The 288,358-nt window shown below is 39.9% G+C and overlaps 1 protein-coding gene, 1 long non-coding RNA gene, 1 other non-coding gene and 1 pseudogene across 3 annotated transcripts; 2 read left to right on the forward strand and 2 right to left on the reverse strand.

Annotated features, from left to right (window-relative positions):
- Positions 1–25,298: 25,298 nt before the first annotated feature.
- On the reverse strand, positions 25,299–182,758 carry ST8SIA6 (ST8 alpha-N-acetyl-neuraminide alpha-2,8-sialyltransferase 6). The gene is made up of 8 exons (XM_007526225.2): positions 182,631–182,758; positions 181,888–181,986; positions 87,825–87,914; positions 74,291–74,377; positions 37,788–37,932; positions 30,028–30,140; positions 27,109–27,201; positions 25,299–25,894 (listed from the first exon to the last, which is right to left on the reverse strand). Exons 1-8 carry the CDS (start codon positions 182,729–182,731, stop codon positions 25,426–25,428), a joined length of 1,197 nt encoding a protein of 398 aa, XP_007526287.1. The 5' UTR covers positions 182,732–182,758; the 3' UTR covers positions 25,299–25,425.
- LOC132539167 (U7 small nuclear RNA) lies at positions 29,356–29,430 on the forward strand (annotated as a pseudogene).
- LOC132539017 (uncharacterized) lies at positions 46,208–47,374 on the forward strand. The gene is made up of 2 exons (XR_009550328.1): positions 46,208–46,356; positions 47,155–47,374. It is a non-coding gene; the product is annotated as an uncharacterized LOC132539017 (long non-coding RNA).
- Positions 182,759–247,344: 64,586 nt separating the features above from the next.
- LOC132539162 (U6 spliceosomal RNA) lies at positions 247,345–247,450 on the reverse strand. Its single transcript, XR_009550463.1, has one exon. It is a non-coding gene; the product is annotated as a U6 spliceosomal RNA (small nuclear RNA).
- Positions 247,451–288,358: the final 40,908 nt, after the last annotated feature.

Raw genomic sequence — 288,358 nt, forward strand, 5'->3', positions numbered from 1 at the left:
CTAAATAAGTAAATGAATTTCAAACATAAGAAACAAATCAAAAGAAAACCTCCAAATTAAAATGCTGTAGGTTAGTGAGATATCCAATTTTAACTTTTTATACTTTAATATTAATTTTAATATGTATTTTATGCTATGATGAGGCTGAAACAAAGCATTTGTTAAAAAAAAAAGAAAAATAAATACATGCAGCAGCATCCATCTGTCATCTATCTATGGGTACATACTGAAGTTTACTTTCTCCTCTAATCCAGGATTAAACAAACAAACAAAAACTAAGAACTCCATAGTCATTTACATTTAGAAAACATTGTAATAAATGAAGAGGCTGTCCCTCTTAAGAACTTTCAGAGCCTTCTGTACACAAAGGTGCATGATAGGTCTTCCAGTACAGGGTCTGGTACAAAATATTTCCTGAACTTATTCAACAATGGAAGTCCACACCTTTGAGGCCGGTGGCGAAGAGTACTTTGAGATGAGTATTCCTGCATCTTCTCCAAATGGGGGGGGGGGGGAGCTACTGAGGGATTTCTGAGCCAGAGAGTAAACATTTTAGGGAAATTAATGTCAACTGATGTGCTAGACATGGTTTTCTTGTCTCAGAGATATAAATCCCAGCCAGGCAGTTGAACATTTCACAGGCCGAGATCACTGGGACATATTTCTTCACTTTGTCACTTGGCTGCTCTTAGTGATTTATATAACTTCACAACTTTGTTGTTTCTTTATGTGTGTGTGGGTCATGGAGAAATGAGGAAAAGAGGTTATCATAGAACAGTCTGCCACAGTGTCTAGGGAGTTCTAAAATCCCTCATGGAAACTCACTAATAAATTTTGCTCTAACTGGTGATACTCTAAAGGGAGTATCACTATAAAAGTCTTCATAAATGGTATTAGCATGCGCTATTATAAACCAGTTTATACTTATCTTTAAATATGCCAGAGATTCAACAATAGTTTAATTTAGTTTTATTTATATCTATCTCAAAGAGAGATCTAGTTCAAGTGGTCCCTGGTCTCTATAGTTTTTTCTATCCTGCTTGAATAAATTAAGATATGCTTTTTTCGACTGTCCCAAGTACTTTAAATAGCAGTTCATGGAAACAACCTAAATGACCACGACTGGCAAAGGAATAAAGAAGATGTGGTCTGTGTACAAAACGAAGTACTATTCAGGCATAAAGGACAATGAGATCCTGCCATCTGCAACAACCTGGATGGACCTATAGGGCATTTTTGTTAAATCAAATAAGCCAAATGAAGAAACACTTCATTATTTCACTCCTTTGTGATATGGAGAAAAAAAGAAATGAACCAAATACAAGAATGAAAATAAAAAAAATATTAGGACTTAGTGGCCTTAAGTTACTTAGTAGTTACCAGAAGGGAAGGGGAAGGTTGGTAGGCTGGAGGTTCATACACTAGGATAAAGGGGAGATGCATGTTAATTCACAATAATACATTTATATAAATGAAAAAATGGGATGACACTTCAACTTTTATTCTACTTTTTATTATATTTTAAAAATGCCACCAGGGTTATTGCTGGGACTCGGTGCCAGCACTACAAATCTACTGCTCCTGGTGGCCATTTATTTTTATTTTTTATGTTTTATTTGACAGGACAGAGAGAAATTGAAAGAAATAGAGTGGGAAAGAGAAAGACTGATACCTGCAGACCTGCTTCATTCTCTGCAGGAGGGGTGTGGGGACTCGAACCCAGGTCCTTATACATGGTGACATGTGAGCTTAACCAGGTGCACTACCACCCTACACCAACATGTCAACTTTAAAACAAGGGAATAATTCTTCACAGCAATCTGGCAATATTTATGACATCTGAACCTAAAATTTTAACTAAGGCCTGATGGCTTTATTTCACAGTGTATTTTTTTCCACTGAAATTCTTCTAAGTTGCAAAAGACATGTACTGAAATACTCCATGCTTTAATTACAGCAGCAGAATGATAGTAAAAGTAACTATTAACAAAATAAAAAATCAGAGTATGTTCATATAATATTCTACTGAAATGAGAGCAATATGCATTAATATGTGTAAATGTCAAAACAATAATATTTAAAGCATGTCATATATATATTATTTATTGGATAGAGACAGAGAAATTGAGAGGAAAGGGGAGGTAAAGAGGGAGAGACAGACACCTGAGATACCTTTACCACTTGTGAAGTTTTTCCCCTGCAGGTGGGTACTGGGGTCTTAAACCCAGGTCCTTGCACATTGCAACATGTGCACTTAACCAGGTCCATCCCCGATCCCTTAAAAACCTATCTTATAAAATAAAAAAGACATCAGTTCAGACCCCTGGAAAAGATCATCAGTAATGCAGGAGCACTATCAGGAGAGTCATCTGTGAGGGATGAAAAGGAGAGGTCAAGCAAGCATAGATATTAAAGGCTACTCTGTAGGGTCAGTCACTATAAAAGGAGGGGAGACAGGCTGAAGAAAGGTAAGTTGGGCAGAGAGGACCTCAGACACAGCACTGCAGTTCAGGGAAGACCACTAGCTTATCAGTGGAGTCCTAGACAAAGATTACCCACTAATAATGTACTGAGCAGAACTCACCTGTAACATGACTCCTGTACTCAATGCAATGGCCTCTCATTGGAGGTCTCTGATTGGGCACTAGGGGATGGCAACTGGAGCTAATTAGCTAATCTCCCCAATGAGTTCTTCTAGAAGAAGGATCTGTGGGAAGACCTTGTAATGCACCAAGGCCATCACCCTTTATAGCCCTATGCCATATTTCACTATCTTTATTAGAATAATTTATTTTGTAGACTATTTTCCTAACTAACTTGTTAGGTTCTTGGGTTTAAGATTTCTTCTTCTTTGAAATGTGCAAAGCTCTGAAATGTTCAAAGGGACATCGAGACTCAAACACAGAACAAGTTGTAGTAATAGTCACTTTCCTAACACATAATGTCTCAAAGTGTCAAGTCAAGATTCCTTTGGCTGTTGTAATCGTTTGGTTCATTGCCCTCGGCACCTTCTGAGCACAGCAGCTGACTGTCCCAACAGCATCTCTTATTTAATGTTTTCATCAGCTACTCCAGCAGTCTAATCAAATGTACTTAGTCTATACTACACTTTCCAATCCATTCACACATTTTATCTGACACTTCATATGAGGAGCATGCATTTTTATATATTCACCAAAAATTTACTACGTGGGGTGGGATGGGGGCATACTAAGTAGAGAGCACATGTTACTATGTGCAAGGACCAGAGTTCAAGCCCCACCCCCAAGAAGGGCCACTTCATGAGTGGTGGAGCAGTACTACAGTGTGTCTCCTTTTGTCTCTGTCTCTCTCTCCATCTCCCTCCCTTTCTGTCTCATGCTCTATGCCTCTGCCCAAAATATTATCAAACACTTGCTGAGCGTGCAAGTCAGGTATATGGCTGGCACATACCACCGAAGGCTTTCAGTAACTATTTCTGATGTGATAAACTATACGCATGTGTATAGTTTACATGTGTAGGTCTTGTATCATATCATATAAACAGACTTCAATGGAAGCTCTAGGCATAATGAGGTAGTGTTAATGACCTCTCTTCTTAATAGTCCTTTGTACAAAAAATAATACAAGGCCAATATTATTGGGGTATATAATTAGGTTTCCTTTATGGGTAAAACTTTCATTTCTTTAAGTCTTATTAAATACTGATTTATAACATTATATGTTTCAAGAGCACAACACTGTAATTCAGTATTTGCATCTTCTACAGTATAATCCCCACCCAAGTCCAATTTCCATCCACCACCATACAGTTGATGTCCTTAATCCATTAATTCACCCAGCTCATTCCCCTCTGGTATTCTTCATTTTGTTCTCATAATCTAGGAGTTTGTGTTTTGGCTTTGTCATCATTTACCTCCCACCTGAGTGAGTGAAAATGTACAGTTTTTATCTTTCTGTCCGACTTATTTCATTTAGCATCAATCTGAGTAGTGTGTACTTAAGTGCATCCATGTGATCACAAATGTCAAGATGTCTGCATTCTTTCTAGCTGAGTACTATTGCATATGTAAGTACACACCACGTCCTTAGCCAATCACTTGCTGCTAGGCACTTAAGGTGCTTCCAAATCTTGGCAATTAAAAGCAGAGCTGCTGGGCTAGTGAGAAGGCTCACATGGACACTGTACCTGCTTTACCATGTATACAAGCCAGGCTTGAGTCTGGCCCTCACTCTATTGGAGGAAACTTTGGAGCTGTGGTATCTTTACCTCTCTTCTATCCCCCGTCTCCTCTCTATTTCTATCTTAAAAAGTACCCCTAGAGCAGTGAAATCCCAAATGCAATGCCTATAACAACAACAAAATGAGAGAGTAGTGCTGTAATGAACAAAAGGGTGTGTGTATAAGTTGGTTTAAGTGTTGATTCGTGTGTATAAGTTGGTTTAAGTGTTGATTAGGAGCTTCCAGCCTGAACCATTTATGAGAAGAATTAAAAGGCAAAATGCCATAATCATGTTTTAGAATACAGTGTAAAAATCCAGAAAATGCTGGTCAAATGGCTCTTTGAAGTAACCACTACTAATGTTTTTCCAGTTAACAGATTAAATTTGTTAAAACACAAAAGGAGGCTTACATGCATGTAAGCATACACATATAAGTAAAGATTTCCTCTGAGATACTAAATTTGTGGATGTTAGGAGTACCATCAGTGTAGTGTTGACACTAAGAAAGGGAAGGAAAACTGACTTTTTAGGAGTGTTATTTTATTTTAAAAGAAACAGTTATTCTTTCTTTTAAGATTCATTTACTTTTATGAAAGAGGGAGAGGGAGAGGGAGAGGGAGAGGGAGAGGGAGAGGGAGAGGGAGAGGGAGAGGGAGAGGGAGAGGGAGAGGGAGAGGGAGATGAAAAGATCAGAGCACTACTCTATTCTGGTATGTGAAGGTAGAGGGATTGAATCCAGGGTTTCTTGAGTCTCTGGTATGTTAAGTTCTGTGTTCCATCACTGCGATATCTCCCCGCCCCAAGAAATGTGTACTTATCTTTCATTTCCCCCAGTCACTTCCATCACATTATGGGGTATGAATCAATCAACATTTAGAAGTTCTTACTAAATCATGTACAGCACAGAGGACCTGCTTCATAAAATAGATCCAAGCTAGAGCTTTTTAATTGTCTATAGTAAAGATCAGATGAGTTGAAATTTATGAATACTGGAGAATTTACAAGCTAAAACTGCAGTGAGAGAATTTAAGAATCTCCTCTATTACATTTGCTCCCTGAGAATTTAAAGTGATCCCTATATTGAAGATATAAGAACTTCATTTTCCTGGGAAATAAAAAAGGAGGAGTGAGCCCTGAGCAAAATTATCTTCAGAAACATCTGACAATGAGTAGCAATTGATTCTTACTACCCCAAGTCACCATTTAATTGGTTTAATTCTTAATAAGTCCCATTAGGGTGATCTAACAAGTAGAGAAGCTAATTTTCAGACTATTCAGAGTTAACAGCATGTTAGTGGTATTACAAGGTCTACCACATTCTGCATTCTATTGGAGACATATCTATGTGCTATAGAATGCCAACGACTCTCTCCCCTCCTAAACTGCAGAAAATAGAAACTTACATCAAGTTGCCATTTCAGTACCTGCAATTCCACTGATCCTTTATTCCAGCACAAGAGCAGATCTGATTTAGCCCCAGTGCAAGTTATTAGGAGATAGTGGTGATTACAAAACTGCTTTCCTCTGGTAGCTATTCTCAGCTTAAAAAATTGATAATCCTTTAAGAAAAATATGCCTGTACTCCCTTTCTTCATACTTCAAATATTTGCCTTGCACCTACTGAATGAAGTCAAATAACATATTGATGAAAATCTCTTGAAATTTTCTCAAGATTGAGATGAAGACCTGCATGGCCTGAAATATTATCATTTCACCTCTCCTCCTCGGGTCTGATTCAAATGAGCTTTGGAGATTGCAGTGCAGTCCCTAGAGGGCCCTACAGGATAGTAAATCCCTATCAAAAAGCCATTGTATGTTAGAATTGGAACTGATTTTATGGGACAGCATGCTTCCATTTAGACAGGTTCAAGCACCACAGAGGAGAATTACTTCTCCCCTCCTTATAAGAATAACAGTGAAACCATTTTTGAACAGTATCCATTGCCAGATATTGCTGTTATTACTTTTATTTTCCCAGAATCATAAAATCATTGTTTCCTGATGACAGCAAACATTTTCACCCTCCCTTCACCTTCACTTCTCCTGTAGAACAAAAATGTCAGAATTCAGAAGGCAACTGGTTCAAAGCATGTTCCTGCACTTTGGTTATAAAGGAAAATCACAAGACTCCAAAATCTTGTAGTTTTTAAATTGCCTACAATAAAGATCAATAGCCCATCAATAAAAAACAACCAACAACCACTTCCATAATTAAACCGTCATCTCAACAGGTTTCACATTCCCAGCTATTGGTGAATTAAACAATTTTTGGTACTTAATTTCTGGAATTTCCAAATAGATTTAGTGAGAAATTAATCACTAGAGAGATTTTTGGGTATTACTTATTTCTTTCTTTCTAGTTTTTTTTTTTTTTTTACTTTTTATTGCCACCAAAGTTATTGCTGGGGCTCACTGCCAGCAATACAAATACATGGCTCCTGGTGGCCATTTTTTTCTCTATTTTTCTATTTTTTTAAATTTTTATTTGACAGAACAATGAGAAATTGAGAGGGGAGAGGGAGGTAGAGTGGGAGAGAGAAAGATAGGCATCAGCAGACTTGCTTCATTGCTCATGAAGCTTCCCCCTGCATAAGGCTTCTGCATAAAGGGGGAGCAGGGGCTCAAATCTGGATCCTTGCACTTAACAGAGTGTGCTACAGCCCAGCCCCATCTTACTTATTTCTTCAGTGCATATTTGTGTTAGAGAAAACCTAGAGAAATTCAGCTCGGTGAAAATTCATTAAAGCCTCTACCATTAATAATTATCATAGCAACTGTAATGACAATAATGGGCAATCCACATGTTTAGGAGTATACCCACTTGATCCCAGAGAGAGAAAGTAGAAGACATTGTTTAGAGAACTGAAGATCAATAATCAACACAGTGAACTGAGTAGCAAAATTTAACTCCATGGGTTTGGGATTCACAAGAACCAAAGTTGAAATCTAGCTGACTTCTCAAGTAGCTTTAGCTAAGTTACTGACCTTAGTGTTTCACGACTTACTTATCTTTCCACAAATTTATTTTAATACTTCCTTCCTTTCTATTCTATGCACACAGGTATGCTTCATGAGATAGCCATGTGACTAAGACAATCATCTGTGAATAAAGAATTTGGTCCCAATATTTATACAAGGCCTATATCAAACATTGCATACATCCTCCATGATTGTTTTCTTACTGATAGAAGTAGATGGACATGTTTAGAAATCAGGTATTGAAGACAGCAAAGTCACAGAGTGAACAAAGTCAAGACTTAGCATTACAGCTTGCAGGTTAGTTGCCTAACAATCACAAATATCTACTACAGACTTTAGTCTTAGAAATAAACATCAATATTGTTTAAACCATTAATATTTTTTATTTATTTTTATTGAGGTAACATTGGTTTACAAGACTATATGTTTTAGGAACACAATTCCACACCTCTTCAAATTGTATGATTCCACACCATGCCCACCAATAGGTGCCAGCGTCCCTCCACCACAGTCAGCTGGAACCCCCCACCCCCACTCCATTCTTTTTAACCACTCCCCATCTTCCTTTGGTCACTTCAGTTTTGCAAAATCAGAGGATTTGTGTTTGTTTGGCTTTGTTCCCTTGCTTTGTTTCTTTAACTCCCATATATGGCGAGACCACCTGATATTTGTCTTTTCCTGATTTATTTTGCTGAACATGATTCCTTCTAGTTCCATCCATGTTGTAGCAAAAAAAAAGCATTATTTCATTTTTTCTTACTGAGTTGAATTCCACTGTGTACATATATCACATCTTCTGTATCCATACATCTGTTGTTGGACACGGGCTATTGGCTATTGAAATAGCACTGTAGTGAATACAGGTGGGCATATACCTTTTTGGATCAGTATTTTTGTTGAACCACTATAACCTTGAGGTTTTCCAGTTAGGTTTTGCTAGCCTTACCCTGAACGATGTATTTAATATTGCCGATTCACTTTAACTTTTTAATATAACTTTCTGACAAAAGTGATTGTGCTACATGTCAGAAATTTTCTAAAATACAAATGGCAAGAGGTTAAATGTATCTATCAAAGTCCATGAGGTTATATATCTAGAAAGATTCATTATACAAACACTATTCTAGAATTTACATCAAAGAAATAACAGAAATGTGTTCAATGCAATCTTATCGAGAAAGATAAATACACCAACAATAGATAGTTATTGGAAATGACCAACAATAAACAAAATACACCTTTACAGCTTGTCAATGATCTAAGCACAAAGTGTAGTTATTGAAATACTGACATATTAGCAATAATATATTTATACTTTAAAAACAAGCATAAATGCATTAATTTTGCCTCTTTCAAACATTAATAAATATTTTTATTTTTTAACTTTATTTATTATAGCATAGAGATAGATAAATTGAGAGGGGAGGGAAATATATAGAGATATATAGACAGAGAGACACCTGTAGCCCTGCTTCACCACTTGTGAAGCTTTTCCCCTACAAGGGCTTGAACCTGGGTCCTTGAACACTGCAGTGTATGCTTAACCAGGTGCACCACCGCCAGGCTACATTAACCAATTTTTTTAAAAAAAATCATTCTAATAGAGCTTCTAAGTCAGCTACTAACAAATTATTTTGGAAAATAATTTATTTCAAGTATGGATTTCTAAATCCTATGGGAAGCTGCTGTTGCAGAGTTTATTACACTGTAAAAAAATAATACAAGAAAACCCTACTAAAATTCCTCCATTTGAAAATAAAGGACAATCATATATATATATGATCTTTTGATATATATATATATATATATATATATATATCAAAAGAAAATGTTTAAAACATTACAATGCTTAATTGCAGTACAATATATTAGAAGTCTCTTTAAGCATATAGCACTGAATTTTTTCACTACACATTTCATCAGCTTTTAATATAGTCTCATCAACATCTGTTTCACATTCTGAAAGGGCATAAGGACAACATGAAATAATAATAATAGCAGCAATGGCTATATTATTGAAGCCTCATGAAGTTACCACTTTCGATGGATTATATACTCTTTCCCACAGTCCTCTATGTAGATATTAGAGGGGGGAAAAGCCTGCACAATGCCAGGGGGTCCTTTTCTTATACTGGACTACTGCAATGGTGCCCTATGGAGTTGTGCAGAAGACAGATTCTAATGCTTTAAGTGGAGATCCTGACTTTTTTTTTATTATTATTATTCTCATGTTAGATGTAAGATAACTGCAAGTCATAAAGTAAGCAGAGAAAAAAACTAGAGAGTGAAACATGCCTAGAGCTGTCTTTGGTTGAGGTTTAGGATTAAAGTCAGTTCACTCTAAAAACAAACAAACAAACAACAACAACAACAAAATAGGCTTTCTAGCTTTTTCCAAGATGGAGACCGCAAATCTCATCTGCTATATTCTTATCGTTAGGTTCTTGATTATTAAAAAATTTATTCTGCTTTGTATCTTAATACCTTTTCAGCCACCAAGCTGCAGATGCTACCATGATGCCAATCTGACTTCCCGAGGCAGACGACCTCACCAGTGTCTCCTGGAATCTCACCTATCCAGAGCTCTGTCCCACTAGGGAAAGACAGAAACAGGCTGGGGTTATAGAATGACCTACCAACACCTATGTCCAGTGGAGAAGCAACTACAGAAGCCAGCACCCCATAATTATCCACCTCTTGCACCCCATAATGATTCTGGGTCCATACACTCAGAGGGATAAAGAATAAGAAAGTTTTCAAGGGAGGGGATGGGATACAAAGTTCTGGTGGTGGGAACTGTATGGAATTACACCCCTCTTTTCCTAAGGTCTTGCCAATATTTACATTTTATTAAAAAAATTTTAAATAGGAAAGCTTCTAATGGAGAGGATGGGATACAGATCTCTGGTGGTAGAAATTTTGTGGAATTGTACCCCTTATCTTATGGTCTTGTGGATCATTATTAAATCAATAAAAAGTTTTTAAAAATGGTAATGCGGGAGTTGGGTAGTAGCGCAGCAGGTTAAGCTCGTGGCACGAAGTGCAAGGACCAGCATGAGGATCTCGGTTAGAGCCCCCGGATCCCCACCTGCAGGGGAGTCGCTTCACAGGCAGTGAAGCAGGTCTTCAGGTGTATGTCTTTCTCTCCCCCTCTGTCTTCCCCTCCTTTCTCTATTTCTCTCTGTCCTATCCAACAATGACGACAACAATAACAACAACAATAACTACAACAACAATAAAAATAAACAAGGGCAACAAAAAGGAAAATAAATAAATATTAAAAAATGGTTAACACCTGGGTTACTTGCAGTTAACTTGGCAAGAGTCTGCCCCTGGGCATCTGCCTGAAGATGCATGGCATAAATTTTATTTACCAACCACTAACCAGGATTAGGTAGGGCACCTCTGTTACATTCCTACATCTCTCTGGGCATTTTCCTCTGATCACATCACTGAATTCTATTGCAAAAATTTAATGTGTGAGTCCTTTCCTGGATCTGAGTTCCTTAAGAAACTGTCCCATATTTTTAAGTCTAGCAAATAATTCATAATAGTTATTCAATTATTCTTTTGATAATTAATAAAAGGAACATTAGTTTTTATATAAACACTTTAAAATTGATTTGATATTAATCACATTTGAAAAACTAAAATTTCAATACATTTCAGAATCAGGCTGGAAGGAAATGGAGGGAAATGTTATTTGACAATCAAAGGTGGCTTCTAAAATAATTTTCTTATCATGAAATCCCAGAAGTTAAACTGTGTATGGTCATTCAGGGAGAAACTTCATATTTCATGGTCCGGGAGGTGGTGCAGTGGTAAAGCTTTGGACTCTCAAGCATGAAGTCCTGAGTTCAATTCCCGGCAGCACATGTGCCAGAGTGATGTCTGGTTCCTTCTCTCTCCTCCTATCTTTCTCATAAATAAATAAAATCTTAAAAAAAAAAGAAACTGCATATTTCAAATCAAGACAAATTTAATAGTAAAACACTCTCTTATTATAACTCCAATTATTCATTTTTTCTATTAAGTGTAAACTAATTTTAGCTCTTGGATGATTTGATGTTGAAGGAAAAATTTTACATAGTCTAGAGTCAATGACTTCCAAAAGTTTTTAAGACAATTTGAAGAGTAGTTAGTTCTACCTAAAACTATTCCAGTGCTATCTTAGCTCTTAAATGTCCTCTCTGTTTGCTATTATAGTTGTCTTTCTTGCCTTGGACAAAATACTCTCTACTGATTTGTTGATTTTTTAGAGTAGAGTGAGAAATGGCAGAGATGGTGCCAGCAGCCCCCTAATAGTGTGCATCCCTGGGCCTCTTCTGAAACCTGGCAGATTGCTTTAGCAGAGGGAGGGCCAGGATCATAAATTCTGTGGATCTGACACAGAGTTGAAATTTGAAATCTCTAACACTGTGACAGCTTTAAGTGTTGAACGCATAAATAGATAAAATATAAAATGAGAATAGCACTGTTGCTTCAGGAATCTCCCTTAAAATGTCTGAGGAAAGACAGATGTTGGGTTTTAGCATCAGACATGAGATTTTGAGCTGCTTGTTATTAAATAGAGGTGCTCTTCAACCCATATATTTCAGAGATTGACGAACAATCCTCCAAGTCTCTAATATTAAATGTGCATTCCAACAGTACAGCTAGTGAGGAACTTGAATTCAAAGTCAAATTTATTATCTGGGATGGGATAATGTGGGGAGCTATTTTCATTTCTTGTCTTTCCTGGCAATGGTGCCAAGAGGATCGATTCTAAAATGCTAGTGAGTATCTCATTACACTATGCAGAGAGGAATTCACTCATTTCTCATTTCTCAGATCAGAACTGTGCACAATAGCCAAAGTAGGGGCAGGGAACGTGCTCACCTGGTAGAGTGTACACTTCACTGACCTGATTTTGAGCTGTTTGCCACCACATGGGAGTACCATATAAAATGGAAGTTCCGGGAGTCGGGTGGTAGTGCAGTGGGTTAAGCGCATGTGGCGTGAAGTGCAAGGACTGGCGTAAGGATAGCAGTTCCAGCCCCCTGCTCCCCACCTGCAAGGGGGTCATTTCACAGGCAGTGAAGCAGGTCTGCAGGTGTCTTTCTCTCCCCTGTCTTCCCCTCCTCGCCATTCCTCTCTGTCCTAACAATGATGGCATCAATAACAACAACAATAACTACAACAACAATAAAAAACAAGGGCAACAAAAGGGAAAATAAATATAAAATTTAAAAAATCTTTTTTAAAAATGGAAGTTTCATGAGCAGTGAAATGGTGTTATGCTTCCCCCAACCCTGCTCCACCCCACCTGACCCCACATCTCACTCTCCCTCTTATGTCTCTAATCCTCTATGTGGAAAAAAAAAAAAAGATGATAAAAGAAAAGAACCTACCAGGAGCAGAACTGTGCAGTAAATCTCTAGCAGGAAAAAAAAAAAGAGCCACAACATGCAATCAACTTAACTATATACCCAAAATACCCATCTATAGATGGATGTATAAAGAGGTAAGATATCTGCTGAAGAGACTAGATGGCAGTACATTCCGTGGAGTACACACGTTATCATGCACAGGGACACAGGTTCAAGCCCCTAATCCCCACCAGGAGGGAAACTTCACAAGTGGTGGAACACTACAGCAGATTTCTCTCTCTCTCTCTCTCTCTCTCTCTCTCCACCCTCTTTTTTCCTTCCTCCCTATATTTTTGTCTCTATAGGAAAAAAGAAAGGAAAAAAAAAAAAGGTCAGTGAGAGCATGGATTCATCACCAAGTCCCAATGACAGTCCAGGTGGAAAAACAAACAGCTCAATGGAACTCTACTCTGACATTTTAAAAAAGATGGCATTATGCCTTTTGGGACAAAATGAATGGAATTGGAGGTGACTGTGCTAAGTAAAATAAGTAAGGGAGTGTAAGATAACACTGCCTCACTTCCTTGTGGAATATAGATAACTAAAACAAACCTGCAAAACAATAATAACCAAACTGACTCTCAGAATCTAAAAACTACATTGGTTATCAGAGGGGATGGGAAAAAGAAGAGGAAGACAGTTAAAGGGGTCTTTCTGGTGTGATGGCACAGAAACTTCATTGGTGGGTGCTGATTTGTATACATAACTATGAAACTATACTCCTAAAATCTTATAAAATTGCACACTAGTGGTAAATTAATAAGTAAAGCACCTAGGCTTTAAAAATAATCATTATGAGGGTTCCGGCAGTAGTGCAGCAGGTTAAGCGTACTAGGCGCAAAGTGTAAGGACCAGCATAAGGAACCTGATTCGAGCCCCCGGCTCCCCACCTGTAGGGAGGGTCACTTCACAAGTGGTGAAGCAGGTCTGCAGGTGTCTATGTTTCTCTCTCCCTCTCTCTGTCTGGCATGTCTCCCTTCTCTCTCCATTTTCTCTGTCCTATCCAGCAACAATGACAGCAATAACAACAATAATAATCACAGCAAGGATAAACAACAAGGGAAACAAATAGCCTCCAGGAGCAGTGGATTTGTACTGCAGGCACTGAGTCCTAGCAATAACCCTGGAAGCAAAAAAAAAAAAAAAAAAAGTCTCAGCATATATTACAGAGAAGAAAACATAATCCTTACAATACCTGACACGGGATCTCTTAGAGTTCCTTGCTCAAAGATTTTTTTTTTTTTAACTTCTTATTAAACAAAGGGAGGTTCACATGAAAGAGAGAGAATCCAGGGCACCACTCTGTTACTATGGTACTATCTGGGCTTGAACCAGGAGCCTTATGCATGTTCCAACTCTACCAGTTGAGCTATCTCCTCAGCTGCACAAAGAAATATTTTAAGCAGGTTCATCACCATCCAGATGGTGACTGAAGATAAGAAGCCATACAACCTTGTAGTATCATGCATGCTAGAAGGTGAGAAGTAAAAGAGAAATTAAGAAGTGCACATGATAGGTTTTTATAACCTTTAAGATACTTGGCCATAAATATGAGCCTGTAGAAAGAAAGAGGAGTAGTTTAAGGTGTAAAAGACTTGACTGGCACAAATGTTGCTAAAAAGAAGTGAATTTAATAGGGGTCTTGAGAAGGCAGAAGGTAGCTCACTACGATACCCCTTCATTGCCACAAGGAGGAAACAAATATGGCTGTCCTGTAGGTAAACGTGTACCTTTAGAGGCAGAAAGCCTAAGTCTTGTCTAATGGTTTCAGTACTCTGCCCGAAGTCAGGAGCAAGGTCAAAATGTTAACTGTTACACATTTTTTTACTACATAAACTTTTTGACATCTATAGACAAGAAAGTCACTTACTACTATTATCACTAATTCATGGTGAAGGGGAAAATACTGTATCAGCAGAGAAAATAAGTATCAACACCTCTTCTGGAGTAAAGTGTTATCAGTATTCTAATTAAGACCAGCCCTATTTTTCACACAATGGGTGACTCTTTTGCTGAAAACTGTAATTAAATAACAACTTCAATGTCGAATTTTAATTCTACTGAAAGTATTTTGACAAACAATAGTGAGATGGTTAAAATAATAGGTTTCTTTTTGCCTCTAAAACACTAAGCATATTCATCTACAAAGATATTTGTAGAGCAAGTGCCTCTACCCACAGGTCTCAATACTAAGAGAGAGAAAGGGAGACTGAGGTGAGGGTAAATAACATAATGGTTATGTAAAGAGACTCTCATGCTCGAGGTAACAAACCTGGGTTCAATTCCCCCTGCACCACCATAAGCCAGAGTTGAGCAGTGCTCTGTTAAGGAAAGAGACAGAGGTAGGAGATAGATAGATGATAGATAGATAGATAGATAGATAGATAGATAGGCAGATAGACAGATAGACAGACAGACAGGGATTGAAAATATTCACAGCCCTCAAGGAAAGCTGGCTTTACAACGGACAAAGGGAGTTCTAGAACCACAAAAATTCCTCATAAGGCTCCTTTTTTTTTTTAAGGTACTTTGCATTCATAAAATTAAATCCACCCACTATGAATGAAATTAGAAAGCAGTTCTTAGGAGCTTTACACTCTGATGTAGGTAGATACTACTGCTCTTTTGATTCAGACAGATGAAAATGTTACGTCTGTAGCAAAGATTTTTTAAAATGCAAACTTGAAACTCTGAAAAACTCTATGGCATACACTCACCAAATCCTGTTTATGAAATTTTAACTTCAAAAACCTGGAAGACCACTTAATTTCATCATTCAAACTGGAAACTTCTACAAGGAAGAGAGAGATAAACTAAGGTTGGGCAAATCAGAATATAATGCCAATAAGAGTCAGCTTTCATTCTATAATTATGAACATAGGTACACATGGGTCTTTTTGGATAGGTGTCTTTGTTTTGCAGAAAAGGGGCAGCTGGGTCATAAGGTAGGTCCATTTCTGTGTTCTGATGGATCTCCAGACTGTTTGCCACAGTTGGACCCATTAACATCCTCTCCAGCAATGTAGGAGATTAACCTCTCCCCCCACAGCCTCTCCAACAGTTGGTGTTTCTGTCTTTTCTAATGTATGATGCTTGCAGATGTAAAGTCATATTTCACTGTTGTTTTTATTGGACAGTAAGGGTGGGGATTGGGTTGGGTGTGGTGTATTGCACCAAAGCAAAGGACTCTAGGGAAGGAGAGAAAGGGACAGGATAAAGGGACACTGAGGTCCTGGCATATGATGTGTATGATTAAGTTGAGAGCGAGGATGTCTCCCAGACACCTGTCAAAGGGAGATGAGGGGTTGTGCCTATGTGTCAGAGACTATACCATAAACTATTAACCTCAAAATAAAATAAAATAAAATTCACTTCAATAAGTTATTGACATAAGTGATGCAAAACAGAAACAAGTGTTCGCTTCAGAAACTTTTATTCCTAGGGAACTAACCATTTTCCCATGACCAAGACTAATATGGCACTGCTAATATACAGAAAATTTCACGATAGTCAATGTCTAAGAAAACAGGCATCATTCCAGGGAGTTACCAGAATTGGGTTCTTTAGTTTTTTGTGTTATTTTTTTTTAAATTTCAACTGGAACACCACTCAGCTCTGGCTATCTAGAGGTAAAACCTGTGTGCTCTCTCCCATGCAAATCCTGTGTGCTATGGCTGTGATAGTTCCCTGGACTCAGCACCACTTTATTTTTTTATTTTTTATTTTTTTTTCCCTCCTCCAGGGTTATTGCTGGGCTCCGTGCCTGCACCATGAATCCACCGCTCCTGGAGGCTATTTTTTCCCCCCTTTTGTTGCCCTTGTTGTAGCTTCGTTGTGGTTATTATTATTGCCCTTGTTGACGCAATTCGTTGTTGGATAGGACAGAGAGAAATGGAGAGAGGAGGGGAAGATAGAGAAGGGGAGAGAAAGATAGACACCTGCAGACCTGCTTCACCGCCTGTGAAGCGACTCCCCTGCAGGTGGGGAGCCGGGGGCTCGAACCGGGATCCTTATGCCAGTCCCTGCGCTTTGCGCCACATGCGCTTAACCCACTGCGCCACCGCCCGACCCGCACCAGTTTATTTTTAAGAATATTTTATTTGTTTATTTTGGATAGACAGAGAGAAGTTAAGAAGGATGGGAAACATAGGGAGAGAGACAGAAAAATACCCACAGCAAAGCTTTGGCTCTGCAGGTAGGGATCAGAGGCTTGAACCTGGGTCCTTAAAGTCAAAAAGAGAAGGACAAATACCAAATGACTTCACTTATAAATGGAACTTTAGAAATAAGGACAGAGAGGGAAGTCACAAAGCTAAAGAGACTCAGTGTGCACTCAGCTGGATGCTCCATCACCCAGCCTCACACCATAGTCTTAGGACAAAAGTGTTAAAATATTATTTCATGTTTTCAGAAAACTCAGGAAGTATAACCATTTGTTATGAGTTAAAAAATTGTAATAGTTATTTATTTTCTTTTTTATTGTCTTTATTTGATAGAGACAGCCAGAAATTGAGAGGGGAGGGGGAGATAGAATGGGAGAGTGACAGAGAGACACCTGCAGCCCTGCTTCACTACTTATGAAGCTTAGCCCCTACAGGTGGGCTTATCCCCTACAGGTGGGGACCAGGGACTTGAACCTGGGTCTTTCTGCACTGTAACATGTGCACTCAACCAGGTGCGCTACTGCCCAGTCCCTTATTTTCTTTTTTTTTCACTTTTATTTGGGGGAGTGGCTAATGGCTTACAGTGCAGTTGTTGACACATAGGTAAAATTTCTCATCTCCTGATACATCATATAAAAGGACCTCAAGGTTCCCTCCATGCCCTCCATCCTTCTCCCTTCCCAGTCTATAGCTTTGGTGCAATGCACCACACCCAATCTAAGTTTTGATTTGTGACTTCCTTCTCTATGCTTTTTTTTCTGATATTCCATCTATAAGTAAGATTATTTAGTATTTGTCCTCTTTTTGACTTTAATAGCTATTTCTAAGACTTAAACACATGAACAGATATTTCATTTCACAAATTTGATTAAAATTAGTCAAGGCACTGTCTCACAAGTAAAACAAATGAGCAAATATTTCATTTCACAAATTTGATTAAAATTAGTCAAGGCATTGTCTTACAAGTAATATAAATACTCTTTACAAGTACTCTTTACCAGATCCTACACAGTTCATTTTCATTAATACAGAAGAGGAATTAGTGGCCCCAAATTTAAGACTTTATAAGAGAATTGTTTCTGGAGTGAATGCACTAAATGTCTAGTAGCTACTTTTCTTTTATTTTCTTTTTTTCTTTTTGCCTCCAGGGTTATCACTGAGGCTCAGTTATCGCTGAGGCTCACTACAAATCCACTTCTCCTAGAGGCCATTTCTCCCATTTTTGTTGTCCTCGTTGTTATTGGTACTGTTGTTGTTGGATAGGACAGAGAGAAATCGAGAGAGGAGGGGAAGACAGAGAGGGGGATAGAAAGATAAGACACTTGCAGACCTGCTTCACCACTTCTGAGGCATCCCCCTGCAGGTGGGGAGCTGAAGGCTTGAACCAGGATCCTTTGCACCATGTGCACTTAACCCACTGCGCTACTGCCCAGCCTCTCTAGTAGCTACTTTTCTAGGGAAATTTAAAGTGTGGCATATGATATTTTCTCTGTGATCTGTGGAATGGTCGACAAAGAAACTTCAGAAAGTTTCTAAAAGAAAGACAATAGAATCTGAACTTAAAATGACTTGGGCTTGAATTCTTATTCTATCACTTAGAAGTTCTTTAGCACTGGAAAAAAATATATATCTATATAGCATTGCCCTCTTTCTGGATTTCTCAAACTGTAAAGCAAAGACTATAAGTAAATGAAGCCATTTTGATGGGATTTTTTGACATTTGCATCTGACAACATTCCAGATATCCTGGCTCAGTTTCTCTTCTGTGAAAACCAGACTGGCAACTATGTTGCACTTTTGCAAGAATTCATGACAATACTTATAAAGTTTTAGTCACTGTATTTGTCACAATCCAAGCACTCAATAAAAATGAAATGGGAAATGGGAGTGAGCACCCTGACCCCAGTTCCCAGCACCACCCAGAAGCACTATGCCAGGAACCAGGAGAAGCTCCACTGAAGGTAGAATGTTGCTGTCTGAAATTTTCTCTATCTGAAACATTTTTAAAGAAAAAAAAACAAGGGGGGTGGGGGGTAGCATAGCAAGTTAAGCGCACATGGTGCAAAGCGCAAGGACCTGTGTAAGGAACCCAGTTCGAGCCCCCAGCTCCTCACCTGCAGGAGGTTGCTTCACATGCAGTGAATCAGGTCTGCAGGTGTTATCTTTCTCTATCCCTCTCTGTCTTGTCTTCCCCTCCTCTCTCTGTTTCTCTCTGTCCTACCCAACAATAATGACAGCAATAATAACAATAATAATAACAAGGGCAACAAAAAGGAAAAAAATAGCCTCTAGGAGCAGTGGGTTTGTAGTGCAGGCAATGAGCCACAGCAATGAACCTGGAAGCAAAAAAAAAAAAAAAAAGAAAAAGAAGAAGAATCCACCCAGAAAGGTAAACTATGCAAGTACCAAGCCCTGGCATCTGTACCCAATAATAAGAATATATATTTTATTGGACTGCAAATTACACACACACACACACACCAAAAAGTAAAAAGAAAAAAAAAATTTATCACAATAAATGCTCATTTCAAGAACTTAAGAGTACACAAAAGACTGAATACCTTCAAAATTAATTACATTTTTAAATAAGGATACAAAAATTTCAATGTAAATTTAAGTTGTAATTACTTAATTTAGAAAGTTAAAAATTAGAACTTATTGAAAAGAATAAGGCAATTAAAAAAAGACCAATGTGAGGTGAAATTCTAAAAAATATTTAAATTTAGGATAGATGTTGCTTTCTAATCAAGACAAGATCTATAATAAAACAAAGGGGAAGATAAGACATCAATTAAGCATCAGGCTTTAGGCAACCTGAATTTGAAATTCTGTTCCAACACTCATGGACTATATAGTAATAAAATCTACCTCAAAGTATCTAACAATGCTATGATAAAAATACTCTCAACTAAATGAGTAAAAATAGTTTAAAAGTACTTTGTATTGTACCAAGCAAAAATGATATCATCTGAGTTTGTGGAAAGTAGTTGAAGATTTTAGAGGAAAAACTATAGCACTGATTTCCCAAGTTAAAAACAAATAGGAGGTTGGGAAAATAGCTCAGCTGATAGAATATCATATCTGCATGCCCCAGGTTCCTGGTTCTATCTCCTGTGTCATATATACAGGGGTGGCGGTCTAACTTCTGTCTCTTTCTCTCCCTCTCCCTCTTCACTTCTCCCAGCCCCCCCCTCCACTTCCCTCTTCTCTCCCTCTCTGTATCATGTGAAACACTCTCATATGTAACAAAGTAGATATATATTTTTTTAAAAAGCCAAACATAAATCTCAAATAAATTATTTTAATCATCTGTAGAAATAAAAAATAAATGAAAGGACAAAGGAAACAAAAAATCAAAGCAGAAATTAAGAGATACCAAAAACTGCTTCTCAAAAGAATAATAAAATTGATAAACCTCTAGCCACAGAGATAAGGGGTGAAATAAGGAGAACACAAATTACCAATGTGACAAATAAAATAGGGGACGGACATCACTGTAGATTGTACTATATGAAAAGGATAAGGAAATTTACTTACTTCAACAAACTAAAGACAATAAATTCTACAACTGATGAATAGAATAACTGCTCCTATACAGACTATAAATCTCTCAAGAAGAGATAGTCTGAGCAGGCTTATTTAAATTAGAGAAATGGTTCATAATTTGAAATTTTCCCTTGAGGAAAACTATGAGGCTCACTGATTTCACTGGTAGAGAAACTGCAAGGAAGGCCACAAGCCACAAATTGCAAAATCTAGATCAGATAAAATATTTGTGTCTAGGATATGTAAAGATCTCTCCTAAATTAGTATCAAAAATAAAATTCAATTTTAAATGGTTAAAATATTTAAACAGACACAACCAAAGAAAATAAATGGAAGCAAATAAACACTTGAAAAGATTACTATAAGGGAAACTAAATTAAAATGAATTACTACTACATACTTAACAGAAAGACTAAACTTAAAAGATTGACCATCTGCCTAATTTTATAAGAACGTGGGACAGGGCAGGGGTAGATAGCATAATGGTTATGCAAAGAGACTTTAATGCCTGAGGCTGCAAAGTCCCAGTTTCAATCCCCTGCACCACCATAAGCCAAAGCTGAGTAGTGCTCTGGTAAAAAAAAAAAAAAAAAAAAAAAAAAAAAAGAACGAGGGACAAATACAACTGATAAGTACTAGTGATAGAATCATGGAATATTGCAACCACACATTGAAAACAGTTTGACATTAAGTGTTAATCAAACATTGACAATTCCAATACTAGATATTTGCCTTAAAGAATTGTAAATGCCTGGCCACACAAAGACTTGTGCACAAAGGCTCATATACTAGCTATATTTGTAATGACCCTAAACTGGAGACACATACATCAACAGGTTACTAGATAATAGATTGTTTCTACTCAGTGGAATAAAGCAATAAAAAAACTATTAGTGAATTATTCTAAGTGAAGAGCACAAGATCCCTTAATTGCAACATGGATTCATAGGGGTGCACCACTTTAGAGTCTGAAGTATGACCTCAAATACTAGTAGCACTGCAACGTTAAATAAATGCCCTATTTGAGTTTCAGCCTCTACATTTATTTGTCATGCATATGAGTATTTTAGGTGAAGGTCAGGATACTAGCATATCTGTATTAAACATAAGAACAGGGAGTCGGGTGGTAGTGCAGCAGGCAAAGCACACATGGTGCAAAGCGCAAGGACCCGCCTAAAGATCCCAGTTTGAGCCCCTGGCTCCCTACCTACAGGGGAGTCGCTTCACAGGCAGTGAAGCAGGTCTGCCGGTGTCTTTCTCTGCCCCTCTCTGTCTTCTCCTCTCTCCATTTCTCTCTGTCCTATCCAACGACAACAATAACTACAACAATAAAACAAGGGCAACAAAAGGAAAAAAAAAATAAACAAAATCTTTTAAAAAAAACATAAGGACATATATAAGGTACCAAATATAGTACCTAATTCTGTACAGATGTTTGTTTCTATATACATATTAATCTCTGTTCTTCTGTGCTATATCTCCCATCTTCTGTGAGACATATCTCCTTAGCACTACTTTTCTCTAGCAGGATGCCTACATTCGTCCTCTAGGAACAACAAAAAGGAAATTTTGACTTGGTGTTGTTTTAGGATTTTTAGCCTTTATAATCTAGTATATGCTATTCCTTCTGTCTTTATCTTAGTTGCAAATTGAGAATTAAATTACTCAAGCTGTTTTCTCATAGCATTGTTAGTAACTACTACTGTGGCTATGCTATTCTTTTATTTTTAAATCACTTCTTCCTTTATCTCAAAGTCCTCTTCCACTTCTTCCTAAATGGGCAGTTGTCTACTCTCTACTATATGTCCATGATTCTGCACGTATAGGTGCATGTAAGTGTATGTGTGCATCCTTTAATATATTGAAGTAGGGAGTCCGGGCAGATGATTGTGTGCTGCTGTGAAATCACAACAGCTGCAAACCAACTTGGAGAAGAGCTATAAAGAAAACACAGGTGCTTCTAGATCAGGGGTGGGAGACATCTCCCGTATAAGCCATATATAGCCCTTGAAATCATTTGGTCTGGTCCTGTCAAAGCAACCACAATTGGAACACAAAATTCAAGAAATCTAGTTTTTTCAAGCAACATTAAATGTAAAATTTTAATTTAATAATTTTTAATGGCTCTGAAATGATGTCATAAATGTCCAAATGGCCATCGGAAGAAAAAAATGTCCCCCAAACCTGTTCTAAGTAAAATAATAATAAATATTTAGACTTTGGATTAATTATCAGTCACCACAAGAAAGAAGGGAGGGTGGGGATAGATAGCACAATGGTTATGCAAAGAAATTCTCATGCTTAAGGCTCTAAAGTCCTAGGTTCAATCCCCTGATCACCATAAACCAGAGCTGAGCAGTGCCCTGGTAAAACAGAAAACAAACAAACAAAAGAAGAAGAGGAGGAAAAGAAGATGATGATGACAATGACAACGACAGGAGACTGGAGGCCTGGTAGAGTTATGAATGAGGACAAAGGGAACACAACTGCTAATTTTCAACAATGTACATATGAAATCTACTTGATGCTATCTATAATGCAGTTAACATCAGTTTACAAGAAAAAAATGACTTTTATTAAATATGCATAATTAAAACTCTTAAATGTGAAAAAACAAAAACACATGTTCTTTGGGGCCCAAGGCCTTTGACTAACATGAATCCAGTTAGGATTTCTGCAACATTCCAACATACTTTTAGAATGGTGACACAAACATTAAGCCAGTTAAGTCAGTTCAGTTGAGTTCATGTGGGAAGTGCTGCAGTTTTCTCCACAACTTTTTTCTCCTAAACTTTTTCTGGAATGTGGGTAACTTTAGGGCCCTGTTTCTTGATTTCTTACCATTCTGAATACTCCTGAAGTCACTCTCTGTGACACTGTATATTCTGTTTTTTTCTCTCAAAGAGTATTTACTAAGGTAAAATCAGAAGTTAATGGAAAAAATTGAAGATAGCTCTAGATGTCCTAAAAATATGCAATTTTATTAAAGTAGCTGGTAATCTCTATATTGTATATTTAATGAATTACTTCAATATGTTCTATTACTGTTACTCATAAATCATATTTCAAATATCATCAAAAAAGTTTGCTTCTACTCGCCAGAAGACATTTTGAGAGAAACATGTTACTAAATATAAAATACTAGTCGGTTCTTATAATCCTTTGCTAGTAAAATGATAGTGATATTATCAACCCTGGTAGAAAAATTTTAAAAACTAACTCCACTAGAAAATCGCCACCCATATAACACCACAACCAGAAAGATAATAAATGAATCAGATTGTGTGTAGCTAAAAGTATGTTCCTTTTAGAACATATTTACATACGAACTTTTAATCAGTCTGGAGCTAATGGGTCTCATTTACTGTAAAAGAACAAATAAGACTGTGAACTAAGAATAGCACCACAAATGTCAACTATAATCAAATTAAAGATGTTCTTTATAAAAATAAGAAATTTACAGCAGAGTGTGCTTATAAATGAACATTGAATAAAACAGTAATCTGACTAATAATCAGAAGTATATGTGTAATTATTCAACATGCTGCCCAATCAGCTACACTCCTCTTTCTGCTCTTCTTGATATGTAAGCACATTTCCCTAAGTCAAATAACTTACTGAGTAGACACAATTGTCAATAGGTGAAAACTATTCATCAATGTAAGGAATGGTGTGAATATGCTAGTAACATCTTACTTCGGCTTCAGTTTATATTGGTATTTAAGTTATTCCTCTTATTCCTTGTGTAAACATACAGATTTTCTTGTGGGAAATAATTTTTTTGTGTGCCTTAGTCTCTACAGCTTGCTGATGAAATCAACTGGGTCAGTATTACTTCCACTTCATAGATGTAGGCCCTTCACCACCACCCCCCATGCTATAGTCTGTCTTCATGTGGCAGTTCTTGGGGCAAAGACCACAATATATCCTCACTTAAAAGAATCCCTCATCTTATTTCCTCTACTTATAATCTTCTTCCTTTTGTATGACCTTTCCTATTAAAAGTTTAGGCTTAATTCATAAATCACCTCTTCTCTGAACTAGAATCCACTGAGAGAGATTTAATCATTTCTGTCTCCATTCCCAATAAGACTTTACTCAGAATGTTTGCAATAACATTTATCATAGCAGATCACAGTCAATGATACGCACATCTATTTCCCCCTGCAAGCCTTAGTCATCTGTGTATCTCTTTCACTGATTATGGCATGAAGTCACTGATTGATAATTTTTGTAAGTTGGAAGAGTGGCCTGACAAACAAGACAGTATTGTTCTTGATAGTTGATTCTTATTGGGAGATGAAAAGGCTTGAGATTAAGGTAGGAAACCAATGTAAATTCTAAAGAGTGATTTTAAAATGCAGATAAAGGGGTTCTACAGTGGTGCACACAAATGAACACAAGGACCAGGTTTTAAATCCCTGGTTCCCATCTAGGGGAAGCTTCCCAAGCAGTGAAGCAGGTCTACAAGTGTTTCTTTCTCTCCTTTTTTCTCCCTCTACCCTCTAAGTTTTATTCTGTCTTATCAAATGAAAGACAGTAAACTGTAGATAATGGGAGAGAAGACTTTGCCTTAAATCTAGACAACAATTAATGGCTGCTAACATAACTAAAACAGATCTACTACCATATGAAGTGAAGGACTTCATTCCTAAATAATCAACAGTTTCTTCAAGTACACCATTCTTAATATGAGCTCTTTAAGACAGGCAGAAAAGTGAGGACATTATTGATAATGAAACACCTATTTTCTCCAGAAAGACTCTCTAAGAAAGCATGTCTTTTATCATCAGTTCTGAAAGGGTGGATATAACTTTTTGTAAACACCAATAAAGAAAAATATTCATTGAATTCCTACTTCACACCCAATACTTCAAGATTTTTTAAGAATTACCATATTTCACTAATTTGAGTATGACATCATAGTCCCTGCTTCACAGAGAAGGAAACTGATGATAAAAGGAATTATATGAGTTTCTAAGGCTAAAAACTTAGTGGGGAGTTTTGATCAAACCAAATTTAGGGTTCTTTTTACTACACCCTATGATGACCTACTTCCTGCTTAAAAACCATGTGATTCCCATATTGCATTACATTAAAATTATTCTCATCTTAAGACACCATTCTTAGGATATTTCACATTTGCTAAATTGTAGCTTGAGGATGCCTTTCAGGTGAAGTTGGAGAATCTGGCCATATTCTTTGGGCATTTCATGGAAACCACGTTTTGGTAAATGGTTGTCATAGTAGTGATGGCTGATAGGTGTGTCTTCTATTGTTTTAGAGAATGGCCAAAAACCATACAGCTTCACATGTTCGCATAGTTCAACTGCCACACTTGTGATCATCAGGCCAGAGGACAGGCGATATTCTGTCACACCTTTAGTTCTCCAGAAAAGAGCAAGATTCTTCAGGTATTTGGGGTGGAAAAATAAAACCTTTGGCCTTGCTTTAAGCAACTTCAGTGTTTCATATACTCTAAAAGAGGGACCAGTGTTGGCTCTGAAGGAAAATGCTGGCAGAAGAAAGAAGGCATCTCCATAGGTTGCAATGTCCTCCAGAAATACTGATCTTTTTTCCTTTAAGTTTCCATATCTGCCAAATGTTTAAGAAATCACAGTAATAACAACCAGAATAATCAAAGTGGCAATTTAATGAGATGAAGGTAAATGTACCACTGAAGTATTTATACCACTATATATAAAAGAGACAATGGTAGGCTCAGGGAAAAATTCAAGTATGTAAATATCAAGGGCAGTTCCTTTAACTCTTTTTCATGGTATATTGAGACTTCTATTTCTATTTGTTTAACCGAGTGATATCCTGACTGAATATACCTTTCTTATATGATTTTATCTTCCAACTCAGTGATTTTTCCTGGTATTACTGTTTTGATGCAGAAACATCTTGAATATATAATGACAAAATATTTTCTCAAACATAACACATTTTGCAAATATCAATGAATTATAAATTCCATTTAGCTTTATATTTACAATGTGACTTGTGTGTCTTTGTTCATGTCATTATAAAATAAGTTTTCTTTAGGAAATGTGAGATAGTAATACAAACACATACACATATGCACCTTATATTTTAAACTTTCTCTATGTGTTGTGGTAGTCCTATATATTTAATTTCAGTAATACCTTAGTAAATATAACTATTAGTACAACTATGTGTGTTTAGAAAATAAACTTTTGGGAGACAAGTACAATGTTGTATATTTTCTCAAGGCACACTAAAACTACTTAAGGAATATATTCTACTAATAATGATAATTAGTCACTTTTGATGAAAATAATTGAGTAAGACTATGTATGGATAATTTATCAACTAGTATTTGTAGTAATTGTCACTAAAAATGAAACATAGAAGTAATTTTCAGTATTGAAGAACTTCAAATGAAAACTGAATTAAATAGGTTATCTTAAAGCTGATTTCTCTGAAGTTTCTAAATAGACTAGTTCATCAAAATTTTCTACCAAGAAAAAATAGTGCTAAAATTCTGAAATATAACTGAAAAAAATTCCTTTGCTATGATTAAAAGGCTGAAGAAACAAATAGGTGTTCATTTGATTTTAAGATTCAATCTGTGTGCCGTTGGAAGCCCAGTGATCATATTTCTTATGAATCACAACCCTGATAGTTAAAAAAAATTACAAATACATTCGTATATTTTACCCAAAACCCATTACAGCTTTATTGCAAGTTAGTTTAAGCAATAAGATTATTGTTCATGTTAAGAAATGTGTTGATGAGTGAAAAAAAATAGTTCTTGAATAATGAACTTATGTTGAGGTACTTACTTTAGCCTTATGATACTGGGATTTATTGTCACAAGATTAGTTTTACTGCCAACATCTTTACTAACACTGCCTGTGGTTGGAGGGAGATTGCACCTAAAATTTGGAAGGCAAACTACATTTAAAATACAAGTTGAAAAAAGTGTATACACATATACAAGCACACACAATCACTGTTCTAATATTAGTGAAAATAATTATTAAGACAGCCTCAGAATATATTTAATTTCCGTTCAAAAACACTTAAGAAGTACTAAAATCATTGTTAGCATTTCAACTACAGAAAAGTGTAATTTGATAGGTGCTGTGAATGTTGATTAAGAGTTTATAAAAAAAAAAACTAGAAGTGAGAATTAGAATTTATCTACCTTTTGAGGAGTTCACAGCCCATTTTAAATGATTGTTATTGGGTTGTGGAGGCAGCGTAACGGTTATACAAATGACTCTTATGCCCCATGTCCAAGGCTTAGAGGTCCCAGACTCTGTCCCTGGTACCACCATAAGCCAAAGCTAAGCAGTGCTCTGATTAAAAAAAATAATAAACAAATAAAGATCTTTACTGAGTTTGATTAGATTCTCACAGCAGTACAATTACCAATTCATAGATAAGAAAAAAAATCAAGTCATTTAACAAAGGTTATAGACTGCCAGAATCAAAAACTACATTTAAAAAATCAAATCTCCTGACTCCCATATGGGCAAATTTCAACCAAATATGCTTTTAACAAATAAAACCCTAGTGTTTCCCATAATGATGTTTTCATATTAATGTTCTCATCCTCTCTTGAGTGTTAATTTGATTTTAAACTGGAACACATATTAAGATTTGTATTGTATAATTATATTACTGTCCAAAGAGGGGGGGAGTTGGATATGACTCCCTGAATACTGTTTATAAAATTTTAAGTACTGGGTGCTCCCTTAGGAAGGCTGTGTAAACTTGTTGTACTCATCCATATAAGTGGCTTGAAATAATTTTATGCTTTATGAAATATACAAACAATGGAAAAACATTAGCCTCTTTCATTTATTAAAAATGAGACATCAGAAAGGAATTAAAACACCTGTTACCTTGGAGAAAGTAAGTGTTAAGAGAGGTAATGAATCACAAAACAGTCTCATTATTGAGCTTCCTGTTTAAAAAAATGTTTACTTTCTAAAGTAATCCCATATCCTTTGGAAGAATCAAAGGTGATTTCCAGCAGGAATCTTTTTGGGGTAATTGATGGATATTACATAGAGATAAAAGTAAAGTCACTCATTACTATTTTTATTTCTTAATTATAGCTCTAAATATTTTTAAATGAAAATAAAAGAAGTTTCCAGGTTGGTTTATAAACTATGCATATGTTCAGTCAAAAATACAAATAAGTAACAGGCTTAGAAACTAAAAAAAATAATAATAATAATAATAATGGCAACATCCATTTCTTATCCTAATTTGACCTTGCAATTGAGGAAGCTAACTTCAAAAAGAACTCTGTATTTAGAAAAATAATAGGCATCAACAAGTATAGAATTTAGAAATACATACATTCAATATCAAGTATCAGAAATTAAATAGATGCTAAATTTAGAACATATTTTAAAACTAAACCAATTCCATTTATTATATTTGCCCTAGGAAAAAAACAGATTTAGACATAATACCAACCATAAATGTTTTGGGAGTTTTAGTTCATAAAATTACAGAAGATTATTTATCATTGTTACAACCTTTTCTCATTGGATACTTTAACAAAATAGTTAAGTCATTCCACTACTGGCCACTCTTAACATTAATCACAAGAAACACATATAGTAATTGTTGAACTACCATGAATGTTTTTCCATCGTTACCTTCAGCATATAATTTTACAATAAGATTAAAGTGAAGAGAAGCTACTGATTCCAAAATCAGAATTCTTTTTCATTTGTTACAAGGGGCAACATGAAAGGATCAAAGGCTCTCCTTTGATATGCAAAATAAGTGTGCCTTAAATAGGAAAAAACAGAATACCATGTACTTTGTGAAGAGGTGCATTTCAGTTGAAATTCCTCCACATAGAACTGATCTGCCTTTGTCTCATAAGCTGAAAGTGGAGGTGCTCTGCAGCTTGTTTATGAGTGAGGAATGAGCACACAGAAAATGCGCTTCTGTTTATCACAGGCAACTAGGTTGTGGGAAAAATCATGATGTATTTTTGCATAGGAAAAATACACCATAACTTTTCCAACAACACAACAGTTGACAGTGAGATATAAACATTTAAGTGTTACAGTTCTTTTATAATTTGTCTAGCAGGTTTTTCGGTGTTTAAAAAAAAAAAATTTAAAAAGACCAGAATTTCTAAAATTCCAAACCAAATAATGCTATCATGATAATTAGAAACAACAGTGATAAACATAAAATAATATATAAATAATACATATAAAAATGAGAACAATAAAAACAAATACCAATAAGCACTGGCCCAGACTAGCATTTTGCCAAGTAGTAACTGAGAACTAAACTTCCTTGAAACACTGCAATAAAAGGAAGTCAGCGCTCAAGGTTAGTGAACAGGGGAAGTCCTTCTCAGAAAGCCATGGCATCGTTAGTACATTGATGGTTCTGATAGGTACTGTAGTACACACCCATTTTCACCTTGACTTCACCCAGAATTTCTGAGAAGTAAGTGAACACAGCATATTTTTTTAAAAACCAGAATATTGCTCAGCTCTGGCTTGTGATGATGGAGTCCAGGACATTTTTATCCATCTGGCACTGATATTCTGAGGACTTCGTGAACCACTTACACTTTAGGAAATTAACTAAGATCACCTGTGGACTTGAGCAAGACAACTTAAAACTTTAAATTTCACACAGAGTATCTTTCCACCAACCCTTTAAAATACCTGAATGGACTCTGGTTTCAAAGAAACCAGTTTCACAGCTCTTACCTAAATACAAAGTCGGACTTGTCGATTTCAGCTCCACAGAGAGACTTATTCAGAATCCCCCCATTTCCAACCACGGCACACTGATTGTAAGGGTAATCAATAAAAGGCTGTGACTAACAGAGAGAAAGGGAAAAACCTATCATTAAAATAAATCCTTAGCCTTAAAAATCACAAACATCATCAGCTTATTCGGACAGCTTAATTACCATGCTAAGGAAAGAAAAAAAAAACAACCAACAAACAAGAGAAAAAAGAAGCAGATGTAATACTGTAGTAAGCTGATCAATTTATGACCTTTGAATAAAGGATGACAGAAGACCTAGTGGGGGTTGTATTTTTATGTGGAAAACTAAGAAATGTTATACATGTACAAACTATTACTTATTTTCAAATGTAAAAAATTAATCCCCCAATAAAAGAAAAAGTTTTTAAAAAATGAATATAAATTCCCATAAGTCTAAATTTCATTTCTCTTGAGAGAAATATACAGCATATCACATAGACAAATTATAGTAATTTCTATGCAACACGTAAATAATGTATTTACATCATATAATTAAAGTAAAATAAGAATAGCAAACACCTAAGTTGTGCCTTTCCAACAAACAGGAACATTTTCAGCAAAAAAGAAGAAAATAAAGCAATTACAATGTAGCATAAATTCTCTGTTCCTGAGCATAAAATTAATAGCTAATTTAGGAAAAGTTTCCTGTGGCTGTTAAGTAGTTAGACCCCATGGCTCAGTGATGGTGTAAGATTTATGCCTTCCCTCTCCAAAGGTGACCAGCTACAATGCTTCAGGGAAGTGTACTAACTCTGCTGGCATATTTCAAATTAATTTCCAAGGCCTGAATTTTTTTCTACTTCCTCCAGGAACCCAACAAACTAATCCCCTAAAGATTTTCCACTTTCACCATGTCCTCCTCAATCTGAAACAATGTAACTTTTTAATTCCATAGTGTACTTTTTCTTTGTTGGGTGCTTTTCTTAAAGTAATGGGGTGACCTTGACCAGAAGCAAGGACACCAACTCAGTTTTCATTGTAAGGTCCCAATTTACCACTTCTGTTCCTAGAATTTGACTGTATGTTCTCAAGGACAAAGAGTATGTTTATTACTTACATCTCTCTCATCTTCTAATACAGACTTGGCATTGTGCAATGCACGCAGGAACTTTTGTATAAATGTTTGCTAGAACAATGGCCCATGATAGTATAATCCCAGGGCTACACTACACCCCACTTGTACCAGCTTGTTGGTGTCAACTAGTAGATATTCAGAATCAGTCAGGGTAGGGGTATTTACACCACTGAAATAAGCAAGCACAGCAAATCAGGACACCCTACTGGACAAAGTCAAGTTACCACTGCAAATGAGCAGGCATCAGAAATTGAGCAGACAAATATGAATATATATGGGTTCTGGATCAGATCAATGAAGTAAACAGTTAATTGTTATTTATATATTTTCTTCAAGTCTGGGAGATACTCTCTGCCCTGATTCAGCTTTCTAGTCCTATTCTCAACTCTAAAACCATCTTTCCAGACAATATTTTTAGACCACCTCCATGTTAGCTATCAAGCTCCAGCAAAAATTACCAAAGTCAAGGACCCCTAGGAATATACTTAAAATAGACTTCCTAGCTTCTCTCCATCCTAAGATCCCTATTCTCATCTGCTCTATCCTTACTTTTTGGTTCCTGTTTATTAAACATTTTTGTCCTGCTTTATATCTTACCACCTTTCAACTACAAAGTTTTAAATGCTACTATGATTTCATCCTAAATGAACTCCCTGGGCAGATGATTCCACCAATGTGTCCTTGAATCTCACCTCTCCAGAACCCTGTCCCACTAGGGAAAGATATAAACAGGCTGGGGGTTATGGATCAGTCTGTCAATGCCCATGTCCATCAGAGAAGCATTTACAGAAGCCAGAACTCCTACCTTCTGCACTCCATAAATAATTTTGGTTTATACTCCCAAAAGGGTAAACATCAGAGGAAGATGACCAGAAGGGTCTGAACTCCAATTCCACCAGGACCCAGAGAGAGAAGAGGAGAGGAGAGGAGAGGAGAGGAGAGGAGAGGAGAGGAGAGGAGAGGAGAGGAGAGGAGAGGAGAGGAGAGGAGAGGAGAGGAGAGGAGAGGAGAGGAGAGGAGAGGAGAGGAGAGGAGAGGTAGGAAGTAATAGGTGTGACTTAGAAATAGAAAAAATGAGCAAATAAATATAAACAACAATAGCAGTAACAACAATAACAGCAACAAGAACAAAAATGGAAGAAAATGACCACCAGTAGTAGTGGATTTGTAGTGCAGGCACCGAGCCACAGCAATAACCTCTGGAGGCCAGTTTTCCCATTTTGTTGCCCTTGTTGTTACCCTTGTTGTTGTCATTATTGCTGGTGTTGTTGCCAGATAGGACAGAGAGAAATCAAGAGAGGAGGGGAATACAGAGAGGGGGAGAGAAAGATAGACACCTGAAGACTTGCTTCACTACTTGTGAAGCGACCCCCTTGCAGGTGAGGAGCCAAGAGCTTGAACCAGGATCCTTACACTGGTCTTTGCACTCTGAGCCATGTGTGCTTAACCTGTTGCACTACCGTCCAGCCCCCAGAACATTCCTTACCATTAATAAACAAAGCCAGGGCCAAGAGGAGTGAGAGGTTATGATAGAGCCAATGTGGTTCTAGGAAGCTCAAAAAAACTCTAAATTTCTAAAACCAACATGTAACTGGTGTATCTGGGACATGGAAAACAAGAAGAAAAAATTCTATTTCTTTTTTTCTTTTAATTAGTGACTTAATCATGATTGACACGACTGTGAGATAAAAGAGGTTTCCTTATCCTTTATCTCTCTAGGAGTATGGACCAAGAATCTTTATGGGGAACAGGAAGGTGGGAGGTCTGGCTTCTGTAATTGCTTCTCTGCTGGACATGGGCATTGACAGGTTGATCCATACCCCCCAGCCTGTTTCTATGTTTCCCTAATGGAGTAGGGCTCTGCATTGGAGGGGTTCCAGGATACCTTGCCCAGGGAGGTCAGATTGGTATCATGGTGGCATTGGCAACTTGGTGGCTGAAAAGCATTAGGATATAAAGCAGGGGTGGGGGAGATAGCATAATGGTTATGCAAACAGACTCTCATGCCTGAGGTTCCTAAGTCCCAGGTTCAATCTCCCGCACCACCATAAGCCAAAGCTGAGCAGTTCTCTGGTGTATAAATAAACAATAAAAAAAGATGTAAAGCAGAATAAAGTTGTTTAATAATCAGTAATCTAAAGGTAAGTGTGTAGCAGGTAAAATTTGGAGTCTTCATTATAGAAGAAGCTAGTAAGTCTATTTTGGGCATATTCAAAGAGTTCCATGACTTTACTAATTTTTACAACAGCTATCATGAAGGTGGGCTGAATATTTATTGTCTGGGAAGATGGTGTCAGAGTTAAGAACAGGACTAGAAAACTGGATCAAGGCAGAGAGAAGCTCCCAAATATGGGAAAAGTATATAAATGCCACTGACTTTAAACTCCACTGATCTGACCTAGATTCCAGAAAAGGAAGGGCCTATGAGATAGGGCACATGTGCGCACATATCCATAAGTTGGGGTAAAGCATATCTTAAAATAAAAGTGTGCAATAGTTTACTGTGACTCAATAGGTGTAACAAGCAGGTAGAAAGACCCAAAAAATACACCATAAAGTACTCAATCAAATATTTTCTACTTAGACCTAGATACCCTCTCACCTATTTCCTATTTCACTTCCCTCAATCACTCTAAGTCTAACCTTGTCAGATAAATTAAGGACTACAAAAGCTGGATAGGAGCAAGAGACTGGCACACTTTAATGATGGCCATTTTGGCCACCACCAGGCCACCCCATCAGCCAGGGCCCTAGTCAGGGAATCTTGGGATTCCCACACAGATATGAAGGACCTAGACTTCTAACACATCCTTCTCTCCACAATCACTGGTCATTCACATCAGGAACAACATCATAAGGAATTGATTCAAACATATTGTTATTAACATGTTACTCATGCCAACAACCATATGAACACTTTACAGATGGGGCCAATACTAAGTAGTGATTAGAAAGAGGTGGAAATGGGATTCAGACACAGGCAATCTGATCTGAGTCCATGCCCAAGTTCACATGGCACAGCTCTTTTTCAGAAGAGAAAACATTAATTATATGCTTTAGAGGGAAAGATAGAGACAGACTGGGGGTATGGATCAACCTACCAAGATCCATGTTCAGCAGAGAAGCAGTTACAGAAACCAGACCTTCCATCTTCTGCACTCCATAAAGAATTTTGGTCCATACTCCCACCGGGATAAAGAATAGGGAAGCTTCCAATGGAGACAGTGGGATATAAAACTCTGCTGGTGGGAACTGTGTGGAATTGTACCCCTTTTGTACTATACTCTTGTTAATCACTAATAAAAAAAAAAGTGCCTTATTTCTCTTTATATATATAACAGCCACAGCCATGAACAGTGATTATTTCTTAGAGACTTCAGGTTATTTCAACTCACTGAAGTTCTAGCTCAAGATGCCTTCAGACAGTGCTTGTTCAATAGTACCACAATAATCTCTGCATTTTATAGATAGGCAGAATGTAAATATGCCCTTTATCATACAACAGAAAAAAATTATTGAAGGGAACATATCTCCAATTAAGCACTTGAAATAATACATGTTTTCCCCTGGTTTCTTGGTCAACTTGAGTAAAACATCTGTATGCTTTGGCCTCTCATGCTCAGTTAGAATTTAAATGAATTACAAACTTTAATGTTGTTCAAAACAAACTTGCTAAGAAAATGCAAATGTGTGCCATTCAACTGGCACTGTCTGCTGGAGGCTTTCTCTGGTTCAAAGTCAGCTTTAATACTATCCTTTTCAAGTTACTTAGAAAGGTTTATGGAGAAGTAACTTCACAGCATTTAATCAAAATCACTTGTTGCCTTCTGCTGTGTGTCCTGTATTCTCTGAAACTGGGGGCTATAGAGAAGAGCAGGGCAGACGAGAGTAGATGTGCTCAAGAAGCTAAATAAGTAGTAAAAAGGTCATTTCATAAAGGAGTTGAATTTCAAGGGCAAATCTTTAAGCTACTCAGAAAAGTTACTAAGTTTTACAATTATCACTATGTTGACTTCAGAATGTCCTCCTCCCAAATCTTTAAAATTCAGTACCAGTTTGGTAGTGGGAGAGGTATGCTGACACGTTTTAGGAAGAATTCTCCTGAAACAACATTTCCTTAATAAGATTAATTTTTTTAAAAAAGGATCTTAATTTAGAGAAAATAAAAAACCAACAGTGCCAGTTTGGAAAATGGCTGCTGTTAATGGTATACAGAATTAATGAGCTTAAGTTGAGGTATTCTTTACAGGGTGCCAATTAGAGACCAAAATACTTGCTGCTCCTCTATTTTTATCAGTCTAAAAACTAAGAAAACAACAAGCAAACAAACAAAACCAGCAAAAAAAAAAAAAAATGCATGGATGAAAATGTGTCCACTGTGGAACTTTCCAAGGCTTTCCCTAATGAAATTCTTAGTTGTTATCTACAATGATTGGTGATTTCAATGCAATATGTTAACATTTTTACAATGCACTGTAAGTTACCTGTAGTCCTCCTTTCAGAAACTTCACAATATTTTTCTATCATTTTCTATTAATTTCTCATTTCCACTCAGAAAATTGCTCTTTCTTTAAATTGGAATATAAAAACACTGGAACAAGTTACATGACTAATAATGAATTATTTGAACCAAGTCAAAGGTCCACCAAAAAGGACAATCAAATATCCTGCGGCATATACAAAGTGATACCATTTCCACAATACTATAAATACTGGCTTACTTGTTTTTAATTAAATCATGAAAGGATGCCTCATAGATATGTTGATAAGTGATGAGATGTTCTTCATGATATATATCTTCCCCAAATTTGAATTTAAATCAAGGGATAAATTTCCTCTTGTGACACTGGCATACTTTAACGATGACTCTTTAGTCACTATCAGGCCACCCCATCAGCTAGGGCCATATTCGGGGAGTCCTGAGATTCTCAAATAGACATGATGGGCCTAGACCTTGAATAAAACCCTCTCTCCATTGTTACCTGTCATCTCTATCAGAAACAACAAAATAGACCCCTTTGTGGGCCCCCCCAAAGGCCTTGCCCTCAACTTGGATCAACAGCGGTAGAGAATGTTCCATCCTCTGCAGGGAGGCAGGACAACATACTCTATGCTACACCTGAGGAAGATTGGTCCTGATATTGGGGCAGCTTGGAACATTCCTACTCATAACCACAGAATGTGAGCTTGGATCTACAAGGATGCAGAGGTCACATAGGCTCCTAAGCTGAATATGGGCCCCTGATCACATCAAATCTATGGGGTTAATAGTCAACAATATTTATACACCTTTCCCATATTTGGGAGCTACTCTCTTCTCTGATCCAGCTTACTGATCCTTTTTCCAGCCATGGCATCCTCTCCCCAGACAATAACTAGGATTCACCTATGTATCAAATTTCAGGCTCAGAGAAAAAAAACAAGCTAGTATAGCCACAGGCCCTTTGGAATATAACTAAAATAGGCCTACTAGCTATCTAGAAAACAGAGACTACCCCTCAACTCTTCATCTGCACTATTCTAGCCTTTAGGTTCATGATTAGTCAACAAGTTGTTTGGCTTTATATGTTAACTCTCTTTTCAGCCACCAGGTTCCAGATGCTAGCATGATGCCTATCAGATGTCCCTGGACAGACAACCCCACCAATGTATCCTGGAGCTCTGATTCCCCAGAACCCCGTCCCTCTAGGGAAAGAGAGAGGCAGGCTGGGAGTATGGATCAACCTGTCAATACCCATGTTCAGTGGGGAAGCAATTACAGAAGCCATACCTTCCACCTTCTGCATCCCACAATGACCTTTGGTCCATACTTCCAGAGGGTTAAAGAATAGGAAAGCTATCAAGGAAGGGGATGGGATAGGGAGTTCTGGTGGTGGGAATTGTGTGGAATTGTACCCCTCTTATCCTATGGTTTTGTCAGTGTTTCCTTTTTATAAATAATTTTAAAAATTCCTCTTTCAATGATGCTATATTATTACTTATTTATTTGACATGTGTATAGTAATAGCTTATAAAATATATACATATATATACATACATATATATATATATATAGAGAGAGAGAGAGAGAGAGAAACCAAGGGTGGTGGAAATGTGTACACTTGGTAATGTTGTGGGAGCTTGGGTTATACACTGAATGCTCCAGATAAACATCTCTGACTTACTTATAGAAGCTGTTTATTTACTACAAATTCAAATTCAAACATATTTAGTTCCCAAAGATTAGCCATATAAAATTAAGAGTTCTTTGTGAAGGAATTGACTTACTCAGTTGAACTGACAACTCAAGGAATCTTATTCTAGGTGGCAAATGGTCATCTTCCCAAGCCCCGGTGATTGATTACTATGCAGAAAGCCTAAGCACATATCTCCTTCATGATGAGGCATGAAGAGCTGAACATTGGGAAAGTTATCACTGAATGTAGAAACACCATTCTCTGCCGCACCACCCTGCATTCAAATCAGATTGCCTTTCTAAAAGTGAGCACTACTAATACATTACACAACACAACTGAATACAGTATACTGATTAATTCCTCCATTATCTGACGTTATACTTAAAGTGAGAGAAAATCAACCTGGAATGGTCACACAAATAAAACACAACAAAATGTTACTCACCACTGGAAACATATTAAAAAAGCTCTGTCTAATTAGGAGTTTGTATTTACTTTCCACCTCATAAGTCATGTTAGTTCCAACTGGAGTGTTATTTTGAGAAACAATGAAGTTTTGAACAGCATCACAACAGGAAGCAAGTTTTGCTCTAAAAAAGAATAAGAATCAAAGTGAGTCAAGGAAAAGAGAACAAAGGAAAATGCAAAAGAGCCAGACAATAAATCATTCATAAAGGTAATTTTTTTATCTCATTCCATTTTAACTGGCCTTGGATGGTGAATGGTTATTTGGGATGTTATTATACTCAAGTAGGGATCCATTTGCCAGTAATAAAGATTCATTAATATAATAGCTTTAAAACAACTTCCTTCTACTGGTAATGTTAAATCACAAAAGAGAAAGTAACAAAATATACTGTAACTATTCTAGTAATATAATAAAAAATACAGAAACAAAATTAAGAATAGTGCTATGGGGGCCTGGCGGCGGCACACCTGATTGAGCACACATATCACTATGCTCAAGGACCCAGGTTCAAAACCCCAACTCCTGGGGTGGGACAGTGGTACAACTGGTTGAGTGCAATTGTTACAAAATCCCAACTCTCCCTGCTCCCCACCTGCAGGGAGGATGGATGCTTTCTCTCCCTCTCTCTCCTCTATTTCTCCTCCGCTTTCAATTTCTCTCTGTCCTGTAAAATTAAGAAAGAACAGAGGGGACCAGGCAGTGGCACAACGGGTTAAGCGCACATAAGTAGTACATAAGAAGTATGAAAGAAAAGAACAGAAAGAAAGAAACAATGGCAGAAGTCCGGCAGTAGCACAGCGGGTTAAGTACACGTGGCACGAAGCGGAAGGACCTGAGCAAGGATCCCGGTTTGAGCCCCCGGCTCCCCACTTACAGGGAAGTCGCTTCACAGGTGATGAAGCAGGTCTGCAAGTGTCTAACTTTCTCTCCCCCTCTCTGTCTTCCCTCCTCTCTCCATTTCTCTCTATCTAACAACAATGACAGCAATAACAATAATAATAACAACAACAACGATAAACAACAAGGGCAACAAAAGAGAAAAGATGGACTCCAGGAGCAGTGGATTGGTAGTGCAGGCACCCCACCCCAGTGATAACCCTGAAGACAAAAAAAAAAATGTTTATTATATATAGTTCTCCAGAGATCTAGACTCCATAGCATTATATATACAGAATCCATATATATATATATATATATATATATATATATATATATATATATATTAATTTATTAGCTAGAAACAGAGAGCTACTGAAAGGGAAGGGAGAGGTGGAGAAGGAGAGAGACACCTGCAGCACTACTTCACTACACAAGAGGCTTTTCCTTTGAAGGTGGGGATCAGAGGCTTGAACCCAGACCTTCACACACTGTAGCATGCGTGCTCAATGAGGTGCACCACTGCCCGGCCCCTCCATAGGATCTCTAAAATATTTGAGCATTTACTCAACCTCAAAGTTAAGAGATTCTCTCATTTGCACAATTAAATTATCATTGAACTTAAAGCCATTTCTCATGTTTGCTTTTCATATACTTTTATTAAGAGTCACATTTCATGCAACTGAAAACAAGCAGCAAACTTGAACTTTTCGATCTTGATGGGTTTAGAGATTTAACGCTGCCTCAGGTTTTCCTAATAGGACAACTTTTTCATTATTTCAGCCATCATCTTCTCCTTTAAACCTTTACTGATTTCTCCATATTATTTAAAAACAGATATCAAAGTTGAAACCAGTCTTCACAAGAGGCAGTAAATATGCAGTGAATAGAAAAGACTTGGGTATGGACAGGGTGGTCCTTGAGAGGTCCTGGGAGAAACCTGCTTTGTCACACATGTGACTCAGAGCTTTTATGACTAGAATCCTTTGGTTTTGCACTATCACTGAGAGGGAAGAGATCCTGGAGACTACCTAAGAAAGTGAGATGATTATTTTGCTTATCTGAGAGGGAAGAGGAAATCAGGTGATTTCACTCATAAGTGAAATTAGAGAACTGAAACACATGAACTTGAAAAAGTATATATATGTATATAGTGGTTACTGTTGGGGGAACACACAGAGAGCTTTGGTGGTGGGAGTGGTGCAGAATTCCATCTCTATTATAATCGTGTAGTCACTATTAAATAAAGTGAAGAGCAGAGGAAGATTAGGAAGAAAAGAGAAAAAAAGTCAGCCTGGAACAATAAAAGCCTAGCAAACTCTCTTTTACACATACCCCAAATGAACTGCAGACAGCTAGATGTTCTACCCTCATAACTGCTGCTTCCTCATTACAGGTTTATTTGTTTTTTCCATAGGTATTGGTCCTGAAGGATATACTTTAATATGTTTTCCTAGTGAATTTTATTTTTGGGGGAAAAGGATACAGTGCTCTAATCAGTCTAATCTAATATCTAATTTCAGTCTCCCTAATTTCAATACTCAGGATATGAAAAGTCTGCTGTGTGGTATTATTTGACTCCAAAGTTATGTCTAATATATTAACTTTTATGTTAACCTATTAACAATATGTCTAATCTGTTAAATTTTATCATTAAACTAATATAGTCTTATTTGCTGAATTGTGTCACCTGTTTATTACAATTCTTTGCATTTCAGAACTTACCATTTCTAAAAGATAGTTCATGGAGAATAGTTCATAAGAAAAATTAAATGAAACAGTAAAAATATTAAAATATGTGCACTCAACCACATGCACCACTGCCTGGTCCCCCCAACATTCTCTAACACTGCTGCTAGTTACACTGCTGAGTGGGCAGCAGGAGCCAGTAAAAGGACACACAAAATGCTAAGAGAACGTGGGTAGAGAATGAAGAGCTAAACTACAGAATGCAAGGGGAAAGAGAAGTGGTGAGGGTTTGTATATGGTTGTAAATATAGAAGTGGTAACTTAGTAGATTGTGCACATCATTTCCTACACTAGCATATTGGACACCCACCTGTTTAGAAAACCAAAAGTGGGGAGTCAGGCGGTAGTGCAGCGGGTTAAGCACACATGGCGCAAAGCACAAAGACTGGCGAAAGGATCTGGGTTCGAGACCCCGACTCCCCACCTGCAGGGGAGTCGCTTCACAGGCAGTGAAGCAGGTCTGCAGGTGTCTGCCTTTCTCTCCCCCCCGTCTTCCCCTCTTCTCTCCATTTCTCTCTGTCCTATCCAACAACGATGACATCAACAATAACAACAATACTAACCACAACAATAAAATGAGGGCAACAAAAGGGAAAATAGATAGATATACTTTAAAAAATTTTAAAAAAAGAAAACCAAAAGTGGCTTTTAGGAACAAGAAAAAATTGTAGGACCACAGAAAAATGGGCAGATATACATAAATATAGACAGCTATAAAAATAATAGTCAACCCCTATCTGTGGCCTTGGAAGTACTACTGCAGTTTTCAATAGAGGATATGGAGACACAGAACTCTGGTGATGGGAATGGTGTGGAATTATACCCCTTTATCTCATAATTTTGTAAATCACTAATAAAAAAAATATGATACTTGGTAGTTTTAAAATATAGATTTAATTTCATAAAGTTCCTCTGACACAATGCAAGCCTGGATATCTTTACATCTATAATTGTGTATGTCTATTATATCATATTATGCTACTATAATTTGAAATGTCTCAAAGTAACACTCTGAAAAAAGACAATGTAACAAACTCTCATTTACCTTTGACAATTAGCTTAATTTTTCTAAGAACATTCAGTGCTTAAAAACTACTCTGGCACCAAAAATAAAACACTAACCAGAGTACACTTTGAACTTTTTTTTAATATTCATCCATTTTTCTGAAATCATAGTTCCAGTATTGTATTATGAGAATTTCAAGTCTACAGTAAAGTTGAAATATTGGACAATGTGCACTTCAATAGCCACCAACTATACACCACAATTAACTTTTTACTAAATTTGCCTTAATGTGTATTTTTCCACCAGTACATTTTTCTGGGAGCAGTTACTGCAATTCAATGTAAATTACAGGCACCAGAACGTTTCACCCTTGAGCACCAGCAAGTATGTCATTATCTTGTTTACATTGGGAGTAAATTGTACACACTAAACCTATAAATGTACACTATGAATTTTGAGAAACGTATACACCCTAGCAATCCAATCCTCTCCCAAGATACAGAATATCACCACTGCTAAGTTCCTCCTACCTCTTCCCAGACTCTCTCTAGTCCTCCTCCACTTAAATGCTGCAACTTTTGTTTTGATTTCATTTTTATTTTAACTCAACATATATAGAGTTAGCAGGAGAGAAAAAGAAAAAGGAAGAAACACTGGGGCTGGGGAGATGGTATAATGGCTGTGCAAAAAACATTTATGCCAGAGACATTAAGATGCCAGATTTAGTCCTTGCACCATAAACCAGAGCTAAGCTGAGCACTGCTTTGGTTAAAAAAAAATGATAGGGGGTCGGGCGGTGGCGCAGTGGGTTAAGAGCACGTGGCGCAAAGCGCAGGGACCGGCATAAGGATCCCGGTTCGAGCCCCCGGCTCCCCACCTGCAGGGGAGTCGCTTCATGGGCGGTGAAGCAGGTCTGCAGGTGTCTATCTTTCTCTCCCCCTCTCTCTCTGTCTTCCCCTCCTCTCTCCATTTCTCTCTGTCCTATCCAACAACAAAGCAACGTCAACAATGGCAATAATAACCGCAACGAGGCTGCAACAACTAGGGCAACAAAAAGGGGGAAAAATGGCCTCCAGGAGCGGTGGATTCATGGTGCAGGCACCGAGCCCAGCAATAACCCTGCAAGAAAAAAATAATAATAAAGTAGGGCTATATACAACAACAAATTTTCTTTAAAAAGGAAGAAGAAACGGGGTCAGCAGTAGCACAATGGGTTAAGCGCACATGGTGCAAAGAGCAAGGATCAGGATAAGGATCCCAGTTCGAGGCCCCGGCTCCCCACCTGCAGGGAGGTCGACTCACAAGTGGTGAAGCAGGTCTGCAGGTGTCTATCATTCTCTCCTCCTCTCTGTCTCCCCTCCTCTCTCGATTTCTCTCTTTCCTATCCAACAACGACAGCAATAATAACAATAATAACAACCAAAACAATGATATAACAACAAAGGCAACAAATGGGAAAAATAGCCTCCAGAAGTACTGGATTTGTGGTGTAGACACCAAGCCCCAGCAATAAACCTGGAGGGGGGGAAAAAAAAGCAAGAAACAGCAAAGCACCACTTTGCCCTCCATGAATTCTCTTGGTAGTCCCATGAGGTGTGTGGGGATCAAACCCTGGGTCTCATGCACACTAAGATGTGTGCTCTACACAGTAAGATGTCTCATGATCTTCTGTGACTATATTTTTTAACCACAGACCATCGCTGGGGAGCCAGAGACGACCCGAACTGCCCCTGCGGCTACAGACAGACTATGACCCACACAGTCAACGACTGCCACCTCTCCAGATTCAAAGGAGGTCTCGAAACTTTACATCAGGCTCAACCTGACGCTGTTGACTGGCTATGGAAGAAGGGAAAATGCTAGAAGAAGAAGAACCACAGACTTACTTTGTCTGTTATGAAATTTATGTAAACAGGATGAGCGTATGTATCCATTTTTCTAGGATTTTTCCATGTGCCATAAATATTTCTGCTATTTTGGTCTTTCCCTTTTTCTTGCTGGGGTAAGGTTTCATTGCAAGATGTGCGAGAGTGATTCCTCTTGCACTTTAAAAAAATTTTATTTATAAAATATAAATATTGACAAGACCATAGGATAAGAAGAGTACAATTCCACACAATTCCCACCACCAGAACTCCATATCCCATCTCCTTCCCTGACAGCTTTCCTATTTTTTAATCCCTCTGGGAGCATGGACCCAGGATCATTATGGGGTGCAGAATGTGGAAGGCCTGCCTTCTGTAACTGCTTCCCCCATTGAACATGGGTGTTGGCAGGCTGATCCATACTCCCAGCCTGTCTCTCTCTTTCCTCTCTTGCACTTTTAAAGAAATTTCCATTAAAAATCAGTATTAAGTATCTAGTAATATATAACAAACTCCCAGGAAAAATTAGTATTCTAGATATTACTTCTTCAACCTGCTTTGAATCATAGACCAATGGAACTTTTGAAGCCTTTATATGCAGTGAAAGAATTATAAACATATGTTCTTGGTCTCTTCCACACAGAGAACCCCTGGAATAGTCAACATTACTATAAATCTGTGCTGCCTATAGAAAACAGAACAAAGAGAAATTTTAATCTCTGTTGTCCTATACCTAATGGTTGGTAACTGAACTCACTAGTTGTGTTCATGGTAGTGGGCATGGAAGTCTCGCCTTTCTTGCACAGAAGTGCAGAGACATTGAGAAACAAAGTTGGCATTAATTAAAAGTGATGGTCAATTTTATGACACTTGTTGACAGGGCTAAGGGATGTATGAATAGCTGGTAGTATATTATTTCTGGTGTGTCTGTGAAGATATTTCTGGAAGGAATTTGTACTTGAACTAGTAGACTGAATAAGAATATTGCTATCACAAAGCTGGGCAGTGACACACCTGGAAGAGGGTGCATGTTACCATGGACAAAGATTTGGGTTCAAGCCTCAGATCTCCACAGGCTCTTGAAAATTTCACAAGCAGTGAAACAATGCTGCAGGTATCTCTCTTTCTCCCTCTTCTACCTTTCCCTTCTATCTCAACTAAAAAAAAAAAAAAAGATGGATAGATGGCCTCTTGGAGCAGTGAATTCATTATGCAGGCACTAAATCCCAGAAATATATTAAGGGCAAATTTTAAAAAGGGATAAAGGGGCCAGGTGGTGGCATAGCTGGTTAAGTGCTCTCATTACAGTGTGCAAGGACCCAGGTTCAAGCCTCTGGCCACCAGCTGCAGAAGGAAAAGCCTCAAGAGTGGTAAAACAGTGCTGCAGGTGTCTCTCTATCTCTCTCACACCCTCCCCTTTCAAATTCTCTGTCTCTATCAATAATAAATAAATAAATATATATTTTTAAATGGATGAAGAAAAAGAGTATTGCTTTCACAGGGCCAGCAAGGTGACTCAGTGGTGGAGTTCAGTTGGGAAGCCCTGGGTTATAACTACACACACACACACACACACACACACACACACACACACACACACACCAAGAAAGACAAGAATCAATAGAATCAATAAAAAATGGTGGCACCCACAGGCATGATGTACTTAGACCTCTAGCAGATCCCTCTCTCCACTGTCACTGGTCATCTCCATCAGGAACATCATAATGGACCCTTTTGTGGGCCCCTATAGGGCCTTGCCCTCAATATGAATCAACAATAGTAGGGACTGTTCCATTCTCAAAGGGAGACTGAACAACTTACTCTACCACCAGAGGAAGATGGGTCCTGAAATTTGTGTAGCCTGGAATGTTCCTAGCCATGACCACAGAATGCGAGCTCAGACCAGAGGTTACACAGGCTCATGTGCTGTATATGGGCCTCAAATCAAATCAATGGGGTTTACAGTTAACAATACTTAGATACTTTCCCCATATTAGGGAGCTACTCTCTCCCCTGATCCAGCTTTCTAGTCCTTTTTCCAACTCTGACACCATATCCCAGGCAATAACTTGGGTCCACCTGCATATTAGATGTCAGGCTCAGGCAAAAACTAGTAAAGCCATGGGCTCTTTGGAGTATACCTAAAATAGACCTAGCTTTTTCCAAAACGGAGACCCTAAATCTTCATCTGCAATATTCTTGCCTTTAGGTTCATGATTAGTCAACAATTTGTTCTGCATGATATCTGAACTCTTTTTCAGCCACTAGGTTCCAGATGCTACCATGATGCCAGCCTGACTTCCCTGGGTAGTGACCTCACCAATGTGTCCTAGAGCCCCACCTCTCCAGAGCCCTGCTCCACTAGGGAAAGAGAGAGACAGGCTGGGAGTATCAATCGACCTGCCAATGCCCATGTTCAGCAGAAAAGTAATTACAGAAGCCAGACCTTCTACCTTCTGCACCACATAATGACCCTGGGTCCATACTCCCAGAGGAACAAAGAATAGGAAAGCTTTCAATGGAGAGGATGGGATTTGGAGTTCTGGTGGTGGGAATTATCCTATGGTCTTGTCAATATTTCCATTTTATAAATTAAAAAAAAAAACTCCAAAAATGGTGGCACCAAGGCTTACAACATGGGAATCTAGCTGCTAAACCTTCAGATTAAGACTAGGATTTGTCCCATTGGCTTCTCTGGATCTCACGACTTCGGGCTTAGACTGGACCTACAGTACTAGATGGGTCTCCTGGGGAGCAAGCTCACAGATAGGTTGTGGAACTCTCTGGCTTCTGTAATTCCATGAGCCAATTTTTCATAATAGGACTCTTTCTATGTATCCTATTGGTTCTAATTCTCTAGATAACCCTGAACCATACTGATGTTGAACTCAGAGTGAAGTGCTGCTATCACTTATTTCAAGGCAGAACCTTAGGTGCATGCTAGAAAATGGCCTACACTGACACAATTTTAAAGACAATTTTGGACAGAGCTCAGGAAGAGACGAGGAAAGCTGTGAGAAAAGTTCCTTTCTTCTGAGAGAACACCTAAGTAAGTCATGAGCACAATACTAACAGATATATGAGTAGTGAAGCCATTCTGATAAAGTCTCAGGTGGAAATTAAACGATGCAGGAAATACCATCCTTGTTACTAAGTGGCAATGGACTTGATAGAACTGTTTGAGTTCTACTGATTTCAGGTGTTTCTGTTTGTTTGTTTGCTTGTTTGTTTATTTGTTTATGCCTCCAGGGTTATGCCTGAACTACAAATCCACTGTTCCTAGTGGGCATTTTTTTCCATTTTATTGGACAGGACAGAGAGAAACTGAGAGAGGAGAGAGAGAGATTAAGAGGAAGGGAGAAAGATAAGACACCTGAAAATCTGCTTCACTGTTTATGAAGCATTCCTGCTGCAGGTGGGGAGCTAGAGGCTGGAACCTGGATCTTTGTGCACGTCCTTACTCTTAGTACTATACTTTGTGTGCTTAGCCGGGTGTGCCACTGCCTGCCCTCAAGTTCTACTTTTTTTTTGGAATGTAGAAGCTATAAGGAGGAAAACTGGATGTTATACTGAGTATATTTCAAAATAAACTGTTGAAGGAGCAACCGGGTTCTTCCTGAGTAAGATAATGAAAGAAAAGCATCTTAAGATAAAATAGTCAAAGGGGAAGCAAAACTTAAAGGTTTGGAAAATTCTTCCATCTATCCATGTTGCAAAAAGTGAGAAGTTGTGTTTGAACATGAATACTGAGTGTGGGAAGTGTATGAAGAAGCATGAAACTGAAAAGAAGCACTGGCTTGATACTGCTTGAGACGGATCTAACTTGTGCTATGCTCTACTTAAACAGCCATTCTACATGACTCAAAAAGAGAACAGACTTCCTCTCAGCTCCAGAAAAGACTGGGGACACTCTGAGTTCCAGAATTCAAAAAAGCACACACACACACACATTCACACAAGTACTTAACTCAAGAAGCACTGTGGTCCCACAAGAATCTGGTTTAATACTATTCAGTATGATCTACAAAGATGAGTCTAGAAATAAACAAAATCATCTTTCCATCACAGATGGCTTAAGAGACATACTTTTGGGGTGTTTGTTAAAATTCCTTTTTCTCTTTATACTGTAGCTGCTGAGCATTTTGCTCATTCTTAATTTTCTGGTTTTTTTTTTTTTTTTGATTTATTTCAAGTCCCAGGTCAAAGTGATTCTTCAGTTCTAAATAGGGTGCTTCCTGGATTTCCATGAAATGTTAATGACTGCTTAAGGCTTACCGTGAGAGAGACTCTCTAAAGACAGGCTGCATATTAATGACTTAACTGCAAAGCCCAGAGCTCACTGGCAGCTCTTTTGGTTATCAAGCTCTCTAAGACACTGTAAGGAAACAGAGGCAGTTAAGGCAAAGCAGAGGTTGCTAGTACATTCAATGTATTAACAAAAAATTGCCCCCCTCCTTTTTAAAAGTATACACTCTGAGATTCTAATATCCGTACTAAGAAAAACAACTTTAAAACAAGGCCTGATTGAATCCAAAGGATTTATTTCCATCCTAATAATGACTAAAATAGTAAAATTTATTTCTCTGCACCAAAGCCACAACACACATAAGCCAAGCAATAGATAAACTACCTCTTTTCTGTCAATGTCTCTTTTTGCTTTCTTCTCCCCCTATTCTGCAAAATACTTGACCAATAATAGTAATATCACTTAGTACACTATCATATGGAACAAATATTTCACATCTAAGATTTACAGGTATCATTTGGTCTATGTACAGTCTGAAAAATAGGTACAATTGACACTCATTTGACACCCACTTTATTTATTTATTTATTTTTTACACCAGAGCACTGCTCAGCTCTGGCTTATGGTGGTGCGGGGGATAGAACTTGGGATTTAGGAGCCTCAGGTATGAGAGTCTGTTTGCATAACCATTATGCTTTTCCCCCCGCCCACCCACTTTATTTAATTTTATTTTATTTTTAATATTTATTTATTTTTCTCTTTTGTTGCCCTTGTTGTTTTATTGTTGTTCTTGATGTCGTTGTTGTTGAATAGGACAGAGAGAAATGGAGAGAGGAGAGGAGAGAAAGACAGACACCTGCCAACCTGCTTGTTTCACTGCCTGTGAAGCAACTCCCCTAAAGGTGGGGTGCTGGGGGCTTGAACCTGGATCCTTATGGCCGGTCCTTGCACTTTGCGCCACCTGTGCTTAACCCTCTGCACTACTACCCGACTTCCCCACTTTATTTTTTAAATTGAGCTTATCCGAAGTAAGTGGGTCACTTAATCACGTATTTATTTAGTACTGAGGCAGGTAATGAGCACTGTGAAAAGTGCTGTCTACAGACTGGTGAGAAAAATAAGCATTGTCTCTTCTTTGTGACCTGGTAAGATCACAAAAGATTCATAAGGATAAATTTGAAGGGTAGAATAATATGTGAGCCATGCATATGGAAAAATAAAAAATGAAGGGCTGAACTCCCCTGCCTGCCTAAAACAGACCCCCCCCCAAAAAAAAAATAAAATGAACTCAAATGTCAGAGATTCCTTCCTGGACTATCATCAACCAGGGAAGAGGGAAGGCAGATTCTGAGCACAGGAAAGGATAACCAATACCCAAGGAAAAGAAATGCTATACCCACACATCTCATATCTATTCTTCTATAGGCCTACTCATCCTGCCAAAAACCATGTCCTCTTGACTGAGGCCTGTGTGCACTTCTGTTATCTCTTAAGCCTGAATTCCAAGTCATTCATCTTTCCCTAGTGTCTCCCATGTATACAGAAAGAATGCATGTTCTCGTCACTCTGCCTTTCTTACACTGAGCTCAGTCAAAACCTCACAAAGGCAGAGAGAAAGTTATTTTTCCTCACCTCTAAACTGTAACACAGTAAAAATGTAAGAATCAAATTCAGGCTGCTACCCTAAAGCACCCTACCCAATCAATACCTTACAAAGTCCCAGGTGTTCAATGTTCCCTACTGAATGTCTAGAGAGAAACCAAAATGAGTAGAATGTTCTTGTCTGAACCACAGGTCTTGCTACCCAACAGGTTCTTCTGACTCTTATTTACTTAATATAAGCTAAAGAGCTTCCGTAAGGAAAGAAGAAAGAAAGAGAAGCTAGAATACCACTCTATGCAAGTACTGTGCTCTGCCAACTGAGCTATTTCCCCAGCCAGCACTAAACAGGTTTTTCTAGAGTCCTCAAGCTCATCATTTGAAGTACATAAAAAAAAAAAAAAAGCACATAAGTGCTATGTGTTCAAAGAGCCTCTTATTATTATGTAGACGCTGGAGTCCTTACTCTGCAACAGGGCTAATGTCTGAGGTTGCCTGTGTGTACACCTCTGAGGTGTGGGGACATGGGGGCAAAGGGAACACGAAAAATTTAACATTGGAGGTTGAGAACAAGTCATCCCTAGCCATAGTCCATTTATGAAGTGAAAATAATTTTCAGGTTTTAAATTGACTTGATATCCAGCAGAGTGCTTACTAAGATTTAAATGAAATCTGAAACAATATTCTTAAAAGACTAGTGGCAGGAGTCGGGCGGTGGCGCAGAGGGTTAAGCGCACGTGGCATAAAGCACAAGGACCAGCGTAAAGATCCTGGTTCAAGCCCCCAGTTCCCCACCTGCAGGGGAGTGGCTTCACAAGCAGTGAAGCAAGTTTGCAGGTGTCTTTCTCTTCCCCTCTCTGTCTTCCCCTCTCTGTCTTCCCCTCCTCTCTCCATTTCTCTCTGTCCTATCCAACAATAATGACATTAATAACCGCAACTATGTTAAAAAACAACAAGGGCAACAAAAGGGAAAATAAACATTAAAAAAGCAATACAAATAATTTAAAAAAATAAAAGACTAGTGGCTTGTAGGAGAGAGAAGAGATACTGAGTGTACTCTGTGCTCACACCATGCTAAAAGCCTTGAGGTCTTCTGTGTAAACTTTGCTTCAGAGGCATGTAGTGTGGAGAAACTGAGACCTGTCTGGAGGGTGGCAGAAGGACTGAAATCCAGGACAGATGAGGCACTAACAGTGTCCACACCAGGGAAACACAGACTCAGGGATTCAACGACAGTCTTCAATAAGCACTTGAGAGGAATCAGATTGAGCCTGATTAACTTCACAACACAGAACTAAGACCAATGCATAGAAAAAGTCACACATTATTACTGAATACCCAGCAGGCTACAGCCAGGGTTCAAGGTCATTACAATTTACACATTATTAAATACAAATAGGAGTAAGTATGGATGGGATGGGCCTTTCCCTTGGAAAGATTACTAACATTTGGGAAGACAGACAAAGAAAAAGCATTACTATTTTTTTTATTGAGGCGGTTAACACTTTACAGCGCAATCACAGACATATGCATATAATTTCATTATATAATAGGCCCCCAGAATTTTCACCCTCTCCATCCCTCCCCAGAGTCCTTTGCTTTAGTACAGTACACCATGTTCAGTTCATGTTTCATTTTGTGCTCTCCCTCCCCAAAGTCCTTTGGTGCAATAACCCATAAAAAGCTAGATATAGACTAGGTCCCATGAGATAGAGCTTATGTTCACATGTATCCATAAACTAGGGCAAAATATATACCTAAAAGCAAAAGTACACAATAGTCTGCAGTAAGTACCCTCCAACACTTCATCTGCACTATTCCAGCCTTTAGGTCCATGATTGTTCAACAATTTGTTTGGCTTTGTATGTTAACTCTTTTTTCAGCCACCAGGTTCCAGATGCTAGCATGATGCTAACCAGACTTCCCTGGACAGATGACCTCACCAATGTGTCCTGGAGCTCCGATTCCCCAGAGCCTGACCCTACTAGGGAAAGAGAGAGGCAGGCTGGGAGTATGGATCTACCAGTTAACGCCCGTGTTCAGCAGGGAAGCAATTACAGAAGCCAGACTTTCTACCTTTTGCATCCCACAATGACCTTGGGTCCATACTCCTAGAGAGATAAAGAATGGGAAAGCTATCAGGGGAGGGGATGGGATATGCAGATCTGGTGGTGGGAACTGTGTGGAGTTGTAACCCTCTTATCCAATGGTTTTGTTAATGTCTTCTTTTTTAAATATATAAAAAAAATTAATTACTATTTTTTTTACTTTTTGCCTCCAGGGTTATTGCTGGGACTTGGTGCTGGCACTACAAATCTACTGCTCCTGGCAGCCATTTCCTCCATTTTATTGGACAGAACAGAGAGAAACTGAGAGAGGAGGAGGAAATAGAGGGAGAAAAAGAAAGATAGCGGCTCTGCTGCAGGTGGGGATCAAGACTTGAACCTGGATCCTTGCACTGGTCTTTGTGCTTAGTACAATGTTCACTTAAGTGCACTACCACCAGCCACCTACTATTTTTAATGTAGTTTCAATATGAAACAAATCAAGGTGATAATAACACAGGAGAGGGAAAATTCAATTCATCTGGGGATAATGAGATTTTTGTGCAGTGATCATCACATAAGAGAAGTACAACAAATGTGTGTTTAAGGAATAGGCATGTTTGGGATGGAGGATGGGTAGTAATAGAAGGAGAGAGGAGAGAAAGAAAGGTCTGCAGGGGTACCAGCAAGAAAATAGCCAAGACTTAATTAAAGACTTAAAGAGGGGCTGAGAGTCAGGGCCAGGTGGTGGCTCACCAGGTTAAGTGCACATAGTATTAAGTGCAAGAACCTGTTCAAAGATCCCGGTTTGAGCCCCTGGCTCTTCACCTGCAGGGGCAGGGGAGGGGGGGGTTGCTTTCCAAGTGGTGAAGCAAGTCTGCAGATGTCTATCTTCCTCTCTATCTTCCCCTCCTCTCTTATCCTATTTTAAAAAGGGGGGAGGGGAGAAAAGGCCAACAGGAGCAGTGGATTAGTAGTGTTGGCACCAAGCCCTAGCAATAACTCTGGAGGCAAAAAAAAGAAGAAGAAGAGGGGCTGGGGCTGAGACTCTTCATGCCCTGGACTCTAGTCTTGGCACTGCATCGAAACTCGAGGGGAGGTTGCTGTGTGTCTCTCTTCTCTTTTTCTGTCTCAGGAAAAAAGAAACACAGAAGTAGGGACGGAGGGAAAGAGAGATTAATTAATAAATAATTAATTAATTGATTTGGGGCTCAGGAGTACCATGAACACATGATATGCTAGGTTCATTCCTCAGAGCTTCACTAAAAGACAAAGGGGGGGGAGTAGTAGTGCAGGTTGAGCACATATAGTACAAAGCAGAAGGACCTGCCCAAGGATCCTGGTTTGAGACCCCCGACTCCCCACCTGTTTGTGTGTGTTGGGGGGGGTTGCTTCACAAGTGGTGAAGCAGATCTGTAGGTGTCTATCTTCCTCTCCCCCTCTCTATCTTCCCTTCCTCTCTCAATTTCTTTCTGTCCTATCTTATAAAAAATAAAAAAGGAAAAAAATGGTCAACAGGAGCCATGGATTTGTAGTGCTGACCCCAAGCCCCAGAGGCAAAAAGAAAAGAAAAGAATGCATGAAATCCAGGTTCAAGCCTGATACCCACCAGACTGGAGTGCTGTGATGTCATTCTCTTCCTATCTCTGTCTCTATCTAAAAAAAAGTTTACCTGGAACAGTGATGACAAAAGAATAAGGAAGATCTAGAAATCCTATATAAATGATTTTATAGTGAAAGGAGATGGATGATGATAGCGAGGAGATCTGAGATCTATATAGTGAAAGAGAAAGGACATGAGATAAGTCAGGCTGCTAGGAACACCACAGACAATGGCACACACGTAATCTTCTCACTACACTCTCAACTCTTGATATTCTCTGAAGCAATCCATTCACTTTGTAGATGTGCATCAAGGGATCTCATGCAACAGGAATCCTGTCAAGACTGCAAAGAGTTAGGTATTATCCTCATCTTGCATCATTCACAGAAGTGGAAGCTAGAAGGTTTCACAGGCTGGGGTATGTATCGACCTGCCAATGCCCATGTCCAATGGAGAATCAGTTACAGAAGCCAGACCTTCTGATTTTTGCACTCCACAAAGAATTTTGGTCCAGTGAGTCCGGTGGTAACACAGCAGGTTAAGCACACGTGGTGCAAAGTCCAAGGACCAGCGTGAGGATCCTGGTTTGAGCCCCCAGCTCCCCACCTGCAGAGGAGTTGCTTCACAGGTGGTGAAATAGGTTTGCCAGTGTCTTTCTCTCCCCCTCTCTGTCTTCCCCTCCTCTCTCCATTTCTCTCTGTCCTATCCAACAATAACAACAATAATAACTACTACAACAACAAAAAAACAATAAGAGCAACAAAAGGGAAAATAAATAAATAAATATTTTAAAAAAGAATTTTGGTCCATACTCCCAGAAACGGATAGAGAATGGGAAGCTTCCAGCGGAAGACATGGGACATGGAACTCTGGTGGTGTGTACTGTGTGAAACTGTATAATTTTGTTATCTTACAACCTTGTTGATCATTATTAAATCACTGATAAAAATATTTTTAAAAGGCTACAGCACCCTATTTTTTCAATTTTATGATCTTATACTATATGCCCAGCATGCAATCCAAGAAGTCAATTCTTTCATCACAGAGCTAGTTCTCTGAAAGGATGATTGATTATACTCATAAGGTCATTCACTGATTAGATGAGATTTATCCACATTACCAAGTATAATCCTCCTTAAATCAAGAGGTCATAGGTGCTAACCACGTCTATAACATACCTTCACAGCAACACCTAAGCTAGCATTTGATCAGTCAAGTACTAAAAGTTAGTTAAGTGGCCACATTAAATTATCCATTGTTCTGTAGCCTAGAGTAAGTAGTGAGGGACAAGAAAAAGTGGACAGATTTGAAACATGTTTAGGATGTGAAGTTGCTGAAACTTGGTAATGAATTTCAGGTGCTGAAATGTGTGCGTGTGTGTGTGGGGGGGTCCTTTTTATATGGAATCAGTGGCTTGCTAAGATCCATAAAGAGAAAATGAGACCATGTTGCAGCAGCAGATCAGAAGCTAGATCTTGGAGAAATGTGGGAGGAAGTAGTGGAGGGTTTGGGGGATGCTGGTGCGTAATAGGGAAAAAGGATCTAAGTTTGGAGTGAGAATGCTTTACAGACACCTATTGCTAGAATGTATGAAACCGTATCCAGGTTTCAACAACTGTACTATAAAAAATTAACCCCAAATAAAGTGATTAAAATAAAATAAGATGGTCAATCATCTGGAACAAGGCGGTTATTAAACTGACCTCTCAAGGTCCCATCTAGTGCTCTGCTCACAGGGCTGACCTCTGTCTTTCAAAAACGAAGGGCAAGGAAGGACCAGGGAAAGAGATCGGACCTACAGGTTCAAGAAGCCTCAAGTTGACTCCCTGGCATCATCTTATGCCAGAGTCAAGCAGCGTACCAATTATCCCTCTCTCCCACTCCTTTTACTCTCACCTTCTCTCTCATAACAAATCCTTTTTTTTTTTTCTTTGTAATGAAGTCCACTTCCACTGCAAATTATGTAAGTATGGAAAAGACAAGTTCTAGAAATTTAAAAAAAAAAGCTGTTAAGATGAATGTTAAGATTTCTAAATATTTTAACTTTTCAGACAAAAAAAAATCCAGGTCACTGCTGTTATGGTTGGATGTGTGAAGAGTGTAAAGAAGTCATTTATATCAATCCCTCCTTGACAGAGCTAATACTTCTATTTAGCTAGATATTTTGTAGAGAAGGAAGAGAAACCTTTTTGCTGACACTGTGTAGCAAACCAGGGTAAGATCCTGAATTAACACTCTGGACCCCATGAAAATAGCTTGATTATTACAATGCTGAATCAGTCTTGGGCATACTTGCACCAAATGCTACTCTGTGAATCCTCTCCTGAGGAAAATGTTGCAGCATACTTTATGGTTACAAACAGCCTCGTTGTTTAAAAACAGTTGCATTGTTTCATGATATTTAAACGTCACAAAGTGCTCATTGTTGGCTCAGGCAAAGGGCTCCTTCTGTGCTGAAGACATGGGAATCTGTTCTGCACAGGTGGAAGGACAGGTAGAAGAGGAGCTCTGCTGGAATGGGTCCTGGAACGGAGCACAAAGAGGCCCTGGGTGCTCCTAGAAAGCCACATGGGCAGCTCCAGACTGGGGCGCTTTTCCAGGACTGTGCTCAGCGCACTGTGAGATTCATCATCTTCTGCTTTTTGGCTTTGACCCCAAACTCAGCTTCTGTTTCTGCTTGGCCTCTGGGCACTGAGTACTGATTTTCTTCCTCTGGCTTCCTTCCACATCCTGACTTTTCATCTCTGCCTTCAGGCTTTGACCAACATAAGAATTATCCAGTCCTACCCTCAGCTTGCTAGCTCTTTATTTAGTCCCAGTTGTGGGCTAAATAATCTGGAGATGAGACTTTGCTCTGCCTCCAATCAGGCCAATTCATTTTCATATATTTTATATTTATAACCAGGCAACTGAACTCAGTTTAGATGATCACAATTAAACTTCAGGAAATGCAGGGTCATTTCTGGTCAGAGCTCTGAGCATGGTGCCAAGCCACTTGACCAGTCATCTTGAAGGGGAGCAAAGGGGACAAGCCCTGGACTGTTAGACAAAAGTAAAATCCTTTTCTACTGCAAATAATGCTCACAAAGATTGTGACTTAGAAAGGTAAAGCTTAATATTTTTTGCTCTCTGTGACCTATTTTCCATCATGAAAAGATCAAAGAAAGTTCAAATAGAACCAAGTGAATAGGAAGCCCAGGTGCCTTTCAAAGGCCTGGCATAATCCATATGAAATGCAACACAAAGGAAAACTTGGACTTATAAATGTTTACAAGGCTCCATCTGCAGAGGGTTGGAATAGCAAAGATTTTAGCTTTACTATTACTTGTGGACTTGTTATAGTTATCGCAGATACCATGAGGCTCAAATATTTTTAGTAGATACTAATTTATAAACTGTAAAATACCGATTCTAGGCTAAGAAGTAATGATAGCAAACATATAAAGACTTTAATGTATAATAAACTCTGTACTGGGCACTTGCTCTATTAAATATTCATAAGTATGGGATGAGAGTATTTTGCAGACACTTATGGGGAGATGAGAGATTGTACCCATGTGTCTCCAACTGTACTATAAACTATTAACTTCCCCCAAATAAAATAAAAATAAAATGATGGAAAAATAGTCATAAAAATTCACAGAAGAAGGTATAAAGAAACTAGCTGGAAGAAGTTACTTAGCTTAATGCCACAAATAACCATCCCCTATCCAACTCCTCTTGTCAAAGCAAAAAATATGTGTTATGATATTCTAGAGGGAACTAAAATCACCATGGAGAATATAAAATTTAAAATGCAGTTAAAGACAATGGAAAACAGAGGCTAAAGTTCTCATGTATGGAACCACCTTGAAGCTATGTTGATACTCATGAGTCAGAATCTTGATTCTTCTTCCCACCCCTTATTTCCTCTACCTAAGGCTTTACACACGTTTAAGACCATGTATAAGGACTGGGATAGATAGCATAATGGTTATGCAAAAAGACTCATGCAAAGAGATTCTCATGCCTGAGGCTCCAAAGTCCCAGATTCAATTCCTAGTGCTCTGGAAAAACAAACAAATCATGTAGAAAGTTTCTTGGGAGGTCCAGTGGGGGCACACCGGTTAAGTGCACCTAGTACTATGCACAAGAAGGACTCACACAAGGAACTGGGTTCGAGCCTCTGCTACCCACCTGCAGCAGGGACACTTCACAAGCAGTGAAGTAGATCTGTAGGTGTCTTTACCTCTCCTCTATCGTCCCCTTCCCTCTCAATTTCTCTCTGTCATATCAAATAAATAAATAAATGGGGGGAAATGTCCTTGAGGCATGGTAGATTTGTAGTGCTGGCACTGAGCCCCAGTGACTAAGGAGGGAAAAAAAAGAAGAAAGAAAAGGAAGATTCTTGGTTCTTTCTGAGGAAAATAATTTCTAAAGTTTGAAAATACCTGCTGGTCATTATTGTGCACTCTATAAAGTACATAGACTGAAGATAAGTCAGATCTAAACACTAACCACACATACAAAATAGAAGTTCATAGTTGTGGTTGAAGTGATGAAGGGAAATCTCACTGCAACAGCAGAAATTACTTCCTCAGACTGTTCAGGTAAGGTCTCCCCTGAAGAAAGGTTTGGGACAGGAAATCAGTCATCTAGAACTCATGAACCTAGATGGGAGGCTGAAGGGACAGCTTGATTAAGGTTCAGTGGTTGCAGCAACAAGAGTACATTTGAGGAAGTACAAGATCATCCAACATGGTGAAGAGGACACACACAAAAAGTCCAGGAAGAATGGGATTCAGTCAGGTGGGTGAGGCTGAGTTTGATCAGGCAACACGTTATCTTGAGCTCTCATTTTGAATGCAATAAAAAAAATCATTTAAAAAAACTACAGATTTCAAACAGGTTGGGACAGAAATGGGAGTAGTAGAACCCAGTTATGACCATAGATCGCAAGTCAATTTCCAACTTTTTAAAATATTTATTTATTTTCCCTTTTGTTGTCCTTGTTGTTTTTATTGGTGTAGCTATTATTGTTGTTGTTATTGATGTCATCGTTGTTGGATAGGACAGAGAGAAATGGAGAGAGGAGGAGAAGACAGAGAGGGGGAGAGAAAGTTAGACACCTGCAGACCTGCTTCACTGCCTGTGAAGCAACTCCCCTGCAGGTGGGGAGCCGGGGGCTCGAACCGGGATTGTTAGTTGGTCCTTGTGCTTCGCGCCACGTGTGCTTAACCCACTGTGCTACCACCCAACTCCCATAAATTTCCATCTTAAACATTCCTTCTAGCAGCTCAGGAGATGACACCATGGTAGACTGCATGTCCTTTACTTATGAGATCCCAGGTTTAATCCTCAGTATCATAAATGCAACAGTGATGCTCTGGTTCTCTCTTACTTGCTATCTATCCCCATACTTATACATGGTTCTAAACTTGTGTAAAGCCTTAGTAGAGGAAATAAGGGATGGAAAAAAGAATCAGGATTCTGACTCATGCATATCAACAGAGCTTCAAGATGGTTCCATATATGAGAATTTTAGCCAGAGTGATAAAGAATAAGGAAACTTTCAGTGGAGGGGATGGGACACAGAACTCTGGTGGTAGGAATTGTATGTAGTTGTACCCCTCTCATCCTACAACCCTGTCGATCATTATTGAATTACTAATAAAATAAAATTTAAAAAAAGTTTTTGTCATATGCTTTACATTGGCTTGTTCTAGCCCTCCCCCTCCAAGAGAATTGGATGAGTCCTGTTAATTTCGCGGGCCTGCTTGGCCCCGCCCCAAGGGACCCTGGGAGAGGGTTCCGGAGTCCGAGAGTTCCTGAGTTCCCCAGTGACAGAGTTTCTGAGTTCTGGAGTTCGAGAGTGCGAGGGTGCGAGAGTTTCTGAGTTCGAGAGTAAGGGAGAGGGTTCCTGAGTTCCAGAGTAAAAGAAAGAGTGCTTGCGCCGCCGCAAAGAGACAGCAGAGTTCTGTTTGGTGATTAGTTTGTCTTAGTTTGTGAATCGTTGTTCCTGAATAAAGAAATACAGCTGCCCTGCCCAGCCGTTGTCTCCGCGTCTCTGTTCACCACCGTGAAGCCAGCCCGGCCCGGCAAGAGCCTCTGGAAATTTTAACAACAAATGGCGCCCACGTGGACCTGACCTGCGCATCTCTCAGATAAGTAAAGATAATTTGGCTACCTATGCACGATGGCCTTCTCTTCTGCTTGTGAAGAGATCTCCAAAGGCCTCTGCTCTTTCTTCACGAGACTGTTTTGCTGTTTCTGGAACATTTATCTCTGGACCACTCTGTGGTTTCCACTCGCTCGGGCGAACTCAGAACAGCCAGCGGGAAGAGCCAGCGGGCGGGAGGCAAGGCGCGGAGCTGCTGTTTCCACCTGGTCAAACAGCCAGCCAGCCGGCTGCGCCCAGACAACCCCGCGCACCGCGCCAGCAACCCCGCAGCCCCGCAGCCCGCAGGAGGCCTACGCCAACATGCTGGAGCCCGATGCCAACATGCTGGAGCCTGAGGCCAGCCCACAGGAGCCGGCTCTCCACCGCGTGGTGCAGGGCACTGGACGCGTGATCCCTCCACGCTGCTCGGCCACTGCGAACAGGGCAGCAGACATGGCAGGGCCATGGGGCAGGGCCGCGGCGTTCTATCATGGCCGCCACCCCTGGGCACCTAGGCTCACGCCTTCTACAAAGATGGCCTGCCTGCCCTCTTTCTATGAATTCTGGAACCATCCCGGGCCTCCCGGACCCCCAGGCTCCCTGCCAAAACTGGGCACACGAGATCTCCAGCCGCCGGTCCGGTCTGAAGGCAGACAAGCTGGAGTATGCAGAGATTTGTGCAGAGATCGCAACCTGCAATTCCTAGAAGTGGAGCTGCTCGGAAATGGAGCTGCACGGGAAGCCACCTCCGGATGGTGAACCCCCCCCCCCAACAACTAAGACAATATAGATTTAAATTCGTGTTTAAAATGACATGTCTTCGTAACAAAGGTTTCTCTCCTCGTGTGTTAATGACTATGTTTATGTGTATGTTTAAAGTTTGGTAAACAGTAGCTTTAAGGCTAAATTCTTACTAGTCAAAGATAAATGAAAAAGGTTTTCAACGTAATTCTCATAAAGATAAAAATTAACTTACATTTAAAGTCTGAGATAAAAATTAGTTAACAATCAATATATTTCAACTAAGTTGGTCTAAACAAAAGGTTAAATAGACTTGTTGATATGTAAAACACTACCTTCTCTATTAGAAATGGTAGATCGCACAATGGCTATGCTAATTATTCTCATGCCTGAGGTTTCCTCTCCGGGCCCACACCTAGGGTGTGTCTCCATCTTGAATGGGTGTAACAAAAGGTTAAAAGACGTTGTTGATATGTAAAAGTCTCAAATTCCTTCTCTATTAGAAATGTTAGATCGTGCAGTAGATATGCTAATAACAAGTTTTGTTTCATAGTAAGTAAGTTGCAGCCAGCTGCCTTTGGGACCCTAGGCCGTTCCCCGCCCCCATGCAAATGCCCGTCGAGGCAAGTAGCCCCCCAGAGACAAGAAATGTTTTTTTTTTCAGATATGGCCCCCTCAGGCCTTCCCTTGGCAACATGCTGGTTTTGGTTATATATGTTTCTGTTGACCCCACACCCTTGATACTATAGTCATTTAGTTAAAAAGAAAAGGGGGAATTGTCATATGCTTTACATTGGCTTGTTCTAGCCCTCCCCCTCCAAGAGAATTGGATGAGTCCTGTTAATTTCGCGGGCCTGCTTGGCCCCGCCCCAAGGGACCCTGGGAGAGGGTTCCGGAGTCCGAGAGTTCCTGAGTTCCCCAGTGACAGAGTTTCTGAGTTCTGGAGTTCGAGAGTGCGAGGGTGCGAGAGTTTCTGAGTTCGAGAGTAAGGGAGAGGGTTCCTGAGTTCCAGAGTAAAAGAAAGAGTGCTTGCGCCGCCGCAAAGAGACAGCAGAGTTCTGTTTGGTGATTAGTTTGTCTTAGTTTGTGAATCGTTGTTCCTGAATAAAGAAATACAGCTGCCCTGCCCAGCCGTTGTCTCCGCGTCTCTGTTCACCACCGTGAAGCCAGCCCGGCCCGGCAAGAGCCTCCGAATTTTAACAACAAGTTTTCTTCCTCAGAAAGTAGGCTTAAAACTGCTTAAAATATCTGAGGCAAAAATAAGTGATTTCTTTTTGTTTCTCAAAAAAGTTAATCTTTAAAATAACAAAATAACAAAATGAATACATAAAGATTTTAAAATTATGGTAATTTATAGGAATTCTAAGTTATTAAATTTCAGACCCAAGAGCAAAGAATTAAGAATTTGAAACAGATGCCACGTCTTTTCAATAACGTATCTGTGTCTATGTTACAATAGAGCTAGCCATGAGATTGAATTAGCCACCCAAAACATAGAAGGAAGTCCAGCAACCCAGAGTGATTCTGTTATTAGCTTGTGTGGCTATAAGGTTGGCATCATACTGGGAGGCAAGACAATTGATAGTTATCCTTGGTTCAGCTTAAGTCATGACACAAATCATATAGAGTAGTTTTATCTTCAAATGTCTGGCTCTTTCATAAAATGAGAAAGGTTGAATGACCTGTCCATTTGGAACTATAAAGTCAACAAGACAACTATCCTTACATAATTCAGTTAGATGAATCCACAGTTGAAGGACTGGCATTCAGAGAACCAGAACTCATCAGATTATAACAGAAAAGTCTAAAAGGGTTATGTGACCCCTATGTTTAATACACAACCAACAACATTCAGTTCAAGAAGAGAGAATAAATATAGAGATTAAACTCAGCATCTGGGGAAATATCTCAGCTGGTAGGGTACAATCAATCCTCAGGGCTACATGTACCAGAATGGTTCTCTGGTGCCCATCCCCTCTCCCCACTGTACTCCTTCTCTCTCCTTCATTCTCTCTCTACCTTTTCCTCTCTCTGTCTCATGTGAAATTCATGTAATAAACAAATCTTTTTTGTTAGTCAGCAGTTCAGATAACTGAGTTTTTCTCTTATTAGGTAATATGTCACAGAAAATTTTCATGAGAGATCAGCTCATATTTTTAAAACACAAGAACTAAGATAGGTAAAATAAAATAAAAAAGAATTATTAACTCAAAGTCATTTGAAAAGCAAATTCTCTCCCCTTTCTTTCCCTATCTGAAACTGTTTTAAAATAACAAAAACATTGGTCTAGAAGTGGTGGTATCACACATTTGTGAATAGTTAATACCAAAAAAGAAGAAGGAGGAGGAGGAGGAAGAAGAGTAAGAGGAGGAGGAGGGAGAGGAGGAAGAGAAGAAGGAAGGAAGGGAGGAAGGGAGGAAGGGAGGAAGGAAGGAAGGAAGGAAGGGAGGAAGGAAGCAAGAAATGTTAACTCAGAAGTTAAGGAACAGTATTGTATCACTGGAGAAAGATCTATAGGCAGGGATATTGTGCCAGTGTTTAAACAATGCAATGTACCAATAAAGACACTGAAATATAGTAAGAATCAGAGAGTTTGAAAGGCAGGGCAGTCTAGACAGAGGCTGAGCTGACATGGAGCATGAAGTCATATAGTTAACATTGAATACAACTCGGTAGATAAGATTTGAAATGAGGTTTAGAAGATAAGTGAATCCCATGTTGGTCTGATGCATTTTATAGCAAAGCTTATACTCTGAAGCATTAGAGAACAGTCGCTAGAAAGACAAGAGCCAGTTCCTATCATTAAATATGGCAGAAGTAATGACATGGTGGAGGATGTGTTGCTTTTTGAGATGCATAAGCATGCTGCATGGCAAGACAAATAGAAGGTGATGTGACAACATATTAACAGTGGAAAATGGTGTCATGTGGAGCTAACAAGGGAAAGGAGCCTTTTCAATCTGACAACTGACTCAAAACACTATTATAAACTTCTTCATTAAAAAAGTATGTGTGGCTCTGAGCTATCATTACATGTGAATTGTAACCAGAAAATATATAAAGGGTATAAGTAGGAAGGAAATAACAGCTCAGAAAAATGAACATGGTCTGGTATAATAAAAAAAAGTCACAAACAACAATAAGCTTTGCTTGTTTCCAAGAAATTGATGTGCAAACCAAATGTCTGGAATATAATAATGCTCGGTAAATGCTGACTGAATGAAGACAAAAGTTAAGCTCACGAAACACGAACTCAAAACCACAGATACTGTTTCTGAATAAATGCTTCAGAAGACAGCTGAAAACTGGGTTGGATAAACCTAGTTTGGCTGCTCAGTTCTATGATTTCCTCAAATAATATTAACCTACCTGCCTATTCATTTATAGTATTTATCTCCCTTCACAAAACAATATCATAAAATGGTATTATTTTAGTCTTGGTACTAAATAATCATAAAATGGTACTATTTTCTTTTACTAAATTTCATGTAGTAAAAGAAAAAATAGCACACATGATATGGTATGTAAGTTTATTATAGCACTGGATTTTTTCCACAATGCTGAAATGAAAATAAAAGCAGCACACTGGATGTTGGTTCAGAAATTTAAAATATGGAGTGGGATCCAACATAATGGAATCTTTCTCCATATATCCAACACAAGAAATTCTTTTTAAGGAAATTTAATCTAATCCAACCTGAGGGAAAATTGGAGACTTAATAAAATTGCTACCAGGTAGTTGTTATCTGTAAGAAAGCAATCAGACACAAAGCACTTGTTCTACGAGTATTCTGAAAGATATCCCTTTGCTTGAGTCTTAAAATAAAATGTTCATTTACATAGTTCAATAGAACTGTTTTCTGTCACTAATTTCTCAATAAATGTGTGACTGATTATTCAACTGCTCAGTATTAAAGTCCAAACTATGAAATAGGAGGACATCTAAAGAAATCAAATGCCATTAGCAGGGCCAAAAGAAAGTAGAAAGCAAAATTGAATATGAGTGTTTTGGTGGGAAAGTGAAAGTATAAAGGCAATTAAGCTGTCACTTGTGTACCTACTAGTTTTCTGTAATTGATTATACAAATGAATACAGTTCTTTTAAGTTAGAAAACGATTCAAGAAAGCTAATGTAGTAATTACCATGCAAGTTACCTGGAGACTCTAAGACTAATTACTGAAACTCAAAGATCTGCTAAGTTAAAACCTGCTTACCAGAAGTTTCCAAAGCTCCACAAAGAAACTCTCGGGGGTGAAAGTTAAGGAAGTGGGAAAAGATAAAGGGTGTTTCATATCATATTTAAGTCTAAGAAGCATGGTATTATTCTCAAATATCTGAGTGTCTGCTCAAGCATATGATTATGCATCAGTTTCTAACAATGAGAGACAGAGAATGGGAAGTCAGTCAATCTCCTCTCAAACTAAAATCCAGGTATATTTTTCACAAATTACTCTGGTTATTACGTGTATTGACTTGTGCTGGAGAAAGAATTAGTGATCTTAAACGTAGAAGAAAGACAGTTTGGTGCTCTACATAAATAAAATTAGAAAACAAGGAAATAAATGGGGTAAGGCAACTTTGACTCTAGTTTACATGCCTCTTTAAACCCTTATACATTGTTAGTGGGAATGTAATTGGGCACCATCATTATAGAAAGCCTATAGAGATTCTGAAGTTGAAAAAAAACTGAAAATAAAAATATTTTTAAAAAGAAAGAAAAATATTTAAGCCCTTTCTGGGGAGGAGTGTCCTAGACTCCTCAAAGCTCTGATGAAAATTAGAGATCTTTGGTCCAGAAACACAAACTACCACAGATGTTTCCAAGTAAAGACTGAGAGAAGCTACATACATGCAAAGCTCAGGCTACAAATTGATGGACTCATAAGTGTCAAATGAGGAAAAGCTTAGGAATCTGTAAGATGACAAACACTGGTAACTGGGGGGGAGACAAATGAAAAGACAAAACTATATTTCCTACATTAGCTAGCTCTCAACTGCAATTATCTTACCTCTCAGGAGAAGAGTCCATTTTCTCCTAATATTTACACTTATCCCAGGCCAACAAAAACACATGCATCTTTTGTCTCAATGTCAGCTCCAACAGTCTGTCTAACATGTATTTATCATCCTGAAAGCAATTTCCCTTTAACATCTTTTCATTTGTCAACAGCATCATTATAATTCCAATCAACTATCACAAGATTCCTCATTAGCCTTTGAGCCTATTTTTTCTTCTCTTTCAATTAGAAAATTAGAAACCAGTCAATAAGCAACCAGTTCCTGACAATACTTCACTCATCTATCTTACAGAACTTTATCATCTATAAATATATAGTGGACACTGGCAATACAAAGTTAAATAAAAGGAGGCCGCATGGAGGTATACTCTGTTAAGTACACATATTACTATGTGCAAGGACCAGTTTCGAGGCTCTGCTCCCCACCTGCTGGGGGGACATTTCACAAGCAATTAAACAGGTCTGCAAGTGTCTACCTTTCTCTCTCCATCTCTATCTCCCTCTCCCTTCTTAATTTCTCTCTATTCTATCAAATGAAAGAAAAACAAAAAGGAAAAACAAATAAGTAAAATACACCATGATCCACAGATTTCACAGTTAAGTCCCTCCCTTGATATTTTCATAGCTACCATTAAACTTTAAACCTTCATTACTCCACAGCTACCTTTCTATGATCAATCCTTAAGGAATTAGATCAATTTTCTTCAGTCCATTCACTCCTACATGGATTCCAATTCATATAATGTCTTGCTGACTCAACAAGTTTCCTGGAATAATATGTCCATCATGTAATTCCCTTGTTAGGAATATCTGTCTTGGGTTCCTTGTATCTAAACAAAGTCTGTGATTTTACTTTGATCACTAGAATCCAGAGATTCCCATCCACCTATAAGTAGTCACTTTATATCAACTACCCTTTAGTACAAATTCACTACTCAGTGAAGCTAGTCCTGAAATGTACTCATGTTTATTCCTGGTCCATTGCTACTGTGTTAGTTTCTCCATCCTTTCCTCTTCTCACAATTACAGTTCAAATCCTTCACCTTTCCTCAAAGCATTCCAAAAATCTATATCCCACAATTAGTGTGCATAGATATGTTATAGCATTTTGCAATAAATAGTTTGTACAATACATTGTATTTATAGTTTAATATTTTGTCCTTCCAAACTTCCACACCTTCCAAATTGGTGATAACTTCTCTGGGTAAAGGGTAGAGCTACAGTGACCTTGTCATGGCGAGTTGGCTCGCCACCAGAAAACAAATATTACGACAAATAACTCGACAAATTTCATCAGAGAACAACTGAGATATCTGGTAAAGAAAGGAACATTACTATCTAAAAGCTGATGATTACCCCTAGAAAGGTAGAACAGGAGGAGGGAGAGAAGGACTCAGTAAGAAACTGGTTTGCTGGCAGGTACCATATTTGCATTTGATTGAATTGGCCTGGTGGATTTAAATGGCCCACACAGAACCACTCAGTCATAGGGTGGCTTAAGAAAGCGAGTTCCGGACTACTGTTTAGGGCTATAAAAGCCACGGGCACTTGAGTGAACACAGGGAGCCATCCAGGGTTTACCAGAGAACTGAACTCTCTAGCCTTATAGCAATAGGGAAGCCAACTAAACTCTAAGGTGTCCCAACTACTATAGAGACTCTGATGAATGGGACCAGACCATCCTGCAAGTGTTCAAGTGACTTTGACCTCAAAGCAGAATTCCTACTTTTAGAAAAAAAATCTGAGAAGAGATGTAGGTATGGGACCCCCCTCTCCACTTACCCTTCATCCCCCACCAACTAGGGCTCTGTTTAAGGGATGTCAGGTGCCATAATGCACTTCTTCAAAACTCCTCCCTTCTCCACAGCACTGCAACTCACAAAACAGAATGGACAACCACCTGCTGGCCAACAACAGAAGCCAAAACTGATGGGTGAAACTAGGAAAATGCTAGTTCTGCAACACCAAGGTGACAGCCAAAAACTTAATGATGCAAATCCAGAAGACCTATCATCAGAGAAGAAAAATTAAGGAATACATTGTCAGGAAATTTGAAGAAGTACAAACCTCTCAATTGAATATAGAAAAATGGATTAAGAAAGAAATCCATGACTTCAAAGAGTAACTTGATAGGAAAATGTAAAATGTAAAAAAAGGGTGTGAAAGACACTTTGGATACATTCCAGTCTCAAATAGCAAGTCAAGGAAGTAGACTTACCCATGTGAATGACTCTCAGCAGACAAGCTGGCCACACTCTTTGACTTTGAAGTAGTAGAAAAAAAAAGCTAAAGGAAAAATGAATCCACTCTTCAAGAGATTGAAGAATCCATTAGAAAAGAAAAATATCAGAATTATAGGGGTCTCAAAAGAAGAGTTAAGGAAGGGAACAGAAGCTATATTCAATAGGGCACCAAAGTAAAAACCCTGCGGTGAGGGGTAGACATGCAGCTTCCTGGGACAGTGGGGTGTGGGAATGGGTGGGAGGGATGGGTCACTGTCTTTTGGTGGTGGGAATGGTGTTTATGTACACTCCTAGTAAATTGTAGTCATATAAATCACTAGATAATTAATATGAGAGGGGGAAAATTAATGGTATATCTCGAAGTTTTTAAAACAAAGACTGAGTCTTTTTAATATATAGGATGTGTATTTGATGTGCGGACTCTCTCAAAAGCCTAGACCAAGTAGATCAGAAGCAACCAATAGCACAGCTTTATACAAGATACTGGGTACTGTACAGCAAACCCTAACAAAAGGACTTTTCAGAGTTAACCCAATTACCAAATGATGTGATGATAACATTAACTATCGATTGTCTTTTTGAACCCTAAGACAGCAGGAATCTCACATCTCCACTATAGAGCCTCTACTTACCCCAGTCCTTGAACCTTTGGATAGGGCCCACTTTCCCGTATGCCTCTCCCAATCCATATCAAATAATATTGCATCTGCCGATCGCAACCTAATCAATACAACGATTGCCACCTCAACATGCTTCAGCTCAGACTGTGTCCAGAGACTTCACGTGTGGAATGACAACCCTTCAGCTTCATTACTCGGGTGAGACCTTTCCTAACATAGTATTCTTTAATTACATCCCAGGTGGTTCACTTTCTAACAAAGACCCAAAACCTAAATATACACCAGTTTCTGTGAGAGAGAGCTTATGTTCACACGTATCCATAAACTACTGCAAAATATATACCTGAAAGCAGAAGTACACTAGAGTTTGCAGCGAGTACCCCCCTAACACTCCCTCTCCACTATTCCAAGCTTTGGGTCCATGATTGTTCAACAATTTGTTTGGCTTCGTATGTTAACTCTCTTTTCAGTCACCAGGTTCCAGATGCCATCAGGATGCCGGCCAGGCTTCCCTGGACTGAAGACCCCACCAATGTGTCCTGGAGCTCCGCTTCCCCAGAGACCCACCCTACTAGGGAAAGAGAGAGGCAGACTGGGAGTATGGACCGACCAGTCAACGCCCATGTTCAGCGGGGAAGCAATTACAGAAGCCAGACCTTTTACCTTCTGCAACCCTCAATGACCCTGGGTCCATGCTCCCAGAGGGATAGAGAATGGGAAAGCTAACAGGGGAGGGAGTGGGATATGGAGATTGGGTGGTGGGAATTGTATGGAGTTGTACCCCTCCTACCCTATGGATTTGTTAATTTATCCTTTCTTAGATAAAAAATAAATTAAAAAAAAGAAAAAGAAAAGAAAAAAGAAGCTATATTTAAATAAATAATAATGTAAAATTTTCCAAGTCTGGGGTATGGCCAGTATGTAGATGTTCAGGAAGCGGACAGTACTCCAAAATTCCTAGACCCAAATTGAGCTACACTAAGACATATCATGGTGAAATTACTGAACATCAAGGACAAAGAAAAAATTTTACAACCTGCATGGAAAAGGAGAAAGTGACTTATAAAAGCAGCATAGTCAGATTCACATATATTCACAGTTTTAAAAGATAACAACTGCCAGTCATATATACTTTACCCTGTAAGAATGGCATTCAAATATAAAGGAGCATCAAGACAGTATTAGATATTCAAATACTAAAGGAGTTTGCCATTACTAGACATGCCTTGCAAAGTTAATGAAGAGTGCCACAAAGAAACAAGAAACTTTTAACTCTGAGCAGAGCAAAGCACAGTAAAACAGGAACACAAGTCAGAGAAATATGAGATGACTTTAATGTATGAAAGGGGAGAAAGAAGTGAATAGTGCTGTTCAAGCAAAGAACAGTGAGAAAAGAATATTTTTAAAAAGAATCAGATGTACTTATATATAAATTATCTACATAATACTTTTGTGTATAGCACATTCACATGCATATTTCTCTTTAAATGATGCCATTTTCTCTCTAGTACTTTAAAAAAATTTTAATAGTTTTATTTTAATTATCATTGGATAGAGACTGAGAGAAACTGAGAGGGGAAGAGAAGACAGAAAGAAAAGAGAGAGAGAGAGAGCCTGGGCGGTAGCACACTAGGTTATGCGCACATGGTGCAAAGCTCAAGGACTGGTGTAAGGATCCTGGTTTGAGCCCCTGGCTCCCCACCAGCAGTGGAGGTCACTTCACAAGTGGTGAAGCAGGTCTGCAGGTGTCTATCTTCCTCTCCCGTTCTCTGTCTTCCCCATCTCTCTCAATTTCTCTCAGTCCTATCCAACAACAACAACAAAATGGAAAAAATGGCAACCAGGAGCAGTGGATTCATAGTACAGGCACCAAGCCCCAGGAATAACCCTGGAGGCAGGGGGAGAAGTTGCTTCATCATTCATGAAGCTTTCTCCTGCAGGTAGAGACCAGAGATTTGAATCTGGGTTGTTGTACACTGTAATGTGGGTTTGCCACTGCCTGGCCCCCTCTCTAATAATTTTTAATATTTCCTAAATCTTTTTTTGTTTTTCTCATCCTCCTTATAATATGAAATACCTTGAGATTCTTTAATTTGGTGTGTGTGTCAAGGATTCTTGTTGCTATCATTTATATCTCTTACCAAATAACCTAGATTTTTCTAATGGTAACTATTGATGCTTTCTATGGTATGTGCAATATAAAGAACTAAAACACTTGTTAAAAGAAACAAAAAGCAATCAAACTGTGCTAAGACTTTGTGGTTATCCTGGGGGGGGGCGAGGGGAGATGGGAGTCTGGGGGACACAGAACTATGGTGCTAGGTACAGTATAGAACTATGTCCCTGTAATCTGATGACCTGTAAACCATTACTAAGTCACTAATAAAAATTTTAAAAGTTAGAAATTAGTTTTAAAAGTTAAAAAAAGAAAGCCATTCATTTTTCTAATTTAATTTCAAGTATTCAATCATCTAATACATATTTATTGAGGTGCTATTTAATGCCATGCACTGTAGTAGGTTGAAGGGGTTTATGGATTTGACACAGTAAGCCTTAAGTGAATAATTATTAATAAATAACATTTATTTCCTCTGCCACAAGTGGACTTTTTTAATTAATGTATTAATTTTTTAATTTCTTTATTGGAGGATTAATGTTTTACATTAGACAGTAAATACAATAGTTTGTACATGCATAACATTTCTCAGTTTTCTACATAACAATACAACCCCCACTAGGTCCTCTATCATTCTTTTTGGACACAGTGCACTTTTTAATTTAAGAAAAACTCTTAGAAGTTCTATTATTTTAGATCACATGACCAGAGAAGTCTCATAATTTCCTAACAGTCCCTAGATGCCAAATATTGGGAGTTTCAACAATCAATTTTCAGCTAAATATAGAATATATTCACTTATATTTTTAAAATATTTATGTAATTTTGTGATTCCTGCTAAAAGAATGTTTTGTCCTTTTTTAAGGTTCATATCCCATGTTTCTTTTGTTTATTATATAATTCTATGCACAATATAAATAGATGTACAGTAGAAAGATGCACAGGTAAGATGGAAAACCATTAGTGACTTGACTTCTACAATAATAGGGTACATTTCTCTAATGCCAGCATTACAAATAATCTAAAAACTTTTCTGGAAAAAACAAATCTGACCAACTGTATTGACAAAAAAAGAGGAGGGGAGGAACAAGGAACTGTTATGATTTAATTGCATTTCTACTGAGGGCTTACATAATTTAGCTCATAAATATGTTCATAACAAGAGCATTACAATATAATAAGTATTCAGGTAAATAAATAAATGTCACAGGTTCTATTCTCTGAAATTACAACAAACAGTAAGTGTCACAGTCCATATGTTTATTTGAATTGCCACTGGGAAATCGTCTTAGTAACTGACGCACTGCTATACCATAATGACGCTAAGGAAATATGGCCTGTCTGCATACTCTCTGTCTATACAGATTCTACACATCATAATTTGCAGCAGTAACTCTTAGGCAATTTTGGAATGACAGAGACTACTGCTTTTCAATCAAAATCAAAGAATTCAAGAATCTTTAAAGAATTCTTTTTTTTTTTTTTAACTTAGTCTGACATTGTACATGAAAACTTATCACACTAATTTAAAGCTCAGGATATGACTGTGTTTTTTTTTCCAGAGAGGATTTATTTTTGTTTTTATAGAGGGAATTTAGACCAAGGGCAGATGTAAATCTAACTGAGATATTATTCAAATTTGGGCTTCAGTGTTTCAGAAGATTGGTCTTTTTCTAGGGATTGCTATGGACTCTCACCTTTCTTCTCAGACATATGTTTGCTTTTTATATTAGATAAATTCACTATGAGAAAAAGCAGCTTCAAATACAGGGTCCATTTCCCTTAGCTTTCAACGTCTTCTGGTTCTTAAATCCTATAAATTCTCCTTGTCTTGGTAACTTGCCAGTACTCTAGAACAGGTGCTTAATATACTTTGTTTTGTTTGTATTGTTCTCAAAAGGCTTGGCCTAAGTCAGCTTTATAGTCAGAAAAAGTAGTCCCTTTACCCATACTTTGATTATTGGTGTTACTGCTCATCCAGACTTTCTAACTAATTATCTCAGATTGATCCTTAGTAGCTCAGTACCTCAAATTTCCCTGTTCCTCTTTTGTCTGTTCTGTAGATATCAAAAAATCTCTCCAAGTCAGACATCTTTCCACTTAATCTCCCTGTGATCATTTAAGTTACAATTGCCCATAAAACCTTCTGTCTGTTCCCCGTCTCTGGGATCTCTGAAATCTAATCTTGAGTAGGATTGCATCTTAATCTGTTTAGGTCTCTATATTGGAACACAATAGACTACTAAATTTATAAACAAACAAAAAAGCCCTTATTTTCATAGTTTTAGAGGCTGAGACATCCAAGACCAAAGTGCCAGGAGATTCAGGGTCTGATGAGAATCCCCTCCCTGGTTCTTAAATAGTCATCTAAGTATGTCCTCATGTGGTGAAAGGAAAGAGAGGAGAAGAGAAAAGAGGAGGGGAGGGGAGGGGATTTACCTAAAGTTTCTATTATAATAAGGAAGCACAACGTTTAACATAAACTTTTTAAAAACTTGATGCTTATTTGGGAGTTACTCTCTGCCCTGATCCAGCTTTCTAGTCCTGTTCTCATCTCTGACACCATGTTTCCGGACAATACTTTTAGCCCACCTGCCAAGTTAGTTATCAGGTTCAGGCAAAAAATATATACTTCCTAGCTTCTTCCAGCATCAAGATCCTTGGTTCCATCTACCCTATTCTTCTCTTTAGGTTCCTGATTATTAAACAATTTACCCTGCTTTATATCTTGCCACTTTTCAGTCACCAAGTAGCAAATGCTACCATGACACCATCAGATGACCTCACCAATGTGTCCTAGAACCTCATCTCCCCTGAGCCCTATCCCACTAGGGAAAGATAGGAACAGGCTGGGGGGTTTAGATCAACTTGCCAATGCCCATATCCAGTGGAAAAGCAATTACAGAAGCCAGACCTACCACCTTCTGCACCCCATAAAGAATTTTGACCCATACCCCGAGAAGGATAAAGAATAGGGAACCTTTCAATGGAGGGTATAGGATACAGAACTTTGGTGATAAGGATTGTGTGGAATTGTACCCCTGTTATCCTATAACCCTGTTAATCATTATTAAATCATTAATTAAAAAAAACTTGATGCTTAAAGTTAACCTTGACAATATGTACCAACAATTTCCAGGCTGTGGTATAATATAATAACATAATTTGGCACAGGACAAAAGCCATAGGGTGCACACCAAAGAATCAAAATGTGGTCCAAAAACATCAGAGCAATGTAGAGCAGACAGACACAGACAGCTGGCTTAGCTGCTAGATAGGAGCAAATATTAGGGGAGGGATGCATGGATCCATGTATCCCAGAAGCATATTGTTTTAACACAGTTGATTTCTGTCTGGTGGGCTTCAAGTTATCCAAGCTCAGAAAGACAGTTCTATAATCATCAACTGAGAGTCTGGTCTTGTCAGGTTGACAGTTCCTCCCAGGTTATTACCTGAAGCAACTCAAATTTCTAAATGTTTATGTGTGGGGGGAGGTAATAAGAAAAACTAGGAGAATATACAGAAAAGAAAATATCACACCTTCTGTTCTAAAGTGGTGGAATGAGGGTTGCTTTTCCCCTTCTCTACTTTCACCCTAGTGTTACTATGTTTTATTTATTTTTCATTGTCACCAAGGTTATAGCTAGGGCTTGGTGCTGCTGGTGACCATGTTTTGTTCTCTCTCTCTTCTTTTTAATTGGATAGAGACAGAGAGAAATTGAGAGGGAAAGGAGTATAGAGAAGGAGACACCTGAAACATTATTTCACCACTCATGAGGCTTCCGCCTGAAGGTGGAGACAAGGGACTTGAACCTAGGTTCTTTCTCTTAGCAATATGTGCATTCTACTAGTGTACCAATTGTGCTCAGCCCTCATTGTTGTGCTTTATTTGCAAAGCAAACAAATGTCAAATACAAATGGTACAAAACAGCAGTAGTGTCCTCCAGAATATAAAAAAAAATGTAAACTCTATTTTTACATTTAGGAATTTTACATTCAACTTAAGGTTTTTTTTTCTTTCTTTCTTTTTATGTTCTTGCATCATTTCATTGCTCCTGGGCCCCTATTTAATTCAAATTAAGAAACACAGAAAAAGGAACAGAGATCTAGACATCCCTGCACCAGAACTGCCCCTACAGCTAGTATTCTCACGTAGTACTTAGGCTCAAACCTGGACCATGGCTATGGCAAGGGAGGTAGACTACCTAGTGAACTATTCCTCTAGCCCTGAACTTGTGATTTATGTGTGTGAATTTTTTATACTTTTGTAAAATTACAGGATTCCAGGAATATAGTTTCACTTCCACATATGTTAATGTGTAAGTTACCACAACCTTGACCAAAGTTTAGTGCCTTCACTCTACTCCCTGATAACCACTGCTTGGGATTTTTATAATGATTTCCAGTAACAGAGTTATAAACACAGATTTTTATATAAACAATGGAAATGAATTGCCCTGTGCCTCATGAGACAGTCTTGGAATTAAATCATCCTGATTGACAGTTTTGTCTTTTCTACTTTTCTCTTTAATAGCATGTTGCTTATTTTCCCCATAAAGCAAACATGCAAGAACAAATTTTAACTTCACAATATTTATGAAAAAATGTTTACCTAAAAAGTTCATATTCTTCTGCTTGTTGTTTCCATGGACAGCTCTGTATATTTGTGATAATCTGAAGATAGTCATTCTCTGAATACCTAAAAATGAAATGTCAATGCAATTAGAAAAGAAATATAATATACTAAATAAATAAATATGTAAGTTTTCAGAAGAATATTGAAAAATACTCATTTTAGTCTTCTAAATTTTTTTCTGAAATAAGGTTACATAGAAATAAACAAATAGAGGGTTGGGCGGCAGCACATTGGATTAAGCACATGGGGCACAAAATGCAAAAACTGCCATAAGGATCCGGGTTGGACCCCCCCCAGGTCCCCATATGCAGGGGGTGTCACTTCACAGGCAATGAAGCAGGTCTGCAGGTGTCTTTCTCTCCCCCTCTGTCTTCTCCTCCTCTATTTCTCTCTGTTCTATCCGATAAGAATAACAACAACAATGGTAACAAAGTGGGGGAAATGGCCTCCAGGAGGAATGGATTTGTAGTGTAGGCACCGAGCCCCAGCGATAACCCTGGAGGCAAAAAAGAAAGAAAAAAAAATCGTATTCATTTCAGAACTACTAGGAATATACAATTAACAAGGTATTGTGGTGGTTTAGGAAAGTATTATTACATATATGATAACTAATCTATTATAACCAACTATGACATTACACCAACCCATATTTATATCCTGTAGCCATTCTATCTTAACTTTAATTCATTAACAAGTAAAAAAGAATATGTATGATCTTTTTTAGACTGTAAGTTATATACAGACTTACCTTGGTGAGGGTAGCTACTCTCCTATAAATAACTATCTTAAACTTTAACTCTGATTGGAAAGCAAGTTAAGGCAGATTAATATGGCATAAAAATTGATAGGTATAGTCATACAGTTTGATAAGATTCAAGTTCCAACAGATCTATCTGTCTGTCTGAAATGCCACCAATAAGTATTCATTCCTTTGATCATGGAAATATCCTGTAGTATTTTATATATGTTTGTATTTGTTTATTTTAGATATAGCAGAGAGAAATTAAGAGGGAAAGGGGAGATGTGAAGCAAGGGAGAGAGAGATACCTGTGGCACTATTTCACCACTCATGAAACTTCTCCTTTGCAAGTGGGAACTAGGGACTTGAACTGGGGTCCTCATGTACTATATAATGTGTACACTCAACCAACCAGCTATACCACCACCCAGCCCACAAATACCTTCTAGTATTAATAGCTGTCATTAATTATGAAATTTTCTTCTGAGTTAAAAAAAGAAGAAATCCATAAACTTTCTTTCAATTAATAACTGAGACATCAGTTGCTAGTTATTTTAGGTAGCATTCCACAAAAAAGGGATAAAGATGTATGTTCAGAAAAGGGTAGGAAAGGGAGAAGCAATAAAGAATCTCATTAGGAAAATCATACAACATGATCATACAGCAAAATGCAGATCCTTCAAAGTTTATCTCTGAAAGCAGGTATTTATTACAGGTAGGGAAGAAAATGAACCAAATAATTTCCTTGCCCCTGTAACTTACTTTACTTTTGAATTGCACTCTTTTCAATATTGCGAAGATTCATTAAAAATATTTTGCTGAAAATCAATTACAGGAGTGAGTAAAGAGTTTGAAAGAATTGTAATCAGAGGTACAGGAACAACAGATGAGACTCTGGAAGAAAACACTAACTACCTCAAGGTTATTAGAGAGCTGAAAGCTGAAATAGCTGAGCTAAGAACACAACTAGCTGAATAAGCTAAAACAGTATCAGAACAGGGAAACAAAATAGATGAACTCTAGAAAACAGTAGAGGGCAGAGAGAATAGAATCAATGAGGCTGAAGACAGAATTAGCAAGATCAAGGATGAATTAGAGACAACTAAAAAAGAAGTCAGAGATCTCAAAAAGAGATTAAGAGATGCTGAAAACAACAACAGACACCTATGGGATGACTTCAAAAGAAACAATATATGCATTATTGGCTTACCAGAGGAAGAAAGAGAGGGAGAGGAAGAAAGCATTCTAAAGGCCATAATAGCTGAAAACTTCTCTAGTCTAGACAACATCAAAGACATAAAGATTCAAGAAGCCCAGAGGGTCCCAAACAGAATTAACCCATACTTATAGACACCAAGACACATCATATTTAGAATGGAAAGGAATAAGGATAAAGAAAGGATCCTGAAGGCTGTAAGAGAAAAACAAGGAGTCACCTACAGAGGAAAACCCATAAGATTAGCAGCAGACTTCTCTACAGGCCAGAAGAGAATGTCAAGATATCTATCGAGTGCTCAATGAGAAAGGCTTTCAACCAAGAATACTATATCCTGCTAGACTGTCATTCAGACTAGATGAAGGCATCAAAACCTTCTCAGACAAGCAACAGTTGAAGGAATCAACTATCACCAAGCCTGCCCTGAAAGAAGTTCTGAAAGGTTTTCTATAAACAGTCAGACCATCATAAATAGGACATATATCAAAACACTCTAAAACTCTACAAGAATGGCGTTAAAATATCTTCAATCTTTGATATCAATAAGTGTCAATGGCCTGAATTCACCTATTAAAAGACACAGAGTAGGAAGATGGATCAGAAAACACAACCCAACAATATGTTGTCTACAGGAAACCCACCTAACTCAACAAGACAAACACAGACCCAAAGTGAAAGGATAGAAAATTATCATACAGGCCAATGGCCCACAAAAAAGGGCAGGAACAGCTATTCTCATATCTGACACGGTAGACTTTAAAATAGATAAGATTTTAAAAGATAGGAATGGACACTACTTAATGCTCAGAGGATCAGTCAATCAATAGGACTTAACAATTATTAACATCTATGCACCCAATGAGAAGCCATCTAAATACATCAAACGTCTACTGAAAGAGCTACAGCAATATATTAAGAACAACACAGTCATAGTAGGGGACTTCAACACCCCACTCTCTCAACTTGACAGATCATCCAGGCAGAAAATTAATAAAGACATAAGGAAGCTAAATGAAGAGATAGATAAACTAGAACTATTGGAACTTTTCAGAGTCATTCATTCCAAGAAACTGGAAGACACATTTTACTCAAATCCATATGGGTCATTCTCAAGGATCGACCATATGTTAGGCCACAAAGACAGCATCAGCAAATTCAACAGCAATGAAATCATCCCAAGCATCTTCACAGACCACAGTGGAATGAAACTAACACTTAACAATCAACAAAAGATTAGTAATAGTCCCAAAATGTGGAAGCTCAACAGTACACTCAACGAAGAGGGGAAAAAGAGGAAATCAAGGAAGAAATCAAAATGTTTCGAGACTTCAATGAAAATGAAGACACAAGATATCAAAATATTTGGGACACAGCTAAGGCAGTACTGAGAGGGAAGTTCATAGCTATACAAGCACACATTAGGAAACAAGAAAAAGCACAAATAAACAGCCTGATTGCACATCTTAAAGACCTAGAAGAAGAACAACAAAGGAACCCTAAAGTAACCAGAAGGATAGAAATCACTAAAGTTAGGGCAGAAATAAATAACATTGAGAATAAGAAAACTATACAAAAGATCAACAAAAGTAAATGTTGGTTCTTCGAAAGAGTGAACAAAATCGACAAACCTTTAGCCAGACTCACAAAACAAAAAAGGGAGAAGACCCAAATAAATCAGATACTAAGTGAAAGAGGAGATATCACAACAGACACCACCAGTCCAGGAAATTTCTCCTCCTGACATCAGGTCACCTGACCTCTTCACTCTCCCAAGTTATAATTAAAAAAAAAAAAATCACTAAAAAAAAAAAAAAAGGGTGTCGGGCTGTAGCGCAGCGGGTTAAGCGCAGGTGGCGCAAAGCACAAGGACCTGCATAAGGATCCCGGTTAGAACCCCGGCTCCCCACCTGCAGGGGAGTCGCTTCACAGGCGGTGAAGCAGGTCTGCAGGTGTCTATCTTTCTCTCCTCCTCTCTGTCTTCCCCTCCTCTCTCCATTTCTCTCTGTCCTATCCAACAACGACAACAACAATAATAACTACAACAATAAAACAACAAGGGTAACAAAAGGGAATAAATAAATTAAATAAATATTTATTAAAAAATCACTCTTGCCTTTGTAGCAACTTAACATAAAACATTAAAATTAGCATCCATCACCAATTATAATAAAGGTATAATGTAAAGTATTCATAGTCTAGAAAATAATATTTTGTCTACAGCCATACCACCCTGAATATGCCCAATCTCCTCTGATCTCAGAAAATAATGTTTTAGTGACATATATCACATTATAAATTATAGCTGGTGCCAATTTAATTATTAAAGATGTAAGTTACATGCATGAAAAGAGTTTTGATTTTTACAGTCACTGATACTTAAAACCAAGTCAATACATTATAGCAAACCTATTTACTACCTAAGAATGACTCCAGACCAGTCAAGAGACAACACTCAAGCTACCTATTTCCTGAGGTTGCTGTGTTCAAATAGTCCTTTTGATGTCCAGTCTAGAAATAAAATATTATCACCTGATGCTGTAAAGGGGAAAACTAAACAGTAAGTAACATCGACATCATTTCTTTCTTTTTTTTTTTTTAATTTAAGAAAGGAGACATTAACAAAACCGTAGGATAGGAGGGGTACAACTCCACACAATTCCCACCACCCGGTCTCCACATCCCATCCCCTCCCCTGATAGCTTTCCCTTTCTCTATCCTTCTGGGAGTATGGACCCAGGGTCATTGTGGGTTGCAGAAGGTGGAAGGTCTGGCTTCTGTAATTGCTTCCCCACTGAACATGGGCGTTGACTGGTCGATCCATACTCCCCAGCCTGCCTCTCTCTTTCCCTAGTAGGGTGGGTCTCTCTTTCCCTAGTAGGTGGGAAGCGGGGTCGGCGTCATTTCTTTCTACATGCTTGCCCTTAGATGTTGAAGCTTTTTTTACTTCAGAAAATTAAGATTTCAAAACACTGCCATGATTTGCAAAGTGGAAACATGCTGGGAGTGGAAAACTAAGTGTAATGACATGTACACTACAAATGTGAACTAGTTTGTTAGATACACAGAGCTTTCTAGATGTTTACTGGTTGGGAGTCAAGGGAATGACTCAGGTGAAGCCCTTGGCTCAGTCCTTGGTGCAACATAAAAACAATAAAGACAAAAAATATATATATCATAAACAACAGGACACTGCTCTCTTCTCTAAAAAAATTGTTTTCTATTTAGTAAAATGCTCTTAATCACATCATATCTTCTGCATTTTTACTTTCCAGTTGGTTTTCAATTTATAACGTATAGACCCCCCCACCCCAAATCTCGAGAAGCAGCAGGTCAATTCTCATGATGTTGTCCCCATTTTTATGGATGGCAAAACTTAAAAGTTCTGAGATGAGAAACTGTGTGCTCAAAATTATATTACATGTGGAGGAGCTAAGAATTAAACGTGTGTCTTCTGATTCACAGTCTGGTCTCTTTCTAATACATCATGCTGTATCTCATCTATTTTCATAATGAGACTGAAAATTAATCTCATCAGAAGCATTTTCTGGTCCGAAGACATACAATAAATCATACTAAATGATGCAGCAAGTTATTTTCAATAGAATAAATAATATCCATTTAAGTCATTATTAATAAACACTCAAAATGAAATACAAATTATAAATATTATATCAAATGACACTAAATATATATCATATTAAAATAAAGATATTTTTCCAGAAATTTCTCTTTGGAAATAAAGTAACATGCGGTGACTAGTTTTATCTTACTTAAGATGTAAATAGAGCTTGTAAAAAGCTATAATTTATGGATAATTAATTTAATCATTAAATATTTACTGGAAACTTATTAGGTGCCTAGAAGCAATCTTAAGGCTATTCACCTATTAGTTCTAGTTAAGCAGCTACTGATTTGGGTTTCCTGTAAAAATCTCTTCTTCGGGAGTCGGGCTGTAGCGCAGCGGGTTAAGTGCAGGTGGCGCAAAGCACAAGGACCGGCATAAGGATCCCGGTTCAAACCCCGGCTCCCCACCTGCAGGGGAGTCGCTTCACAGGTGGTGAAGCAGGTCTGCAGGTGTCTATCTTTCTCTCCTCCTCTCTGTCTTCCCCTCCTCTCTCCATTTCTCTCTGTCCTATCCAACAACGACAACAACAATAATAACTACAACAATAAAACAACAAGGGCAACAAAAGGGAATAAATAAATAAATATTTTTTAAAAATCTCTTCTTCATACTGTTAGACAGTCTTTGAGATAATCTGGAAATATTAAGCCAACAGATTTCCAAGTGATGGTTTGCATAGATCAGTCTTTTTTAGGTAGTTTCAACAAAACCCCTAAAAAGTTTTAGTTTGTACGAAAATTAATTCTGCACTATATAGTTTTCAGTCAAAACAGTCAATCATTTCCACTGGGCAGTGTTTGCTAATGGAATGGTTGATGAGTATATGGTAGTCAACAAAGAGAAGCATGTAACAGGTAGACTGAACTGAATTATCAATAAGGATGGCATACTGGTATTTTATCCATTAGAGATAGAATTCAATATACATTGTTTTCAACTCTGCCTGATGATGCCTTCTAAAAAGGGTGCTGTAGCTATCATAAACATGCATAGGAGGAAGGTCCCTTAAACTTGTATTCTCTCCATATGGTTTTATGTCTCTCAGATGGTAAATATTCCAAAACAGCTCTTCACAATTCCAGTAAAATCTCCACATATGCCAGAGCTGATCAGTGCTATTTTTTCTCTATTACTCTCTGCCTTTCTCCTTCTCTACCTTTGATTGTAAGGAAGCAGGAAAGAGTTCACTGGGAGTGGTGAAATCACAATAAGCACAAAGTCCTAGTAAAGTCTCAGTGTCAAAAAAATTGTTGTAATTATGATAAAATTATGATATGGTAAATAATTGTGAATTGATGAATCAAATAAATCATCTATGACTAGATAACAAATTATTCACAAATTTAGTGACTCAAAACAACAATAAACACTTTTGGGTAAAGTACATATTGTACCAATCACCAGCAAGCACACAAGGCAGCACCATGGAGAGCACAGTGGTGTCAATGAATAGTGGAGTAATGCTATGATAACTCTTCCTCTCCTCTCCCTCTTTCAAAGGATATAAAATTTAAATATCAGGCCAGAGAGCCACTTGGGGAAACTGTGCGTATGTGAAGCCCTGAATTCACTCCTAGGCACCGTATCATTACAACATAACATTATTTTTTCTTTTTCTTGACAGACAACTTGAAACTTAGTAATATTTGCTTTGTAAGCAAGCTATCAACTATTATGCTCTCATTAGGGTTTTTGAAGCCTGATCTGCCATAATTTACACCTCTTCTTTTTAAGTAGCAGTCCAGGTCATGTTGTACTCTTCAAGATAATAAATAAAGAAGAACATTTAGAGCCAGTCTTCAATTTGCTTTGCCTTTCACCCTGTAAAATAGTTTCTTCTAATGAGCATCTTTAAGCTGCCCCAATAGAATGACACCTTACAGAAAATTTCATTGTTCTTAGTCATTTTAAGTGGTATGAATGAAGTAGCTCATCAAACAAATGTAATCACCAAGCAGTGGATTGTTCAAGCCACATCTAGCCTGTGCACAGCAATGTTCCATATCTTAATTCTGAGCATTTGGAATTTATCTTTTTTTATTATTTTTTTATATTTATTTTTATTTATTTATTCCCTTTTGTTGCCCTTGTTGTTTTATTGTTGTAGTTATTGTTGTCATTGTTGTTGGATAGGACAGAGAGAAATGGAGAGGGGAGGGGGAAGACAGAGAGAGGGAGAGAAAGATAGACACCTGCAGACCTGTTTCACCGCTTGTGAAGCGACACCCCTGCAGGTGGGGAGCCAGGGCTTGAACCAGGATCCTTATGCGGGTCCTTGTGCTTAGCGCCACCTGCACTTAACCCTGGAATTTATCTTTTAAAAAAACTATCTGATCATCTAAACACAAATGAATATTTTCATGCCTGAGAAAATGTATAGAAAGTGACTGGACAGTGGCTTACACTCGCTGCAATCTCAAATGTTCTCCTTTCCCTTGAGAAACTATAGAAACTGCTCAAATATTCAAAAGATATGATATTGCTATTGTCTAAAAAGAAACTTCTAAGGCCCAATGGTGACACACTTGGTTGAATGAAGATGCCTTTTAAAAATGTACTTTAATAGGGACCTGGAGATAGCCCACCCTATAAAGCACATATTTTACTATGCTCAAGGGCCCAGGTTCAAGCCCCTGACATCATATGGACACACCATGTACAGGGGAAACTTAAGAAATGCTGAAATAAAGTACTGTGGTGTCTCTTTTAGCTCTGTCTCTTTTTGCCTCTTGCTTCATTTCCTATTTCTGTGTCTGAAAGGGGAAAACTGAGTCTACTGGGAGCAGTCAAGCTCAGGCAAAAACTAGTAAAGCCATGGGCCACTTGGAATATACCTAAAAGAGACCTACTAGCTTTTTCCAAAAAAAGACCCCAAATCTTCATCTGTGATATTCTTGCCTTTAGATTCATAATTAGTCAACAATTTCTTCTGCTTTATATCTTAATTCTTTTTCAGCCACCAGGTTCCAGATGCTATTATGATGCCAGCCTGATTTCCCTGGGCAGATGACCCCACTAATATGTCCTGGAGCCCCGCCTCTCCATAGCCCTGCCACACTAGGGAAAGAGAGAGACAGGCTGGGAGTATGGGTCAACCTGCCAACGTCCATGTTCAGCAGGGAAGCGATTACAAAAGCCAGACCTCCTGCCTTCTGCACCCCAAAATGATCCTGGCTGAATGCTCCCAGAGGGATAAAGAATAGGAAAGCTTTCAAGGGAGGGGATTGGATACAGAGTTCTGGTGGTGGAAACTGTGTGGAACTGTACCCTTCTTACCCTATGGTCTTGTCAATATTTTCAATTTATAAATAAAAAATTAAAAAACACTGTAACAAATAAGATCCCCTACTGCCCTGGTCCTCTGTGTGGCAACTGTTTAATTTTCCTTTATTAACAAATGTAGCAAGATTGGTGGAGAAATAGAGTACTGTTCTCTCCCACTACAATTCCATCTTCCTAAAATCTGTGTTAGCAGCCTGAAAGGGACAAATTGACTGAAGAAAGAGAAAATTCTATGTCTTTAACAGACCATGACAAAAAGAGAGCTAAATAATTATTTGAAGAAAATGAAATTACTTTTTATCACCCCACACTGAATGGCTTTCCCGAGTGTCGCCTGTTTAAGTCTCTAATAGCACTGGTCGCAGAACATACAATCCCCAAAAACAGACAATACAATGGAAAGAATTAGTCTCCAGGGTGCAAAATAACACTTTCATAACAATGGGTAATTCGTTACTGCTCTCCCCAGACCTTTACTGGACAGAATATCAGCACAAGCTAATTACACCAGCCAGCTGAAAATTGTGTGCAGAATGAAAGGCATCCCCCCACAGAACAGCTTAGAAAGGGTCTCACTACCAAATACAAAACAAGAGGAGGAAAAAAGTAGAGAGCAAATGCAAGAGCATATGCACAGGCATCTTCATTAGCACACTGCAGCTAGCCACTTGTGTGGAGCATAAAAGAGTAGTAAAATCCTCTGCTTTGGAAAAAGAAATTATGTCCCATGATTAGAGAAATTTCCCTTCAACACTGACTCCAGTGCTTTGCTCCAGGGTCCAACAATGGGTCATCCTTGCATTCATGTCAGGGAGAAAATAAGACTCAACTTTCACACTGTGGGTCACAACTTAGACAAGACAATGCCCACCTCTGCAAATGGTGGCTTTAACCCAACTCAAATAGACCTGCAGTGCCATCTACAATGCACAACCCCAAATTCAATGAGTTTATTGAGCAAGGACAGAATCTGAAAGTGTCCCTTCTAGCTAAGTGACAGGAAATGAGGCTCCTGGCAGGAACAATGACCCACTCAAGGAGAGCCCGAAGAAGGGATTCCAAAATCATAACAGAAGATGAGAGGGAAGTAAGGTGGTTAAATTGGGAAAAGGTGGTCAACTGTATAGTGATAGGTGGAAACTAGACCTGGGGCTAGGCAGTGGCGTACCTGGTAATCACACACATTGCAGTGTGCAAGGTTGCAGGTTCAAGCCCTTGATCCCCACCTGCAGGGAAAAAGCTTCATGAGTGGTGAAACAATGCTGCAGGTATCTGTCTCTCTATCTCCCCCTCCCTTCTCAATTTCACTCTGTCTCTATCCAATAACAAATAAAAATATTAAAAAAAAACAAGACTAGACTTTTAGTGGTGACTAATAATGTAGACAATATAGATGATGATTTAAGCTCCACTCCTTCCTCCTTTATGATTTCTTTTTGTGCTACACTTTGAGACAAATCCAAAGAAAAACAGATGGCAAAGAAACAATGAGCCCAACTGATTATAAAAGTCCCACTAGCTCAGGTTCCTAGGGCAAAGAGAAACGGGAAAAATGGTAATGGAGGGAGAGAAGTGGATCAGGTGTGCAAACAGAAGGCAAGCAGCACAAAGAGTCCTTGAGGAAGCTTAGGGCCCATAAATTGTACTTTCAAGGAAAAAAAATCATTTTTCAAATGTGGTTTCAGGGGATGGAGTCAGGGTCTCTCTCGCACATATGAGAAAATGCTGAATGGCCCTCTGGACCCAATTTTTCATTCATTACTAAGTAAGAATGAGGGCTAAAGTGAGGAGGGAGAGATAGACATGGCGAGAAGAAACTCACTCACAGCACCACTCCACCATCTACGGTGCGACCCTGGTGGTGTCCATAATGTTCCGATGTAGTGCTAGGGCTTAAATCCAGGACCTCACACAGAAAAGGTTGTGTGCTCTACCAGATGAGCTTTCTCCTAATCCAGGAAACAAAAAATTTCATAGGATTATCCTTTTGTAATAAACTGAGCTCACACAGATTGGATTGTGAAACAAGATGATCTCAAACTGAGCTTCCCCTAAAATTTCAAAATGATCATACTGCTTCTCTCTTTCTGCATCAGACATGCACCTCTGGCCCAGAACAGTAGGTGATCTCACTAACTCAGGTCCATGGTGGTAGTCAGACAGCAAGGACATTTGAACTGTTAAACATTCCCCTCGTATAGCCAGACAGTTGGAGTTCTTGTCTACTGCCTCATGAATATCTGTATCATAAGCCCTGAGTTCCACTAGAATAGCTTCAAGAGGGAGGAAGCACCCTGCCACAGACATCCAATGGTAAGATCCCTCTCTCTTTACTTTAATTTGGCACCAAAGAATGAACTCAGCACCCACACACACATGGAATCTACTGAATGTTTTCCTGAATCAATGTTTTCTTTTTTTTTTTTAAGTTTATTTAGAGATAGAGAGGCAGACAGAAGAGAAATGGAGAGACACCAAAACACTGCTCCACCATCCATGGATCCTCCCCCTCTCCACCCCGTGCTGTTTGTGGTACTCCCATGTGGTGGTAAGGATCAAAGCAAGAGTCCCACTCATGACAAGGTATATGCTCTACCCACTGAACCACCTCCCAGTCCAACACAAACACTATCTTTAAATTTAAAGAGGAAGAAGGGTGTGTGTGTGTGCGCACGCGCTCATGCATGTATGCACACATGACAAGTACAGGGGGGACATGATTGATACAACTCTGTTTATTAGAAAATAATTATCAGATCATTGTTTATTAGAAAAAGAAAGAGAAAAAGCATGGAGGAGGGAGAACTTATAGTCTCTCGTTCATGGGCTTGGCATGAGGAAATCCTGCTACACCTCTTACCCATAAAATACTTCCAACTTTGTCAAGCAAGCACACAGCAAAATGCAACTCAGATGAATTCCTTTGAGAGATGACAGGCATAACCACAGACCTTAGCCCATGCATCTCATAAACTGAAGCTTATCCAGACTCTGTACTTCCAGGTACAGTCATACCAGTGCCTCCTATCAGAATCTTAGACCTCCATGGCTCTTCTCTGTATGAACTCCCAAGTTTTTAAATTACTTTTATTTTACTTTATTTTATTTGGTAGGACAGAGAAAAATTTAGAGGAAAAAGGGAGACAGGAAGTGAGAGAGACAGAGATACAGATACCTGCAAACCTGCTTTACCACTTGTGAAGATTTCCCCCTGAAAGTAGGGACTGGGGGCTTGAACCCAGGTCCTTGCCCAGTGTAATGTGTGCACTTGACCGGATGAATCACTACCCAGCCCCTTTTTCTTTTATTTCTCTCTCTCTCTCTCTCTCTCTCTTTCGCCACCAGGGTTATCACTGGGGCTCAGTGCCTGTACTACAAATCTACCACTCCCAGTGACCAATTTTTCCACTTTTTTTCCTTTCCATTTATCTGACAGGACAAAAGAACTCAAGAAAGGAGGAGAGATAGAGAGGGGAAGAGAAGACACCTGCACACTTGCTTTACCACTCATGAAACGTTCCCCCTGCAGGTGGGGAGCGGGAGCTTTAACCTGGGTCCCCGTTCATAGTAATACATACACTTAACCAGCGTGCCACCACCTGGCCCTGGATTCCCAAGTTTTTAAATCTCTTTGAAGATGGTGCCCTGAACTCTAAAACAAAGGCTTGTAAGCAGGTATCAGGGAGCAGAGTATGTACCACCTATTGATCTGCTGGGGTCAGTCACTCCTTATGGGATCTGTTCAATACAAGTGTGCATTTTTTTTCCACAAAGTTCAGTATACTTATGGGATTCTTAATAAGACTGAGTGCCTATAAAAGTTTAGCCAAATTGGGCCCTGACATAACTCACTAGGTATAACACGTGCTTTAAGATGCATGAGACCCTAGGTTTAAGTACTGGAACCACACCAGAGTATCACGGAAGGCACTAGGAAGTAGATGTTATGACCTCTACTTCTTCCTCCAGCTCTCTAACTAAAATAAGAGAATGAAGTGACTCACAGATGGTGTCATAGATCTGTGAGGTCCTAACACCACATTAAAAATGATTAAGAGTCTAGTCAGAAAAACTACATATATGGGGCAGGGATAGACAGCATAATGGCTATGTAAAGAGACTCTGATGCTGCCTGAGGCTCCAAAGTCCCAGATTCAACCCCCTGCACCACCATAAGCCAGAGCGATCAGTTCTCTGGTAAAAAAAAAAAAAAAAAAAAAAAAACAACTAAGAAGAAAAAACTGTATTTTTTGTAATTTTATTTTTTTAATATTTCAATTTGTAAAGATTTATTTACTTATTTTTATGAGCAAAAATGGGGGGAGAGATACCAGAGCACTATAAAGAAGCATTCTATCCATTAAGGTACCCCCTCCCAAACTCCCAACACACACACACACACACACACACACACACACACCTGTCCCACCACCTACAAGGTGTTTTTAGTAGAGGCAGATCTGTGAACAGAAAAACAGGATCTGACTCTGCTCCATCTCAATTACCTTTGTTCACTCTTCTCACCCAAAGGAGAATCTCAGAACCTAAGATAAGATGGACTAGGAATAGTCATATTTTCTGAGTGATTCTAAAGATGCTGATTAAACACGGTTTTTAAATTAGATTAAATAAAAAGAGTAAAACTTACATTTTTGTTGTGTTAAATAAAGTCTCAAAGCCATCTTGCAGATTTTTGCATTTTTCTATCAGTTGGACTGATTTCTCATTCAAATATGTGCTGTTTCATGAAAGATAAAAAAGGATTGATTTTAAAATGAGAACTTATGAGATATTGCTAACAAAAATCAGATTTAATTGATAAAGTCTGCTTTTTCATTCCATTATCAAATTTCTCCATGGAAAAGGAAATTGATATTTTCACCTCTGGCAGGACTAAATTAAAAGAGAAAAAAATTCACAATATAAAGTCAAACAGAAAATACTTTCTGAAGAAGACTATATTTTCAGGTTTTCATATATGAGGACTAGTATTTATAGTAAACAAGTCACTAAATAGTTTTCTTAATTGTGTATGAAAATAACCTTTATTTTTTAAAAAATGATGTCTCTGGTAGGAAGCAAGCAGACACAAAAGTCAATAATACCCTCGAAGAGAGGGTGAGATAAGTCTGGTCTTTCTTTATTATAACAGTCGTGATACAAGAGCATCATGCCATCATCTAATGGACTTGAAAAAAAAAAGGAATTTGGACAGAATCAAAACAAACAAATAAACAAAAAGTAGGATTAGAGACCAGTGAAAGAATGCAGTGGTAGCACATAGGACTTGTATGTAAGATGTTCCATATTTGATCCATGGCACCACATCAATAGACAGAGCTGAGCAGGATTCTGGGTCCAAAAATTCTAAAGGAAAGGTTGAAGAAATGTGGTTATGGACTCAGGCTGCCAAAAGAGCCTCATCATCATATGTAGGCTATTAAGAGGCATCAGTTTCTACATCTCTAGTGGGATGATTCTTTACCTCACAGTATTATTGTCATGGCATATATATGATATAGAATATCTGGAATATTTGGTATTTATGTTTGAAATTTTAAAAATTATATTATATATATATATATCACTTTCCTTTGGCTTCAGAAACTAAATTAATGACTTTGATGATTTACTGTTAATTTATTTAGGTGACACTGACAGATGGGCTGGGGACCAGAACCAAGGACAGATGCTTAGGAAATAGAGGTGTATTAAACAGACATGGTTCCCTTCCCTAGTGATACTGGAAGTCTGATTAGGGAAAAATGTGTTTGTCAAACAAACAACCACACAAATGAATCTAGAATTCTGAACTGTGATTAGGTTTATTAAAACAACAGTGGGAACCATTAAGAAGTTTAATGGGGTGACCCTGTATACTGAGGGGGCCTGTAAAGACATTTTATGCCATTTAGGGGAGAGGTCCCAAAGCAAGTCCAAGGTAGCTAGAGGAAGTGAAGTGGGGGCCAGGGATTAGAGTACATGTTGGGGAGAGGCAAGAGCATGTGCAAAAGCCCTGGAATTATTGAGAAATTGAACCAAGAGCGCTAGTTAGTCCTGTTTAGGATTTATCCTAATTGGGTTGGGGAGGTGACTCAGCAATGGAGCACCTACCTTATATGTGTGGGGCACTGGGGTCAATCCATGGTAGTGCATAAAAGCAAGAAAGACAAAAAAATGAAGAGAATATCACAGATGATGGATTCTCCTAATAAGGGGAGGCAGAGAGGTGGGATATGACCCACCCATGTACATTTTAAGGGGCTCAATATTCAGAGAAATGAAATTATGTAAGGCAATATTCAGGAAAGGTGGGAACATTAGAAGGTTTCTACAGGCTAACAGGAAAGAGACTAAGGCAGCCAGGCTAGAGCAGAGCACACTCTGGCGTGAGAGCAAACTCCACCCCTCATAGTTGTTTCCCATAACCCAGCTTTGAGATTCTCCCTCCTGGAAATCCTACTGTATGTCCAGGCCATACATGTGTTCCATGCAACTAAGGGATCCAGATGACTACTATGCTGTGGCTCTTTCATGTCAACAGCCTGCTTTCATACTGCTGAGGCAGGAGAAGAACATGCTGGAAGTCTGAATGTCTTCACCCAGCCTGAGCTATTCATATGGCTAAGCTGATTACTAAGCGGAGATGGTGGAAGGGCAACCATCCTATGTATCCAGAGAGAGGAGATGGGGACACAGAGTCACCAGAAAGCTTACAACTGTAGTCCAGCCAGAAGTGGCCACATCACCTGCACCCATCAGCAGGCAGGGAAGCTGACTAACTGCCTGCTGAAGGCAAGACCGACAGGAATGCTCCTCATAAAGATCTTTGGTCCAGGGTGTCAGGTGGTAGCGCAGCAGGTTAAGTGCACATGGCACAAAGTGCAAGGACTGGTGTAAGGATCCCGGTTCAAGCCCCCAGCTCCCCACCTGCAGGGGAGTCACTTCACAGGCAGTGAAGCAGGTCTGCAGGTGTCTATCTTTCTCTCCCCCTCTCTGTATTCCCCTCCTCTCTCCATTTCTCTCTGTCCTATCGAAAAACGAACGACATCAACAATAACAATAATAACCACAAGGGCAACAAAGGGGGGAAGAAATGGCGTCCAGGAGCAGTGGATTCATGGTGCAGGCACTAAGCTCCAGCAATAACCCTGGAGGCAAAAAAAAAAAAAAAACTTTGGTCCATACTCCCAGAGAGATAAAGAATAGGGAAATTTCCAATGGCGAGAAGGGTGTATGGAACTCTGGTGGTGGGAATTGTACCCCTCTTATACCATAATCTGGTCAATCATTATTAAACTACTAATAAAAAAAATTTAAAAGACTGACAGGACTTCATAATACATTGGATATGGGAGGTAAGAGGCATGAGATTTAGTGTAAAGACACAAATAAACTGGACTCACAATTAATTCTGCCCCATTTCTCACAAGTGCTTTCTCAGATCCCCATGCACAGAGCACAAAGGGCTTGCAAATCTCTCCTTATCTGTATAGGATTTTTTTTTCTCCCCTACTCCCACTTCCTCTGTCCTCCTGAGGGCTTGCCTCTTTTGGAATACCTAACCACACTTTCCAAGAACTGTTGATTTCTAATCGGTTGTGTATTTCATTCAGGCAGCATCGTTAATGAAGTGAATTACCAAGCTAGCAGTGCTTTGAATTATGATGGTTTTGCAATATCAAATTGTGAAGTGGTGACAAGCAGGCCCCAATAGGCCATTGTGTCACATAGTATTCCTTAAATCAGAGGGTTATCTTTGTTAATAAAAAGAACAGTTTTTCCCAACTAAAAATCATGGCAACAAATGAGTGTCTGGAGCAAAGTGAAGGTGACAGAATGGAGCCATGGGTCTCAGCAGGGCCAGTTCTGCTCTCTGACCATGGCCTTTCAATGAAGAGGTTTCCCATTTTAAATCTTGACTCAGTAGATGAGTTATAAGGATAATGCAGATCTAATGTGTGTGTGTTTCTTAAAGTCATACAGTGATACGATAAGCCCTGTGGCAGTGGTATTAAGAAGTGGGTATTGCTGGAGCCCTCAGGAATGGGATTAGCACCCTCAGAATGAGAGCCCTCATGGGTGGAGGGTTCCATTTGGCAGAGCAACTTTTCTGGGTGTAGTTGGTTGTATGGATGTGGAAATATTTGATGGGTGTAGTTGAGTTGTATGGGTGTGGAAATATTCCTAATATCTTGCAGTACTATAAAGCAATGTTTAATCAATAAGAACTCAGTAAAAGTGGTCCAAGAGGGGGTGCAGTGGATAAAGCATTGGACTCTCAAGCATGAGGTCCTGAGTTCGGTCCCCAGCAGCACATGTACGAGAGTGATGTCTTGTTCTTTCTCTCTTTCCTCCTATCTTTCTCATTAATAAATGAATAAAATCTTTTTTTAAAAAAAACTCTAACATTTGGGATAGCAAGGAAGTTCACTTGGATAGCACACCTGCTTTGCCAAGAGCATGATCCAGGGTCAAGCCTGTCCCTCATTACACTAGAAGATGCTTCACTGCTATGATGTTTTTCGCTCTCTTACTCTGTCTCTGTTGCTCTCTTTCTATTTGAAAAAACTGATCCAAACAGATGGTCACACCAAAGCTTCCTACAACCTCACCTCTCCAGAGTCCTACCCTACTAGGGAAAGATAGTGACAAACTAAGAGTCTGATTAATCTGCTAATGTCCATGTCCAATGGAGCAGCAATTACAGAAGCCAAACAAGGATGTCCACTATCTCCACTGTTATTCAACATAGTCCTCAAGATCCTCGCCACCAAAATCAGACAAGAAAGAGATATCAAAGGCATACAGATTGGAAAAGAAGAAATCAAATAGTCACTATTTGCAGATGGCATGATATTATACCTACAGAACCCCAAAGACTCCACCAAAAAACCACTAGAAATATTTAATAAATTCAGTAGAGTAGCAGGATACAAAATCAGTACACATACCTATGTGGTATATCTGTATACAAACAAGAAATCAGGAGAAAGAGAAATAAGACGCAATCCCATTTACAACTGAACTCAAAAGGATAAAATACCTTGGAGTGATCTCACAAATGAGGTGAAAGACTTTTGTAACAAAACATATAAGACATTGCTAAAACAAGTAGAGAAGGACACACCGAAGTGAAAGAACATTCCTTGTCCCTGAACTGGAAGCATAAATATTATTAAAATAGCCTTTCTACCAAAAGCCATCTACAATTTCAATGAAGTCCCCATAAAAATTCCAATGACATTTTTTTTTTGCCTCCAGGTTTATCACATATATAACCACCTAATACTTGACAAAGGGTCCAAAATCATTCAATGGGTGAAGGAGATCTATTCAACAGTTGGTGCTGGGAAAGTTGGACAGTCATATGTAGAAAAGTGAAATTAGACAACCATCTAACACCATAGACCAAGGGCAAATAAAAACGTATTAAAGATCTAGATATTAAACCAGAAACTCTAAAATTTATAGAAGAAACTGTTGATGAAACTTTACAGGACCTTCACATTTAAGATATATTTGGAAACTCAACCCCCTGGGCATGGGAAATAAAAACAAGAGTAAATAAATGGGATTAGATGAAACTAAATAGCTTCTACAAACCAAAAAGCAAGCTACATTAGGATAACGAGGCAACTCAGTAAATAGGAGAAGATATTTCCACATCATATATCAGACAAGCATCTGATATCAAACATCTATACAGAATTAGTACAGATATAATACGCTGTAATCTTGTAACAAACTATTAATAACAAAGTTTTTTAATTATGAAATATATATATGGATAGATATAGATATATAGATAAAGAGATAGGGATATAGTGTCAACCCGTATCTGTGGTCTGGGAGAACTATGATGGTGGGAACAATGTGGAACTATACCCTTGTTATTATATAATTTTGTAAATAAGTATTAAATCACAAATAAAATTAATGAATAAATAAATGTCCAAGATCAATGAAACCCCACCAATGGCTTAAACAAATCTATAAGACTTAAAAAGAAAAAAAAAGTCACAAGTGAAAATATTAGATCCTTGGGAGTCGGGCTGTAGCGCAGCGGGTTAAGCGCAGGTGGCGCAAAGCACAAGGACCGGCATAAGGATCCCGGTTCAAACCCCGGCTCCCCACCTGCAGGGGAGTCGCTTCACAGGCGGTGAAGCAGGTCTGCAGGTGTCTATCTTTCTCTCCTCCTCTCTGTCTTCCCCTCCTCTCTCCATTTCTCTCTGTCCTATCCAACAATGACAACAACAATAATAACTACAACAATAAAACAACAAGGGCAACAAAAGGGAATAAATAAATAAAATTAATATTTTTTTAAAAAATTTTTTAAAAAAAGAAAATATTAGATCTGAATGGATTTGTTATATTTCTTTCTCCAAGGCACATTCAGACACATTCACTCACCTGAGAGAAACAGAGTATCTCTTTTTTTAAATATTTATTTATTTTCCCTTTTGCTGTCCTTATTGTTTTTATTGTTGTAGTTATTATTGTTGTTATTAATGTCGTCATTGTTAGGACAGAGAGAAATGGAGAGAGTAGGGGAAGACAGAGAGGGGAAGAGAAAGATAGACACCTACAGACCTACTTCACTGCGTGTGAAGTGACCCCCCTGCAGGTGGGGAGCCGGGGGCTGGAACCAGGATCCTTCTACTGGTCCTTAAGCTTTGCACCATGTGTACTTAACCTGCTGCGCTACCGCCTGACTCCCAAAACAGAATATTTCTAATGATAACCATATAAAATTTTAAAAAGAAAAAAGATGCTTTGAGCTTCCTCTTCCCTTTTCCTAAGTGAGAACACAACAGAAAGATGACTGTGTATGAACTAGAAGTGGATCCTCACAAGACAACATATGGACTGGCACCTTGCTCTTGGACCTCCTCATCTCCAACACTTAAAAATAAATGCCTACCTTTTACAAGTGACCCAGTCTATGCCACTCTGATAGATACCACTGATAGACTAAGATAAAGGATTACATGAGAGGGGTATGAAATACCGGTGCACAAACATTTAATGACTATTGTGCTCTTATTCTCCTAATAATAATTGTATTTTTCCTCAAAACAGACTTCACTGTCATTGAACTCCAAACCTGCTCCTAAGTTTAAGAGGTCTCTTCACAGTGAAAGGAACACAAGAGGAAACCCCCTTTATTTCTCTTTGCTGTTTCTCTCCTGGATTCCTTTCATTCAAGTCTTTATCTCCCTTTCCATCAAATGACACTGAATCCTTCCTAGGAACATGCTAAAATACATGTAGAACCCATGCATTTCAAATGTTTGCTACATTATGCATCTGCCACTTTCACAATCCCTTACACAAGACTTCTAGCTCATGCCATTTTCAACCGTGTTAGTTATTCAGAGTGTCAGAGAGACTACATAGGCTCCTGTGCTCAATATGGGCCCCAGATCAAATCAATGGGGTTTATAATTAACAACATTTAATATACTTTTCCCATATTTGGGAGCTACTCTCTTCCCTGATCCAGCTTTCTAGTCCTTTTTCCAACTCTAACACCATCTCCCAAGGCAATAACTTGGGTCCACCTGCATATTAATGTCAAGCTCAGGCAAAAACTAGTAAAGCCATGGGTCCCTTGGAATATACCTAAAAGAGACCTACTAGCTTTTTTCAAAACGAAGACCCCAAATCTTCATCTGCAATATTCTTGCCTTTAGGTTCATGATTAGTCAACAATTTGTTCTACTTTTTCTCTTAACTCTTTTTCAGCCACCAGGTTCCAGATGCTATCATGATGCCAGCCTGACTTCCCTGGGCAGATGACCCCACTAATGTGTCCTGGAGCCCCACCTCTCCAGAGCCCTGCCCCCCACTAAGGGAAGAGAGAGACAGGCTGGGAGTATGGATTGACCTGCCAAAACCCCATGTTCAGCATTAAAACAGTTATAGAAGCCAGACCTCCCACCTTCTGCACCTGATGTTAGGTCCATACTCCCAGAGGGATAAAGAATAGGAAAGCTTTCAAGGGAGGGGATAGGATACAGAGTTCTAGTGGTAGGAATTGTACCCCTTTCATCCTATGGTCTTGTCAATATTTCCATTTTATAAATAAAATTTTAAAAAAGAAACAGAAATTAATGGTATAAATGTCATGTTTAACAATGCTTGGAGACTTAACATCATAAGAGTTATAAGGAATCTTTTGAGAAGACCAGGCATTAAGCCTTCCAAGGAGAAGTCTGGGTAATTCTATTAGTCTTAACTCACTCTTCTCTCAGTTCTACATGTAAGTAAAATCATATGTTCCTTGGATTTGAGCTCATGAAAAGAACAATAAGAAAGTTAATCACTCTTGAATTAAGGAAGGATGACGCCATCTCAGTTCTGAGTTAAGAGAAGACATGAGGGGCCAGGTGGTGGTGCACCTGGTTCAGCACACGTGTTACAATGCATAAGGACCTGGGTACGAGCCCCTCAGTCCCCACCTGCAGAGGGAAAGCTTTGCAAGTGATGAAGCAGATGTCTCTTTCTCTCTCCCTCTCCCCCTACCCTCTATCCAATACATAATTTTTAAAAAAAAATTAAAAGAGAGAAAAGATATGACCCATGACCAAATCCTATTTGAGAGCTTGGCAAACACCGCATATGTTCTGGTGAATTCTTCATTCCTGATTTGGGGATATCTCTTGGATAAGCAAAACAAAAGAGAGAAAATTATCAAACTGCAAGTAGAAATTTCAAAGATCTAGAGGCAGAGACAACCTGGCAAAAGAAGAGATTGCTAAGAGACAAGTGTTGGCTGTTCTGTCACCTCAGCAAGGGTTATGAGGATCATACTAGAATGGTCCATCCAAAAGATGACAGAAAAACTGAAATGAGCAAGAAAGCTAAGCACAGAGTGACAGGCATCATAGCCTGCTGCCAGGGACCTTCTATGCAGACAGAGGTCAGGGATCTCAACGGAGAAGGGCCTTCTAAAACATGTTGTTCTGAGAAACAAGCTTTGGTGAGAAAAATGGAAATCTGTCAGAGATGCTCTAAAATCCAAGAAACATAGAAAGGCCTGGAGATAGCGTGGGGAGATGATGCACCAAACTTGCATGCATGAGAGCTGAGGTCCCAAGTTCAATACCTGGCACTACCATATGACATAGACCAGTGCTCTGGTCTCGGTCTCTCTCTCTCTCTCTCTCTCTCTCTCTCTCCTCTCCCTCTCCCTCTCCCTCTCCCTCTCCCTCTCCCTCTCCCTTTCCCTCTCTCTCTCTCCTGTCTCTCTCTCCCCCTCCTCTCTCTCCTCTCTCTCTCTCTCTCTCTCATGAAAATAAATACTAGTTTAAAAAAAGATTTAAAAGTCATGGGTACAGAGGCTTATGAGATCAAACTAAGAAATCTGCTTCTGTCAACTTTGATGTTTTTCTTTCTTTTAATTTTACTTGCAACCTAATCAATGCAACGAGTACCATCTCAGCATGCTTCACCTCAGACTATGTACAGAGACATCAGGCATGGAATGCCAACCTTTCACCCTCATCACTCGGGTGAGACCTTTCCTTTCATGGTATTCTCTAATTCCACTGCAGGAGGTTCACTTCCTAACAAAGTCCCCAAACCTGGATATAGGCCAGGTTCCATAAGACAGAGCATATGTTTACATGTATCCATAAACTAGGGCAAAATATATACCTGAAAGCAAAATGCACAATAGACTGTAGTGAGTCAGTATCAAGTTCATAATGAAATAGTGTCTACTTAGACTTAGATACCCTCCTCACCTACTTCCTATTACAACTCTCTCGCTCACTCCAAAGCTAACCTTAGCAAAGCAAGGACTGCAAAAGCTGAATAAGGGCAAGAGACTGGCATACTTTAACAATGACTCTTTAGTCACTATCAGGCCATTCCACCAGCTGGGGCCCTAATCAGGGAGTCCTGAGATTCCCAAACAGACTTGATGGGCCTAGAACGCAAATAAATCCCTCTCTCCATTGTTACTGGTCATTTCTATCAGGAGCAACAAAAAATCTACCTGGATATTCTTTCATTTCTTTCTCTTCTATGTTTACCACCATGTCTTTGCATTTATGTGATTCCATTACTCCTAGTGGATTCTTCTGAAATTTGATTTTTTTTTCCAGACAGAGGTTGAGGCAGGAACAGATAGGGAGAGAAGAGCTAACACAATACCACTCCACTGCTCAGAAACCTTCTCCTTTGCACAATGCTGCCATGTGATGTTCAGGGGCTCAAACCCAGGATTTAGAGCATAGCAAGTGTACATTCTACCCAGTGGGTTATCTCCCAAGCCCCGTTACTTCAATTCTCTAGTGTGCACACTTTTTGAAAAACGTCTTGGGTCTGGGAGCTAGCTTACGCAATAAGGCATATGCCTTAACATGTAAAGCCCTGAGTTCAAACCCTGGCACCAAATGTGATTGGTCATGAAAAGGACAGGAGTCGTGAGATGTGCTAGAACTCAGACCAAGTGAGTAACTAAAATCTCCCAGGTCAGATGGTTTGCAGTGCCCTGCCAATGACTGCCTCTCTAATTGTCCTATTACAAAATCACAATCTTGGCTCACATGTCCATGTGCAAGATTGTGTCCTCTCATCTAAGGCCCTGGAGGCATTCTGCCAGCACTCTTGATTCATTGCTTCCTTGACAGTCTGTCATGCCCACTGTGCAAATCTGCAATAATGGAGCAAGAGATCTCCTATAATAATGCATTCCTTTATGTGCCTCCAGGGGAGTGTTGAGGACGGGGGTGGGGGGGGTGGCACAGAAGACAGGTGAGTGTCTTAACCTAGTGACAAATTTGGAAGATCTTTTATAATACCTAGACAATTCCATTATGAGGTGTCATCTGCCTCACTCTTTCATTTCCCTCTTTCATTTCCCTCAATTCTGCACATTCACTGTTTTGTTTGTATGTTTGTTTACCAGAGCATTGCTTGGTTCTGGCTTATGGTAGTGCAGAGGATTGAACTTGAGACTTTGGAGCCTCAAGGACAAGAGTCTCTTTGCATAACTACTATGATGTCTCCCCCTGCCCTTCACTGCTCTGCTCTCTGCTCTCTTCACACTCATCTCCCCTTCTAAGGTCTCATTTAATTATGTGTCCTACTCAGAGAAAAACTATGCTGTCCATGTGAGTCGACTGTTTGTTATAAGCCATTCCTAGCTTTCCTCTCAAAGAAAGAGATTGCTTCTCTTACAAAAGAGGGATCTGCCTGTCATCTCCCTCACTCCTGTCTCTTCTAAGATGCCCACCCATCCCTTCACATCTCTTTGCTGCATCACTGCCCTTCCCTTCCACACTAATTCTCTATCATGTCAAAATCAAAAGAGGAGCATTCTGCCATCCTCCTGCCAATTGCCATTTGCACCTTCAAGTACTGCTCTTTTTTTGTTTGTTTGTTTGTTTTGTTTTCCTAAATATATTGAGCCTTTCTAGGGAAGTATCAACAAATTCAAATTCAGGGAATCTTACTTCTTGTCAGCAGGGTGATCACTGGGGTTCAGTGCCTGCACAGCTCCACCACTCTCTATTTCTGGACCATCACAAGGTGGCCTCCTGTTAATCTTACCTGTCATTTTTCCTGCTCAAAGACCTGCCATGACCCCCTGACTCTTAAGACAGGCTCCACATTCCTTGGTGGGGGTACAGAACCTCCAGCTTCTCACTGTGATCCCAGCCTCATCTTTCACTCATCAAATGTAACAAATGCCTCATTTTCCACTCCTTGCCAATTTTATTATGAATTCTAATGGATTTTATTATTTAATTACAGAATTTACTTGTTTGTTACTGGTGACCAACCCTTCCAGCACATTTTTATCACTAGAGTACATCAGGAAAATTTTTTTTAATTTTATTATCTTTATTTATTTATTGGATAGAGACAGCCAGAAATCGAGGTAAGGGGTGCCAGAGAGAGTGAGAGAGAGAGAGAAAGACACCCAAAACACTGCTTTACTACTCTCAAAGCTTTCTCCCTGCAGGTGGGGACCAAGGGCTCAAACCTGGGTCCTTGTGCATTGTAACATGTCACTCAACCAGGTACACCAGCACCTTTCTCCAGGAACACAAATCTTCAACAAGACTAACAGGGAAAAAAAAATTCAAGCCATGTGAATAAATTGCTTTTTGGAAACTGTATTTTTATAAGAGAGTCTTTGAGTTAAAAGTCCTCACTTTATAAGACTACTTGGCAAGGGACTGAGAGACAGCTCACTGGCAGTGCACAAACTTTATGGCATGAGGTCCCGAGTACAGTCCTAGCACCACAAGGGAATACCAGGAAGGGCACCAAGGGGAGCTCCACTGAAGGTGAAGTTGTGGTTGTGTTTTTGTATTTGTCCTTTCCAACTCCCCCTCCCTCAAAATAAATACATAAAACAAAGAATAAAGATTGAACTGAGAAGATTGCTCAGCAGTGTCGTGTATGCACAAAGCCCACTGAAGCATGCACATTAGAAAAGGCTGCCTAGCAGAACTTCACAGAAGAGGAAGAAAAGCTTAGAAACAACTCCTAGAAACTAATTTTAAAATGAGGACTTTGATTATGTAAAGCACATCTCATTAAAAACATGTGATTCAAAACACCTATAAAATAATGTCACTAATACTAAGTGGGCCTCCACAAGGACTTCTAAAAACTAAAGCTAATCTTACCTACTGTGCATAACATAATCAATGCAATCATGCAATCAGTCCCCTGGAAAAGTGAAACATCCCAAAGATTGACCTTCCTGTTGGTGACTAAGGAGATAACTTTTGGTTTATGAACATCTGTCTTCAGAAAGCCAGTGATGCCAAAGAACTGCCCAATTCAAGTCTCAATGCTTACAGAGATAAGGAGCAGACTTGGTCTGCCTCTTCATTCAGCCGTTTTCCTGGTACCTGTGGAGCCTGTGTAATGTAGTACACAGCGTGGCTACTGGGGAGGTGACAGAAAATTAGACTTGTTTCTGATGCCTTGGAACAAATCCAATGTGAAGGACAGATAAACAAGCATTCCCCGTGCTAATACTGCAAAATGAAGGTTGATCATTTTCCCTAGCCACACTAATTTCAAGAATCGAGGAATCTATACTTTGCTGGAGGTCATTTAATTCAAAAGACAGGAAGTGTTTTAAAAATGAACACATAGGACTTCATTCTTTTAGACATGAACACAGCACCAACTAACACCGCAGAAACATCTGCACATTATCACCACTGACTTGGTCTTACTTTAACTGTGACCTATTTTTGGATATCTCTGTTCTTGACAAAGATTAATCATCTAGTTCTCAACTATGAAATCAGCTATGATAATATATTCTGGTCCCTTAGCCACTGTTGCTAGTTTCCCAAAATGTAAAATCATAAATCTCATACAGATATAAAATGAACATATGTTAAAGATTTGAGTTTGTTCACCATGAGGGAACCAATTCAAAGGAGCACTCAAAGGAGGGACACATTTATAAGTCAGAACAATTGAGAAGAAGGTGCTAGTGGAGGCAAATCCAGGGGTGCATGCAGGAAAGACAACTGGGCCGCTATAGTTCTGGACACAATTTGATGCTTATAAACAAGAATTATTTTGGGCTGCTTAAATTGAAACCATGGCCCCCAAAGAAACAGAACTACCTGACATGACCCTAGAAGGACAAACTGATCTGCAATCATCAGACAAAGGTAATATCTCAGTGCTCAGCTTACAGAAATGGTTTTGCAAGGAGTAATTAATAGTTAAAACTGATTTTGGAAAACAAAAAGACAATAATCAGAGACAAAAATCTTCCCTATCCCATTCCTGCCTGTCTTGAGTATTTAGAACAATGAGAAATACTACAAGCTTTGTTTTAAGAGGAAATTCACAGAAAAACTTATGAACTCTGAACTACAATTCCATCAGGACCTAGAGAGAGAAGAGGAAAAAAAAAAAAAAAGGAAGGACTCTTGGGAGTAGGAGTAGGAATAGTACTACCAGTAGTGTGTGTGTGTGTGTGTGTGTGTGTGTGTGTGTGTGTGTGTGTGTGTGTGTGTGTGTGTGTGTGTATGATTTAGAAAGGAAGAGAAGGTAGGACCATAGGAAAAAAAAATGGGCAGATGGGGGCCGGGCAGTAGCACACCACATTATGTGCATGTGGCCCCAGCTCCCCACCTGCAAGGGGGTCACTTCACAAGCGGTGAAGCAGATCTGCAGGTGTCTATCTTTCTCTCCCCCCTCTACCTTCCCCTCCTCTCTCGATTTCTCTCTGTCCTATACAACAACAGCAATAATGGGAACAATAACAACAACTACTACAAAATAAAAAAGATGGCCTCCAGAAGCAGTGGATTTGTAGTGCAGCCACTGAGCCCTAGTGATAACCTTGGAGGCAAAAATAAAATAAAATAAAATAAAATAAAATAAAATAAAATAAAATAAAATAAAATAAATGAGGGGGTGGAAGACAGACAGACAGACAGATAGATAGATAGACAGACAGACAGATAGATAGTACTTAACCCATGTCAGTGACCTAGGGAGAACCACTGTTTCTAACAGAGAAAATTCTAACACAGAACTCTGGTGGTAGGAATGATGTAGAATTAAATCTTATAATTTTGTAAATCAATACTAAATTACCAATAAAAAATTTAAGTGAAAAAAAAACTATTATGATTCAAGAAGCAGGAAGACCTAATGCCCTATTGAACTAGCTCCTGGTCCACCAACTTCTACCCCTTCAGCCTCTATAAGTATCCCCTAGAACAAAAGGAAAGGGAGGCAGAGATGAGCAATGCTCCTGCCTTTTCATTGTACTTGAAACTACAATAGAGTTCTTCAGGATCAGTTCCCAGCATCACCACAAACTGGAGCTTAGCAGTACTCTGAATAAAAGGGATGGGATATGGAATTCTGTGGTGGGAACTGTATGGAATTATACCTGATACCTTACAATCTTGTTAAACATTATTAAATCACTAATAATTTTTACATTTTATTTATTCAATATTGGATAAAGACAGAGAGAAACTGGGAAGGGAGGGGGAGATAGAGAGGGAGATAGACACTGCAGCCCTGCTTCATCATTTGTGAAGTTTTCCCCTGCTGGTGGGGACTAGAGGCTTGAACTTGGGTCCTCATATACTGTAATATGAGTGCTTAACTAGGTGTGCCACTACCTGGCTCCTATCACTAATAGAAAAAAATTTTTAATATTTATTTTATTTATTTATTCCCTTTTGTTGCCCTTGTTGTTTTATTGTTGTAGTTATTATTGTTGTTGTCATTGTTGGATAGGACAGAGAGAAATGGAGAGAGGAGGGGAAGACAGAGAGGAGGAGAGAAAGATAGACACCTGCAGACCTGCTTCACCGCCTGTGAAGCGACTCCCCTGCAGATGGGGAGCCGGGGTTTGAACCGGGATCCTTACGCCGGTCCTTGTGCTTTGCACCACCTGCGCTTAACCTGCTGCGCTACAGCCTGACTCCCTAATAGAAATTTTTTAAAAGGGGGTCGGGCAGTACCATAGCAGGTTAAGCACACATGGTGCAAAGTGCATGGACTGGCGTAAAGATCCGGGTTTGAACCCCCGGCTCCCCACCTGCAGGGGAGTCGCTTCACAGGCGGTGAAGCAGGTCTGCAGGTGTCTGTCTTTCTCTCCCCCTCTCTGTCTTCCCCTCCTCTCTCCATTTCTCTCTGTCCTATCCAACAATGAACAACATCAACAATGGTAATTATAATAACTACAGCAAGGCTACAACAACAAGGACAACAAAAGGGGAAAAAAATGGCCTCCAGGAGCAGTGGATTCATGGTGCAGGCACTGGGCCCCAGCAATAACCCTGGAGGCAAAAGAGAGAGAGAGAGAGAAAGGGAAGGGAAGGGAAGGGAAGGGAAGGGAAGGGAAGGGAAGGGAAGGGAAGGGAAGGGAAGAAATTTTAAAAAAGAATTTTTTTTAAAGGAGAGAAATTTGAGCCAGCAAGATAGCTCACTTAGTGCACTTCCTTTGTCACGTGCACAACTCAGGTTTGAGCTCAGCTCTTATTGCAGTGTGAAACTTTGGTGTTGTGGTATCTTTTTCTCTCTTTCTCTGTTTCTGTCTTTATAGCTGAAAAAGCTGGCCTGGAACAATGAAGTGCCAAGGGATGACAAACAAACATAAATAAACCCTAGATTTATTGCAAAAGCTGATGTGATAGTGTACAGCTTTCTGAGGCATCAGACAGTAGGCCCACATTTGGCTTCATAACTACAACTGACAGAATTATATGTTTCTCCCACAGTTCAAGATTCCAATCTCTCAAGGGTCAGAAAGATGGCTCAGTGAATAGAGTGCCCACCTTTGATGTGTGAGACTCTAGGTTCAACTTCTGAAACCATATAAGAGCAATAAGGAGAACTCTATGGATGGCACTGGGCTACTTTGTTTTATCTCCCCTTCCCTCTCCCTTTTTCTCTCTCTCACTCTAAACAAATATTTAAAAGCTGGATAGCTAGCTTACCAGGTAAGGTGTCCACCTTGCCCCAGCATCATATGAGAGTACCAGGACACTGGGGGCAGCTCTAGTGCTACAGTCTCTCCTCTCTCTCTCTCTCTCTCTCTCTCTCTCTCTCTCTCTCTCTCTCTCTCCCCCCCCCCTCTCCAAATGTATTTTTTTAATGGAAAAGCAACCCAAGAGTGGTAAAATTATATATGCATAAGATTTCTACTTATAAAGCCATTAATAACAACAATAATACAACAAATAAATGTATTTGTGGGAAGGTGACTAAGTGGTAAAGGACTTGTATGAGACCTTGTGTTTTATCTTCAGCACCCCTTAAGAAAAGGATCAGAAAGGACCAGACAACTCAGGAGTGTGTGTTCTGAACAATGAAAACTTATCCATTGAAGCACAAAACTTGACTCTGAACCATCAACAGTACTGCTGTCTGTCACCATAATGCTGAAAAGAAGGGCTCAGAGTATTGAACCTAAGCCACTCTCACTTCTGAATCTCAGTTCCTCTCTCCTCCACAGCTTGCCCCAAGGAGACATGTGAACATAGCAGAGATGTGAGTCCTTAAGGACAGACAGACATCACCTGAGAAGGCTGAACTGAAAGTTATGAAAAGGACAGTCCTCAGGTGGAGATTTATTAAAGCTTGAAATTCAGGTGAACATGAGTAGGTCCAAGACTGGAAGCAGGGTATTTAGAAAAGCAGAAATAGCATAGGAGCAAGTCAGGAAGGAGCGCAAGAGGACAAGATGCCCACAGGGACATAGTGCCTCAGTGTACTGCCCTGTTCCATCAGTATGACAACCTGGGGGACATAAATGTGCTTAAAAGTGTGAAGCTGGAGTGGAATTCATCTGTAGTGCAGTATTTCTAAGTCTTATGTAACCTCTAGCAATACTTTCTTATTCTAAAAATCCAAGTTTGTTCTGACATTTTTTTAATGTGTCTTGGATCTGAAACCCCTAGATAGACTGAATATATATATTTTTTTATTTCTTTATTGGGGAATTAATGTTTTACATTCAACAAGACTGAATCTATTTATAATACTAATATCCACATTTATTATTACAAAAATTTCTGATATGCCCTCAGGGTTCAGCATGAAGATCATAATAGCAACAAATATTGGGTAGTTATTGGGCTCCAGATTCTGTTTTATACTTATATCATTTACATATGTATGTGTAATTTACAATTTAAATAAGTCCATTTAAAATGAACCAAGGCAGGTACTGCATTTTACGGGGGGGGGGGGGAATGGCAAGACTGAGTAACATACTCAAAAAAATATTATTAATCAAAAGGGTAGTAGAGTTTTGAACTCAGACACTAGATTTCTCTGTTCTTAACCATTCTGCCATGACATTCATGGAGAGCAATTCATTGTCAACATGTTACCACACACACCCTCCAGCTAGCTTACCTGGTGCTTGTCTCTATGGAGGTTGACAAAGAGATTTCCATCCTTGGGCATGTCTTTAAGAACCAAATTTAAGCAAGCACCTTAAGTCAGTTTAGCCCGAGTCCCTGCACTCTCTGTGACTGACCACCTTTGACACCTAACAAAATCTCTCATCTCTAATGCCCAGGTGGTGCCCCTTCACCATGGTCTGTCTTGGTAAGAGTCTTACCAGGTAGGTTTATGATAGCATTCCCCCTACTGTTGGTGCTCCCACTTATTAATTTCTTTTATTTCTAGTAATTTCTTTTTATTAGGGGTATTAATGGTTTATGGTAAATATCGTGGTATTTACATGTGTAGCATTTCTCAATTTTCTGCAAAACACTCTCACCGCCAGCCTAGGTCCTCCTCCACCATCATGTACCGGGGCCTGAAAGCCACCCTCTATACCTCCCCAAGTCCTTTACTTTGGTGCAATACACCAAATCTGTGAGGATGTCATATATCAGAGAGAATAGTAACAACAAATGCTGGAGAGGTTGCAGGGGTAAAGGAACCTCCTGCACTGCTTGTGGGAATGTAAATTGGTTCAAACCCTATGGAGAGCAGTCTGAGAAACTCTCAGAAGTCTAGAAATGGCCCTACCTTATGACCTAATAATTCCTCTTCTGGGAATCTATCCTAAGGAATCAAAAACATTCATCCAAGATCTGTGTAAACCTATGTTCATAGTAATTTCTATTAACAACACCCTATCTTGCTCCTTGGCTGCAAATTTCCCATGCTGCCTTATATTCTTTAAAGTTGAGTTAATCTGTTGTTGGGCACCTGGGTTGCTTCCAGGTTTTAGCTATTATGAATTGTGCTGCTATGAACATAGGAGTACACACCTCTTTTTGGTTGGGTGTTATGGAGTCCTTGGGGTATAACCCCAGGAGAGGAATTACTGGATCATATGGAAGGTCCATGTCTAGCCTTCTGAGAATTTTCCAGACTGCTCTCCACAGAGGCTGTACCAATTTACATTCCCACCAGCAATGTAAAAGGGTTCCTCTGTCCCCATATCCTCTCCAGCATTTGTTGCTGCTGTTCTTTTTGATGTATGCCATTCTTACAGGAGTGAGGTGGTATCTTAGTGTTGTCTTAATTTGCATTTCTCTGAAAATCAGTGACCTAGAGCAGTTTTTCATATGTTTATGTACACTCCTAGTAAAATGTAGTCATATAAATCACTAGTTAATTAATACGAGAGGAGGAAAATTAATTGTATATCCCGAAGTTTTTCAAAACACAAACTGAATCTTTTTAATATATAGGCTGTGTAATTGATATGCAGACTCTCTCAAAAGCCTAGACCAAGTAGATTAGAAGCATCCAATAGCACAGCCATATACAAGATACTGGGTACTGTACAGCAAACCCTAACAAAAGGACTTTTCAAAGTTAACCCAATTACCAAATAATGTGATGATAACATTAACTATCGATTATCTTTTTGAACCCTAAGACAGCAGGAACCTCACATCTCCACTATAGAGCCTCTACTTCCCCCAGTCCTGGAACCATTGGATAGGGCCCACTTTCCTATATGCCTCTCCCAATCCATATCAAATAATATTGCATCTGCCGACCACAACCTAACCAACACAATGATTGCCTCCTCAACATGCTTCACTTCAGACTGTGTCCAGAGACTTCACGTGTGGAATGACAACCCTTCAGCTTCATTACTCGGGTGAGACCTTTCCTTTCATAGTATACTCTAATTCCATCTCAGGTGGTTCACTTTCTAACAAAGTCCCAAAACCTAGATATACACCAGTTTCTGTGAGAGAGAGCTTATGTTCACACGTATCCGTAAACTACTGCAAAATATATACCTGAAAGCAGAAGTACACTAGAGTTTGCAGCGAGTACCCCCCTAATACTTCCTCTCCACTATTCCAAGCTTTGGGTCCATGATTGCTCAACAATTTGTTTGGCTTCGTATGTTAACTCTCTTTTCAGTCACCAGGTTCCAGATGTCATCAGGATGCCGGCCAGGCTTCCCTAGACTGAAGACCCCACCAATGTGTCCTGGAACTCAGCTTCCCCAGAGACACACCCTACTAGGGAAAGAGAGAGGCAGACTGGGAGTATGGATCGACCAGTCAACACCCATGTTCAGCGGGGAAGCAATTACAGAAGCCAGACCTTCTACCTTCTGCAACCCACAATGACCCTGGGTCCATGCTCCCAGAGGGATAGAGAATGGGAAAGCTATCAGGGGATGGGGTGGGATATGGAGATTGGGTGGTGGGAATTGTGTGGAACTGTACCCCTCCTACCCTGTGGCTTTGTTAATTAATCCTTTCTTAAATAAAAAAATAAATTTAAAAAAAAGTTGAGTTCAATCTTTCTGCCCTACTGTGAACCCCACTGTAGCATCACTGAGCCTACATAGAGAGCACTAAATAAAGTCTGTCTTAGCATTGTACCAAGTGTCATGAATATTTTTTCTTTAACACAGCTATTTTGCAATTCTATAAATTGTAACAAAGTGATAGCAATGCAAAATAATTCTTGTCTACAAGCATGCAAATGAATTATGTCCAAAGGAGACAGAACTTTCTCCCACTCCCTGGTAGAAAAATCAGTTTTGCCTCCATCTGCAAATATATCTGCTCCTATGAGTACCTTACCAGCAGGGGGGGGGGGAATGTGCCTCCACCAAAATGTTATCTTTGGCCAAAGGTTAATTTTGTACAAGAGGTCCTGGAGGCAGGAGGAAAACTATTTTTAAGATAAAGAATTCTCCTAGGGAAGATCTTCCCAATGAAAAGAACTGAATTTAAGGATACATGCCTTTACTTGGTAATCTTCCCAACTTACCCTCCCTTTCTTTGTCCCCAAAGCCCTCTGCTTAACAGTTAACCAAGCTATTTAAAGAGTATGCCTAACCACGGGATGGTTTTGCTTATGTGTAGAATATAGAGAATTTAAATACATGAACTTGCAAAATAATTAGTCAAACTGCCTCTAAGACTTTGTGAGAAGTATACTGAGGATCATGGAGGTGGGAGATGGATCCACAACACTTTGGAGGTGGGTGTGGTAGGGAACTCTACTCCTGGAACATCATAGTCTTGCAAACAACTACTGAATAAGTAGTTTAAAAAACATACATTTATTTTTAAAAACTAAGTAAAGAAGATATCTAGAATGATGTGGTGAGTTACTAGGAAATTCTGGGTCTCTCCCCTGCAAACAACAGGTAAATGTACTATTAATAAATTTCTTTCAGTTTCTTCTCTTGTTAATCTGACTTGCCTTAAAAGAACCCAGAGGGACAAGATTTATTTATACCCCACACACATTTCTTCATTGATGAGTTAAAATCTTAACAAGTGTTCATTTTTCTATCTGTAGCTTTATCTTTTATGAAAATTAAAACACTGTGAGAATCTTGAAAATATTTCTGAATTGAATAAACAAATTAATTACTCAAATCAAGAGGGTAAACTTGAGTGACAAACTAACAGTAGTTGAGATCCCTGCTCTTCTATATAACCGATGCTAATCCTAAGAAAAGTGTTTAAGACCTCTCTACTTATGTGTGCAATGGAACTATAGATATGGTGCAAAGTTTGTAAGAGAAGACACACAAGAAAGCTCAGCAGGAGTATCACAGAGGTGGTGAGCTACCCTGCAATATCTCTCGCAGCAGCATTTCTCCAACTGAAGGCACCCAGGAATGGTAAAAGCAATTTACTCATTTGCAGAATCTTATTTGGCAGATCTTGGGTGAGCTCTGATAGTCTGCCTTTCACGTACAAGCTCAGTGGAGGCCAGTTCTGCTGGACTAGCTAGTATACACTGAGTTAACAAAGTCTCTCTTTTTTTTCTAATAATGATTTTTAGAGACTAAGTGGTAGCTCACCCAATAGAGCATACACATTCCTAGGCATAAGAACCCAGGTTCAAGCCTCCCCTCCCCCAAACCCTACCTGTGTGTGTGGGGGGGAGTAGAGGGCAAAGTTTCATAAACTATGAAGCAGTGCTACAGGTATCTGTCTCTTTCTCTATTTCTGTCTGTCTATAACCTTCTGTGTAACAGAAGCTAGAGCGATAGACAGACAGACAGACAGACAGACAGACAGACAGACAGTATATTGAGAGTATCTGGGAATAGGTAGACTTGTCATGCAGGCATTTAGCCTAGCAGTAACCCTGGTGGAGAAAGAAAGAAAGAAAGAAAGAAAGAAAGAAAGAAAGAAAGAAAGAAAGAAAGAAAGAAAGAAAGAAAGAAAGAAGGAAGGAAAGAAAGGGAGAAAGAAAGGGAGAAAGAGAGAGAGGCAGAAAAGAAAAAGAAGAAATTAGAAAGGAAAACAGTAACAACTTTTATGCTTTTAGAGAGAGAAAGTAGAGAGACCACAGGATCACTCCACCTTCCATAGAGCTCTCTTGGTTCTGTCTATGGAGCTCTCCTGTGGTGGTAAGGCTCAAACTTGGGTTTTAGGCAGCGCAAGGCACACTGTTTACCAAGTGAGTGTTCTCCTGGCCCTAACTATCAAAGTCTTTAAAACCTCACAGATAATTTCTTCTGTCTTGATAGTCTTTTCATTAGAGTCCAGAGTAACATCTGCAGTAGGTCTAGAAGTATTCATGGGAAAAGTGGTGAAACAATCTGAACAACTAAAAGAGTTATAAGAGCTAAGTTACTAGGTCACAAATAAGAGTTGGTTGTTTTCTAATTTTCAGATAAAAAGCTCCAAAGAATAGTATCAAAACTTATTGAAATAACATTAGTGCTGTCCTCAGTCAGGCAGAGGTCCATCCTCCCAGGAGCTGTGCTGCAGGGGACATACAGTGGCAGTCATGGTCTCCTACAGTTCCCCTGGGGTCCCACTGCTCTGTCAAACACAGACCTGCACTGGGCACAGTTTCAGCAAACAAGATGACAGCTGAAGGATTCAGTCTCGCTGGAGGAAAGGCCAAGGGACGTAAGTTCTAGAAATGTCTCTAAAATGTCAGTTAAATCCATGTTCCAGTACCCACATTTAGCTATGCAATCCCAATCAAGAAGTTCTTCCCTTCAGCCAGATAAATAATTTTCTCTGCCAACTACACATTTCTCCAAGAGAACATGGAGAAGTGTTGTTTAAGAAACGTTTTATGATAAAATGACTTTTGTCCTCATTCTATATTAATTATACAGCATTTAAGACAGTCATATATTCAAGGCTTAACACCCAGGAATTAAAAAACACTCAAATATTTGAACCATAAGCAGATTTTTAAATAATTTCAGTCACCAGAGAGTGAAAACTGTCTTCAAACTTGTAAGTCCACAGCTCAGGTTTTATGACTTGTAGTTACTTCATACTCATTTTCAGGAAAACGTTAGGTATGTTTTTTATATGTTGTGTTAGGAAATGAGCCCAGGGTCTCATACATGCACAACATCACTGAACCTCCTGGCTCATTTTTCACTCTTGACTTCTTTTGAGAGAGGAAGAGACAGAAAGAGGAGGAAGGGAGAGACAATAAAATAGGAAAGATGCTACACGTGGTATTGGGGCTTGAACCCAGAGTCATAAGGCAAGCATTCTATTAGGTAAGCTATCTCCAGTCCCCCATTCTAGTTTTAAAAACAAGGAACACCATGAAGAAAATATTATAAAGACTTCTTTTAAAAACAAACAAACAACAAAGCAGTGTTTAACAGCGTGATACAATAGCTTCTGATCATTAAAGCAAGAAAAAATTAGAACACTGAAAACTGCGGCCAAGACTGAGTGCCAACATGGAAAAGATGCCTGAGCAATGTGGAAGCTCCAGGGAAATGATATGCTATGAAAACATAAGCACTACAAAAACAAGTCACTGAACACATCTGAGCAGCGAGCCAAATCCTAATGCACTGACTTAACATTCAAAACTAGTGCATGATTGTACATCTTACAAAGACTCCTTGCATTTACTTACAGACGTCAAGCTCATGTCCCCAGAATAAAAATAGGTGGGGGAGGGAGCCAGTAGGTGGCGTAGCAGGTTAAGCGCACATGGAGTGAAACGCAAAGACCCACTGAAGGATCCTGGTTCGAGTCCCAGGCTCCCCACCTGCAGGGGGTTCGTATCACAGGCGGTGAAGCAGGTCTGCAGGTGTCTATCTTTCTCTCCCCTTCTCTGTCTTCCTTCCCTCTCTCGATTTCTCTCTGTTCTATCCAACAACTACGACAGCAATAATAACAACAAGGGCAACAAAAGGGGAAAAAATAAAAATAAAATCTTAAAAAAAAAATAGGTGGGGAAAAAAACTCAGAAATCATCTCTAGGTTAGGGAAAGTGGCTCAGTAGGTAGAGCATTTTGCTTGTAAGCATAAGACCTTAGATTCAGTTCCTGGCACAGCAGTGCTCTGATTTGTTCTCTACCTCTCTCCTACCTACCTACATACGCACACACGCGCACACACACACACACACACACACAAAGTAAATTTGTAAAACATACATTAAATTAAAGGCATACATTATAAATTACATCCAAATATTTGTGGACCATCATACCTATTAAAATAACAAGACAAAATCCTAATAAACAAAAAGCAAGTGGCCTCAGACCTATAGGGATGCAGAGATTACAAAGGCTCCTGCACTGAATATAGGGCCCAGATCAGATCAATGGGGTTTACAGTTAGGTATTTATATACTTTTCCCATATTTTGGAACTACTCTTTTCTCTGATCCAGCTTTCTAATCCTTTTTCCAACTATGACACCATCTCACCAAACAATACCTTGAGACCATCATGTATGTTAGCTATCAGGCAAAAATTAGTAGAGTCATGGGCCCCTTGGAATATACCTTAAAAAGACCTACTAGCTTTTTCCAAAAGGAAGACCTAAAATCTCATCTGCTATATTATTGCCTTTAGGTTCATGATTATTAAACAATTTGTTCTTTATATATTTATAATGTTTTTTTCAGACACCAAGTTGCAGATCCTACCATGACACCAGCCCGACTTCCCCAGGAAGATGACCTGACTAATATACACTGGAACCCCATCTCTCCTTCTGAGCCCTGCCCCACTAGGGAAAGAGAGAAACAGGCTAGGAGTATGGATCAACCTGCCAGTGTTCAGCAGAGAAGCCCGACTCATCATACTGCTTTAGTAGTTGCTCGCATTCAGCATCAAGACAAGGCGTATAGTTAGCATGTCTCCCACGAGGAATGGCTTGGGAAGCTGCTTTGAAGATGGCTTGGCGGAAGCACCTGTAGGAATCTTCAGAGGGGATAGAGTTAATTGGAATTGCAGGAATAGATTTGTTGGTAAGATCACTGAACAGACGCCAGTTTGCTTTCCGAAAGTTCCATCTTAGTTTCTCCGAGCACAGAATCAGTGGGAGCTGGAGACCTATGTGGATGATAGCTGGGTGGTGATGACTGTGCGGGAAGATCTTGAGAACGTGTCTCATATTGGGAAAGGTTTGGCCGTTGACTGTGCTAATCCAGCACAGGTCGGGTGACGAGTCTTTACTCCATCTAGCACTGTGAAAAGAGCCTGGCTGTTTGGGATCGTATAATAGGGAGAGGTCATTCGCTGAAGCCCAGTCGGCTAAGATAGAGCCATCAGCACGAGTGGAGGAATAACCCCAGTCTTGGTGATGACTATTAAAGTCTCCAACGTAAACAGCTGGGTGATTCGGGCTAGGCAGGACCTCATTATCCCATGAGGCACTGGGAGGCTTATATACGTTGACGAGTCAAATAGTTCAATAGTAATGGAGTCGTAGAAGGTCGAAGAGACTGTATGGTAAACGTCCGCAAGATACGATTTAGCATAGATGGCTCCGCCGTGTTTAGGATGGAGATTATAGCATATTAAATCGAATCCACTGATGGTGAATCAAGCAGCTTCATCAACTGCTATATGTGTTTCTTGTAGGCAAATAACATCTGCCTGATGCTGTATCGCCAATTGACCAATAAGAACGCGTTTGGCAAAGGACAGCCCCTCAACATTCTCAACATCCAGGGAGGCAATGACCATCTCATTGCCTCCCTGGATGCAGCACGCCAAGCCCGCTGGCAACTACTCATGGAAAGTCTGAACTTCACCCACTCAAGTAGGAAGGCCTGGAAGCTTCTTCATAGTCTGGGTGCCGGTAGCCAACCCCCTCCCGTCTCCCATCCTCCCGTATCTCCAAACTCAGTGGCCAGTCACCTAACTCAAGTTGGACGTGCTAAGATCGACCCAGTCTGGAAAAGAGAAATTTCCCATGAGTGGTCATCCCACTTCCATTTATCTTGTCCATCTCCAAAACTCTCTCCCTTTACACTGTCTGAACTGGAAGACTCTTTGAAGAGGGTTAAACCGGGAACAGCTGCTGGCTATGATAATATCACCCCAGAACTCATTCTTAACTTGGGCCCTGCGGCAAAGAAGTGGCTCACTTCATTCCTGTCCCACATCTTGGAATCTGAATCTATGCAAAAATTTGGCTTCATGCGAAGATAATAGCAGTTTTGAAACCAAAGAAAGACCCAACACTGGCCACCAGCTATAGACCAATTTCTCTCCTCTCCGTGTGTTACAAACTCCTTGAGAGGCTGCTTCTGTCACGTATTTCTCCTCTTACAGAGAAATTCCTATCACCCGCCCAAGCTGGTTTCCTCCCAGGAAGATCTACCTGCGAACAAGCCCTGGCCCTCTCAACTTACATTGAAAATGGATTCCAGAAGAATTTAAAGACGGGTGCTGTCTTTGTTGATCTCACAGCAGCCTATGACACGGTCTGGCACCGTGGTCTCCTAGTCAACATCTCAAGATGCCTGCCTCCATGGGTGGCCAACACTATATCGTTTCTTCTTCAAAACAGAAGATTCCGGGTGCATCTGGGTGACAAGTCTAGCAGATGGAGACTTGTCTCAAGTGGCCTCCCCCAAGGCTCTGTTCTGGCTCCTACGCTATTTAATATTTACATCAATGACCTCCCAGAAACTTCTTCAAGGAAGTTCATCTACGCCGATGACATCTGCTGTGCAACTCAGGCATCCAAGTTCGACATCCTCGAGGAAACACTCACGAAAGACATGTCTCTGATATCTGATTACTGTAAAAAATGGCGACTAATCCCTAGCACTGCAAAAACGGTATCATCTGTTTTCCATCTACACCATGCCTCGGCCTCGTGTGAGCTTAATGTGCAGCTTGGCGATACAAGAATCCGGCATGAAGCCCAGCCAGTCTATCTTGGCGTTACTCTCGATCGCACTCTGTCATTTCACGAACATCTCATAAAAACTGCAGCAAAGGTGGGCGCGAGGAATAACATCATTGCAAGACTGGCCAGCTCCTCATGGGGCGCGAGCGCTTCCACACTAGGATCATCATCTCTGGCATTATGCTATTCCACTGCAGAATACTGTGCCCCAGTATGGTTCCATAGCCCCCATGTCCACTTGGTCGATTCCAAATTATATTCCTCCATGAGGATAATTTCTGGAACCATCCGTTCCACCCCGGTTCCATGGCTGCCAGTTCTTAGCAACATCGCCCCACCAGATATTTGTCGGGATGCGGCATCATCTAAGTTCATTCCCCACGTCTAAGCTCGACCGGACCTGCCAATATACGCGGATATCTTCGCCCACCCTGTTCAACGCTTGACGTCTAGTCACCCAGTCTGGTCCCCTACGCCTACACTGAACTTCTCTGTTCCAGACTCTTGGAAACAGAGTTGGCAGTCAGCTGAGGTAAAGAACAAACACCTCATCACAGACCCCTGCAAGCGTCAACCCGGCTTTGACCTAGCACGTTATGATTGGGCCCTCCTCAATCGCTATCGAACAGGCCATGGCAGGTGCGCCGCTATGTTTCATCGCTGGGGAGCCAGAGACGACCCGAACTGCCCCTGCGGCTCCAGACAGACTATGACCCACATAGTCAACGACTGCCACCTCTCCAGATTCAAAGGAGGTCTCGAAACTTTACATCAGGCTCAACCTGACGCTGTTGACTGGCTACGGAAGAAGGGCAAACGCGAGGAGGAGGAGGAGGAGGAGGAGGAGGAGGAGGAGGAGGAGGAGGAGGAGGAGGAGGAGGAGAAGAAGAAGAAGAAGAAGAAGAAGAAGAAGAAGAAGAAGAAGAAGAAGAAGAAGAAGAGAAGCAATTACAGAAGCCAGAACTCCCACCTTCTGCACCCCTTAATTATCCATGGTCCATGCTCCCAGAGAGATTAAAGAATAGGAAAGCTTTCAAGGGAGGGGATGGGATATGGAACTGGTAATGGGAATTGTGTGAAATTTTAGCCCTCCTATCCTATTGTCTTGTCAATATATATTTTTTTATATTATAAATAATTTTTTCAAAAAAGCAAGTGGCATGTCTCACCTTTACCGTGTAATTCTGTAAATGTGGAATGAGACAAACACTCTGTCAGAGATTAATGATGTGTTTAACATTTATGAAATGGAGAATACTTCACTTAACTAACAGAAGCTTACCAAAACCTCCCATGCTTCATAAGATATTGATGAGAGGGCTACGAGCAGCAGCAGATCTGTTTCTCTCCTCTCCTTCTCTCCTCTCTCGAATCAACTAGGAATACCAAAGGATACCATCTGGGACCCAAATAAGACAGGACTAGAACGACTTCGGGAACCCACCAAATCACCGGTGAGTGCAAACACGTGTGGCTGGTGGACAGAGAGGAGCCTAAGGAGAGATTAAGTGACTGCTTAACAGTCCAGCAGTTTATCAGAGACTCCACCTCCAGTCTGCTCCACCAACAAGGGGACAGCTGAAGGGAGGAGAGGACTCCCCTGAGACTCACCAAGTGCAACTCTGAGTCTCCATTGCCACTACCCTCAGAATCTGAAGCAGCTGCAGGGAGGGACACCAGGGGACAGATATCTAACCAGGAAACTCAGGAGAAGACCTATACCTAGGCAGCAGAGCTGTGGGGCTGTGAAAGTCTCTTTGCATAACCACTGGACTATCTCTGCCACACCCTGCTTTATCTCTTGATCAGGAGTCAGTGATTAAGCTAAGAAGCCTACTTACATTTTTAAAAGCCTTCAGGCTCCCATAGCCTACAGGGAAGAAAAAAGAACAAAAGAGGCTTTTAAGCCACTGAGTTCCAAATCAGAGGTTACAATACTATTGAAACAACTGCTAACTTACACAACTGTGAACCCTTTAATTACATTACGTAGAAACAAGTCAATCCAGGCAATAGTGATCAGTAGTTTGAAAAGCACTGAGAGAGGGAACTCATAATATAATATATAAAATGTTTAAACCAACAAGAAGAAATATTGGAGAAATGAACCAAGACAAGAGTCCAGCTAAAAGTCCCCCAAGGGTGAAGCACAAAATAATTAGGTCAACATCCAAACACTAGCTAAGGAAATAATCACAGGAGTGAGTAAAGAGTTTGAAAGAATTGTAATCAGAAGTACAGGAACAACAAATGAGAACCGGGAAGACAACATTAATTATCTCAAGGTTATTAGAGAGCTGAAAGCTGAAATACTGAGCTAAGAACATAACTAGCTGAACAAGCTAAAACAGTATCAGAACAGGGTAACAAAAATAGATGAACTCCAGAAAACAGTAGAGGAGACAAAGAATATTATCAGTGAGGCTGAAGACAGGATTAGCAAGATCAAGGACAAATTAGAGACAATTAAAAAAGAAGTCAGAGATTTCAAAAAGAGATTAAAAGATACTGAAAACAACAACAGAGTGCTATGGGATGACTTCAAAAGAAACAATATACGCATTATTGTCTTACCAGAGGAAGAAAGAGAGGGAGAGGAAGAAAGCATTCTTCAGACCATAATAGCTAAAAACTTTTCTAATCTAGACAACATAAAAAATGTAAAGGTTCAAGAAGCCCAGAGGGTCCCAAACAGAATTAACCCAGACTTAAAGACACCAAGACACATCATATTTAGAATGGAAAGGAATAAGGATAAAGAAAGGATCCTGAAGGCTACAAGAGAAAAACCAAAAGTCAACTACAGAGGAAAACCCATAAGATTAGCAGCAGACTTCTCCACACAAACACTACAGGCCAAAAGAGAATGGCAAGATATCTATCGAGTGCTCAATGAGAAAGGCCTTCAACCAAGAATACTGTATCCTGCTAGACTGTCATTCAGAATAGATGGAGGCATCAAAACCTTCTCAGACAAGCAACAGTTGAAAGAATCAACTATCACCAAGCCTGCCCTGAAAGAAGTTCTGAAAGGTCCCCTATAAACAGTCAGACCACCATAAATAGGCCATATATCAGGACACTCTAAAATCTACAAGGATGGCATTTAAAATATCTTCGATCTTCAATATCAATAAGTGTCAATGGCCTGAATTCACCTATTGAAAGGCACAGAGTAGGAAGATGGATCACAAAACACAACCCAACAATATGCTGTCTACAGGAAACGTCCCTAACTCGACAAGACAAACACAGACTCAAAGTGAAAGGATGGAAAACTATCATACAGGCCAATAGTCCACAAAAAAAGGCATGAACAGCTATTCTCATATCTGACACAATAGACTTTAAAATAGATAAGATTTAAAAAGATAGGATGGACACTACTTAATGCTAAGTGGATCAGTCAATCAAGAGGACTTAACAATTATTAACATCTATGCACCCAAAGAGAAGCCATCTAAATTCATCATATGTCTGCTGAAACAGCTACAGCAACATATTAACAGCAACACAGTCATAGTAGGGGACTTCAACACCCCACTCTCATCATCTGGATGATAGATCATCCAGGCAGAAAATCAATAAAGACATAAGGGACCTAAATAAAGAGATAGATAAACTAGAACTATTGGAACTTTTCAGAGTCATTCATTCCAAGAAACTGGAAGACACATTTTACTCAAGTCCACATAGGTGATTCTCAAGGATAGACCATATGTTAGGCCACAAAGACAGCATCAGCCAATTCAAGAGCAATGAAATCATCCCAAGCAACTTCTCAGACCACAGTGAAATAAAACTAACACTTAACAATCAACAAAAGATTAGTAATCATCCCAAAATGTGGAAGCTCAACAGTACACTCCTTAACAACTACTGGGTCAAAGAGGAAGAAATCAAAATGTTTCAAGAGTTCAGCGAAAATGAAGACACACGCTATCAAAATATTTGGAACACAGCTAAGGCAGTACTGAGAGGGAAGTTCATAGCTATACAAGCACACATTAGGAAACAAGAAAAAGCACAAATAAACAGCCTGATTGCACATCTTAAAGACCTAGAAGAAGAACAACAAAGGAACCCTAAAGCAAACAGAAGGACAGAAATCACTAAAGTTAGGGCAGAAATCAGTAACACTGAAAATAAGAAAACCATACACAAGATCAACGAAAGTAAATGTTGGTTCTTCGAAAGAGTGAACAAAATCGACAAACCTTTAGCCAGACTCACAAAACAAAAAAGGGAGAAGACCCAAGTAAATCAGATACTAAATGAAAGAGGAGATATCACAACAGACACCACAGAAATTCAACATATCATGCGAGGCTTCTATGAACAACTATATGCCACCAAGCGAAAGAACCTGGAAGAAATGGACAATTTCCTAGATAGCTACCAACTTCCAAAACTAAGTAAAGAGGAAATAGATAACATGAACAGGCCCTATCACAGCTAATGAAATTGAAATAGTTATCAAAAATATTCCCAAAAATAAAAGTCCTGGAGCAGATGGCTTTACAAATGAATTCTACAAAACCTTCAAAGAAGAACTAATACCTCTACTTTTCAAAGTCTTCCAGAAGATTGAAGCCACTGGAATACTCCATTCCAGCTTCTATGAAGCCAACATCACTCTGATACCAAAAGCAGACAGGGATACAACTTTTTCATCTAGCGTTTGCCCTTCTTCCGTAGCCAGTCAACAGCGTCAGGTTGAGCCTGATGTAAAGTTTTGAGACCTCCTTTGAATCTAGAGAGGTGGCAGTCATTGACTATGTGGGTCATAGTCTGTCTGTAGCCGCAGGGGCAGTTCGGGTCGTCTCTGGCTCCTCAGCGATGGAACATAGAGGTGTACTGTCCATGGCCTGTTCAATAGCGATTGAGGAGGGCCCAATCATAATGTGCTAGGTCCAAGCCGGGTTAAAAGAAAACTATAGGCTAATACCTCTGATGAACATAGATGCTAAAATACTGAACAAACTTCTAGCCAACCGGGTACAGCAGTATATTAAAAAGATTGTTCATCATAGCCAAGTGGGGTTTATCCCAAGCATGCAAGGTTGGTTTAATATACATAAATCAATCAACGTGATCCACCACATCAATAAAAGCAAGACCAAAAACCACATGGTCATATCAATAGATGCAGAGAAAGCCTTTGACAAAAAACAACATCCCTTTAGGATCAAAACACTACAAAAAATGGGAATAGATGGAAAATTCCTCAAGATAGTGGAGTCTATATATAGCAAGCCTATAGCCAACATCATACTCAATGGTGAAAAACTGAAGCATTTCCACTCAGATCAGGTACTAAGACAGGGCTGCCCACTATCACCATTACTATTCAACATAGTGTTGGAAGTTCTTGCCATAGCAATCAGGCAGGACCAAAGAATTAAAGGCATACAGATTGGAAGAGAAGAAGTCAAACTCTCCCTATTTGCAGATGACATGATAGTATACACAGAAAAACCTAAGGAATCCAGCAAGAAGCTTTTGGATATCATCAGGCAATACAGTAAGGTGTCAGGCTACAAAATTAACAGTCCAAAGTCAGTGGCATTCCTCTATGCAAACACTAAGTTAGTAGAAATTGATACCCAGAAATCAATTCCTTTTACTATAGCACCAAAAACTATAAAATATCTAGGAATAAACCTAACCAAAGAAGTGAAAGACTAGTATACTGAAAATTATGAGTCACTACTCAAGGAAATTGAAAAAGACACAAAGAAGTGGAAAGATATTCTATGTTCATGGGTGAAAGAAGTAATGTCATCAAAATGAATATACTACCCAGAGCCATCTGCAAATTTAATGCTGTCCCCATCAAGATCCCAAACACATTTTTTAGGAGAATAGAACAAATGCTACAAATGTTTATCTGGAACCAGAAAAACCTAGAATTGCCAAAACAATCTTGAGAAAAAAGAACAGAACCGAAGGCATCACACTCCCAGATTTCAAATTGCATTATAGGGCCACTGTCATCAAAACTGCTTGGTACTGGAACATGAATAGACATACTGACCAGTGGAGTAGAATTGAGAGACCAGAAGTAAGCCCCCACACCTATGGACATCTAATCTTTGACAAAGGTTCCCAGACTATTAAATGGGGAAAGCAGAGTCTCTTCAACAAATGGTGTTGGAACAAATGGCTTGAAACATGCAGAAGAATGAAACTGAACCACTGTATTTCACCAAATACAAAAGTAAATTCCAAGGGGATCAAGGAATTGGATGTTAGACCACAAACTATCAGATACTTAGAGGAAAATATTGGCAGAACTCTTTTCCACATACATTTTAAAGACATCTTCAATGAAACGAATCCAATTACAAAGAAGACTAAGGCAAGCATAAACCTATGGGACTACATCAAATTAAAAAGCTTCTGCACAGCTAAAGAAACTACTACCCAAACCAAGAGACCCCTCACAGAATGGGAGAATATCTTTACATGTAATAGATCAGACAAGAGTCTAATAACCAGAATATATAAAGACCTTGCAAATCTCAATAACAAGACAACAAATAACCCCATCCAAAACTAGGGGGAGGACATGGGCAGAATATTCACCACAGAAGAGATGCAAAAAGGCGAGAAACATATGAAAAATGCCCCAAGTCTCTGATTGTCAGAGAAATGCAAATAAAGACAATGAGATACCACTTCACTCCTGTGAGAATGTCATACATCAGAAAAGGTAACAGCAGCAAATGCTGGAGAGGTTTTGGGGTCAAAGGAACCCTCCTACACTGCTGGTGGGAATGTAAATTGGTCCAACCTCTGTGGAGAACAGTCTGGAGAACTCTCAGAAGGCTAGAAATGGACCTTCCCAATGTCCCTGCAATTCCTCTCCTGGGATATATCCTAAGGAACTCAACACACCCATCCAAAAAGATCTGTGTACACATATGTTCTTGGCAACATAATTTGTAATAGCCAAAACCTGGAAGCAACCCAGGTGTCCAACAACAGATGAGTGGCTGAGCAAGTTGTGGTATATATATATTGGAATTCTACCCAGCTATAAAAATGGTGACTTCACCATTTTCAGCCGATCTTGGATGGACCTTGAAAAATTCATGTTAAGTGAAGTAAGTCAGAAACAGAAGGATAAGTATGGGATGATCTCACTCTCCAGCAGAAGTTGAAAAACAAGATGAGAAAAGAAAACACAAGTAGAACCTGAAATGGAATTGGCATATATTGCACCAAAGTAAAAGACTCTCGGGTGGGTGGGTTGGGAGAATACAGATCCAAGAAGGATGACAGGGGACCTACTGGGGGTTGTATTGTTATATGGAAAACTGGGAAATGTTATGCATGTACAAACTATTGTATTCACTGTTGAATGTAAAACATTAATTCCCCAATAAAGAAATTTTTTTTTAAAAGACAATGATGAAAGCACTAAAAACTAGCATTTGTTGGAAAAGCAACTTGTCCTAGATTCCCTGTTTCTATGTCTTTATTAAAATTCTGCCTTCCTCATTACAGACTGACTAATAAAGGTGAACAAATGAATAAATGAGAAAATAACTGAAACTCGGGTGCTGTGAAGATTGAAACTCATTGAAGGAGGAAAGATTTGGGAGCCAACCCAACTGAAAAGTAAAACAAAACTCTAGGGGGAAAAATATCAGTGGGATTAATTAGAACCCAAAGGGTCTTCTGATTAACCCCCAGTTAACTGTAAGATTTAATTAACCAGAAGAACAAAATCTCCTTTCATTCTATTTAATTGAGATTTTACTGTACTTAAAATGGCATCCAAATGTTCTCATTAATATTGAATGAAAGTGTAAGGGAACTGGCTACCTAAATTTACTGTGCTTAGATAAACTGTAATTAGAAGGATTAGGAGACAGTCCTAGGAGACTTATCCATCTTAAAATGGAGCTATATAATTACAGATGAAATTTTACACAGAAGCAGCACAAAGTAATAATCCTCAAAAAGATGAAGTACGGTTGCTTGGATATGGTGTTGGGTTCCAAACAGTGCAGTCAATCAAGTCTCATTTCACACAACTCAGGAGCAATAAACCTACTCAACAATATTTAACTTTTGATTAACGTGTATTAATCTCATATCTGCATATTCACGATTTCCCAGCTGACAAAATGTCCTGCTGCTATTTTACTTAAAATTTGGAATAATTTAAATCTCATTAAATCAGAGCTACTTTGTGTCACAATGAATTTTTCTGGTTTGAATGCTGACTTTTGCTTTGTTCTCTTGCTTCCATATGAAGTTAGCAGGACAGAAGCTCTCTGTCACTACCTGGGACAGGCTCACTTTCCCATCTCTTGAGCTCTCCTTTAAAGTGTCCCAGTTATAAGACATCCTTTCTTGCTCTTTATCTCCTTATCCCATTTCCTATTCATCTGAAGTCTACATCACAATGAGTTCTAGTGAACTTTCAATGTACCCTAGTTCACAGTAAACATATTTGCATTTTAGAAAATACTTCTATGCATCAATCAAGAGATAGTTCACTTGATAAACTGGGTTTGAGCCTTGCACAAGGGATCACTATGGACAGTACTGAGGAAGCTCTGCAGTGGTGAAGCAATGCCCTGGTACCTTTCCTTCTCTATACTCTTTAAAATAAAAATCATAAAAATTGACCAAGGAAGGTCACATATGTGTGAAGTTAGAACACATGTAAGAGGTTGTGGGTTTATTCCACAGTCAAATACATATACAAACACACACACACGTTTCTAAACACTTTATATGCACCGCTATGTTTACAGCTGCACTATTTACAATAACCAAAACATGAAAGCAACCTAAATTCCTAACAACAGATAACTGAATAAAGAAGTTATGGGATGTATATTCAATGGAACAGCTAAAGAAAGAACTACAAAAGCAGGATAAGGGCAAGAAACTGGCTCACTTAATGATAGCCTTTTTGTTCAATACCAGGCCACCGCATCATCTGGGGCCCTAGTCAGGGAATCCCTGGAGTTCCCCATAGACAATATGGGACAAGACCTTTAATAGATCCTTCTCTCTACCATCACTGGTTACTTCCATCAGTAGTGTCATCATAAGCACTCTTGTGGGCTTCTCTGGACTTTACTCTCACTATAAAATAGCAATGGTAATATGCAGGTGGATCCAAGTTCTTGTCTGGGGAGATGATGTCATGCCTGGGAAAAGGACCAGAAAGCTGAATCAGGGAAGAGAGTAGCTCCTCAATATGGGAAAGGGGTATAAATATTGTTGACTGTAAACCCCATCAATTTGATGTGATCTGGGGCCCATAATTATCTTAGGAGCCTGTGTGACCTTTGCATCTCTCTAGATCTGAGCTCACATTCTATGGTCATGAGTAGGAACATTCCAAGCTGCCCCAGTTCAACCCATCTTCCTCAGGTGTAGCATAGAGTGTGTTGTCCATCCTTCCTTCGGAAGATGGAACATTCTCTACCATTGTTGATCCAAGTTGAGGTCAAGGTCCTATAGGGGCCCACAAAGGGGTCTGTTTTGTTGTTCCTGATAGAAATTACCAGTAACAATGGAGAGAGGGATTTATTTGAGTTCTAGGCCCATCAAGTCTGTTTGGGAATCTCAGGACTCCCCAGTTAGGGCTCCAGTTGGTTGAATGGCCTGATAGTGACTAAAGAGTCATCTTTAAAGTATGCCAGTCTCTTTCCCTTATTCAGCTTTTGCAGTCCTTGCTTTGCTAAGGTTAGCTTTGGAGTGAGTGAGAGAACTGTAATAGGAAGTAGGTGAGGAGGGTATCTAAGTCTAAGTAGACACCATTTCATTATGAACGTGATACTGACTCACTACAGACGAAAAGAAAAGGAAAGGAAAGGAAAGGGAAGGGAAGGGAAGGGAAGGGAAGGGAAGGGAAGGGAAGGGAAGGGAAGGGAAGGGAAGGGAAGGGAAGGGAAGGGAAGGGAAGGGAAGGGAAGGGAAGGGAAGGGAAGGGAAGGGAAGGGAAGGGAAGGAAAGGAAAGGAAAGGAAAGGAAAGGAAAGGAAAGGAAAGGAAAGGAAAGGAAAGGAAAGGAAAGGAAAGGAAAGGAAAGGAAAGGAAAGGAAAGGAAAGGAAAGGAAAGGAAAGGAAAGGAAAGGAAAGGAAAGGAAAGAAAATTGGTAACCAAACCATCTCTTGGACTTTGTGGCAACTATTACGGTGAGGGGGTCGGTGATGTCACAGAACTCTGGTGGAGGACGTGGTGACTGACACTTATTTTACCTCTGAAATCTTATAATTATGTGAAACACAGATACGTCACTAATTTTAAAAAGGTGCAGTAGCACACCTGGTTAAGTGCACGGATTACCATGCATAAAGAGCAGTGCTAGAAGTCAGTCAGCCTCTCTCTCTCTCTCTCCCTTCCTCCCTCCCTCCATCTCTCTTTCTCCCTATCTCCCTCTCAAATTCTCTCTATCAAATAAAATATAGGTTTTATGAAGAAAAAATTTTTAAATCAGGGAGTGGGGGATGGGCGCTAGCGCAGCAGGTTAAGAGCACATGGCACAAAGTGCAAGGACCGGCTTAAGGATTCCGGTTGGAGCCCCAGGCTCCCCACCTGCAGGGGAGTTGCTTCATAGGTGGTGAAGCAGGTCTGCAGGTGTCTTTCTCTCCCTCTCTCTTTCTTCCCCTCTTCCCTCTATTTCTCTCTGTCCTACCCAACAACACCGACATCAATAACAACAACAATAACTACTACAACAATAAAAAATAAGGACAACAAAAGGGAAAATAAATAAATATTTTAAAAGTATATTATACATTGATCAATATATATTCTATTATATATTGATCTCACTCTCAGGCAGAAGTTGAAAAGCAAGATCAGAAAAGAAAACACAAGTAGAACCGAACTGGAATTGGTGTATTGCACCAAAGTAAAAGACTCTGGGGTGAGTGGGGAGGAGAGTACAGGTCCTGGAAAATGATAACAGAGGACCTAGTGGGGGTTGCATTATTATGTGGAAAACTGAGACATGTGATGCATGTACAAACTACTGTATTTAATGTCAACTGTAAAACATTAATTCCCCAATAAAGAAATTTTAAAAATATATATTTTTTAAAAAGCAGGGAATGTTTCCAAAGTCTATTTTTTTCTTGTGATTATGCCCAGCCTGGTTGCCTTTAAGCAGAACCAGACCGCCTGCTCTAGTCTAGTCCAAGAATGTTCTAGAGGGGCTCAGCTTCCACTTACTTCCCTGGTCCACGCCTATGCCTACTCGTTCTCAACTTCCAGTCCCAGTCCCACTAAACAGTTGTTTTTTCTTGGCTTTCACCATGGGGTTCTCCTCGTAATTAGCAATCACTGTGACCACCATGCCATCATCAGCACTTGGCTCCTGTTGCCCGAGATGCCTGACCTCTAGCCACCACCAGCTCTGGCACCCAGAGCCTCACCTCTTTTCACCCACCAACCAACAACCACTGACCAGACCAACCCCAGACCTGTTCAACTAAGGCTCACAGAACTTGAAACTCAATCAAAGATCCTAAAGTAGAAATTCTGACTATGAGTAGGCCACAAATTTAGACAGATAAGGGTTTCTCCCATGCTCAGGTAGGCTCAGCAGCTACAGTCCATTCTTTGCATGCATGAAACCATGGGTTTGATTCCCATCACCATACATAACCAAGTGATGCTCTGGTTTCTCTCAATCTCCTCTCTCTCAGAAAATATTTATAGAAAATCATACTACAAGAATCCCTATTTCTGCATTAAGTGTCAGGTTATGAAATGGATACCAAGTCAGGAATGACTCTCAGTGAAGAACAATTTTCTGGGGAATCCCTCATTGGAGTTTAGGGGGTCCATTTACCACTACATCAAAATGGACACATTGGGGTGTACTCTTCAGTCTCAACTTGCAATTTCCTGCCTTCTGGGCACTTTATCTACAAGAACTTTATCAGAATAGGTCTATACTCAGTGTGAATGTAGATGAATAAGAGAGATTCAAGCCGAAGTTGAGATAAAATCCTAACATTTTGTTACCTAATACACCTCCATTCAATAATCTTCAAACTTGAATTATTTAAATTCTAGAAATGCGATATTCAGACTAGCTGTTTTTATTACAGTTCAGGGGTTTTTCTTATCATATTTTCACTCTGAGAAATTCTGGATATAAAAAGTATAGACTGCATATATTTATTTAGCATTTCTATAATTTTTGCTTAACATATTCCTGAACGTAAAAGTGTGGCACTTTGAAATCTTTTCTACCATCTTTGCTGGAAACAATAAAAGCTTTTCTTATTCAGTGTCCCATTCTGAAAGATCTCACTTTACAGTTTGTCTGACAAGCAGATAACAAATATTTTACCAAGGGAATTGGTGCAGAGCTAAATAATAATAATCATAACCAACAATTCTGGATGCAATCATTCATCCAATAATAAATCCAATATATGTGCTTTATCTATGTATTATTTTGTTCTTAGATATGACAGCTAAAGTGGAATACATTATGGAAATAAAAATGCATCCACTACATTAACTTACCAGGCTGATAAGGGCTGTGGGGTGGTGCTTGAGCATTACCAGGCTGGTAACTCACCTTACAGTTTGGCATGTATTTTCATTAGACCCTTGAAATAATTATGACAAGTAGTTGTATCGCCACCTTCATATAATGAATATAATTTATTATTTTATTCTGTTACTAGTAAATCTATTAATAAATTATATATGTTCAGCTCACTCTAGAATTCTCTCTACAATAACTTTTTGCATATTATTGGACCCATGATATCACATGCTCCTGGCTCTTTCTGCTGGATTCTACTCATCTTTCAATACTGGAAAGCTCTAGAATCTGCTCCTGCATCATCTTCTTTTCTCCAGCTGTTGCTAGTGCTGAGTGATCTCATACCATTTCTCAGGGCAGTGAGCACTGTTTGTCTGGTGATGACACCCAAATTTACATGTACAGCTCTGGCCTCTCCCGTGAACTCCAGACTTACTTCCACAAGCCCAAGGCCTAGCTGACAGTTCCGCCAGGATGTCTGATGAGTTTGTCAAATGCAGCATATTGCAACATCACCTTTGACTTCCCTCTCCCTTTCCCATTTCTGTGCATGGCAGTGAACTGCTGAGATCCAAATGTATCATCCTTGATTTCTCCCTTTCTCTTATCTCTTACAATTAGTCTTTTTGCACTTGTGCCTCAAATCCATCTACCTCTCTCCTATTGCAACAATCTAAGGCACCTTCTCTTTTGCATAGACTGGAGCCGTAGCCACTCAACTAGTTTTTGTGCTTGTACCCTGACTCATTGTCATGTATTCTCTCTGCAGCTACTAGGGGAGTTATTTTATTCTGTCATTCTTGGTTCAGTGCATGGAGGGAGAATCATGAAATGCTCTTCAGTGGTTTCACTTATTATCACCAAAATTCAAAAGTTATCACCCAAACTTTTCTTACAACACTCAGTCAACCAAACCCCCTTCTCTGCCTTTATTTCTGCTTTCCCAAATGTACCAAGTTTAAGAAGGCATAGCTCTGGTCTGCCATGGCTATTACTATATCTGTAGCACCAAAAATATACTGGCATCCAATGAAACCCCACAGAAAGAAAATATTTTTGTCACAGACACTCACCCTTCTGCAGGCTGAAAGAAATGGGAAATGGGGAGTCAGATGGTAGCGCAGCTAGTTAAGCACACATGGCACAAAGCACAAGGGCTGGCTTAAGGATCCCAGTTTGAGCCCCCAGCTCCCACCTGCAGGGGAGTCACTTCACAAGTAGTGAAACAGGTCTGCAAGTGTCTATCTTCTCTCCCCTTCTCTGTCTTTCCCTCCTTTCTTGAATTCTCTCTGTCCTATCCAACAACAACATCAATGGCAGCAATAACAATAACGAGAACAACGAACGCAACAAAATAGGAAAAATGGTCTCCAGGAGTACTGGATTCATGGTGCAGGCACCGAGCCCCAGCAATAACCCTGGAGGCAGAAAGAAAGAAAGAAAGAAAGAAAGGGGGGAAGAAAGAAAGAAAAGAAAGAAGGAAGGAAGAAAGGAAGGAAGAAAAAGAGAGAAAGAAAAAAGAAATGAAGAAAGGAAGGAAGGAAGAAAGAAATGGGAAAGGGAAAGGGAAGTCAAAGGTGAGGTTTCAATTGTTTTTTCCAATCCTCCATCTGTCCCCACCCTATCTATCTCCTAAAGAAAAGCTGTCTCACTCAGACTAGTCCTGGTCTCTTTGTAACATCAGCTTTGGAGTTGACAGAGAATACAGACAGAGAGGAAGACAGAACTGAAAGGCTTAGGAAAGAAAAGACTTGGGGAAATTGGATGTCAGTCAAAAACAATAAAGACTAGAGGTATAGGTGACACGGTGGGAGAGAGGGCACTGGTGGAAGAAGAAAATCCTTATATCTTAGATGGAGGCAAGAAACCTCTTTCAGGGAGTCGGGCGGTAGCGCAGTGGGTTAAGCGCAGGTGGCACTAAGCACAAGGACCAGCGGAAGGATCCCTGTTCAAGCCCCCGGCTCCCCACCTGCAGGGGAGTCACTTCACAGGCGGTGAAGCAGGTCTGCAGGTATCTGTCTTTCTCTCCCCCTCTCTGTCTTCCCCTCCTCTCTCCATTTCTCTCTGTCCTATCCAACAACGATGACATCAATAATAACTACAACAACAAAACAACAAGGGCAACAAAAGGAATAAATAAATTAATTAATTAATTTTAAAAAAAAGAAACCCCTTTCAGCACCTGTCAAATGTGAGTTTCTGGAAAGTGCAGGAGAGAAAAAGTAAAGATGAGTGAAAGTGCTATGAACAGCAAAGTTGGGATTCTAAACTGAGCTTTAAGGGATGGAAAAGAATGTAAATTTCTCCATGTTCAGTGTGCTTCCATAAATACTAGCCTGGGCTTTTCCCATATTTGGGGACTACTCTCTTCCCTGATCCAGCTTTCTAGTCCTTTTTCCAACTCTGACACCATCTCCCCAGGCAATATCTTGAGTCCACCTGCACGTTAGCTGTCAGACTCAGGCAAAAACTAGTAAAATCATGGGCCCCTTAGAATATACCTAAAAGAGACCTACTAGCTGTTTCCAAAATTGAAACCCCAGATATTCATCTGCAATATTCTTGCCTTTAGGTTCATGATTAGTCAACAATTTGTTCTGCTTTATATCTTTGCTCTTTTTCAGTTACCAGGTTCCAGATGCTACCATGATGCCAGCCTGACTTCCCTGGGCAGATGACCCCACCAATGTGTCCTAGAGCCCCGCCTCCCCAGAGCCCCACCCCACTAGGGAAAAAGAGAGGCAGTTTGGGAGTATGATGTTCAGCAGGGAAACAGTTATAAAAGCCAGACTTTCCACCTTCTGCACCCCATAATGACCCTGAGTCCATACTCTCAGAGAGATAAAGAACAGGAAAGCTTTCAAGGGAGGGGGTGGGATGCATAGTTCTGGTGGTGGGAACTGTGTGGAATTATACCCCTCTTATCCTATGGTCTTGTCAATATTTCCATGTTTAAAAAAAAGAAAAAAGTACTAACCTGGGGTTAAACTACATGGGCCCATGACCTCAGCAGGGATATATTTAAAAAATTACATATGTGTGTGCCTGTGTCTGTGTATATGTGTGCCTGTGTAAGTGCAAGTGTCTAGAAAGGTAATGTGATACAACCACAAGCATTGCTACAAGTGATAAAGTGAAGATTCAAACCCAGGAATCCTGCCCATAGGACGTTAATTTATCATTGCTATGCTATTTTTCTCCTAAGCAAAAAATTAAGTTAACTGGGCAAGCCTTGTTTCTAAAGAAATAAAACAGAAAAACAATGTGGCTTTCAACTATTTACTTTTTCACTTATAGCTTCTCACAGTAAGTTGAGTCAAGCTCAATAATTAAACATTTATCCTCTCTCTAAATATCTATATAGCATTTGTTTCTTCTTCTTCTTTTTTTTTTTTTTCAATTTTCTACCACCTCTCTTCTTCCTGAGATTCCTTAAAGATTACTAGTAGGAGTTATCCAATTACACATGTACACAACACTTATTTCTGGGCAGGTCATCTGTCCACATCTGGAGAACTGAATTCACCTAAAATGACAAAGTGACAATGCCATCCCTGACTAGTTCTTAACTTGTCTTGGGCTTCCATTCTCTCTCTACTGTGCAAGATGTTGCCTAGTTGAAGATTATTATTTCTGGAAGGAACACTGAAAATAAAAAAGGAAAAGGAGCAGTTCTGATTGCCTCATCTTCAGGAAGCAATCTCCACCCATCCTCCTCTGAAAACGTAGCTACCAAAAAGTCACAAAGTGGGAGGTGTGGGCTGTGGCACATCTAGCTGAGAGCAAGTTACTCCCCTGCAGAGAAGAAGCTTCATGAGCAGTGAAGCAGTGCTGCAACCCTGTCTATCTATTGCTCTGTTTCTGTCTCTCTCTCACTCTCCCTCCCACTTCAATTTCTTTGTCTGATTAAATAAAATAAAAAAAAATTTTAAGTGCCTGGGGTTCACAGTTCTTTTAAAGTTGTTTTTTTTTTTTGCCACAAATTTCTTACCTCTTCCTACTACTCTTTTGTGTACATCTATTACACATCCTTACCCTTAGCATTCCACTTTCCTTTTCTGAATCTGAGCCCTTACAGTTATACTACTTTATAGGATACCTTCCAGTTTTCATTCATATCTACATTTCAAGGTTTTATTTATATTTTTAAAATAAAAGTGTTTTAGTTCATTTATTAAGAAGAAAGAGAACTCAGGACCTCACACTAGCAAGTCCTGAACTCTCCCACTGTACTACCTCCCCAATCACACCAAGATCTTGTTTCTTAAGAAATTCCCCAGTTTTTTATCTGAAAAAAAACTTTAATAGACACATATTTCTCCAAACTGACAAAGAATGAAGTTTAAAATTATATCCATGATATAGCTATGTTATTTTTATCATAATCTCAAAGACTGAGGACTCTGACGGTTTTGCAAGAACGCACTTTCCTATGATGGTTAAGTCATGTAAATATCTGAATCACTCTTGATAAGTCCCTAAACTCCGTAAGAAGGTCAACCTGGAAACAGAGATTGAGAACATCTCATTTGGGAGCTTTAAATAGTCAAGTATGGAGACATTAGCACTGACACATAAACAGAATGCTGGTGAGGCCCAGACAACACACCCCTGCCCCAACTCTGGAACTGAAATTTGTCTTCCTTCTGATCTGACATTTGAGTATTGAATTCTTCCCCAGGAAGTATCTTCGGGGGAAGGTGCAGTCTCCTCCAAGCTCATACATCCGAAGGGCAGCTGCCAAGATCCTCTTCCTCAATTCAGCTGAACTCAGGTGGCCCTTCCAGCTTTGGTTGCAATCGGCCATGATCTCTAATGCAACTGCATTAAAATTTGACTTCCCTTCTGTTCAATCCTGCTTCCCACACTTCTTTGTGATAAACACCCTGCACCCAAATCTCTAGCCCCCCAGCCCCTAATTCTACATAAATCTGGTAGTGTGCAGCTTAATATGTGTATGTTTCTGACTGGTATGCAAAAATTAATCTTGCACATAAACTATTCAACTAAACTTGTATGAACAAGGTTCAAGAAAGAATACAAAGTCAGAATAAGTCTTTAGCTGAATGCTCCTTTCTTAGTCATTCATTTTCTATAGGTACACAGTTCCCAAAGTATAAAGGAAGCAAATAGAAAGATAAAAGGCTCTTCTAGTGTTTTCTTTATACATTCCTTTTCTGAATCAATTATGGATATTACAGAGCTTGATATTTATTATAATACTAAAGAATTTTTAATTTCAAGAAGGTAGAGAATATTTATTTTAAATCTAATTATATGAAGTACAAGCATCTAACAATAACATTAGATATCTTATTTCACTTTTAATGAAGAGACAATTCTTTTTTATTTAATCAGCAATTTTATTTCCTCTACTAGTATTTTTTTCACTTTTGTTTATTTTCTCTATTGTGTATTCAAAGCACTGTCAAGAGAACAAGTCAATAGTAACATCCTCAAATCACAGCATAAGACGAGAAGATTTATATTTAAAAACAAAAGATATCATCCCCCCCAGACACTACCTTTAGGTCACCTGCATGTTAACTGTTGGGCTCAGGCAAAAATTTGTAAAGTCATGGGCCACCTGGAATATACCTCAAATGGACTCCCTAGATTTTTCCAAAATGGAGACCCCAAATCTCATCTGCTATATTCTTACCTTTATGTTCCTGATTATTAAACAATTTGTTTTTCTTTGTATCTTAATATTTTCAGCCACCAAGTTGCAGATGTTACCATGATGCCAACCTGACTTCCTTGGACCTCACCAATGTATCCTAGAACCCCACCTCTCCAGAGCCCTGCCCTCCTAGGGAAAGACAGAGGAAGGTTGAGAGAATGGATTGAACTGCCAATGCCCAGGTCCAGGAGAGAAGCAATTACAAAAGCCAGAAATCCCACCTTCTGCACCCCATATAATGATCCTGGGTCCATGCTCCCAGAGGGATAAAGAATAGGGAAACTTCGAATGAAGGAGATGGGATATAGAACTCTGGTTTTGGGAATTATATGGAGTTGTATGCTTCTTATCCTACAACCTTGTCAATCATTAAATCAATTTTTAAAAAAAAGAAATGCAAAAAAAATACTTCGAAAGAAAGATAACACTTGAAAGTCAACTACCCCAAAACTTTAAGGAAGTATCAAATTCAATTTCCAAAACACTGAATTTATTTTCTAGGTTATCCTTAAAAGAAGAAGAAAAAGAAGAAGGAGGAAGAGGAAAAGGAAGAGGAGGAAGAGGAGAAGAAAGAGGAGGAGGAAGAGAAGGAGGAGGAGAAGGAGAAGGAGAAGAAGGAGAGAGGGAGAGGGAGAGGGAGAGGGAGAGGGAGAGGGAGAGGGAGAGGGAGAGGGAGAGGGAGAGGGAGAGGGGAGGGGAGGGGTGGGGGAGAGGGAGAAGGAGAGGGAGAGGGAGAGGGGGAGAGGGAGAGGGAGAGGGAGAGGGAGGAGAAGGAGGAGGAGGAGAAGGAGAAGGAGAAGGAGAAGGAGAAGGAGAAGGAGAAGGAGAAGGAGAAGGAGAAGGAGAAGAAGAAGAAGAAGAAGAAGAAGAAGAAGAGGAGGAAGAAGAACTTCTCCAGAGTAGTTCAGGTTTGTTTAATGGGACAGGAAGTTAGCCAGTCAAAGGCCATGACTGTGAATCAAAAACACGAAATCTACCCATTTCTATCTTGCCACAATACTAATCCCCTCTTCACCAAATGGGCACTAAGAGGTACTTATACTTCATTATCATAGGGCAATATACTACTCTGTGGCAAACAGAGCCTTCAAGAACCCTGGCCCTCCTATACCACTACCAGCCTGGGGCTGAACAGTGAAAATGCATCAGTGTCATTATGGCTCCAGACACATTGATTAATCAGGTAATACCCATTCTAAACACTTAGTGAAATGGACTGTAAAGAAAAAAATTTTACTAACTCTCCAGGGCTTTATCTTCTTGTATTTTAATGACAGAGCTATATCTATGTCTTTACAATGAACAATATTTAAAAAGATCAGAAATAACCTGTGGGTTTCATGGTTTCAACACCACTAAAAGTCCATTCAGTTTGGTTAAAATACTCCAAATAAAATTAAACAATGGGGATGAACAATATTAAGTATGCTAAGAGACAATGGGGGAATGAAAAAATATAGAAATTGTTTAACAGTATGGGCTAGACAGCATGATGGACAATGGTAATTTCACTTTGAATAGCGCCAACTGGAAAATGACTGAAAATCCCTTTCAGTACAACAGAAAACAAATGTGCATGGGAGCAATTTTTAATAGAATACTGTCACCATCCATTTGGCAGAACCAGAGCCAACAAGCCACTCTGAAAGTGTTTGGTAGCAACAAAAACAAACAAAAAAAAATGTGCATGATATATTATGCAGCCAAATTAGCAGGCAATTAGATAGAAATATTGAAACCATACCAGAAGCAGCAGCCATTCCCTAAATTCCAATCACATAAAACAAAAACGCAAAATCTTGTGAAATCCACTGCATTTACAACAGCTCATTGCTATTTCCCCAATTCTAATGATCTCATAAAGAAACCACTAATCCTGTAGAATTGGATATATGTTGAGCTGTTCTGTTTTCATAGTTTCCTATTTATTTTCCCTTCACAAAACAATATTGCTTGGGTTCTGTGGTGAGTGCTTCTGTCCATCAACCACACCATCATAATCAGAAAAATCAGAATTTTGTAGCTAAAAGTTGACTAAATTTAGTTAAAATTTCTCAAGAATGTAGTGAACATAAATAAGCATGACAGAGAAGGGGATGAGAGGAAATAGAGACATTTTTTAACAAATAATACAGATCCCACAACTGTTCAGGTCCTTGATTGTGGTGTGTAATACATTAATAGGTACCCCAAATATACTTTTTTATTTGCCTCCAGGGTTATTGCTGGGGCTCACTGCCTGAACCATTAATCCACTGCTCCTGGAGGCCATTTTTTTCCCCTTTGTTGGCCTAGTTGTTCTACGTTGTTGTGGAAATGGAGAGAGGAGGGGAAGACGGGGGGGGGGGGGGGGGGGGGGAGAGAAAGACAGACACCTGCAGACCTGCTTCACCGCCTGTGAAGCGACTCCCCTGCAGGTGGGGATCCAGGGGCTCAAACCAGGATCCTTACACCAGTCCTTGTGCTTTGCACCACGTAAGCTTAACCCACTGCGCTACCGCCCAACCCCCTCAAATATACTTTTTAAATAAGTAAATAGATGAACTTCTCAACTCAATAGCTTTCTCCATTCTCTACTTTTTTTTTTTTTCTGTATCCAGGGATATCACTGGGACTCAGTGCCCACACTAAAAATCCAATGCTCCTGGCTGCCATTTTTTCCATTTAATTGAACAGGAAAGAGAGAAATTAGAGAGGAGGGGAGATAGAGAGGGAAAGGGATAGACACCTGCAGACCTACTTTTCCACTTGTGAATTGTTCCGCCCTCCCCACACACACACAGGCGGGGAGCCAGGGACCAAACCAGATCCTTGCACAGGTCCTTGCACTTAGTACTATGTGTGCTTAGCCGGACGTGCCATTGCCTGGTCCCCCATTCTCTATTATCTTTTTTTATTCCTAGTTGGAAAACTACATTCTTTTATTTCTACAATCTTCTGGTTGTTATTTGTATTGTTCCTTTCCATTCTGCTAGCACTCTCAAGAATGCAATAACAGATGGAATCCAGAAACAGGATACAAGAGAAGAGTGACACATCCTCCTATCCCTTTGTTCTAGGTGCACCAGAATAGATCATTTGTTCAGATACAACCAACCACCTTGACAGGTCCTGGAATACATATCCAAAATCTTAAGGGTAGTCTTATATCTTCGAAATAATACTCAGGATGAGCAGCAACAGATATGTTTCTCTCCCCTCCTCTCCTCTCCTCTCCTCTCCTCTCCTCTCCTCTCCTCTCCCAGATCAACTAGGAATACCAAAGGAGACCAGCTGGGAGCGAAACAAGACAGTACTAGAATGACTTCAGGAACCCACCAAATCACCTGTGAGTGCAAACACGTGTGGCTAGTGGACAGAGAGGTAGTCTAGGGAGAGATTAAATGGCTGGTAATAGTCCTGCAGTTTATCAGTGGAGACACCACGTCCAGTCTGTTTCACCAACAAGGGGACAGTTGAAGGGAGGAGAAGACTCCCCTGAGACTCACCAAGTGCAACTCTGAGTCTCCATAGCTACAGCCCTCAGAATCTGGAGCAGCAGCAGGGAGGCCCTGTGCTGACACCAGGGGACAGAGAACTAACCAGAAAACTCAGGAGAAGACCGATACCTCCGTGGCATAGCAGTGGGGCTGTGAAAGTCTCGTTGCATAATCACTGGATTATCTCTGCCACACCCTGTTTTATCTCTTGGTCAGGAATCAGAAGAAGCCTACTTATAGTTTAAAAGCCCAAAGGCCCCCATAACCTACAGGGAAGAAAAGGAACAAAAGAGGGTTTTAAGACACTGAGCTCCAAATCAGGAGTTACAATACTATTGAAACAACTGTTAACTTCCACAACTGTGAACCCTTTAATTACATTACTTAGAAACCAGTCAATCCAGGCAAGAGTGATCAGTAATTTGAAAAGTACTGAGAGGGACCTCATAACATAATATATAAAATGGTTAAACCAACAAGAAGAAATATTGGAGAAATGAACCAGGACAAGAGTCCAGCTAAAAGTCCCCCAAAGGTTGAACCACAAAATGAGGTCAACATCCAAACACTAGCTAAGGAAATAATCACAGGAGTGAGTAAAGAGTTTGAAAGAATTGTCATAAGAAACACAGAAAAAACAAATGAGACTCTGGAAGAAAACACTAATTATCTCAAGGTTATTACAGAACTGAAAGCTGAAATAGCTGAGCTAAGAACATAACAAGCTGAACAAGCTAAAACAGTAGCAGAACAGGGTAACAAAATAGATGAACTCCAGAAAACAGTAGAGGAGACAAAGAATATTATCAGTGAGGCTGAAGACAGGATTAGCAAGATCGAGGACAAATTAGAGACAACTAAAAAAGAAGTCAGAGATTTCAAAAAGAAATTAAGAGATACTGAAAACAACAACAGAGTGCTATGGGATGACTTCAAAAGAAACAATATACGCATTATTGTCTTACCAGAGGAAGAAAGAGAGAGAGAAGAAGAAAGCACTCTTCAGACCATAATAGCTAAAAACTTTTCTAATCTAGACAACATAAAAAATGTAAAGGTTCAAGAAGCCCAGAGGGTCCCAAACAGAATTAACCCAGACTTAAAGACACCAAGACACATCATATTTAGAATGGAAAGGAATAAGGATAAAGAAAGGATCCTGAAGGCGACAAGAGAAAAACCAAAAGTCAACTACAGAGGAAAACCCATAAGATTAGCAGCAGACTTCTCCACACAAACACTACAGGCCAAAAGAGAATGGCAAGATATCTATCGAGTGCTCAATGAGAAAGGCCTTCAACCAAGAATACTGTATCCTGCTAGACTGTCATTCAGAATAGATGGAGGCATCAAAACCTTCTCAGACAAGCAACAGTTGAAAGAATCAACTATCACCAAGCCTGCCCTGAAAGAAGTTCTGAAAGGTCCCCTATAAACAGTCAGACCACCATAAATAGGCCATATATCAGGACACTCTAAAATCTACAAGGATGGCATTTAAAATATCTTCAATCTTCAATATCAATAAGTGTGGATGGCCTGAAATCACCTATTAAAAGACACTGAGTAGGGAAGTCTGGCCGGCATCCTGATGACACCTGGAACCTGGTGACTGAAAAGAGAGTTAACATACAAAGCCAAACAAATTGTTGAGCAATCATGGACCCAAAGCTTGGAAAAGTGGAGAGGAAGTATTAGGGAGGTACTCACTGCTAACTCTAGTATACTTCTGCTTTCTTACTTTGGTGCCATACTCCAAACTCAGTCAATTTCTGCTTTGCGTTTCTACTTCTTTTTTTTTTTTACATGCATAACATTCCCCAGATTCCCATTTAGCAATACAACCCCCACTATTTCATTCATCATTTTTCATGGACCTGTATTCTCCCCACCCACCCACCCACCCCAGAGTCTTTTACTTTGGTGTAATACTCCAATTCCATTTCAGGTTCTACTTGTGTTTTCTTTTCTAATCTTGTTTTTCAACTTCGGCCTGAGAGTGAGATCGTCCCATATTCATCCTTCTGTTTCTGACTTATTTCACTCAACATGATTTTTTCAAGGTCCATCCAAGATCGGCTGAAAACGGTGAAGTCACCATTTTTTACAGCTGAGTAGTATTCCATTGTGTATATATACCACAACTTGCTCAGCCACTCATCTGCTGTTGGACACCTGGGTTGCGTCCAGGTTTTGGCTATTACAAATTGTGCTGCCAAGAACATATGTGTACCAATGTGTCCTGGAGCTCAGCTTCCCCAGAGACCCATCCTACTAGGGAAAGAGAGAGGCAGACTGGGAGTATGGACCGACCAGTCAACGCCCATGTTCAGCGAGGAAGCAATTACAGAAGCCAGACCTTCTACCTTCTGCAACCCTCAATGACCCTGGGTCCATGCTCCCAGAGGGATAGAGAATGGGAAAGCTATCGGGGGAGGGGGTGGGATATGGAGATTGGGCGGTGGGAATTGTGTGGAGTTGTACCCCTCCTACCCTATGGTTTTGTTAATTAATCCTTTCTTAAATAAAAAAAAAAAAAGACACTGAGTAGGAAGAGGGATCACAAAACACAACCCAACAATATGCTGTCTACAGGAAACCCACCTAACTCGACAAGACAAACACAGACTCAAAGTGAAAGGATGGAAAACTATCATACAGGCCAATAGCCCACAAAAAAGGGCAGGAACAGCTATTCTCATATCTGACACAATAGACTTCCAAAATAGGTATGATTAAAAAAGATAGGAATTGGGCACTACTTAATGCTTAGAGGATCAGTCAATCAAGAGAACAATAATTATTAACATCTATGCACCCAATGAGAAGCCATCTAAATACATCATACATCTACTGAAACAGCTACAGCAATATATTAACAGCAACACAGTCATAGTAGGGGACTTCAACACCCCACTCTCTCAACATCTGGATGATAGATCATCCAGGCAGAAAATCAATAAAGACATAAGGGACCTAAATGAGGAGATAGATAAACTAGAACTATTGGAAATTTTCAGAGTCATTCATCCCAAGAAACTGGAATACACATTTTACTCAAGCCCACATGGGTGATTCTCAAGGATAGACCATATGTTGGGCTACAAAGACAGCATCAGAAAATTCAAGAGCAATGAAATCATCCCAAGCATCCTCTAAGACCACAGTGGAATAAAACTAACACTTAACAATCAACAAAAGATTAGTAATCATCCCAAAATGTGGAAGCTCAACAGTACACTCCTTAACAACTACTGGGTCAAAGAGGAAATCAAGGAAGAAATCAAAATGTTTCGAGACTTCAATGAAAATGAAGACACAAGCTATCAAAATATTTGGGACACAGCTAAGGCAGTACTGAGAGGGAAGTTCATAGCCATACAAGCACACATTAGGAAACAAGAAAAAGCACAAACAGCCTGATTGCACATCTTAAAGACCTAGAAGAAGAATAACAAAGGAACCCTAAAGCAAACAGAAGGACAGAAATCACTAAAGTTAGGGCAGAAATCAGTAACACTGAAAATAAGAAAACCATACAAAAGATCAACAAAAGTAAATGTTGGTTCTTCGAAAGAGTGAACAAAATCGACAAACCTTTAGCCAGACTCACAAAACAAAAAAGGGAGAAGACCCAAGTAAATCAGATACTAAATGAAAGAGGAGATATCACAACAGACACCACAGAAATTCAACATATCATGCGAGGCTTCTATGAACAACTATATGCTACCAAGCTAGAGAACCTGTAAGAAATAGACGATTTCCTAGATAGCTACCAACTTCCAAAACTAAATAAAGAGGAAGTAGATAACATGAACAGGCCCTATCACAGCTAATGAAATTGAAATAGTTATCAAAAATATTCCCAAAAATAAAAGTCCTGGAGCAGATGGCTTTACAAATGAATTTTACAAAACCTTCAAAGAAGAACTAATACCTCTACTTTTCAAAATCTTCCAGAAGATTGAAGACACTGGAATACTCCCTGCCAGCTTCTATGAAGCCAACATCACTTTGATACCAAAAGCAAACAGGGACACAACCAAAAAAAAAAAAACTATAAATCAATATCTCTAATGAACATAGATGCTAAAATATTGAACAAAATTCTAGCCAACTGGATACAGCAGTATATTAAAAAGATTGTTCATCAGGACCAAGTGGGGTTTATCCCAGGCATGCAAGGTTGGTTTAATATACATCAATCAAACAACGTGATCCACCACATCAATAAAAGCAAGACCAAAAACCACATGGTCATATCAATAGATGCAGAGAAAGCCTTTGACAAAATATAACATCCCCTTATGATCAAAACACTACAAAAAATGGGAATAGATGGAAAATTCCTCAAGATAGTAGAGTCTATATATATAGCAAACCCACAGCCAACATCATACTCAGTGGTGAAAAACTGAAGCATTTCCCCTCAGATCAGGTACAAGACAGGGATGCCCACTATCACCATTACTATTCAACATTGTGTTGAAAGCTCTTGCCATAGCAATCAGGCAGGAGCAAGGAATTAAAGGCATACAGATTGGAAGAGAAGAAGTCAAACTCTCCCTATTTGCAGATGACATGATAGTATACATAGAAAAACCTAAGGAATCCAGTAAGAAGCTTTTGGATATCATCAGGCAATGCAGTAAGGTGTCAGGCTACAAAATTAACAGTCCATAGTCAGTGGCATTCCTCTATGCAAACACTAAGTTAGAAGTTTAAATCCAGAAATCAATTCCTTTTACTATAGCAACAAAAACAATAAAATATCTAGAAGTAAACCTAACCAAAGAAGTGAAAGATTAGTATACTGAAAATTATGAGTCACTCCTCAAGGAAATTGAAAAAGACACAAAGAAATGGAAAGATATTCCATATTTTGGGTTGGAAGAATTAAGACAATCAAAATGAATATACTGCTCAGAGCCATCTACAAATTTAATGCTATCCCTATCAATATCCCAAACACATTTTTTAGGAGAATAGAACAAATGCTACTAATGTTTATCTGGGACCAGAAAAAACCTAGAATTGCCAAAATAATCTTGAAAAGAAAGAAAAGAACTGGAGGCATCACACTGCCACATCTCAAATTGTATTATAGGGCCATGTCATCAAATTTGCCTGGTACTGAAACATGAATAGATACACTGCCCAGTGGAGTAGAATTGAGAGACCAGAAGTAAGCCCCCACACCTATGGAAATCTAATCTTTGACATAGGTGCCCAGACTATTAAATGGGGAAAGCAGAGTCTCTTCAATAAATGGTGTTGGAAAAAGTGGGTTGAAACATGCAGAAGAATGAAACTGAACCACTATATTTCACCAAATACAAAAGTAAATTCCAAGTGGATCAAGGACTTGGATGTTAGACTACAAACTATCAGATACTTAGAGGAAAATATTGGCAGAACTCTTTTCCTCATAAATTTTAAAGATATCTTCAATGAAATAAATCCAATTACAAAGAAGAGTAAGACAAGCAGAAACCTATGGGACTACATCAAATTAAAAAGCTTCTGCACAGCTAAAGAAACTACTACCCAAACCAAGAATCCCCTCACAGAATGGGAGAAGATCTTTAGATGCCATACATCAGACAAGGGGCTAATAACCAGAATATATAAAGAACTTGCAAATCTCAGCAACAGTATAACAAATAACCCCATCCAAAAATGGGGGGAGGACTTGGACAGAATATTCACCACAGAAGAGATCCAAAAGGCTGAGAAACACATGAAAAAATGCTCCAAGTCTCTGATTGTCAGAAAAATACAAATCAAGACAACAATGAGATATCACTTCACTCCTGTGAGAATGTCATACATCAGAAAAGGTAACAGCAGCAAATGCTGGAGAGGTTTTGGGGTCAAAGGAACCCTCCTACACTGCTGGTGGGAATGTAAATTGGTCCAACCTCTGTGGAGAACAGTCTGGAGAACTCTCAGAAGGCTAGAAATGGACCTTCCCAATGTCCCTGCAATTCCTCTCCTGGGGATATATCCTAAGGAACTCAACACACCCATCCAAAAAGATCTGTGTACACATATGTTCTTGGCAACATAATTTGTAATAGCCAAAACCTGGAAGCAACCCAGGTGTCCAACAACAGATGAGTGGCTGAGCAAGTTGTGGTATATATATATTCAATGGAATACTACTCAGCTATAAAAAACGGTGACTTCACCGTTCAGCCTATCTTGGATGGACCTTGAAAAATTCCTGTTAAGTGAAATAAGTTAGAAACAGAAGGGTAAGTATGGGATGATCTCACTCTCAGGAAGAAGTTGAAAAACAAGATGAGAAAAGAAAACACAAGTAGAACCTGAACTGGAATTGGCATATTGCACCAAAGTAAAAGACTCTAGGGTGGGTAGGTGGGGAGAATACAGATCCAAGAAGGATGACAGGGGACATAGTGGGGGTTGTATTGTTATATGGAAAACTGGTAAATGTACAAACTATTGTATTCACTGTATGCATGTACAAACTATTGTATTCACTGTCAAATGTAAAACATTAATTCCTCAATAAAGAAATTTAAATAAAAAGTAAAAAAAAAAGAAAGAAAGAAATAATACTCAGAATACAATATGTATCTTCCTATACCTTTATAGAAAATTAAGTGGAAACAGGGAGTAGGCCAGTTGTGGAGCTTAGGACTTGCATGCATGAGGCCCTGGGCTTGATCTCAGGGACCAAATGTGTCAGAGTTAAGACTGACACCAGTTGGGGGTCAGGCGGTAGGTAGCACATCCAGTTAAGAGCACATGGCACAGAGCACAAGGACCAGTGTAAGGATCCTGGTTTGAGCCTCCAGGTCCCCACCTACAGGGGAGTCGCTTCACAGGCGGTGAAGCAAGTCTGCAGGTGACTATCTTTCTCTCCCCCTCTGTCTTCCCCACCTCTCTCCATTTCTCTCTGTCCTATCCAATAAGGAACTACATCAACAATAACAATAATAACCACAAGGAGGATACAACAAGGGCAACAAAAGGGGAAAAAAATGGCCTCCAGGGGCAGTGGATTCATGGTTCAGGCACTGAGCCCCAGCAATAACCGGAAGCAAAAAAAAAAAAGACTGACACCAGGCCTAGGATGTCAACCGTCCAACTCCATTATTCTGGTGAGGCCTTTCCTAGCTCATGGGGCTCCTTAGTTCCATTTTGGGTGGCGCACTTCCTAACAAAGTTACAGAACCTAGATATAGACAGGGGCCCATGGGATAGGGCACATGTGCACAGGTATCCATAGTTAGGGGAAAATATATACCTTAAAGTAAAAGGGTGCAATAGTCTGCAGTGATTCAGCAAGTGCAGCAACAAAGTCGAAAGACCTAAAATGGACCCCACAAAGTATTTAATCAAATATGTTCTACACATAGATACCCTCCTCACCTACTTACTATATCATATCCCTCAATCACTCTAAGTCTAACCTTGTCATATAAAGTAATGATTACAAAATCTGTAATCCAGAGACAGAGGCTGGCACACTCTAATGAAGGCCCTTTTGATCATTACCAGGCCACCCCATCATCCAGGGTCCTAGTCAAGGAATCCTGTGATTCCCACACAGATATGATGGACCTAGACCTCTCTCCACCATCACTGTTCATCTCCATCAGGAACAACATTATTAACCCCCCTTGTGGGTCTCTACAGGACCTGGCCCTCCATGTAGAACAACAATGGTAGAAACTTCCCCACTCTTCAAAGGGAGACTGGGTCAATATATTCTGTCATTTGAGTTAGACTGGTCCTGAAATGAGTTCGGCCAAGAATGTTCCTAACTATTACCATGGAATGTGAGCTCAGACCAACAGGGATGCAGATATAAATATAAATAGACACAGGCCCTAGGCCAAATCAATGGAATTTAGAATTAATGGTATTTATATACTTTTCCTATATTTGGGAGCTACTCTCTGCCATAATCCAGCTTTCTAACCCTATTCCCAACTCTGACACCATCTCCCCAGACAATAATTTTAACCCATCTGCATATTAGCTGTTGGGCTCAGGCAAAAATTAGTAAAGGCCCATTAGGCCCCTAGGAATATACATAAAATAGACTACCTAGCTTCTCCCAACATCAAGACTCCAAATCTTATTTGCTATACTCTTATCTTTAGGTTCCTGATTATTAAACTATCTGGTCTGCTTTATATACTAATGCTTTTCAGCCACCAAGCCGCAGATGCTACCATAACACCAACTTCCTTGGGCAGACACCAATGTGTCCTGGAATCCTACCTCTCCAGAGCCCTATCCCACTAAAGAAAGAGAGAAACAGGCTGGGTGTGTGGATTGACCTGTTAACACCCATGTCCAGCAGAGAAGCAATTACAGAAGCCAGACCTCCCACCTTCTGCACCCCATAAAGATCTTTGGTCCATACTCCCAGAGGGATAAAGAACAGGGAAGCTTCCAGGGTCAGGGTAGACAGTATAATGGTTATGTAAAGAGACTCTCATGCCTGAGGCTCCAAAATCCCAGGTTCAATTCCTTGCACCATCGTAAGGCAGAGCTGAGCAGTGCTATGGTTTAAAAAAAAAGAATATGGAAGCTTCTGATGTAAGGGAGGGGTGGTGGGAACAGTATGGAATTTTACCTCTCTTATCCCATAATCTTGTCAATCATTATTAAATAACTAATATTAATTTAAAAATAAGGAAGTACTCTGATATCTCTATCTTTAAAAATAAAGTGATACATAAATCAAAGGTATAATTGAGTACATACAATGTAATATGATTTTATAATTATTACAAACTTCAGAGGCTATCAAATAGTGCCTGCTTTGCTATGAATGCAATCAGGTTCAAACCTGGCTTCTAACTCACTGAGGAAGCTTTGGTACTATGGTCAGTCTCTCTCTCTCTCTTTGTCTCTGTCTCTCTCTGTGTCAATATCTCTCTGTCTCTCTGTGTGTCAATATCTCTCTGTCTCTCTCTTTGTAAGTCTCTTTATCAATGTTGGGCTGAAGCAATTGAAACCCCACAATGGCAAAAAAAAAAAATTACCCAACAGCAAAAATGGGCATAAGACAAATTCTCATTGAGTTCTTATGTCCAGTTGGGGTTACTTTCACACTGTCCAACTTCTTGCTTGGAAGGACTAGTCCCCCACCCTCACTGCACTATCACCATGTCACATTTTATATACATGAATAACTTTACCCATGAAAACTTTTATAGCATTTGTCTAAGTTCTGCTTTTGCCTGAGTATCACGATAACAGTCTTGCCCTAATGGATATGTGTGTGAATGTGCAGTCTCTCACCTCTTAATACACACATTTTAAGATTTTTTGCCCTTACTGCCAGTTACAAAAGAAACAAAAATTGGATTCTCAGATATACCTTAGGTCTCACATGAGATCTCCTCTCTCTCTATTTATTCATAGTTATTTCACTTATCTTTGCTGTTCACTTGCAGCTTGTGCCCTTCAAACGTTAATTTTTCCTGCTTTTCTTTGAGAAAGAAAGACTGTATAACCTGTGTTGCCATGACTGAGCAGAGATCTAAAGAACTCCTTCCCTTGCCACCAGTTATTTGAAATGCAAACCTGAGATGTTTGACTAAGCAGAATGACTTTCAGAAATTACAGAAGATATGGATCAACTTATAAAGCCTTGACTGTAGTGCCTGCCTGCATGACTACATGTGCTCATCAGGGTTTGGTTTAACCCTGAAGCAGTCTCTGAAACAAGGATTCAAATGTGGAACACATTTGGGAGAGGATCCTAGGTAAGCTGAGGAAGAAATGAAACATGAGGTATAGGCAAAAGACACTAGGCCAAAAATAAGCCTCATATTATGTGTATGTTAACCTGAACGGGCTAACAGCAAATTCCCCTTCCTACTCTGCTCCCAAATGCAGTTCCCCTAACCAAAGAGGCAACTTCATCATGAGAACCAGACAGATCCTGTTTATCCCTGCCTAGGCAATAGACTCCAGTTCTCTTCTAGTCTGTAGAATCATTCTAACAAATCCATCAAATCCTTGGGCAAGAACTGGGTTGGCACTTGGGGAAGGACTTCATCCCCTGATACTCTTGAACTGCAGTCAGTATCATTTGTCCACTGTCCTGTGACTGACCAGCTCCCAAACTCCTAGGATAGGAGCTCCTCCCTCTCCAAATGGAGTGGACAGGAGAAAATTATAACAGTGGAAGTAGTGAGGTCCTGAGTTTGATGCCTGGCACAGAATTAAATCTGGTATCTGCCAGAGTAAAGCTCTGATTTTCATGCTCATTAACAAATATTTTTTAAAGAAAACTTGGTGGTGCTGGGTGGTGGTGCACCTAGCTGAGCACACCTGTTACAGTGCTCAAGGACCCAGCTTCAAGTTCCCACTTCCACCAGCAGGGGAAAAGCTTTGCAAGTGGTGAAGCAGGGCTGCAGGTGTCTCTCTTTCTCATTCTCTATCACCACCTACCTTCTTGGTTTCTAGCTGTCTCTATCCAATAAACAAAGATAATTTTTGAAAGGACAGAGAGAAAAATAAATAAAATTTAAAAATTTAAGAAAAAAAATAATTTATTTTAAGAGAGAGAGAGAGAAAAATTAGGGGCTGGGTGGTGGCACCAGGTTAAGCGCACATGTTACAATGTGCAAGGGCCTAGGTTCAAGCCGCTGGTCCTCAACTGCAAGAGGGAAGCCCTATGAGTAGTGAATCAGTGTCTCTTTCTGCATATGTGTCTTTCTCCCTATCTGTCCCTACCCTCTCAATTTCTGGCTATCTCTACCCAATAAATAAAAAGATAATTAAAATTTTTAAAGAATTAACAGGAGATGGGTGGTGGCACACTTGGTTGAGGGCACATGTTACCATGCGCAAGGACCTGAGTTCTAGCCTCCACTACTCACCTGCAGGGGAGTACGCTCTAATAGCAGTGAAGCAGGAATGCAGGTATATTATATCTCTCCCTTTCTAGCTCCCCCACCCTTATTTCTCTGTCCTATCAAATAAAAACAGAAAGAAAAAAATAATAACAAATGAAAAAGGAAAAAATGGCCACTGGGAGCAGTGGATTTGTAGTGCTGGCACCAAGCCCCAGAGATGAACCTGGTGGCAATAAAAGAAAGAGAGAGAAATTAACTCTCCTTGGCAAAATATAATAAAAACAAGCCAAAAATAATTTTTTAAAAAACCAGGTGCCCAACAACAGATGAGTGGCTGAGAAAGCTGTGGTATATATACACAATGGAATACTATGCAGCTATCAAGAACAATGAACCCACCTTCTCTGACCCATCTTGGACAGAGCTAGAAGGAATTATGTTAAGTGAACTAAGTCAGAAAGATAAAGATGAGTATGGGATGATCCCACTCATCAACAGAAGTTGAGTAAGAAGATCTGAAAGGGAAACTAAAATCAGGACCTGATCAAATTGTAAGTAGGGCACCAAAGTAAAAACCCTGTGGTGAGGGGTAGACATGCAGCTTCCTGGGACAGTGGGGGGTGGGAGTGGGTGGGAGGGATGGGTCACAGTCTTTTGGTGGTGGGAATGGTGTTTATGTACACTCCTAGCAAAATGTAGACATATAAATCAGTAGTTGATTAATATGAGAGGGGGAAATCAATTGTATGTCTCAAAGTTTCTCAAAACACAAACTGAATCTTTTTAATATATAGGCTGTGTATTTGATATGCGGGCTCTCTCAAAAGCCTAGACCAAGTAGATTAGAAGCATCCAATAGCACAACTATATACAAGATACTGGATACTGTACAGCAAACCCTAACAAAAGGACTTTTCAAAGCTAACCCAATTACCAAATAATGTGATGATAACATTAACTATCGATTGTCTTTTTGAACCCTAAGACAGCAGGAACCTCACATCTCCACTATAGAGCCCCTACTTCCCCCAGTCCTGGAACCCTTGGACAGGGCCCACTTTCCCATATGCGTCTCCCAATCCATACCAAATAATATTGCATCCGCCGATCACAACCTAACCAACGCAACGATTGCCACCTCAACATGCTTCACCTCAGACTGTGTCCAGAGACTTCACGTGTGTAATGACAACCCTTCAGCTTCATTACTCGGGTGAGACCTTTCCTTTTATAATACACTCTAATTTCATCTCAGGTGGTTCACTTTCTAACAAAGTCCCAAAACCTAGATATACATCAGTTTCTGTGAGAGAGAGCTTATGTTCACACGTATCCATAAACTACTGCAAAATATATACCTGAAAGCAGAAGTACACTAGAGTTTGCAGTGAGTACCTCCCTAACACTTCCTCTCCACTATTCCAAGGTTTGGGTCCATGATTGCTCAACGATTTGTTTGGCTTCGTATGTTAACTCTCTTTTCAATCACCACGTTCCGGATGCCACCAGGATGCTGGCCAGGCTTCCCTGGATTGAAGACCCCACCAATGTGTCCTGGAACTCAGCTTCCCCAGAGACACACCCTACTAGGGAAAGAGAGAGGCAGACTGGGAGTATGGACCGACCAGTCAACGCCCATGTTCAGCGGGGAAGCAATTACAGAAGCCAGACCTTCTACCTTCTGCAACCCTCAATGACCCTGGGTCCATGCTCCCAGAGGGATAGAGAATGGGAAAGCTATCAGGGGAGGGGGTGGGTTATGGAGATTGGGTGGTGGGAATTGTGTAGAGTTGTACCCCTCCTACCTTATGGTTTTGTTAATTAATCCTTTCTTAAATAAAAAATAAATAAATAAATAAATAAATAAAAAACAGATTCAGGATGAAATGCATCTAATAAAATGCATATTAGCAAGTAAGGTATTGCAATGGTGCAACCCCTCTGGAGAGTTCTGGGAAGCAGTGCAAACCCAGCTTCCAAGGTACCCTGCCCATGTGGTAAAAAAGCAAGGGAGGTTTAAACTTGCCTTTTTACAAACTGAGGACTAAGCCTGGACCCCTTATCCTCCCATACTTGTGCTAAGCCAGGAGTGGGCAGTGTGGCTCAGCCGGCCAGACTGCCTCAGGCAGAGATGTGGGGTGCTGCCAGCTGAAGTTGGCCCCAGCAGGAATTTGTAAGGCCTGAGGTGATCTGGGCAGAGCCCTGCTGCTATAACATGAAAAAGCAATGATCCACTATGTCCAAATCCTGCTAGCCCCCACTAATCTGTAAACAGGATTCCCTCTTTTAGTACTAAGTTCTAGTCATAAACAGAGGATACTGGGTGGACAAAAGAACTGAATAGTGGGGGCCAAGAAGTAGGACACCTGTCTGAGTGCACATATCACCATGCACAAGGACCCCCACTCCCCACTTGCAGGGATGATGCTTCATGAGCAGTGAAGCAGGTCTGCAGGTTTCTTCCTCTCTCCCTCTCTATCTTCCTTACCCACTCAATTTCTCTCTGTTCTGTCAAATAGAAAAAGTGGCCACCCAAGAGTGATGGATTTGTAGTGCAGGCACCAAGCCCCAGCAATAGCCCTGGTGGCAAAAAAGAGAACTGAATAGTAATTTCTCTGGAGAAGATGTACAGATGGTAGGCACACACATTAAAAAATACTCAGCATCTGTTATTAGTAGAGAAATGCAAGTTGGAAGCACTGGAAGACATCACCTCACACCTGTGAGAATGATCTACATCAAACAGATTGGAAATAAGTGCTGGGAAGAAATTGGAGAAAAAGGAATTCTGATATACTGTGGCCAAGAATATAAATTGGTTCAGCCTCTACAAAAAAAAAACTTTTTTAATACAAATAGAAATACTGTAATCCTCCAGTACCACACCCAGGTATTTATCCAAAAGCCATGAAAATACCACTTTTAAAAGTGTACATGCACATTAAGTTCACAGCAGCACTAGTCACAATAGCCAACATATGAGCTCAGCTGAATGACTGGATAGTTATGGGATATATAGGCAATGGACTGTTACTGTTAAAACAATTTTTTAAAAGATAAAATAATACCTTTCAACATAGATGCAATTTGAAATGATTATACTTAGGGAAGTCAGAAACTGAAAGACAAGTACTAGATGGTTTCATTTCTATGACTGAATGAAGGTAACTAACAAATATGAGACAGTTAAGGCAGCCAGGTAGTGAGTGGCACACCCAGCAGAGCTTACATGTTACAATGCTCAATGACCCAGGTTGAAGCCCCTGGTCCCAACCTGCACAGGGAAGGCTTCCCTCTCTTGCTCTCTCTTTCCTTTAATTCTGTCTCTATCTAATGATTAACTACTTAACTAGTTGATTAATTAAAACAAAGGCAATTCCAGGCATAGTGAAAACAATGGTGGCTAGCTGAGGTAAAGCTGAGGGAGTGGGGGTCAGGTACATCCAGTTAAGCACACATAGTACTATGTGAAAGGACTTGTGCAAGGACCTGGGTTCGAGCCCCAGCTCCCCACCTGCAGGGGGCATGCTTCATGATCAGTGAAGCAAATCTGCAGGTGTCTTTCTCTCCCACTCTATCTCCCTCTTAATTTCCCTCTGTCTTATTGAATAAAACAAAAGGGGGAAGGAAAAAAAATAGTTATCAGGAGCAGTAGATTCATAGTGCCAGCACTGAGCTCCAGGAACAACACTGGAGGCAAAAAAGAAAAATAATAATAAAATATAAAAAAGGAAAATTGAGGGGCAAGGTGGTGGTGCACCTGGGTGAGCGCACATGTTACAATGAGCAAGGACCCAGGTTCGAACCCCCAGTCCCCACCTGCAGGGGGAAGGCTTCACAGTGGTGAAGCAGTGCTGCAGGTGTCTCTCTGTCTCTCACCCTCTCTATCACTTCCTTCCCTCTCGGTTCCTGACTGTCTCTATCCAATAAATAAAGATAATAAAAAAAATTTAAATAATAAAAATTACAAAATAAAAAAGGAAAGTTGAGGGAGTGAGAGGAATTGGTAGAGTGGTCTTCTGATAGTGAGGGAACATTAGAACTTTGTTGGTGAATCTTACATATAAAGAGGTGTAAAGTTATGCCACTGAAATTCTATAGTATTATAAATCAATGACCCATCCATCAATAAATAATACAACTAAAAACAGAAAATAGGATTCACATAGGACAAAAATGTTGAATGCCTTGGTTTTAGTACAGTGCCAATTCATTTCTCTAACTTCTAGCACACAGTTATATGGCTTGGGGTCTAAATCACTAAACCTTCTTTTGAAACACAAGCTCTGAGAATTAGCATTCAGCATTCACCCCAGATTCTGGCACTACGGACATTTTCTCCATGAGCAAAGTGATAAGCAAAGTCTTGTTTCCAAACAAGACTGGAGAAGGGTAACTCTTTCCAGGCAACAGCTGTGCACTTATCTATTGATAGGGGATGCCTGACATTTCTGTTTCTGCTTCCTACCAAGAGTCAGGTGTCTTGGTTTCAGAAAAAAACTCCTTGTAGAGAGAAAGTGACCCTGAGTAACAACTTATCTTTCTGCTTCTGAATTCAGGTACTCAAGAAGTTATCAGCAGATTAACTATTATTTAGAGGAGTCGAGTAGTGGCGCAGTGGTATAAGTAAGTGCACATGGCACGAAGCGCAAGGACCAATGAACGGATCCCAGCTCAAGCCCCCAGCTCCCCACCTGCAGGGGAGTCACTTCACAGGCAGTGAAGCAGGTCTGCAGGTGTTTGTCTTTCTCTCACCCTCTGTCTTCCCCTCCTCTCTCCATTTCTCTCTGTCCTATCTAACAACCATGACATCAATAACTACAATTTAAAAAAGAAAGGAAAGGAGATGGCTGCCCTGAAATCCCACCTGGGTGTGACCTATAAGAGACGATCATAGTACTCTACAGAGGTGTGAGAGAGCAAAGCAGGATGAACGAGGTCTTCATTCTGCCAAAATCTCTACTACAAATCAGAATTCAGTCCCCAAAAGGACTTGACTTCAGAGGCTCTAGCTTCCTGAACCATTTGCAGAGAGGACCAGTCTCCCATCCATGTGGCTTTCAGTTCTCAGAACCTTACTGAATAGCTCTTGTGAGGTAGGTAATGTGCATTCTATAAGAGTATATTCTGACTACACACTCTCCTGTCTGATTAAGAGTATATTCTGACTACACACTCTCCTGTCTGATAAGGTTTAAGAGGCTCTTTTCCTGGTCTTTGCATCCAAACAGATCCACTTGACCCATATGCAAGTTTTCCACTGCAGACTCACTGCTTCCCAGTGAAATACAAGGTTATGAAAAGAACAAGGGGACCTGTGACATAGTTGGTGTATCGCTCCAGTGCTAAAACTCTCCTGGTATTTTGAAATAATTTCCAGGGGAAAATTAACATGATAATGTTTGCCAAGTGGTGGACAGCTCAGCACAGAACCATTGGATATGCTATGGAAAAAGAAATCTTGATAGGGAAACTGTGGGGTGCAAAACACTAGGAGGAGCAGTGAGAAATCAGGACTGGATGAGGTACATCCACAGGAAACCTGAAAACTTAGTGGGGGAGGCTGGAAGATAGCTCAGTAGGTAGAGTACAGACTTTGTAGGTGAGGGTAACACCACATAGGAATACTAGACAGAGCATGGATGGTGGAGCAGTGCTCTCTACAAAAGAAAAAAAAAGTTACATCTTTAAAAATTGAGCCAGTGGGGCCACTCTATAGTGCATGGGTTAAGTGCACATAGTATGTAGTGCAAGGACCCATGCAAGGAAGGATCCAGGTTCAATCCCCCAGCTTCACAATCGGTGAAGCAGGTCTGCAGATGTCTTATCTTTCTCTCCTCCTTTCTATCTTTCACTCCTCTCTCAATTTTTCTCTGTCCTATCTTATAAAAAAAAAAATTAGAAAAAAAAAAAAGACCTCCAGGAGCAGTGGATTCATAGTGCTGGCACTGAGCCCAGGTGATAACCCTGGAAGTAAAAAAAAAAAAAAATTGAGCCAGGAGGTGGTTCAATGGTATCATGCATGAAGCCCTGTGTTCATCACCTAGCACTGTGCATGTTGTCCTGGGAAACAGTAATGCCTGGTGGCAGAGGAGGGTGGCCCATGATGCCACAAGCTAGAGAAGGAAAAGCTACAATGGATGGAAACTGGCTGAGTAAGTGGCTTCCCTTAGGAACCCAGATGAAAAAAAACTAAAGAAATGGTTCACAAACTCCTCTGCTGTGTGGAATCCCTTGTTTTGTAAATAAGATTTAATGTGAACATTTAATATATCAAACTGGTGAAAGAGACACAATTCCAACTGAGTCAGAGTGGAGAATCAGAAGCACCCCTGGTCCCTCTCCCAATCACAGTCGTCTAAGGGAACCTTGGATTCAGGAATCCTGAGTCCATTCCAGCAAAGATGGTGTGATTTTGACAGAGGAGTAGTGAACAAAGGAGTTATCTTTGTGGTCCTTGTTTCAAGGTCAGCTAGATTCTACCCTGAGAACAATACAATAGACCCCTTTTGTGGGCCCCTATAGGACCTTGCCCTCAACTTGGATTAACAGTGGTAGAGAATGTTATGCTACAGCTGAGGAAGATGGGTCCTTATATTGGGGCAGCTTGGAACATTCCTGCTTATGACAATAGAATGAGAGCTCAGATTTACAAGGATGCAGAGGTCACATAGGCTCCTAAGCTGAATATGGACCCCCAGATCACATCAAATCAATGGGGTTTACAATCAACAATACTTATACACCTTTCCTATATTTGGGAGCTATTCTCTTCCTCATCCAGCTTTCTGGTCCTTCTGCCAGCCATAATAACATCATCTCCCCCAGACAATAACTAGGATCCCCCTGCATATCAGATTTTAGGCTCAGGCAAAAAAAAAAAAAAAAAGCACTGGTATAGCCACAGGCCCTTTGGAATATAACTAAAATATGCCTACTAGCTATCTACAAAACAGAGACCCCCCCCCCCAACTCTTCACCTGCACTATTCTAGCCTTTAGGTCCATGATTGATCAACAATTTGTTTGGCTTTGTATGTTAAGTCTCTTTTCAACCACCAGGTTCCAGGTGCTAGCACGATGCCAACCAGACTTCTCTGGACAAACAACCCCACCAATGTGTCCTGGAGCTCTGCTTCCCCACTACGGAAAGAGAAAGACAGGCTGGGAGTATGGATCAACCTGTCAATGCCCAGTTCAGTGGAGAAGCAATTACAGAAGCCAGACCTTCCACCTTCTGCATCCCTCAGTGACCTTAGGTCCATACTCCCAGAGGGTTAAAGAATAGGAAAGCTATCAGGGGAAAGGAGGGGATACAGAGTTCTGGTGGTGGGAATTGTGTCTTATCCTACTGTTTAGTCAATGTTTCCTTTTTATAAATAATTTTTTTTTAATTCTACCCTTAGATGGAAAATAGAGAAGTCAGAGTATGTTTTGTCAGCCACATTTATAACCTTTATATAAAAAAGATTTCTTCACAGTGCTGTTTTAAAAGGTATTTTAAGCACATCACCTTAGGTGTGACCAGAATAATGATAAACTTGTTTGAAAAAAGGTCTTGTTAGAATATTTAGTTTAAAGGGAGTGAGGTGGGGGAAAAGGTTGTAGTTGAGATTTATTTGAATTTTTTTAAACTACAGGCTACAATGAAGAAATTATCAACTAGAAGAAAAGCAAAGAGACTGTTATAAAGAGACAGATTCAGAAACCCAGTGCTGAGAGCCTGTCCATCATAAAAACATCCCTGGAAGAGCCTTGGCTCAAGTCCCAAGTCTCACAGCAACTACCTGTGTGCTATTAGGCAAACTAGTTCAGTAATCTGCAACTCTTGAGTCTTCACTCGTAAGGCAGCAGTTAACTTGGCAAATATTTATTCAGGTTCTACCATGTGCTGGATATTACCCTGACTGCAGTTGCAATGCAACAGGCACAGCTCCCCTGAAACACAGAACTTTCTTCCTCTGGGAGGCAGCAAACAGAATGATTTAAGTCAGTACTGGGTGGCTGCAGGTTGCCATGTACCAGGTGCACAAGGTTCTGGGTTGGAGCCCAGGCATCACAATAGGAGCATCAAGGACAACACCAGAGGAGGAGGGAGCTACATGAATGGTGAAGTGGTGCTATAATGTCTCTCTCTTTCTCTGTCTCTCTCTCATCCTCCCTCTCTGTAAAATAATGAAAATATCAGCCTGGAATTCATAAGGTCCTGGATTTTCCCCTGCCCACCTCAGATCTGCAAGAGAGCAAAAAGTCGGGGACAGGTGATGGCACACCTGGTAGAGTGCATCTTTTATAATGTTCAAAGGCCTGGGTTCAAGCCCCCAACCCCCACCAGCAGGGGGAGAAAGCTTCATAAACAGAGAGGTTGTGCTGCAGGAGTCTCTCTCTCTCCCTCTCTACCTCCCCCTTGCCTCTCAATTTCTCTTTGTCTCTATCCAATAAATTAATAAACTATAAGAGAAAAAAGACAGAAAACTGAAAGCAAAGACATTTCAGATATATTGTGGAGAAAATCAGCCAGAGAGTAGGATGAGGAAGCGGGGATGCTGTCGTAGGATGAGAAGGAACGGTTCACTGAGCCGGAATGAGAGGAAGGAACAGGCTGGGTAGAGACTGGGGAGTGAAGGCTGGGGCATAGTGATCCAGGCAGAGGACAGTTAGAGATAAGGTGCCAGAGCACAGTGTGCTCTAGAAACCATGAAGCATTCTGATCAGCTAGGGGAGGCATGAGACAGATGAAGTTAGAGAGGCAGCAAGATGAGATTTTAGTGGCTCAGAGGCCACTAGAACTCTGACTTCTGCTCTGAGCCAGATGAAGAATTACTAGCAGAGAGTGATTAATGGCTTACATTCAAAGGGCCTACTCAGCTCCTTGTTTTGAGGATCAACTCAAGAGGGGCCCCAATTCACAAGTGGTTCCACCCACCCAGGCGGGCAGGTGAACCTGTGCCCTTCCTGTCCCATTAAATTGATATGATGTAATGCTTCTAAGCATGAATTTCAAAATATGGCCTGCATTTGAGGATTATTATTGTTGTCGGTCTCTGACCTTTATGCTAACACCATGCCAGCAGAAAAAGCAGAGCCAACAAATGTAGTTTTGGATTATGAGTTCACAAGCAATAATAAAGATGTATTTTTCAGCTTCTCAGAGAACCAATACCAGATTGGTGTCATATTTATGGCCCAAAGGAAACAGATGTGTGATAACATGGACAGGGCAGATGCCAACTTTTCTGACTTGATGACTGATGAGGGCCAGTACAACAAAGGGTTTGCATGTATGAAGCTCAAAGTTCAATCCTCGATGATACCATATACATCACAGCTGAACAGTGCTGATACCCAGCCCACCCCCCCACTCATAACATCATCTTTTAAAAAAAGAAACTGGGGGGTCAGGTGGTAGCTCAGTGGGTTAAGTGCACATGGTGATGCCGGGATAGCCTGAGGGTGCTTCTTCCTGAGCTAGTGCTCTCTGGGTTGGAGAGAACTCAACTGGAGCCAATCTAGGCTGCTGCGTGGGAGAGGGATCAGGAACTTGTGCCACACTAACTTCGCAGGAGATACACTCTGGAACCCTCGGAGGCGGAAAGCAATTTCCAAGTGTCTTTAATCAGAAGAGCAGCTGTATTTATACTCTCCAAGTAGGGTGGAAACAGGATGTGACATGGAGAGGGTGGAGCGAAAAGGGAGTGGTGGAAAATCAGGGTGTGACAAGAAGAGGGGGCGGAGCAGGCGAGAATTCTACCACTGAACCACCAATGCCCTGGAGGGAGGGTGGTGCTTTATGTAAATATAAAAGTGATTTATGTAAATAGACTGCAGCTTTGAGTGGGATCAAACCAATCCCATACAGGCATACAGGTGCTTAAGCAGGATTAGAGACAGAAGCCGGGGGGAGCTGGCATACTACCCAACAGTGCAAAGTGCAAGGACCAGTGAAAGGATCCCAATTCGAGGACCCTGACTCCCCACCTGCAGGGGAGTCACTTCACAAGCGATGAAGCAGGTCTGCAGGTGCCTCTCTCCCTCTCTGTCTCCCCTCCTCTCTCCCTCTCTGTCTCCCCTCCTCTCTCAATTTCTCTCTGTCCTATCCAACAACAACATCAATGGCAATAATAACGATAAGGACAACAAAATAGGAAAAAATGGCCTCCAGGAGCAGTGGATTCATAGTGCAGGCACCAAGCCCCAGCAATAACCATGGAGGCAAAAAAAAAAAAAGAAAGAAAGAAAGAAAAGAAATTGATATCCTACATCTTGAAAGTAATAATGATCTCAGTCTTTCCTCAGGATGTTATTCTTTGACACTGAACTACTAATAATAAAAAAATTAAAATTAAAACAAAGATAACTACTTCATTAAGCTAAGAGAAATAAAAACATTGTAAGACTTAAATAGGAAAACTCTGATGAGAAAAGAATTCTTACAGAAGTAGGAGTCTAAACCTACTTTTCAGATTTGACAAAATGTCAATCTGTATCAAAGTATTATATTGCTAATACCTGCTGACAGAAAATCCCCATAATTATTTATAGATAACACTGAGGCAGTGTGGGCTGTGAGACGGACTACCTCTGACTGGAGCAAGATAGTGAGTGTTTCTAGCAGAGGAATTTTCTAGAAAAACAAATCTGACTGACAGATTATCTGATGGCTGGACTGTACTGAGTGGAATTTTACAGCTCCTTTGGAGAACACTGATCAAAATTTACAAAAAAAATTCACAAAACCATGAAACAAAAATTAAGCAAGAGGGAGAAAAAGATGAACAACAGCTGTTTATCCATAATTTTTTTTTATTTAAGAAAGGAGACATTAACAAAATCATAGGATGGGGGATACCTAAAACATAGAAGCAGCCAAGGTATCAGTCTATAAGTGACTGGCACATTCAGCATGGAATATTATTCAGTGCAAAAATAAATGAGCTACTATGTCATGGGATGGCATAGAAGAAAGAAAATGTATGTTACTAAGTGACAGAAGTAATCTGAATCACTATGTGAAATCCAACTATATGATATTCTGGAAAAGACAAAATTGAAAACAGTAGAAACCTGAGTCTTTGTAGGGCTTAGACGAAAGAAAGGATAAATGGGAAGAACATAGAGGAACTATAAAGCAATGAAAATACTCTAACTCGACAATGATGAAACTATACTTTACATGTGTGTCCAAATCCACAGAATGTCCTACACCAAGATTGAACCCTAATATCAACTATGGTCCCAGGGCTATATGACACATGGATGCAGTTTCATTAATGACAACAAATATCCCATCTGGTGGGGGGGGTATTGGTAGGGAGGAAGATTATGCATGTTATAGGCATGTAGGTTGTGGGGAATCTCTGTACCTTCTATAAAAGGGAGGTCTAACCATAGGCCAGTACACAGCTCAGCCATAAACACTATTTATAAATTCATGATAATGCAAACTGCTTGTAGAATGAATTGAAGAATTGATAGGATGCTATTAAGATGGAAAATAAGAGGACTAGATCTATTTCTGCCAGAAGACTTAAGCATATAATCATAGTTAAAATATAAGTTGTGAAAGTACATCAGGACTGAGGAAATAGCATAATGGTTGTGCAAAAGACTCTCATGCCTAATACTCTGAGGTTCCAGGTTTAATCCCCAGCACTACCATAAACCAGAGCTTTGCAGTGCTCTTGTTTGTCTCTGTCTCTCTCTTACTACAATAAAAATAAACAAAATATTTTAAAAAGAAAATAATTTGAGCAAACTTTATAAATTTTTGCTTATATATCTATTTATTTATTTATATTAGGAAGAAAGAGAGAGAATACATCACCACTCTGGCTTAGGAGGTGCTAAGGATTGAACCCAAGGTCTCATGCATGCAAATGCTTACTGGCCTATGATTAGACCTCCCTTCAATAGAAGATCTAATCTGATATTCCTTACAACCAACATGCCTATAACTGCATACTCTTCCTCACTACCAGTACGCCCCATCAGACTAGACAGTTGTTGTCATTAGCGAATCTGCATCAACGTGTCTTATCACCCTGGCACCATAGTTGACATTAACGTTGAATTACCTGTAGGTAAAAAAGCTACTGTACAGTAGAAGAAATTAAAACCCAAACAGAATGGAAGAAAATCTTTACATGCCATACATCAGACAAGACACTAATAATCAAAACATAGAAAGAGCTCACCAAACTCAACAACAACAGAAAAATGACCTGTCGTTAAAGTTCGGGGCTCCAGCAGGCCAGGCTAGCTTTGCAGTGGTGAACAGAGACTCAGGGACACACGGATGGGCCTGGAAGCTGTATTTCTTTATTCACGAACACCGATTCATAAACTAACCCAAACCAATCACCACACAGATCTGTCCTGCATCCTTCTCCTCACGCTGCCGCGCCAAGAACTCTCGAACTATGTAGCATAGGGGGCTGGGAGAAAAAGAGGCGCGAAACTAGCAAGGGCCAAACCAAATCTCTCAGAGGCGGGGGTGGGGGGGGGAGACCAAACCAATGTGAAGCATACAACAATGACCCCATCCAAAAATGGGCAGAGGATATGAACAGAATATTCACCAAGAAGAGATCCAGAAGGCCAACAAACATGAAAAATTGCTCCAAGTCATTGATTCTCATAGAAATGCAAATAAAGACAACAATGAGATAGCACTTCACTCCTGTAAGAATGTCATACATCAGAAAAGATAGCAGCAACAAATGCTAGAGAGGTTGTGGGGACAAAGGAACCCTCCTGCACTGCTGGTGAGATTGTCAATTGGTCCAACTCCTTTGGAGAGCAGTCTGGAGAACTTTCAGAAGGCTAGAAGGGGACCTTCCTTATGACCCAATAATTCCTCTCCTGGGGATATATCCTAAGGAATCCAACATACCCATCCAAAAAGGTTTGTGTATGCTCATAACAGCACAGTTTTTAATAGCCAAAACCTGGAAGCAACCCAAGTGACCAACAACAGATGAGTGCCTGAGCAAACTGTGGTATATATACACAATGGAATACTATTCAGCTATTAAAAATGGTGATCTCACCTTTTTCACCCCACCTTGGATGGAGCTTGAAGGAATCATGTTAGGTGAGATAAGTCAGAAACAGAAGGATGAATATGAGGTGATCTCACTCACAAGCAGAAGTTGAAAAACAAGATCAGAAGGGAAAACACTAAGCAGAACTTGGACGGAGTTGGTGTACTGCACCAAGTAAAAGACTCTGGGGTGGGTTGGGGGGAGGGTTCAGGTCCTGGAACATGATGGCTAAGGACTTAATAGGGATTATATTGTTATGTGGAAAACTGGGAAGTGTTATGCATGTACAAACTATTGTATTTACTGTTGACTATAAAACATTAATCCTCTGATAAAGAGAAACTTTGTAAGTCATGTTTGCAGTAAGAGGATTAGAAGCACATTCCAGTTCTTAAAAATAAATATATACCATGAATCAAAAAAAAAGAGAAAAAAAAAAAAAAACAAAATACAGCCATCCAAAAAGATCTGTGTACACATATGTTCTTGGCAGCACAACTTGTAATAGCCAAAACTTGGAAGCAATCCAGGTGTCCAACAACAGATGAGTGGCTGAGTAAGTTGTGGTATTATACACAGTGGAATACTACTCAGCTATTTAAAATGATGAATTCACCTTCTTCACCTCATCTGGGATGGAACTTGAAGGAATCATGTTAAGTGAGCTAAGCCAAAAAGAGAAGGATGAACATGGGATGATATCACTCCTCGACAGAAGTTGAAAAACAAGAACAGAAGGGAAAACTCAAAGCAGAACTTGAACTGGAGTTGGTGTATTGCACCAAAGTAAAAGACTCAGGGCTTGGTGGAGAGTGTTCAAGTCCTGGAACATAATGGACTTGGAGGGGAAGTTGGATTGTTGTGTAGAGAACTGAGAAATGTGGGATGGGTGGTGGCACACCTGGTGGAGCGCACATATTACAATGTGCAAGGACCCAAATTCAAGTCCCTGGTCCCCACCTCTAGGGGAAAAGCTTTGTCAGTAGTGAAGCCATGTTGCCAGTGTCTCTCTGTCTCTCTCTGTATCTTCCCCTTCCCTTTTGGCTGTTTCTATCAAATAAATAAAGATAATAAAAAGGTAAAAAAAAATTAAAGAACTGAGAAATGATGCATATGTACAAACTACTGTATTATGCTATGTACTATAAACCATTAACCCCCTTAATAAAGAAAAAATATCTAAAAAAAACAATTACCTGGAGGTAATATCAGAAAGACTGCCAGTGGGACTGTGGAAGTTACTGTCAAAGAAGCTGAGTGGGAAATGAGCTGAGAACTGCTAGCCTCTTAGTGCTGGTGACACTAATGTAGAAGCTCTTAAAAGGCGCCGAGCAGTAACATACGTCAAAGTCGTGTACATGTCTTCTCTGGAAGAAAAAACTGATTCAATAGTACTCTGTGATTTAACTGTTTAATGCAATACTTGTTATTTAAGAAACAATATAAACGTCTTCAAAGTAGGCCACAGTGTCTCTCAACATGTCACTGAACTAGGCACAGGATAGAGGTGTTCCTACATTATGAAGTTCAATTCTTATTACAGCACTCATTAACAAATTGGAACACCACAGAAAATCATAATGAGACAGAATTTGCTTTGCTTTTTCTACTGCGACACAGAAAAATAGACTTGATGATTTACTAATTCTTCCAACCAGGCTCTGAGAGCGTAATGCAACTTGACTGAACCCTCCCTACCACCTTGATAGGCAGGGAGTGGTGTCCCTGGAAGGAAGGCAAATGTACTAAGTCACACCATTCAGATAGTGTCATAGACTGAATGTGTCCTCCTTCAAAAAGTCATACAGTGAGGCCTTAGGAGGTGTGGTCTTTGGGAGTGACTGAAGTTAGATGATAAGATCATGAGAGTGACTCTATGGTTGTTCCTGGGACAGTCACTTGTGCTTGGGGACTCAAAACAGACACCCTTCCCTGCCTAGCCACCTTGGTTAGTGCCATGACACACTCCAGTGTAACAGCACTCACACCAATGGTCATCCCAGGTACTGGTGTCTCTCTCTCTCTCTCTCTCTCTCTCTCTCTCTTCTCTCTCTCTTCTCTCTCTCTTCTCTCTCTCTCTCTCTCTGCTGAGACCCCTGATATTCAGCAGTCAGTGACACTTATCAGGGCCATGTCACACACTGGGGACTGACTGACCAACTCAGGACCTCAAATAATGTCTGGAAATGAGCAGATTGAGGCACACTGCCCCAAATACTGAGCTGAACTTAGCATCTGCGTAAGAAAGGCAAGTTGCTTTTACCTGCAAAGAATCAGGAACCCCCTGTGCAGCTACCCACCTGGCTCGCCACTCTCAGATAAGAGCACAGGTTTCCTGCAGCCTAAAGATCCATAGACTTAATGGAAGAAGCTATTAATAAACTTTGTATACAGAATCACTACTGCCAGGATGATTTTCAAAAGAAAAGAAAATCACTTTTTTGAGTGAGTTGGGATAGAATCTTCTATTACAAATTCATTCTGTTCTCTTTTTTTTTTTTTTTGCCTCCAGGGTTATTGCTGGGGCTCAGTGCCTGCACCATGAATCCACCGCTCCTGGAGGCCATTTTTCCCCCTTTTGTTGCCCTTGTTGTTGTAGTCTTATTGTGGTTATTATTGTTGTCGTTGATGTCGTTCATTGTCGGACAGGACAGAGAGAAATCGAGAGAGGAGGGGAAGACAGAGAGGGGGAGAGAAAGACAGACACCTGCAGACCTGCTTCACTGCCTGTGGGTGAAGGTGGGGAGCCAGGGGCTCGAACCGAGGTCCTTACGCCTGTCCTTGCGCTTTGCGCCATGTGCGCTTAACCCATTGTGTTACCGTGTGTGTGTGTGTGTGTGTGTGTGTGTGTGTGTGTGTGTGCACGCGCGCGCACGCATGTGTACCTTTGACCTTCCTCAGAGGACAGTACAAGTCACCAGCATGGTCTGCCAGGACAGAAGTAAAAGTGATTGTGTCATGACTGAGGAGGACACACATACATATATGTACACACAGCTATGTACATATAAACATGTGCACACATACCCATGAGCATGCAAGAAACTGCACTCAGACTTGCATGAACATGTGTACAAATGCATGTGCCCACCCACACCAGAAGTAAGCATGGCCAGAAAGGGTAAGCTATCTGAGTTGACTAGTTCCAGCTAGGGTAAAGTCAGCATTGGGGCCCACAGCACCATTTTGAGTAGAGTTTATGGCTTTCCTTGCCAACTGACTGGACTTTCCCGAGGTGGGCCCAAGAAGACCATCGCAGCCCTCGCAGCTGACACAGGCTCTCTGCCCACCCACACAGGCTGAAGCAGCTCCTAACTCCTCTCAAGCCAGAAGGTGGACTCCATACTAAGGAGGATTCTCGGGTGTTCTTTTCAATGACCCATTGTCTGGTGGGTAAAGCTGGAACAAGGGTTGTGAAGCCTCTGGCTAGCCAGCTGAACCCTCATCTCCATGCTAGCTCTGTCCTGCCTTCGTAGATGCTATACAACTGAGGGCACTAAATCAGATATTGATGTCTAAGGCGACTCCACCAAATCCTCAGTGCTGGGCAGCCCCCTGTCACCTAGAGCCATATGTAACTTTCAGCCATGTGGTCTGGTACAAGTATCAAAATCCCCTGGGTTTTAGTGTTTCCTTCTCTAAAGTGGGACTATTAATTATCCTATAATTGTATCACTGTGATCACTGTGTGGGTTAAATGAAGTCCTAGAAATAAAACTGCTAAATCTGTTACTGGCACCAGTTCAGTAATTGCTAAACCTCCTTAAGACTTTGTTGAGCCTGATACAACTGTCTATTTATTTGGTACTTATATCTGAACAACTATTCTCTATCTGTGATAAACAGAGTTTCAAACCTGACTTGAACTTCCCAGAAAAAAACATGAATGAATCCTGAGATATAATGGGGAGCTTGATACACTCTGTCAGTTTTTCATTTCAGAATTGTTGCTAACTATATAGATTACCAGACATTTTTTCTTTTTTCAGTTTTACTAGTGATCTATTATTAATTTACAAAATTATGAGATAACATGGGTATAGTTCCACACCATTCCCATCACCAAAATTTTGTGTCCTAATTCCCTCCATTGGAAACTGTAATAGTTCTCCCAAGGTTACAGATATAGGTTGACTATTATTTCTATAGCTACCTATGTCGTTAAGGTTCGGCGGCTCTAGCTGGCCAGGCGAACTTCGCGGTGGTAGACAGAGACAGACTCGAGGACACACGGCTGGGCTGAGAAGCTGTATATCTTTATTTACCAACGGGCAAATCACCACACCATGTGCTTCCCCATGTTTTTCCTTCCGCCGCTGCTGCTGGGACTCTGGACGTCCTTAGCATACGGGGCGGGGAGAAAATGGGGCACGAAACTAGCAAGGACCAAACCATTTCTCTCAGAGGTAGGGGGAAGGGGGCCAAACCAACACGAAGAATGCCAACATATCTATAATTATATATATTTGGCAATTTTTCTTTTTTTAAATTTTAGTTATTGATTCATGAGAAATGATAGGAGAGAGAGAAAGAACCAGACATCATTCTAGTACATGTGCTGCCGGGGCTTGAACTCAGGACCTCATACTTGAGAGTCCAGTGCCTTATCCATTGCACCACCTCCCAGACCACATTTGGCAATTTTTTTCTATGATCCTGCCTCTAGTCCTTTCTTTTCTCTTTAATTTACTTAGAAAATAGAAAATATTGACAAAACCATAGAATAAGGGGGTGAAATTCCAAACATTTCCTACCACCAGAGTTCCATATCCCATCCCCTCCATTGGAAGCTTTCCTATTCTTTATCTCTTTGGGAGCATGGACCCAAGGTAATTATGGGGTGCAGAAGGTGGGAGGTCTGATTTCTGTAATTGCTTCTTTGATGGACATGGACATTGACAGGTTGACCCATACTCCCAGCCTGTCCCTATCTTTCCCTACTGAGGCAGGGCTCTGGAGAGGTGGGGTTTCAGGGTACATTGGTGAGGTCGTCTGTCCGGGCAAATCAGGTTGACGTCATGGTAGCATCTGCAACTTGGTGTTTGTAATGTGAATACTTGGTGTATTCTTTTGCTTCCTCCTTTCTTGTGGGACTCGGTTCAGTAGTTCTTGTAAGGTGGGGTTGATTGTGGCAAATTCCTTTAGTTCTTGAATATTTGAGAAAAACTTTATTTCTCCCTCATATTTGAAGGATAATTTTGTAGGATACAATATTAGTGGCTAGAATTCCCTCTCCTCTAGAACTTTGAATATGTCAATGTGCAAGGACCCAGGTTCAAGCCCCTGGTCTCCACCTACAAAGGGAAAGCTTCACAAGTGGTGAAGCAGGGCTGCAGGTATCTCTCTGTCTCTTTCCCTCTCCTCCTCCTCTCTGAATTTCTCTCTGTTGCTACCTAATAATAAATAAATAAGATTAAGTTTTTAAATTGTTTTATCTATCTTACTTACTTAGAAGTGGAATTTCTGAATCATGTAATAAGTTTACATTTAACTTTCCAGTAGTACAGAGATAGCTCACCTGAGAGAGTGCACATTTTTACCACACCTGGTAGAAAAACCTGGGCTCAAGCTCAAGAACATCACATGGGAGTATCATCCAAAAGTGGAAGTTTCATGAGAGTTGAAACACTGCTGGGGCAAGGGGGAAGGAGAGGAAGAAAGAGACTATGTGTGTCATCTTCTTTCTAGAAAAAAAAAAAAAAAAAAGGAAAAAAGAGCCTACCAGGAGTGTGGGAAGCCCCCGTGAAGTCTTGGAAGCAAAGGAAGAAAAGAAAAGAAAAACTTCCCAAAAAGCTGTCAAATTCATCCCTACAGTAGTTGCAAAGCCACCAATAATTGATTTAGTGACAGCAACCTCCAAGTCTAATTTCCCATCTGTATCTCTTACCTCCTGCACAATTCTAACTAGCTTATTTCACCACCTCTAGCACAGGATGTCGTCTGGCACCCAGATGAAGGCTTGTGAAGCAGGGCCACCCCCGATATGTGGTCTGTTGAGGCCCGCTCCCCATGAGGAAATGTCGAATGAGAACACCGGCAGGGCAAAACATCTCTGCAACTCTCTGCCATTGATCTTCCATGTTACAGAGAGCCACCTCAGCCCCTATAAACCAACTCAAAATGCTAATCAGGCCTTAAAGTTTTACTTCCTTACTTCCTAAAGATGTCAAGAAAACAAATATGTTCTTGAGTCAATATGAAAGTCATTGATAAGTATTACAGACCTCCCTTAGTGTCCCGTTATTTTAACAAATAACTAAAGGTGACAACTCAAACCCTAATTACTGAGATTGAGATCCTTAGGCATGACATAGTGTCGGGCAGCCCCCCTGCTCTGATACTGTGGTCTATTTACATAATCATTGTTTTGCCTGAGACCCGCCCTGCCTGCAGGGTATTGGTTAATCCCACTGGTTAAAACCTTCGCAACAGCTGCTATGGAAGCTTTCTACCTTCGTGCTCTTTTCTTCAACCCCTCTCCTAGCCATTTCCTTTTCCCACTTGCCACTTCCGGTTAAAGATATATATAAAGGTGTTGTCTCTGATCAATAAAGGCATTGCATTGTGTTCCCACTCCGCCACAAGTTCCTGGTCTCTCTCCCGTGTCGCTGAGTAAGCAGCAGCCCAGGTTGCCTCCAGTCGAGTTCTCTCCAACCCAGAGAGCATGTGCCCAGAAAGTAACACCCTCACGCTAGCCCAGAAACATAGAAATGTCATTGTGGGCAGCTGGGAGGTGACTGAATGCGTAAAGCACATGCTTCAAAAACCTGAGGCCCCAAAATGAATCCCCAGCACATGGCCAGTGCAAAGCTCTCATCTCTCCCTCTCACTAAATGAATATCAAACAAAAAGGAAATAGGAAGAGATGATAAATTCTGAGACAGATCTACAGTTATTGATCTAGCAATTTTTTATCTGGTACCCATTTCTCTAGGCTTGCCTCCACAGTCTGCATTCGCATTTGAGGGGTTCTGATATGCTTTTGCTGTATCACCTAAAGGGTGTAGGGGTATCCCCACCATTTATGCAGACAAGACCGCCACGGGCTTACTCTAGCCTCATAAGGCTATGGCCTTATCATTGTTAATAATTCATTTATGGAGAAACTCATGAAACTACTTTACAAGACATTCGACTTTAACTGAGTTGGGACACTGCATGCAGAGATCCAAGAATACTCAGTTAAACTTAAGACCATTATTCAGTCCCCAGGAGGCCATTCCCTACCAGATCCAGTCAACAGCCTTTTTCTCACCACTGTCAAACCAGTCCAACATCTATTTACCTTGTCAGCTTCTGGATTCCACAGACTCCATACCTACACATTTCATTTAAAACTATATAAAGAATACTTAGACCATCACAAGAAAATCTGTTCCATTTCAATGGAGATCAGTAGGCCCTAAGGCCATCCAAAAATTTCCCCACCTAACAAGGCCACTAGACCCAACTACTGATTTCATCACTGTGAAGGCCCTGGGCAGATTTTCATGCTTTCTAAAACTTTTCCTACCTGAGTCCATGGGTACAAGAAAGATCAACCCCTGCCTCATCCCACTAGCTGCGTGTAAGGTGCCCTGCATCAAGCAGAAAGGGAACTCACTTATTTTAGAGAAAACAGCACCACTATTGTCTCTAAAGGGCTGCTTCTTTTCATCTCATTGCCACGAAATTGTCGAAAAGGGGTGGGATGCAAGTTTTGGTCACTTTGACTCTGGAAGATTCACTCAGTAAAAATGGGCATTACTTTATCAGGGAGACAATGAAGCATTAAAGCACTGTACTTGGATATATGAGGCTCCTGAGGTCCCAAATTCAATCCCTGGCAGTACCATATACCAGAGCTGAGTGGTACTAGTGTCTATCTCTCTCTCCCTCTAGCTCTCTTTCTCTATTTCTCACAAATAAATAAGTCTTTTAAATAGATGCTCATTGTTTATATTTTTATGAATTCCTGAGTGGCAGATAGTAGACCCTGTTAAGTCTAACCACAGATAGAAAATATTTAGATTTCAGATTCAGAATTATGCATTATATTGCTCCTCAGACCTCATATATTAAAATTAAAGTCTCTTTCAGGGTCCATGAAATAGTTCAACCTCTTAGAGCACCAGCTCGCATGACAAGGATCCAAAGGCTGTAGGTTAAATCCCCTGTGCTACCTTATGCCACAACTAAGCAGCATTCTCATCCTCTCTCTCTTTCCTCTCTAATCCTCTTCCTATCACAGTCTCTTGTGTATCAGCATATACTAAAGGTTCCATGAAACAAGTTTATTTTAATGCCACAGGTGACCAACTTGTCCACATGTATAAGTAAACTCATACAGCACTCCCAGTTCCTTGGCTCTCAGGATTTTGTCACATAGAAAACATAAGAACTAAATAAAATAATTGTTTTGACTATATGACCACTGAGTGGTTGCCAGAAAGGAAAGAATTAGGAGGATGTGTAAACTGAGGCAAATGGATAGCTGTATGGTGAAGGATATAACTGGAGTTTTAATGGAGCTTAGAAGTGACTTGGGAAAAGAGTAACTATGTTTAGATGAACCCCTGCTGTTTGCAGTACCATGAATGAATCTTGAAGATATTGTGCTAAATGAAACAGGCCAGACAGAAAAGGACAGATATTATAGTATTTCACTCATGCCTCATTCGTGGAAAATAAAAAAAGCAAACATGCAAAATAAAACAAACATTTAAAATGGTCTTAGAGTCTTAAAACAGAATTGTGGTTGTTAAAAGGGAAGTTGATAGAAGCAAGTAAAACAGGGAAAGGAGATAGAAGTCTTGTTTTGAGTCAGATGCTGCCATACTTCTTTCTCCCTCCCCCCACTCTTCTCTATCAGGCATTGACGGGGGGCAAAGAGATGTCTACTATGAGCGGTAGAATTGTTCAGATGTGGAGTCCCTTTGACCAACAAATAAAGAACGGGGGCAGGTAGTTATGTATCAGTTGAATGCACACATTACCATGCTCCAGGACCTATGTTCAAGCCCAGGTTCCCTACCTTCAGGGGGGACGCTTCAGGAGCAGTGAAGCAGGCCTACAGGTGTCTATCTTTCTCTCTCCCTCTCTATCACCCTTTCCTTCACAAGCTCCATCCCATCAAATAAAGTAGGGGGGGAAATAGCTGCCAGGAGCAGTGGATTCATTGTGCAGGCACCAAACACAAGCAATAAACCTGGTGGCAATAAAGAGTAAAGAAGGAAAGGAAAGGAAAGAAAGGAGAAGCAGGTAAAGAGGATCAATTGTTTGCTGGTGGATGGAAAGGTAGATGCATACGTCAAAGTATAAAACAGTACACCTGAAACTTAAACAAACAAAACAAAAAAAGTGGGTAATAAAAACAAGAATAGGGACCACCAGAGGGAGAGGCAGTGGAAGGTGTACAAATTAGGTAAAGGACATCGACTTTATGGTGGAGGAAGGAAAATGGACTTTAAGTGGGAATTATAATTTAGTGTGTAGACATGATGAATTACAATGTTCTATGCCTGAAATTTATATCATGTCACGGACCAACACTACTTCAAATTTAATTATATGTTAGAGAATTCTAACTTTAACAATGAGTAATAAGACAAAGGAAATTACTTGACAAAAAAAATTAAACGCACAGGTTATGCCCTGTAAAATTATTCTTAGAAATAATTATTCCCAAACTTTGGATGTTCTCACAAATTATTAGCTGGTTATCTACATCATGCAAAAATCAGTCTTAGTACTTAGTGAAACAGAATGAAGTTGTTTAAATCAAAAATACAAAAAGACAGAATTAAGAGCCTTTATAATCTAGCAGTACTCAGGGAAAAAATCAAGGGTTTACTATCAAGGGTTAGTTAAACTACTGAGTGGCCCTCCTAACTCAACTTTTGATTCTTCATTTATTTTAAGAAAAAGACAAAGATAGTGAAGGAGATATACCACAGCACCATTCTACCACCCATAGAATTTCCGTGGTGTTAATAACGTCTCCATGTGGTGCGTAGCAGGGCCTGCATACTGCCAGGGAAATTATCTTCTGGTCCCAAGAAGAAGTTACAAAAGAAGACATTATGACCAGAGACACTTTCCCATGTTTCTCCTGTGACTCCTTGAACAACTCCATTTTCTGCCTCCAGATAAAAGGTTACAAAACCTTTACACCTTCCAACCACAAAGAAGTTAAAAGATGAATGATTCTAAGAAAAAAAATCACTGCCAGTGAAGAAGCAGAATTATTTCCTTTTCTTTTCTTCATATCCCATCTACTGTTCCCAAATCTCTCACTATTTTCCTTTGTTAGTACCTAATTGCAAAGGTTTGTGCTTTTACAACCCTTTTTTTGTAAAAATCCCTCTTTCCCCCCCTCAAAAAAAAAAAAGGTAATTAATCCTCCCATCAGGAATACTGGCTTTCTATAGTTGTTTCAAATTCATCTTAATGCCTAATGACTCAAATAAAATGTCTAGGGACCAGGTGGTAGTGTTATGTAGCATATGCAGCATATGCTACAATGTGCAAGGACCTGGGTTCAACCCCCTGACCCCACCCACATAGGGAAAACTTCAATAGTGGTGAAGCAGTGCTGCAGATGTCTCTCTGTCTTCTTTCTACCTCCCCACCCCTCTTGATTTCTCTCTTTCTCTACTAAAATAAATAAAAAGATTTAAAAGGAAGTGTCTATTAAAGGTGTCACTGATGGATTAAACAAAGACCAGACAGCATGAAGGCAATCTTGACATACATTGCAATGGAACCACCTTCACACACCTGTGAACAGTCTTGTATGTCTAATGCTGCCATGCAAATCATGAATACTACAGCCTATGTCAAAAAAGGCACATCAAGGAAGTAGTGGGATTATATGAAAATTTGTATTAGATGAAGACTTTACCAGTCTTCAAAAGTGGGTACTGGGGCCAACCAAGCACCATTTCCTTGTGGAATGTTGTTCTCATGTCTCTGCCCACCCCACCTCCAAAAAAAAGGGAGGAAAAAAGGGGAAATGGCAGGACATAGCTTTGTGCCACTCAAATAATTCATGCTGACCTTCCAGCCCATGAGTCCAGATGCCCAGAAGCCCAGGCTCTAAAATGCTCTCTCTGGGACAACTGTGCCCTTCGCTTTCAGGAGAGCAGAACAGCTAAAGATTATGATGCAGGTGTGACAGATAAGGGAACTAGGAAATGCAATCTGGGAGACACCCTGGAAACTCATTTTCAAAGGTAACAAAGATGGAGAAAGGCAAGTGACATCAGAGCAGAAACAGAGAATTCTCTTGAACCCTCAGGGGAGAAGGGTTGCAATAAAGACAGAGTACCATAAAATGGGGAGAAAGCAGCAGGGACAATGCAAAATTAAAAGTCTTGTTTCAAATTTTTTCAGGAGGCACATTCAAAGCAACTTTAAAGTACACTAAACTTTAAAATCAGGACATATACAGACAGCATCATTACTTCTAAAAACAAGGAAAGAAAGAAACAAAAACAGAAATATACTGTTCTCAAAAACAAAACTTAGTAGCTTTCATCTGTCTGAGGGTAAGGAGAGGAAGAAATTAAAGGGAGAAAACAGCTGTTCCTGGGTTAAGTCCAACTATAGGATCCTTTCTGTAAGCTCTAGCTCTGACTCTGAATTTTCTGAAGCTCCTGGTTATGATCCATGTGTGAACATAGACAATCACAAAGTGTGGAATCAAACATTATTACCATTTTCAGTGTGAGACAGTAGGAAGTCAGCACACAGTGCCTGGTTCTCCCTCTTCCAGACTGTGGACATTTTACATCCACACCAAGTGACAGCCACACATTTTGATGCAACAAAAATGCTTCAGGAACCTGTCAGACTGGAGGAAGAAATTCTATTAACGAGAAGGTCTACAGAAGCACACACGGGGAAATTACCAGCAGCCAATATAAATTTCACTGGCACCGTGGAGAAATAAATAAAGGTTTTGATCCTCCTACTACTACTCCCACAGTCTACCTTTCTTGACCAGAGCTCAGAGAGCCTATCCCAACAAGAAAGCCAGGTGGTGGCTCCCACACAGGAAGAACCAGCTTCCTGGGAAAGCAGTGGATGTTTGGTAGCTGCTGGAACAGGCCCACCCACTGGTCTTCTTTGTACGTCCTCTGGAGTAAACACCTCTAGAATATTATATGACTAAGCAACACTGAAGGGATGGAAGGGAACCAAAAAGGAGCCAGTCCTGGGACACAAGGCAGGAAGACCTCTCTGGGTTGCAGGTGATCTTTGTCGTGCACCACTGATGGCAGCAACAGAAGATTACTCAGGAATACAGCCACTTCTGGACGATCATAAAATCAAAGAGTGGGGAGAGAGAGCTCTGAGACCCTTTATTTAAAAACTCAAATGAGTAAATTTTCTGCTACGAGCATTTTACCACATATTGAAAAACTATTTTAATTTTTAGAAATCGAACTGTTTTGTTTCAGGGTTGGAAGTCAGTCTCTCATCTGATGTGTGCTTGAAGAAATAAAATCTTTCAACCCCTGCTGGAGACACAAGAAGTTCTAAGACAACATGTCAGATGAGCAAAAGGCCAGGCAGAGGTCTCCTCCTCTGGGAATATCTAAATTAAAAATGAGCCCAAAAAATCATAAAGCTGATGAAAAGATTATCTGGCCTAAGGGGACAATATCATCCTTAAGATGCAGACAGCAATTACACTCTCAAAAAATATTTATTATAATAAACAGAAAGCATTTTTTATCTTTTCAAATAAAATATAAGAAATTATGAAGTAAGATGGAAGGTGAGGTTTAAAATATTATTTAGGTGTTTTTCTAAGATATAAAGTGATGTGATAAGGCATAGGTTGAAAGAAAGAAAAATTGTAAAGAATGAAAATATAACTGATTTTACTGCATTGGAAAGGGCAAAACAGAATCAACATACAGAATATAATTCTGTGATACAGCAGACAAATTTTAGAAGTCATCACAGAGGGCAGAAAAAGGGACAGAGATTCAAAATAAAAAGAGAATTAAAGTTGTCTTGTGGGAAGGAGAAGGTGAGGAAGAGAAATGACTATGAGAGACATAAAATGAAGACAGGGCACCCAGAACAAAATACAATTATAACATATGGGACACATCAAATAACTGAAGATGTAATGCAAAAGTGTTTTATTGTAAATAAATAAATAAAAATAACCAGGAAAGGTATTTTAAAAGATTACAGACAAAATAAGTACAAAGAGGGCACTGCACATGCATTAACACTGAATTTTTAAAAATGCTAAGTACAAATAAAAATTCTGTCAGATACTCCATGAGAGCAAATTATTAAATAGGTGACTTATTTTTTTAATGTATAAATTATTTAATATTTATTTACAAAAATATAAGAGAACAGGGGCATAATTCCACACCATTCCTACCACCAGAGTTCTGTATCTCCATTCCTGCCAATGGAAACTGCATTAGTTTCCCAAGATCACAAATACAGGTTGGCTATTACTTCTATAACTATCATTCATATATATATATTTTTCTATGGTCTTACCTTCTCTTCTAAGTCCCACCTGTAACTTCTGTGTGTCCTCTCCCACCCCCTTCTCTCTCAAAGTCCTAATGAAATTGGAGTTCAGAGTCCTCTGGTCATCTTCCCCTAACATTTACCCCTCTGGGAGTATGGACCAAAATTCTTTATGGGGTACAGAAGGTGAAAGGTCTGCTTTCTATAACTGTTTCTCTGCTGGACATGGGCTTTGGCAGATTAATCCATATCCCCAGCTAATAGGTGACTTATGTCTACCTTATGTCTCTTCTAGAACCCTAAATGTTAGAAAATTGAGGAACAACTTGGAAAATTTCTACAGAAAAAAGTAGAGTTGTAATGTGATAATTCAATACGCATGAATAGTAAGACCTGTATCTTGAATGTCTGAAGTTTCAGAAATATCATGATCTACATTCCAAGGCTAAAAACATTACAAGGATATTTATGACAATGCACCATAGAAAGAACAGAAATAAAATTTAAAAATAAATAAAGACTGGAAACAAAAAAAGTAAAGAACTAGGAATGGGACCTTTTACAATGGCAAATGCCAACCACTGAAAAGAAGATCCAAATAGTATAGTATGTCTTGATTTGAAAGCAAGAGCTTAACTTTAAAAAAATAATTGGGAGGTGGGGGTGGGCAAGGTGTTGGCACATGTTACCATGGGCAAAGACCAGGGTTCAAGGTTGCCAGCCCCCACCTGCTGAGGGGAATTTTCACAAATGGTGAAGCAGTGCTACAAGTTTCTTTCTTTCTTCCTATCTGTGCCTCTCCTCTCAGGTTCTCTGTTTCTAATCAAAAAATGAGTATCTCAGAAGAAAGCATATAATAGAATATCAAATATTACTAACTTTATAAAAAGTTTTTGCCACAACCAAGAAGATTTCAAGCAGTACTAACGTTTAAATATTCTTAAATGAAAGATGGATACATTTCTGGGTAGATACAGCAATAAATCTATCAGTTCAAAAGCCGAAATGATCAAGAGCAGTAGATATAAGAGGCATGAACACCAAAAAGGTTAAAAACTACATATTAGATAACCACAGAATTGGGCCAGAAAGATAGCTCTGTCTGTGAGAGCACAGAACATGCATACAGGAGGCCCCAGAGGACCTAGATTCGATCCCCAGCACGGATTCCTGCCAGAACAGAGTGGTGCTCTGGTGGCTCTCACTCTCCTACCATTCTCTCTCTCTTTCAGAATAAATAAATGAACACATTTTTAAATATGAACAAACACAACCTTAACTACATGTTAACTATTCTATAAGATCTACTTAAAATGCACAGTAAATTAAAATTCTATTCTTTTGATGCTTATGTGCCTCTTGTAAATTAATTTTAAGAAATTCTTGGTAGATCTGAGAAGTCAGTTTAGAAAAGAAAAAGTATAACTATCCAACAAATAATTTCAAAAGTATACACATACATATACAAATTAAGAATTAAGATATTAACGAATTTCTATTTCTTCAGGATAAAATTAGAAAAAGTTAAAGCTTCTAAAAAAAGAAAAGAAAAAGTTAAAGCTTCTAGTACAGATAATTAGCAAGAATTTGGGCCAATGGTCACTCTCACATACTGATAATGAGAGTGTAACTTGGAACAACTAGTGTAGCTGGACAAGTCACAGCAACATTTTTAAATTACACTCTTTGATCTAGTTTTATTTATTCCTTCTACTTCTAAATATTTATCTGAAAAATCAAGTGCATGTGCAAGGCTATAAATTTGTTAATGATAGAGCAACAAATTTGGACAATGTGCTGTTTTGCCATGTGCAACAGCCATGTTCAAATCTGGCTGGTCCCCAATGCATTGAAGAAAGCTTTGGCACTGTGAACTCTCTGTCTCTGCTTCTCTCTCCCTCTGCTTTTCTCTCTCAAATAATAAATAGCCCATGTGCCAAAAGAATAAACAAGCTTTGTTCTATGCATAATTCAAACACCATACTCTAAAAATTATGTTGCAGAAGAAGACTAATTAAATCAAGACAAGTATATATTTAAAATATATACTAAAGACCTGGTATAGCACAAACAAGCACATATAAGCACACATGCTAACATGTGCTGGTTCAAATTCCTGTTCCCAGGGGGTCAGGGGGTAGCCCAGTGGGTTAAGCGCATGTTGCACAAAGCGCAAGGACAGGCATAAGGATCCGGCTCAAGCCCCCGGCTCCCCACTTGCAGGGGAGTCACTTCACAGGTGGTAAAGCAGATCTGCACGTGTCTGTCATTCTCTCCCCCTCTCTATCTTCCCCTCCTCTCTCCATTTCTCTCTGTCTTATCCAAGGAACAACATCAATAATAACAATAATAACCACAACAAGGCTACAAAAACAAGGGCAACAAAATGGGACATAAATGGCCTTCAGTAGCAGTGGATTCATGGTGCAGGCACTGAGCCCCAGCAATAACCCTGGAGGCAAAAAAAAAAAAAAAAAAAAAAAAGCTAGACATGGACCTTCCATATGACCCAGTAATTCCCCTCCTGGGGATATACCCCAAGGATTCCATAATGCCCAATCAAAAAGATATGTGTACACCTATGTTCATAGCAGCACAATCCATAATAGCTAAAAACTGGAAGCAACCCAGGTGCCCAACAACAGATGAGTGGCCGAGAAAGCTGTGGAATATATACACAATGGAATATTATGCAGCTATTAAGAACAATGAACCCACCTTATCTGACCCATCTTGGATGGAGCTAGAAGGAATTATGTTAAGTGAGCTAAGTCAGAAAGATAAAGATGAGTATGGGATGATCCCACTCATCAACAGAAGTTGAGAAAGAAGAACAGAAAGGGAAACTCAAAGCAGGATCTGACTAAATCAAGAGTAGGGCACCAAAGTAAAATCCCTGTGGTGAGGGGGAGAGTGGACATTCAGCTTCCCGGGGTGGTGGGGGGGGCGGGGATGGGTGGGTGGAATGGGACACAGTCTTTTGGTGGTGGCAATGCTGTTTATGTACACTCCTTTTAAACTGCAGTCATATAAATCACTATTTAATTAATATGAGAGGGGAAAAACTGATTGTATGTCTCGAACTTCTTAAAACACGGACTGAATCTTTTTAATACATAGGCTAAGTCTTTGATATGTGGACTCTCTCAAAAGCCTAGACCAGGCAGAACAGAAGCAACCGGTGGCACAGCTATATACAAGATGCTGGGTATTATACAGCAAACCCTAACAAAGGGACCTTTCAAAGTTAACCCAATTACCAAATAATGTGATGATAACAATAACTATCCATTGTCTTCTTGAACCCTAAAACAGCAGGAACCTCACATTTCCACTATAGAGCCTATATTTCCCCCAGTCCTGGAACCTTAGGGTGGGGCCCACTTTCCTGCATGCTTCTCTCAATGCATATCAAATAATATTGCATCTGCCGATCACAACCTAATCAACACAATGAGTGCCACCCCAGCATGCTTCACTTCAGACTGTGTCCAGAGACTTCAGGTGTGGAATGACAACCCTTCAGCTTCATTACTCAAGTGAGACCTTTCCTTTTATAGTATTCTCTAATCCCATTCCAGGTGGTTCACTTCCTAACAAAGTCCCAAAACCTAGATATAGACCAGGTCCCCTGAGATAGAGCATATGTTCACACATGTCCATAAACTAGGGAAAAATATATACCTGAAAGCAAAAGTACACAAGAGTCTGCAGTGAGTACCCCCCCCCAACACTTTATCTGCACTATTCCAACGTTTAGGTCCATAATGGTCCAACAATTTGTTTGGCTTTGTATCTTAACTCTCTTTTCAGCCACCAGGTTCCAGAGGCCAACAGGATGCTGACCAGACTTCCCTGGACAGAGGACCCCACCAATGTTTCCTGGAGCTCTGCTTCGCCAGAGCCCCACCCTACTAGGGAAAGAGAGAGGCAGACTGGGAGTATGGATCGACCAGTCAACGCCCATGTTCAGCGGGGAAGCAATTACAGAAGCCAGACCTTCCACCTTCTGCAACCCACAATGACCTTGGGTCCATACTCCCAAAGGGATAAAGAATGGGAAAGCTATCAGGGGAGGGGATGGGATGGATATAGAGATCTGGTGGTGGGAATTATGTGGAGTTGTACCCCTCCTATCCTACGGTTTTGTTAATATCTCCTTTTTAAATAAATACTAAATCAATCAATCCCTGTTCCCCACCTGTAGGGAGGCAACTTCATGAGCAGTGTAATAGTGCTTTAGGTGTCTCTCCTCTTTGTCTCTCTCCCTCACTCCCTTTCTGTCTCTCGGGGTCCCTCACTTTCTAACAAAAGGAAAAGAAAAATTGGTCAGTGGGGATGGTGCAGTTGTATAGGTACCAAGCCCCAGCAGTAATACTGGTGGTGGAGGGGGAGTTACTTGCCTATTCAAAATATGCAAAGCTGAGCCACTGGATATGCATGTACAAGATACTGAAAGTATGAACAGTAGCTATCTTTTTACAAGTCAAAAATCAGTCTTTTTTTCTTTGTCCACATCTAAAAGCACACAATAAAATCTCTACAATAACACTCCTCACAACAATTTGAATTGGAATATAAAATAATTGAGTTTTTATGGCTGTCCTTCACAAATCCTAGTTCGCAAATAGGAACAAGTCACAATTCTACCACAAGGCAGGGTGGAGATGAAGTTTTAAAATGGAATGTATTTATAATCAATTTAGAATATTTTTTTAAATCAGAATACCATGCATCCAAACTTGAGAAATAAGTTCAAGGCTGCATTTGAAGGAAAATTCATAGTAGTAAATATGTTTGCTACAAAGGGAAAAAAGTAAAATAAATAAATAAAACACTTACTTGGAGACATTAAGTTGAAAATAAACTACTATTTTGAAATATAAAAGTAAAGCAAAAGAAATAAAATATGGAAATACATCACAACTGTAAATAGATCCAAGGATTGGTTCTTTATAAAGCAAGCAAACCATTCCATCAAACTTACTAGAAATATAAAGGGTCACATTTTGAAAATCAGTTCTACATTTTCCTCTTTGATTTTGCTGACTTTGACATGAACTGCCCCTACTCAAGTTTAAGCATCCTTTGGAGAAGTATGAAGAGGTAAAAATATCTTACTGAAATAACATAAAGAGGAGGGGGGCAACCGGTAAGTGCACTATGTGCAAGGACCTGCAGAAGGATCCAGTTCAAGCCTCCATCTGCAGGGAGGACACTTCACAAGCAGTGAAGCAGGTCTCTTCTGTCTCTCTGTCTCTTTCCTTCTCTATCTCCTCCTTCCCTCTCAATTTCTCTGTCCTATCTAATAAAATGGGGGGGAAATGGCCACCAGGAACAGTGGATTCATAGGGCCAGAACCCAGCAATAACCCTGGATATAAGAGAGAGAGAAGATAATATTTATCTTTAGGTAAACAAAACAGTATTCAGTACTACCCTAAGAGAAGTTTTTCAGATCACACTCTTCTCAATCATTAATCAACTAACCTGACAGATACAACTCCTAACTTTTAAAAAAGTTTTTCAACTATCAATGTTTGTTTATAAAGAGAGAATTAGAAAGAGATGGAGTGATGCTCTGCATTACTCTGGGATATGAAGAGCAAGGGGTCACTGGGGACTTCATGAATGTAAGTCCCGCGCTCTACCACAACATGCTTAGCAGCTCTTGAAGCTTTCAAACCAATCCTTTTACTCCTCAGCTCCACAATTTACCTTCTTAGTTCTGTGTCAGGCTCAGAAATGACAGAAGAATAGAGCAAGAGGCAGAGAAAAACCTACACGTTTCCAGGTGAAAAGGTGAGCAGTAAGGAAAGAGAGAAAGAAAAAGGAGAGCTCTAGCTTGGAAGAGGGTATGGGTGGCCTAGAGGAGTGGAGACGACTTTACTTCCTTTCAATTAGGACTCTGAAAACAGAAATGCTCTGGGACAGTTTCTCATCCTGAAATTAATTCCATGTAGGGTCGTTTCTCCTCGACAAGGTGAATAGAGAGGGGCCCTGATAAGTAGTTTCATGAACCAAGCCTGGTCCTGGTATGTTCAGATGGGACCCAGAAATAGGTGCAAGGCTGATTCTGTAGTTATACAGCCAGAGTTAGAAGAGAGCATTGTTGCATGTGTTGGATCAAGAGTGGCAACCCAAGGTCAGACCAAATAAAGAATCTTTACCAGAACTCCCAAAGGGATGATCTGGGGAAGCTCAGATGAAACCAAGTCGGTGGGAGAATGCTTGAGAAAAATTAAAGAGCCACAAGCTGCAGTTTTAATAAGTAACTATCAACAGAGCCCCTGGCCATCAGGTAGAAAATGATAATTACCAAGGATGTCAGAGGAATCAAAGGACAGCATAAGCAAGAACCCCAACTCTTAACTCTACCTTCCAAGACCCTTTATATCTGGGTGTCATTTTAAACTCAGATAAGATGGTGGAAGGAGTCAGAAAGACTGAACATTTGTCCCCAGAAAGAATATTAGCAGGCATAACTGTTTATATTGTCACATTTGACTAAATTTTAACATGGGGGGGGTGAGGCACACAGACACCACACACACACACACACACATACACTGGTCTGGGTCATGGCTCCATAATTTGTCAATTGTGTGATTCTGGGCAATTTTTGTTTCTCCGTGTGCTTTAGTTACCTCATCTACAGAATGAGAATAACAATAGGTATGATTAGATCAGCCTGTCCTCCCAAAAAATAGCCAGTAAGCATTGTTAAGCCTTACTACTATTATATTGTCCCATCTATCACCCACAGTGTGGGACTCAGGGAGGAAGACCCAATCACCTACAGAAAAGTTAAGAAATGACTATTTCTCTACAGAAACAAATACGATGGATTAAAATCTGCACATCCCCCGTACATAAATAATAAAACTCAAATGATAGATGGGATATAAAATAGATCAAAAGATGAGTTTTAAGAAACACAACAAAATGGTGTAACAGTTGTTCCTTGAAAAAAAAATTACCAAAGAAATACTTTAAAAAAAAAAAAAAGGCAGCTCGCCATGCCATTTCAGATTGCCCCCCAAAAGAGCAAGTCCAGCACCTTTAACAGTCCCTGAACTTGGATAAAAGATGGAATGTTCCCCCATTCATTGGGAAGCTATGCTATGCTATGCTATGCTATGCTATGCTATGCTATGCTATGCTATGCTATGCTATGCTATGCTATGCTATGCTACCTGTAGTACACACAATTCTGCACAAAATAAGAGGGTCAAAATAAATAAAGCCATTCTGGAAAATCTTGTGCTCCTCCAGAATTTCTCAAAGCTTCTAACAAGCAGTAGAATTTAATGCAGTTGTTTTCCTGCACTGCAAGGTTTCTTCTCCTTTTTCCAAGGTCCTTCTTATGAAGGTGCAGGAGCCACACAGAAGCCAGAGTCAGGCAGGGAGAAGCTTAAGTTGGCCCAAGTGTCAACAATAAACAGAAGGATACACAGAAGAAAAGGGGGTCATCAGCTGGGGAAGAAAGCAAGCAAACCTACAGTGGCATACAGCACTGCTGAGGGGTGCAGCAGCAGATTCTACTGTGGAAACGCAAGCTGATATTACCCTCCTAGGAAGCAACTGCCCAAGAGTTTTCCAGAGCTCAAAATGTGTGCACTTTCTGGCCTATGGATTCCACTTCTATCAGTCCAGCCTGGAGAATTTAAAAGGAACATCTACAGGGTTTACTTTATAGAATGATTAACAGAAAAAGAAAGAAAATACAGAAAACTATCTAAATGTTTAAAATGGAAACAGTGAATTCGATTATGGTGCATGCCAATGACGAATCATGCAACAATCATAAGCAGTGTATACAAGGAAAATTTAATGACATGTTTATAATTTTTAGGGAGGAAGGCACAACACAAACTGCAAAGTATAATCTTAAATCTATTCTTTAAATATATGATTAGGAAAAACTACTGGAAGAATATATACCAGAAAAAAACCTTAATATAATCTCTAAATATTGGAACTCTGAGTGAATGTTTAATACATTTCTCAAACAATATAAACTTTCTGTAGTATGCACATAGAAGTTTTATAATCAGGTTGCACTCATATAAGTGGGAAAGTGTTAAGTCTGCATTCACCAGACTAAAACCATTCTCAATACTGCACAGAACTGCAATCTCACAAATGTGAATCCTACACCAGAGCACTTTCAAGATGAGAAGATAGAAAGCAAACCAACCAGATCCCTCAATAAAGTCTCCGGGCTTTTCAACATCTTATTACCCAGAGGGGAAATCAGCACTCATTTTTTCAAGTGCAGCAGTTTTTGTGTTTCCTTTGTTCCAAGAGCATCCACAAGGTGGAAGTCTTTAAAAAGGAGGTAGATAGAGTGAGGACTGGGTACGTACACACACACACACACACACACACACACACACACACACACACACAATCTCTCCCAACACACACACACACACACACACACACAATCTCTCCCACTCCACCCCAAATCCGCTAGACAACTCAAAGCCAGTCCCACCCGCACCGCACCGCGGTGCCTCCTCCCCTGCCCAGAGCCGCAGGTACCTGTTCGTGGTGCGCGGAAGGTGGGTCGCAGGGCTCCGGAGAGTCCTCAGCGCCACAGGGGTGCCGTGGGTGATCTCTCTGGTTTCCTCCACCAGGAGCCTATACAGTCAGGAGGAAAACTAAACTGTCACACCTTGCGGGAAGCAGCTAGCAGGCAGGCTGGGCTTGGCCCTCCAGGCCCGGCCAGGCCGGACCTCCTAGAGCGCCCAGGCTCCCCGAGGCTGCTCCCACACCTAAGTTTGCACTGAGAACTGAAGGGCGAGAGAGCGGGGCAGGCACTGACTCCAAGGGAGAAGCAGGGAGACCCAAGAAGACCGCGACCGTGATCCTACCTCAAAACTCCCTACCCAAGAGCGGCGCAAGCTGGAGCCTGGACACCCTGACTGGTCCCTCTCCGCCGGAGAGGGTGGCACTAGCCTCAAGTCTCGCGCCCTCTAGCCAACAACCACCACACCCTCCAGCCCTGCCCCGGTCTTCCCACCCAGCCAGCCCAGTTTCCAGACCGCCTCGGTCCCACCCCACCCTCCAGCCCCCGAAACTCGCCGGCTAGTCCTGCAGGCGGCCAAAGTGCGCGCGCCAAGTAGTGTACGCCCGGCGCGCGGGGCGCCCGGGACTCCAGGAGAGCACGGCTGGGAGCCGGCTGCGGGCAGGGCAGGGCAGGGCAGGGCAGGGCAGGGCAGGGCAGGGCAGGGCAGGGCAGGGCAGGGCTGGCCGGGTTGCCCCGGGTGCGGCGCGCAGGTTACCTGGAGCGGGCGGGCGTGTCGGCTGAGCCCCACAGCAGCAGCAGCAGCAGCAGCAGCAGCGAGCAGGCGAGCAAGGCGAGCAGCGCGCCCCACGGCCGCATCCTGAGCCTTCGGCGCGGCCGCCGCCACTGCTGCCCCGCCAAAGAGCAGCCAGCGCGGCCGCGACTCGCAGCTCCCGCGATCGCCGCCGCCGCCGCCGCCACACACACCTTCAGGATGCCCGGGCTGCGGGGACGTGAGAGCTCCGCGCACCGCACGGCCCCCACCCCCGGCCCAGCCTGCACAGTCGAGAAAGACGCCGCTTGCAGGCGCTCCCGCCCAGCCCGGGAGCGCGGAGCCGCCTCTGGGCTTCAGAGACAACGATCCACCCAGCTCGCCGCCGCTCCTCCTGGAGGCGCTCGGACAGCTGCGGGCTCCAGTCGCCGCCTCCGCTGCTGTCGCGCGCGGGGTCACCTGAAGGTTGGGGCTCCCGGACTGATGAGACTCCGTGCTGATTGGGCTCCAACTTTCCTGCGCCCTCTCCTAGATCGCCCGCCCGCACTTCCCCTTGAGCCCACGCAGCACAGCTGGTCCCGTACGGAGCCAGTCCGCGCCCCTGCCGTAGACAGTCTGCACCCGAGGGACTGAAGAGGCGGGAAGACAAGAGCCCACTTCAAAAACTTTTCCAACTCTGTGGTTGCTCCGCTGGAGCGTCCCACGCTACAGGGTGGATCAATGTACCAAAGGGGAGCAGGCACCTGGCTGAAAGGCAGACTCGAAGCAGGCTAAGTATTTCCCAGGGATCAAGCAATCTCTCAGGGTCTGCAGATTACCTCCTGCAGGCCAAAAGCAGCCCCTACTATTTGGGGAAATACAGTATTTTGAAAATTCCTTTGCATTCCCAGCATCTGTGTGGACCTGTGTTGTCTGCGGCTGCAGAGCTGAGTCTTGGTGCTAGAAATCCTATGCCTCATAACAAGTATTCACTATTGCTCCCTTTTCAGAAAAGGGTGTCAGAGCCTCAGGCTAAAACCTTTTTTATGAGATTTTCTTTTAAGTTTAAACATTTATTTTAATGGTCTAAATCATACTGAGCCAATAATACCAGTTAGGATCCCGGGACAATGTAATATATATAATTGGAGACACACACACACACACACACACACACACACACACACATACACCGCCACCCTTAATTCTCTATTGGGCAGTCAATCTTTTCTCTTTCAGCTCTAAATAACCCTGTTCTCACATGTCGCCCATAATGGAGTCCTCAGAGGCTTGGCTCAAACTCTGCCCACTTGAGAAACACCCTAAACCATAAAACTACAATAGTTATATGGGGGCTCACTAAACCACACACTCAACTCATGTACAAATTTGAAATTTTTCCGAAAGCAACTCTTGGGCTCTACCATACCACCCTGCCACTACCTTGACATATAGGTACCTGGGAAAGAGGTACCTTTTAAAAAAACTTTCAAGAGTAAAACATTTCCAGGTAGCAAAAATATTGTTTCCACCGGACTCTCCTAGAAACAGAAGATCTTAGCCTAAATGGCCAGTTGAGAGCTTTGGGAGAGCCAGACAGCTCAACAAAAATGATGGCAGTGATTTCCTCACAGAAGTAACAAAGTGAAGCAAAACAAAACAAAAACAGCATATATCAAGAAAAGAAATATGACGTTGTCTAGTCTCTTTTTACTGACTCTGCATTTACTCTAATTAAGGATAATTTGCTGAAAACAAACCAGAGCTTTTTTGGACAATGAATTAAGCACCTCATAATAAATGCTATATTGTTGGGGGGGGGGACTGAAACATAACTGGAAATACCTCATTAGATAGCAACTGCAAAGACTGTGCATAGTCTGCTAATACTATTTAAGTATTAACTAACTAGGGCCGAAAAGATAGCTCACTTGGATAGCATGTGTCAAAGCCAGGCCCCACACAAGGCCCAAACTGCTTTGTTGTTAAGGTCACTTTCACTCCCTCCTACCCTTTGTCTCTATCAAAAAAGAAAAACAAAAAAAATGAAATAACCAATAAAGAAAAATCCCCTACATTTCCAGACCACCAACACTTTTAGGCATCCACATACTTATCTGCATGTGTATAATAAAGGAATGTCATAGTCAGTGCGGAGATAGTAAAGTGGTTCTATGTGTTTGGAAGTTTTAGCACCCTACTAGATAAGAAGGATATGGCAGAATTATCTTGAAAATGAAAAAGTTGTCAGGATTTGGGATATAGTCTGAATAATATTTCTTTCAAAGCAAAAGTGTGCAGACAACTCATAGGGAAGATGGCTTGCAGACAAAGAAAAGGGCATTACTGTATCAGCCAGGAAGCTGAAATTTCACTTAATTTATGAAAAAGTTAAATATTTCAGCACAGCTGGGCTGAAAGCGACATCAGTCCAGTCAGCCTTGTACTGGGTTCCCTAAGTACCCTTGCTGTAAATGAAGTTACTTTCTATGAAGCCGATGGCTATTAGCAAGGGACTCACAAAAAACCATTTTAATTGGAAAACCAAGTGTAAATTTGCAATGGGAATTCTGAGTCTAGTGTTAAAATTTGACAGGAAGCAAAGTTTACTATGAGCTTTGTAACTTAAGACTTGACTTGATAAAATATGGATTATCTTGCTTATCCTTGAGAGAGAAAAGAAACTGACAAAAAATGAGTCCTTAAATATTATGTCACAGAACACATTCTGAAGAAGTGTGCATTTGGTAAACTCAACACTAGAAAATTGGATCACTAATGGCAAAGGAGTATATTATATTGTTACATAGGATGCTCCTGAGAGCCAAAATCAAAACAGCAACTCAGATTGAAGTGCAACAGCTCAAGCTGGTGTATAAACTTATCTCGTGTACCAGATAGTGACACACCTGGCTGAATGTATACACTACAGTGCACAAGGACCTGAGTTCAAACTCTAGTCCCCACCCACAGGGAAAAGCTTCACAAACAGTGCTGTATGTATCTCTCTGTCTCTCTCCCTCTCTATCTCCCCCTTTCATCTTGATTTCTCTCTGTCTCTATCCAATAAACAAATAAAAATGCTGGGGCTGGGGCCGGGGGCTGAGATTCAGGGCTCTTCCTCCACTGAGGTCTTTGCTTTTATCACGGCAAGATAGAGCTGCTTTTTCCTTGTAGGGGAAATGTGGGGGTGGCACTTCTGCAAGCCCAGAGACTTCAATTTTCAAGCTTATCCATGGCAGGTCTCAACATCCTTTCTATCATAACCTTTGCATTTGCATAGAGGACCAGTCAAGGGTATACACTCAGACTTCTTTGTGGTCCTGTCAACCATGAAATCTAACCCTGGGACAAAACATTCTCTAACTGTAGGCAATGATACCTTCTTTAAAGTTGTTATAGAATTCAATTTTCAAAACCTGCTTTGAGTTGATAGCTAAGCTAAGCCTGTCATTTTCTTAATTTGAAGCTTAACCAAACCTAGCCAATCTGTGAACCTTTTCATTACCATTGCCCCACACTATTCAAAGGTCTCACTTACCACTTGAGGGCTTTATCTACACCTAAACCTAATACCAATACACTTCAGTAAAAGTCTCAGTACTTATGATGTCCATGTTTTCACACTCCATTTACCACCAGAAAGGGACTTCCTTATTGCCAAGAGCTGGATAGGCAATCATGTTCCAGAACCCCTCCTCCTCTCTGCTGTCTAGAGCCACTTCTCATAAACTAAACCTCAATTAAACCATGAGGCCAACACTTGCAAGTAGGAAGCTTATTTAAGACATGACACCCAGAAGCAGGACTGGAATGTTTTGATCTACCCATCCTGCAAGAAGTAGGAGTTCAATCCCATAGGTACCCTCTAGGGAATCAGAATAGATGCATCTGAACAACAGGCAAAGGAAGCTCTGAACCATCACCTTGTGTCCCTGTTGGTCAAGTAGTACCCCCAGGGCCAAACCCCTCCTACATTCTCAGGGTGCACAAGAGTGAAGACCATGTTCCCAAGAACATCACACTATGGTTTAAAAGAAGTCCCAAGATGAAAGCAAGAGACTCATGGGATAAGTCTTTTGTACACTAATGTCCACATATTTAAAAACAAGGACAAGCATAATAATAGTATCTACCTGGTAGTGCTTTTAGAAGATTAAATGAGCTGTTTCACACAGAAATAGGACAGTGTTGAGAAGTCACAAATACACTTAAATGTCCATTGTAAATGTAAATGTAAGTTTGCAGCAGTTAACAATGGAAGAAGCAGGTAGGGGAGATGGTATAACAGACAAAAAGACTTCCATGCCTGAGGCTCCAAAGTCCCAGGTTAAATCCCCCACACTACCATAAGCCAAAGCCTAGCAGTGTTCTGCTGTCTCTGTCTCTATGTTTCTCTCTCATTAAAATTATAGATAGATAGATAGATATAGATATAGATATGTATGTACATAGGTTTTTTTAATGTTAGAAGCTAGAAACAAAGGGAATACCAGCTTCACACTTCTGAAGCAAAACTATTTCCAACCTAGTACTTTATACAAAGAAAGTATAGCAGCTAGGAAAATATCTTTTTTAATTTTTTTATTTTATTATCTTTATGTATTGGATAAAGACAGCCAGAAACTGAAATGGAAGAGGATGAGAGAGAGAGAGAGAGAGAGAGAGAGAGAGAGAGAGAGGCACCTGCACCACTACTTCACCACTTGCAAAGCTTCCTTCTGCAGGTGGGGACCAGGGACTTGAACCCTGGTCCTTGTGCATTGTAACATGTGTGCTCAACCAGGTGCGCCACCACCTGACCTCGCCAGAAAAATATCTTAGCAAGTAGAATACAGGGCCTGCATGCATGCCTAAAGCTCCAGTTCTGATCCTCAGAACCACATATGCCAGAAAGTACTCAGAATTCTCTCTTTCTTGCTCATAAAATATACTTCAATCTGAGTTGTTGGGCAGTGGCACAAGGTTAAGTGCACACAGTACCATGCAAAAGAACCTGGGGATCAAGCCCCCTGCACCACACCTGCAGCAGAACAGTTCAGGAGCAGTGAAGCAGGTCTGCAGTGTCTCTCTGTCTCTCTCCTTCTCTATCTCTCCTTCCCCTCTCAATTTCTCTCTGTCCTGCTGAATGAAACAGAAAAAGAAAAAGAAAAATGGCCACAGGAAGCACTGGATTTGTAGTGCCTGCACTGAGCCCCAGCAATGCCCCCCCCCAAAAAAAATAACTGCCCTTCAAAAATAAAATGATAAATATTTTGTCATAAGAGGCTAATAACCAAAATATATAAAGAGCTGACCAAACTTAGCAACAAAGAAGCACAAGATCCAATCCAAAAGCGGGGAAAGGATATGAGCAGAATATTCACTACAGAAGAGATACAAAAGGTCAACAGACATATGAAAAATTGCTCCAAGTAAATGATTGTCAGAGAAATTCAAATAAAGACTACCTCAACCCTGTAAGAATGTCACACATCAGAAAAAACAGCAACAACAAATGCTGGAGAGGTTGTAGGTACAAAGGAACCCTCCTGCACTGCTGGTAGGAATGTAAACTGGTGCAACCCCTGTGGAGAGCAGTCTGGAGAACCTTCACAAGGCTAGAAATGGTCCTTCCTTATGACCCAATAATTTCTCTCCTAGGGATATATCTTATGGAGTCAAGCACACCCATCCAAAAAGATGTATACACCTATGTTCATAGTAGCATAATTTGTAATAGCCAAAACCTGGAAACAACTTAAGTGCACAACAACAGATCATGAATAACTGAGAAAGTTTTGGTATATATACACAATGGAATAAACTCATCTATGAAGAATAATGAACCCACCTTCTTCATCCCATGTTTGATGGAGCTGGAAAAAATTATATTAAGTGAGATAAGTCAGAAAAAGAAAGGCAAGTATGGGATGACCCCATTCATAATCAGAAGCTGAGAAAGAATAATGGAAAGGAAAATACAAATCAGAAATTGACAGAGTTTGAAATATTGCACCAAAGTAAAAAAAAAAAAAAAAAAAAACCTGGAAGGAGGAGGGTGAGGATAGATTTTTCAGCTCCACTATAGGGGGTTGGGGGTAAGGACTAAGGACACAGACCTTTGGTGGCAGAAATGGTGTTAATACACACTCCTATTAACTTACAATCTTATAAATCACTATTTATTCAATATGAGAGGGTAAAAATAAACTGAATGTCTCAAAAATTTTTAATGCACAGACCCAGACCCCAATTCTGAGTACATATTCCTTCAATCTAAGCACTTAAGGTTTCAAATTGGTAATCTGATTGAATTTTTTTAAAAGATTTTATGTATTTTTTTAAGGAATCCAACAGATCCATCCAAAAAGATCTGTGTACACATATGTTCTTGGCAGCACAATTTGTAATAGCCAAAACCTGGAAGCAACCCAGGTGTCCAACAACAGATGAGTGGCTGAGCAAGTTGTGGTATATATACACAATGGAATACCACTCAGCTATAAAAAATGGTGACTTCACCGTTTTCAGCCGATCTTGGATGGACCTTGAAAAAATCATGTTGAGTGAAATAAGTCAGAAACAGAAGGATGAATATGGGATGATCTCACTCTCAGGCCGAAGTTGAAAAACAAGACCAGAAAAGAAAACACAAGTCAAACCTGAAATGGAATTGGAGTATTACACCAAAGTAAAAGACTCTGGGGTGGGTGGGTGGGTGGGGAGAATACAGGTCCATGAAAAATGATGAATGAAATAGTGGGGGTTGTATTGTTAAATGGGAATCTGGGGAATGTTATGCATGTAAAAAAAAAAAAAGAAGTAGAAACACAAAGCAGAAATTGACTGAGTTTGGAGTATGGCACCAAAGTAAGAAAGCAGAAGTACACTAGAGTTTGCAGTGAGTAGCCCCCTAACACTTCCTCTCACTATTCCAAGCTTTGGGTCCATGATTGCTCAACAACTTGTTTTGCTTCGTATGTTAACTCTCTTTTCAGTCACCAGGTTCCAGATGTCATCAGGATGCCGGCCAGGCTTCCCTGGACTGAAGACCCCACCAATGTGTCCTGGAGCTCCACTTCCCCAGAGACCCACCCTACCAGGGAACGAGAGAGACAGACTGGGAGTATGGATCGACCAGTCAACGCCCATGTTCAGCAGGGAAGCAATTACAGAAGCCAGACCTTCTACCTTCTGCAACCCACAATGACCCTGGGTCCATGCTCCCAGAGGGATAGAGAATGGGAAAGCTATCGGGGGAGGGGGTGGGATATGGAGACTGGGCGGTAGGAATTGTGTGGAGTTGTACCCCTCCTACCCTATGGTTTTGTTAATTAATCCTTTCTTAAATAAAAAAAAAAAGGAAAAAAAAAAGTATTAATTAACAAAACCATAAGGTAGGAGGGATACAACTCCACACAATTCCCACCACCCAATCTCCATAACCCACCCCCTCCCCCGATAGCTTTCCCATTCTCTATCCCTCTGGGAGCATGGACCCAGGGTCATTGTGGGTTGCAGAAGGTAGAAGGTCTGGCTTCTGTAACTGCTTCCCTGCTGAACATGGGCGTTGACTGGTCGATCCATACTCCCAGTCTGTCTCTCTCGTTCCCTGGTAGGGTGGGTCTCTGGGGAAGTGGAGCTCCAGGACACATTGGTGGGGTCTTCAGTCCAGGGAAGCCTGGCCGGCATCCTGATGACATCTGGAACCTGGTGACTGAAAAGAGAGTTAACATACGAAGCAAAACAAGTTGTTGAGCAATCATGGACCCAAAGCTTGGAATAGTGGAGAGGAAGTGTTAGGGGGCTACTCACTGCAAACTCTAGTGTACTTCTGCTTTCAGGTATATATTTTGCAGTAGTTTACGGATACATGTGAACATATGCTCTCTCTCTCACAGAAACTGGTATATATCTAGGTTTTGGGACTTTGTTAGAAAGTGAACCACCTGAGATGGAATTAGAGTATACTATGATAGGAAAGGTCTCACCCGAGTAATGAAGCTGAAGGGTTGTCATTCCACACTTGTAGTCTCTGGACACAGTCTGAAGTGAAGCATGTTGAGGTGGCAATCGTTGCGTTGGTTAGGCTGTGATCGGCAGATGCAATATTATTTGATATGGATTGGGAGAGGCATACGGGAAAGTAGGCCCTATCCAATGGTTCCAGGACTGGGGGAAGTAGAGGCTCTATAGTGGAGATGTGAGGTTCCTGCTGTCTTAGGGTTCAAAAAGACAATCGACAGTTAATGTTATCATCACATTATTTGGTAATTGGGTTAACTTTGAAAAGTCCTTTTGTTAGGGTTTGCTGTACAGTACCCAGTATCTTGTATATAGCTGTGCTATTTGTTGCTTCTGATCTACTTGGTCTAGGCTTTTGAGAGAGTCTGCATATCAATTACACTGCATATATTGAGAAAAGATTCAGTTTGTGTTTTGAAAAACTTCGAGACATACAATTAATTTTCCTCCTCTCATATTAATTAACTAGTGATGTATATGACTACATTTTACTAAGAGTGTACATAAACACCATTCCCACCACCAAAAGACTGTGACCCATCCCTCCCACCCACTCCCACCCCCCACTGTCCCAGGAAGCTGCATGTCTACCCCTCACCACAGGGTTTTTACTTTGGTGCCCTACTGAAAGCTTCTAAAGAACAGGATGGGATATGGTATTCTGGTGGTGGTGATTATGTGGAATTGTACCCCCTCTTATCCTATGGTATTGTCAATCATTATTAAATCAATATAAAAATGTTTTGTCATTTACTTATTTTACTTATAAAATGAGTGAATAAAGCTACATATCATAAATCTTCAAAGTGACATGAACAGAACATTAACACTATCTGACATTCTGAAAAAAGTAGAACTCTGGAGAGGTAAAGAGATCACTGCTTGTGAGGGCATAGGTTGGAGAATGAATACAAAGAGTGCATGGGGTCAGGACACATAGTGAGAAGCCCAAGGATCCCAGTTTGAGCCCCATATTCCTCACCTAAGGGGGGTTACTTCCAAAGCAGTGAAGCAGGTCTGCAGGTGTGTCTTTCTCTCCCTCTCTCTGTCTACCCTCCTCTCTCAATTTCTCTCTGTCCTATCTAACATCAGCAACAACAATAACAGCAACAAAAACAACAACAATAAAAAAATAGATGGCCACCAGGAGCAGAAGATTCATAGTATAGGCATGATAACCCTGGAGCAAAAAAAAAAAAAAGTACAGAAGGTTTTTAGGGCACTGAAAATAGTGTGTGACAAACAAAACATCATATTGATGACATATTTATTCAACCCCAGAAAATGTATAACACCAAGAATAAACCCTAATGTCAACTATAGGATGACAATAATGTGCCAATGGAGGTTCATTGACTGTAACAAATGCACCGTCCTGAAGGCATAGGGAACAGAGAAAACTACCCATGTGTGAGGCTGAGAAGGGCAAATGGAAAATCTTTCTTCTGTGAAACCAAAAACATTATCCAAAGGGCTTTCAAAAATAATAGTTCACTATAATAAAGAAGTGTTTTGTCATGTGTATGGTCCAGGTTTAAGCCTGGCCCCTACCTCATTGAAAGGCAGTTTGATACTATTGCTTCTTTATTCCTCTGATGCTCTTTCTATCTGAAAAAGTAAACCCAGAGCAGTGAAATCCTAACCATACAAACAATAATAAATGCGTAAATAGAATAATATTTTAAAAGACTCTAGTATTTGTTTTCATGGTACATTAGAAAATCTAATTGTATTTATTATATTGGTCATTACAGGAAAATGGTGATCATTCTAGCAAAAGAGGAAATTAATAAAATTTAACATTGCCTAGATTTAAGTAAATGCTTAGCAAAAGAGGAACTCTATTATAGTGCTAATGGGAATGCAAACTGGTACAACCATTATGGAAAACAGTATGGAGAATCTGTAAAGGTTAGGGAAAGAGACTCTCATGCCTGAGGCTCCAAAGTCCCAGGATCAATCCCCAGCACCAACATAAATCAGAGCTAATCAGTGCTCTGGGGGGGAAAAAATCTATAAACAAATAAAAATGGAAATGCTTTGTGATCCAGTAATATGACTACTAGGCATTTATCCAAAAGATATGAAAACACTAAATTGTTTTTTATTTATTTATTGGGGAATTAATGTTTTACATTAGACAGGAAATACAACAGTTTGTACATGTGTAACATTTCCCAGTTTTCCATATAACAATACAACCCCCACTAGGTCCTCTGTCATCCTTTTTGGACCTATATTCTCCCCCCCACACACACACACACCCCAGAGTCTTTTACTTTGGTGCAATACACCAACTCCAGTTCAGGTTCTACTTGGAAAACACTAATTTGAAGGAACACACACACTACCATGTTAATGGCTATACTTTCATAATAGTCAAAATATGGAAGCAACCTAAGTGCCCATGAATGGATAATTAGGTAAGGAAGTTATGGGACATATCCTCAATAGAGTACTATTCAGCAAGTAAGAAAAAAGTGGTATTGTGTTGTTTGAGACAAAGTGGATGGACCTGGAGGTGGTTATCTTAGTGAAGTAAGAAGGAAGTAAAGGACAATTACCAAATGATTTCACTCATATGTGGAACAAAGAGAATTGAAACACATTAACTTGTAGGGAAGAAAATAGTTAAACTATCTCTAAGACCTTGGGAGAACTATGGTGGTTATCATAGGGGAGGGGGATTTGGGGTACATAAATTTGGTTGTGGGAATATTATAGAACTATGCCCCTACTATCTTATAATCTTGTGAAGCACCATTAAATCACTAATAAAATTTTTAAATGCTTAATGGATAATAATTTGACAGCAGCTCCTAATAACAAAGTGGTAGAAAAAATAAATATCTTAGATCAAAAGACAACTTCATGCCTAATCAATTGTTTTAATAAAAACAATTTCTTTCTAGAATGAGACAAGTTCTCAACAAATATTTAAGATTGTTTTAAATATGCTGTTACATATCAAAACTATCCAAAATGCTGAAATTAGTGAGAAGGATCAGAAGATCAGTAAAAATATGTCTTCCCATGAGAGAGGCCTGAGTTTGAGTCATGGCGCCACATGAGAGCACCTTAGATGTCACCAGAGTAGCTCCAAGGATGATGGAGCAATGATGAGGTACCTCTCTTTTCCATCTGTCTCATACTTTTCCCCAAATATGAATGAAAGAAGTGGGTGGGCCTAGAAAGATCTCTCAGCAGTGATACTGCACATGCATGAGGTCCTGGTTTCATTCCCTAAAGTCACGTAAAAATGTTTCAAAACTTTCAAACCAGATAGAATCATGTAAACTAGCTCATTTTCATCCATAGCTTAAGAACCAGTACTATCACACATTATTGATTGTTCTACTCTTATATTTAGCAATGAAAATTAGAATTAATATCTCTAACTTAGGAAGAAAAGGAAATTACAAAATATAATATTAAAGTTTTTAGCAATTAACCATGTATTTATATGACCAAGTTGATCCTCAAAGTATACATTTCAGACTTAGCAGAAAGTTTCTGGGAGTTGGGCAGTGGTGCATATGGTTATGCACACACAGTACTATACAAAAAGACCAGCACAAGGACTCAGGTTGAAGCCCCCTGCCACCACCTGCAGCACAGACACTTCACAAGTGGTGACGCAGGTCTGCAGATGTCTCTCTTTCTTGTTCCCTTTCTAGCTCCCTCTCCCCTCTCAATTTCTCTCTGTCCTATCCAATACAATGGAGAAAAAGATGCCTGCCAGCTGTGTCATCATAGTGCTGGCATGGAGCCATAGCAATAAAAACCCTGGAAGCAAAAAGAAAAAAGAAAGAAAGAAAAAAAAAAAAAGAAAGAAAGAAAGTTTCTAGTTCAACTGGCAATGTACTGTCAATTCAAAATCCTTAACAGTATCTTTTTCCAGATATGTCCCCTAGAACAATAGAGAGAAAACCTTTAACAGTATCTGAACTATAGCTTTAAAAACTTCAGATAATTTTTTTATCTTTTATTTTATTATTTTTACATCACCACCAAGGATATCGCTGGGGCTCAGTGCCAGCACTATGAATCTACCTCTCTTGAAGGCCATTTATTTTATTTTATTTTATTTTATTTTTTCCTTTTTATTTTACTTGATAGGACATAAATTGAGTGGAGAAAAGGGAAGAGAGAAAGACAGACACCTGCAGACCTGTTTCACCACTTGTATTCACTTGTATATTGTCAGTCTCTTGTAATTAAAATAAAAACTGTGAAGGCATATTTTGTCCATTTTGTTCTAGCTCTACATTCCCAGTGTCAAGAATAGCAAGAAGGTCCGAAACAAGTATTTGCTATAGTTTTGCAAATACTAGAGTATTTATAAATATACAACTGACATTTTCGTGCTGCTAACCTAATCACTATTGAAAATACCAATGAACTTTAGAAAGGCTGAACTTATTCAGAACATTAAAAATGGGTCTATCCCATAGACTGAGTCTTTGATAAGTTGACTCTCTTAAAAGCTTAGACCAGGGAGAACAGAAGTAACCCGTGGCACAGCTATATACAAATAATATCAAAGGACATAAATTATGGTGATGTTGTGTATGATACAGAAAATCCTAACAAATGTATTTTTCAAAGTTAACCCACTGCCAAATAATCTGATTATAGCAATAACTATGTATTGCCTTCTTAAACCCTAAGATAGCAGGAACCTCCCATTTCCTCTATAGAGCCTATATTTCCCCAGTCCTGAAACCTCTAAAGTGGGGCTCACTTTCCTGCATGCTTCTCTCAATTCATACCAAATGATATCACACCCGCTGATCCCAACCTAATCAACACGAGTACCACCTTGGTATACTTCACTTCAGACTGTGTCCAGAGACGTCAGGCATGGAATGCCAACCCATCACCCTCATTATTCAGGTGAGACCTTTCTTTTCATGGTAACCTCATCAAAGCAAGGACTGCAAAAGCTGAAAAAGTGCAAGCGACTGGCATACTTTAACAATGACTCTTTTTAACAGGCCACCCCATCAGCTGGGGCCCTATTTGCGGAGTCCTGAGATTCCCAAACAGACATGATGGGCCTAGATCCTCTCTCCATTGTTACTGGTCATTTCAACCAGGAGCAACAAAACAGACCCCTTAGTGGGCCCCCATAGGACCTTGCCCTCAACTTGGATCAACCATGGTAGAGAATGTTCCATTCTCCAAAGGGAAGATGACAACATACTCTATGCTACACCTGAGGAAGATGGGTCCTGATATTGGGGCAGCTTGGAATGATCCTACTGATGACCACAGAATGTGAGCTCAGATCTAAAGGGATTCAGAGGTCACATAGGCTCCTAAACTGAATATGGGCCCCAGATCACATCAAATCGATGGGGTTTACAGTCAACAATATTTATACACCTTTCCCATATTTGAGAGCTACTATCTTCTCTGACATCATCTCCCCAGACAATAACTAGGATCCACCTGCATATCAGATTTCAGGCTCAGGAAAAAAACAAAAACACTAGTATAGCCACAGGCCCTTTGGAATATAACTAAAATACATCTATTAGCTATCTACAGAACACAGACCCCCCCAAAAAAAAAAAAAATCTTCATCTGCACTATTCCAGCCTTTAGATTCATGATTGGTCAACAATTTGTTTGGCTTTGTATGGTAACTCTCTTTTCAACCACCAGGTTCCAGATGCTAGCATAATGCCAACCAGACTTCCCTGGACAGACAACCCCACCAATGTGTCCTGCAGCTCCAATTCCCCAGGGCCCCACCCTACTAGGGAAAGAGAGAGGCAGGCTGGGAGTATGGATGAACCTGTCAACACCCATGCTCAGTGGGGAAGCAATTACAGAAGCCAGACCTTCCACCTTCTGCATCCCACAATGGCCTTGGGTCCATACTCCCAGAGGGTTAAAGAATAGGAAAGCTATCAAGGGAAGGGATGGGATATGGAGTTCTGGTGGTGGGAACTGTGTGGAGTTGTACCCTTCTTATCCTATGGTTTTTGTCTGTGTTTCCTTTTTATAAATAAAAGAAAGAAAGAAAGAAAGAAAGAAAGAGAGAAAGAAAGAAAGAAAGAAAGAAAGAAATTGGTCTATCATACAATCTTGCAATTCCTCTCCTAGATATTTATCCAAAAAGCACAAAAGCATGTATCTGAAGAGATCTGTGCACACCTATATTCATAGTATGATAGCTGTGGTGGGGAATCAGGCAGTAGCGCACTGGGTTAATCTTACATGGCATGAAGAGCAAGGACTGGTATAAGGATCCCGGTTCGAGCCCCTGGCTCCCCACCTGCAGGTGAGTTGCTTCACAAGCAGTAAAGCAGGTGTGCAGGTGTCTATCTTTCTCTCCCCCTCTCTGTCTTCTCCTCCTCTCTCCATTTCTGTCTGTCCTAACAACAACAGCATCAATAACAACAATAACTACAACAACAATAAAAAAAAACAAGGGCAACAAAAGGGAAAATAGATAAATAAATAAATATTTTTAAAAAGGGAAAATAAATAAATATATAAAAGTAAATAAAAAGTATGATAGCAGTAGTGTATATACAGAATGAAATAGTACTCATCTATATGACATGATTAAATCTTCTCCTTTTCCATATTTTGGATGGAATTTGAAGGAGTCTTATTAATTGAAATAAGCCAGAAGCTGAAAGATGAATACAAGTTGACAATTTATATGTGGTACTTAAGAAATAAAGCCAGAAAAGTGAAACACAGGGTGGAGATTAGACTGGGTGGGGTGCACTGCAGCAAAGCTAAGAACCCTGGACAAAGGGGAGATAGAGAAGGCGGGCATATCCAGTGCACCATGGTGAAGAGAGACTGGGGTCAGTGGTGGGAGTGGTGTGCAGACACCTATCACAGGATGTAAAAGACTGTACCCATGTGTCAAGAACTGTCCTGTGAATGATTATTTCTCTAATAAAATGAAAAGCAAGAAAATAAAGGGAAAACGCACTGTGAAGTTTTAATTGCCTATGGTCTAATGCATCAGATTCAAAGATTCTAAAGGGGAGGAAAAGGGGAGGACGTCAGGAAAGGGTTGAAAGCAGGTTAGAGACCCAGTGCACTATGGTAGAGTAAGATGTCTGGTGGTGGCAGAGAGAGTATACATACAACTATCACAAGATTTTTTTAAAAACTACACACATGACAAATGGTCTTGTAAATAATTACTTCCCCTAATAAAATGACTTTTAAAAAATTTTAAATAAATATAAAAATATTTTTTTAAAAAACCTGACACAAAATGAATACTAACACAAGTGTTAATTTGCAGGATGAAAATCATAAAAGACCAGGAAAATGCCCTGTCCACAGACTAGAAAATTCTAGCAAGTTGTTTTCTGTGAAAATATTTCTTTCCATTAGAGATTTATTTTATTGTTTGTGATTAATAATGGTTTACAAGACTGTAGGATTATAAGGTACAGTTCTACACCACACCCACTAAGGAAGTTCTCACATCCAGCCCAGCCTCTGAATAGTAACCACCATAGTCCTCACAAAGTCATACAAACAGTTTTGTCTGCCTGGGTTTTTTTAATCTTTTTTTTGCAAGTTCATGTGTATGAATTTCTTATTTTTTTCATCTTTTTTCTGTTTCATCTCTTCACTCATTTCTCTAAACAGGGTCACTTCTTGATCCATCCATTTTTATCCCAAAGAACACATATCATGTATATTGCAGAGTAGTATTCCATGAATATTTATCCCATAACTCCTCTAGCCAATTATCTGTTGATGGGCATCAAGACTGTTTCCACTCTTTGACTACTATGAATAATGTAGCTAAGATCAATGAAGCCAGATGTTGGTTCTTTGAAAAATTAAACAAGACTCACAAACCCCTAGCCAGACTCACTAAACAAAAAAGGGAGAAGACTCAAATTCATAGAACTGTAAATGATAGAGGAGATATCACAACTGACACCACAGAAATCCAGAAAATCATGCAAAACTTCTATGAAGAACTATACGCCACCAAGCTAGAGAATCTGGAAGAAATGGAACAATTCCTAGAAACATATGCCCTTCCAAAACTGAACCAAGAAGAACTACAAAATCTAAATGCACCAATCACAGACAAAGGAATTGAAACCGTTATTAAGAATCTCCCCAAGAACAAAAATCTTGGACCAGATGGCTTCACAAACGAATTCTACAAAACCTTCAGGAAAGTTAGTACCCATACTTCTAAAGCTTTTCCATAAGATCAAAGAAACAGGAACACTCCCTTTCACCTTCTATGAGCCAACATCACCCTGATACCAAAAGCAGATAGGGACACAACAAAAAAGGAAAACTACAGACCAATATCTCTGATGAACATAGATGCCAAAATATCAAACAAGATTTTGGCCAACCAGATACAACAGTATATCAAAAAGATTGTTCATCACGACCAAGTGGGATTCATCCCAGGAATGCAAGGCTGGTTCAACATCCGTAAGTCAATCAATGTCATTCACCACATCAATAAAAGCAAAGCCAAAACCACATGATTATCTCAATAGATGCAGGGAAAGCCTTTGACAAAATCCAACACCCATTTATGCTCAAAACTCCACAAAAAATGGGAATAGACGGGAAATTCCTCAAGATAGTGGAATCCATATATAGCAAACCTACAGCCAACATCATACTCAATGGACAGAAACTGAAAGCATTCCCCCTCAGATCAGGGACTAGACAGGGCTGTCCACTATCACCATTACTCTTCAACATAGTATTGGAAGTTCTTGCCATAGCAAACAGGCAAGAGAAAGAAATCAAAGGAATACAGATCAGAAAGGAAGAAGTCAAGCTCTCACTATTTGAGATGATATGATAGTATACACAGAAAACCCTAAAGAATCCAGCAGAAAACTACTAGAAGTTATTAGGCAATATAGCAAGGTGTCAGGCTACAAAATCAATGTACAAAAATCAGTGACATTTCTTTATGCAAACAGTAAATCTGAAGGAGAAAACATTCAGAAATGACTCCCATTCACTGTTGCAGCAAAATTCATAAAATACCTAGAAATAAAGCTGACTAAAGAAGTGAAAGACTTGTATACTGAAAACTATGAGTCACTACTCAAGGAAGTAGAAACTGATACTAAGAAATGGAAAGACACCCCATGCTCATGGATTGGAAGAATAAATATCATCAAAATGAATATTCTCCCCAGAGCCATATACATATTTAATGCGATACCCATCAAAGTTCCACCAAGCTTCTTTAAGAGAGTAGAACAAAAACTACAGTCATTTATCTTGAACCAGAAAACACCTAGAATTGCCAAAACCATCTTGAGGAAAAGAAACAGAAATGGAGGCATCACACTCTCAGATCTCAAACTATATTATAAGGACATCATCATCAAAACAGCCTGGTACTAGAACAAAAACAGGCACACAGACCAGTAAAACAGAATTGAAAGCCCATAACTAAACCCCCACACCTATGGACATCTAATCTTTGATAAGGGGACCCAAAGTATTAAATGGAGAAAGGAGGCTCTCTTCAATAAATGGTGCTGGGAAAACTGGGTTGAAACATGCAGAAGAATGAAATTGAGCCACCTTATCTCACCAGAAACAAAAATCAATTCCAAGTGGATCAAGAACCTGGATGTTAGACCAGAAACTATCAAATACTTAGAGGAAAACATTGGTAAAACAGTTTCCCACCTAAACCTCAAGGATATCTCTGATGAAACAAACCCAACTGCAAGGAAGACTAAAGCAGAAACAAACCAATGGGACAACATCAAATTGAAAAGCTTCTGCACAGCCAAAGAAACTGTCACAAAAACAAAGAGACCTCTCACAGAATGGGAGAAGACCTTCACATGCCATACATCAGACAAGAGACTAATCACCAAAATATACAAAGAGTTCAGCAAACTTAGCACCAAAAAAGCAAATGACCCCATCCAAAAATGGGCAGAGGATATGAACAAAACATTCACTTCAGAGGAGATCCAAAAGGCTAACAAACATGAAAAACTGCTCCAGGTCACTGATTGTCAGAGAAATGCAAATAAAGATAACATTGAGGTACCACCTCACTCCTGTAAGAATGGCATACATCAAAAAGGACAACAGCAACAAATGCTGGAGAGGCCGTGGGGACAGAGGAACCCTTTTGCACTGCCGGTGAGAATGTAAATTGGTCCAGCCTCTGCGGAGAGCAGTCTAGAGAACTCTCACAAGGCTAGACATGGACCTTCCATATGACCCAGTAATTCCTCTCCTGGGGATATACCCCAAGGATTCCATAATGCCCAATCAAAAAGATATGTGTACACCTATGTTCATAGCAGTACAATTCAAAATAGCTAAAACCTGGAAGCAACCCAGGTGCCCAACAACAGATGAGTGGCCGAGAAAGCTGTGGAATATATATACACAATGGAATATTATGCAGCTGTTAAGAACAATGAACCCACCTTATCTGACCCATCTTGGATGGAGCTAGAAGGAATTATGTTAAGTCAGCTAAGTGAGAAAGATAAAGATGAGTATGGGATGATCCCACTCATCAACAGAAGTTGAGAAAGAAGAACAGAAAGGGAAACTCAAAGCAGGATCTGACTAAATCAAGAGTAGGGCACCAAAGTAAAATCCCTGTGGTGAGGGGGAGAGTGGACATTCAGCTTCCCGGGGCGGCGGGAAGGTGGGGGTGGGTGGGTGGAATAGGACACAGTTTTTTGGTGGTGGCAATGCTGTTTATGTACACTCCTATTAAACTGCAGTCATATAAATCACTATTTAATTAATATGAGAGGGGAAACATTGTATGTCTCGAACTTTTTAAAACATAGACTGAATCTTTTTAATACATAGGCTGAGTCTTTGATATGTGGACTCTCTCAAAAGCCTAGACCAGGCAGAACAGAAGCAACTGGTGGTTCACTTCCTAACAAAGTCCCAAAACCTAGGTATAGACCAGGTCCCCTGAGATAGAGCATATGTTCACACATGACCATAAACTAGGGAAAAATATATACCTGAAAGCAAAAGTACACAAGAGTCTGCAGTGAGTACCCCCCCCAACACTTCATCTGCACTATTCCAGCATTTAGGTCCATAATGGTTCAACAATTTGTTTGGCTTTGTAAGTTAACTCTCTTTTCAGCCACCAGGTTCCAGAGGCCAGCAGGATGCCGACCAGACTTCCCTGGACAGAGGACCCCACCAATGTGCCCTGGAGCTCTGCTTCCCCAGAGACCCACCCTACTAGGGAAAGAGAGAGGCAGACTGGGAGTATGGATCGACCAGTCAATGCCCATGTTCAGCGGGGAAGCAATTACAGAAGCCAGATCTTCCACCTTCTGCAACCCACAATGACCCTGGGTCCATACTCCCAGAGGGATAGAGAATGGGAAAGCTATCAGGGGAGGGGATGAGATATGGAGACCAGGTGGTGGGAATTGTGTGGAGTTGTACCCCTCCTATCCTACGGTTTTGTAATATCTCCTTTCTTAAATAAATAATTAAATTAAATAAATAAATAAATAAGTAAAAAAAAAAAAAAAGAAGTAAAGCTGAATAGATCTGAACCTTCAGTTCTGATTTAGTCAGACAGCTTCACCTCTCCAAGCCATGGTTTCCTTCTTTGTAAAACAAGAATAAAATCACCACTCGCAATATTCTAGGTGCCAAAATGAGATGCAGAACATGTGTAGAAGATGCTCCAATCTGTCTTTTTATTTTTTAGCAAATGTGGTATATTTATCTTCCTTCACTATGTTTATGTGATGTGGAAACAGTAGGTTCCTCTGAGAGGGAAGAGAGTGAACTAAGACTTATATTCCACTCATACTCCATCTTTTTAAAGTTAAATACTAGGTGCATGTCTTAACTATTTTCAATAATTAACTCACCTATCTCACCAAGCTGCAAGAAAACTCATTATATAATAGGTTTCCAATAAATAATGGAAAGGGGATTCCATTTCCCCTTTACAAATAGGCATAAATTATCATAAATTATCCATTTTTAGTTGAATATGAAAGTTAAGAGACTTTCTTAAGTTTTTTAATATTTATTTATTTTCCCGTTTGTTGCCCTTGTTTTTTTATTGTTGTAGTTACTATTGTTGTCGTCATTGTTGGATAGGACAGAGAAATGGAGAGGGGAGGGGAAGACAGAGGGGGGAGAGAAAGACACCTGCAGACTTGCTTCACTGCCTGTGAATCGACTCTCCTGCAGGTGGGGAGCCTGGAGCTCCAACCGGAATCCTTTAGCCAGTCCTTGTGCTTCATGCCATGTGCGCTGAACCGGCTGCTCTACCGCCTGATTCCCAATTAGAGACTTTCTAATGTAAACCCTACTGGTCTAATTAAGAGAAGTCTACAAATGTGATTTACTATAAGTGAGTGGGTAAACTCTATAGCTATATATACGTGTGTGTGTGTGTGTGTGTGTGTGTGTGTGTGTGTGTGTAGTGAAGTGCAGTAAATGGAAATCAGACAACTTGAAGTTAGCCATCCTAACTGAATAGCTGTACCAATAAATGATCTAGTGAATGTCGGATTCATAAAGTATGAAAGTTTTAGGTTTATTTAGGTAGGGAGGGAGGTAGAAATTTGAGAAGGGGAAAGAGGAGAACCAGAGCATCACTTTGGCACATGTGATGACAGGAACGTAATTCAGGACCTCATGTTTGAGAGTCCAAAACCTCATCTTCTGTGCCACCCACCAGGTCACTAGGTTCATTTTTAATAGGTACAAAAACAAACATTAAACACTGAGCAAGTGATTCTTACCTTATTCTGTACAATAATATATACAAGGTGAAGCTTGGAAGAGATTTTTATAGTAATTCTAGAACAATCCCTCATTTTTTGCAACTTAGGAAAAGACTAAATCATGAGCCACCACCTGTTTCAGATTTTCACACTATTCTCCACACTTTACTCCCAGGAGCTGTTTTGCCAATACAGTCTCTACCCCAACTGCATATTTGCCAATCTGTTCATTTTTCCATAATCAGAAAGAGGAAATTGAACGTGTGGCAGGAAGTAAGGGTCTTTTGAAAGGTTAAAAAGAATAAATTAACATAGAATAACTGGTGAAATACAGAAGCCACATAAAATATATTGTGAATCTAGACACATTACTTGTACCATGAAGAGGTACTTATTCCAAAGTAACAAAAGCCCAGGAGTCTATCAAGGATTTATGTTGTTCTTCAAAATTCATGTTTTATTTACCTTAAAATATATACAATATTTACCTCTTTTTTCCTAAAATGATAATGTAGATTATTCAAAGTCCAGTATATTTCCCCATTTCTTTTTTTTATCGTTATTTATTTACTAGATAGAGACGGCCAGAAAAAGACAGAGAGACACCTACAACACTGCTTCACCACTCGCAAAGCTTTCCCCTGAAGGTGGGGACCAAAGGCATGAACCCAGGTTCTTGCACATTGTAACATGCGCACTCAACTAGGTATGCCACCACCCAGCCCCCATTTCTCCATTTCTTTCCACAGGCAAAATTGTTTTCCTGGACTAAAAGTAATGTTTTTTTTAAATGAATCTTCCAAGTTTCCAGAAAAACAAAATAGAATAAAATCAAACACTCACACGGGATACTTGTTTCAAAAGTTCCATGTGAAAAATGAGGATGGTGCACCCGATAGAACACATATGTTATCATGTGAAGAGACCTGGGTTTAAGTCCCCAGTCTCCACCTGGAGGAAGAAGTTTCACAAGCTGTGGAACAATACTAAGGTCTCTCTCTCTCTCTCTCTCTCTCTCTCTCTCTCCCCCTCTCTCTCTCTCTCTCTCTTTCCCTGTCTTTTACCCTATAAGAAAAAAAAAAAAGAAGAAGAAAGAAATTGGATAAAAATGGCCACCAGGCAACAGTGGCAAGGTGGTGCAGGCCCCAAGCCCAAGCGATACCTCTGGTAGCAAAAAGAAAGAAAAGAGCAAAAAGAGAGAAAAAGAAAGCAAACATGCCCATATGGAAAATCAAAAGGGATTAACAATGGCACTAGTAGGATTAGGAAATAGCACAGAAATTAAGTAGTATTCTTCTAGTACCTACTAGAGTATGAGAGAAAGATTAGAAAAAACTAGAGTCAATTAGTTAGATTAGAATAGGAAAAGATAGATTACAATAGAACTTTTATAGGAACATTTTACAACAAAACTATTCTTATACGAAAAGCTCTAATGAATAAAATACTTCAATTCAAGCCCCTTATCTCGTAGTCTACTCTATATGGATGGGCAAATGCTATTCCGTCAGAATAAGGTAGGGAGAAAGAAACTCTTCTTAGTACTTTACCTCTGAGTCACCTCAATTTAAGAAAACATTTTCTTCCTAACATTATTGAATTACTTAATCTGACTCCATACTAAGCACACTGATCTCTGCATTGCTTCAACTCAAGCATGCTGGAAACTTAACATTCTTATTCTTTTACAGTCTACATGCTATGTCAATGGCATTTTTACTTTTAAGAGATAACCATACGTTTACCCACTTAATTAATTTTCCCTTGGAAAATGGTTCTTTAATTATGTTCTGCATATTTGAATGATTCCCATTTTCTGCCTGTGTTCAAAGGCACCTGAGTCTAAATGAACTGATTATCTATGTTGGAGTAAGGATGCCCTTATATTCCCTGTAATTACTTGATAATGGACCTTACATATTCAACCTAGCTGACATTTTGTAACCTATTTTATCACCTCATTAGTTCTACTAATCCGATCTAAAGATATTTAATATCTTTGGATATATAATTAAAATTTTTAATGTAGTCAAACTTATAACTCAAATTATACAGATGACACAATCCACCCTTTGTAGTTCCTTTGAAGCTTTTATTACTATCACAAATCCTCTTTCAGTCAATTCTCTTTATAGTTTTTCTTTTACCAACTCTTTTTTTTTTTCCTTTAGCAATTTTCCTTTGACTATCACTTTGCTTTTTTCTAGCATGTACCTAAAATAAAACTGTACAGGAGTTACTCAGCTCATTTGAGCCAATGTCATGTTTTGGGTTTGGATCACTGGAACAAGGACAGCTGAGCCAGATTTTTTTCTTCCTTGCCTCAAACAACAGTCTAATTACCTTTTCTATTCCAGCTGTGAGAGCCCATCCAGTGGGAAGTAAAATTATTTTCTCCTGGTCCCAAAGAAAGTTATTAGCTACTCTGGGCCCAGGAATCCCTACTGTCTCTGTGGGTTCCCATCAAATAATACCTTGTGTGCCACTAAGTTGGAGGACGGCCTTTTTTCATGCTCTTTCTCAAGAACAGCTATGTGTTCTTGCTGTCACTGATCACACTCCACCTTTTTCCAAAGTATTTTAAATCTGTTCCAGAAAATATTCTAAATGCATACAATAACATTAGTACCATGACTAGGGCTTACATTTTCAGTGAATATGCCTTAAAATTATAAGCTTTTTACTTAGAGGTGGTTGTTTTTCTATAAATAAGGGATTTCTGTGGTATAAAAATGAATTATCTAGCTATTGCCTAGCTAATGACTGGGACCTAAGACTTACACTCTAGGAACTACATTTCTCAAGAACCTCTGCCCAGTCTCTGTCCCAATGCAGTCAGTCATGCCAGCCTGTATCTGTGAGTACCACAAAGCACCACATAAATGTGAATTGGCCAATCACAGAACTAGTGCTCAGCCATGATATTTCCTCTTTCTGGTTACCTATCCTGGAAATACACTACACACCCCTCCCTGAGAATGAAAGTTCTCTCAACCTTTCTGCTTACTTTCTACTTTTCTATGTCACCTCCTTTGGTTGCTGTTCCTAAATAATCCCCCAAAACCAATGCCGTATGGATGGCAGAATCTCTCTCCTCAAATTACTCATTCCATGCCTCACTTAACTAACCCCTAATAAATTTATTTTCTCTTGTAACTTTAGCCTTGCCTGCTTCTCTCTGACCATGTATACCCACCATCATTGCCAACTAAACTATTACAGATGATGCTGAAGGAGGAGGACCTGCTGCCCAGCACCATACAGTCAAACTCAGTTACACTGCTTTCACAAAAAGGGGGACAGCCTTATAGCCATCTGTACCACAATTAGAGAATCTTAGTCAAATCAACCTCTTTGCCATCAAATAGTGCCTTTTTTTTTTTTTTTGTGCAGATGGAAGTAGTAGAGGATTGTTAAACCAGAAGCTGTATTAGGGTGCCATCAGGCATGGATTAAAGTGGGAAGTTTCCAGATCTTCCCATTTCCTGGACCAAAGCTCTTCAAACTTCCTCCTAGGAAAAATCCTATAATTGGCCTGAATTATTCTTTATTACTTCATAAGGGCACAGCCCAATGGAAAGGGAATAGGAACATGAGACTCTCACATTGTCTTTTTGTTTCCAGACTCAGTTTTAGATAGTAACTATTTCTTTGCAAAGAGTGCCGGCAAGCGTCTCAGGTCACCCCCTCTCTTGACCTAGGGCCAGTCAGACAGCCTGCCCTTTTGGGAACATGGTTTCAGGTACAAATTATAGGAATCTGTCAATGATAAAGGAATAGATATATCAGACATCCCCAGTTACTCAAAAAAAAAATTTTAGGTATCTAGTTAAAATGGACAATCAGAGAATTAAATTTTAATATAAGAGGCTACAAATCTAAAATTAAAGAATGGATGAGTTGCCATTTTAAGAGCACACCCTTTTAGAGAGTTGGCCCTCAAGTTTAAGCAGGGCTGAGCAAATGGGTATCATATAACACAGGTAGGAAAGATTCTCCACCATGAGACTAACACACACTGTCCACACAGAAAAAGGAAAATCCCTCATGCCTTTTTCTCATCAAATAACTTTTGGAGGGGAGCATCAGGGGGAGAACCAGGGTTCTCCTGAGTGACTAATTTCACTGTTCCAGGACACTCTTCTATTCAAATGGAGAAAAAGGGGGAGGGAGAGAATGATAGAGAGAGGTAACACACAACCAAAAACCTTCCTACAACCAAAGCACCTCCCATGTGGTACCAGGATTCAAATTTAGACCACAGGCATGGCAGTGAGGTAGCTCTCTTGCTCTCATCAGCTTTTAACACAACATACTTCTAGAACTAAGCTGGGAGTAAGAGTGTTTTACAGACACCTATAACAGAGAGATGAGAAAACAATATACTATAAGCCATTATCCCTCCCATAAAAGTATTTGGAAGGGGGAAGGAAATTTAAATGTCCTGTGTTTCTTTTTACCTTTTAGCAATTATTTTTATATGTTTTTTTAACTTTTTTTTTCTTTTATTTGATAGCACAGGAAAAAATTGAGAGAGGAGTGATTGAGAAGGAGAGAGAGAGAGAGACATCTGCAGCACTGCTTCACTGCTTGTGAGGCTCCCTGTCTGCAGGTGGGAACTGGGGGCAGTGAACCAAGGTCCTTGTGCATGACAACGTGTGCATTCAACTGGCGTACCACCTCCCAGCCCCAAAACAACATATTCTGTCTTGTGTATTTGCTACTTAGTGAATTCTGTACATCTGCCATTGTTCAAGAAATTAATCGTGCATTTTAGAGGCTCAAAATAGTGTGGAATTTGTTTATACTTATAAGACATAATAACTCACATTTTGCACCCCACCTGCAGATCTTATGGGAGGGGAAATAGTTCACTTGGCTAGTGTGCTGCTTTCCCACATATGCAGTCTAGTTTCAAATCCAGCCCTCCTCCCCACCCCCATGGAACCAAGCTTCTATGCTGTGGTGTCTCTGACTCTCTCTGCCTCTCTGTCTCTAAAAATAAAAAGATAGATCTTATAACCTAACAAATGGAACCACTCACTATATCCCAAATAACATTCCCATCCCATAATATTTCTCCAAAATCTCCACTTTTATCACTTCTGATCTTTTGTTCAATTTATTCCCTCTGCTTTAATGGGAATTTTCCCCACCTAAAATCTACCGATTTTTCAAAACAAACTTCCCCTTTGAAAATTTCACTGGAAAGACTGTTCATTTTTTCTGACCTCAACATAATTATCTACCTTAAGTACCATTTTGTCATAAATAAAAAGATACAGATTTTATTTATCTTATCTCTATATAAAGATGCTCTTCACAGAGCTATCATGTTAAGCTGAAGTTTGCATCTCATAGTCAAAATTCTTTACAATTATTATTTAGTTTGCTCTGTTCATAAGTTATTGTGAATTTGAACTCATTTTCCATGGAAAATCCACTAACAAAATATAACTCAGAGCTTTCTTTTTTTAAAAAAAGATTTTATTTATTTATTTATGAGGAAGACAGGAGGAGAGAGAAAGAACCAGACATCACTTTGGCACGTGTGCTGCCGGGGATCAAACTCAGGACCTCATGCTTGAGAGTCCAAAGCTTTATTACTGCACCACCTTCCAGACCACTCAGGGCTTTCTATAAATATTAACATTTTAGGACTTAGGAGACTGTTTTTTTCTTTATTGAGGAATTAATGTTTTACATTCAATAGTAAATACAATAGTTTGTACATGCATAACATTTCCCAGTTTTCCATATAACAACACAACCCCCAGTAGGTGGGATTTAGGAAACTATTTAAGAGATTGAAAAAATATCTTTGAAGTATAAATACAAAACACTTCTGAGGAAACAGAAACATAGTATTGTGCTTGAATTGTACCATTTACCATTATTTCACAAATTACTGTATAAGTTAACAACTCTTTCCCCTTCAACTTCACTTTTTCTGCTATATTTCATGTATTGCAAGATTTTATCCATTCTGCCACTTCCTGGATAGTATTGCAAGATTTTAAAGGTTGGTCTCTCATGGAGATAAATTATACCTGAGGAAATTAGCCCAGGTGCAGCCCATTAATTGTGGAGTCAGATGCTCCCCAGTCAAGTGAGAGTGAGTGTTCCCAATGTGTTCTCGACTTCTTTTTCTCATGTGGATGAATCTGCACTTTTAATAAGAGAAAAGTGACCCCATATGGCTTGTACTCAGTCTCATTTTTTTTAATCAAAAGAGTATGCGACTTTACTATGTATGTAACCTATGTTCGAACCCAGCCCCCAGTGCACTAAAAAAAATTTTTGATGCTGTGGTTTCTTTTGCCTCTCTCTATAGCTGTCTCTTTCTTTTTATATATATATAAATCTTTTTTAATATTTATTTATTTTCCCTTTTATTGCCCTTGTTTTTTATTATTGTAGTTATTATTGTTGCTGTTATTTATTTATTTTTGCCTCCAGGGTTATTGCTGGGGCTCGGTGCCTGCACCATGAATCCACTGCTCCTGGAAGCTATTTTTTTGCCCTTTTGTTGCCCTGGTTGTTGTAGTTATTATTGTTGTTGTTACTGATGTAGTCGGATAGGACAAAAAGAAATGGAGAGAGGAGGGGAAGACAGAGAGGGGGAGAGAAAGACACCTGCAGACCTGTTTCACCGCTTGTGAATCGACTCCCCTGCAGGTGGGGAGCCAGGGCTCAAACCGGGATCTTTACACTGGTCCTTGCTCTTTACACCATATACACTTAACCCACTGGGCTACCCAACCCAGCTGTCTCTTTCTGTCTGAAAAAGTCAACCCAGAGCAGTGAAGCCTCAGAAATTATCAAGGAGAAAAAAAGAGTCTCTGGTGTGGCCAGGAAGAGTTTGGTGGTAGCAGTCTGGATTTGCATGAGGTTCCCAGTTCAGTCCTTCAAACTAAATATACCAGCATGACGGTCTGGTTCTGTCTTTCTCAATATATTTCCCTACATTATTCTCTCTCATTGAAATAAATACAGTCATCCCTCACCACTTCACACTTCGACTTTCATAGCTTCACTCAATAGTGTTGTTTTCAAATATATTCATTAAAAAGCTGATCATTCAGTGAAAATGATACAGCATGCACTCGGCTGTCTGAGTCAATTATACACCTCTACATGACAATTAAAGTTAAAATCACTGTCTGTATGGGCTGTAGGCCTATATATTCGAGCACCCCCGCAAATCCTTCAACACCAGGTGCAGCCCCTCGACATTCCTTGTGTGTGTTTGAAATCGGGTGTGGGGAAACCAAGCCAATCAGAGCGTGTTTCTCTCACACACACTTCTACGTTGCTACCATTGGGAGCATCTTTGCTCTTGTGTTTGCAATTTCTGAGAACCTTTATTGAAGCCCCACAATAGCTCCTAAACATGCTGCTTCTTCTAAGCCTCCTAACGATGAAACTAAGCACCTGAGGAAGATACTTACCATCCAGGAGAAGGTGAAACTCTTAGATATGATCAAAGATGGCAAGAAAATTGTGGAGGTTGCCCGCCAGATGATTTGAATGAGTCTACCATTCACTCCATCCATAAAGATGAAAAGAACATGTGTGCAATGGCTACTGTCTCTTTCAACAAGGGATAAAGGGATATTATTTTATATCTAGGAGGCTCTAATAATGTTTAAAAAAAAATATTTAGAAGATCATAAACAGGGAGTCGGTGGTAGCGCAGCGGGTTAAGCGCACGTGGCACAAAGCTCAAGGATCAGCATAAGGATCCCGGTTAGAGCCCCTGGCTCCCCACCTGCAAGGGAGTCACTTCACAGGCGGTGAAGCAGGTCTGCAGGTGTCTTTCTCTCCCCCTCTCTGTATTCCTCTTCTCTCCACATTTCTCTCTGTCCTATCCAACAATGATGACATCAATAACAACAACAATAATAACTACAACAATAAAACAACAAGGGCAACGAAAAGGGAATTAATTAATTAATTAATTTAAAAAGAAAAAATATCACAAATAGGTTTTCTGTGCTCTAACTATGAAAATATTCAATTTATAAATAAAGAATCCTGCTTCATGGAAATTCACTTATCGAGGTAGAGTCTGGCACTGATTAACCGCAATAAATGAGGGACAACTGTAAACCTTTGAAGGAAAAAAAGTGTGGGGCCGGGAGACAGTTTATCTGGTATAGTGTATGCCTTGTAATGCATGAGGCCCTGAGTGCAAACCCTGACACCCCATGAGAACATCATGGGCAGTACCTGGAAGCTCCATGGATGCTGGAGCCATGCTGTGGTATTTCTCCTCTCTTTGAGTCTCTCTCTCCTTTCTTTCTCTCCCTCCTTCTCCTCCTTCTCTCCCTCCCCTCCCTCAAATTGAGATCGAAAAGAATCACCAGGGCAACCAGGGAGGTAGTCATATGAGTGTGAGAGGCCCCCAGTGTCACAATAAAAAAAAAAAAAAGTATGTGACTTCTTTATAGAAAAGGAGAACAAGAGTGGTCCAGGAGGTGGTGCAGTAGATAATGCATTGGACTCTCAATCATGAGGTCCTAGGTTCGATCTCTGGCAGCACATGCACCAGAGTGACATCTGGTTCTCTCTCTTCCTATACCTCTTATAAATAAATAAAATATTAAAAAAAAAAGAGGTACTTTCTGGCTTCTCATCCTCTTCCTGTTAGGATCTTCACTAGAAGATTTCCCTTTGGGAAGGATTCTCAGGAGTAGTAATAGGTATAGGTGTGACTTAGAAAGGAAGTGAAGGCAGGATTGTAAAAGTGAATAAAAATGGTCAAAAAAAAAAAGTTAGATAGACAGACAGAGAGTCAACCCTTATCTGTGACTTTAGGAGAACTATTGCCGTGTCCGCTGGAGAGAGATGGGAACAGTGTGAAATTATACCCCTATTATTTTGTAATTTTGTAAATTACTAACAGATTTTTTTATTAAAAAAAAAAAAGATTTCCCTTGGGTACTCCTTTCCCTTCCACCTGTCTCATGTCAATGAGTGCACATCATCTCTCACCAAGCCTGGAGCTCTTTGAAATGTTCTGTGCTGTACCCATTCAGAGTATTCTACTCAATGTCTTTAAGACGCTCATGTTGCTGTGTATACATTTCATGCTTCTAGTTGCTCCTTGTGTTGCATGTAATGTTCCTAAAAGAATAATGATGCTGAAAATTGACTAGTTGTCTGATGTCACAGAAATCCAAACACTACTATACCAGTTTTTACATGAGGGGGAAAGGCTCAGTTTATTGCAATTTGAATGCACAATTAAGTGTAGGAACAATAAGTAAGGGAGAAGAGGTTGGTAAACCAAGAGGTGGTTTCTGGGCAAGCAGGTTGGGACTCTGTGTGTCAGCCAGGGCTCCTTGATGGGCCTTTTGTGTAGTTTTTCCCTATTATTTTGATGAGGCAAAGCAAACAAGAACAAAGTAAGGGATAAGAGTCAAGACTGGTGTCCTTTTGTTTCCTAAATTTGGTTCAGCATAGTTCAATTTGGTTCAGCATAGTTCCTTGCAATAAAACAGCTTCTACATGTAAGCAGAGCACTGACTTCAAGATCATTGTCTACCTCAATCAGTTTAGATCATCTCCTGCCTCTAATGAAAGGAAGGATAGCCCTGCCCCATTGGGACCACGGTTTCAACATTATACCTATCATTATACCTAGTAATGGACACCCAACTCTCACAAAAGAAATATTATGATGAACATTCACATACATGTTCCATAGCGAAGTTATGAGTGAGTTCCTTTGAGATAAAATTTATTTTTTTTAATCGGAGGATAGCCATATACTGTACTTGACTTAATCATTCCCTGATAAAATGTTCTCCAGGATGGCTACACCCAACTAGACTCTTACCATTCATGCATGAGGGTGCCTAGAACATCATGTCCCTAACATTCCATCAGGCTAACGTGTGTGAAGTGCAACTTGACTGTCCTTTTGGCCTACATTTCTGATAAATTAACAAACTTAAGGCACAACCTGGTACTTTTTTCTTTAAGATGTATTTATTACACATGAACGGAAATAAGCAGAACAGGGCCAGGAAGTGGCACGTCCAGGTAAGTGCACATAATACAATGTGCAAGGACCCCTGCAAGGATTCTGGTTCAAGTCCCAGCTTCCCACCTGCAGCAGGGTCGCTTTACTAGTGGTGAAGCAGGTCTGCAGGGGTCTAGCTTCCCCTCACCCTCTGTTTCACCCTCCCCTCTCAATTTCTCTCTGTCCTATAGAATAAAATAATAGAGGGGGGAAAAGAAAAAAATGTCCCCCAGAGGAGGAGGAGGAGAAGAAGAAGAAAGAAAGAAGGGAGGGAAGGAAGAAAGGAAGGAAGGAAGGAAGGAAATAAAAAAAGATAAAGAAAAGAAGCAAGCAGATCAACAGGCTTCCGGGAGGCATGGCCATGGAATAACTCAGATTTGTAAGATGATCAAACTCTTAAAACTGGGCTTAAACTGTTCAAGGAATATTTTTAAATTTCTAAAGCAACTACAACTTTAGGCCAGACAGATCAACACTATGTGGCCCTGTCAGTATCTAAAATACAAAGATGTTCATATTCCACTAAAGGCCACAAAGCAAAGACCTAGTATATTCTTATAGATGCTAACCATTGGATTAGCATAAAACAAACCCCAATGAAGCTGGTTTTAATAACAATTGGTTGTTCCTATTCTAAGCTCTTTCTAAGACTATAAGAAACCCTTTGCACTCTCTTTGAGGTCCTCATTTCTCCTAGTCCTGGAAACTCTAGGATGATGCCCATATTTCTTAATATTTCTTCTCTCTGATTCTTTACTGCTATACCACCTATGGTGACCTCAACCAAATCACTACTAGTGCTGCCACCCCACATTATGTCTCTACTGAATATTTAGAATGGGCTACAACCAGAGATATGGAGTTTAAGATGTCAACCATGAATCTCTTCAAACCTGGTGAGAGCTTCCCTAACATATGGGACTACCTACATCCACTTTAGTCGCACACCTAACAAAGTTACAGATACTAGGTATGGAGTAGTGTATAGGGTTCTGGGTACAGGTGTACATGTAGCCATAAGCTAGGGGCAATTATATAAATCAAAGTAATAATATTCAATAGTCCTTGATGATTAGACTTAGACCTAATAAACCTAGAATCCTACAGTCTAAAGAAAGTACCATAAATTCTCTAATCAATTAAATTTAGACCAAATTAGATTAGCAATCGAACAGAAAAGCCAAAGAAGACAGAGCCTAAGAAACTAATTCTGGTTAGTCTGAATAAATGACACTCAATGCTTAAACAACTGGGAGAAAGACTAAGGTCATCAGACAAAGAGAGGACTACAAATGTAGGGTAAGAGCAAGAGATAGGCTCACTTAATAATGGCCCTTTTGGTCAATATAATACCACCTCACCATCTGGGGCCCTAGTCAGGGAAACCTTGACTCCCACACAAATATGATAGTCCTAGACCACTAATGGATCCCTCTTTACACCACCACTGGGCACTCCTATCAGAAACATCATCACATGCCTTCTTATGGGCCCTCTCAGGACCTTGCCCTCACCAGAGAGCAGCTATGGTAAGGACTGCCCAGGAACCTCACCTCTCCAAAGCCCTACCTCACTAGGGAAAGACAGAAGCAGGCTGGGGGTATGGGTTGACCTGTGAACGCCCAGTTCCAGCAGAGAAGCAATTATAGAAGCCAGAGCTCCTACCATCTACACCCCCTCAACAACTTACTCCCAGTGGGGTAGAAGTGATAGGAGGAAGAGGCTAAGAGGGCTCTGAACTCCAGCTCTACCAGGTCCCAGAGAGAGGGGACAAAAAAAGAGAGAAAACGTAGTAAAAGGGTGACATGTGGCTTGGAGGGAAAGAGAGGACTGGGCCTGGAGGAAAAAGTGGGCAAATGTGTACAAATGTAGACGAATAGTTGTAGAAATGACAGTTAACCCATATCTGCAACCTTAGAAGAACCGTGGTGGCTTACAATGTCGGGACTTGGGCTGGGATTCAGAACTCTGGTGGTGGGAACAGTGTGGAATTATACTCCTGTTGATATGTAATCTTGTAAATCAATATCAAATAGCTAATAAAAATTTTTTAAAAAAAGAAAGAAAGAAACAGAGCACCATTCCAGTACATGTGGCACCAGATATCAAATCAGGAACCTTGGGATGCAAGTTCTGCACTTTATCAGTTGAGTTATCTCCCTAGTAGCAATTTGGTGCTTCCTAACTTTAAAGTTTCCACCAATGCAAATTGACTGTTCATATTTTTAGTCCAGTTTTCATGTTAGGTGGTCTCTGGGCAAGCTAATACGTAAACATTACAAGGTCCTAATGTATTCTGGATTTTAGTCTCTTGTCTGTGTCAGACACAAATAATTTATATCTGTCACTTCTGATTTTGTCCATGGCATCTCTCACTGAATTAAAACCCAAACTTCTTCACTAAATTCCTTAATTTTACCACTTATACAGTTATAAAAATCCTTTACCACATCCATGAGAGAAAATTTCTCTGCTACTATCTTCTACTATATTTTAATGCACAAATAGCATTTTTTTCACATTCAGGCTTTTAATCCAGCTCTAGTTCTCCTCTGGATATGGAATTCAGAAGTACATATACTGATCCTGTGGTTCTTTTCCAGGAAAACTACATGATCTACAACTCTGACAGTTGCATCACTTTTTTTTGCCAAGCATTCTGTAGCATCTCTTTCTCTGTAACATTCACTGGAATTATGTTAGGCAGCAGTGGTACTAGTGAACATTCATGTCATTTCCTATATTAAAGGGAGTATTTTTGTCTTGGGACATAAAGGTGACCAAAAATATTCTCTTTCCCTAAATTAATATCATTAAAATTAATATGCTATCCAGAGCTACATACAAATTTAATGCAACCCCATAAAGATACCTAATTTTTTTTAGAATAGAATAAAAGCTACAAATGTTTATCTGGAACCAGAAAAGACCTAGAATTGCCAAAACTATCTTGAGAAGAAAGAACAAAACTGGAGGCATCACACTCCCAGATCTTAAACTATATTATAGGGCCATTGTAATCAAAACTGCTTAGTACTAGAACATAAGTAGACACAGTGATCAGTGGGATAGAACTGAGAGGCCAGAAGTAAGCCCCACAGAAGTCAGTCCCATAGGTGTGGACCAATGGACATTAATCTTTGACACAAGTGCCCAAATGAGGAAAGGGGAGCATCTTCAACAAATGGCGTTGGAAAACATGGGTTGAAATGTGCCGAAGAATGAAATTGAACCACTATATTTCACCAAACACAAAAGTAATTCCAAATGGATCAAGGACTGGATGTCAGACCACAAACTATCAAATACTTGAGGAAAATACTGGCAGAACTCTTTTCTGTATAAATTTTAAAGATATCTTCAATGAAGCAAATTCATTTATGAAGAAGCCTAAAAAAAAAAAAACCAATGGGATTGCGTAAAATTAAAAAGCTTCTACCTTCTGCATCCCACAATGACCTTGGGTCCATACTCCCAGAGAGTTAAAGAATAGGAAAGCTATCAGGAGAGGAGATGGGATACGAAGTTCTGGTGGGGGAAATTGGGTGGAGTTGTACCCCTCTTATCCTGTAGCTTTGTCAATGCTTCCTTTTTATAAATAAAAAAATTTTTAAGCTTCTAAAGAGCAAAAGAAATCACCACCCAAACAAAGAGAACTCCCACAGATCTTTACATGCCATACATCAGATAAGAGTTTAATAACCAAAATATATAAAGAGCTCACCAAGCTCAAGAAGAAAACAAATGACCCCACCCAAAAATGGGAGATGATATGAACAGAATATTCATTATTCACCATAGAAGAGACCCAAAAGGCCAACAAACCTATAAAAAGCAAAATGCTCCAAGTCATTGATTGTCAGAGAAATGCAAATAAAGACAACAATGGTATACCACTTTCTCACTCCTATGAGAATGTCATACATCAGAAAAGATAGCAGCAACAAATGCTGGAGAGGTTGTGGGGACAAAGGACACACTACTGGTGGGAATGTCAATTGGTCCAACCCCTGTGGAGTTCAGTCTGTAGAACTCTCAGAAAGCTAGAAGGGTCTTCCTTATGACTCAACTCCTCACCTAGGGATATATCCTAAGGAATCCAACATACCCATCCAAAAAGATTTGTATATACCTATGTTCATAGAAGCACAATTTGTAATAGCCAAAACCTGGAAGCAACCCAGGTGTACAACAACAGATGAGTGGCTGAGCAAGCTGTGGTATATATACACAATGGAATACTACTACTTTGGGATGCATTGGATCAACCTTCCCGTGGTGCATCCCGTGAGTACCCATTCATTGGGGAAACTGACAATCCTTCCTAGCCAACTGAATCCACATGGATCCCAGTCACTTTCAAAGCCATTAACTGGCTACGGAAGAAGGGCAAACGCTAGAAGAAGAAGAATACTACTCAGCTATTAAAAATGGTGATCTCACCTTTTTCACCTCACCTTGGTTGGAACTTGAAGGAATTATGTTAAGTGAGATAAGTCAGAAACAGAAGGATGAATATGATGTGATCTCACTCACAGGCAGAAGTTGAAAAACAAGATCAGAAGGGAAAACACTAAGCAGAACTTGGACTGGAGTTGGTATGTTGCACCAAAGTAAAAGACTCTGATGTGGGAAGGAAGGTTCAGGGTCCTAGGAAATGATGGCAGAAGAGGAGCTAGTAGAGGTTCTATTGTCATGTGGAAAAGTGGGAAATATTATGCATATACAAACTATTGTATTCTACTGTTGACTGTAACCATTAATCCCCAATAAAGAAATTTAAAAAAAATTCTCTTCCCCTCCTAGAACTCCTGGATTTTAAGAAGGATTTAGATCTATCAAGAATTAAGACCTACCCTTCCCATTATTTTTTTATTATTCGATAGAGACAGAAAAATTGAGAGGGGGGAGATAGAGAGGGAGAAAGGATTGTTATCCACCTGAACTACTATTATACAAACCATGCATGAAAGTATTTACTGTTGTTAAAATTTCGGAAGGCTCTTGCCGGGCCGGCTTGCTTCACGGGCGGGTAACAGAGACGCGGAGACAACGGCTGGGCAGGGCAGCTGTATTTCTTTATTCAGGAACAAAGATTCACAAACTAAGACAAACTAATCACCAAACAGAACTCTGCTGTCTCTTTGCGGAGGCACAAGCACTCCCTCTTACTCTGTAACTCGGGAACTCTCCAACTCTGGAACTCTGGAACTCTCGTACTGGGGAACCCTCTGAAACTCTGGCACTCTTGAACTCAGGAACCCTCTCCCTTACTCTGGAACTCTCGTACTCGGGAACCCCCTGAAACTCTGGCATTCTCGAACTCAGGAACCCTCTCCTGGGGTTCCTTTTGGGCGGGGCCAAGCGGGCCTGTGAAATTAGCAGGCCTGATCTAATTCTCTTTGCAGGGGGAGGGCTAGAACAAGCCAATGTAAAGCATACGACAATTTACATTTTATTTATATCCTCATGTTTAAATGTCAGTATGACTAGACAAAAGTCTTGACTTAATGTTCATTTTTTTCAATACTTGAAAAATATTAAGTCACTTTTCTTATGTCCAGTATTGCTGTTACAAGGTTTAATTTTTGTCTTTTTATATGTTATCTGCTACTTATCTCAAGAAATTTAAATTTTTCTTTGTCCTTTTTCTGCTTAAATTGTACTAAAGCATCTAGGTGTAAGGAATTCTAGTCTTGTTTATTTTTTTAATAGATACATTATACTTTGCAGTCTATGAGGCAACTCTGCTGGTCAAGAATTTATCTTTATATAGAAGGTTTGGGTCTCAAAGGGCTGATTTAAATAACTCAAGTCAATTACATATAATTATAACATGATTTTATTGGGGGAAGCCCACATTATACCAGCATAAACATGCAACTTTACTAGCAGTAAAAAGGAGGAGGTTTCAAATCATTTAAAATTAAGGTTCTTCATTGGATTCTCAATAATGAGGTCTTCAGATCAATCCCTGGCATTGCATTTCCAGGGTAATGCTGTGGTTTAATTAATTTACTAATTAATTAATTAAGGCATTTAGTAGGAGGAAGTGTCACCTCCCCTGAGCAAGTGGCCCTGCAAACTCTATTACCTAGAGTCCAGAACGTATCTAAAATTCACTTTGATCTGATGCCCAAATTTCTAGCATATTTTATAGATGTGTTGTCAGGAACACTTTTTTTATGTTTTGTTTTGTTTTTTTTTTAATTTTTTTTTTAATTTTTTATTTAAGAAAGGATTAGTGAACAAAAGCATAAGGTAGGAGGGGTACAACTCCACACAATTCCCAACACCCAATCCCCATAACCCACCCCCTCCCATGGTAGCTTTCCCATTCTCTATCCCTCTGGGAGCATGGACCCAGGGTCGTTGAGGGTTGCAGAAGGTAGAAGGTCTGGCTTCTGTAATTGCTTCCCCGCTGAACATGGGCGTTGACTGGTCGGTCCATACCCCCAGTCTGCCTCTCTCTTTCCCTAGTAGGGTGTGACTCTGGGGAAGCTGAGCTCCAGGACACATTGGTGGGGTCTTCAATCCAGGGAAGCCTAGCCAGCATCCTGGTGGCATCTGGAACCTGGTGATTGAAAAGAGAGTTAACATATGAAGCCAAACAATTTGTTGAGCAATCATGGAATAGTGGAGAGGAAGTGTTAGGGAGGTACTCACTGCAAACTCTGGTGTAGTCCTGCTTTCAGGTATATATTTTGCAGTAGTTTACGGATACATGTGCACATAAGCTCTCTCTCACAGAAACTGGTGTATATCTAGGTTATGGGACTTTGTTAGAAAGTGAACTACCTGAGATGAAATTAGAGTGTACTATTAAAGGAAAGGTCTCACCCGAGTAATGAAGCTGAAGGGTTGTCATTCCACACGTGAAGTCTCTGGATACATTCTGAGGTGAAGCATGTTGAGGTAGCAATCGTTGCTTTGGTTAGGTTGTGATCGGCAGATGCAATGTTATTTGGTTTGGATTGGGAGATGCATACGGGAAAGTGGGCCCTATCCAAGGGTTCCAGGACTGGGGGAAGTAGGGGCTCTATAGTGAAGATGTGAGGTTGTCAGGAACACTTTTATCATTTCATTTACGTAGGACTTCTTACACAGCCAGGTCTTCCTGATGCATGTTTGCTTATAAGCATCTTGATAAACAAGTCGTTGCCTTCAATAGATGACAGAAGTCAATCTTCATGTTGCCTTCATCTTTCCACCATATAGGTGCTATTCCATCTCAACAGAAGCCATCTTTTCACTAGCCAAGATCATTACAGTGTCAAAACTAACACCACTGTTGGTCAGGATTATTACAATATCGATACACATAATCACAGGCACTGAAGTGAAGACAAATCTGAATTTCTTTAAGACTTTTCTCTACCTTAAATTGAAAAACAAGGGGAGTCGGGCTGTAGCGCAGCGGGTTAAGCGCAGGTGGAGCAAAGCACAAGGACCTGCATAAGGATCCCGGTACGGGCCCTGGCTCCCCACCTGCAGGGGAGTCGCTTTACAGGCGGTGAAGCAGGTCTGCAGGTGTCTATCTTTCTCTCCTCCTCTCTGTCTTCCCCTCCTCTCTCCATTTCTCTCTGTCTTATCCAATAATGACAACAACAATAATAACTACAACAATAAAAAAAAAACAGCAAGGGCAACAAAAGGGAATAAAATAAAATAAATATTTTAAAAAAATTTTTTTTTTAAATTGAAAAACAACGGGAGTCGGGCTGTAGCGCAGCGGGTTAAGCGCAGGTGGCGCAAAGCACAAGGACCGGCATAAGGATCCCGGTTCGAACCCCGGCTCCCCACCTGCAGGGGAGTCGCTTCACAGGCGGTGAAGCAGGTCTGCAGGTGTCTATCTTTCTCTCCTCCTCTCTGCCTTCCCCTCCTCTCTCCATTTCTCTCTGTCCTATCCAACAATGACAACAACAATAATAACTACAACAATAAAACAACAAGGGCAACAAAAGGGAATAAATAAAGAAAATAAATATTAAAAAAAAATTAAAAAAAAATAAATAAATAAAAATAAATAAATTGAAAAACAAGATCAGAAGTGAAAACACAAGTAGAACCTGAAATGGAATTGGCGTATTGCACCAAAGTAAAAGACTCTGGGGTGGGGGGAGGTGAGAATATAGGTCCAAGAAGGATGACAGAGGACCTAGTGGGGTTTGTATTGTTATATGGAAAACTGAGAAATGTTATGCATGTACAAACTATTGTATTTACTGTCGAATGTAAAACATTAATTCTCTAATAAAGAAATTTTTTTGAAAAAATTTCTCTACCTTGATGTTATAGTTCATGCTAAGTCTATTTTTCTTGAAACTTTGTAGTCTGTACTTGATTAGTAGGTCTTTATTTTACAACCTCCCTCCTTTTAAACCCAGTCCAATACTATATACTATCTCATATATTAAATAGATATGATCATTTTATGATGGTGGCAGTGCTTAGAATGGGAGGAGATATGGAAAAGGATTCTCTGGCAAGTTCCCTCAAATACTTTTAGAGTGCTCTGGTCAATTTAGAGAAGTGGGTCATAATTCACATGTGGTAGACTGGTCATTCATCCTCTTTGATGTGTTTTACCTTCAGCACAGATGTCAGACCAAGGAAGTTATAAATCTCTCTACATGCTAACATTCACATTTAAGTAATGATGATGGGTCAAGCTTTCTCTAAAGCTAGACAATGCAATAGGAAGAATCAAGTCTGAAAACAGTAAAGGTAGTATGTAGAAGTATTACTTCTGGATCACTCCAGTCTAATTGACAACAGTATTTGCCATACTTTCCATATTTTGCTCTTTAAAATGGACCATCTGTGGTCTGGATTTAGAATTTTCTTTTTTAAAAAAATCATTTATTCCCTTTTGTTATTTTATTGTTGTAGTTATTATTATTGTTGTTGTTGGATAGGACTGAGACAAATGCAGAAAAGAGGGGAAGACAGGGGGAAAGAAAGATAGACACCTGCTTCACCACCTGTGAAGCAACACCCTGCAGGTGAGGAGCCAGGGCTCGAACTGGCATCCTTAGGTCGGTCCTTGCACTTTGAGCCACGTGCACTTAACCTGCTGCGCTACCACCCAACTACTGGATTTAGAAGTTTCTAATGCTTACTGTAAAATATTATACATCTCTACATTTACTGCTAAGAAAGGTAAGAGAACAAACTCAGAGGGCTCATCAAATTTCTCATGCAAAATTTTAACACTTTTACTCTCATTCCTGATAACTTTCAATGTAATCACTGTCCCCAGACTATGTCTTTTAGGCTTTAGGCTAAAATAATACCGAAAGGTTGTGATTTCTAAATACTTTTAGGGTCCAACCATTTGGCTAATTTCTGTAGATTCAGTTGCACTCACAGGTGCAGGCATCAATAATCCTACATATTTACATATTAAAAGGCCAATAATGGACAAATACTCATATAAAGAAGATAAAAAGATGAAACATTAATTAATTAATAATATGTACACCTATTGTACACATAGGAAAGAGTCACAAAACTAAGCAACTATATGGTCTTAAATGTGATCTTTAAAATAGTTTAGCTAACACAAGAAAGGTCAATTAGGTAGATGACACAGTAAAACAAATCAGGTTCTGCCTCTCCTCCACTGATTAGACTCTCCTTGAGAGATACTCCTAAGAGAGATTTTTGCATGGAAATTCAAAGGTGGCAGGTTCCACTTTTAGGGTCTTTCCCATGAAATTAGACTGCTAGAGTCAGAAAGGTAGGCAACAAAAATAATGTGACTGTTTTGTCATACATACCACCCAGGTTCAAATTTGTACCTCAATACACTAGAGGAAGATTTGGTTCTGTGGTATATTTCCCATTCTCTGTCATTGTGTCTATTTGCAAAAAAAAAAAAAAAAAAAAAAAAAAAAGCCAACTTACAGTAGCAAAGCCCCAGCAACAACAATAACAAAAGAAAAGAAAAAAATTAACCCTCTACCAAAGTCATATATGGGCTGACAAAATTTTGCTCCACAGGAGAGAATGAGGGAGGGAGAGAGGGAGGAAGGAAGGAAGGAAGGAAGGAAGACTAAATTAATCAACTTCATGCAATGGCAGGTATACAGATTAGTTAGATTTGGATTCAATTTTTCCCCCAATTTATGAGTTTACAACCTCAAATACCTCAAATTTCTCATCTGTAAAATGGAAATAACAATAACTATATTGCATATTTGTGAAAATAGGAAGTATATAAAGATGTCAGAAGTATACTTTATACTATCTTGCAAGCAGAAAATCATTAGTAAATATACATAAATATAAATATGTGACAAACAACAAATCAGTAGTTTTCTTAGGAAAGAATGACAGCTAAACTTTACATTCTAACAGAGAGGAAATAATTTACCCATTTCCTACAGTGGGATATGAAATTTTAGTTGCAAAAAAAAAAAATCAGGATGGGGAAGGGGAAATAGCATAAAGGCTATACAAAAAGGCTCACATCCCTGAGGCCTGAGACTCCAGGTTTATTCCCCAAAACTACCATAATCCAGAACTAGGCAGTGCTCTGGTTAAAAGGAAAAGCACAAAGGGGAACTGTAACTGGCTGTGGTACCAAAACAAAGGACTTTGGGGAGATGAGAAATTGCACCCATGTGTCAACAACTATACTGTAAACCATTAACCCCAAATAAAATGATTTTTTAAATCAAATAAATAGATAAATAATCAGGATAAAACCTCTTGGTGTAGAAATTGGAAAGGAGAGTTGGAGTGGGGAAAGCATTGGACTCATGGGAATGAGGTCCTGTGTTCAACATGGTATTCCACCATGTCCCAGAGTGATATTCTGACTTGCCCTATCTACCTATCTATCTATCTTTCTTTCTTTCTATCTATCTATCTGTCTGTCTGTCTGTCTGTCTATCTATCTATCTCTATCTCATTAATATATTTAAAATATTTAAAAAGAAATATTTGCCTCCAGTAGGGCAAAAAAGTAAAAAATCTCTGGTGAGGGTGGATGTTCAGCTTCATTGGGGGATGGGGTGGGACACAGTCTTTTGGTGGTGGGAATGGTGTTTATGTACACTCCTATTAACTTGTAGTCATATAAATCACTATTTAATTAATATGAAAGGGGAAAAACTGATTGAATGTCTTAGACATTTTAATGCATAGATCATAGGCTGAGTCTTTGAAATGTTGATTCCCTTAAAAGCTTAGACCAGGGAGAACAGAAGCAACTGGTGACATTACTCTATAAGACACAGCTATATACAAATAATATCAAAGGACATAAATTATGGTGATGTTGGGTATAATACAGCAAATCCTAACAAAGGGATTTTTCAAAGTTAACCCAATTACCAAATAATGTGATTATAGCAATAACTATCTATTGTCTTCTTGAAACCTAAGACAGCAGGAACCTCACATTTCCTCTATATTTCCCCCAGTCCTGGAACCTCTAGGGTGGGGCTAACTTTCCTGCATGCTTCTCTCAATTCATACCAAATGATATTGCATCCACCAATCCCAACCTAATCAATATAACAAGTAGCACCTCAGCATGCTTCACTTCAGACAGTGTCCAGAGACTACAAGTGTGGAATGTCAACCCTTCAGCTTCATTACTCAAGTGAGACCTTTCCTTTCATAGTGTTCTTTAATTCCATTCTAGGTGGTTCACTTCCTAACAAAGTCCCAAAACCTAGATATAGACCAGGTCCCGTGAGATAGAGCATATGTTCACATGTACCCATAAACTAGGGCAAAATATATACCTGAAAGCAAAAGTACCCAATAGTCTGCAGTGAGTCATTATAAAGTTCCTAATAAAATAGTATATAATTAGACCTAAGATACCCTCCTCACCTACCTCCTATTACAGTTCTCTCACTCACTCCAAAGCTAATCTTAGCAAAGCAAGGACTGCAAAAGCTGAAAAAGGGCAAGACACTGGCATACTTTAATGATGACTCTTTAGTCACTATCAGGCCACCCCATCAGCTGGGGCCCTAGTCGGAGAGTCCTGAGATTCCCAAACAGACTTGATGGGCCTACACCTCAAATAAATCCCTCTCTCCATTGTTACCAGCCATCTCTATCAGGAACAACAAAATAGACCCCTTTGTGGGCCCCCATAGGACCTTGCCCTCAACCTGGATCAACAAGGGTAGAGGATGTTCCATCCTCCAAAGGGAGGCTGGACAACATACTCTGTGCTACACCTGAGGAAGATGGGTCCTGAAACTGGGGCAGCTTGGAATGTTCCTACTGATGACCACAGAATGTGAGCTCAGATCTACAGGGATGCGGAGGTCACATAGGCTCCTAAGCTGAGTATGGGCCAAGATCACATCAAATCGATGGGGTTTACAATCAACAATATTTATACACCTTTCCCATATTTGGGAGCTACTCTCTCCTGATCCAGCTTTCTGGTCCTTTTTCCAGCCATGACATCATCTCCCCAGACAATAACTTGGATCCACCTGCATATCAGATGTCAGGCTCAGAAAAAAAAAAAAAAAAACTAGTACAGTCATGGGCCCTTTGGAATATAACTAAAATAGGACTACTAACTATCTACAAAACAGAGACCCCCCCCACCAACTCTTCATCTGAACTATTCCAGCCTTTAGGTTCATGACTAGTCAATAATTTGTTTGGCTTTATATGTTAACTCTTTCTTCAGCCACTATGTTCCAGATGCTAACATGATGCCAACCAGACTTCCCTGGGCAAACGTCCCCACCAATGTGTCCTGGAGCTCCACTTCCCCAGAATCCCACCCCACTAGGGAAAGAGACAGGCAGACTGGGATTATGGATCGACCTGTCAACACCCATGTTCAGTGGGGAAGCAACTACAGAAGCTAGACCTTCCACCTTCTGCACCCCATAATGACCCTGGGTCCATACTCCCAGAGGGATAAAGAATAGGGAAGCTATCATGGGAGGGGATAGGATACGAAGTTCTGGTGGTGGGAATTGTGTGGAGTTGTACCCCTCTTACCCTATAGTTCTTGTCAGTGTCTCCTTTTTATAAATAAAATTAAAATATGTATATTTTAAAAAGAATAAATGAAGAGATCTTTGGCAAGTCAAAGAGTTCAGAATTTAGTATAAAAGCATGCAAAATAATCTTATCTAGTTAATTAGAGGAAGTAGAAGTCCTGTGTTTTGCTGGGAACTCGGGAACTGGAAAGGACAGAAAAGGAGAATATAATCCAGAGCAAGGAAGAGCAGACAGGCTTGCAGACAAGGATGGCCAGCATGAAATCCCTGGGGAGGGAAAGCCAGGAATCTTTAGAACAATAACATCTATTATTCAGGTACCAGTTGTTATGTACTTCTCACTATCCTCTGCCTTTATTTTTAACCTTCTGTAAAAGTCAGCTACATGCATTTGCCTTGTGTTCCCTGCACCCTGGGGATTTGAGTAGTAACAATGTAAAGAAGTTGCCTTGGATCATCCCCCAAGGGATGCTAGTGTGGCTGTGGTCTCACATTAAAGGGAGAGCTGTGTGGCTTCAAAAAATACTGATATGGGAGCAAACTCTTGCAAACACTGCACTCCCCAAGTGGCCCTGGAAGCAACAGCAGGAGAGAAGCTGCTGCTCTGTAAACCTCCACCTAGAAGCAGATGTGCACAAAGAGGGAGAGAGGTTCAAGTGAACACAGGGGGACTGGATCAGGGAGAGGCAAGGAGGATGCCCTCAGTCACAAAATGTAAAGACTCGCCAAAATAACCAGTAATCTAGAGAAGCAATATTTCCCAGAAATATCAATAAGCCAGAATGATGAAAATAATCAGAATGAACAATATCACAAATCTAAAGACAAGGTCCTTATGAGTGATTCTTTTTCTTTTGCCTCTTTTTGGATCAACATGGGCCAGTTACTGGTCCCAATTATATATATATGTCAAATATTTTGGTCTCTGTGGATATTTCTGCAGATTTTGCATTTTAAAATATGTGTTAAAACATTCTATTAGCATTCTATAGAGAAACAAATAGTGTGTGTGATATACTTCAGTCATAAGAGTATAATATCATAATAGGACACAACATGGTTTATTAAATTAGATGCTTTGATTTGATCCTGAAAGATGCTTAGGCATTGCCTGGGTTAATGAGGAGGCAGAGAGGACATGAGCGTTCTAGACAAAGAGTAGAGCATGCAGAAAGGACAAACTGCAAGAATGCTTATCTTAGTACAAGCAGTAAAGGAAGCTCAAGCCATGAAGGCATAAAATGTTTTAGGTAGATTATAAAGTAAAGAAATCCTGTGGATGTAGCATAATGATTATAGTTAATAGCACTATATTTGAAAGTTATTGAAAGTAGATTTAATAAGTTCTTTTTTTTTGCCTCCAGGGTTATTGCTGGGGCTCAGTGCCTGCACCATGAATCCACTGCTCCTGGAGGCCATTTTTCCCCCTTTTGTTGCCCTTGTTGTTGTAGCCTTGTTGTGGTTATTATTGTTGTTGATGTGATTCATTGTTGGGTAGGACAGAGAGAAATGGAAAGAGTAGGAAAGACAGAGACAGGGAGAGAAATACAGACACCTGCAGACCTGCTTCACTGCCTGCGAAGTGACTGCCCTGCAGGTGGGGAACCGGGGGGCTCCAACTGGGATCTTTAAGTGGGTCCTTGCGCTTTGCGCCACATGCACTTAACCCACTGTGCTACCGCCCAACCCCTGATTTAATAAGTTCTTATCACAATTTAAAAATGTTGTAACTGTGGTGATATTAACAATAAAAATGAGATTATGGAGGCTGGGCGGTAGTGTAGCAGGTTAGTGTACATGGCGCGAAGTGCAAGGATCAGAGCTAGGATCCATGTTCAAGCCCCCAGCTCCCCACCTGCAGGGGGGTCAACTTCACGAGCAGTGAAGCATGTTTGCAGGTGTCTACCTTTTTCTCCCCCTCTGTCTTCCCTTCCTCTCTTGATTTCTTTCTGTCCTATCCAACAACAATGGCAACAAAAATGGAGAAAATGACCTCCAGGAGTGGTGGATTCATAGTTCAGGCACCCCCAGTGATAACCCTGAAGGCAAAAAAAAAAATGAAATTACATTTTAAAGTAGGTATTAATATTTCTCAAACCATTATATTGTGTACCTGGAATTGAAACTAATATGTTATGTGTCAAATATATATATGGCTCAAAGAAAAGTCATGCTGTGTTTTTCTATGCAAAAAATGTGTCATAGCTTCTCTAACAACCCAATATATGTAAAGCAAAGGAGTTAGGTAAAAGTTATAAAGGGTAGGTAAATAGTAGGTGGTATAAAATCACATTAAAGGTTCTAGACTTTACCCACAGAATAGGAAAAAGACTTTAAAGAATTTTAAGTAGAAAGGTCAGAGAAACTGCTCACAGGATGAAGAGTCTGATTTTCATGCACACAGCCCAGGCATGAAAGTGTTAATCACAACAGAGGGGGAACAGTACTCCAGACGCTCTGGATAACAAGCAGTGTTGTGGTGCCTCTCCCTTCTTTTCTGTCTTTCTCTATATATTAATGAAAAACAATAGGCCTGAGTAGTGAAATCTCACATATATGAGCCCCCCACCAGGGGTGGCTCTCCTTTCCTACACACACACACACACACACACACACACACACACACACACACACAAATAAGAGTTTTAAGTAAAGAAACGGCATAGTAAGCTTTGTGCTTTTTATTTTAAAAGTCACAATTTGGAGATGTTAAAGAAAGAGAGAAAATATGTCTATTGCAATAGATCAGGCAAGAGAGAGTAAAACCGTGTCTCAGTGGAAACAAGGTTAAAGAAATATAGGAAGATTCTAGAGACGTGTAGGTGAAATAATGAGGATTTAGAGGAATAGTGATTTAAAAGAAGTCATGTATTGATACCTATATTTCTGGCTTGAGCAAAGAGTAACTAATGGTACCATTTCCTGGAGATTGGGCATATTAATCAGGGCAGTACAAGCTATGAACAGAAATTCATAACTTAAATAACTGTGTGTGCCATGTAGTATGATTGCTTAGTTCCTAAAAATAATCAGATGTTTTCTAACACAAAGAAAGTAAAAGAATCAATTACATAAGTTGAGAGTTATACCATGTGATAAGAAATTATAAGTTGTTACTGATCATTCTGAATAGAAAATAAGTGATAAAAGCTTTTGTCTACAGTAATGGAACAACAATAGGCTGATTGTGAAAATATAAGTTTGTTTCTTTTTAATTCATCTAGTTTGTATTTATTTGCTTATTCATACATCCTGTAAGCTTGAAATTCTAAAACTTATCATAGAGAAAAGGTCATAATTCTTAGAATGGCTTACTTCATAATGTTACATACAAAAATAGCATTCTGTACTGATAGTCTTGATGTTTTTAAAAACCTGTTCAATAATTTTCATTGTATTTTCAATCAGTATCTGGCATATTTGGGAAGTAGGAGAAGACACATTCATTACATACAACACCTCAGGTTTTGCACGATTAAAATATCTACTGTGCCATATTCTCTCCAAATGGCCACAGGCAGAAAAATAGCAACAAAGGCAGTAACACAGTTTTCTAAATCTAACCAAATCTCTCCCTATAAAAATATACATAAGAATTGAGGGGGCTGGGTGATAGCACGACGGGTTAAGCGCACATGGCACAAAATGTAAGGATCCCGGTTCAAGGATCCCGGTTCGAGCCCCCGGCTCCCCACCTGCAGGGGAGTCTTCACAGGCGGTGAAGCAGGTCTGCGGGTGTCTATCTTTCTCTCCCCCTCTCTGTCTTCCCCTCCTCTCTCCACTTCTCTCTGTCCTATCCAACAACGAACAACAACAACAACAATAATAACCACAACAAGGCTACAATAACAAGGGCAACAAAAGGGAAAAAAAAAATGGCCTCCAGGAACAGTGGATTCATGGTGCATGCACCAAGCGGCAGCAATAACCCTGGAGGCAAAAAAAAAAAAAAAGAATTGAGACAACAAATCAAAACTCAACGACAGCATTTACAACAAAATCTTACCAAAAGCAACAGAAAGACATGTGGTAACAATAATGGGAGGAAGCAGATGACAGAGGAGAGACTATCAACAAACAGTCCAGAAATGGAACTGCCAACAGACACCCATGGCATAATGGAAGCATCCACCCTGCAGCCCACTCTACTAAGGGTGGGAAAAGTGGGAAAGGGTTTTGCAGTTCCAGTCTTCCTGCAAACACTCAAGAGTGCTCAGACCAGAAACCAATTAAAAACATAAAATGAGGCTGAAAGGTGATTCACTGGGTAGAGGGCACCCATAACAATGCCTGTGGGGGGGGGGGGCAGCTAGGCTCAAGTCCCAGGCCATCAAATGGGAACACCAGCAGAGGTAAGAAGGAACTTTATGAGTGATGGAGCAGTGTTGTGGTGCCTCTCTTCTTTCTGGCTCTCTGTCCCACTCTATTACCTGCTCTCTCATCTTCTATATAGAGGAAAGAAAAGAAAAATGAACTCTGGGAATGACAGTGATGTCCTACAGGCAAGGAACAAGATGCTACTAGGACTCTATCCTGACTTCCCTGTGCAGACAACCTCACCAATGTGTTATAGAACCTCACCTCTCCAGAGCCCTACCCCACTAAGGAAAGATAGAAACAGGCTGGGGGTATGGATGGACCTGCCAATGTGTCCATGTCCAGCAGAGAAGCAGTTACAGAAGTCAGAACTCCCATCTTCTGTACCCCAAAAAGAATTTTTGTCCATTCCCCCATAGCAAGAAAAATATTAGGGGAATATAATCATTGGGCTCTGAACTCCATGCAATTCCATCAAGACCCAGAGAGAGAAGAGGGAAACAAAGACATTCAGAAGCAGCAGTTGGTGGACATGTGACTTAAAAAGGAAGAGAAGGGGTGGGGGTAGATAACATAGTGGTTATGCAAACAGACTCTCATGCCTGAGGCTCCATCAAGTCCCAGGTTCAATCCCCTGCACCACCATAAGCCAGAGCTAAGGAGTGCTCTGGTGAAAAAAAAAAAAAAAATCAACCAACCTGATGAACAGTTAAGTGTGTTTTCATTTCACTTTTGGTTTGATTTATAAGGATTAATTTTGAAATAACTTTGAATTACTTTTGCATATGCAAAAAAGCAAGTTGTTTAATGTAATTTCAGATATGACAACCTGATGGTGAACACTTAGATATGAACCCTGAAAGCAAACAAAATTAATTTAAACTATTTATAGTCCCCAAATTTTACTTGTATTGGTGGGTGTTGCTGTGTTCTGTATGTTCTATAACTACTACTTATTATCTAGAAAAAAAAATCAAATGAGTCATTTTTGTGCATATTGTTAGGCACCAAGATTTCCAGCATGAGGGAAAAATAAAAAGTCAAATCAAAGAATTAATGTAAAACGCTATAATACTGTATAATTTCAATTTGAAATGAAAATATGAACTAGTTATTTTATTTTAAAGTAAGCACATATATGTCACAGGATTTTTTTTCTTTATGGAGAAATCAGTAATTACTATCAAGCTTGCAAAGAGCAAGAGCACCCATAGCACCAGGTGGTAGTCTAAGATAATTAGCCTAAAAGAACATGTAATGGGCTAATCAAATAATCAACACTAGGGGTGCCCTTTGCTAGTTTGATTGCAGTCATCAAGCCCATTATGAAGAATAAAACTATGACATATATGTTCATAGTTGTTTACTGTAAAATGATACTACTAGTCCATATTTACATTTCAAATTGAAATTTTATAGGATTATAGACCTTTAACTTAATGGATTTTACTTCTTTTTTTTTTTTCCTCATGCTGGAAAATACCTTGTAATGAGATAGCAGACATCTGCAAGCCCAGAAGACAGCCCTCAACAGAAACCAGAATTGCGGAGTCAAGTGGTAGCGCAACAGGTTAAGCGCACATGGCACAAAACGCAAGGACCGGTGTTAAGGATTCCAGTTCGAGGCCCCAGCTCCCCATCTGCAGGGGGGTAGCTGCACAAGTGGTGAAGCAGGTTTGCAGGTGCCTATCTTTCTCTCCCCCTCTGTCTTCTCATCCTCTCTAGACTTTTCTCTGACCTATCCGATAGCAATAATAAGAACAATAATAATAGCAACAACGATAAACAAAGAGGAAAAAATAACCTCCAGGAGCAGTAGATTCGTGGTGCAGGCACCGAGCCCCAGTAATATCCCTGGAGGCAAAAAAAAAAAAAAAAAAGAAAGAAAAGTAAGGAAAAGAAAAAGAAAGGAAAGGAAAAGAAAAAACCAAACTTGCCAACACCATGAGCCTGACTTTCTGTTACCTAAGCATAAGAGGAAAAAAATTCAGGAACCAAACTGAAGAGCCTTTAACTAGTCAAAGATAGAATAACTTTGGTAATAGAAAATATTAACAACAATAAATTTAAAATATCAAGTATGTTTACCACTAGTAGTAAATATATATTTTTTAAATGTCTCTGAAGGGGCCAGGCAGTGGTACATTTGGTTAAGTGCACACATACATAAGGACCCAGGTCCAAACCCCTGGCCTCCACCTGCAGTGGGGAAGCTTCACAAGCAGTGGAACAGGGCTGCAGGTGTCTCTCTGTCTCTTTCCTCTCTATCTTCCCTCCCTTCTCAGAAGGAAGGAAGGAAGGAAGGAAGGAAGGAAGGAAGGAAGGAAGGATAGAAGGAAGGGAGGGAGGGAGGGAGGGGGGAGGGAGGAAGGAAGGGAAAATTTCCATTGTGAAGACATTAAGGAGCACCTGTGGTCATTACCTTTACATTCCAACTTTATCTCAACTATCCCACCAAAATGAATATTTTAGATTAACTTTCCAGGTTACCAAGTCATTTGAAAAACAGGCTCTAAGTTGAAAAACTAACTCATACTGTAAATGTAACTCATTTTCCTTGAAGTTATAGATCAATTGTCAGTGCAGCTTGGCGATACGAGAATCCGGCATGAAGCCCAGCCAATCTATCTTGGCGTTACTCTCGATAGCACTCTGTCATTTCACAAACATCTCATAAAAACTGCAGCAAAGGTGGGCGCGAGGAATAACATCATTGCAAGACTGGCCAGCTCCTCATGGGGCATGAGCGCTTCCACACTAGGATCATCATCTCTGGCATTATGCTATTCCACTGCAGAATACTGTGCCCCAGTATGGTTCCGTAGCCCCCATGTCCACTTGGTCGATTCCAAATTATATTCCTCCATGAGGATAATTTCTGGAACCATCCGTTCCACCCCGGTTCCATGGATGCCAGTTCTTAGCAACATCGCCCCGCCAGATATTCGTCGGGATGCGGCATCATCTAAGTTCATTTCCCACATCTACGCTCGACCGGACCTGCCAATATACGCGGATATCTTCGCCCACCCTGTCCAACGCCTGACGTCTCGTCACCCAATCTGGTCCCCTACGCCTACACTGAACTTCTCTGTTCCAGACTCTTGGAGGCAGAGTTGGCAGTCAGCTGAAGTGAAGAACAAACACCTCATCACAGACCCCTGCAAGCGTCAACCCGGCTTTGACCCTAGCACGTTATGATTGGGCCCTCCTCAATCGCTATCAAACAGGCCATGGCCGGTGCGCCGCTATGTTCCATCGCTGGGGAGTCAGAGACGACCTGAACTGCCCCTGCGGCTACAGACAGACTATGACCCACATAGTCAAGGACTGCCACCTCTCCAGATTCAAAGGAGGTCTCGAAACTTTACATCAGGCTCAACCTGACGCTGCTGACTGGCTACAGAAGAAGGGCAAACACTAGAAGAAGATTTGTCAGTGAATTTTAGTAAACACTAGAGGGCAGAGTGACTGCTTTCTATTAAACAGCCAGAAGAGAAAATGGATAAGCCCACTGGAATAAAAAAAAAAAAAAGTCCTGTTTTATATCTTACTACCTTTCAGCCACCAAGGTGCAAATACTACTATGACTCCATGCTAAATTCCCTGTGCAAACAACCTCACCAATGTGTCCAAGAACCTCACCTCTCCAGAGCCCTACTCTACAAGGAAAAGATAGAAACAGGTTGAGGGTATGAATCAACCTGCCAATGTACATGTCCAGCAAAGAAGCAATTCAGAAGCCTGAACTCCAACCTTCTGCATCCCAAAAAGAATTTTTGTCCATTCCCAAATAGATGGAGAAAAGATAGGGGAAGATGACTAGAGGGTTCTGAACTCCATCCAGTTCCATCAAGACCCAGAGAAAAGAGGGAAAAAAGGAAAATCATTCAGAAGTAGTAATAGGTGGAGGTGTGACTTAGAATGGAAGACAAGGCAGAACCATAGAAAAAAAGGGCAAATATAGATAGATAGATAGATAGATAGATATAGATATATAGTTATAGAAATAATGGTCAACCCATAACTGTGACCTCAGGAGAACTACTACAGTTTGCAATGGAGGAAATGGGGACATAAAAAAATCTGGTGGTGGAAATGGTGTGGAATTATACCCCTGTTATTTCATAATTTTGTAAATCAATATTGTCACTAATAAAAATGCCATCTATCAATGCTATGTCTTAGTGACTTCACTTCTGAAATTATTTTAATAGACAAAAAAAATCTTCATCTGAAGATTATGCTCATTCCTCTGAATTATAAATTTACCTACCTAAACATAATTTATTAAAACTCCTATTTACATAGTAATATTCATTCTTGCATTTCCTTCATCTTTCAGTTTATTTTAATATCGTTACACCAAGTTGAAAATTGAATCTGCATAGTTGAAGAGAAGAATTTTATGTTCTCCCAATTCTATCAAAACAAAGTATTCCAAATTAATATGAAGCAGCCTAAAGCCTTTTCTCTAACATCTGCATATTGCTTTTAGCTTCTCATTCTTATGTCATTAATTGGCCCCAAATCTTGTATTAGCTATCTCAGTGTTCTTATCTGCTGATTTTTCCCCTTTAACCAAAATAATATATCATTCTTTTTTTACAGCACATGACTAATTTAGGGAATCATAGGATTTTAATTAGCACATTATGATTAAAGTGTTTAGCTTCAAAATCCATCATTTTGGGCAAAAAAAATAATCTTAGCACCCAGTGAGATAGTAGAAAGAACAATGGATTTGAATGTGTGGATATCCACTGTACCATGTGGTATTGGTACATACAATTCATTTCTCTACATCTCAGATTCATTCATTCTATCACTTATTAAATGAATGCTTTGGCAACTACTCAGCATCCAGGTTTGCACTGAGGGGGAAAAAAGGGGACAGCTATACCTTCTGTAATTTCTCTCCAAGACGGTATCTGATCTGAGACTAGAAAAATATTAAGAGTTATCAGAAAGAAGAGTAGAGGAGATGAATATTTTGAACAAAGATAACAAATTTTTTAGTGTCATGGAAAGCAACTAGTATACAATGAAGAAACATGAATTAGACTGAAAGAGAGACTGAAAGAGAAGATCAGAAAATAACAGTAGGATTGATCTTCCAAGTTCTGTGTTCATAACAGCTAGCAGCTGAATCACAGAATGTTAGCTTTGCCGTTTATTATTTCGATGATAATCTACAAATTCTTTCCTTCTCCAGTCCTCAGTGTCTGTACAGCATAATAGTGAGTCTACCTACCTTAAGATTGTTGTGGGGCTTAATTAATATAGTAAATGTAAAACCTATCTTTTATATAAAACATTCTGTATAGAAATGGTAATGACTATTATTCATGTACGCTATGCCCGTTTTTCTAAGAAGCTCTTGTATCTTATTCTAACAAAAGTCTTAGGAGTGATTTATGAGATTTATGACAGTAAAAATTATTCCAGTTTCACAAATAAGTAAACTTCACTTCACCACTGGAAGAAATTGGTCTCCTAGGTTCCAAAATTCATTCTTTAGTTTCCCATCACAGAACACTCTCCTACATTAAGCTTTCCATTAAACAAGCAACGAATCTTAACACAGCCAGGAGGCTTTACAGACTTGTTTATGTAAAAGCTCAAGATGTCAGGTTTTCTTTTGGGTCTTTTTCTGTTATTCCAACAAATCAATCATACATAGATGATATTCCTCTTATGTTAAACCTTCTCTTCAGAGTGTTAGGATATGAATGTCCTGTCAGTGAATGGCCTGATAGAAAGAAAAGCAACAAATATTTTAAATCATTTTTATGTGTGTCACAATTTCTTTTCAGTCATTCTTCCCTTAGCTGGAATTTGTGAGTCAAAAATTTATTTCTTTTATTTTGACCAGAGCATTGCTCAACTCTAGTTTATGGTGTTGCTGGGAATTGAACCTTTAGGGCTCAGGCATGAAAGTCTCCCCAGCCCTTGAGCCAAAGTTTTCTTTACAAACTATTTTATAACACATCAATAAAACTTCCACTAGACGAACCTGAGTGCCACATCTGGTAGAGTGTACATGTTTCCTATGCAAGGAACCAGGTTCAAACACCCAGTCCCCACCTACAAGGGGTAAGCTTCACAAATGGTGAAGCAGTGTGCCAACTGTCTCTCTCCCTCACTAGCTCCCTTTTTCCCCTCTCATTTTCGTTCTGTATCTAAAATAAAGAAAGAAGTTAAAAAAGAAAAAAAAAAAAAAGGCTACCAGGAACAGTGGATTCACTGTGCAGGGACCAAGCTCCAGTGATAACTCTGGTGACATTTAAAAAAACAAAAGAAAAGAAAAACAGTCACACCACCTTGGCTATGAATATATCTTCCTTTGAAAACACTGTAGAAGCAGGGTCATTCTCTGCTTGGTTTTTATTTGAATTGTAGATAGTCAAGAAAATCCTAAAAGCTTACATGACTGACTACAGTGGCAAGTGAAGGAGAAGAGGCTGGAAAATTCTATTCAATTTCTTGACTTCTGTAACTCTACTAAGGAAACATTTAGAATTCTGAGGTGTACCTAAAATTTGTTCAACTGTAAAATCTGTAGCATAGCTGAAGATGTTTCCTAAGGAACTTTGGCTGATTTAATCCATCTCAATTAGATATAATTTTGCCAACAACTTACCCAACACCACTCCCCACATCCACAATTCAGCCATTTGATCCCTCCCTTGCATTTTAGCTTCCTGACAAGCACTTTCTGCCTTATCTACCTCCAGCCTTACATGGCTCCATGTGCATAGTGGGTAGGAAACCAGAAAAAGCATATGGGCAGAAATACATAGAAGTGAGTTTTTATACCTTAGATCCAAAACTGCTTTTATCTCTCAGAAAGAGAGGCTTCTGGAGGGAAAAAAAAAAAAAAGGCATTGCTTTGAAACCTTTGAAAAAAGGCATTAATGATGCAGTATATCAAGACTCCTGAGCTTATAATACAAGGTATAAATTTAAACATCAAATTGATCGTATTACACAAAGAAAGAGTGAATGAAGGTTTATGCTGTATGCTGATGTTTCAGTTGCTGTGATGATAGAAGAAATCTGGCTATCAAGAGATTTAGAGTGCTACAGGCTGCATAATCATTACCACCCAGCATGCAGCTGTCAAAGGTCTTATTTTCAGCATGTTTCCTTGAAAATTATCCCTGGCCATTTGCCATGAATATCTATATTTCAAAAGAAGTATCTTCACTGGAAAAAAAAAAGTAAAGACAAAAAGCAAAAAGGGATAAATAGCAATGAAAGATATGTCATTGACGAAGATTCCCAGAATAGGGACAGGGACATCACACTTGGTTTTGTAGCAGTTCTCTTTCCCAGATCTGGCAGTGCGTGTTTTCTCCTATAGTGTCAAATTTGCCACCAGAAGGCCATCACTAATAAGGTACTGATATTATGAGCCCTTTTATTTCTTAGGTATTATAAATTAAATACACACATTATGGACTCACAAACTCACATGAAATGCCCACTAACATGCTGAAAATCAAAGGCAGATAATGTATTTACTATATAGTCTTTCTGTAAGTCAGAGGATGAAATTTCTCTCTTTCAACCTGTAATGTCTTAACCTGGACTAGTATGACCCTAACATGTATGTCTTGTGCTCTCCTGCTGACCTATGTCCCCACCCCTGTGTACTCCTTTTTGCTCTAGATTCCTGGACCCTCACAGTCACACTTGTAGCACAACTCAAAGGTCCTTACACATTGTACCACATTGATGTCCACCTTATCTTGCTAATATACCTGCATTTTCCCTGACCTTGATCTTTTTTCTTACTGACATAGTTTATATTGTCTTTTAATTCTATTGATACATTTATAGGATATCTAAGTTGCCTACATCCTTAGACCAGATAGGTCAAAATCATCTGGTCCTGTCAGTGTCTAAGATATTGTTATTAGTAGATATTCTTAAATGGCATAAATCATGGTAAGGTCAAGTATATTATGGTAAATTCTAACCACTGTATTTTCAAAGAAAAATAAGCTCCCAACTAACTTGGTTATAATAATAACTAACTAGTGCCATTATTAACTCTAAGACTACAAGAAACCTTTCCCGTTCTCTTTAAAAGTCTGTATTTCATGGTCCGGGAGGTGGCACAGTGGATAAGACATTGGACTCTCAATCATGAGGTCTTGAGTTCAATCCCCAGCAGTACATGTACCAAAGAGATGTCTGGTTCTTTCTCTCTCCTATCATTTCAATTAAATACATAAATAAAATCTTTTTAAAAAGAAAAAAATCTGTATTTCTTCGCATCCATAAACCTCTGGGACTTGGCTTGTATTTCTTGATGTCTCTTCTCTTAATCCCTTATACTGTTATATTGCCTCTGTTGGTCTCAACTAAATCAATGTTACCAGTGTCCTCATGCCAAATTATGTTGCTACTGCCTTTTGGCTGTGGACTGTCTCCAGAGACATCAAGCCTGAGATGTCAACCTCCCAGTTTCTTTAGCCTGGTGAGGTATTTTCTAACATGTGGAACTACCTGATTGCATTTCAGATGGCACATTTTCTGGCAAAGATACAGATCCTAGGTATAGGTTAGGGCCTAGGGTAAAGGATATACGTGTACACATATCCATAAGTTAAGGGTACTTATAGACCTCAAAGTGAAAATACTAAATAGTCCTCTGTAATTAGTCTTAGATCTACAAAACTTGGGAATCTAGAAGATTGGCCTAAAGAAGGCACCATAAATTCACTAATCAAATATTTATTACTTAGACCTAGATACCCTCCTCTCCTACACCTTACTTCACTACCTCAATCACTCTATCTACCCAACTAACTATACATAAGAAAGTAAAATTTACTTCTCCATTTTTTAATCTCTTCTGACAGGGCATCAACATAATCATCATGTTTTGACAATCTTTAAAACACTGTATACAATTGGTCAAAAGATATTCTGGCAAAAATATATGTATATATGTATTTGTGTAAAGAACAATTACTGTCCCCATAACAACCACTACTAGAATCATCAAACAAGTAAATAAAAAAAAAAAACCTTGAGGTTAACATAGACCCCCACTAAAATCCTAGGTCTATTTCCTCCCTAACTGTGGCCAAGCCCTGTAATCCTAATATTGGCTTGCATACAAATGACACTCAACGCTTTAACAAACAGGAGAAAGTCTAAAGAAGGAACTACAAAAGCTGGAGAAGGACAAGAAACCGGCTCACTTAATGATGGCCATTTAGGCTAATACCAGGCCACCTCACAACCTGTGGTCCTAGTCAGGAAATCACTGGACTCCCCCATGGATACTACAGGCCTAGATCTCTAACAGACCCCTCTCTCTATTATCACTGATCACTTCCATCAGGAATGTCATCAAAAGCCATTTTGTGATCCTCTCCAGAACATTCCCCTCACTATAAACTAGCCATAGTAAGGACTGCCCCACTATCCAAAGAGAGGCTGTGTCAGCCTACTCTGCCACTCAAGGACGACTGGTCCTGAAATGAGTGCAGCCTTGAATGTTCCCATCTGTGATTATGAACTGTGAGCTCAGACTGGCAGGGACTCAGAGGTGTACAGGTTCCTGTGCTAAATATGAATATATATGGTTCTTGGGTCAGATTGATGTGGTAAATAGTTAATTTTATTTATATATTATCTTCAAGTCTGAAAGCTACTCTCTGCCCTACTTCAGCTTTCAAGTTCTGTTCTCAACTCTGAGATCATCTTCCCAGACAATATTTTTAGTCTATCTCCAAATCAGCTATCAAGCTCAAGCAAAGATTAATAAATTCATGGGCCGCTAGAAATAAATCTAAAATAGACTTCCTAGCTTCGTTCTACCCTAAGATCCCTAATCTCATCTGCTCAATTCCTACTTTTTGGATCCTACTTATTATGTATTTTGTCCTACTTTATATCTTACTACTTTTCAGTCACCAAGTTGCAGATGTTACTATGATTCTATCCTAAATTCCCTGAGCAGATATCCTCACCTATGTGTCCTGGAACCTCGCCTGTCCAGAGCCACATCCCACTAGGAGAAGGTAGAAACAGGCTGGGGGTATGGATCAATCTGCCAACGTCCAGTGGAGAAGCCATTATAGAAGCCAGAACTCCCACTTTCTGCATCCTAAAAAGAACTTTGGTCCACATTCCCAGAAGGGTAAGTGATAGGGGAAGATGACTAGAGGGCTTTTAACCCCAATTCCACCAGGACCTGAAGTGTTTTGTCACCAGGAATCTTGGTGTTATACTATCACTGAAAGGGAAGTGAATCTAGAAAACACCAGGGTGGGGGGCAGTGTTGCACCTGGTTAAGCGCACACACTACAGTGTGCAAGGACCCTGGTTCTTGTTCCCCACCTGCAGGGGGAAATCATGAGTGGTGAAGTTGAGCAGCAGGTGTCTCTCTGTCTCTCTCATTCTCACTCTCTACCTCCCCCTCCCCTTTCAATTTCTCTCTGTCTCTATCCAATAGCAAATTAATTAAATTTAAAAACATCAGAGTAAGTCACACACTGCTTCTCTTATCTGAGAGAGAAGAGGAAAAAAACAGAAGGGCACTCAGAAGTCGTATTAGGTGTAGATGTGACTGAGTAAAGAAGTGAAAACTGAATCATAAAAAAGGACAAAATATATACATAGAGAGAGAGATAGACAGACAGACAGATAGATAGATAAGATAAAGATAGATAGTTACAGATTTAAAAGACCGTGGAAGAACTACTGCAGTTTCCAGTGGAGAAGGAGACACAGAATTCTGGTTGTGAGGATGGTATGGAATTGTACCCCTATTATCTTTAATTTTGTAAATCACTAATAAAAATATTTATAGGATAGGGATTTGGGCAGCAGCGCAGCAGGTTAAGCGCAGGTGGCACAAAGCACAAGGACTGGCGTAAGGATCCCAGTTCAAGCCCCCGGCTCCCCACCTGCAGGGAGGTCGCTTCACAAACAGTGAAGCATGTCTTTAGGTGTCTGTCTTTCTCTCCCCCCTCTCTGTCTTCCCCTCTTCTCTCCATTTCTCTCTGTCCTATCCAACAATGATGACATCAATAACTACAACAATAAAACAACAAGGGCAACAAAAGGGAATAAATAATATTTTTAATATTTATAGGATAACTAACAAAATAATTACTTCAGTTACAGAATGTAGTTCAGAGACCAGAGACAGGAGGAAGGGGATAACTAAGACAAAAGACTGATATCTATTTAGAAAATTATAACTGCCTAATAATTACCATGCTAAGTAATTATCCTCTAGTTATTTGCCTCTAAGTTCAATACACACGAATCCATCTATCATCTTGAAATTAATCTCACTTAAGCACATATTAGTCATACTACTTTCCTGCTCAGGACACTTATATGGTACTATCTGTAGAATAAAGTTTAAGTTCCTAATCACAGCATTCAAAGCTCTTCACAAGATACTACACCATACCTACCTAGTCTTAGTTCTCTATCCACCTCAAATATACCACGAACTAATGCAAATTTGTACACTGGGATTCCGGACAAGACCCTGCCCTCCCCTATCTATCTTCAAGCCTTTTCCCACTTCCCTTTTTCCAAATCACATGAATATTAGAAATAGTGCCCTTCTTTCTGATCTAGTATGCATCCTATCCTGTGTGAAATTTTAAAAAGCCAACAGGTTAATGACTATCTTTGTGAAACATTTTAATTCACAGCAACAAAATTAACTGTTTATTTTCATATTTATCTTTGTTAAAGTCTGGGAAAAATTTAGAGGGAAGGGGGTGGTAGAGAGAGAAAGAGGGAAAGAAAGTGAGACACCTATAGCACTGTTTCACCTTGTGAAACTTTCCCCTGCAGGTGAGGCCAGGGGTTAGAACTGAGATCCTTGCACATGGTATCAGATGTGCCACCACCCAGCCTCCAAAATAAACTGTTCATTTAATTTTTCTTTCTCTCTTTCTTTGGATAGAGACAGAGAGAAACTGAGAGGGAAGGCAGAGCTAGAAGAGGATAGAGAGACACCTATAGCACTGCTTCCTCCCTGCAGATGGGGACCAGAGTCTTGACCCCTGGTCCCTGTGCACTACAGCCTGGCCCCTTTTTTAGTATTTTAATTAAGATAAAATACCTTGTTTCATCACTTCTTCCTAACTTTAACTCAATAACTATCTTTTCGCACAAAGCTACCTTCCTTCTAGGGTTAATGTTTACTCTCTGGAAAGTCTGGAAGCAGTATATTTTAATGATGAAGTTGGGTGTCGTATGCTTTACATTGGTTTGTTCTAGCCCTCCCCCGCCAAGAGAATTGGATCAGTCCTGTTAATTTCGTGGGCCTGCTTGGCCCCGCCCCGAGGGACCCCGAGAGAGGGTTCCTGAGTCCGAAAGTTCCTGAGTTCGAGAGTTTCAGAGTTACAGAGTAAGAGAGAGTTCCACAGTGGAAGAGTTTCAGGGGGTTCCCCAGTACGAGAGTTCCAGAGTTCCAGAGTTGGAAAGTTCCTGAGTTCCAGAGTAAGAGAGAGTGCTTGCGCCACCGCAAAGAGACAGCAGAGTTCTGTTTGGTGATTAGTTTGTCTTAGTTTGTGAATCGTTGTTCCTGAATAAAGAAATACAGCTTCCCTGCCCAGCCGTTGTCTCCGTGTCTCTGTTAACCGCCTGTGAAGCTAGACCCGCCCGGCAAGAGCCTTCCAAAAATTTTAACAACAGTTGGGCTTTTTCATTTCAACCACTTATTTAACCTCATTTGTAAAAAATAAGATACCTCTTTTACAGTCTTAAAATACTTCTACAAATCATTTGACAATGTTCAATTTAAGAAATGAAGTTTATGTACCCTACTCTTGAAATTAGGTAATACCCACCTTTGAGTGCTGATTAGCAGGGTAGGACAGGAGTAAAGAGATTGTTTTAGTGCTCAGGTCTTCATAAAAAGAAACCACATTCAGGGGGCCTGGTGGTGATACACCTGGCTAAGCACATATTATATGAAGCGCAAGGACCTGGTTTGAGCCCCCGTTTACCACCTGCAGGAGGGACACCTTCCTTTCCCTCTCCCTCTCTATCTCTCCTTCCTCTCTCAACCTCTCTGTCCAATACAATAAAATGGAGAAAATGTCTGCCAGGAGCAATGGATTCATAGTGCCTGCACTGAGCCCCAGCAATAACCTTGGAAGCAAAAAATAAAAATAATGAAAGAAACCATATTTATAAATGGAGCTTTACCCACACTGGCTTTGATTTTGATGATGAAATAGTAGACTTCAAGCTAAGGCCTGATACACATATTCTTTTTAGGGATTATTGGAAGATGGGTATGTTTTGTGCAAAGATTGTCTGTAGCTGTTTTTAAAATATCTACAAATTCTTTGACATCTTATCTTCAAAATATGAGGGGGAGGGAGGATCTATGTGAAGATAGGGTAGACATGCAATTCATTTGACACCAATAGAATTCATTAGAAATAATGATGAATGGAACCCAAGACAACTCATAAAAGTCAGCAGAATTTTTTTCCTTGTGAACAAGGATACTCACTTGTAGAGATTTTAAGGCCACCATGATTTGAGGAAGTCCTGACCATATGGAGAACCGCAGGAGGATTCCCCAGCCACTGGACCCAGCATCATTTAGTGTTAACTGGTAGATATGTAAAGACATTTTCAGATGATTCTGGCCCCCACTCTCAAGTTGTCACTAGTGACTTAAGACTTGAATCAGAGGAAAACCATTTTCCCTGTGTTCTGTCTAAATTCTTGACCCAGAATCTGTCAGCATAATAAAACTGGAGTTTTAAGCAGCTAAACATGGGGTTATTTCTTGTTCAGCAATAGTTACTGTATCAATACCTCAGATGATTATTATGGTTATGTGAGATAGGTATATAATGTAAGAAGCATTGTGTTTGGCAAAATAAACTCACAGTGAATGAATTTTATCAAGAGCTAACTCTAGTACTCATTGCACTTTGTTCAAATTTTTAACATAGTATCTTGGTATGCAAGACATGTCTAAACTATTCATTGACTTAAGTGATACTATACCTAAGGACAGAAAAGATGAGATTCAGCAAAATCAAAACATGAGTTTGTTTTTTAATGCTATTCAGAAAACCTGAATTTTTCCTGCTGCAATCTATCAAATGCTAAAATTTATCTTGGTAAGTAATCAGATCGCATGACTTATTTAATTCCTGTCTTCTTGGTTAAATCTGAGGCAACAAAAATATTAAGTATTTGAAGTCAGTGAATAGGAGTTAAGTTGAGAAATGGGGTACCCGGCTAGCTAAAATGGAATATGATTACTGCCATGGTCCACATATACCCCAACCTTCACCACTATAGTGTTGGAGTGAGTTTTACTCCCAGTTATATACTTCCTTACCCTCAAAACTTTTCCACAACCTAGATCTGTCACTGTCATCCTCTCCATACCATTGTGACATGCTACATCTCATTGTATAAAATAAAACACTTCTAGGGCATTCTTCTATCAAAAGCATTTAGTTGCTGTTGTTTTTTTTCCTGCAGGCATAATTCCACCTAGAATTTGGGGGTATATAGATCACAAGTAATAAATGCATTGAAATGCAGCCTAGGAGGTGCATGGATAAAGTGTTGGGGATCTCAAGCATGAAACCCTGAGTTCAAGCTCCAACATCACATGTGCCAGAGTGATGCTCTGATTCACTCTCCCTTTCTTTCTCATAAACAAGTAAATAAATCCTTAAGAAAGAAAATGGAAATAAAGGAAATAAAAGACTCTGAACTTTAAAATCACATGAAATTAAAACAATTTCTCACTTTGTCACAGGTGGTGTGAGAGAAAATTTCCAGAGACCGGTGGACCTTACCTCATGACTAATCTGTGGATTTTGATTTGTTTTAAAATATGGACTCTACGGAGCTCCGCTTCCCCAGAGACCCACCCTAATAGGGAAAGAGAGAGGCAGGCTGGGAGTATGGACCGACCAGTCAACGCCCATGTTCAGCAGGGAAGCGTAGGTGATAGGAATTTCTCTGTAAGAGGAGAAATACGTGACAGAAGAAATTCCTATCACCCGCCCAAGCTGGTTTCCACCCAGGAAGATCTACCTGCGAACAAGCCCTGGCCCTCTCAACTTACATTGAAAATGGATTCCAGAAGAATTTAAAGACGGGTGCTGTCTTTGTTGATCTCACAGCAGCCTATGACACGGTCTGGCACCGCGGTCTCCTAGTCAAGATCTCAAGATGCCTGCCTCCATGGGTGGCCAACACTATATCATTTCTTCTCCAAAACAGAAGATTCCGGGTGCAACTGGGTGACAAGTCTAGCAGATGGAGACTTGTCTCAAGTGGCCTCCCCCAGGGCTCTGTTCTGGCTCCTACGCTATTTAATATTTACATCAATGACCTCCCAGAAACTTCTTCAAGGAAGTTCATCTACGCCAATGACATCTGCTGTGCAACTCAGGCATCCAAGTTCGACATCCTCGAGGAAACACTCATGAAAGACATGTCTCTGATATCTGATTACTGTAAAAAATGGCGACTAATCCCTAGCACTGCAAAAACAGTATCATCTGTTTTCCATCTACACCATGCCTCGGTCTCGCGTGAGCTTAATGTGCAGCTTGGCGATACGAGAATCCGGCATGAAGCCCAGCCAGTCTATCTTGGTGTTACTCTCGATCGCACTCTGTCATTTCACAAACATCACATAAAAACTGCAGCAAAGGTGGGCGTGAGGAATAACATCATTGCAAGACTGGCCAGCTCCTCATGGGGCGCGAGCGCTTCCACGCTACGATCATCATCTCTGGCATTATGCTATTCCACTGCAGAATACTGTGCCCCAGTATGGTTCTGTAGCCCCCATGTCCACTTGGTCGATTCCAAATTATATTCCTCCATGAGGATAATTTCTGGAACCATCCGTTCCACCCCGGTTCCATGGATGCCAGTTCTTAGCAACATCGCCCCGCCAGATATTCGTCGGGATGCGGCATCATCTAAGTTCATTTCCCACGTCTACGCTCGACCGGACCTGCCAATATACGCGGATATCTTCACCCACCCTGTCCAACGCTTGACATCTCGTCACCCAATCTGGTCCCCTACGCCTACACTGAACTTCTCTGTTCCAGACTCTTGGAAACAGAGTTGGCAGTCAGCTGAGGTAAAGAACAAACACCTCATCACAGACCCCTGCAAGCGTCAACCCGGCTTTGACCCTAGCACGTTATGATCGGGCCCTCCTCAATCGCTATCGAACAGGCCATGGCCGGTGCGCCGCTATGTTCCATCGCTGGGGAGTCAGAGATGACCCAAACTGCCCCTGCAGCTACAGACAGACTATGACCCACATAGTCAATGACTGCCACCTCTCCAGATTCAAAGGAGGTCTCGAAACTTTACATCAGGCTCAACCTGACGCTGTTGACTGGCTATGAAAGAAGGGCAAACACTAGAAGAAGAAGAAGCGGGGAAGCAATTACAGAAGCCAGACTTTCCACCTTCTGCAACCCACAATGACCCTGGGTCCATGCTCCCAGATGGATAGAGAATGGGAAAGCTATCAGGGGAGGGGGTGGGATATGGAGATTGGGTGGTGGGAATTGTGTGGAGTTGTACCCCTCCTACCCTATGGTTTTGTTAATTTATCCTTTCTTAAATAATATATATATATATATATGGACTCTATCACCATTCTTGGAGTCACCTTTGCTCAGAAACAATGCTAATCTTTCTGCATCATTTTAATATTAGTAAATGTGCTGCCAGAGTGAGGACATTAACAGCATTTTTGATGTCTGTGTTTCATGTCTGATGAAGTCTTTTTTGTTTAATTTTTTTATTATCTTTATTTATTGGGTAGAGACAGCCAGAAACTGAGGGGGGAAAGGGTGATGTAGAGGGAGAGAGACAAACATGGCAACACTGCTTCACCACTTGCAAAGCTTTCTCCCTGCAGGTGGGGACCAAGTGTGCCTTGCCTTGCCCTTGCCTTGCCCTTGCCCTTGCCCTTGACTTTGCCTTGCCTTGCACCACTGCTCAGCCCCCCTAATCTTCCTTTTAAATGTTTGTGGAGTGGCTCAAGGTTTTGATAGCTATAACAAGACTTCCCTAACTCTAAAGTCCACAAGTATATCTCCCAAATAATGTGTCAGTGTTCTCTTCCACCAAGCCAAGGCTAGTCTTCTGGAGCACTCTTCCTCAACTAGTAGCTTAGACACCCCAACTAATAATAATAGCTTGCCTGCTGTGTGTCTGATAGTCCCTCTGAATAGTGTATTCTGCCTGCATCTGGAATTTTCCCAGCATTCACCCCCTCCAGAGGAAAAGCCTAGTTTTGTTCTAGTGAAGCCAGTTACATAAATGCAGCCACAAGAATGTGAGAACAAAAACTTCCCTGTGTTCTTCAGATGGTTCTGTTTTATAGTTATAACCTGACAAATTAAATATGCAAATTATTTTGCTCCTTGAACTCCTCCTTACAGTAGCAGAAAGATTTCAAAATATCTGTAAGATAAGGTGAAAGGACATAGCTGTTAGTCTCCTGAATAATGGATTCCCTGCTGTGGAAAGGGCAAACAGTAAATAATTTTATTTCATCTAGCAGTAAAGATACAGAAACTGTGTCTTTTTAATTAATCTCAAAGCATGGCCTAAAAACTCTCTGGGCTCTAGGGCAAATCTGTTAACAGAACTAAAAAATAATAATCCAAGAAAGGAGGGTAATGAAAGAGAAAGGATTGTTTTTCTTCCCAAAATGTATCTCAAGCTTGTTTTTGATTCAAGAGGTACTCTCTGAGGAAGGGGGGTGGAGAAGAAGGGTAAACTGTTAAGGTCCATAGTCCTTTTCCACTAGGGGAAAATCTGCAAGATAATGAGACAGAAATGCTTGACAGGTCTCCCCAAGGATAAGGCCAGTAAGTTGCCTCAAGTGGCAGCTCCAAAAGCACAACTGTAAGTTTCTTTCTCACCCATTAAAATTCTAGAGAAAGGAAGCTAATTTTGCAAGTAGCCAAGTTTAACTTCCTGCTACATGGGCCTCTTATAAAATTGCAAAATTAAATGACAAAGATACTTACATAACCTTGACAACTTTTCTAGCTACTTGGAATTTGGTAGATAGGTGTTACCTTGAAGTATCTGCAGCTTTTTGTTTTTAAGTAATTCATTAGGAATTAAAAAACAAGGCACCTGAGAGTTATCTTAGCTCTAGAGCACTTGTTTTGCATGTGAGAGACTCGAAGTTTGATTCCCCTGCTTTGGATAAAATGGCCAAGTGATACTCAGCCTCTCTATCAGTAAAAAAGAAAGAATTTTAGGCACAAGAGGGGCTACTGAAATTGTTGTCCAGGGTATCATAATGATGTTTCATAGTGATAACTGTATTGCTGTACCCACTAGTCTTCCCATGGTTTATGAACTGTGTGTAAAAATATATACTATATTGAATGGATTGGTGTTCGTAGATTGAAATGGGAAGAAAATCTCTGCCCAAGGCAAAGTTAAGTATTGAGAGAAGGAGAAACAAAATGCTGGGACCAGAGAACATGACTGAATGTTGAAGTAGATTATTTCTTAACAAGGCTGCCAAGAGTCCCCAGCGTTCCTCCATTAGGCGAAAATCTCCAAGATAATGAGACAGAAATGCTTGACAGGTCTCCCCTGCATGCCATACCTTCGGACAATCCCCCACTTTGGTCTGGGATAGCCTAAGGGTTTGCTTTGACCAAGAGAAGATAGAGCAAGTGATGAGGTTTCACTTTCACAGGACTTCTGAGTCAAAGCTCTTCTGGCTCTATCACTTCCTTTCTCACCTTTCTCAGTAGTCACTTAACAAAAAGATAAAGAAACCCAGGGTAGACTGTGAGTGTAATGAGAGACCAGGTGAAGAAAGAGGTTATCAGTCATCAACTAAGGATCCAGATCTATGAAAGAAGCTACCTAGAAAGTTCTAGATCCAGCCAAGCTCCCAGATGGAATGCTGGTCACAAGAATAACTGCAGCCAACTTTAAGTGAAGTAGAATTCCCCAGCTGAGCCCAGAGAATCAACAGAATTGTGAGGAAAATATAGTTGTTCTGGTTAAGGCAGCTTTGTGTAGTCCATAGTAAACTAACATAGATTCTCTGTCCCCTAGAAAAAGTAAAGGAGTTGGGGGATTTGATGTGTAGACACTTCAGTGTAAGCCAGTGGGCTTCGGAAAGGTGGGAAATAAAGAAGTGATTAGCTATTGCCAGTGATGAATGGATGGAAAAGGAGCAGACAAATTGGGGTTGAGGGGAAGGATTTTTTCTGAACACTTTTAAATTCAGGCTATAAGGAAGGATCCAGAAAACTGAGGGATATAACACAGAAACAATTGCTCCCTAGGGTATCTCATGCCAGCCTGGGAATGTGATGTTTTTAGTTTAGGTTTCCATAGAAGACCCAAGAGTCAAAATTTTGAGGCACAGCTATTTGCTGAGAGGCAGGACACATATCAGGAAGGAGAAATGATGATACAGAGAAATGAAGGCAGAGTTAGTAAACCAGTTACCAGAGCTAGAGATTGGGTGTACTGGAAATTAGTACAAAATGCATACCTCTGAATGACCCCAGTCAAGTTATGACAGAGATGCAATAAATATATTCCATCCCCCCAGCAATGTTTGACAGAGGAATGAAAAACTAACTTCTTGGAGGAAGATAAAGTCTCAAATGCACTGACTACAGCTTATAGTTAAATATCACAGACATTTCTGGTAAAACTGAGCTCACTGGGTTGTGAAATGGGCCAGATTATAAACTAGACAAGCAACAGTATCATCGCAGAATTAAAGGGAATTCCATACCAGAAAAAAAAAAAAAAAAAACAACCAATAGAATAAAGCAAAAGCTTTGTAGTCAGGCAGGCCCTGTCTTCTTACCTCTGTTGTCACCACAACTTCCTTCCTTTCTTTCCTTCTTTTTTTCTTTCTTCATTTCTTACTTTCCTTCCTTCTCTTTCTTTATCTCTTTCTTTCTTCCCTTCTTTCCTTCTATCTTTCTTTCTTTCCTTCCTTTGGCCACCAAAGTTATTGTTGATCTCAGTACCTGAAGAATGAATCCACCCCTCCTGATGGCTTTTTGTTTGTTTGATTGATAGAATAAAGAGAAGTTGAAGGCAGGGGAGATAGAGATGGAGAAAGAGAGATTCCTGAAGTACTGCCTCACTGCTTATAAAACTTGCCCTCTGCGAGTTGGGGAGGGGTATGTATGCTGGATCTAAATCCTTGTACATGATAAACGTGTGCACTCTACTGTGTGCATCACTGCCCAGCCCCGATGGAATGTGTGCACTTAACCAGCTGTGCCACCGCCTGGCCCCCCAGCCCCAATGTAATGATCTTTCTCCCAAGTCCTTTTTTTTTTTTTTTTGTAATAACTTTCCCTTATGAAATATCCCTTTGCTGTCTGCTCATCTAGGGAAGGGGCACCTATCTCTCTTGGTTTCTGTGTGTATCCTCTAGCCAATGTCTGTAGGTCACATTTGGATGAGGGTGATGAAGCCAAGAATCATAGCTATATGAAGTCACACAGCTCTAAAAGTCAGTGCTAGGGACCAAGGAACCATTAAACATCATGTGCTTGATCGTGTGTGAAAAATATATAAGTTTTTCTCCTCATGAGTTGCATCTTCTGTGATTATCTGAAAGCTGCTGCACTGAATGCCCATTTGGGAGAGCCTTTCTACTCAAAAAATTCCCAATTACAAAGAAATATCAGCCTCTTTTTAAAAAATAAAAAATGTATTGGCTTACAATACAAATAAGTTTGAGGAATACAGCTTCACACCTCCATATGTGTCTGAGCCTCACCTGCCCCACCATCAAGTTCCAGTGTCTTCCCATTCTCAAACTGATTTCTTTACCCACTCCTATCCCATACCCTTTCCCCTCAGGTAAGCCCCATTTTTTAAACTTTTTTTGTTTTATTTATAAAAAGGCAACACTGACAAAACCATAGGATAAGAGGGGTACAACTCCACACAATTCCCACCACCAGAACTCCATATCCCATCCCCTCCCTTGATAGCTTTCCTATTCTTTAACCCTCTGGGAGTATGGACTCAAGGTCATTGTGGGATGCAAAAGGGGAAGGTCTGGCTTCTGTAATTGCTTCCCCACTGAACATGGGCATTGACAGGTTGATCCATACTCCCAGCCTGCCTCTCTCTTTCCCTAGTGGGGTGGGGTTATGGACAATCAGAGCTCCAGGACATATTGGTGGGGTTGTCTGTCCAGGGAAGTCTGGTTGGCATCATGTTAGCATCTGAAACCTGGTGGCTAAAAAAAGAGTTAACATATAAAACCAAATAAGTTGTTGACTAATCATGAACCTAAAGGCTGGAATAGTGTAGATGAAGAGCTGGGGGGGGGGGGGGGTCTCCATTTTGTAGATATCTAGTATGCATATTTTAGTTATATACCAAAGAAGCCCCATCTTTTGTTAGACTCTCATAGTTAAGTGTGTTGTGTTTATTAAGTCATTTGCATTCCATATGAGTGAAACGATTCAGTAATTGTCTTTCATTTACTGATTTAATTCATTTAGCAAGCAATCACCTCATGTACCATCCACATTCTCACAAAAAAAGACAATTATTTTCTCTCTTTTTAATAACTGAGTAGTAAGTGTCTTACTGAGTGTATATCCCATAGCTTTTTCATCCAACTACCCTTCATGGGCAGTGAGGTTGATTCTCTATCTTGGCTTTTGTGAATAATGCTGCACTGAGTATAAGGGTACAGATACCTTTCTGAGTTAGTTTTCATAGTCTTCAGAAAAATATCTAGAAATGGAATTGTTGTATATAGTTCTTCTATTGTTAAGTTTGTTAAGGGACTCTGCGCACTTTTTTTTTTTTTTTTTTGCTTCCAGGGTTATCGCTGGGGCTCGGTGCCTGCACCATGAATCCACCACTCCTGGAGGCCATTTTTTTTTCCCCTTTTGTTGCCCTTGTTGTTTATCAGTGGTGTTGTTACTATTATTGTTGTCATTGTTGTTAGATAGGACAGAGAGAAATCGAGAGGGGAGGGGAAGACAGAGAGAGGGAGAGAAAGACACCTGCAGACCCTCTTCACCGCCTGTGAAGTGACTCCCCTGCAGGTGGGGGGCCAGGCGCTCAAACTGGGATCCTTAAGCCGGTCTTTGGGCTTTGCACCACGTGCGCCTAACCCGCTGCACTACCATCCGGTCCCCTACATACTATTTTCTAATAGTCACTTTTTCTAGAGGATTGTGAAGACCTAGATCAACATCCAATGTTCAAAATCGAATAATAATAATGAAATCTTTAAAATAGTAATTCAGCAAATAATGGTCAGTGTTTGCAAGTTATCCTAGGTGGCAACCACAGAGATAAGCCTCTTAGAGTTCCTTCAATATAATCTGTGCAGGTTCTCTTGCTCCCTATCCTTGGGGGCCAGCATGGCCTTCAGGCCAAAGCGAAGCTTCCCCTGTGATTTCCCACAGTGGAGCAGTCATAACTGACCATTTGTAACCAACAAGGGACTCACTCCTCCAACAGTCTTTGCTTCAGGGTCTTTTCAGTTTGGTGATCAATCTTTTTCAGAACTGTGTCACAGTCTGAGACTCTTCCAGTCCAATCCTCTTTCTCTACTTCCTACTTCCTTCTTCCTTGCTTCTCTCTTCATAGGTATCAGACCTCCATGACAGCCTGAGGCTCTCCCTACCTCCTCCTGCTCCTTCCCCATTCATCTTTCCCCGGCAAATCTCTCCTATACCTAAATTCATCTTGGCAAGTTTCTCTGAATATCTAAACAGACTGATACTGTTTATGTTCTGTTGCATTTATTTATTTATTTATACCAGCACACTCCTCAACTCTGTTATGGAAGTGCCAGAGACTGAAACTGGGAACTCAGAGCCTCTGGCATGAGTCATATAACCACTATGCTACCTCTCTGGCTGCGTTCTGTTGTTTTCTTTTTTTTTTTTTTTTTTTTTTTAATTTTTTATTTAAGAAAGGATTAGTGAATGTTGTTTTCATAATGTGTATAAGATATAACTGCCCTTGCAAAATCCCTTATTAATTACAACTAAGAGGCTCATGCATCTTAGTTCACCCAGGGCAACCCCAGTTTATAAATTATTAAAAGTTCTCTGCCCATTCTTAAAGACAACCACTTAGCAAACTGTGCCTACCTCAGCTGTAGCTGATACTGAAATTCTAGTGTAATAAAATGTTTCCAAAAGGGCATTTTGTGGGGACACAATGCTAGAAGATGCTTGAGAAAACACAGTTCACTGTACAAATAAACTGGGAAATATTCTTATAGGTTCACAATTCATATTAACATATTAAAATCTTAGATTCTGTGGTCAAAAGCCTTGTTCTATCCAGTATTTTCCAAATGTTCATAAGAATATACCACAGTTTTATATTGCGTCCACAATATAATTGAGTGAACCACTACCAATACTAAATTCCCTCTATTCTCCACTACTCTTGAAAACAGCTCAGATGTTAGGGGTTCAGAGTGCAGCAGCAGCTGGTTCACTCAAAGGGGTTGACTTAATACAGAAAACAACTGGGCCCAGTCTGCTCTGGCTCTGGAGTCACCTCTGAGTACAATTCTCATCAGCAACTGTGATCCATGAAGACATTTGGGTCCTTGGCTGGGTGAAGTCATTTGGATCTAAATGGTGCTTTTAATGGCTTCTAATTTTACTCATAAAATTTCCTCATCATAAAAATCCTCACGATTGGTACCAAATAGGGAATTTTGTTAACAAATCATCTGATAAAGTTGCTGAGGTGATTTCAAAGAGCCCCTTCCATCTGGCCAGTTCTTCTGCTCCCAGCCTGGCCAAAACATGCCATAAACCGCGTTTTTAATTTGTGATACAGACATTGGCTGGTTCCCTCTTTAGTGTACATTCAGTTCACTTCATCTGTTAGCTCGCTCTTATGTATTATATATACTAAGATCATATGTAGATCCTTTAAGGGTAAAGTCCATGTTGAAGTTACATTCTCCCTATAAACTTTGACAACTGTTTTGTGCCCAATACTTAGTTCAAAGAAAGAAGCAGAGAGAGGAAAAAAAGAGGGAAGAGGGAAAGAAGGAAGGGGTATACAAAGTAGTTTTATAGATAGAGTTAAATTTCTTCATCATAAAAATTCTCACATTTGGTAAGTACCAAATAAGGAATTCTGTTAGAAAATAACTTGAGAAAATCACTAACATGGCTTCAAAGAGCCCTTTTGCCTCTTCCATTTGGCCAGTTCTCCTACCGTGGTCTCTGGGTTTGAACACTGCCGCTACATGGAAGCACCACAGACAGCAATAGGGGGTCTCTATGGATGATAAAGTCATGCTGTGGTGGTATCTGTGCTCTCTGTCTCCCTATATCCCTTCTCACCTCTCCCCCTTTTTCTAAGACATAAAAGAACAAAAACACTGGGCTGGGGAGGCCAATCAGCAATGGTGTCTCACATACATGAGGCCCTGAGCTACTTGTGTAGCAGTACATTGAAAAAAAAAAAGAGAGAGGGAAGGTAGGAAGAACATTAACACAGATGAAAATGATAAAAGATGGTTTCATAGGCTGAGGAGGAAGCACAGGACTTACAAGTCTGAGGTGCCAGATATAGATATGCCACAACTAAGCAGTGCTTTTGGTCTCTATCACTCATTCTCTTTATTTTCACTTATAAAATTTATATAAAAATAAACTTTAAGTGGTATTGGAGATGGCACAGTAGATAGAAAAAATAAAAATAAGTGAAAAAGCAAAAAAAGTCAAAACTATTTAAAAATAATAAATAATAAATAAATAAAGCATATTCTAAAAAGTCCAGTTTCTCAAACCCCCAATTGTATGACGAAGATCATATTACAATTACTTTCTGTACTTTTCTTTTTGAGCTCAAGAGTTACCAAACTTACTGCTATATTAAAATTTAACTTGTGAAATTTTTTATGATCCATTTTCAGATTTAAAACAATTAAACTAATATTTGAGTACATGTCAATATGTGATCTCTAAGAAGTAGTCTGAGTAGGGAGATGAAAGACAATGACCAATGGTTTCACTCACATGTGGAATCTAGAGATCTGATTTACATGAACTTAAAAAAAATCAAACAAAACAGAGGCAAGAAAACTGTGAGACCTGAAAGAACTATGGTGGTTATCTTTGGGAGGCTGGGGATACAGAACTTTGGTGGTGGGTGTGGTGTGGAACTATACTTTGTAATCTTACACTCTTGGAACAAGCTATTAATAACAAATTTAAAAAAGAAGTAGCCTTTAATATAAAAACTTTCAGGCTCAGGGGGAAAAAAACTAGTATAGCCACAGCCCTTTGGAATATAACTAAAATATGCCTAATAGCTATCTATAGAACTGAGACACACTCCCCCCCCCTCCCCCTGCAACTCTTCATCTGCACTACTCCAGCCTTTAGGTTCATGATTAGTCAACAACTTGTTTGGTTTTATATGTTAACTCTTTTTTCAGCCACCAGGTTCCAGATGCTAACATGATGCCAACCAGACTTCCCTGGACAGACAATCCCACCAATGTGTCCTGGAGCTCTGATTGCCCATAACCCCACCCCACTAGGGAAAGAGAGAGGCAGGCTGGGAGTATGGACCAACCTGTCAATACCCATATTCAGTGGGGAAGCAATTACAGAAGCCAGACCTTCCACTTTCTGCAACCCACAATGACCTTGGGTCCATACTCCCAGAGGGTTAAAGAATAGGAAAGCTATCAAGGGAAGGGATGGGATATGGAGTTCTAGTGGTGGGAATTGTGTGGAGTTGTACCTTTCTTATTCTATGGTTTTGTCAGTATTTCCTTTTTACAAATAAATTAATTAATTAAATATTCAAAAAAAGTCATGATGCATTTTTTAAATGTTTAATTATCTTTATTATTGGATAGAGACCACCAAAAATTGAGAAGGTAGAAGGAGATAGAGAGAAACACCTGCAGCACTGTTTACCACTCCCAAAGCTTTCCCCCTATGGGTAGGGCTTGAACCCAGGTCCTTGTGTATTGTAACATGTACTCAATCAGGTGCACCACCACCTGCCCTTCCCCAATCTTTACATATTAGGTTAAAGTATGAGAGGTTCCAACCACCTCACTAATATCCCGGAGTGTCAGTCAACCTTATCTGTAGGTCTAGGCAATGACCATTTAATGAGCAGTTAATTTTGTATTGACTACTACCTACATGATGCATTTTTGTATTGAAAATATGTCATGACTTCTCCAACAACCCAGCAAATATATGTAATATAATAACTATTAAATTTTTCTTATAATATCATGTGTGCCACCTGGATTGAGTAAAGGAGATACAGTATGATAGCTATTGTGTCAACATGGCTGAGTCATGAAGTTTCCAGAATTTTAACCAAACCTTACCCTAGGTATTTCTATGATGATGTTTTTAAAGGAGATCACGTTTAAATTTAAATTTTTGGGTGCCACGCAGTGGCACACCCAATTAAGCACACACATTATCATGCTTGAGGACCAGGGTTGGAGGCCCTGTTCCCCACCTGCAGGGGGGCTTCATTAGCTATCGATAAAGCAGATCTCTAACAGAAGGATGATGATGTATATAGTATGGAACTATATCCCTTTAATCTTATAATCTATTGAACACAATCTATAATAAAAATTTAAATAAAAACAAATATATGCATAAAAAATAAAATCAGAAAGTAATATTTAAAACAATATGTTCTATTGTTTTAGTAGATGTTTAATATTTGTTTCACTCACACTAAAAATGAAACACTGTGGGAGTATGGTCTGACCTGCGAATGCCCATATTCAGTGAAGAAGCAATTACAGAAGCCAGACCTTCCACCTTTTGCACCCCATAATGATACTGGATTCATGCTCCCAGAGGGATAAAGAATAGGGAAACTTCCAATGGAGGGGATGAGATATGGAACTCTGGTGGTGGGAATTGTGTGGAATTGTACCCCTCTTTTCCTACAGTCTTGTCAATCTATATTAAATCAATAAATTTAAAAAAAAAGATGGGGTTTAAATTTTAAAAAGAAATGATGAAACACTGAACATAGTCAAAAGAAAATACCAAAAAATTTCTAGTCCATAACACTTTTATTTCTGTTACTCTTCAGTATCCACTTTTTTTTGTGAAAGAAATTAACTTTATTTTTCAAGCAATATAAGGATGTTTTCTATCTAAAAAGTTACTCTCCTTTCTCAAACCATTTTATAAAGTCCCTGACAGTTTTGACAGAAATAATACCAAGTCCCCATTGCAGTTCCTCAGACACTGAAAATAAACCAGAGCAAAACTGTACCAGCTATGAAATTGTTTTTATTTATGTTTCTCCAATCTCCTGCGTTTGCTATATTCTCCCTCTTGCACTGGCATAAGTTTCTCCACGCCATCCCATATTTTCAAACCTACTCACTTCCTACTGTTAAATCCCCTATTCTTACCCAAACAGACATAATAGTGGGTATTATCTCGTTTTTACCTTGAATTCATTCAAACTTGATTATTAACTCTCTCAGGGAACCTCTTGTGCCAGAAAAAAAAAAATCTTTCCCTAAGCCCCTCAGCTCCTCCTTTCTTTGCTTTCTTTTCCGGAAATAAATAAAAGTAAAATCCAACACTCTCAACCTTCTGACCACAAGTGTTAATCCCACTGTATATTGTGTTTCTTGTTGAGTCCACCAGCAGCTCCAGACTCCTATCTGGGAGTCACATTTTGTACCCTGCATTCCCCTAATCCTATAATTCTCCATGTATTATGCCTTTCTTGTCCTCCCTTCTAGCTCTTCTTTATCTCCTAAAACTCCTTCCCACTCTGCTATACTCTGTGGAATATGTTCATCCATCCAATTCCCTGAACTGAAGCCCTCAACTGCCTCCCCACCCCTTCTTTTTTTAACCAGAGCATTGCTCAACTCTGGCTTATAATGCTATCGGAGATGAAAAGCTGGGAGCTCAGAAGCTCAAACATGGATGTCTTTTTGCATAACCATTATGCTATTATATATATATATATATATATATATATATATATATATATATATATAATTTTAATATTATTTAAAATAACTTTTAATTTTATATAAATTTCATATTTATATACCATACAGTCATGCTGTAATGGAACACACATGTTGCTAAAAATCACTGTGTTGTTCAGAATCACCCAATAAAGGACAGGTCAAGGAAATGGCTCAGCAATAGGCCCTGAACAATCCTTGACAGTACTTAAAAGCAAAGACAGAGTAGAACTCTAAGGAGCAATGCCTTTCATTCATATATACTCACTCCTTCTAGCTCTCTTAAAAATAAAATAAAAATAAAGTAAAATAAAATAAAATGGATTAATGTTCTTGAACCGCTCTAAAACACAATGGGGAAAAAAAGAGCAAAAATTGCTTGATCTGCAATATTTACTGGCAGATATTAATAATAAAATGGTACAGTATTGTACTTATACCAGTAAGTTTTATTAAATACTGTCATATTATAAATGTAACAAAAGTCTAGACTTTCTCTGAAGCAAATAACTTCATGACTGTGAAATGTTTGGACAAAATTAAGAAAAAGAAAGAGGAAAGCATCCAATATGTCTGTAATATCAAATAGTCCAACATGTATAAAGCTGAAGTCCCAGAAATAGAAGAGAGAAAAATATGGGCTACATGCAACACATGAAGACACAATATCAGAGAATTTATCAAAAGTAAAGGAAGACATCAACCTAAAAATTGGAGGACCCTCAACAATATGTTTTTTAAAAAGATGCTTACAACTAAGCCTATTGCAAAGTACTGGGAGCCACAAAAGGAAGGAAATCAAACACAGAACACCTTTTTAAAAAGTAAGGGAAAAAAAACTGTATTTCAGAAATAACTTCTACTCAGGAACAATGAAGAAAATACTAATTTTCAGAAATCAACTTCTACTCAGAAAACAATGATACCCTTAATATACTGAAAGAAAAAAATTGTGTGCCTGAATTTCTATACTTGGTAAAAATGCTCCTCAAGATTTTAAACAAAACAGGGAGTCGGGCTGTAGCACAGCAGGTTAAGCACACGTGGCACAAAGCACAAGGACCGGCATAAGAATCCCGGTTCGAGCCCCCAGCTCTCCACCTGCAGGAGTGTCGCTTCACAAGTAGTGAAGCACGTCTGCAGGTGTCTGTCTTTCTCTCCCCCTCTCTGTCTTCCCCTCCTCCCTCCGTTTCTCTCTGTCCTATCCAACAACGACATCAATAACAACAATATTAAACAAAAAGGGCAACAAAGGGGAATAAATAAAATAAAAATAAAATATAAAAAAAGATTTTAAACAAAATAAGCACTTCTCAGGCACACACATCCAAGAGAATTCATCACCTACACTTAAAAAAAAATACTGGGAGTCGGGCTGTAGCGCAGCGGGCTAAGAGCAGGTGGCGCAAAGCACAAGGACCGGCATAAGGATCCCGGTTCCAACCCTGGCTCCCCACCTGCAGGGGAGTCTCGCTTCACAGGCGGTGAAGCAGGTCTGCAGGTGTCTATCTTTCTCTCCCCCTCTCTGTCTTCCCCTCCCTCTCTCCATTTCTCTCTGTTCTCTCTGTCCTATCCAACAACGACAACAACAATAATAACTACAACAATAAAACAACAAGGGCAACAAAAGGGAATAAATAAATAAAATAAATAATAAAATACTTTATAATAAAATAATAAAATATTTTTTAAAAAAAAAATACTAAAGTAATCCTATCACATGAGGTGGAGTAGTGGCCCACCCACAGCACCAATACCAATATTCAGTCCTCCGGCTCCACTTCACTGTAGCGGAGCATTGTTCTCTATGCCCTCCATTTCTCTTACCGCCACCCCAACCCCGCGCGTGCGTGCGTGTCATTCTCTAGAAATAAAGAAGAAAAAGATAAGAGACAAGAGGCCAGTTGAGCATAAACACTACCAGGCCAAGAACCCAGGTTAAAGCCCCCAGTCCTCACCTGGTAGAAAGCTTTATCAGCAGTGAAGCAGTGCTGCAGGTATCTCTTTCTCTTCCTCTTTATCTCCACCTTCCCTTTTAATATCTTGTCTCTAAAGGGGAAAAAAAAGGGAAAAAATGGCCACCAGGAATGGTAGATTTGTTGTGCAGGCAGCGAACTCCAGTGGTACCCCTGGTTATAAAAAGGAAAAGGGTGGGTGCGTGGTGGTACAGGTGATTAAGCACAAGTTACTATGAACAGGGACATAGGTTCACTCCCCACCTGCAAGGGGGGGATGATTCACAAGTAGTGAATCATGTCTGCAGGTGACTCTCTTTCTCCTTCTGTCCGCCCCGTCTCAATTTCTCTCTGTCCTATCAAATAAAATAGAAAAGGGGTTGGGGAAGGGAAAAAACGGCTGCTTGGAGCAGTCAATTTGTTGAGTCAGCACAAAGCCCCAGCCATAACCCTGGAGGCAATTAAAAGAGAGAGAAAGAAAAGAAATTCAATTTGACAAGAAGTTATCCCAAAGAAGTCTAGAAAGAATGAAAAGCATCAGCAAAAGGTTAATATGTCAGTAAAGATTCCAAATTATTTGTAGTATTTCTATTTTTTCTTTCCTTTTTTTTGTTTTTTGTGTTTTGTTTTTTTGCCTCCAGGACTTGGAGGGGCTGGGGCTGGGGCTTGGTGCCTGCACTACAAATCCGCTGCTCCTGGAGGCTATTTTTTTTCCCTTTTGTTGCCCTTGTTTTATCTTTGTTGCAGTTATTATCATTGTTGTTATTGCTGTCATTGTTGTTGGATAGGGCAGAGAGAAATGGAGAAAGGAGGGGAAGACAGAGAGGGGGAGAGAAAGACACCTGCAGACCTGCTTCACCGCTTGCGAAACGACCTACTGCAGGTGGGGAGCCGGGGGCTCGAACTGGGATCCTTACGCGGGTCCTTGCACTTTGCGCCACCTGCGCTTAACCCGCTGCGCCACCGCCCGGCTCCCTCAAATTTTTTTTTTCCTTAAAGTCTTTTTATCTGCCTGAGAAGTGGCACACTGGTAGAGCACTTGTAAGCATGAAATCCTGAGTTCCATTCCCAGTAACATATGTACAAGAATAACACTCTGGTTTGTTTGTTTAAAAAAACTTTTTAAAGAAAATAAGGTGTTGTGTGGCTGGTAACAAGCAAAAACCAAATATATGACAGCAATTTGATAAAAGGAAAGAGAATAAGTAAAATTACAATTCTTCTTTTCTAAAATATTTATTAATGATAGAGAAGAGAGAAGCAGAGCATCACTCTGGTAAATGAGATATAGGGGCTAGAACACTAGACCTCAAGTCACTATGCCATCACTTGGTTAACATTCTTAAAAGTCATGAGAGATGCCAGAGGACCATTCAGCTCTGGCATACAGAGGTGTCAGGAAGTGAACCTATAACTTTGGGTCCTTAGACATAAAAGTTAGGTGTGCTACTCATTCGACCACCACCACCCATCCACCCCTAAATTATAATTCTTGAAAGGTCCTGACTCTTTCTAGTAAGTAGTTGTCCAGGTAGGTAATATCTTTCAATTTGCAAAGTTTACATTTCACTATCTGTATAACCATAACCACTTAAAAAAAAAAAACAGTTCAGGGAGTCGGGCGGTAGCGCAGAGGGTAAAGCGCACATGGCGCAAAGCGCAAGGACCAGCGTAAGGATACGAATTGTTCAAGCCCCCGGCTCCCCACATGCAGGAGGTTGCTCCGCAAGCAGTGAGGCAGGTCTGCAGGTGTCTATCTTTCTCTCCTCCTCTCTGTCTTCCCCTCCTCTCTCCATTTCTCTCTGTCCTATCCAACAACAACAACAGCTATGACAACAATAACAACTACAACAAGCACAATAACAAGGGCAACAAATGGGAAAAATTGCCTTCAGGAGCAGTGGATTCGTAGTGCAGGCACTGAGCCCCAGCAATAACGCTGGAGGCAAAAAAAAGAAAAGAAAAGAAAAGAAAAGAAAAGAAAAGAAAAGAAAAGAAAAGAAAACAGTTCAAAGAGATATAGGGAGGCAACACTACCCTGCCCCACCCGCCTAGCACCCACAATACCCCACTTCCCTGCACCCTGCCCCAGGCCATGGCAGCCACTACCGCAGGTACTCACCTAGCAGCAGGCAGGACGTCCTGTTGCTGTGATCCAATCAATATCTGCAGACACGAACTCCCGTCTCTGTCCCTGTACATGCTGGGTCTCAAAAACCGAAGCTTTTCTTCCAGCACAAGTGCCCGAGGGCAGCTTCAAGCATGATCACCAAACATGGCCCCTGCTTCTGCTTGTTATTCCCGACAGAGGCTCAGGGCCAGGCACTATCAAGGCCAGTCATCCTCCTGCTGGGCTTGGTGACTTCAGGGCTTGTGGAGGTGGAGTGGGAGGGGAGGACGACATCCACTCTTACATAAGTCTGACGGATGCAAGACTTCCATATTCCCCACCCCACCCCAACACCCGCCGCTCCGCTGCAGAAGAAACTCGGGCTGCACGTGTTGCTCACACGCCTGCGCAAACGAGGCACAAAGGCCGCAGGTCAGTCGCGTTCCCTTCGTGTCAAGAGTAGCACTGCGTTCCTGAGTGGGAATTTACCTCTTCTCAGCCTCTTCTGGAGGACTTGTCCCAACCTGAGACGCTCTGAAGAACCACAGCTATTCAGAAGCTCTGACAGAGAAAGGGCGCCTGAGGACCTGCTCTCACAACACCGCTGGTTTCCATCACTGCACCTTGCAGGCTTCACCATCGACATCCCTGCTGAGAGTGTTCAGTCCCCTACAGGTCCCGGCCCTCACCTGGTCACCGTCCACCACCTGGGACTGCGCAGTGGCGCCACCAAGCCGCTTCACGTGGCCTCCTCACAGCCGCCACTTTCTTCAAGCACCTGCGGCTGCTTCCTACACTACTTCCGCTCCCTGTCCGGTTCGCATCGGAGAAACCGGAAGTGGCCCAGCAGCGCGGGACTAAGTCCACCCAGTGCTGAGGCTGACCACCGGTGCCTGGTTCAGAAATGCTGAGCTCGCTTCCCCAGAGTCACACCCTACTAGGGAAAGAGAGATGCAGACTGGGGGTATGGACCGACCAGTCAACGCCCATGTTCAGCGGGGAAGCAATTACAGAAGCCAGACCTTCTACCTTCTGCAACCCTCAACGACCCTGGGTCCATGCTCCCAGAGGGATAGAGAATGGGAAAGCTACCATGGGAGGGGGTGGGTTATGGGGATTGGGTGTTGGGAATTGTGTGGAGTTGTACCCCTCCTACCTTATGCTTTTGTTCACTAATCCTTTCTTAAATAAAAAATTAAAAAAAAAAAAAAAGAAATGCTGAGCTCACGGAGCTGAGAAAAGACATGGCACATTTTTGCATAGAAAAACACATCATGAATTTCCCAATATAAAAGCAAAAAAAAAAAAGGGGGGTATGGAATGGATTGATATTTTACAATTATATTTGTACTTATTTTTTCTTTTTGCCTCCAGGGTTATCGCTGGGGCTCAGTACAGGTACTACGAAGCTACTACTCCCTGCTGCCATTCTTTTTCCATTTATTTGGATAGGACAGAGAGAAATCAAGAGAGGTTTTAGGAGGAGAGATAGGGAGGCAGAGAGAAAGATACCTACTGACCTGCTTCCCTGCTTGTGAAGCACCCCCCCCCCCCCCCCCCCCCCCGCAGATGGGGAACGTGGGTCTCTAATCCAGATCCTTGCTCTGGTCCTTGTGCTTAGTACTATGTACACTTAACCTGGTGGGCCACCACCAAGCCCCCTATACTTTCAACTTGAAAAACAGAAGAAAAATACATATGTTCATACTGTTCAATCTCAGTCATGAATAAATAAAATTACAGTTTCTATATATTTTTAAAGATTCAGTTATGTATGAGATAAAGGGGGGGGAAACGAGCATGATGTTGGCATGTGCAAAGAGCTCAGGGCCTCCAAGTATAAAATTACAGGACTGTGCCCACTGTGCCACTTCAGACTGCTAGTTTTTTTTTAATTTTTTAATTATTATTTATTTTTCCTTTTGTTGCTCTTTTTTTTTTATTGTTGTTGTAGTTGTTGTTGTTGATGTCACCGTTGTTGGATAATGCAAACCTACTTCACTGCTTGTGAAGCGACTCCCCTGCAGGTGGGAAGCCGGGGGCTCTATCGGGGATCCTTTGCTGATCCTTGCTCTTCGAGCCATGTATGCTTAACCTGCTGCTCTACCACCCTATCCCCCAGACTGCTAGTTTTTTGCTTGTTTGTTTTCCACCAAGGTTATCACTGGTGCTCAGTACCAACACTACGAATCCACTGCTTCTGGAAGCCATTTTTTTCTCTTTTTTTCTTTATATTTTATTTGATAAGACAGACAGAAATTGAGAAGGGAGAGAAACACCTGTAGACCTACTTCACCTCTTGTGAAGCTTCCATTCTGAAGGTGGGGAGCAGGGGATAGAAACTAAGTCCTTGCATATAGCAAGTAGTGGGTGCTCTTAACTGAATGCACCACCACCTGGCCCCTTGGTTTGTATATTTAAGTCTAAATGACTTCATTAAAAAGAATCTTTTCTGCATAAGCACAGAGTAAATAGTTTGTTAGTTTGCATTTGTGGCTGACCAGATTTTATTAGTTTTAATTCACTTTATTTTAAATTTTTCTAATGAATTTTTATTTGACAAAGGTTGTTACAGTATCCACATGTATGCATTCACACACACACACACACACACACACACACACATATTTAGAAAAAAGTCCTAAAGACAAAAATAAATGTGAAAGAAAACTTTAAATTCTATAATTTGTACTACTGCTCATACATTTGTTTCCTTGGGCTAGAGTTTAGCAAATTTCATATGTGCCTACAGTCAAGAAATTTTAAACAAAACTAAAAGTTCAAGTGGTCACACCGAATGACAGAAGTTGTTGTATGCTTTACATTGGGTTCTAGTTCTCCCCCGCCAAGAGAATTGGATCAGTCCTGTTAGTTTCCCGGTGGCTTAGCCCCGCCCCGAGGAACCCCTAGAGAGGGTTCCAAAGTTAGAGAGTTCCAGAGTTCCTGAGTTACAGAGTTAGAGAGAGTGCTTGCGCCGCCGCAAAGAGACAGCAGAGTTCTGTTTGGTGATTAGTTTGTCTTAGTTTATGAACCGTTGTTCCTGAATAAAGAAATACAGCTTCCCTGCCCAGCCGCTGTCTCTGCGTCTCTGTTACCCTCCCGTGAAGCTAACCCGGCCAGCTGGAGCCGTCCGAAATTTTAACAACAAGAAGTAATTTGATTTCCGTTTCTTTTTCTTACAATCATCATAGTATCACTCTTTAATTTGCCATGTGGGCAAGAACAGGTAGTTTCATAGGGTTGGGCCACATAAACTGCACCGAAAGTGAGTTACAGCACTTCTGAATGACAAAAACTTATTCTCTAAACAAATTTGTAGTTGCAGCCACCATGCACATGTGTCTGGAGTGATTAACTGAACATTTTTCCAAAGAAAACTGTACATTATTCAATATGTGTTAAAAGGCTGAGAAATAGCTCACTTGGTATAAGATACTTTACCATAAACATGGACATGGGTTTGAGCCCACAGAAACAAATGAGAGCATCATGCAAAGGGAAAGTGTCACAACAGTAAAGTGGTACTCTGGTGTTTCACCTTGTCTTTCTGTCTCTCTGCTTCTTTCTCCTTCTATCTGATACTGAAAAGAATAATAAGAGTATGCCATGAGTGATGAAATTACACAGCCACAGAAACCCCTGCTGGCAAAAATAAATAAGTTAACATTTTCTTATTTGAAGGACACATAGACAGCATGAAAATTAAACAGTAAGCCATAGCAATTATTTAAAGCTTAAAACAATAAAAGATTTGGAGGAGAGGACTATTTACCAGTTACTTTGCTTAGAATTCTTTTTCTCATGTGTCAACAACTGTGCTGTAATTCATTCACACCCCCCCCATGAAAGACTCACGCACACACATATGTAAAAAAAAAAAAAAAATGTTTTTCCATGGCAATAATAGAAAGCCAAGCCCTTTTTTGGTCAGTTTTATTTTTGTTTTCTGTTTCTCTGCATCCTCTTATTACCTCTTTCCAGGACTGGTTGCTACTATTGTCATGCTCTTGGTGTGCTAATGAGCTTCAGAAAACATACTAAGTACCCTCCTGCCATTAGTCTCAGTTCTCCCAGCTCTCCTACCCATCAGTCATGTGGATTAGAGCCACATTCAGTCTAGGCAGTGGAGGAGTGCTGGCAAGAGAACACATTTTACAAAGATAGTGTCAGGAAACTCAGCCCTTGGGTGACGGCTCAGGACAAGTGTGGAGGAGGGGAGGGGTTGGGTGTCTGTATGATGATTTGAATAGAAAAGGAAGCTGCAGCAGAAGAAACTGATTCTGAGTCCAGATACTAGAGAACCCAGAAAATGAAAAGAGAAAAAACAAATGTTTAAAAATGGCTTTGTACTAATAATGAATGAATTGCCATTTTCCCTAATTACTGTGCAACTTATAAGCAGTAAACCCCATCACCAAATAAGTATCAGAGGAACTTAATTTAATTGGAAAGTGTATTCTTGAGCATCATGACTTGTGGCTCATGTAGCCAAATCAACCTATCTGCCCACAGGTTTAAAGACTTTAGTGGAACATTTGTTCCTTAAGTTTTTCCCCATAAAAGCTGCATTCTGGGAAGCTTTGGACTTTTCACAGTTGGACACTTAATCACTGTTCTGTGCTTTTGTTTTTGTCTCTCTCTGTGGCCACCCATTGCAACTTCCACTGTGCTGCCATCTGTTGGAATTCAGGCTCACTTTGAAAGACAAAATAGAAGTTTCCAGTGTGTTTCATCAAGTAATTGTTTCATGTCAATTAATCAAGAGGGCAAAAATCCAGGGGTTCTATCTTCTACAATGCTGCCAGTATTATTTACCAATTAAGGAAATTATAACCTATCACCCACTGAGCCATGTGTATGACTAGAGAAGGAAGATTTTTTAAAGTCCACATTTCAAATAGTCTGTTCCTCCAGTTTGGGGCTCAGAGTACATGACTTCTGCTCTCAAAGTTCATGAGTGTCCATTTGTATGATTTTGAGTAATGACACCCAGGTTCTCCTGTGGTATGGTGCCAAGCACTAGATGTTACAACTGAGTGCCCAGCCTCCCTTGGAAAGGAGAATGGGACAGTAGTTACAGGGGACATGTCACCCGGCCACATGATGTCTGATGTCAGGGTAACGGGTCACACTCTAGCCACAAATCAACCCTTTGCATGCAGACCTACATGAGTTCAATTGCTATTTCAGAATGTTTGTTGTTTCAAAATGAGGATTGGGTTTGGATAAATATGTTGCATGATATCAGCAACAGGCAGTCATTTAAAATGATGATTATATTCTTTCCCTCTGGCCACTGCAACAAAAGGACAGGAGCAGAATGGATTAAAATAAAATGTTTATCATCTTCAATCTGAAGGTAAATTGTCCAAAAATGACCTTCTCTAGGAAAGAATATGTTTCCATGCCTTTCCCAGCTTTTAGAGGTTGCCCATATTACTTGACTCTTGGTCCATTGTCTACTCTGCCCTCTACTTCTCAGTTTCCCAACTCCTTTCCCTAAACTGGAGTGGAGAACCTTTTTTCTTCTAAATGTCATTTGGTTATTTATTACATAGTCTGTGGGCATACTAAATTATCAACTTAAAAATTAGCACTGAAAGTTGCTATGAAAAAAAGCTCTGAGATTTATTGAATTTTGAGTCCCACTGCAGTTGCCTTGGCTAGACTAAAGGATTTCTCAGGCTCTACACAACTTGTGTACTGGGCGTTTCCTACCCCTGCCCCAAGAGCACCTGTTTTATACAGGAAGTCTAGCTAATAGTATATGAAAAAAGAAGGAGATTGATGGAAATCTAGAAATCTAATTGTATTGATTCTTTAGAAATTGTGTATTTATTTATTTTGTTTTCATTGCCACTAGGGTCATTGGTGGGGCTTGGTGCTGGCACTATAAATCCTCTGCTCCTGGAAGAGGATTTCTTATGTTTTTTATTAGATATGACAGAGAGAAATTGAGAGAGAACAGGGAGAGATGGAGAGAAAGAGAGAGGGGGAGGGAGAGAAAAACACCTGCAGACCTGCTTCACTGCTCCTGAAGTGTCCCCCCTACGGTGAGAAGGGGGAGATTGAGGGGGGGGTGAACCCAGGTCCTTACACTTGCTAATATATGCATTTAACTGGATGTGCCACCGCCCTGTCCTTACAAATTGTGTATTTACAGTCTCAACTTAAAAAAAAATCAACTTAATTATCAAATCTTTGGCATACTGTAAAGCACACAGTTTGTGGTTTTTAGAAGGGTGATAGAGTTATACAAGCATCATCACTAACTAATTTTAGAGCATGTTCATCACTCCAAAAAGAAACTCCATACTGATTAGCCACCTACTGTCAGTCCTAGCAAGCAGTAACCCACTTTCTGTCTCTGAATTTATAACCTGTTCTGGACATTTTACATACACAAAACTGTGCAATGTCAGTCCTTGGCCTTCTCACCATGTGCGCTTAACCCGCTGTGGTATATTATTAATTTTGAGAAACCAAACACACCTAGGTGTGCTCACTCAAGGTTATAACAGTACCAGAAAACTTAAATTAAACATTATTTTTTCACAGTGGTATTTTTCACTCCATTTCTTGCTTTCCTGTTTAAAGTTCAATGTTACTATTCTGACTGGAGAGATAGCACAATAGTTATACAAAAGACTCTAATACCTGAGACTCTGAGGTCCCAGATTCAATCACTGGCACCACTGTCAGAACTGAACAGTGCTCTTGTCAAAATAAACACATAAAGTAAAAAATAGGCTGGGAGTATGGATCAACCTGTCAACACCTATGTTCAGCGAGGAAGCAATTACAGAAGCCAGACCTTCCACCTTCTGCATCCCATAATGACCTTGGGTCCATATTCCCAGAGGGTTAAAGAATAGAAAAACTTAAAAAAAAAAAAATAGGAAAGCTGTCAGGGGAAGGGATGGGATACAGAGTTCTGGTGGTGGTGTGGAGTTGTACCTCTCAGATCCTGTGGTTCTTGTCAGTGTTTCCTGTTTATAAATAAAAATTATAAAAAAAAAAAAAAAGAAAGGGAGAGAAGGCAGGATCCAAGAAAAAATGGGCAGCTATATGTAAAAAATGTAATTTTTTTTTCCTCCAGGTTTATTGCTAGGCTCAGTGCCTGCACCATGAATCCACCTCTCCTGGAGGCCATTTTCCCCCCTTTTTGTTGCCCTAGTTGTTGCAGCCTCGTTGCAGTTATTATTGCCATTGTTGACGTTGCTTTGTTGTTGGATAGGACAGAGAGAAATGGAGAGAGGAGGGGAAGACAGAGAGAGAGGGGGAGAGAAAGATAGACACCTGCAGACCTGCTTCACAGCCCGTGAAGCGACTCCCCTGCAGGTGGGGAGCCGGGGGCTCGAACCGGGATCCTTACGTCGGTCCCTGCGATTTGCGCCACATGCCCTTAACCCACTGCGCCACCGCCCGACCCCCAAAAAATGTAATTTTAGAAATAATAGACAACTGTATCTATGACCTTGAGAGAACTAGTGCAGTTTCTTTTTTTTTAAATTTTTTTATTTAAGAAAGAATTAATTAACAAAACAATAAGGTAGGAGGGGTACAACTCCACACAATTCCCACCACCCAATATCCATATCCCACCTCCTCCCCTGATAGCTTTCCCATTCTCTAGCCCTCTGGGAGCATGGACCCAGGGTAATTGCAGGTTGCAGAAGGTAGAAGGTCTGGCTTCTGTAATTGCTTCCCCGCTAAACATGGGCGTTGACTGGTCGGTCCATACTCCCAGTCTGCCTCTCTCTTTCCCTAGTAGGGTGTGTCTCTGGGGAATGGTGGGGTCTTTAATCCAGGGAAGCCTGGCCAGCATCCTGGTGGCATCTGGAACCTGGTGATTGAAAAGAGAGTTAACATACGAAGCCAAACAAATTGTTGAGCAGCCATGGACCCAAAGCTTGGAATACTGGAGAGGAAGTGTTAGGGAGGTACTCACTGCAAACTCTAGTGTACTTCTGCTTTCAGGTATATATTTTGCAGTAGTTTATGGATACATGTGCACATAAGCTCTCTCTCACAGAAACTGGTGTATATCTAGGTTATGGGACTTTATGTTAGAAAGTGAACCACCTAAGATGAAATTAGAGTGTACTATAAAAGGAAAGGTCTCACCCGAGTAATGAAGCTGAAGGGTTGTCATTCCACACGTGAAGTCTCTGGACACAGTCTGAGGTGAAGCATGTTGAGGTGGCAATCGTTGCGTTGGTCAGGTTGTGATCGGCGGGTGCAATATTATTTGGTATGGATTGGGAGACGCATATGGGAAAGTGGGCCCTATCCAAGGGTTCCAGGACTGGGGGAAGTAGGGGCTCTATAGTGGAGATGTGAGGTTCCTGCTGTCTTAGGGTTCAAAAAGACAATCGACAGTTAATGTTATCATCACATTATTTGTTAATTGGGTTAACTTTGAAAAGTCCTTTTGTTAGGGTTTGCTGTACAGTATCCAGTATCTTGTATATAGCTGTGCTATTGGATGCTTCTAATCTACTTGGTCTAGGCTTTTGAGAGAGCCCGCATATCAAATACACAGCCTATATATTAAAAAGATTCAGTTTGTGTTTTGAGAAACTTTGAGACATACAATTGATTTCCCCCCTCTCATATTAATTAACTACTGATTTATATGTCTACATTTTGCTAGGAGTGTACATAAACACCATTCCCACCACCAAAAGACTGTGACCCTTACCTCCCCCACCCACTCCCACCCCCCACTGTCCCAGGAAGCTGCATGTCTACCCCTCACCACAGGGTTTTTACTTTGGTGCCCTACTTACAATTTGATCAGGTCCTGCTTTTAGTTTCCCTTTCAGATCTTCTTAATCAACTTCTGTGATGAGTGGGATCATCCCATACTCATCTTTATCTTTCTGATTTAGTTCACTTAACATAATTCCTTCTAGCTCTGTCCAAGATGGGTCAGAGAAGGTGGGTTCATTGTTTTTGATAACTGCATAGTATTCCATTGTGTATATATACCACAGCTTTCTCAGCCACTCATCTGTTATTGGGCACCTGGGTTGCTTCCAGGTTTTAGCTATTATGAATTGTGCTGCTATGAACATAGGAGTACACACCTCTTTTTGGTTGGGTGTTATGGAGTCCTTGGGGTATAACCCCAGGAGAGGAATTACTGGATCATATGGAAACTATATTAAACTATATTATAAAGCCATCATCATCAAAACAGCATGGTACTGGAACAAAAATAGGCACACAGACCAGTGGAACAGAATTGAAAGCCCAGAAGTAAATCCCAACACCTATGAGCATCTAATCTTTGATAAGGGGGCCCAAAGGATTAAATGGAAAAAGGAGGCTCTCTTCAATAAATGGTGCTGGGAAAACTGGGTTGAAACATGCAGAAGAATGAAATTGAACCACTTTATCTCACCAGAAACAAAAATCAACTCCAAATGGATCAAAGACCTAGATCAGACCAGAAACAATCAAATACTTAGAGGAAACATTGGTAAAACACTTTCCCACCTACACCTCAAGGACATCTTTGATGAATCAAACCCAATTGCAAGGAAGACTAAAGCAGAAGCAAACCAATGGGACTATATCAAATTGAAAAGCTTCTGCACATCCAAAGAAACTATTAAACAAACAGAGAGACCCCTCACAGAATGGGAGAAGATCTTCACATGCCAGACATCAGACAAGAAACTAATCACCAAAATATATAAAGAGCTCAGCAAACTTAGCACCAAAAAAGCAAATGACCCCATCCAAAAATGGGCAGAGGATATGAACAAAACATTCACCTCAGAGGAGATCCAAAAGGCTAACAAACATATGAAAAACTGCTCTAGGTCACTGATTGTCAGAGAAATGCAAATTAAGACAACACTAAGATACCACCTCACTCCTGTAAGAATGGCATACATCAAAAAGGGCAGCAGCAACAAATGCTGGAGAGGATGTGGGGACAGAGGAACCCTTTTACATTGCTGGTGGGAATGTAAATTGGTCCAGCCTCTGTGGAGAGCAGTCTGGAAAACTCTCAGAAGGCTAGACATGGACCTTCCATATGATCCAGTAATGTCACCATTCTAAAGTTATTTAATGTCAAGAACAAATACTACTTTTTAAACATTTTCCCTTAATTGGAAGATTAAATAAATACTACTTTGACGTTGAATACATAATGCAACTGCTTTCTATAAAGCACTTGTGGGGCTAGGTAGTGGCACACCTGGTTAACTGCACATAGTACCAAGCACAAGGACCTGAATTGGAGCCCCCACTCCCCACCTGCAGTGGGTCCACTTCACTAGCAGTGAAGCAGGTCTGCAGGTGTCTTTCTCTCCCTCTCTCTATATTCCCCTCCTCTCTCAATCTGTCCTATCTAATAAAATGGAGGGGGAAAAAAAGAAAAAATTGCTGCCAGGAGTGATGGATTCATAGTGCCAATACCAAGCTCCAGTGACTGGAGGCAAATAAATAAATAAATAAAGCACTTATTATCTTGCACTACAGTTTTCATTTTTCTGTATTTGTAACCAACAAAAGAGAGAGAAAGAGAAAGGTTTTTCTAATAAATACTTTCATCTCTGGTCTTTTACTCATAAAATTGAAGGTAATACCCACTCTTGTAGCTCTAGATAGTTCCGATGGATTGCTTTTATTAGAATTCGGAGCAAATAAAGATATACTTCCTGCTCTATCTGCTAAGGTCTATCTGCTCTCGGTACTTGGCACTGTATTTTTACACAGAAAATCTCTCTAGAAGCCACAAGCCTTAATTGTGCAAGTGGTCATCTCTGTCTAGGCATTCTCAAAATTTTAATAACCCTTAATTTTTTAAGAGACCAACCAAAATAATTGTCCTGGAATAAAATGATTCCAGGTGCTATTTATTTATTTCTTCTTTACATCTATTATATGTTTTCCTTCTTTCACCCTTCCTTTCTGTTTTTTTCCTCCTCATTTTTTTTCCCCTTAACCATTATCCTTTACTCTATGGAAAGCTATTGACATGCCATCAAATCATGTCACTTCTTTCACTAGCTTTTACTATGACACGATAACTGTAATCCAGCCAGAGAGTTTCATTCTAGTTTTAATGTTCTTTCACTCTTTGGGCTTTTCTTAAAATCAAAAATGTTAGCATTTACGACAGCCATAGCACTCTGAACACTCCCGATCTTGTCTGATCTCGGGAGCATTTATGGTCCTGTCTCTATAACTCTCAGGAGGCATTTTGATAAAATGGTTTCCATAGCAAAATCCATCCTCATTTTGAAATAAGAATTGTGTGCATTCTTTGGGGATCATAAAGTATGAGGTAGTAATATTTGATAAGGCCAAGCAAGAGTCTTCTCTATTGTAAAATATTCTGTGACTATATTCACTTAAATGTAAGAGTATTTATTTATCTTAGAGAAAAAAGTACCCCCAAAGCCTTATAGTTGATTTCACTATTCTTTCTCTATATTTGACTCTTCTTCAGATCAATTGTGGCTTGTGAATTTGATTAATTCACTGATTAATGAGATAACTAAGTGGATTATTACATATCTGCATAATGGAATTTACATCTATATTAATATTTATCAGAAGTAATGATCACATGAAATTATGCTTTTAGTAAGTGAGAAAGCAGGATACACAATTATAAATTCAGTGTAACTGAAAAATATGTAAATAAAATGCTTTTAAAAGGATGAAAGGAAATATACCAAAGTACTGATGAAAACAACCATGATTGTTTTCTGTTTGTTAGTAATTCTCAAGGAGTTTACCACAGCATTCTGAGATAAGGACGCCCCTTGAGATCACTCTTGGTCATGTGGCACTTGCTGAGTAAATATTATGTTCTATGCACAGGCATTCAAACTGCAGACGGAGTGGCAGCAACTTAGAAGAACAGCCCGGGGGTTGGGCGGTGGCGCAGTGGGTTAAGCGCATGTAGCACAGAGCTCAGGGACCGGCATAAGGATCCCGGGTTCAAACCCAGCTCCCCACCTGCAGGGGAGTCGCTTCACAGGCGGTGAAGCAGGTCTGCAGGTGTCTTTCTCTCCCCCTCTCTGTCTTCCCCTCCTCTCTCCATTTCTCTCTGTCTTATCCAACAACGAACAACATCAAAGATGGCAATAATAATAACCACAATGAGGCTACAACAACAAGGGCATCAAAAAGGGGGGAAAATGGCTTCCAGGAGCGGTGGATTCATGGTGCAGGCACCAGCCCAGCAATAACCCTGGAGGAAAAAAAAAAAAAAGAACAGTTCATAGATTCTTGTCCTCTCTAAGGATAATATCATGTGGAGAACACAAACTTTGGTGTTTTGTATCAAAAATTATTTAGAGGAATTAGACTATGTACTGCAGAAGTTTTAGTAATACACTGACCAGTTTGTTTTGCTTTTATTTCTTTGTACATTCCTAAGTGTGCACAGATTATATATGAGTTTTTTTAATATTTGCAAAATCAATAGTATTTTTTAATTTATTGAATTTATTAATTTTATTTTACCAGAGCACTGCTCAGCTCTGGTTTGTGGTGGTATTGAAGATTGAACCTCGGACTTTGGAACCTCAGACATAACAGTCTTTTTCCACATCTATTATGTTATATCCCCCACCTCCAAGAATATTTTAAAGAACAAAAATAAATAAATAAATAAATACAAATGGAAGAAAAACTTTGGGAAAATGTGTATTTCTGAGAATATTTTCTTTCCTAGTGGTATAGACACCAATGGTCTTTTCAACATCTGCCATCACATATTGAGCTCTGTGTAATGGACACTATAACAATAATAGTTTTAATGAATAAAAATAGCAATAGAGCCTCATGTATATAGAATCCCTAGTAAAATCCATATTGCTACAACTGAGCAATGCTCCTGTGTGTCTAAGTGTGAATGTGTATATTTGTGTGTCTTACGATAATTATATTTTAGGAGAGATATATGATTATTACAAATAAATAAAAGTCAGTGGAGTTTCTTTCCCATCACTCTCTAGATCAGTGGTGCGAGGCTGGCACAGAGACTGCTCATCAAGGTAACCTGGAGATTAGGCTCCAGCAGTCGTGTTCCTCAGCCATTCCTAGGATGTTCCTCTTGGTTTCATACCTTCCCACCATATTTACATTCCAAACATCAATAAATAGGATGTGGGCAAAGGAGCATGTTTAAGGACAAAGTCCAGGTACATGGGCCTAACCGTACCTAGTTAACTGCAGTAAGAACACCACTTCCATTGTAAGGACTATCAAGGGGTTGGGGAGATAGCTCATTCTATAGAGTGCAGACTTTTTAAGTATTAAGGTACCAGGTTTAATCCCCTGTACTATATGAGAACTCTTCAAGCAGCACCAGAGAAGTTCCATGGATGATGGAGTGATGCTGTGACATCTCCCCCTTCTCTGTATCTAAATTAAAAAAAAAAAAAAAGTGGTTCAGCTAAATGAAAAAAAAAAAAGTGGTTCAGCTGTATGAAACATGTATGAGACCCTAGGATCATTCTTTGGAGCCTCATTAAAAATACCTACAATTGGAGGTAGGGTGGTAGCACACCAGGTTAGGCTCACATGGCACCAAATGCAAGGACCTGAGCTAGGACCCCTGTTACAGCCCTTGGCTCCCTACCTGCCGGAGGGAGGGGGTCACTTCACAAGCAGTGAAGCAGGTCTGCAGGTATCTCTCTTCCTCTCCCCGTCTGTCTTCCCGTCCTCTCTCGATTTCTCTCTGTTCTGTCCAACAACAGCAGGAGCTATAACAACAACAACAATAACAGCAAAAACAACAAAGTAGAAAGGATGGCCACCAGGAGCAGTGGATTCCTACTGCAGGCACTAAGCCCCAGCAATAACCCAGGAGGCAAAAAAAAAAAAAAAAAAAAAACCCTACGATTTTTGTGTTGTATCTATCCTTCTTCCTAATTCTTAATTCTTAGGACAGAAGTCACTGCCTGCCATTACTTAATGTACCATACCCAGAAGCAAAAGTTTCCTACACTTGTTCAATTATTAGCATGATAAAAGACAGCCAATACTTTCTCACTTCTTTTTTGAGAACCACAATGAATTTTAACTTAAAAATTTTTTATTAATTTATTGAATAGAGGCAGAGAGATATCCAGAGTGAAGGGAGAGGTAGAGAAACAGAGAGACATCTGCAACACTGTTGTACCACTTACAAAGCTTCTCCCAGCATGTGGGAACTGAGGACATAAACCCAGGTCCTTGCACATTGTAACACAGGCACTCTGCCAGGTGTGCCACCAGCTGGTCCACTACAAAGCATTTTATGGAAAGTACACCATCAACTCTGCAGTTTGGGTGATTTCAGTTTTATCTCTAACTCCAGAAATGGACTCTGACCTAACCAGGATACTCCATTCACATCTCTACATAATCGTCCTAGGAGTGGGCACTTAAAACCAAATCTAGAGGTGTTTGACGATTTTAGGAAAAGACATACTTTCTTCACTTTGTGTGTGTGTGTGTGTGTGTGTGTGTGTGTGTGTTATGTGACCCATGGCTGGGGTGCCTAAACCCAGGGCCATGAGCATGCATGATACTACTGACAGACATCCTGGAAGTGGATGTTGTTTCTTTTTTTTATAATTTTTAGTATTTTATTTTTTTATTTTCCCTTTTGTTGCCCTTGTTTTTTTTTTATTATTGTTGTACTTATTTTTGTTGTTGTTACTGTTGTTGTCATTGTTAGAGAGGACAGAGAGAAATGGAAAGTGGAGGGGAAGACAGAGAGTAGGAGAGAGAGACACCTGCAGTCCTGCTTCACCACCTGTGAAGCGACTCCCCTGCAGGGGAGCTTGGGACTCAAACCGGGGATCCTTACACCTGTCCTTGCGCTTCGCACTCACTACCACCCAAATCCCTATTTTTTTCTTTTTTTATTAGCACTTTAGTAGCTATTTACCAGATAATAGGGATATAGTTCTACATCTCTCCCACCACCAAACTTCTGTGCCCCCAAAGATAACTACCAAAGTTCTCCCAAGTTCTTATATAAGGGTTGACTATATATCACTTTTCAAGTCCCTGTGTTTCAGTTTTCTGCATTTCTTTTGAGTGAGACCATCTGATAGATGTCCTTCACTAAGCATAATCACCACCAGTTTCATTCATATTGTCCCAAAAGTGCAAAATAGTCTTTTAAAATTGTTGAATAGTACTCTATTGTGTATAAGTCCCATGACCAATAATTTATTTTATAAAATTCTATTTATAAACTCAAATGAGTGATTGGTTTTTTTGTTCTGTTGATAAAGGTTTTTTCCCCTTACTCTGTCAAAATATACCATATAGGATTTTCCCCCAGATATTTTAAACTTTTAATCAGGAAAATGAAACAAAACAAACAAAAAAAAAAACACATACCAGAGGAGTATATGTTAGGCCCAGATTTTTTTCTAGTCATTTAATAATGATTTATAAAATTATGAGATAACTGTTATAATTCCACACTTTTCCCACCACCAAAGTTCTGTGTCTCCATTCCTTCCAATGGAAACTGCAGTGGTTCTCCCAAGGTCACAGACATGGGTTGACTGTATATTTATGTCTTGCCTTCTCTTCCTTTTTTTTTTTTAAATATTTACTTATTTATTTATTCCCTTTTGTTGCCCTTGTTGTTTTATTCTTGTAGTTGTTGATCTCGTTGTTGTTGGATAGGACAGAGAGAAATGGAGAGAGGAGGGGAAGACAAAGAAGGGGAGAGAAAGATAGACACCTGCAGTCCTGTTTCCCCGCTTGTGAAGCGATTCCCCTGCAGGTGGGGAGCTGGGGGCTCGAACCAGGATCCTTACACTGGTCCGGGGGCTCGAACCAGGATCCTTACACTGGTCCTTGTGCTTAGCGCCACTTGCGCTTAACCCGCTGTGCTACCGCCCCACTCCCCTTCTCTTCCTTTTTAAGTCACACCTACACCTATTGCTACTTCCGAGTGTCCCTCCTTTTTTCCTCTTTTCTCACTCAAGGTCCTGATAGAATTGGGTTCAGAGCCTTCTGGTTATCTTCCCCTAACATTTCTCCCTCTTTGAGAGTATGGACCAAAAATTCTTCATGGGGTGCAGAAGGTGGGAGTCTTGGCTTCTGTAGTTGCCTCTCCACTGCACATGGATGTTGGCAGGTTGATCCATAACACCACCCCCCCCTCGCGCCTGTTTCTATCTTTCCCTAGTGGGGAAGACACGCCCAGATTTCTATTTCTTCATTTTGTGGGTGGGAGAAGGAGAAAGAGGAAAGACATCATAGTAACTCTTCCATTCATGGAGCAACCTTGGTGCCATATATGGTGCTCCCCGTGTGGTAGAGGTACTCAAACACAAGCTTCATTCATGGTAGGGTGTGCATTCTATTATGTAAGCTATCTCCCAGCCCTGCCAATGGCTTTGATGAAGATACAACGTTTGAAGCTTGATTTCTTTTCATTAAAAATGAGAAACTTGAAACTCATGCTAACTGTTTTATAGGACTAGAAAATGCAGCCTATATTTTAAGGCAAATCTGAGAGAAAGGAGACAAAGGGCATTATCTGAGCTTTGCAAGAGATTCCTGGGTCCTACTTTACCTACATAGCTTGTATGCCTATTGGGTGGTCACTCACCCTAGGGCCTCCTACCAGGAATAGGGACTTTCAGAGGCAGAACATATAAAGTTCACAGATTGGGGTGATGGTCCCCCTAGATGCAAGAGATAAGTAGAATGTCTTTGTATTTTATGTTTGCAACAAGATCCAAATTTTCACTATAAGAGAAAAACAGAGAGTTTATAACAGTGTCATTCTCCCACTAGATTTTTGTTTCATTTTCTTTTATCCAAGTCTCTGAGAAGGTGGTACATTTTAAACTTAAATCACAAAATTCCCATTTTCTGTGGTAAAATTGCTACATGGCTTTTAAAGGGATTAAACCATAAAACATATTAATCTAAATCCATCTGTCAAACTGATGAATGAATAGGAATACACTTAAAACATATCATTAACAAATAGCCTTCTTTAAAAATTTGAGAAATAATGAACTAAGAATGAACAAAAACAAATTTAATATTAATAATGTTAATTTGCATAATGTCTCAGAAGAAGTGCTTTCAAAATGCCTGAAGAAATGTCTGTGAAGCACATGGATTTAGTAGAAGCTGCACCACTTGTTAAAATTGAAGGTTAGGAACTATAACTCCAACTTTTATTCTCACGGTCCATATTACTTATTCATCTTCATTTATATCTTTTGACACTTAATATAAATAATATTAATGATCTATCATATCTTGCCATATGATGAGAAAAAAACCAAGACTATGTACTCTAAATCACATGCCATACTATAAATTATTATATGATTAATAATGAATGACTATCAGCCAGTTCAGCCAGCTCCCTATTGTGATCTCTGATGTTTCTGAAACCAAGGTCTGTTGGTACCTTAAAAATATAGCAATATAATTTATAAATGTAAAGTTGAAAGTCCATTATTTTAATTTTTAAGCTTTTTTTTTAAATTGAGGTTTATAGCATAGTCTTTAGCACATAGGCACAACCTCTCATCTCCCCTTGATAGGTATCTGGGAGCTTTCATGCTCATATTTATTTTATTTATTATTATTATTATTTTTTTTTTTTACCAAAATACTGCTAGCGTTGGCTTATGGTGGTGCCAGGGATTGAACCTGGGGGCTCAGAGCCTCAGACATGGTATGTCATCTACATAAACATTATGCTTGGGCCCAGGCCCAAAATATATTATTTTGAGAGCATGATCCTGATATAGTGGCACAAAATAAGTCCATACCTTTCCTTTTCTGTGACACAACTGTCATCTTAGCTTTAACTGTTAATGTAGACTGTGACTACTTCAATTCCAGTTGAGCCAAAGAAACTATAGTTCATTAAAATCCATTTCTTGATTCAGACAACTGCCAGCTACACAAGCTGTCCCTGCAATTAAGGAAATGTAAATTGATCCCCCAGGGAGAGGAGTGAAGTCAAGTCAGAAGCTAAGCCAACAAATCATCTCCTTCCTACTTCCCAGAAAAGCTTTGGCAGGGGACATGATCAGACCATGAACTAGAATAAATAGGTAGTTTATCTGCATCAAGCCTCTACGTGTTCACCAAAAGAAAGAACTTTTTTCCCTGGACTGTACTGTACCAAACCTTATAGCACCAATAATGCTACTACTGCAGCATTTGAAGTTTGTCTGCCTGCCTGTCTGTTTTTAATGCAGATCTGGGAATAAACACAGGACTTTCCTTATGCATTACATCATTCAGTTACCACCTCCATAGCATGATTTTTTATTTCATTAGAGAAACAGAGAGAGAGAGAGAGAGAGAAGAGATTGTCTACAAGGTATGCACCCCACCATTCATACAGTCCTTGTATTTGTCCTAGGGCTTCCATGGGGTGCTGGGAATTGAACCCAAGGCAATGTACATGAAAGATACACCCTGTATCTAGTAAATCACCTCCTGGGCCCCTCTCTCAAGTTTTATGTTATGGAGAAATCTATAAAGTCTTAAGAATGGTTACAAGAGTCAAATCGAGCACAGATTAAAGATTTGCACGCCTGAGTCCCCAGGCTCAATCTCTGACATTCTCATACATCAGAGTTGAGCAGTACTCCATTTTCTCTTTCTCTATCTTGAAAATAAATTTTAAAATCTCTAAAAATATTTTAAATGAATAATCACAACATAGTCAATCAAGTACACACTGCTTCACTTCTGATTTCCTTTCATTATAAATTCAAATAAACCTTAGGCTGCTATAATTCCACTTTTCAGTGCATTCTCATAACTGAACTACAGATTTTTTGCATTTGAAGTAATTTCTTTTTGTCTTTCAGCATAAGAAAATATGAATTCCACATACAATGATGGCTGTGTTTATTTATTTTTATTTTATTTTATTTTTACCAAAGCACTGCTCAGCTCTGGTTTATGGTGGTGCAGGGGATTGAACCTGGGACTTTGGAGCCTCAGGCATGAGAGTCTCTTTGCATAGCCATTATGCTATCTACCTCTGCCCCAATGGCTGTGTTTATTTAAAAAGTCATTTCTCTTATATTCTCATAAAAAATAAAGCCATTCCACCAAAACACACTGCTACCTTCATGACATTATTTTTTGCATGCCCTTAATTCTAAGACCTCTGTAGAATGTTGTGTTGGATCGATTTTTAAAATATAAGAACTTGAATTTAGTTCATTGACAGAAATGACTCATTTTGGAGAACCAGTTTCAATCAGATATTAGTAATCAAAGACAAAGTTATGCTCTACCAAGTCTGATGATTCTGATGCTGCCTGGAATATATAAAGTCAATACAAAAACATAGAAAAATGATTGCTTGAACCACAACTAATTAATCAGTTCACTAGCCCTGTGCCAACACCCCCCCCCCCACATACATAGTTCCTCACTACCTTCCTTTGTCCTTATCTCTCCCTTTTCCAGCCACAGACACACACACCCACACATATTCATCCATTAGCTGAGAGACCTAAATCAACCAGAGAATAGTGTATGCAGAAAATTCAGTAGTTGATTTCCCTTTTCATCGTACACATCCCTCCCCAACTCTGTAACAGCTTTCCACTACCTACATGCAGAATTAATATGAAAGCAAACACATAAACCAATGGAATAAAGGAGAAAGTCCCAAATAAATCTCACTGCATATGGATTTTATGTGGTTTCAAATTATAGAGAGAAACATCACAAAGGAAAAATATAAACAGGATGCTTACACTTAAATCCACCGGGAAAAGGGTAGAGAAATGTGTAATATATAAAAATATATATGCATATATAATATACATATATTATACACACATATAATATATATATACATATATTATATATACATAAAGAAGAAGGGGCCAGGTGGTGGCACACCTGGTTGACAGTACACATGTTACAATGCACAAGGACCTGGGTTCAAGCCTCCAGTCCCCACCTGCAGGAGGAAAGTATCACAAGTGGTGAAGCAGTGCTGCACGTGTGTCTCCGTCTCTCTCCCTCTCTACCTCCCCCTTACTCTCAATTTCTGCCTGTTTCTATCCAATGAATAAATAAAGATTTAAAAAAAATTTTTAATCTCCATCTTAGTAATCATCATTAAGAAAACTCTAAAGTCGCATATTATACCTATTAAATTAGTATTCACAAGTGCTGGTGAGACTGAAAGAGAAGGTAAACTTAATTGCACTGAAAATTAGTATGAATATTTGGAAAGGCAACACACAAAAAATGTTCTCAGGGAGCTACTACATATCTCACCCAATAGCAAACACATGTTACCATGCACAAGAACCTGGGTTCAAGAATGTGACTATTACATGAAAGTGCCTGCAAGAAGGAAGTTTCATGAGTCATGGGGCAGTGCAACTGTGTCTCTCCTCTCTCAGTCTCCTCTCTCTCTCTCTTTTTCTCTTACACACACACACACAACTATATAAGAGAAAGAAAAAACCATGGCTAAACCTGGAAACAACCCAGGTGTCCAACAACAGATGAGTGGTTGAGCAAGTTGTGGTCTATATACACAATGGAATACTACTCCGCTATTAAAAATGGCAACTTCACTGTTTTCAGTCCATCTTGGATGGAGCTTGAAAAATTCATGTTAAATGAAATAAGTCAGAAACAGAAGGATGAATGTAGGATGATCTAACCCTCAGGCAGAAGTTGAAAAACAAGATCAGGGGCCAGGTGGTGGCACCCCTGGTTAAGCGCACACATTATAATGCACATGGACCCAGGTTCAAGCCCCTGATCCCCACCTGCATGGGGAAAGTTTCACAAGTGGTGAAGCAGGGCTGCAGGTGTCTCTCTGTTTCTCTTCTTCTCTATCTTCCCCACCCCTCTCAATTTCACTCTGTCTCTATCCAATAATAAATAAAATAAAATAAAAGATTTAGTGTTTAAAAAAAAGAAAAGAAAAGAAAAGAAAGATCAGAAGAGAAAACACAAGTAGAATCTGAACTGGAATTGGCATATTGCACCAAAGTGAAAGACTCTGGGGTGGGTGGAGTAGAGAATACAGGTCCAAAAAAGGATGACAGAGGACCTAGTGGGGGTTGTATTGTTATATGGAAAACCGGGAAATGTTATTTATGTATAAACTATTCTATTTACTGTCGAATGTAAAACATTAATTCCCCAATAAAGAAATTAAAAAAAAAAAAGAAAAAGAAAAAACAGTGGCTGCTGGGAGCAGTGGAGTTATGCAGGCTCTGAGTCCCAGAACAGCCTTGTTAGCAAAAAAGAACTTTTAGAATTAATCAAACATGTGTACTTTTAAACTTAGTAATGCCATTGATTGGTATTTAGTCTAAGGAAATAATTCAACAAAAATTTCAGAATCTGCTGAAATGTGTTCACTGCAGAATTATATGTAATAATGCAACTGTACAATTAAGAGGCAAATTCATAGGTAAAAATAATTATCTGATAGAAGTTTCTCAGCATATAAAGATGAATCTAGAGTAAAATTAGTATGCATAAGAGCTGAGGAGATAGTTCAGTAACTAAGAACACAGGACTTGCGTGCCTGAGGTCCCCGATTCCATCCCGAACACCACCACAAGTTGGAGTTGAACATTGCTCTGGTTTTTCTGTGTTTCTCATGGAGCTTAAAGGAATAATGTTAAGTTAGACAAGTCAGAAAGAAAAGGATGAATGTGGGATGATCTCACTCATGGACAGAAATTGAGAAATAAAAACAGGGGAAAACACAAAGCAGAACTTGGACTGTTTGGTGTATTGCATCAAAGTAAAGGACCCTGGGTGAAAGGTGGGGGTTTCAGGTCCTGGTGCACGGTGGAGGAGGATTAGAGTGTTTTACAGAAAACTGAAAAAATTTTACACATATCCTAACAACTGTATTTCCTGTTGACTATAAACCACTAATCCTCCCAATAAAAAAATAATGAAACTTTAAATAGTTACAAATTTTATAGCCTGTTTAGTGTAGTTTAAAGGTGTCTAATCTACCTCAGATAGGAATTCATCAGACAAGGATGGGGGAGACAGCATAATGGTTATGCAAACAGACTATCATGCTGGGTTCAATCCCCCAAAACAGCTGAGCAATGCTCTGGTAAAAATAAATAAGCAAATGGGAATAGACATAGGCTGGAGCTCAGACAGACAGAAATTTTAAGTTAGAAATTTATATTTGTTAGCGAGCATAAATCAAACCACCATCCACTGTAAGGAAGCAAAGATGTTTATTGACGAATTGCAATCCGGGCCGAGATGGTGACTGGTGTTAGTCTACCAAACTCGACCCCGAACAGGGCTCAAACCATACAATTTATAGGAATTCAGACTACACTCAGGGAGGGGGAGCACATCACCTTATCAACCTACATCCAATAACAGGCTATAGTAAACACAAGATCCAATCATTTCAAACTTAGCAAAAAGCGGGGTCCATACAAAGCAAAGCTAGTTTCAAATATAGTTAAGATCACACAACCAATAGAATTCAACCAGGCACATCCTCTTGCCATCGGCTATGACCACCCATCCGGTAGACAACACACCACAAAGTCTGTTCAAAGGTCCTGATAAGGCTTGTCCCCATGTAGGGTCCTTCGAACAATGGGTGGCCTTCACTGATGAGGTCCTGATAAGGCTTGTCCCCAGGCAGGGTCCTTCGAACAATGGGTGGCCTTAACTGATTAGGTCCTGTTTATTCAAGGGGGAAGGGGCAAGGAATTTTCCACCTCATACTACAAGCAACTCATACTAAAAGCACTTAACAAACAACTGCATAAAAAGGGAATTTCAAGGCTACTGCCTTTTACAATATTACTGTCAAGGTAGTGGTTCACTTGGATGAGTACACATTTCAGTGTGCAAGGATCCAGATTCAAGCTCTCAGTCCCTACCTGCAGAGGGGTAAGCTTTGCAAGCAGTGAAGCAACACTACAGGTGTCTTTCTTTCTCTCTCTTTATTTCCCTCTCCCCTCTTGGTTTCTCTCTATCTCTATTAAATAAATAAATAAATAAAATTTTAAAAAGAACTCTATATTTCTTTGTGCAGATCAACCTGACTCTGTTCCAAAAACTGTTCATGGTTCAGATATAACATCTGGTGGAATGCATGCCTCACTATGCTCTAAGCTCTGGACTTGAGCCCCAGCACCACATAGAGAACCATGGGCAGCACCAAGGGAACTCCATGAATGATGAACAGTGCCATGGTGTCTCTCTCACTTCTCTCTAAATAAAAAGAATAAAAATGCCAAGTCTAGGAGGCTGCTAAGAGGTATTGCACATGTGTAAGACTTGAGTTTGTACCCTGGGCATAAAAATAAATGGGCTGGGGAAATAGCATAATGGTTATGCAAAATACTTTCATGCCTGAGGCTCTAAGGACTCAGGTTCAACCCCTAGCACCACCAATAGCCAGAGTTGAACAGGTCTCTGGTTGGTTTCTCTCTCTCTCTTTCTGTCTCTATCTCTTTCTCTCTCAAACAAATATTTATTTTAAAAATAAACATAAATAGGAATGATTTCATGTTTTCATATGCCATCCTCTAGTTCCTATTCAGACTTAATTTTTTTTCATGTAAAAATAATAATAATAATTTTGGCCAGGGGTGTAACTGAGTGATAGATTGCATGAGACCAAAAACATGCACTTATAACATCAAGAAAGAGAAAAAGGAGAAGAAAAAAATCATAATTTTTGGTGTTACATTGTCATGGCAATAAATACTCGAAAATACATGACCAGGCATCATCAAGAAGGAGTTATTATCAGATGGACAGAGGTAGCTGTCTAGCAGACACAAATCAACACCAGGACAAAGAAGTCTGATGGCTGTGGGAGGCATTCCTGTCTGGAAATTTAGTCCCTGTGTCTCTTAGGGTTCAAAGAGCAACAAGTTTAAGTCTCATGTGGCTGCCAAAACATTGCTAGAGAAAATAGGTAGTCTATGAAGGTCTAAGGGGCAAGACCAGAAAATGCTAACAAATTTCTAGCCACCATCTTAGATTAAATGAATGGTTAGAACATAATTTTGGTCAGGAGGCATGGCAATTTGTAGAGGACACAAGTCAGCTTTGGGTACCATGCTATGCAGATGTCACTAATAACCTTGGCACTCTCTGTGGGCAATTTCAGATCCTCATCACAGCTGCTTTCCCCACCACTTACAATCAATCAGTTGGTGGCTAAGATGAGAAATCACCATCCCTACTCCAAAGACCAGGAATTTTCTCTAAGCTTTTTGGGACTGTAGTTCAAGGCTGCTTGTTCTCAACCAGTGGGAGGAGAGCCTTACAGAACTAATAAAATCATTTAAGTGCTTTGAACAGAGGTAAAGAACCAGATGCATGAACCATTAGCAGCAAAGAAAATGGTTTTTAATCTTAAAAAGTCATAAATTGTAACTTGTGCACCATATGGTGGTATACTCAGTGACTGTACATGTTACAATGCACAAGGACCAAGGTTTAAGGCCCAGGTGCTCACCTGCAGGGGCAAAGCTTCACAAGTGAAGCAGAGATGCATCTCTCTCTCTCTCTCTCCCTCCTCCCCCCTCCTTCTCTCTCTCTCCCTCTACACACCCTCAGTTTCTCTCTGTATCTGTCAGAAAGATTTTTTTTTAATCACACATGGTATCATAAACCTTACTGATATAAAAGTGTTTAACTTTCAGTCTATAATGAATTTATCAATTCAATTACTCTAGTCAAAGCTAGTATGCGAAAAGAGACAATGTATTGTTCATTTTTAAACTTAAACTATACTACTTGAGAGCTTTTCATATAAATTGGTATTAAATGGCACCTGGGTGGAATCTAAGAAACAAGAACAAAGACGGAAAACACAAAGCAAAATTTTGACAAGGTAGGGTGAGTTTCACCAAAGCAAAGGACTCCAGGGAAGCAGGGGGAAGGTGGGGGTTGGGAGAACCTTCCGGTCCTGGTGCATGATGGTGAAAAATGACCTAGGTTGGGGATATATCATGTGAGATGAGAGATTGTACCCATGTGTCAACAACTGTGTTGTAAACCATTAACTTCCCAAAACATTGATTTTTTTTTAAAATGCTTTTTGGTTGTGTGTTTTGTTTGTTTGGGCTACATTGGGAAAAGAACTCAAAGTCTCAGTCATGCCAAATATTATCACTGAATGACCTCCTGGGTCTAATTTTTTCATCCTTTTTCTGTTGAGATAGAGCTGGAAAGAGAAGAGAGGTGCCACAAATCAGCCCCACCATCCATGGAGCATAGCACCACATTGTGCTCCCAAGTGGTGCCAGGGGCTCAAGCCCAGGATTTCATATGCAATAAGATGTGTGCTCTACCAGGTGAGCTGTCTCCCAATACCCATCCAATTTTACATCTTAGCACATGACCCTGTATCCTTGTCTCCATCACATATGCTCTCACTCTCTACTTTACTGGTTTACTCTGTTCTTCCCAAACTTGATAGGGTCCCAAAGTAATTTTAACTATATATATGTGTGTGTGTGTGTGTGTGTGTGTGTGTGTGTGTGTGTGTGTGTGTGTGTATTGCCTCCAGTATTATCTCTGGGGCT

Source organism: Erinaceus europaeus, chromosome 6 (assembly GCF_950295315.1).
Source record: "Erinaceus europaeus chromosome 6, mEriEur2.1, whole genome shotgun sequence".
Classification (NCBI taxonomy): domain Eukaryota; kingdom Metazoa; phylum Chordata; class Mammalia; order Eulipotyphla; family Erinaceidae; genus Erinaceus; species Erinaceus europaeus.

What these genes read in the sequence shown, in the direction of transcription:
- ST8SIA6 (XM_007526225.2), bottom strand. Translation starts at nt 182,731, where the DNA reads ATGCGGCCGTGGGGCGCGCTGCTCGCCTTGCTCGCCTGCTCGCTGCTG. An exon ending in GACACGCCCGCCCGCTCCAG is followed by an intron (nt 181,987 to 182,630) that starts GTAACCTGCGCG and finishes CTGACTGTATAG; the next exon opens with GCTCCTGGTGGAGGAAACCA. An exon ending in TTTTTAATATGTTTCCAGTG is followed by an intron (nt 30,141 to 37,787) that starts GTGAGTAACATT and finishes TCTCTCTGTTAG; the next exon opens with TCACAGCCTTTTATTGATTA.